We start from the raw sequence: 244,001 nt of genomic DNA on the forward strand, positions 1-244,001 counted from the left end.
TCCCAGTAGCTCACTCTCAATGAAGCTCAAATCTTTTTTTTTTTTTTACATATATTTTATTGATTTTTTACAGAGAGGAAGGGAGAGGGATAGAGAGTCAGAAACATCGATGAGAGAGAAACATTGATCAGCTGCCTCCTGCATACCCCCTACTGGGGATGTGCCCGCAACCAAGGTACATGCCCGACCGGAATCGAACCTGGGACCTTTCAGTGCACAGGCCGACGCTCTATCCACTGAGCCAAACCGGTTATGGCTGAAGCTCAAATCTTGACTCTGAATGAACACCCTGGGCTTATCCTGGGCTTCCACACCCGCCCCCCCCCTTACAGCTCCCCCTAAAACACTAATTTAATGAAGTTGTTATGAGACGAGAAAGTACTTTCTGCATTGTTTATTGAGGGCGAGATAACTTTATACATTGGGAACTGGTGCACTTAAATTATATAACAGATAGCCATGAAAACGAGTGGTTTGGTCAACAGTACAACTTCATTTCATATTATTACAGTTACGGATATTTAAAAAATGATGTAAACAAAAGTATGGATAAGCGATGCCAAAACAAAAGGCCATGAAATCCAGAAAACAGAAACAACGCCTGCGTAAGTTAGCACATCAGCTGTTACACATCGCTCAACACAGAGTGATAGAATAGCCCAACCCCAAAATTATCGTCAGTTCTGTGGTGCCCGAGCAGAACTGAGGGGCAATGACAGTTCTGACCCAGGAGCGAGAGAGCCAGCGTGCAGGCCCTCCCCCCGCCGTGCTCAGCATCTTCCTCTGCAGCTCTGCGTGTCCCTTCTCACCCTCCCTGCAAGACAGGTTTCCTCTCATACATTTTCTGCAGCAGGCCACTGGCTATCCACAATAGGATTCTGATAGATGACCAAAAGCAGAACCTAGGCCTCCAGCAGGGAAAGCCCAATGTAACAATAGCTCAGTGGCCTGCCTGACCCACACAGATACATTTTTATCACCAATTCCCCGAGAGCCTTCCCACTTCTCACTGGAAAGCGGGTGGCAAAATAACCAACCTTTATATAAAGAAAAAAAAAAATCCTCATGTTTATGTAACTTCTCAACCTGAAAAAGGCCAAGTTCACTGACTTCCCAGATTCAGATCTGGATAACTGGTTTGATTTCTCTTCCCATTGGCCTCGGTGACATCGTGACATTCCCCTGAGTTTCGTTAATGAGAGCAAGCAAGCAAGCAAACAGAATGATTTAAGAAGCAGCATCAAATAACGTTAAAACATTATGTGGTTTGTATCTCCTGTGTTTCCTGGTCGAGTGGAGCTAAGAAGCCAACGTGTCCGCCATTCTGCTTTGACAGTGTGTTTCTCACAGGAATCCTTTTCACTCGGGAGCGTAAGGCACCAGGTTAACGAAGGTGAAAGGTCAGACGTGTGATGGCGGGTGCAGGCTCTGAGGGATCTGTGTGAAGAGCAGCCAGCAGGGCAGGAGCAACGGGATCCATGTGCAGGCAGAGGGCCCTGCCGGCTTCACGGGGTCAGATGGGCTAGAAGCACTGGGCGTTTGGTCCTATAAGGCACTCCTACGGGGAAGGGATGGGGTGGCAGGAGTGGAGGAGCCACGGGCCCAGCTGGGCACTAGCTGGGGTACTAGCCATGAGACGGAATCTAGGCTGGGGCTCAGGATTGGGGGCAGGAGGAGCAGGGCAGGGAGGGCGGCTGATCTGCAGCTCTATGGCTGGCAGGAAGGCCGCTGCTCTGGGCTGAGCTGCTGTGGGCACCTGACCTACCTGCAGCTACTGGCTTCCCTCCCGGTCTAACGAGTCGGCTCCTTCCTTCCTTCCTTCCTTCCTTCTTTCCTTCCTTCCTTCCTTCCTTCCATCCTTTCAATACATTTTTATTGATTTCAGACAGGGAGAGGGAGAGAGAGAGAGAAACATCAATGATGAGAGAGAATCATTGATCAGCTGCCTCCTGCACGCCCCCTACTGGGGATCGAGCCTGCAACCCCAGCATGTGCCCGTGACCGAAATTGAACCCAGGACCCTTCAGTCCGCAGGCCGATGCTCTATCCACTGAGCCAAACCAGCCAGGGTGAGACAGCTCTTTCCAAAGGGAGGAACCAAAGCGAAACGGCGGGTGTCGCCTCGTTTGAGCTTAGCGGGAGTTTAGCAATGCCTCCTACCACACCCAGGCCACTTCATCGGGCAGGTGCCACGGATCGTGGTCTCTTGGGACCCATTTTAAATAAAACCCCTGACAGCAACTACAGGGGTGCTGAGGGGTGGGGTATTTCACACATTTCTTTTGACGTTTGCCTAGAGTTTAACAGTGACTTGGATTTTACCTGCCAAGGTAAAATCTCACTAACACACACGAAACCCCTCAAGTTAGAGATAGTTGAATACGATGAAATTAGAATTACCGATAAGAAGGCTGCCGGGCGCAGGGCTAACTGTCCGTATACCGTCCCACACGAGAGCAATCAACAGTTGTCTGTTCTGATGAACTGCGTTGGGCTTGTTCACCCATCACTGGGTTCAGTCCCGAGCAGTTAGTTCCGCTTGACTGGGGTGAGGGGCACCGTCCGAGGGGCACAGGGGAAGCTCCTAACGCCCGGCTTGAGCAAGTGCCACGGGGAGGAGAAGAGTCCGAACTTCTCACGACGCGATCCACGCCACGGAGGGCGGTGTTCGCTTCTGTCAGCCAGGCCCCCAAACCTCTACTTTTTCACATTATCTTAGAGTAAGAAAAGTAGTGAGACAGAAGACTCCAGAAAAAAAGGGGGAAACGGCATGCATCTCTCTTTACTGGGAGGAGGAAAAGTATAAAATAAAGGAGCCTTTGTGCTGACTCCAGGCAGTATTCGAGCAGGAGCAGAAGGGTTACTTCATCATCCGGCTACTCCCGTGAAGTGGGCAGCTCAGGGCCATGAGTCATTCGGCCCGACACCAACAGCAGCAGCAGCAGCTTTCGCTAAATCGGGGCAGAAGGTACCTGGGCTTCCTCGGGGAGCGCCCTTTGCAGAGGTCCGCGTGGCATCGCGCGGTTCCCACCCTGACAGTGAGCAGTTCACACGGGGCCTTTCCGGCCAGGGGGTCGAGAACAAACCCAGGGGTTTGGGAGCCACGCCTTTCCCAGGAGGCCCGGGAAGACCCTCTCTGGTGACAATGTTCAGTGTGTACATACGGAGACAAGAACAGAGGCTGGTCCCCGTCCCAGGGACTCCACCAGCTTCGCAGAGGCCGCTTGCAACAGCCAGTGATGCCAAGGCCTCGGTCCGCACGCAGCGGGAGGAGACCCGGGCGCACGCAGCCCCTCTGCCGGAGGCTGGCGGGCACCACCGAGCTGGTTGGGAGCCACAGGTCCCCGGTGCCAGCACCATGCCTTTCCGGGGAGGCCTGGTCTAGAACAATCAAAGGGGGTTACCTCCTCAGCTAATCAAATAGGACAGCTCCCGGGAAGACTAGCCGTCAGCGCCGCAGACATGAAAAGGGCTGTGACACGGTCCCCCGAAAGGCAGCGAAGCGCGGGGAGACGCGTGTTTACGTGGTTTTCATACAAAGAGGCTTTGAAATGTGGGGAGAGGCGGCCCTGGAAAGAACACGCGTCGCATTCCAGTTGCCTGCTCCTTAAGTGCCGTGTGGCCGGCCTGCAGCCGTGCAGCGAGGGCTATTTTAGGAGCTGGCTCCTGTGCTGCAGGGGTAGGTGCCAGCGTTCACCAGGGTTGGACGGTCTCACACTTGGTTTCTGGCGCTGGGAGGAGGGAGTTCCTCAAGCCCTAGGGCAGGGAGGGGCCTTTCCAGTGAAAAGAGGCTCCGAGTGGGCCGCCAGCTCCGGGAGACGCACTGCCATCTTCTCGTGGGCTTGGTGTGCGGGGGAGTTCACGGGGAAGAAAAGGCGGGCATCGGCGTGGCGTGCGAGGTGGGGGTCACAGCTCTGCTTTTGTTGTGACAGTTTCTAAGCCTGGAACAATCCCTCGCCGTCCACCCAGAGACTGTGAGAGCTGGAAACAGTAGGGGCGTTCACGTGCATGAAGGCGTTCTGGGCTGAAAGAGCAATTTCGAATTTTGGGGGCAGACCCAGCGCCCAAGCCGGCTCCGCGCTGGCCTGGCAGGTGTGGTGGTGGCTGCGAGCATCAAGCATCGTGCAGGCCCGCGCGGGCACCGGCCAGGCTGTCAGAAACGCACCTCGAGGAGAGAAAACAGAAGCGCCTGGGAGGCGGTGCCAGTTCTGGGTGGCGATAGCCCATCTATTTTTTTCCCTTTTGAAAATAAGCAGAAAACGATGTGAGCGGAAAGCTCCCCAGTTCACAGGGGCTGCGGACGTTGAGCAGGGCCCTCCGAGCTGGCCCTGCAGCAACAAAGGCCTTTAGAACAGGGACCCAGGGTTTTACCCCGACTGGCGCCTGGCGGCAGGTCTGACCCTGGGTGCCGGGAGGTGGGACAGGAAGTTCTGTGCGCGGGGCAAACACGCGAGGAGGGAGGAGAGGCCCTCGCTCAGGTCGGCAAGCGCAGTGTGTGTGTGGGGGGGGGGGGGTCGCCCCGCTGACAGCTGGAGTCGCAGATGCATTAATTACAGCCGAGGCAGAAGGAGCTGGGGGGGGGGGGGGGGGGCGGGGACGGGCGAGGGTGAGGGAAAAGGCACTTTGCCATGGAGCACATCTGCATTGTAATAAGCAGGACCATAATTCTCTCGTGAAAGATCCTGGTCTGCTATCTTCTTTGAGCTAAAAAATATAAACTCTATCTCACCAAGGGGAGGAGGAAAGAGGAGACGATCGGGTTTGTTTGCCTGTTTGCCAAGCGCTTGCTGAGATTCCCCACCCTTTCCCTCTCTCTGTAGCTGCAGTGGGGGGAGCCAACCTGCTTTCCAAGAGTAAAAGGCACCGCGAGGCGTCTGGTGAAGGGGGCCCCCTGCCTCTTTAACAAGTCTCAGGCCTTGGATACAGCTACTGTGTGATCAGAAAGCAAACGCGCGCGGCGCTGAGCTGTCAGGGGAAATGTGTGGTCCGGGCTGAGGGAGCTGGCACGGGTCGGGAGGCGGAATGCTGACAGCTGACAGTCTGCACCAAAGTCGGTGGGAAACATCGCGTTCTTCAATGGGCAGAGGGGTCCTGGGCCGGGGCCTGGGGGGAGCAAGGCGATGATGTTAAATGTACCTCGTTTCGATGTGAGCGTGTTTTCCTGTCCTGGGAAGAGGTGAGGACGGAGGGGAGCCACAGTTTCCGGCACAGCGCTCCCTACGTGGGCGCTGCAGTGGGAGGACTCTCCCTGCCAGGCGGCCAAGCGGTGTTATATTCCTTCTTCCTATCGTTTTATTTTAGCACTTTTTGTTTTACTTTAAAATGGCAATTATATACGTATATATGTATGTATTTAAATGATATTAGATTGAACTCGTTAATTATATTTCTAAGTTTGGTATTTTCTTAATAGTCTAAGGTTGGTATTTTGAAGTTCCAGGTTCCTGTGATTTTTTTTTTTAAGATTAAGAAAAGATGAAAGTAGAAGTGGTTAACTTGACAAAGGTCAAAACGAAAGTGCAATGAAGAACAATGAGAAACAAAGCATTTACAACGAACAGGTGGGAGTCGCCTGCACAGGATTCTGTGGAAAGAAACTGCAGACTGTCTGTTGGAATGCACGCACTCGATATCTACCAGTCTACACACCGATGTACTAACAACCCTCGGACATTTCCCCAGCCCAGCTCCATTAACATGTCACACGTGTCACCCGAGCCCCGGAGAGATGCTCACGGGAGAGCCGCGGGGACACTGGGACTGTGGCCGCTGCGTCACTAGGCGAGGCGGGTTCGTACCAGCAAACAGAGCAACCACGGCAGTAACTGGCCGCCGAGGTCTCTTCTTTATCAAGAAAAACACTTTTCTGACATGGACTTCAAAACCAGGATTAGCTCTCCCGATAACTTAGGGGTGCAGATTTTCTTTCAGGGGGAGCTTGCACCCCTGATTTCCAAGCCTTGTGGCTCAGCATAGGGGACCCCCACCTCTGGGGAAGAGCCGAGGCGAGATGCCGGGTCCTGGAGGGATCCCAAGTCACTCCTGGGTTTAGGAGCCTTTCTTGGGAAACAGGTGGTGATGGTGCCTGCCTCAGTTACCTCATGGGCTCTGAAGGCTAAAAATAAATAACACAAAAGTAGCCCAAGCCTGCTGTTCTGTGTAAGAATACTTCCTTCCTGGCCCGTGGCCCTGACAGCCAAAAGAACAAGCAAAACAAACAAAAAAGAAAACAGTCCCGAGCGTAAAGCATGTGTGTAAACCACGTTTTGCCTGGGAGCGAGCAGCTGAGGTTCATGGCTGAGTGTAAGTGGCTGTTGGTAGTTGGTGGAGCCACAGAGGCTCCATGGACCTTTTGGACATGGGTGTACACAGAACGTCCCTACAGGTGTGTGTGCGAGTGTAGATGTGTAAATATGTATCTATGTCCAGCTGAAGACGAGACGCACTCTTCTTCGAAAGGGGCCTGCCTGGCCACCAGGAAGCCTCGGGGCCAGTGGGTCACTGAGAGGTCACCCTGACCTCGGGCCCCGCCCGGTCAGGTGTTGGGGTAGGACAGCTCGAACATGCTGCAAGCCTCCTCCAGGCTCTCGTCCACGTTCAGCCTCCGCCAGAAGGACTTCTGCTTCTTCTGCAGCTCCCGGCGGACACACCTCGGGCAGGGCACAGACTTCTCTTTGCACTCGGAATGGAACACGGCGCCACAGCTGCCACACCTGCAAAAGCCAACCAGGGACAGGATGAGCGAGGCAGCAATGAGCACGACACACACGCCGGCGACCCCGGGGCCTGCGCACCGCTTGGGACACAGGATTGGCTTCCAGACAGCCCTGCCGCTGGGAAGAGGAATGACTCATGCAAACGAGCGCCTCCGTTTTCCAAATGTTCCAGGTCGAACTGCACTGGAAAACGTGTATGTGTGTGTGTGCGCGCGTGTGTGTGTGTGTGTGTGTGTGTGAGATTAGAACTAGCTGGGAAGACGCCTGGGGCTTCCCTGGAATGGAGCCTGCAGGCAGCTGACTGTGACCCCCGGGACCACGCACTGAGCTCTGGAAGCTCCGTGTCAGTTTCCTCTCCACCTGGAGCGGAGGGTGTTAGTAACTCTCGGGCGGAGTGACGGAAAGCGAGAGCGAGAGGGAAGGGCCTCCGCGAGGGAAAGCACTCCCAGCACCGTGACAGCCCCAGGTACCGCTAGGAAAGCACAGTCCCCTCCAGGCACCGTGAGCTGAGCGGTTCCCCACGGACCCCACCTTTACTTGACGGTCTCGGGAGGTGAAACTGAAAGGAGTTTTAGGGATAAAATAGGCAGGTTTAGTGGGTTACCCCCTTGGAACCCCCTCCCTACGTGCGAGTCTGTATTTGCTTCCAATGAATTTCCACCCTTTTCATCTACCGCCTCTTGTCTGTGGCTTCATTCTTCCAATCTACCTGGACAAGGACCCGGGAAAGAAATCACCGTCGCATCCTGCTCAGGAAAACACCCTGATTCAAAAAGACACATTTTCATTTTTGAATGCTGTCTTGTGGTCTGTTGTTGTTCTTAGTTTTGTTTTTTTTTAAATTAGGACCCCCCCCCCCCCCCCATTTAAGTCTACCTTTATAAAGCAAGTGGGAACAGTAAGGCATGAGAGAGCGAGGAAGAGAACACAGTCTCGAGCAGCACACAGATCCTCTGATTTGTGAGGAGATATTCCAGGTGAATGGGTGCCTGTCTGCTGCTTGGCTCGGTGCTGGAAGCCTGAGCAGGAGTCTACACGGCTGTTTTTTACTGCAAAGTCTTAATAATGAGGAGCCAATGGGCACCGCGACCGCTGGCTCAGTGGGGGGCTTGCCCATGTGCATTAATTTCTCATCCCCCCCACACGAGCGACAGGCGACTATGACCTTGCCCCTGGAGCCCAGGAATTGGGCCACATGACTGTGTTCAACCAGCAACACCAGGGAGAGGACGGCCTGGGCCTGGTACAAAGCCGCTGCGGCTACAAGGGAACCAGCCCTCAGGGCTCAGCCTTGGGCTTCTTTTGCTTTTCCCATAATAGCCTGAGTTTTGTTCCTGGGCTCCAGATGGTCTTTTTAAAAAAAATTACTGATGAGAGAGAGGAAGGGAGACGGAGGAGGGAAAGAGAGAGAGAGAGAGAGAGAGAGAGAGAGAGAGAGAGAGAAACATCAGTTGGATGCCTCCCACACATGCCTCATCCGGGATGGAACCTGCGACCTTGGTTGGGGTTGATGCTCCAACTGGACACATGGCCAGGACCAGATGGTCTTTCAAGCGCCTTCCCTCGCCTGCACCAACTTACCCCTGGCACCAACTAGGAGTCAGAATGTTTTGTCAAAGGAGGACCTTCCTAGCATCGCCTGTACCCAGGAAGGAAGGCAGCAAGTTGGAAGGAGAGACACTGGGAAGGGTCAGCGTCAGCGATGGAGAGAAGCTCCATGGCCCGCGGTCTCTGCCCAGCCCCGCTCTCTGGCCCAGCAAGCCTTGTGGCCAGGAGAGCAAGCAGTGGGTGAGATGGCTGACCCCAATCCCACCGTGAAAGCACTGAACTGTGCCGGCCCCAGCCCCCCAATTCCCATGTTGGAGCCCTAACACTCAATGTCACTATAAGGAGAGGGGGCCATTGGGAAGTAATTAAGGTTAAACACATCGTAAGGGTGGGCCCTGCTCTGACAGGATTAGTGCCCTACAGGGAGGGACCACAGGACACGGAGGAAAGGCCTGCAACCCTGCAACCCGGCAGCCTCCACCAGCCAGGAAGAGGGCTCTACCGGACCCAGGCCCTGCTGGACCAGGCCCGGGCCCTAGGCCCAGAACTGAGAGAAGGGAACACCGTGGGGCTGTGTCTGACAGCCTGGGCAGACGAAGACATGGCCTTGAGCAAGTTACTCACATCTCAGAGCTTCGTCAGAGCTTAGGCAGCTAGGCAGCGTTCGCATGACCTTAGGCCTCATAGAGGTGCTGGGGGGCTCAGGTGAGGTAATGAAGAAAGCATGTAGCACAGTCCCTGGCATGTGGTAAGTGCTTCCCGCGAGTGACCTGAGCCGGGGACTCACTTCCTTGGTGCTGGGCTTCCTCATTTGTAAAAGGCTGCTCCCCATGACCTCCTTCCTCCCCACCAGGGTCTGCGAGACCGAAATGGGTGACTGAGAGGAGGGACCTTGGGAGGGCAAGGGCTCTAGGAGCAGGCGAGCGTGACACCAGCTCTCACGGGGACTCCAGGCTTCTCCACACGGCGCTGTCCTGACCCGGGCAGCTGACATCCGGGTCATGCTAGCATCTCTGCCCCAGCCCCTCCCTCCTTGTGGGGGGGTGGGGGGGGTGGCCCAGATCTTCCTGGAGCCTCTCGTCTGGGCTGGCTCCTCCCAGTGGCAGTGGCTTTGTCCCCACTGGGTCAGACCTCTGTGGAAGCCCCTGTCAGTGAAGTGACACTAATGGCAGCTTTATCAAATAAATGTCCTCCTTCCTGCCCCTTGCCCTGCGGGGTCAGCCAGCGACTTATACACAGAGGGATGTTGCCCAGGGCAGTGATTGATAAGGAGGGAACCGCTGGGTTCCTTCAGTGCCACCCCTTATCTCTGCTGACACCAGTCCCCCCACCCCACCCCACCCCACCCCACCCCGTGGTAGAGGCTGAGTCTTATCAAATGTTTGTGGTGCAGCAAACACCCACGGGTGATGGAGGGACCGGTGCACCTGCTCTTTCTAGCCAAAGGTCAGTAACTGAAAAAAAAAAAGTGAGATAAAAAAATTAATGATTTCAAAATGGAACCAAGTCCTATTTTCTAACAATTTGTAACCCAGCAGGCGTCTTTTGAACTGTATAATGGCTGGACTGATCAATGACCTTCCTAAATTCCGAGACTCTATTGTTAATTCCCCCCTAATTTTTCCTTTAAAGGGAAAGAATAGGGGCAGGAACAGGAAGAAGGAAGAGAAACTGTTCCTCTTATATCATTTTTATGGAGCACGGAGATAAAAATGTAATGCACAGGAAAAATAAAGTATTTGCATTAAAAATGCAACCAAGCCCTAGCAGGTTTGGCTTACTGGATGGAGCGTTGGCCTGGGGACTGAAGGGTCCCGGGTTCGATTCCGGTCAAGGGCATGTACCTTGGTTGCAGGCACATCCCCAGTTGGGGGGCGTGCAGGAGGCAGCTGGTCGATGCTAATCTCTCATCGATGTTTCTAACTCTCTATCTCTCTCCCTTCCTCTCTGTAAAAAATCAGTAAAATATATATTTTAAAAAATAAATAAATAAAAATAATGCAATCTATAGGGATGCTCCTCTTTAAGAATAGGACTTTATTTAAAAGGACCTTTCACTTTAAAAAGTCACTGGCTCCTTAGTATTTACTGAATGTCCTTAAAATATGACTTAACCAACGCAACTTTTCAGGAACATGTCTTTTATTTAAGACAAATCCACTAGTGTAATCATCTGTGCAGAAAATTGCCACAGATAATGAAAGGGAAACGTCCCTTTGGAGTCCTGAGGGGTAAATCAAAGGAGGGCCAGCCCCTTCGCGTCGGAGCCATCAGTCCTGCCATTGGCGGTTTCCTTGCTGTCGCGTATGGCTGTACAGCCCGGAGAACAAAGACCCGTGGCCTCCCTCTCCGGTGCCACGGAGAATGCCACTGCAGGGACACGCGGCTGCACAGCCATCCAGCGGTTTTTCCTGAAAGCATCCATGGCTTCATTTCATCCAGGCATCTCCACCTCAGCACGTCTCACATTTTGGGCCGGATAGTTCTTTGTTGTGGGGAGGCTGTCCTGTGCATTGTGGGATGTTTAGCAGCATCGCCGGCTTCTACCCACCGGATGCTAGTACCACCCTTCCTCCATTCCCTCCTTTTGTGACAACCAGCAACGTCTCCAGACACTGACAAACGTGCAAACGTCCCCTGGAGTGGAGGTCATCCCAGCTGAGAACCACTGACCTAATTTATCTGGGGAAGGCATCCCAGCAGAGGTGCCAGGGGCTAAAACAGCCCCCTTTCCCCCCGTTATACTCACACTAATCAATAAAGCCCACATCACTTCCATATATATTCAAATTTATTTTTAAATATGTTTTTATTGATTTCAGAGAGAAAGGTAGAGGGAGAGAGAGAGACAGAAACATCATTGCTGAGAGAGATTCATTGATGGGCTGCCTCCTGCACGCCCCCTACTGGGAATGGAGCCAGCAACTTGGAGATGTGCCCTGATCGGGAATCAAACCATGACCTCCTGGTTCATGGGTCAATGCCCAACCACTGAGCTACACTAGCTGGGCACAAATATATATTTTTAATACATCAACTGATTAAAATAGCTGAAACCCACTAGCATTAACCACCCTGTGGTTTCTAAAAATAATTTAGAATATCTTTTAAGAAGTCGATACCCAGGACATATTCTCTGCGTTGCTCAGGAACCCTAACTTTCTCTCAGCTCACTCTGATTTTTATTCCTCCCCAAGCCATCTTGGTGGCTGGCCCTGGGTCGCCCAACCCTTTGGGCGGTTTCTCTGCGGCACCCTTTGCGTCTTCAGGCTTGTCTGGGCCATCTAGTGAGTCAAAACCAAAAAGCTCTGTATCTGCTCCATAAAATAAATTGCTTTTATGCACCCAGAGCAGCTAGGCTTCAGCAGCCACTGTAGAGAAGGGGAGGCCAGTATATAGCAAAGCCACTGACTACAGCGGGAGAGCTTGGCTACCGTGAGGAGCCCAGAGTTCCTGGCCCAGGTTGGCCTAGCACCGTGGTCGGCAAACTGCAGCTCGTGAGCCACATGCGGCTCTTTGGCCCCTTGAGTGTGGCTCTTCCTAAGCCTTAGGAGTACCCTAATTAAGTTAATAACAATGTACCTACCTATATAGGTTAAGTTTAAAAAATTTGGCTCTCAAAAGAAATTTCAATCGTTGTACTGTTGATATTTGGCTCTGTTAACTAATGAGTTTGCCGACCACTGGCCTAGCATCACTGCAGTCTTGGGTAACTGACTTGATCTCTGCACCTTGCTCTCCACAAAAACAAAGGAGAAGGCTTGATGAGAGAGTATCCAAGGTTCTTTCAACTTGTAGATTTTTGCAGGAGGGAGCAGGGCTACTCCGGGTTTTGTCCTCCTCTTTCCCAAATGTCCTGGCCCCACTGCGCCTGTGGATGACAGAGGGGCATGGAGCCCTGCTGGCCTCTCGGGGAAAGACCCAGCTGGCAAGCTGGGACTGGAGGCGACGAGCCTTCATGTGAAAAGCACTACTTTATTGTATTTATTTGCACTGACTAAGCAAAAGCCATGAAATAGTTTAGATGAATTAGTACATGCAGTTCTGACTATCAGGAAGTTGGCCCAAAGGAGCTGACGCTGCCCCTATCCCATGAGATTACAATGAAATATTAAGGGTTTCTCTCTAAGCCTCTCCCACCTTCATCACACCAGCTCTCTCCAAGGAGGGGAAAAAAAAGAATTGGGGCTTTTATTTGAGGGTGAGGGGTGGCAGCTGGCTAGAGGCAGCAATCACGTACTGCCGCCTGTGGAAGTAGTTTTGTGTTTGAACCGTTAGGACAGCCGTGTTGAAGTGAACCAGGTGCATGTCCGCACTGGATTCACCATAGGATGTGGGACGAGAAAGGAGCAGGTTGAGTTCGGCCTTGGTCGAAGCTCTGGGAGACAGTGGCATCCATTATCCCTGAGTCCCTGGCAAGCGGGTCCCCTTTCTTGGGCCGGGCGCAAGAGAACATGTCTACAATCTGGGCAACACGAACCTCACTCTGTGTCTTAGTAAAGGCACCTTGGCACGAGACTGTACATGTTATGAACAGTCGTTCACCTAACAATGAGCTTCCTGACTGACCAGCGGCCAGTGAGGGAGGAGTTCATAACCCGGAAATCTAATAGTGAGTTGCCAAGAGATGGGAGAGACACGCTGTTCTCACAGCCATCAAAACCCAGAAGACCCACCTGCCACAAACCCACAGAAGCAGATGTATGCAGGGGAAAGGGTCGCTGCTCAAACCTTATGGCACAGAAGCAAGAATTCCTGCTGCAGACAGTTTCCTGTTCTGGAATGCTGATGATGTGAGAGCAATTAGAGACAGGCACGAGGTGCTGTCTGCGCCCTTCTAGGTTCTAGCTGCTCAGGAGGCCACAGGAGACCGCTACGGGCCCCTGCCCCAGGCTGAGGTCACCGTCCGCTCTGCTCTGTCGACGCTGGGTCCTACTCCTGCTGCATTTTTATTTTTGGCTCCGGCAGTGACCTCAGATACTTCGCTAGGATTCAGATTCAGGCTTGAGTTTGGCTGGATCTCTGACGAGCGAAGGGCAGGCCCGCAGCGCAGGGTAGCGCTGTGGCTGCTTCCCCCGCAGAGCCCACGGCGAGCAGGGCGGGGTGCAGAAGTAGGCCCACCTTATCAGGCATGCGAGTGTGGTTTGGTAGATAGCGCCTATGGAAGGCGCCCCATAGGGCCACTAGCCATTATTGGTTTTTCCAAGAAACCAGGAGGATGATTTAAATCTCTTAGCTAAGGAAGGTAGTTACTGGGGACTGGTTATTTTAATGTTTTGGGTTGGTGTTTTCTTCTGTTATTAGGTAAGTAAATCACATAAGCCAACAACTTATAATTTGCTTGAATAGGAAATCAGCCAATAGCACCTACGCTGTGTGCCTGTGTTAGGTACGTAGGTGGTATATATGTACTTACTTTACATACATGTCTGCTGTTTAGAAGAAAACACAGACATGTTACTAAATATCCTAAGATAAAATGAATTCAATATGATTAAACAAATGATATAATGTAACAGATTCACTTTATTGGGGGGGGGGGTATAGCTGGGTTAAGATAAAGACAGATTAACACACAATAAGAAACTGATTATGACCCAGTTGGCGTGGCTCAGTGGTTGAACGTCGACCTATGAACCAGAAGGTCATGGTTTGATTCCTGGTGAGGGCACATGCCTGGTTGCAGGCTTGATCCCCAGTGTGGGGCGTTCAGAAGGCAGCCAATCAATGATTCTCTCTCATTATTGATGTTTCTGTCTCTATCTCTCTCCCGTCCTCTCTGAAATAGATAAAAATATATATATTTTTTTTAAAAGAAACTGATTTGGTTGGTGCTGATGGTGAGGAGGCCCCAGGTTTCATGCCTCCCCCTGGAGCATCACCTGCAGCCAAGCCTGCGCCAGGATGACCAGAGGCCCCTGACTCCGCCACAGCAGCAGCGGGGTGGGGAAAAGCGCTGTCTGGAAACGTTGGATTCCAGAACTATCGTGGCTCCTTGTAGAGTGGGAAATAGATACACTTGGGCCTGTCACATTTAGGAGTGTTCCTTGTAATTTGTTTTCCTTTTTTGGCTCAGGGTAGGGATATGGGGGCTAAGCAGGTATCCATATGGTTTGACTAGAATTATAAAGAGACTGGAAAAGATCCAGCTCCTTTGGCCAAATGTCTGGCCGATTAAGGCGTTTCTGTGCTAGCTCATAAAGCGACTGCAATAGTTCTGTATGGTAAACGCAAATACAGCATGATCAGGATTAGACATCTAAATTAGGCAGCATCTGTACGGCCCTTTGCCCCTGTTTTTACATAAATTATCCTTACATTAGCTCTCTGAGCTAGGTACTATTTGTTTTCCTGTTTTTAATAAGTCGGCCAGTAAATAGATAAAATGAAGTGAAAAAATAAAACAACTGGTGGCTAATCTGGCCCCAGAACTAGTAAGTGATCAGCTGTGGACTAGATTCCAGTCTTCTGACTTGAAACCTGGCCCTTTTCCCTGTTACTGGCCACATGCTCCTGTAAGTTATTCAAAACATCCCTGAATACCTGCTAGGACTCAAATCTGGGAAGAACAATTGGTATGTCCTGCAATGATCTTTTTATTTACCTCTTAATCCCCAGAGTTAATTAAGGAAGGCTTTTCCCCGATTGTACCCACAAAGCATTTGGCTTTCACAGGTCTTGCACTTTTAGTTTGTAAACCAAGCTCAGCTAATACCTTTGACAAAAGCTTTACTTGAAATCTTGGCTTTGAAACAGAATGTAAACAAGGGTTAATTAATTCATTTGTTAATTTTGCTACCCTACTGGGGACAGTAACTCCCCATTACCTTTAGTGCAAACGCTTAATAAATGCTTCTTGGTGATTTGTAGACGGTGACAACTTCTCAGCAATAGTCCGTGTGGCTGTACAAAACCATAATAGATTTGACCTGAATGAAATAATTTTTGGGGATAGGGAAAAACTGATATTTCTGACACTTCTAAGTTTTGTTTTGTTTTATGGTTCACCTGGCAGTTAATATAATTCTCAACAATTAAATGTCCATCTTTTGGGGGGACTACTTTAAGAAAATCTTATTTAATATTAGAGAAGTAATGGAACTTTAGGAGGATTTTAAAATGTTCTACAATTTCTGTCAAAAGCTAGAATAAATTATAATTGTAGCCATAGAGAACCATAACTAAGAGCAATGGCTTTCTGCAGGGATTTCTATAGTTCAACATCTAACGGCCCAAGAAATGTTCAGAAATTCCTTGCTACATCTAAAACAAAGGGCATGAATATGGGAGTATTATCAGGCTAATGCAGATTAAAAAACAATAATCTTGAATAATCGTGGCTTATATATGAATTCCATTGATTCACTAGTCTACTTTTGTATGTAAAAATGAAAAATTTAACTGTCAAGTTTTGAAGTAAGCCTCTTTAAAAGAAATAATAATTTATAAGGATGATAGGTATCTAAGACTTTGAATAGGTTTTACTTCTATAAACATATTATATTTCAATTCCTCAAAGTACTAAGACACTTACTGGAGCAAAAAATTTTTTTTTCAAGCATGAGTACATTAGAAAAATGCAAAAAAGTTTAGAAGGTAAACCAAATCTAATTTTATGAGCAGCATGATTGGTTGCTTAGGAATGAGGTAGTGATATAAATTTAGAAGGAGAAATGCTTTCAAAGAAACAACCCAAAGTGTTTTGTCATAACTTCGGACTAATCCCCTATTTGTCTCTTCTCACCAATACAATTCTCTTAATGAGACGGCATTACATGAGTTTCTAATTCTCCATGTGTTCTAAGCCAGTGACTCTCAAAGTGTGGTCCCTGGACCAGCCAAACCAGCATCACCAGGGAATTTGTGAGAAAAGCAAAATATCAGGTCCTAATCCAGACTTACTGAATCATAAACTCTAGGGTGGGGCCCAGCAGTCCGTGTTTTAACAAGCCCTCCAGAGAATTTTATGAACGTGAAAGTTTGAAAACCACTATTCTAGGCCAATCATTTCCAAAGACAACAGGCTAATATTAGAGCTGTTCTAAATATTTTAACAAAAATATGGACTTTGCAAAATGAAATCAGAAAATTATTAAATAATGTTTTTATATAAGGCTTTACATTTTATATATATTTTTTCCTCAAAGCTAATAAACAAATCTCATTTTATTTAATTCCAAATAATATGTAGTAGTTTCTGTATTTATTGGCCACTTCCATATTTTTTCCAGAATTAGTTTATGCCCCTTGCCTGTTTTATATAGACTTTTACTACACTTACTGACTTAAAGATTTTTTTATATCCAGGACATTAGTACTTTGTCACATCTGTTGAAAATGTTCCTCCAAGTTTACTGTTTAGCTCTGTCTTTATCTATAGAATTTTTAAAGTTTAATAATTTTTATGTTTTTAAAAGCATTTAACTTTCATGGCTTCTGGGTTTGTGTTAGGCTTAGAAAGACCTTCTCCATTTAAGATCATACAAATATTCATCCATCTTTTATGTTAGTACTTTATGGGTTTAAATGTTTTTCATGAAAATATTTGATCCATCTAGATATATTCTGATGAAAGGAGAATGGTAAAATCCAGCACTTTTCTTCCTACAAAAGCCTATCTAGCCCCAGCTCCTTTTGTGGAATGATGCACAGTTTGTTTCACTAATTTGCTGCGACACCTTTCTCATATACCGAATCCCATTTTTCTTGGGTCTATTTCTGTACTTCTGAAATCATGTCCCATTGATCTGTGTGTTACGATGCCTACATTATGCTGTGTATTTTATAATATACTAGAGGCCCGATGCACGAAATTCGTGCAAGAGTAGGCCTTCCTTCCTCCCGCAGGCACCTGGGACCTGGGCTTCCCTCGCAGCCCCAGCTTCGTCCTATGGAAGGATAGGAGGACATCTGGTCTAATTAGTATATTACACTTTTATTATTACAGATTTTTATATCTGGTAAAAATAGTCTCCTCTTATGTAAACAACTATAGAAATCAATTCTATATTGAATATAATACTGGTGCCCATATTTATGTTAAATGAAAAAATTTGGAATGTATATAATCAATCAGTTATTTAAAATTTATATCATATAGTTTTATTTATAAAGTTTATTTAAAATGAGATGCAGATGCACTTGTATAAACATCCCAGGTGGTCAAAGATTAATCCTTGCTTAGAGATTTAATGTATTGAACATCTCAGATTTTTTTCATCTTTATTTAGTGATAAAGGTATTGTGCAAATTTGGTGAGTTAAATTAATAGCCTGATGGTTGACATGTTTATAAATTAAGAAACACGGTTCAATTGTGTAATGATGTATAAATATTTACTCACTAACATGATCCTGTGCATGAACCAAGCATGTATTATCTTGGACAGATATCGCAATAATGTGTAAAAGCAGGTATATGTTAACAGTGAATAAGGGAAGGAGAGTGAGCAACCATGCTTGCTTTGGCAGCCCCTTTCACCGAGTGAGAACACTCTTTGGAACTTTGGTTTCCACTCTGCATATTAGTAAAGTTGGATGGAACTGATAATCACAGCAATAAAAATAGTAATGCTTTGTCAAGCAATACACAGGTAAGACACCTAGAAGTCACTGAAAATTTTATTTCTTTCAACACTACATTTATTCATAAGACAGGAATAGGGCGAAGGCTGGATGCTGGTATATCAGCGAAGGAAAGTCAAAGGCAACGACACAGTCACTCACGGAGGGAATCCAATGGGAGCCTGCAGCTTAGGTCTGGTGGGCAATGTGCTGTGCTGACCAATAACTAAGCCTTTTCTCCTTCATTGTCTCTGGGCAAACTCTAGATCTTTCAGTGAGAAAAACTGAGGTAAGAAACTTTCAGGTGGGGCTAGGCGTGGGGAAGAAGGGTTAAGTACCATTCGTAGGTACTTTCTAAGTATTAAGGTCTCTCTCTTTTAAACAGTAGACCTCACGTGTGCTCTCGGGGCAGTCGGAGGAAGGGAAAAGCCATCTTTCTTGTTTGCTGCTTTGACATTCACGTCACTCCCCATCACTCCACCCTGTCCTTCTCCTCCGCCCCCTTCTTCCCTACCGCCAAGGATTTCTTCCTTCTCTTTTCATTCTCAATTCTGCACTTTTTCTTCCAAATCATTGATGCACATGGCCTTCCAGCTATGTCTTTTAATTTAAATTTTCTTTCCCTTTACCAAGGATTCTCTTTCTAGCAAAAAGGTATTAACACCTCTCTTAGAGAAAGGCTTTAAGATCCTTCAAAGTCCTAACTGTCAAGGCCAAATCAGATCTTTCAGTTTGAGTTAAATCAGTTCAAATTAGTGGTTTCCAGTGTTTCCACTGCAGTCTTTGGAAACCATCACCCATCACCAGAAGTACCCGAGACCAGTGAAAGGTAGGCAGTGGAGTCTTTTGCCCTCCTAAGATGGTTTGTGGGTCCCTCAAATTTCAGGCTAGTGTTCTGACAAAAAGAGTGAGGCAGAAAGAGTATTACACTGGATTCAGCAGCCTGAATCTTCCTCTAGCGATGGCTATGGTTTTGGGTGGGGATGCTGACCTTGATGGGGGTTAAGGGTTGGAAGTGGGGTTGGGGGAGGGGAGGGTGTTATAGGGGATGAGAGAGTGATTGCTAAGTTCCCTCTGACTCTACAAAGGGTCTGTGCTCTGATATAAATTCAGTCCAAATACCAACTTTTGTACAGAGTGTGAACATCTATGGGCTGGGCCTTTATCTCCATTTTAAGTGTTTTGAAGGCATCCTGAACTGAACAGAGTTTATTGATGGTAGCTATAGGCAGCATATGCAGATGCTTCCTGATGCAACATTGAGTGTTTTAATATTCAGAATGCTAAAGGGGTTTAATAATATTATGATAACGGACACTAGATATTGCGATAAAACCAAAAAGGATTTTTTAAAAAACAACTTTAAGAAGATATTACCACTTGTACTCCCATAATTAGTTGGATGAAAAAGTCTCAAAATATCATTAACATATACAGACAAAACCAAGATACGATTGTACCTTTTGTAGTTCTAAAGCATAAAACAGTTCATTTCAGAACATACTGCTCAGTCTGAAAAGTCAACATTTTTTTGTATGCAAAGGTAAATACTCCTTCTCTTGCCTATTGTGTATTTCAGGTTACTTATTTACAGTCCTATATGGCAGGAAAAAGCACACACTAAGAAATGACCTCAGAGATGTTCTGAAAATTAAATTATCTGAGTAGCTTAGCAAAGCTCATATTTTTGACATTAAAGTTTCCACTGGGCCAGTAAAACACATCTGTCCCTAACATGCTGCGTTGTCACTCATTCAATAAAGTCACATTACCTTGGTAATGTCTACATTGAAGTAGACAGTTTCCCTGGAATTAGTTTAGAAGCTATTTAAAATAAAAGAAAACATGTTAAGTACAGATTTGAAGAACTAAAACAAAGCAAATTCTTCATTTATTCATGGGTGATTTATTGAGCATTTACTATGTGGTATTCTAGATGAAGAGGATGGGGCAGTGAGCAAAACAGACAAAGTCAGTTTCCTCAGGAAGCTTATAATATTTCCAAATGGACTGACTCACAATTTCAATTTCTATCTTACTCCCTCTGGGTGAATTCTGGCAAAAATCAGTCAACTTTACTGAAAACACTATGACAAACTACCAAAAAGACTAATACAAAATGCTAAGCAATAAAACGGAAGTAAAGCTCTTACTCCTTTGGTCAGTTGGAGCTTAAATCAGTGCCAGGAGCCTGGGGTGCAGACCCAGAGGCGGTGGCTCATGAGAGGTCACACTGCCAGTTAGAGGCAGAGTCAGGAGTGGCACGCAGACTTCTTCATTCCTAGGCCAGTGAGCTTTCTGTGGGCTAGCCTGCCTCTATTTATTAAAAGGATCTTACTGATTTTAGAGCCAATTAATTGTATTTTTTCCAGTAAAATAAAAGTTTATAAATGAAATGTGATTATTCTCCTGGATCTGATATGAGGTGACAAAAAAGCTGGATATACAATTATGTATTTAATATGATTTCAAGTTGACTAAACAAAATACATATATATGTATATCTATAATAATAAAAGGGTAATATGCTAATTAGACCAGACAGCCAGCCAAACAACCTTCCAGATGACCTTCCGGCCTCTAGTATGCATACATATATTAGAGAAACTTTCTTTATACTCTTATGTACTTTTCAAAATTTTTATAATGAACATCAGTTAATTTTATAGTTAGAAAGTTGAAATACGAGTTAAACAATGGTGAACATTTCCCCCTCCAACAAAAAATTAGGTTGTCTAAAATGTTTAGAGGTAAGATGATGAACACAATATTAACCAGACACCTAATTAGATGCCTGGTAAGAAATGTGTCTAGGTGGAGATGACAGCCATCTATTCAAGTGACCAAATGGTTTCAAAAAAACAATGGTGGCCTCGCCAGCTAAGACCATGTTTATAAACGCACCGTATTTATCAAGGGGCTTAATGGCATAAAAGGTCAGGTCAGTCCTGAGGGTTTCACAAAAGTCTTGTCTGTGTGAGACATTCCGAGACATTTTGACACGTGAATGTAGGAGCCACCAGGCCAAGGTGAAATGTTATTTACCAAGTTTCTCTGTGACCAAAGTTTAAAAGCCAAAAAAACTAGTATTGTGCTAGAGTTTTTATCCAAGAAAACCTTCACCGACACAAATACACAGAAGAGCGGGCAGTTGTAGGGCCTAAGAGTCGAATTCCATCCCGGTCAGTCACCAGCCTGCGCTGCCACTCACAACATCTGGGAGCTCTCGGCCTGTTTTTCTCCTCTCCGAATGCCTACCTGCTCTCCACACTCCCCTCCGCCTCTGTCCCTTTCTGATTCTAGAACACAGGCAGGAGTCCTGTCTCCCACTCCTGGTGTTAGAGGGCCCTGGAGAAATGCCTCAATGTGCCCCCCTTCCATACCAGAGAGAGGAAAGAGCAAGGGGATGGAGACTCCTGCTTCCTCCGCCACAGCCCCACTCCCTCTCGCGGCTTCGCGGATCCCACACCTCATTACAACGCTCACCGAGTGGCTGCTTCCCAAGAAAAGCCACAGAAAGGAAATATCATTAAAAAAGTGTATATGCTTAAGGGAAGCCGTTCCCTCCCTTAAGCCCGGCCGAGCCAAGGCTGTTGTTCTCTATTGTTGAACAGGATGTGACAGGACTGCCAAGCTCTGCCCACAAACCTGCTAATTAGATGCCCTGACAGTGTTTGTTTTGGAACCTTTCCCAACAAAGGAATGTGTCAGGCTGATTAGTGAGAAAAGGGTATGTAATGTATGTGTACTCTAGTCCAGATGAGGGCATAATCCAGGTATTCAGTCTGTTTGCGCAAGGACTCACAGCAAAACGGAGGCTGAGCAAATAGGGAAGCCACAAGGACAGACCAGCTTCTGGGCAATGCTCTCAATCCTCCTCTGGAGTTTTGTTTTACTGCCCCCGCCCCCACCGAAAAAATTCCTGCCTGAACATGAAGCTCTCGTTCAAAAAGTGACACACTGTAACTGGCTCCCCAGAAAAATGGAAGAGCCTTTGTCAGGTTGCTGGCAAATCTGGGTCTGGATGATTTTCTAGGCACATAAATAAGCGACAACTTTAGGCAAAGCCACCTCCACAAATTAAAGGGAATAAGGGCCACAGAAAACACAGCTCTGCATGGACTGTTCAGGTCGAGCTGAGAAATCGGTGTGTCTCAGCATCTGCTATGGGAAGAAGTCATTCTATAGTTTACAATAAAGCAGTTTCTTTCTCTTTTGAAACAAACCTTTACAAGGTTTGACTACAATTAGCTGTCGGAAGCTTCGTGTGTACATGAAGCTCCGAGGAGGGCAGAAGGTGCCAAGGCGAAGAACAAAGTCCATGCCCCAACAAGTCCAGGTCCTCAGGGGCAGGTGGTAGGGATTGCAGTGAAATGCAGTGACAAAGACCGATTCATAAAGTCAGGTGTGTTGGGAGGAATCTCCACGTTCTTCAGTGCAAGGTGGACGATTCCGGAGCTGGCCAGTTCTTTGGAGGCCTTCTTTCTCCGTACGCTAAGTTGACAACGTAGGTTTTAAAAATAACACAGAGGATAAGCCCTGTTGGAAATTCACTTGCTATGGACTTTCCCATGAGAGGTGCTCACCTCTCGTGCTCACCAGAGAGGTGTAGGAAATGTTCTTGGAATGTGTGCAGGTTTGATGTGGTGTCAGAGTATGTGAACTCGATTGGGGAGAGTCAGGTGCCGATAAGTTCAAGGTCCTGAGAGCAATGGCGATTTCTCGGAGGCAGGGAGGGCGTGGCCAAGTATGTGCACAAGGAAAAACTGGCAGGTAATGCTCAGTCTGCTTCTCTAGAACCCAGTGCTTTAAGAACTTACATGCAAATATGCATGACCCACGGGCACAGACAATGGTGTGGTGAAGGCCTTGGAGGGGAGGAGGGCACGGGAGGACGGAATGGGAACAAAGGGCACATCTGTATGACTTTCAGCAATAAAGATAAATGTTTAAAAAACCCACATAACCCTTTCAGAAGAGTGCCCCCAACACTGGGAGAAACCTTCGTGGATGCCTTCCCTCTGGCAAGTGAGTGCTGTTGACATGGGCCCATGGTCGGCAAACTGAGGCTTGCAAGCCACATGCGGCTCTTTGGCCCCTTGAGTGTGGCTCTTCCACAAAATACCACGTGCGAGCACGCACGTACAGTGCGATTGAAACTTCGTGGCCCATGCGCAGAAGTCAGTATTTTGTGGAAGAGCCACATTCAAGGGGCCAAAGAGCCGCATATGGCTTGCGAGCCGCAGTTTGCCGACCACTGACCTGGGTGGCTGAGGCTGGTGCCCAAGAAATACTTTAATGGTAGGTTAGTTGCTCCAACCTTCTGGGTAAAGCTGTAGTGTTGCTTCAGACTTTTACCATGCTCCTCTATCTTTGCAAGTATTCCCCCCCCGCCCCGCCCCAGTTGTACTGAGATAAAGTTGACATATAACGTTGTACTAGTTTCAGATAAACAGCATAATGATTTGATATGTATGTATATTGTGAAATGATCCCCACAGTAAGTTTAGTTTACATCTATCCCCACACAGTAGTTACACATTTCTTTTTCTTATGATGAGACCTTTGAAAATCTACTCTCTTGGAATCTTTCATATCTGGTACAATATTGTCATCTTTAGTCTCTGTTCTGTACATTACAACCCAGAACTTATCTTACAGCTGGAAGTTTGTACCTTTTGACCATTTACACCCGTTTCGCCCACCGCCTGCCTCTGGCAACCGCCAATCTTTTCTCTGTATCTGAGGTTTTGTTTCTTTGGTGTATGTGTGTATTGTTGTTGTTTTAGATTTCACAGATACGTGAGATCATATAGTATTTGTCTTTCTCTGATTTACTGTGCTTAGTGCAAGCATTTTAAATGCTAACTAATCAGTTTATTTAAAAACTTTGTCTGTGTTCTTAATGAGTGCTCACAATATATTTGGGAGAGCTGAACCAAACAGTAAATTTTTGTGGGATGCCTAGCATATATGTAACACACCAAATTCCGTGTGAAGTATGACCACATTCAAATACAGCCGACGATGGCACAGGGCTCAGAGAGTCTTGGGTGTTTCCCTATTGGGAAACCTGGAGGGATGATTTGTATGTCACAAGAATGCGTCAGACAGAAAGGATGGCACTGGTCCACGGGAGCTGGCACATTCTGTAAGTCCCATGTTAAAATGCGCTCTGGGTGTTTTTAAGAGGAAGTCTTTATGTACTCGGGATCTGGACACGTTTCAAGATTCAGGAATGCCATCTTCCAGGGATGTGTGAAGCAGCATTATGTTCTCAATAACGAGAGAAGACTGGTGATCTGCAGAGGTGTCAGAAAGCATGCTGCTGGATGGGAGGCAATTTAAGGATTATAAAAAGTCTATGTTCTGGGTCATTTTGTGGATCTATTTGACTTTCTTGCTTCGCATCATTCTCCCTTACATCTTAGCGCAGTACCAGTCTAACCTTCTGATTCCGAATTATGGAAAGTTAGAGGTCTGGTTTCTTATTCTCAACCAGGGAGGGCCCGTGTTGTCATTTCTGTTTGGTTAGGACGTGGAACTTTCTCTCTGTGTTCACAGAATGCTTCTCTCTCCTAACGCTGGACTTTGGCCTTCGTCCTCTAGGAGGGCAAATGCTGGATGAGTCTTAACTCAGTCTGCAGCTCTGGGTCTTCCTATTGTATTTAAAACCTTGAGATGTGGCTTTTAGAGTTCTCCTACTTAATTTGAGAGGTATGTATTTAATTTACGCTTGAGAAGAACGAACATCCCCAGGGAAACTGTCAATGTTACTTTCTGAACGGAGGGGAGGTGGTAGCCCTGACTAAGGCAGCCCCCGGGCCCCCAGGCCCACCCTCGCCAGCCGCCAGCGGAGCTGCCAGGAGGCTTGCTGGGATCTCCTTCCCCACCCGGCTGGCTCAGGGCTCGAAGTGTAGAAACTTCCACGGTGCCAAATAAAAGAAAACTCAAAGTTAACAGTTTTGGGGGAAGCTTCTTTAATGAGAGGCACACAGTCCCATTCCTACCCCCACTTCCACCCCCATCCCCCAATTTCTTTAGGGGGTATGCTTGCAAACATGGTTTGAAGACTACAGGTCCAGAAGAAACAGTGATGTATAATGAAAAAAGCCTGGGTTTTAAAGTTCTATATGTTTGGGTTCAAGTTTTGGCCTTATCTCTTGGGCCAAGGTAATCACCTTCCCTGAACCTGCGTTTCCTTGTTATTAAAATGAAGGTCAAACTTCCCTCAGACCCCGCTGGCATAAGATTAAGTGAGGGATGTAAATTGCTAGCATTAGTATTAGTAAGTATTGGTGCCAGGCCCCCTACAATCCCAGAACAGTCTCTTCGTTTGCTAGAGATGGTGTTCTAAAAATTACTACTAAGGCTCTATTTTAAATTACACATTTGTGACGTTTCCTCCTGTATAACAATTAATTTAACAAAGAAAAAAAGTCTGAAGAGTTGACCAATGTTTGATAGATGATCTTAATCAAATAAGCATGTTAAAACCAAGGATAGTGGAATACTAAATACTTAAATCAGTGCTTGAGAGTCCGAGAGAGCTCTCTAATGCTCTTAGAAACTGTGGAACTTTTTCATCTGCAATGTGCATCATTCCTGTTGATGACACACCACCTGTGGGAGCTTCGGGTTCACACCCTGGCTGTGGCTTCTCCCACACTTCAATACAACCTCCTCATGGCTTGGCGAGCGTCTCTCCGACTGGAGACTGCCAACTATTCATGAGCAAGGAGCACGCCATGTTCACGAGCCTAGCCCGATGCACAAACACAACGCACTCAATAAATCGCATCCTGAAAGAATCGGATAGTAGTTCTAATGCTTGTGGAATTTTAAAAAACTGAATTCAGTTTCAGTTCAATGATATCTGGATCTCAAAGGATGTTCTGAGGACACGGAGGGGCTGAATTTAGCAAGCTGGGCAAGGATATGTGTAGTAAGAAATTCACTACATACTTCATTTCTGTGACTTTTTTTTTTAATCCTCACCCGAGGATATTTTTCCATTGGTTTTTAGAGAGAGGGGAAGACAGGGAAAGACAGAGAGAAATATCAATGTGAGAGAAACACATCGATTGGTTGCCTCCTGCACTTGCCCCAACCAGGGCCCGTGCCGGGGAGGAGCCTGCAACCGAGTTATGTGCCCTTGACCAAATGGAACCTGAGCCCTTCAGTGTGCAGGCCAACTCTCTAGCCACTGAGCCAAACCGGCTGAGATTTTTACACATAGCTGTTTACACACGTTTTCTTATGGAAAATTTCAGACATACTCAGAAGTAGAGAGAAGAGTATCATAAACCTTCGTATACCTATCACCTAGCTTCAATAACGATCAATCTTTCATCTATATCTGTCCCCTCTCTCCCACAGTCAGACTATTAGGAAGCAAATCCGACACCATCCAACTTCATCCATAAAGATTTCAGTTACATAGAGATTTAAAAATTTACCCTCCTTACTCAAATTTATTTATATTTATCACACTTATTAACTTAGCACATCTTTATGAACGTTTTACATCTGCAATTCTATTTCTGGTGAAAGTTTATTTTACTAAATCTTTTATTAGCGTTTCTTTCTATCCTTTTCTATAGACTTGTATAAACCACTCCCAGTGTTTAACTGGAAACTGAAACATCAAGAAATAGCTCAACAGGTTCCTGAAAAGCATTATTATCCTGCAAGTCCAGGGAGGCGACTCAGATGGTTGTGCAAGCTTGGAGAGGTGCATCCGAGCAAGGGAGAAACTGAGGGTCCTCAACAGCATGAATTCTTTCCTCCTGGGTAAAGGCCCCCAGGAGCCCACAGACACTTGTGCTGATGTCATTTTGGCTGAGTAACCAGCAGCCCTGAGTATGACCACAGCTACTTTAGAGGAGGTCTACCTTCGGGCTGTGATGCAGAACCACCTGGGGAGCCTTTGAAGGTAGAGATTCTCAGGGTTAAAAACAACCAGCAAGTCTCCCAGGAGATTCTGATGTGCAGCCCTTAACCCCTGTGCTGTTTAAGGATCAACTGTACCACATTTTATTTATTCATCCATCTACTGAAGAACATTTTGGTCATTTCCAGTTCGGGGTGGTTATTTAAGCTGCTATAAATATCCATGTGCAGGTTTTTTTTGAGGGTATAAGTTATCAATTTGTGTTATTTAGAAGTACATTGTTTACTCCCCCAAATTTTGGGGTTTTCCAGGCATCTTTTTATTATTGATTGCCAGTTTAATTTCACTGTGGTCTGAGAGAATACTTTGCATGATTTCTATGCTTTTAAACTTGTTCAGATGTGTTTTAAGCCCAGAATGTGATCTTTCTTAGTAAATGTTCCTTGTGAGCGTCAGAAGAATGTGTATTCTGTTGTTGTTGATGAACCACATGAATGGACAAAGATGTCAATGGGATCCTGCTGATTGATAATGCTTTGCAGTTTAGCTATATGCTTACTGATTTTCTGTCTCCTGGTTATGCCAGCACTGATAGAGGGGTATTGAAGTCTCTAACTATAATAGTGAAGATATAATTGCATTGAATCTATAGATTGCTTTGGATAGTATGGACATTTTAATGATGTTAATTCTTCCTAACCAGGAACACGGTATATGCTTCCATTTATTTGTAGGGAGGATAAATGATGATGGAAGGAGACTTGACTTAGGATGGTGAATACACAATACAATATACAAATGATGTATTGTAGAAGTGTACACCTGAAAACTATATAATTTTATTAGCCAATGTCACCCCAATAAAATCAATAAAAAAGAAAAAAGGATGGGGATATATATATATATATACATATATAAAATTCATATGTGTCTCCTTGCAGTTTTTTCAGTTTTTGCTTCATGTGTTATGTCTTTTTGGGTAACTGACCCCTTTATCATTACATAATGCCCCTCTTTATCCTTGTATGAAGGATTGGTATTTTTTCTTTAAATATTCAACAAAATTCACTGGTAAAACCATTTGCCTTTTTTATGGGAAGATTTAAAATTTACTAATTCAATTTCTTTACTTGCTATATGTCTATTCATATTTCTGTTTCTTCTTGAGTCACTTTTGGTAATTTGTCTTTTTAGAAATTTATCCATTTCATCTAAGTTGTACAGCTTATTGATATGAAGTCGTTTATATGGTACTTCCTTATAATTCTTTTAATTGCTGTACCCTTTTTTATTCCTCATTTGGGGGAAAAAGTATACAATTCACTGATTTTCAGTGTATTCACAAGACCATGTAACTATAACCATAATCTAACTGCAAAACATTTTTATCATCTCCCCAAAATATCCATATCCACTGGTAGGCCCTATTCTCTTTCCCCCCAAACCCTAGACAACCACTAATCTATTTTGTCTCTGTGGATTTGCTTATTTGGGACATTTCATATGATTAGAACATACAATATGTGGTCCTTCACATAGCATAATATTTTCAAGGTTCATCCATATGGCAGCATGTATCAGTACTTCATTCCTTTTTAGGCTTAATAATATTCCTTACATGGACATACCACATTTTGTTTATTCCCTCTTCAGCTCATGGACATTTATGTTGTTTCCACTTTTTGGCTATTATGAATACTGCTGTTATGAACATTTCTGTTTAAGTTTTTGTGTGGTGCACCTTTTTAATTAGCATATAATCTCAAGGTTATGAGCTAAGTACCTAGCCACTCAGGAAACTGGAGGCTGGAGAGTGTGTTTTTTGTCTTTGTGTTTATATGTCTGTCTTTCTGTGTGTGGGAACAACCCAAGTTCCTGGATGTTTACAGAGAGTCTTTGGGTTTAAGAAGAAGCCAGAAGGGCTGAGTCAACTCTTAATATCTTAACTCTGCCCTACATGCTTCAACTCTCCCTGGCTCCACGCCTCACCTTCTGTTCTGAACCACAGTGTAAGTGAGGCCTGCAGGGTGGGAAATGGACCATGACATGCATGCCCAAAAAAGCCAGTGTACACACACACAAAAATGTGTATTTCTATCGTGCTTTTCAGATAAAAGGAAAAGTGATAAGTATCATTTTGTGATTCAAGAGAAGCAATGGTAAAAACCCTGCTCTCAAGTTAGTGGGAGGGAAAAATCATCTATCCATCAATAGATGTGATGATGCCCAAATATTACTTTGGTTAGAAAAATCATCCCACATAAACTCCCACTTTTCTCTCTTTTGGTCCTAAAACTTTCATCACTATCCTGCAGTGCCTCTGTGGATAAAAGCATGTGGTGAGCCAGACAGCTGTTCACCGGTGTCCTCTAGCTTTATTCCTAGTAATCCATCCCGTTCTGGCCTTCCTCCGAGACTCTGCCCATCATCTATCACTTGGCCCTGAAATGGTTGTGAGGATTCTTCCCCCCCAGCCTTTGTTCTAAAATTGAATCTGAACACTCTCTGTTACCTAACAAGGCAGAGCCAGGCAATGTTTCTTTGCAACTCTGCTATCTCCTTCTGGATAAAGGTAGTGAGGTGAGTTGCAAGTAAATATAGAAAACCAAAGGGTAAAAACATTCTCTAAGAATAAGGGAAATCTGATCCAGGATAAGACAAGAGATACAGTACTTGACTAAAAGTTGGTCTGATCTGGCCAAATAAGACTGCATGTGACACATTCAGGTGTACGTTTATAAGACGAGATTCTGTACCTGCTTGTTGAAATATCTTCAAAAGGGTAGAGGATCTCTCCATTGTTGCAGATTTCACAGATGAACCCCTTCTGGCTGCAGAGACTGCAGCTGTACACGTGAGAGCTGGCAAATTTAATGACCTTGCCCAGGAATGGAGCCAGCTTTCCCTCTATTACCTGCAGGAAGAGAAATGGGACAGGGAAAGTCATTGAGCACAGAAATCTTGCAGATGAGGAGAACTGGAATTCCTTTCCTTTACACAACAGGAAAACCTCTAATTATAATTTCTCAGCAACTTTGAGAAAGAAAAGACATAGTATTTTCGCTCCAAAAGAACCCTCTGGTTTAAACCACTGGAGGTTAGAAAATGGAGATGTTGAAACTTCTTTTGTCTTCTTCTTTCTTTGTAGTGGGGCGTAAGGGATTGAAGACCAACAAACGGGGAGCCCCACTTGCATGGACCGACTCACAGTTACGGTGCGGTGTAAGAGGAATGCAGCGGGGTTCCCGGAATAGACTGAAAACAGCCAGGGTAAGTATGAATGCAGAACTTCATACTTTATGTTGTCTATTCAACAATTCCCTTTCTCTGATGAATTAATAGGATAGTTTTTTCATTGTCTTCCCCACGAACACAGAACAAATGTGGAAAAATAGGTTTCTTTTGCTGCTGACAAGTACCAGTATATTAATATAAAGAGGTTGCAAATTTGGCAGGCAGAGGATCATATTCAGCCTGAAGAGTTTTAAAAAAAAATCTCTTAGTGTTTTAAAGAATGAGCCATTTTAATAATTGGGAGCCCAGTTGAGCGTTGACCTATGAACCAGGAGGTCATGGTTCGATTCCTGGTCTGGGCACATGCCTGGCTGTGGGCTCGATCCCCAGTGTGGGACGTGCAGGAGGCAGCTGATCAATGATTCTCTTTCATCATTTATGTTTCTATCTCTCTCTCCCTCTCCCTTCCTCTCTGAAATCAATCTATAATAATAAACGCGTAATATGGTAATTAGATCTGATGGCCGAACAGCAGAACGACCATTAGGACAACCTTTCGGACAACCATCCGGGACCACGCTATGACATCCACTGGCGCCAGGCCAGACAAGGCAGATGCAATGTGATTGGTCAGGGGCCAGGCCATCGCCCCATGTTCGCCCTGCAGAGGGAGGCCCAGGCCACCGACGGGTGGGCTGTGGTGGGTGGGCGGGGCCTCCCTCTGCAAAGTAAGCCTGGCTCCCGGGTGGCTGCTGGCGGCCAGAGGGAAGCCCAGGTCCCGGGTGCTAGAGGGAAGCTGGTGCTGGCAGCCTGGGGAAAGAAGGCCTACTCTTGCACGAATTTGGTGCACCAGGCCTCTAGTAAAAGTATATTTAAAAAAAAATAAAAATAATTGGGAGATTTCACTTAAAAATGAAGATTTGGGGTTTCCTTTGAAAAATCATTATATCTAGCAGAGTTAGGCCTAAACTCTAGCATGGTGATGATCCTGCCTGCGACAGGCAGCTTGCTCCCCCCGGAGCACGTGCCTCCTGTCGATGGCTGTCCCCGCCAGGCCCTTGTGTCTTGCATCTGCCTGCCTCCCACAGGTACCACACCTGTTGGCCTGCAAACAACCTGGCTTTTGGAACCAATGGTTAGTCTGACCCCTCCTCACTTCTCTAAAATGATGGGCTTCAAAGTGTTCAGCAGTTCGTGTACCAACAAGATAAAACCTGCCTTTATTTCTCTCTATTAGTGCAAATGTATATACATGCTGATTTTAATAAGAAAAAAAGAAAGAAAATTTAATTTGAAAATATTTGGAAATAGCTGCAGACTTTCAAATGAATCTATAGTTTGAATGACAATAACATAAAAATAACATCCAAGGGCAATGCATATCATACCTAAATGGAAATTACAGTGCCAAGGTGAATGAATTAGCAGTAACTAACATTTCGGAAATAAAAGACTGCAAGGAATATAATAATGTGTTTTGCTAAAAATAGAAGCTATTCACAATACTGGAGATAAAAACTTAAGTGGTTTTTAAAATATATATATATTTATTGATTTCAGAGAGGAAGGGAGAGGGAGAGATAGGAACATCAATGATGAGAGAGAATCATCAATCTGCTGCTTCCTGCACACCCCTACTGGGGACTGAGCCCACAACCTGGGCAGTGCCCTTGACTAGAATCGAACTGGGACGCTTCAGTCCACAGGCCTATGTTCTATCCACTGACCCAAACCGTCTAAGGCTGAAGTGGTTTTAAAGGTCACAGTATAATCTCATGATCAAAATAACAGTAGTTAACTCTAGGGAAGGGAAGAAGTGGGAAAAGCAAGTCTTTCACTTTGTATACAGTTGTCTTTTTGCATTTTTAAAAACAATGTATATCGTTTTGCATCAAGGTACAGAAAATGAACAGAAAAACCAGGTTTGCTGCTTTATAAAAGTGGATATTTTTTTCTTCTTTGTAATATAGAGGGTAGAAATTATGCTGGCTGTTTTTCTGTCAAGCAAGTTCGTTTTCCATCATTCTTTAACTTATTTTCCTCTCTATTACCTTTAGAAAGCCATAGATAGAGCTCTTTTTATTTTTATTTTCTCAAGGACCATTAACTTCGACAAACCCCAGCAAAGCGTACTCCTAATACCAACACATGATACACTTTCTAAGAAATAACCACTACCAAATCATATACCCAACCACCAGTAAATGCTTTCCAATGTGTCATAGGGTTATTTCTAAATTGTGGTGACAATACTTCAGTTCTACTTGGTTTTGTTTACATTACTCTTTCCTAAACAACCAAGGTCAATGACACATTTAAAGAGAGGCGCAAACTATAGTCCACTCAGGGGAAAACATCGGGATGTAGAACAGTTCTGGAAACCAGGTGAGTAACCGCTGCTTGAAGGAACTCAGGGTGAGAAGAGAAGGCCTTGGGGAGGACCTGACAGTCATCACCTAGAATCTAGAGGAGCAGACCGGGCATCTTGATCATAAAGCTTTCCCCATTTTATTTTATTTTTTAAATATATTTTATTGATTTTTACAGAGAGGAAGGGAGAGGAATAGAGAGTTAGAAACATCGATGAGAGAGAAACATCGATTAGCTGCCTCCTGCACACCTCTCACTGGGGATGTGCCTGCAACTAAGGTACATGCCCCCTTGACCAGAATCGAACCTGGGACCTTTCAGTCCGCAGGCCAACGCTCTATCCACTGAGCCAAACCGGTCAGGGCAAGCTTTCCCCATTTTAGATGATCTCCTTGAGGCAAAGGGTATGAGAATTTTGAAGGCTTTTGAAATATCTCACCAAACTTATTTAATAAGCTTAAAAAAATTAATTTGGGGGCCGATAGCTTTATAATATTTAGTCTTCCTATCGAAGAACCGGATCTATATCTCCATTTTATTACATTTTCATTTATTATAGTTCAATAAAAATGTGTTTTCTTTCCTTGTATATGCCACTCACACTTATTATATTTAGGTTATTTCCAAATTGAATTTTGTGTAATATTTTTTCTTATTAGCCATTGCTGGTATATTAGGATATATTGACATTTGTGTACACCTTATATCTGACTGTATTTTACTGTATTTTCAGGGATGCAAAGCATTTTTAGGGGATTCTTTTGGGTCTTCTGAAAGTAATGAACTGGTCCCTTCCTTTCTAATATTATACCTCTTATTTATGTTTCATGTCTTATTGCATCACTCAGTGCTCCTAACACAATATTAAGTAATAATGGTGTTAGAATCAAACTGGAAATTATGGAGTCTAGTGAGTGGTTCATTTTCTCCACCAGAAACATATATATTGTCATTCACCACATTTTATTGATTTCCTCTCTTTTTAAATTACAGCTTCAGTGAGATATAATTCACATACCATGTAATTCACCTATTTAAAGTCTACAATTAAATGGCATTTAGATTATTCACAGAGTTGTATGTATACTATCACCACCACCAATTTTTGAGCATCTCTTCAACTCTTCCAAAAAACCTTGTACCCATTAGTGATTACTCCCTTTCCCCTAAACTGCTCCCCAAACCCTAACCAAGCAATAGTCTAGTTTCTGTCACTATGGACTTACCTATTTTGGACATTTCATATAAATGGAATGATACAATATGTGGCTTTTCACTTAGCTTAACGTTTTCAAGGTTCAAGTTGATTCTCTTCTAAACACCTCTAGTGTAAGTCTCCTTTTTCCATCCTGCCCTACACTCTTATCTCTCCTGTCAATCTTCTAGTTTTATTTCCAGATGCCCATCTTTTTCCTTTGATCTGACCATAATATATATATATATACTAATCAGTTTTAGATACCACTTTCATCATGTATCATGTCTTCCCTCAAACCTTGGTGAATTCTTATTTTATCATTATTAAAAACTCTTCACTCATTCATTTCAGAGAATTATATTGAATTACTGTGTCCTATATTCTCCATATAAGAGGGAACTGGGCCAAACTGGAGCTTATATTTTGCCTGGTGTGCAGGTGGCCCATAGCTGGTTCCACACTACCTATCCAAATTCATTTTCTATTTCTTACGATGTACATTCTGTTGTGAGCAAATGTTTCCTCATGTAGAATATGCTTACTCTTGTTCTTGTGCCTTCACCCATGTCATTTCCTCTGTCTGAAGTTTCGCTTCTCTTCTTAACACTTTTTTTAACTTCACCTAGGCTTCATGGCTCTGATCTATTCTGGCTTGATCTGGAAAGCCATCTTTGGCAACTTCACTGTTTGGATCTCTTGTGCTTCACATAAATTTCTTTTACATCATGCACACCATGTAAGGTAATATAAAACTTGATGCTGTTTTGTACTCTTTACTAATGCTTAACATGTGATTGTTTTGCTTATCCAACTGTTGATTGAATATATCGAAATGGTGATCCTAACTATAAAATGGTGATTTTACTTAAAAAAAAATGTAAATTTTATATGGAGCAACCTAAGATAATGTAAATTGCTTGGAGGCAAGACTGAGTCTCATACTTGTCTTAAATATCCTATTTCTGCCAGGCACCTAAGTTCTTATTGATTGACCAAGGATGCTTTCTTGTCTTTTTCCTTGGCTGCAGTGGTTATATCTTAGGGCTGTTTTTGTGTCACAAATATTTTCAATCATTCTGCTGGGTGATTTAGGGAGGAGCATAAAGAGTGCATGGCCCTGGTGGAAGCTCAGCTATTCAGGGACTCCTTTGGCTTCTTTTCATTTGATTAATTGCTCTTCCTATTTGTCAGCTTAAGTTCATGGCCATGTTCCAAAGGGCTAAAGCTGCTGAAAGATTTCCTTCCAGAAAGTGAGGTAATAGTCTATGTTTTAGAATTTACAAACATATCTTTAATATTTCAGAAAGGAAAAGTTTATACTTATAATTGTCCAGGGATAAAGATATATTTAGAAGGTTTAAATCTTATCTTTGACTACAACTACTAGCAGCACTGGGAACAGGATCCAACTATTCTGGCTTCTCGTCTAGAGGTTTCATCACAACAAAGCAGTAGGTTCCAAATGTGACATCTCCAAGGGTTCTTTTAAAAAATCAAATATATTAATACAAATTTTAAAAAAGAAAAATCAGATATATCTTTACTTTGGATAATTGTTTAAAAACAAAATCAAGTGATCTGCCTCCCATCACCTGCTCCTGCCCCCGAGTCTTACAACTTCTAATCCCATTTCCTAGCCATCTTGGTGGGGGCTTAGGGTTAGGGCCATATTCCACAAACACCAGGAAGATGGCAGCCTTAAAGAAGAACAAAGCCCAAGGAGCTCCTACCCTTAGTTTCTAATGAGAATGAAAAGTAGAAAAGAACTATTAGAATGTCAATGGACCTGGGAAATGACTATGGGTTGGGCGAGGTCAAATGGCCAACATGAGAACAAGTACACAGCCTGAGGGAAGTCAGATTTGAGAACTCTGTAGGTCATCCCTAAACTGGAGTGCATCCCTAGAGTGACAATAGTCCTCAGTGAGGCCCAGCATGGGGAACAGTCCCACAGCAAAAAGAAAACAGATTCCAAAAAAAATTGAGACTAGTGTAAGGAGCCTCTGGGGCAACTTCAAGCATACCAACATTCACATCATGTGGATCCAGTAGGAAAAGAAAGAGCACAAGAAATTGAAGACCTATTTGAAAAATTAATGACAGAAAACTTTCTTAACTTGGTGAAGGAAATAGACATACAAGTTCAAGATGCACAGAGATTCCCAAACAAGATAAACCCAAAGAGGCCACACCAGGACACATCATAATTAAAATGCAAAAGGTTAAAAACAAAGAGATAATCTTAAAAGCACCAAGAGAAAAGCAGTTAGTTACTTATAAGGGAGCTCCATAAGATTGTCAGTTGATTTCTGAACAGAAACTTTTCAGGCCAGAAGAGATTGGCAAAAAATATTTAAGGTAATGAAAAGCAAGGACCTACACCAAGATTACTCTACCCAACAAAGCTATCATTTAGAATAGAAGGACTGATAAAGAGCTTCCCAGACAGGAAAAAGCTAAAGGAGTTCATCACCACCAAACCAGTATTACATGAAATGTTAAAGGGTCTTCTTTAAGATGTAGAACAAACAAACAAAAGATAAAAATATGAACAATAAAAGGGCAATAGATACATATCTATCAACAATTGAATCTAAAAAACAAAATAGCCCTGGCTGGCGTGGCTCAGTTGGTTGGAGCATCATCCCATAACCCAAAAGGTTGGGGGTTCAATCCCTAGTCACGGCATATGCAGTTGATGTTATTCATATCAATGCTTCATTCTCCTCCTCTCTCTCTGCCTCTTTCTTTCTTTCTCTCAAATCAATAAAAACATATATATTCTCCAGTGAGGACTAATATAATAATAATAAAATAAAAATAAAGTAAATGAATAAGCAGAACAGAAATAGACTCACAGGAACAGAGAACATTTTGATGGTTGCCACATGGGAGGGGGTTTTGGGGGGATGGGAGTAAAAGGTGAAGGGATTAAGAAGTACAAATTAGTTGTTACAGAATAGTCATGGGGATGTACAGTAGTGCATAGGGAATATCCTATATAATAAAGAGCTAATATGCTAATTAGACCAGATAGCAGAATGACCTTCCTGAACAACCTTCTGGAACAACCAGTGGGTAGGGGGTGGGGGGCGGGGCCATGAGGCAACCGGGGCCACAAGGGCTGAGGCAGCCAGGGCTGTGAAGGCCTACTCTTGCACAAATTTCGTGCATCGGGCTTCTTGTAGTCAATAATATGTTAATATGTATGGTGTTAGATGGGTATGAGATTTATCAGTATAATTGCTTAGTAAGTTATGTAATGTCTAATCATTGAGATGTACACCTGAAACTAATATAATAATGCATGTCAACTGTAATTCAAAAATAATGAAAATTATTTTTTAAAAAGTCATAAGACCATTAACCAGGTGGTCATTTGGATATGTCATAAGTGATTGCAAAATAGGCCTCTGGATGAGGTTTAGTTATCCCTCTATTATTTTTCCCCAAAGTGCCTGCCTACGTGAGCAAAATCATGACAAAGTAGTTAGCAGAACGCTTCCTCCACTTCCTCCATTTCCTCAACCCCCTGCACTCAACCTCCTTCACCTTCTCCATATACCGAGTTGCCCTATCTTCTTGAGAAAAGGCAGATGTCTGAAACAGGGCAAAAGATTTGTGTCTGTTTTCCATTCAGCTGAATTTCTTGTACTAAGGAAGGTACTGGTCTGGTTTTATTTACTTGGAGAGCATGCATATATGAGTATGTCAGAGGTACTTCAGTGACTGGGTATTCAAAGAACACACACTTCCATTTGAAACTTAAAATGATGTGTCTTCTTATTGCAAGTAGGATAAGGACAAACTGCAGCATCACACTGATACCTTCTTCTTCTTCTTCCTGATTTTGCTATTTTTCACCTTTGTGGTCTCTCTCCAAATTCTGTTCACGCTATCATTTCAGGTACTTCTCCAGGAACCATCAAATATTACTTTCCATGCTCCAGCTAGCTGACAGACACACCAAATATGCTTCCCATGGAAGCTGCCTGGTTGAATTTCCAGTTCAGGGATACACACATTCATTCTCTCCCTCCCCCTCTTCTATTCTGGTCAAGATGGTCAGCATTGGAATTTGAGGCCTATGGCTTTCTTGCAGACTAAGACAACAGACTTTATTTGATTTGCTTTCTTGCAGACCAATCAAAAATTACAATTAAGTTAAAAAATAACCTAGTGCTGCCTTCTCCAAACCACAGTTTCAGAAACAGCTGCTTATTACTCATGTGTGGCACCAGGAAATTGCAGTGTCATGTTCAAGGTCTGCAGCCAATAGAGATCTGTGGGATTGGGAAATGGGCACAAATGATTCTTTTATGTCTGTTACCTTCACTCCCTTGGCACCACCACAGAATTCAAAATCTACAGGGGGAGAGAGAGCACTAGTAACTTGGACAAGAAAAAGACCAAGGAAAAGCTCTTTCTCATTGCATTCCTGTATGCATTGGCTAATTCCTTCCCCCTGATTTGTCACTTACCTTCCATGCGAATGCGAGCATTCCTCGGCCATTGTGCAGCATTTAGAATCTGGACGACTATTGGGAAGACTTTGATGAAGAGGCTGCTTGCACTTGACAAATGGCCCCTCCTCTAAAAGTCCAACCAAAAGACCCCATTCACAGAGCACAAAGCCACCTGCCACTCACGAGTAACAAGCTAGCTGATGACATGGAAGAATCAAAATGTTCACACATTGTAAAATGATTTCCAATATAATTCAGTTTGCATTTGCTTGGCCAGAGGCCTGTGGAAGTTGGCCCTCGCTATTTTCCCTGCTTGTCATTTCTCCGCACCGACGGGTGGGCACAGTGAAATCTAGGGAGGTAGGCCGTGCAAGTTCATGGAGAGTTAAGGAAAAACAGCCCGTGGATTCTGCTCAAGTTTGAAAACCCTAACACACAGTGAGGATATTCTGAGTTCTCATTCAATTATAAATGGTACTCATCGTAATCATAAGTCCTTGAAATTGGAAAAGAAAAAGCATAGGGGATTTTCCTATTTCAAAAAGTTTTGCTAAAACCTCATTTTCCCATAATTAACCTTTGAGCTCCTTATCGTGGCTCAATGCTGGGATGTTTGTATATAAACAGAAAACTGTCTTCTCTAATTAGCTGCTCCCCACCCCTCTTTACCCATCATGGAGCTGCTCTAACACTGCTGGGCTTCTGGCTAAGCAAGCACTTCACTGAGGGTGGATTATGATGTCACCAATTAGCTCTTATCTGATCCTTTCCCAAAGGTGACAATTTCTACTTAGACTTAGGAAACTATGTGATAATTGAATTTTGAGTTGATGTAATTGGGTAGATTTGTGAGTGGTCATCAAATTACATTTTGCCTCCTGCTGGAAACTAAGTCTTAGGGAATGCAAGATAAAAGAATTTCAATTTTCTTCAGTTGTTGAGTGGCAAAGATGAACCCAAGAACATAAATTTCTTCTTTATTTTTTAACTCTTCATCCAAGGATGTTTATTGATTTTAGAGAGGGAGGAAAGGGGGAGAGAGAGAGAGAGAGAGAGAGAGAGAGAGAGAGAAAACATGTATTGGTTGCCTCCTGTACTCCCCTGACCAGGGATCAAACCTGTAACCTAGGTATGTGCCCCGACCAGGAATTAAATCCGCAACCTTTTGGTATACGGAATGACACCCCAACCAACTGAGCCACCTGGCCAGCGTGAACATAAATTTTTTACTCATAAGAATATATGGGATGGGGCTACTTCATATAGTTTTTCTGTACTACAGAAAGTGCCTCAAGGGGTGTGGCCTTGTCAAGGCACAGCCTCATGGAACTTCTGTGGAAGCATTTGCAGAGAGTGAAGTAGAGTTACGTGATCCACATGTGCTGAGCTCCCATACAGACCACATAGTCTGACATATGTACATATGGATTATTTGGGAAGGAAATGATTAAATTATTTTACATTGAGACAGTTCCAGAAAATTCTCATGGTACGGTCAACAGAATTTTACTTCTGTGTTGAATTCATTGGTCATATACCTGAAGTAAATCTGATTTAGGTCTCTATTCATTTTGGTCCTAGTTATGACATTATTGACTCATCAAACAGTACACAAGGAAAGGCCCTGAGTGATCTTTTAAATTCAGCGTCCTTACGTAATAGGTGTATGAGAAATCGGAGGCCCAGAGGGGTCCTGTGAGCTGCCTAAGATCACCCAGTGGATCAGTGACAGACCCTGACTCCCCTCTTAAGCAGCCTTCACTGCTACAGGGAAAGGACTTTCCGAGGGCAACTGGGGTCAGACGCAGCTCTAGGGTGTTGGCCTGAGAATCCTGACCCACCGTATAGAAATGGAAGATTTCTAAAACGGGCTCAGTCCCTAACTGGAAGCAAGATGTGCAGTCTAGATAGATCCAGGTCACACCCATAGTTTTGATCTGAACTGGATCTGCCTTTGGCTTATAGCAGCGGTTCTCAACCTGTGGGTCATGACCCCTTTGGGGGTCGAAGGACCCTTTCACAGGGGTCGCCTAAGACCATCGGAAAACACATATATAATTACATACTGTTTTTGTGATTCATCACTATGCTTTAATTATGTTCAATTTGTAACAATGAAAATACATCCTGCATATCAGATATTTACATGACGATTCATAACAGTAGCAACATTACAGTTATGAAGTAGCAATGAAAATAATTTTATGGTTGGGGGTCACCACAACATGAGGAACTGTATTAAAGGGTCTCGGCATTAGGAAGGTTGAGAACCACTGACTTATAGGAAGATTTACTGTCCAACCTGTTTACTTCTAGTACAGAAATTCTCTTAAATGGGCACATCTTATGTAAATTCCTGAATATGAAGTATGATTTTGAAGAGCATTGGTCAAACAACTGGGAAATCTATAAAGTAACACAAAACTGTGACAAAAATGGACTTAATATCAACATAAACGCTATTCTATTGACCAAAACTAGAGAAATGATTTTATTAAATGGAGAAGCAACTACAACTTGAAAAAAATAAGGCAAAACCAACAACTGCCTGTATGCATGTATGTGGGAGAAATGGAAGAAATGTGGCTTTTCAGAGAAGACCTGAGCAGAGGCCAATGTAAGACACATTAACTGAAAAACAACAAAGACCCCCCGGTTTAAAAGGGACAGAGAAATAGAGGAAAATAAAAGCAACATTCCCTGGTCATGTCAGATGACCCATTAGGAGTTAGGAGAGGCAGAAAACAAAGAAGGGAAGGAGAAGGAGGGAAAAGATGGAAGAAAAAAAAAAGGTTAAGAAAAAGAAGGGGAAGGCAAGTCAGAAGCTGACAAAGAGGAAAAAGCCAGGATGCAGCTGACTGAGACCTGAAATGGTCATTAGAAACCTAGGCTTCTGTTCCTAGGTATGTCCCCTGAAAGCTGTGTAAGTCGCTTCACTTCTCCAGGCCTCAGTTTCCTCATCTATGAAATCAAGTGATTGTACCAGGTCATTCAAAACTAGATGACCAGTAAGGATCCCTCTCTGTTAGAAAAGTCTACGATTTTGTGATTAACGAACAGGGGAAACATCAAAAGAAGCTTGTTGAATAGCCCCAGGAATGTAGAAAGGGAATATCTGGGGAGACAGATAAAAGGTGAGTTTAGCCAGACTAATTAGAAGATACCCAAGGACATTTTCAAAAGGAGTGAAATAATGTCACCAGTTTGCTGAGTGCCATTCAAAGAGGACTTAATGCTTTTTAGGAATTGTCCCCTCACAGGTGTGCAACCAGACACCGGTTTTCCTGAAGAAGCTGGAAATCCCTTCCTTTCATTAGTGCATTTAATTAGTTATCATGTTTAGATAGCACTTAGGGATGAAAAGTACAATGTAAGTGCTCAACATTATTATTACTTAATCACTTTTATGAGACTAGCAATGCCAAAGATTAAATGGGAAGACAAAATAAGTTCCTGTCTAGAATGCTGTGATCTAATAAATAGCTGGGTCGCTGATGTGAGAAAAAGCAAATCCTGCATATAAAGTGAGAGAGGCGCTTATTAGCTTGCATGCCATTGTGTTAAGGTTGTCGGTAATTTGTATTCTTTGCCTCCAGGTATCAACAAGCAGTAAACCACCACTTACACACAGCACTGATTATGATTTCACACATCTTGTTTTTCAAGAATATCATCTGCAGTGTTTGTGGCGTCTATATGCTGGGCAGCTGTATATCTAGGATATGGACTGAAATACACGTGGGAATTTAGTATACAATAAAAGTGGGGGAAATAAGTTATTTAATAAATGATGGTGGGGCAGCTGGTTCGCCATGGGGGGGGGGGGAGAAAGCTGAATCTCCAACTCATTCCATAAAAAATGTAATTCCAGATAAATCAAAGATTTAAATATAAAAAGAAAACCATTTACAAAGTATTTTAAAACAATAAAAAAGTATTAGAGAAAAATGTCAGAGAAATATTTACATGGGAGTAAATATTTACTCCCATGTAAATATTTTATAATCCTAGAAACCATAAAAGAGTGATGAATGTGAATATATAAAATTTAAAAGTTAGTACAATACAAAATACTACTTGCAAAGTCATGTGACAGGAAACTGGGGAAAATATTTCCTATTTATGTGAAAAAGTGCTAATTTCCTTAATATAGAAAGATTAATAAGAAAAAGATCAATGATATAATTTCAAGACAGGTTAATGAAATTAACAGGCAATTCACAAAAGCTACAAATGGCCAATAACATAGAAAAAAGATGCTCAATCTTACTTACAATGGGAAAAAATACAAATTAGAGTAACCGTGTGAGGTTATATTTTATATTTTAGATTGGCTAAGATTAAAAATATCGTCAGTATGGAAAGTTAATGTGGGTGCAAGGAAACAGGCATTCCCAAGACACTCAATGAAAGTAGAAATTGGTCCTCCCTTTTTAGAAGGCAAGTGGCAATAGAATCAACCCGCAGAGCAGGCATACCCTTTGACCCGGCATTCTCATGTTAATGATTTTACACTACAGATACATTACACACGTGCACAGGAAATGGCCGAGGGTGTTCACTGCAAGACTGGTTCTAATAGAGAAAACTGCACAGGTTAAACATTAAGGGAACTCTCAACCCTGCAGCTGATAAAAGCAAGGGGGTAAGCCTTTATGTGTACTGAACACGCTCATGGACCCACATGTCCACCGTATACTGTCCACTGGAAAAGGCAAGAGCAGAAAGACAGGATAGTTTGATCCTATATGCAAAGGGAAAGAAAGTAAAAAAAACAAAACCCCACACTTAGAAATGTGTGGAAGAAGACAGCAAGCTGGGTAGAGTTAACAGGAGCTACCTCTGCAAAGTGGAATGTGGGAGAGAGAAGGGGAGGTTTAAAAACAGACTTCTGTAATAAACTGGATAAGAAATTAAGACAAACAATTTTATTTACAATTGCATAAAAAAATAAAAATTCCCAGGAATAAATTTAACCCAAGGAGGTGAAAGACCTGTACACTGAAAACTATGACATTGCTGGAAAAAAATGGAAGACTACGCAAATAAATGGAAAAGATATTCCATGATCATAGACTGGAAGAATTAATATTGTTAAGTGTCCATAGTACTGCAAAGCAATCTATATATTTAATGTTATCCCTATCAAAATAGCAAAACAAACAAAACCCAACAACAACAACAAACAAAAACAATCCAATTAAAAAGTGGGAAGCAGATCTAAATACATTTTTTCCCCCAAAAAGACATACAGATGGCCAACAGCTACATAAAAAGGTGTTCAATGTCACCAGTCACCAGGGAAATGCAAATCAAAACCACAATGAGATATCACCTTGCACCTGTTGCAATGGCTATTGTAGAAAAGATAAATAAGTGTAGGTGAGGATGTGGAGAAAAGGGAACTCTTGTGCACTGTTGGTAGGAGTGTAAATTGGGAAAGGCACTCTGAAAACAGTATGAAGTTTCCTCAAAAAATCAAAAATAGAACTACCATATGATCCAGCAATTCCACTTCTGGATATTTATCTGAAGAAAAGGAAAACACTAACTCAAAAATGGTTTAGCATCCCCATGTTCACTGTAGCATTATTTACAATAGCCAAGATATGGAAACAACCTAATGTCCATGCTGGACAATGGATGAAGACAATGCGGTATATTATACAGTGGAATATTATTCAGCCATAAAAAGAAGAAAACCTTGCCATTTGCTACAACATATGCAGATCTTGAGGGCATGATGCTAAGTGGAATAAATCAGACTGAGGAAGACAAATACTGTATGATCTCACTTCTATGTGGAATTTAAACACACACACACACACACACACACAACCAAGCTCACAGATACAGAGAACAGATTGGTGGTTGCCAGAAGCGTCCGGGGGTGGGAGTGGGGGGTTGAAATGAGTGAAGCTGGTCAAAAGATATAAACTTCTGGCTATAAAATAGATAAGTCATAGGGATGTAATATACCGCATGTTGGCTACAGTTAATATTGTATTGCATATTTAAACGTTGCTAAGGGATCTTAAAAGTTCTCACCAAAAGAGAAAAATTATTGTGTGGTGATGGATGTTAAGTAGACATGTGGTGATCATTTTGCAATATATAAAAATACGGAACCAGCTTTTCCCTGTGGGAGCCACGGGCTTGAGAGGAGTGTGGCCTTCTCTCCACACCATGGTGAGTGCTCATCCACTGATACCAGTGTGCTCCGTAAAGGGGAGTCATCTGGGAAAACGTCACTGTGCCTGCTGTGTTCAAGGATCCATTCAACCAGTTACGGGGAACTTTGTTCACACAACTTGCGTAAAAACACCAGGCAGCTCTATGCTGTCAGTGAACTGGCAGGTCATCAAACCAGTGCTGAGTCTGGGGGTGCTGGCAGAGCTGCGCCTTGAGTTCCCAGAGTTCAAGGAGGTGGGACTCACCGTTCTGGCCAGGTGCCTTTGGAAATATGAGTCTTGAGGGGGGAGGGGCGTGTTTGCACTAACCAACATCTGGCGCCATTGGCACTGTCGAGTGAACACAACACAACATCAGTGTGCCATCGGCTTTGCCCTGGCTGCCTTGGCCTTCCCAATGTTGGTCATGTCTAAAGGACATGGTATTGAGGAAGTTCCTGAACTTCCTTGGGTGGCAGAAGATAACATTGAAGGCCACTAGAAGACCAAGGAGGCTGTTTTGCTTCTCAAGAAACGTTTAAGGCCTGGAATGATAGCAAAAAGGTCTATGCCTCGCAGTGAATGAGAGCTGGTAAGGGGAAAATGAGAAACTGTCGCCGTATCCAGCACAGGAACCTTGCATCATCTATAATGAGGACAACGGTATCATCAAAGCCTTCAGAAACATCCCTGGAATTACTCTGCTTAATGGAAGCAAACTGAACATTTTGAAACTTGCTCCTGGTGGGCAGGTGGACTAAAAGTGCTTTCCGAAAGTTAGATGATCCGTATGGCCGTGCGGAGTAACTACACTTTCCCATGCACTCGATGCTCAGTTCAGACCTGAGCAGAATCTTGAAAAGCCCAGAGATCCAAAGAGCCCCCCAGCACCACGCAAGAAGATTCACGGCAGAGACCTGAAGAAGAATCCCCTGAAAAACCTGAAAATCATGTTGAAGCTGAACCCCTATGAAAAGACCATGCACGGAATCACCATTCTCTCCAGGCCAAGAACCACAAGCTCCAGGTGGATAAGGCGGCAGTAGCAGAGCTAGAAGCTAAATCAGGTGAGAAGGGGGTTCCAGCAAGAAGCCTGTGGCCGGGAAGGAAGGAGGCTGTTGGCGTTACGAAGCAGAAGCCTTGGTGGGGAAAAAGGCTGCAGCTACCAAGAACCCAGCAGCCGAGAAGCCTGCCGTGGGGAAAAACCCACCACGGAAGAAAAGACATCTGTGGCGTAAACTTAAATGTTTTATTCCCTAAAGGTCAAATCACTTTGGACAGCCAATTTTATTTTTTAAAATACATTTTTATTGATTTCAGAGAGGAAGGGAGAGGGAGAGAGAGTTAGAAACATCAATGAAGAGAGAGAATCATTGATTGGCTGCCTCCTGCACGCCCCCTCCTGGGGATCGAGCCAGCAACCTGAGCATGTGCCCTTGACTGGAATCAAACCCGGGACCCTTCAGTCCGCAGGCCCACGCTCTATCCACTAAGCCAAACCAGCTAGGGCTGGACAGCAAATTTTAAATAAAGACCTGATCAAAGGTAGTGAGAAACATGAAAAAAAAAAACTGAATCATTATGTTGTACACCTGCAATTAATACAATGTTGTATGTCAATTATACCTCAATTAAATCTATCATTCATGGGAATTCAAAGATGACACTTCTTAAAATGAAAACAGGATAGAGTAAGAGTGGAGTGGGAAGAAACATCTGGGTGGTAACAGCGGGAGAACACGGTGATTGTGTGGATAATGTCTATGGTAGAGTTAAACTCTATTTTGCGGTTTGACTGCAAACAGCTGTGAAGGCTCACACCTGCCTCTCCTTGCCCCACACCTGAGCAGGCTGCTAGGAAGCCAAGTGTTCCCCCTTCAGCACCTCAAGATCAAACCACCCGTCTCCTGTCTACCTATGGGAATCCTTACCCAGAACTCCCACCTCAGCCACATAAAAGCTCACGCAAGGCTGCTTTCTTCTCTCCGGCATTTGGGACCTGCGCAAAGCTCTCAGCTCCACCCCAGCGACCTCAATTATGTAAGTCATAAACCTTTTTGTACCTTCAAAAAATTCTGTGCTTTTTGGATACTTAAATAAGGAATACAAATTGCCACTTTTATAATGTTTAAATTCTTTAAAAAACCAGTGACGGCTCTATAAAGAATGGCTTTAGAAATATATACATGTAATTTGCATATGCATATGTAAGCATTGTAAAAATGTAGAAAAGCCTTCATGTTTTTGGTTTTATATGACTTGTGCTTTCACTCGCCCACAACATGTTTATTTTCACAAAAGTTCTTTGGAAGTCGCCTATCAGTGAACATATCGCGCCTGCATCAGACTCAATGCTTGTATCCAAGGAGACCTGTGTGTCTAATCAGAATGTTTCCTGACTTATGGGTTTTTTAGGTTTTGGAAGGTAACATTGCCCCAATTAGAATGACTTATAAGATATGCAGAGTGTCAACAGCCGTATCTAATGCCAGGCAATTTAAGGTGGTTTTTGTTTACATAATTATCACCGAATTCTAGACATTTAATCTTATCTCTTTAAATACCTAACTGGGAGTTAGTAAGTAAGCAATCAGCTAGAATGCACGTTTCATTTTTCTATGAATCTCACCTAAACGTTTTCAATGCCCCCTCCCAGCTCTGCTGGGCCGGGCCTTTCTCCTTCCTGCCTGTCAGGAGTGACTTACCCGCCCGCCCGCTCCATCCCCGCAGGCACATTACTTCATCTCCTTCACCTGGCTGGTCTGGAAATTCCAACAGTTTTAGATTGTGTTTTATAGTCAACAGGAGGAGAAACAGCATTGGTATCAGATTTTAAAAAGTCCCTTCCCCATCTGTTCAAAGGTCTCGACCACTTCACGTCACCCCAGGCACTGGGCAGAGGAAGGATGTTACTCAACCTGAATGTTTTTAACCACTCAGTGTGGTGTCACTCCAAAGGAAAGTCTATGAACTGACTGACCTGCCTTAGACTTGGCCTTAAGAAAGACATGGAAACGGTGGTTTTACAACAGGACATTCAAATGTAATGAAAGAGAAACGAGTTCTGAATAGTACGTCCACCTGTGAGTGACATGTCAGAGGCTTGGTAAAATCTAAATGGAAAAGTGCTCTAAGAAAGGAAGCCCAGGAAGCGGCCCGCTTCCAGGGGGCTGAGGACAGAGGGTCTGTGATCTGGCCCAGCGTCTAACGTCCTTCTCTATGCCACCCCGATAGTCGGCCTTCCTCCCTCTGGCATTTCTGTACGCCAGGCCAGAAGAGACTCATCAACATTCATTTGCGACTGCTGGGAGCTCTCGTAAAGGGAAAGCTTTCAAACAGGACAGAACTTTGTGTGAGTGTAGAGGTTTCAGTTGTCTTTGGGCACCATGTCCTTCAGCAGCATGGGTAACTGAAGAGAATTAGTCCCTCACAATCGTGTGTGTGTGTGTGTGTGTGTGTGTGTAGAGAGAGAGAAAGAGAGAGAGCGCGCTCTCAGCTAACTGAAACTCCAAGCAGTTGTAGAGTAGCTTATGAAAACTGGAAGAGGTTTCATTGGTCTCTTTTATTATATTTCCTTAAATTGAGGTATAAGTGCACAGATCTCAAGTACACATCTCAGTGAATTTTAAACATGTATGTGAAACGACTATTGTCCCATCTGTGCTCTTGGCCTCCAGCTCCAACCGCTCCAACCTGTGCTCTACGCTACCACCAGGGGATCTTAGAAAATACAGATTTGACCAAACAGTAAGAATAATGGCATCAGCTGTTACACCTCCCCCACAGCAGTGACTGACTGTTTAATATGTGCCAGTTGCTGCTCTGAGCTCTTTAATGCCTTATCTCCTTTAAGATAAAACAAGTCATGCACTTAGCACATTACCAGCCATACAGTGAGCATTAAGTAGTAACTATTACTATTATTTATGCACAGGAGCCCAAAGAGGTCAGTATTTTTATCATTACCAATTTATAGGTGAAAAACTGAGTCTTAGAAGGCTTGAGTCCTTTGCCCACGGTTGCTCTGCTTAAACGTGCAGAGGAGGGAGCTGGACTCCCGAGCCCAGGGCTAACCACTAGGCTTCAGTGCCATCTTAGAGCTGGCATTTCTTTAATGAAACCCCTGAAGCCTCTTCAGCTGCTATAGGATCAGGTCTCACCTCCTTCGTGTGCCCTGCCCCACCAGGTCTTCCCACAGCCTGTCTTCCCACACTTGCTTCCAGTTTCTATCTACCATCTGTTCATCTGCTCTGGGGATGACTGTCTACTCATTCTTCCCTGGAAAAGTTTTGATCTTAGTAAATATCATTCACCGCTATCATCACGCATGAGTTCTGAAAGCTTTCCGTATTTATTTCTAATTCTTACTGCAGCTACCCACAATAAGTAGTACATAGTCATTTTACAGCTAAATAAACAGAGACACAGAAAGATGAAGGGTCTGGCTTCATGGTGAGAGAGCCAATATCCCTCACAGCTGGAGTGTGAACCCAGGACACCTGATTCCAGGGCTCGGTCCTTCCCATGCCACCACCCCTTTCACTCCTGCTTCAAATGCCACTTACTTTCAAAGGCATTTGGTACTTGACCACCAGCTAGGCCCCTCTTGCTCTGTGCCTTCCACAGGTATAAACAGGTCACCAATTAAGGAGGAATGGCTCTTGCTTCATTTCCATCCTAGGCCTTTCCAAGTGCAGGCAACTTTTGCATCAAAAAAAAACTGAAACAGAGTATTTCTGGAATATTCCTACTGCAGGCCCTAGAAGCAAACATTTAAATTGCAACTTTGTCCAAGCAAAATGGCACATCTTTGGCCAGATGGGGTTATGGTCTGATGGCATGAAGGCAGAGGGCAAAAGGAGAAGTTGCTGCCAGTTAAACACCACATACGCTTTAGCAGAACCTCTAGGGGACGTGGGATTCACGAGCTCCTGGGACACTGTAATTCCTGAAGGATGAGCCAGCGGCTCTCCAAACATGAAGACAATGGAGGATGACTCTGTGGGCAGCCAGAAAGGCCATGCTGGGAAATTTTTGAACTGATCTTGAAAAGCATTTTGTTATTGGAATAGCTAACATTCTTGTTGATGATGTAGAAAAAAAGAAAACCACCCAAGCATCCGAACATTTGGTATATGTTCAGCTTCTGTATCTCAGGAGTGAATATTAGTGTGCAATCTGTAAAGTCGCACAACTCGACAGGAAGTGGCTGGCCCTGCGATGGCCTCCCGACAAGCTCTGGCAGCTCTGGCTGTGATGACCCAATCATACTTGCATTTAAGATGGTTAAATGCCTTTTTGCATATATTTATTCTCCATATGTATATTTTCAAGCTCTAAGCTACCTAAAGAGTCTCATTGTTGAGGGAAAAAGTACAGGTATCCAATTTGGAACAGCATAATTATGGAAATAATTTAAAAGGTAAATTGGGCTGACAGGGTGATTCCAAAGTCGACCTGGAGGAATAAAAGAGCAGGCCCAAGCCAGACAATGGTGTAAAACAGTATGTGGCTGTATTTGGGCTTCCAGACATGAAAATACATCATAATATTTAAGTAATTGGAACTGGCATGATTGGGATTGAGGAAGTAGAAATGACTGGTCAGAAGCAGACTCCAGGACACACATGTAATTAGATTATGATGAATCTGAAATCAAAAGTCAACACAGAAAGCACGGATCATTAAAAAGTGAAGCAGCAATGACTGCTTAACAGTTTGGTGGGGGAATCAAGCTACAACTTCACAAAGTAAAATAAATCCCAGAAATGTGTTAGTAAATGTATAAATAAACTTTTAAAATATACAAGGAAATGAAAAATATCATTTATCTAACCTGAACATGGGGAAGGCTATGCAAGTTTTAAAGCTACAGAAAAAAACACACAAGGAAAAAGTGAACAGATCTGAACACATACACGTTGTAAAATTCTGTTTATCAAAAAAAAATCACATAAAATCTAAGGGCAAACAATAAAACTAGGGAAAATATCACACACAAAGTGTTGATACTATATAAAGAATTCATATAAATTTACTGAAAAGATAGTTTGCCCTCAAATGGACAAAAGACAGATCAAACAATTCATTAAAAAAATAGCCCTAGCTGGTTTTGCTTAGTGGATAGAGCAGGGGTGGGCAAACTTTTTGACTCGAGGGCCACAATGGGTTCTTAAACTGGACCGGAGGGCCGGAACAAAAGCATGGATGGAGTGTTTGTGTGAACTAATATAAATTCAAAGTAAACATCATTACATAAGAGGGTACGGTCTTTTTTTTTTTTTTAGTTTTATTCATTTCAAACGGGCCGGATCCGGTCCGTGGGCCTTAGTTTGCCCACGGTTGGGATAGAGCATCAGCCCATGGACTGAAGGGTTGCAGGTTGCAGGCTCGATCCTCAGCCCTTATCAGGGTGCAGGTGGGAGGCAACCAATCAATGTGTTTCTCTCACATGGATGTTTTTCTCTCTATCTCTCCCTCTCCCTTCCACTCTCTTTAAAAATCAATGGAAAAATATCCTTGGATGAAAGTTAAAAAAAAAAAGTAGTAGTAAAACATAAAAAATATTTAGACGATAAGTAATAAAATAATCAAACAATGAGAAATTTTTTTGTCTCTAAAATGACCAAAACTATGTGTGTGTTTTAAATGACGATTGCTAATGGTTCAGTGATATAAGTGTTTATACTGTTGGTGGGTATAACAATAGTAAATTGTATCCAGAGCTTTTAAAAAATTCAAATCCTCTGACTATAGTAGTACTTCTTCTGAATATATCTTAATCAGAAGCTTGAGTTTGTACAGGATGTATATTATCATGCTATTTATAATACAAAATCGAAAACCCCTAAATGTTCAACCAAAAGGAGAATGTATTGAACTATAGCCGATGTGATCTTATACAGGAATTCAAAATAGCGAGTGCTTCTGAAAATTATTTAATATGTTTAAAAAAGATAAAAACTTACATACTGTGAAGAATGAGCCACGTTTTATATCTAGACATGCCCAGAAAAGAACTAGCCGATGGGTCCCTACCTACATGTTCACTGCGGTGGTGGAGTAATAATACTGACAGCAGCAGTGGCCAGCACTAGCTGGGTATGTCATCTGATTCGATCCTCTCATCATCCATAAGGATCTCACTACCCTGGCTTTATAGATGAGGACGCTGGGAAGTGGAACGCAGACTCGGGTCTGCCAAGGGCTGGGATCTGAACCTCTCTGCCATGCTGCCTGATGACTATTTTCTCTACTTCCCCAATTCTCTGTAATGAGTATGCATTTACAATCTGGAGAAACTTTCTAAAAAGCGATTTGGGGCCAAGAGGGCCTGTGACTCTTCCCCTTGACAGTGGGTGGCTCTTCCATCTTCTTTCCCTTTCTCCTCCTCTCTCCAGTATAAACCATGGAGTCACTGGGCCTGGCCTGGGGAGGGAGGGAGGGAGGCCTCTGTGCAGGGCGGCGCCGTCCGATGTCCGAAGGCCGGTTTGGTCTGGCTTTTCTTTCCTCTGCCTCCCTCTTTTCCTTCCCTCCCGCCGACCCCTAGGCTTTCTAGAACCCCTGGGAATAAGCCTGGTTCAAGGTTCTGGTTTAACAAAACAAAACGGGGCATCCTGGGGTTAACTCTGGGCTGGCCTTTCACAGTTCTATGATTAAATAGCATTTTTCAGTGGTTCTGCCTTTAAACTCAAACCCTTTTAAAGAGAAATTTAAGGAGAGCAAAACATAGGAAACAGTGCCAAATGCCAATAACATATTTTAGTCGTTTGGGGAATGGGCAGCTTTAGAAACCGCAAATTCCCACTTATGCAAGGGCGACTTGAGCTTTTTTCTTTATTGCTTAGTGACAGAAGCCTGGCTTCAGACCATGGTCAGAGTTGTTCTCTCTTGTTTTCTTTCTCTCTCTGAAAACAGTTATAAGAGGTCTCAGTTATCACAATGAGAGTTGGCTAATCAAGTAACAGAAATCATCTTCTACTGATGATGTGGTTAGTTCAGGCTAAAAGGCAGCTCCAAGTCCGTGTCTTGGTACCTGTTATACCTGCTCAGCAAGCTCACTCAGGTGTATTGAATCATGCACTACACCTGGGAGGCTCCCCATGTGACTTCACCAGTTGGCAAGCCTTTGGTACCATGTGCTCAGCTGGGTGTTCTGGGTCCTTGCTTGCAAAGAAAGTGACTGAAAGGGGAAGATAAGATGTGTGTGCTGTTTTGTGACTGTGTTTTCCAAAACCATGGCTGACACAATAGAAAATGGAAAGAATCCCAGAGAGCTCTTTTCTGTAGCCTTAGATCTATTCTATCGGGGATTAGAAACCCAAATAACAGAGTCCAGAGTCTTCTCAGCCCCCACCATCAGAGCTAGATTAAGGTGTGGCCGAGCAGTCCCAGGGCATGAACTAACACACTGTACTACATCATAACCAAATAAATTGCAAATAAGGTGCCGGTGAGCTCAGGTTCCCACAGGAACTCCTGATATTACCAGCAAATGAACTAGTCCCACCTGAAGATAAGTAGATAGCAGTGAAAATTTAAAAAACCCAACTGGCCCAGCTGGTGTGGCTCAGTGGTTGAGCATCAATCCATGAACCAGGAGGTCACAGTTCGATTCCCAGTCAGGGCACATGCCCAGGTTCTGGGCTCTAGCCCCAGTATGGGGCATCTAGGAGGCAGCTGCACAATGATTTTCTCTCATCGTTGATGTTTCTCTCTCGCGCTCCCTCTCCTTTCCTCTCTCTGAAATCAATAAAAACATTTTAAACACAAAACCCCCAACTTAGCTATATATCGGGCACTAGCATTTTGGTGGTAAGCACATGTAAGTTGTATAGAACAACTGTCGGCCATGGGAATAGTCCTGAAAGGAAGCAGCTGACAGTCATCTGAGTAAGCAATCAACTAACATGGGTGAAAGAGAGTAATTTTATTACATAAAGGTTAAAGTGGTCTGATTTGGTAAAAATTGCAAACAAAAAACCTAGAGAAAATAAAGATGTATAAATGTATTTTTATTTCTAGATAATTAGATTCCCTTCCCCTATCTACTAAGTATATTACAAACTATTTTAGTACATATTTGAAAATATGTTTAAAGAATATCAGTGAGTAGGATGCCAACCAATTAGCCTGCCTGGTGTCCACATACTCTATCTGGCCCTGCCTCTTGCAAGTACTCTATGTCATGGCTACTCCCAAGAAAAAAAAGATGACAATCTAATAGGCCTGCTCCAGGTCCTCTTATACTGAGTCATGATAGACTTAGAGTCAGACCAGAAACAAGGCATTGGCATCTGCTATTGTAAGAGGCCATTGGGTAGAAGAAGATGAGAACTTTTACAAAGGAAAGCCATGTAGGAGACATGGCTACTTGCCTTAGCCACCTACTTACACTTGCTAAGATATGTTTATTTCATTTTCACTTCCAATATGGAAAGCTCAGAGCACAATTTAGAAATACTTAAATAGTCACTTTGGATAGAGTGTCAGCCCACAAACTGAAGGGTTCCGGGTTCAATTCTGGTCAAGGGCATGTACCTCAGTTGCAGGCTTGATCCCTGGCCCTGCTTGGGGCCCGTGCAGGAGGCAACCAATCGATGTGTCTCTCTCACATCGATGTTTCTCTTTCTGTCTCTCCTCCCTTCCACTCTCTCTCAAAATCAATGGGAAAATATCCTCAGGTGAGGATTAACAACAAAAAAGATATAAGGCTACTCTGTCTTAGAGTTAGTAAAATAAAAGCTCCACGCAAACCAGTAATATCCACTGAGTCTTACAGAGTGACCCAGGTACTTGGGATTATCTCGGCCTGAGAGCTAACTAGTTCTTACTTTCTTGCATTGAGCAGTGACTATGGTAATGATTTTGTTGCTTTGGGTTTGCTGGCTTTGAACTTGCTAGATCTTCCATAGCTAACTCAGAACATCCTGAAAAACAACCTTAAAACCTGCTGGAGTCTTTGAACTTTGCTCCTTGTTTGTGCTTTGGCCCTACAGTTAACCCTTCCTACTCTAGCCTCCTTGGTATTGGGTACCTTAGGCCTCCTGCTCTCCCTTTTATACATCTTTCTACATCTCCCATGGCCTCTTTCCAGACCAGCTCTGGAACCTTATGTAAAACAATGTTAGTCAAAGCAATGAAGGACAGAAAAGGTGACCTTCTAGAGTCTTTTAAAATATGTCCAAGATTTTTAATTTCTCTATTCTCCAGAGTCTCAGTAACAATAGCAGCAACATTAAAGGGGGGGGGGGGGGAGTGACTATTTAAGTATTTCTAAATTGTGCTCTGAGCTTTTCATACTGAAGTGAAAATGAAATAAACGTATCCTAGCAAATGTAAGTAGGTAAGTAAGGATTGGCTGCAATAACTAGGTATTTCAGATACTTCATCTTTCAAAAATTATTTCATTAATAATTAGTATTGCAGTCTTGATAGGAAAACTCACACTTAAGAGAATAGACATAAGAGAATTTCACAAGCAGGAGCTCTTTAATAATTTCCCTGAAGAAAATGTTTGAATGCACTTTAGAAAGATTGGTGTGGTTCCATATTGCACTTCCTGAAGCACTCAAGACTGCTAGGCAACTGAGAGGCCTCATACCATAAATATGGTACCCAAACTTTATGTTTTCTGGGTCACTACAACTTTTAAAAAGTTTACAATTTTTAACTTTGCCAAATAAGGACACTAAGAACAAAATCTATCATCTATCACCATCATTTCACAAGAAAGGAGGAAATTTTAACACCAAAAAAAAAAAAAGAAAAAGAAACAGTATGCTTTCAGGGAAAAAAATATTTTAAACTGAATATGTGTGGTGCTATTGAAAATTCACCGCATTATATTATTTTCCTCCATTTGTATGACCTGGTGAAAACTCCATCCCAGATGAGCCCTTAACCCACAAGGGAAGTTGGGAAGATCTGTGATAAGAGAACAAGGGACCTTATTGTTCGCTAAAACCACTGCTTGAAAGTGAATTTCAAAACAGAAGAATGAGGACAGTGTTTCCCAAGCTTCAGTCATGTGAAAACACCCTCACAAATGTCACCGGTGTTATTATTTACTTAATTGCAGTAGCGTCATTTGTTTACTTAAGTTAATTTAAAAGTGAAAGTCTCGTATGAATACCGTAAGTGGAAAGCCAGTCTCTCTTGCCATAATATCAAGATAACACAACTGTGGGAAGGCCTGAGCTGGCAGCCAACGCTCTTTGGAAAGGAAGATTAGCAGGTGCTCGGAGTTCAAGTCATACCAGCCCCAGGATGAACTTCCTGTTTGATTTCACCTGAAGGACAGAAAGAGGACTAAAGAGAATAACTTTCTCATTATGGGATTAAATGTTATTTAATGCCATGACCATGTGCAGCCTCAGAGCATCTCCTGTACAAACTCATAGCATTTTGGTAGCCACTTATGAGCCCAGAGGTGTCCTCGAATAGTAATTAACACATTTCGTACCGCATAGAAATCTCTAAGACATACGCCAGGGACCGCACGTTTTTGGGCAAACTGCATGTTATTTAAATCATCATAATGCACTTTAGGTGTTGTTTTTCAATAATTATAACATTTTTATTTACAAAAACAAAGTTCCTAGTACTTTTTATTTTTTTTTTATTTTTTATTATTTTTATTTTATTTTATTATTTTTTTTTCCTAGTACTTTTTAAACGTATGGTACTGCGTAAAACATTTTCCTCTATGAAGAGGGACCAAACAAAATTTACGTAAGTATCTAGATTTGCTCCTTTTTCCATGGGCGTGAAAAACGAGACCACTCGTGAGCAGTCCTTAACAGATGGCGCGCGAAACACAGAAAACTCCTGAGCGGTACGAAATGTGTTAAAAGCACTGGCTAAATCAGTCTTCCCGAGTTCACTCTGAGACTTCTCTATGTACCAGCTAGCATGTTATTGACGGTCTCTGCCTCAGGTTTTCATCTATGAAATGGGCATAACAGTAATACCACTTCACAGGTTGGCTGTGAGGGTCAAATGAGTAGATACACATTAAGCTCTTAAAACCATAAGCGACACATTAAGAGTTTCAAAAATGTGAGCTATACTTATTATCTCATACTCTGAGGAGCATGAAAAGGGCTAGGCTTATGTTAGACTATGCCAGGCACACAGTAATACAGCAACACATTTTTGGGAAGAACATACAGCTCGGGGATCAGAGTGACAATTTGCTAACTTGAATTAAAAGAACTTGGTCCACATGCATTGAAGACAATTTGTAGTTCATTTAGTTTACGTTTCCTTCCATGCCCCATTTTCTTGGGCAAGGACAAGTCTGAATGGTATGTTTTTGTTTTTTTATGGCGCAGTAAACAATGCTTTTGACATAAAAAGGTCACACTGTAGAGAACAGCTTTCAGAATCTTAACTGAAAGTCACTCTTTGGGCAAACAATGCCATCCAAATCCATTAGGTTTTAAATTATGAAATCAATGTTCCTTCTATTCAGAGTAAACAACAGAATTAATGTCAGATTTAACCCTCCGAGTGGCTACACATGTTATGATTTAATTCGTATTATGAAATACAGTAAGGGAGGACTTATCACCAAATCATCAAATAAATATGCTAACATCAAAAAGCAGTAGTTCTAGGGGGCTCCTGAGATGGATTAGTTGGTCTTGAACAAGAAAGACACATATTAACATATCCTAAGCTGCTGCCTTTCATGTGTCTCATCCCCTTTGTCCCTGGAACTATATTTAGTACAGAAAGAACAAGGGCGCTGCCAGGGCAGTCAAGTAGAAAGAGAGGGTATTAATTTAGTGGGTCCTGGTCAAGGTTAGGGCATGAGATAGTGGACAAGTACATAGTTAGCTTATTAAAATAGAAGATAGGGTCATATTGGAAACTTAATCTCTAGAGCCTACACTGAGTCTACCCTGACGGTGGCCTGACTACCAAGGACCTGGAATTTAAGAGTATCTGTCTTCTTCAGTCCCTGTCTGCTTATGGTAGGACAGCATCTTCCGACTCTACAACATGCTTCTTGGTAGCATCTTTATCGCTTTCCTTTCCTTTCCCCTTTGGCTGTTTCTTCCTCCAGCGTGTCCAGTTGAGCACTTCAGGTTTTCTTTTATGTTGTCAAGAATCCCCCGTTTGTAATTTGTCTCCCTTTTCTCTACCAACCTCTTCATTGCCAGGCTGCTTCCCTTCTCTTTAGGCCAAGTTATGGTCCTCATTTGCTTTCCTCTTTCAGGTGGGTCTCTCAACTTTTCTATTGAATTCTGCTTCAAAGATTAACTATTCTTTTCTCGAAAATGTTACCTTTCCTTTCCTACTTCTCTTCTTCCTCCCTCACTGTCAAGGACATTAAAAAAAAATTCCTTCATTCTTATTATGTCTATAAGCAATAGAATGTTCCAGACCCTGAAAGTGGAACTGGGTCACGTCTTTTAATTTTCCTTTGCCCCTTTTCTGCAGGACCTACATCTTTTAGAAGGCTTATCTCAAGTACTTTCAGAGACCAAACAGAGGAGAATAAGAGCAAATGTGAGGCAGTGAAAACTCCTTTCCCCTTCCTTTACTGAATTTGCATCTGGTCTGGGTATCTCATCAAAAAGAGTGCCCAGGACTGGGGGCTGTCAATACATCTTAACTGCTAGCGGTGGCTCTAGCTTCTAGTGAGTTCTACACCCTACCTATAAATGGCCTCTATGTTCTGGGGTAAACTAACTCTTCTAGAGCTGTCTGATCACTTTACAATGATCTGAATGGGTCATTGATGAAGGTGTAATAGTGTCCCAGAAATGTCACTTTACCATCAAAATAAGGAGGAAAATCTTATACAGACGGGAGGAGTCTGCAGTGGATGTGGCACTATTCCAGGTACTGGGGATATGGGTGGACAGCTCAGACGAGGCCCCCCTCTCCTGGAGCAATGACTTCTGAGAGTATTTGAAGGCCAAGGAAAATGACCCCAGTCACATGGTCAAGGAAACCAGGTTAAAGCCATCCCATTAAGGAAGAGGGGGATCAATTCGTTGGTGGATGGGGCACTATGCTAGCCAATGCTCCACCTCCCTGAACTAGGAGACACATTTACAAGTGGGCAGGAGGTTAAAAAAAAAATCCTAACCCAACCCAAAAGATAATGGGAATCATCTGTGCTGCTCTCATGTACAAACCTATAATTTATGGGAAGATGGGAAAGAGAAAGTCCCTGAGGAGGCCTAGCCAAGTTTTGTGGTGAAAACTCAACTGTACTCCAAGCTCAGACTGGAAGAGGTGGGGGTGGAGAGGAGCAAGAAGCCACAGCAAAAATAACACATCTTGAGGCAGCCAGCTCCCTCCCTTCTCCCCAGTCCCAATGCCATTCCTGGGCCAATGCCTCCCTCCCTTCCTCCGGCCACCCTGGCCCTCCCCCACTCACAGGTTATAACTTTTTCCTCTTTGTTTTTCATTCATTATTTAAGAATCTCGAACTGGCTGTGTACTCATACTCCCTGTCACAAGGTAGTGCCCACAATATAAATTCCAGGGCATCCTGGGAAGCACGTAGTTAGGATCAAGTGAGAATGTGTGCTTAATAAAATAAAATGGAGTTACTGGGAATTTTCAAATTACGGGAAGGCGACGATTTCCCTAAATAAATGATAGTATATAATATGTATTTGCATTGTTTGTGCACACTGACATATGAAGTAATTTGCTGTTAAGAATGTGCTATAAGAGTGGATGACAGAAAAGGCCATCATTCTTAAATGCAATGTTACTAAGCAGTATCACCCCTACCAGATTCTGATTTTTTTTAGAGAATAGTTTATTGATTTTTAAAAAAAATATATTTTTATTGATTTTTTACAGAGAGGAAGGGTGAGGGATAGAGAGTTAGAAACATCGATGAGAGAGGAACATCGACCAGCTGCCTCCTGCACACCTCCCACTGGGGATGTGCCCGCAACCAAGGTATATGCCCTTGACTGGAATCGAACCTGGGACCCTTCAGTCCACAGGCCGACGCTCTATCCACCGAGCCAAACCGGTTTTGGCTGTTTATTGATTTTTAGAAAGGAAGGGAGGAGAAACATCGATGTGAGTGCTCAACATCCATCAGCTGCCTCCTGCACACCCCCTACCGGGGATCAAGCCCGCAACCTAGCATATGCCCTGACTGGCAATCGAACCAGCAACTTTTTGGTGCCCAGGAAGATGCCCCATCACCTGAGCCACACCGGCCAGGGCCAGACTCTGGTTTTGGAGTTTCAGCTCTAGATCATGATGACCACATAGTGTCTCTTCTGCTGCTTCTATTGGGCTGTCATCACTCAGCTTTATAATATGGCTTTTAAAGGGTATGATCACTAACCTGTCAACTACTATTTTCAAAGTATTTTTTTAAATTTCTAGATCAGTGCTTGCTGGGCCATTTGACAAAGCATTTTCACTACCCATTTTAATAATTTGCTAACATACTTCAATAAAACTTCAATAGATGGTTTATTCATTTCCTTATTAGTCATATAAAGTAAATTATTAACCATGTCAGAAATGGAGAAATTGAGGTCATCTAAACTAGAAAAGATTGGTGGTGGTGGTAGAAATAGAAGCTGAAATAAATGTCCAATTGTCCAGGTAGGGAATCCCCTTTGTAAATGATCTGAGTTTCTAGTGTCAGTTAAGGTGTCCTTCCGATTCATTGGTAGCTTTCACTGTTAGAGAAAAAAAATACAGAGAAAGGAAGCACCTGTGGTCAGAGTGTATGATAAAGCCACACTACAGTGTCATAAATCAGCTGCACCTTGTTAATATGACCGAGAGGGACTTTCAACAACAGGCTCACAGAGCGTTCCCTGTGTGCCTGGAGTTCTTCTATGCATTTTACACATTTGTAACAACCTCACAACATTGTGGGCATCTACTTTAACCCCATTTCACAGATAAGGAAACTGAGGCACAACAAGTTTAAGATGCAGCCGAGATGCAAACCCAGGCTGTCTGGCTCTCACCCATTATGCTAGCCTGCCTTTCAGAGGGCATGCCGGAGCTAAACAACAGACTGCGGTTAATTAAAGGCTTACTGGAAAGGCAGCCCTACAGAGAAAACAAGAGATAAACGTTAGTGAGGTCTTCAGTTCACAAACGCTCCCTTACGCAATAACAGAGCCAGAGTTAACAGCGTCTTTTGAGTTCATTCTCATCCTTGCCTTCCTCTTCCTGTAACTGCCACATCCACTTACCTCAGACTTACCGGGCACTTCTTCTTGCCCGGGCCCTGCTCTTAGTGGTGGGGACCGGGATGAATAAGATAAAGACTTGATTCAAGGTTGAATCTTTCCCTTATGGTTTATTTTAAAAGGCTCTTGGGAGCAGACCTGAGGCTAAGTAACACAGGTGTAGTGTAATATGGGAATGAGTAACATAGTCTTGGCAGAAACCATAAAATCTTCCCCTTCTGTGCCCAGCCCGGAGCTGAGGACAGCCACAAGGGGGGCTCTCCCAGCACTACCCACTAGACGTGTCCTGTCTCACACACGTTTTGAACTCAGGCACCACGGTGTGTAACGCCTAGCACTTAAATACTTGAGAGGCTGTAAAACACAGTCCGTCAGTCAAGGAGTGCCAGTAATTCCCTGAGGTGCTCATAACCATTCTTTAAGGTGATAGTATTCTTTTATTGTGGTAAATAGACATGAAACTTACCATTCCCGCCATTTTTAGGTATATCTCGTAATCACTGTTGGTCACACTTCGTTGATTACTTTCCTAAGTACTATGGCTTCTTCTCTACTTCTAACCACTTCATGGGTAATAAAATTGTAATTCAAGCAATAAGCTGGTTTTCCCAACTGGCACCACTGGCCATGCTAGTATCTGAGAGAGACCCAGGTTGGGATGACTTCAGGCCTTGTGGTCCCCTGCCCTCCCCACCCTCGATAAATTCAGAAGCTGCCCAGAGGTCTAAGGTTTCTTTGCCTCCCTCATCCGAAGCAGCTGAATCAACTTCTCTCTCCACCCCTTTCATTATCCCATTCCGTCCACCCCATTGCCATCAGTAGGGTGGAGATGCATCGCTTATAAGTGTGCTGAAGAAAACCCCAGCAGCAAGAAACTAGAATAACTTGCTCCTGCTAACAAAACAAACCAGAAAACACAGTAGGGGCCAAGACCTCACAGTAGCCGAGTTCCAAATCCTTCCTTATCCTGAGGAGACAGACTGCCTGCCTCTCTATTCTAAGCGCAGGCACTGTGGCTTAAGCAAACTCATAGAAGGAATTCAAGCCTCAAGATCCATTTTCAGCTTTTCCCCAGATCCCACGTGCTTTGCATCCTCCCCCCATCCTGCCCGGCCAAATGTGAAAGCCCATGGAAAGACCATTACCTCTCGCTTTGAAAGGACTTGAATGTCCTTATGAACTGACTCCTGGCTGAAAATTCTGGACCCGTGGAGACGGAGAAAGCAGCAGCCAGTTGGAAAACAAAAAAAGAGTTGTTATCTCTATGTTAACTTAAACTCAGATCTGCTTAATACCTTGGCCAACTTATGCCACAACTATTTTGGCCCCTTCCACCACCCCAAAGCCTTCTGTGGCCAACATGTGCCGCTGTGCTGCTGTTTGACACCATGTGCCAGCAGGCCGCTGTGCCAAAGCCGAGTAACACCCTTCCTCCTTCGGGTTTTGGGGTAGCAGGGAGGACTGCTAATTCCTTTTGTGACCACTGGCTAAGAGCTGAGCGGCCAAGAGTTTGGTAAATTATATACACACCTAAAATGTCAGCTGCTCCAGAGATTTTTGCTCTGTGCTTCCAGGGGCTGGAGAGAAGCTTTAGGCTGAAGGCCGTTCCAGGAGAGTTGGGTTTTCTGACCACATTATGTGGGAGGGATGCTAGCAGGACTCCAGGCAGGCAGGGACCTGGGCAGCAAGGCTTCATCTTGGATACGTGTGTATCCCAGTGATTGGAGCCAATGGGCAAGGAGGAGCATTAAAAATAGTCGCAGTTGTGAACACACACGCGCAGGCTCACACACACCAGCAGGGCGAGAGACGCTCTACCGCAAAGGTCTGTTTGGGACAGACTAGCTAATACGTAAACATGCACTGACCCAGGTCAGCTGGGCTGTGAATATAGAATGTGCTCCTTCTAAACTCCTGGAAACAAAACGAAAAGCAAATTCATGGTATCATAAATCCCACGTAATCAGCCTGCTTTCCCTTTGGGACTATAAATGGGTATAATCTATGGGGTGTCTAGTTCTTTGTTCTGGAATTTTGCTGCTGTTGACGACTGCAGGGCACTCACTGGGTTGGACGGAATGGGACTGTTCTGACCGCGTGGCAGTGGTGAAACGCACCTGTAGGAATTTCAGGAGCTGTGGCCTACTCGGGCCAGGTGGCTCCGGTCACATCGGCACCGAGTCTCTTGGGCATTAGGCTCTTTGGCCTGTGGGGTGCTGACACTCTGGGTGCATTTACCTGGTTCTGTTCCCCACTTTACCCTCTTATTCCCTCCTCCACCCAGTGGAATGATTTGGTGGGGCTTCAGCAATAGTGGGGTCTGGCCCTGCTGCCTCCTAGGTCTTGGTGCCAGTTTGCCTCTAGAAATGGAGAATGTTGGTGCTGGAAGGAAATGGTAGAAGGTGGCGATTCAGAGTGTGCCCCTGGAGAAGGGGACCCCTCAACTGAAGCTGACTGTATCCGTTATTCTTTGTTTTAAGTCGGAAACATTGCATCCCACATTGAAACAAAACAAAGGAGGGAGAGGGCTAGAATAGGACAGCCTGGGCCAGTGGTTCTCAACCTTCTGGCCCTTTAAATACAGTTCCTCATGTTGTGACCCAACCATAAAATTATTTTCATTGCTACTTCATAACTGTAATATTGCTACTGTTATGAATCGTAATGTAAATATCTGATATGCAGGATGGTCTTAGGCGACCCCTGTGAAAGGGTCATTCAACTGCCAAAGGGGTCTCGGCCCACAGGTTGAGAACCGCTGGTTTAAACCCTAGCTCCTCCACTGCTGGCTAGATAGACAGCTTTGGGCAAGTTCATCTCATTTGTAAAAGGTGGATAATAATAGTCTCTATCACAGAGGGCTGTAGTGAGGATCAAATGAGGTCATCTGTGTCCATTGCAAACAGGGTCTGGCCTAAAGATAAGCACTCAATAATAAAAGTAACATTTTGGAGGCATATTAAAAAAGCAGATATTATTAACCTAATCATTAGGACAGCTTTTTCCACTTTACAAAGATTTTAAGCACCAGAGAGATTATGTGACTTGCTAAAGGATAAGCTGTTGTCACCCTAGATTGTGGGTTTTCTAAATGCTCAGCTCTCTCTCCTTGACTAAGTGATATGAAATGACAGTGAAATGAGCAAGCCCATGCCTTCAGTGAGTGTGCCTAGCTCAGGGACTGAAGAAAGCAGACTGAAAACCCAGGCCCTTTTAGCTCCTCCTGCCTGTCAGATGAATAGTCCCTGCCCCCCAGCAGGCAGTAGGCAGAGAAAGGAGAAAAAGATGAAACTCAAATCGGTAGTTTTATTACCTGCGATTGCCTAGCCTACTTTCTCTCTGCACCCTTGACCTCTGCTCTAGCCAGGAATCCACTCACAATACCCTCCCCCTGACCCCCTTTATTCTTCAGCTCTAAACCTTCTCTTATAATGCACCATCCGTTTATTGTCCCTTATGCACACCTGAGCTGCAGTGGGCTCTCGCTGTTAGCCCAACACAAACACCAACTCCTAGATAACCTGACTGATGTAGCAAACCCACTACATGGCAATATCATCTTCTTATATTTTTATTGGCCAACTTGTGTGTGCTGGGTGTTATTCTAACTGCCACTGGATAATAAGGTACTGAGATAATTTGTCTTTAAGGAATATGTGAAACCAAAATATTTAACTTGTTTATATAAGCTGTCCTTCATATCATATCTGTGAAAATGCTTGAAACAGCTATTTCATGAAAAAAAAAAAAAGCAAATCATCAGTTGACCTCTGGCAAAGGAAAATCTTGACATTTGTCCCTGGGGACTGGAGGGGCTGAGATCTGGCTCCAGCTCCAGGTTCCTGGCTGTGCCCACAGCCGGGCTGCTTTGTGCAAACTGTCTGGGAAACCCCAGAAAGTAGATGTAAGTAGAGGGGCTTCCACAACTTCACTGCTTCTCAAGTATCATAAAGTCATGGGGCCCCGGTCCTGAAGCTGGAAGGGGCTGTAAAAATCGCTAATTCAATCTTTTACGTCACAAATGAGGACACTTCAGACTCGAGGTAAAGGGATGAAGGTGGTTTCTATCCAAATAGACCGTGACTCTCTTTTTGGGAACAGATATAGGACAAAGCCAAAGCTTGAAAAAAAAAAATGGTCCAAATTTGGATGTACTGTATAAAATTGTCATTTAAAGATGCCATATATCTTTAACTTACTGGTTAACAGGGCTAAGAATAATCCCCTATAAGGGTTAAGTTAAAATCTATTAGAAAAGAAAAGAAACCCAGCTTTTATGAAGCCCGACAAGTGCTAGGGACGGGGATATTTTCAGAGGTAAGCTGAGCTTCCACTCCTGAGTGAGACTTAATGGAACACACGCATTCAGGGAGATGCGTGGAATTTAAACACAATTCAACGCCGGTTAATTCCAAGAGTAAAGGCTCTTCAGTCCAAGCTGCCTTCCGCCTCAGCATTAAAGGAAGCTAGAAAGCCAATTACACTCACAGCAGGGCCTCCCCGCTACTGCAAGGGAGGAATGCACTGCAAATTCTGTGTGTGCTTTACACGCTAGTAAAACTATGATTACAGGTGGGAAGAAACATGGATTCTCTTTGTTTCTGCCAACATTTCAGTCTGGGAAGCTCCTCCCTTCTCTACCTGCAGAAACAGGGTGGACTCAATATTTTTTTAAGCACAGAAAATAGTCTATGATTCTGTAAAATTGAAAAGGTATCCCTGCACAGCCCACCAAAAGGGCATGCATCCTTCAAAGAGACAGGTCCTGAAGGTGCCTACCATTTGAGGGAACCCAAACCAACCCTCTGGTCCAAATGAGGCCTCTCAGCAAGACCAAAGAAAGGTGGTGAGGCTGGAGGGCCAGACCTGAGTGCTCCACCATAACCACAGGGAGAGCTCCTTGCCTGGGGGTGGGTTCTCCAGGTGCAATTCCCCGTGCGGCCACCAGGGGAAGGCTAGTCTAGGACCACCCTGGAGGCGGGGAAAGCGTTCCCTACCCAGGTGCTGGGCCATACGGTGATAGTTGCTGCTATGGCAAAATCCAGGACTAGGAACACCTACAGAACCCAAGGGGTAAAACTGGGTGTAGTAAACATTGTTTCTGTGGTGTCAGCTGGAGTCTGGTGTCCACAGATGCAGAGTCTTGGTGACGCTGGAGAAAGCTGGCTACAGGGAGCCACTGGTGAAAAGGTCCCCATCTCATAACAACACTAAGACCAGCACTTATACCACTAGGAAGGCTCATATACTTGACTCTGAAGTCAGCAGCAACTCAGGACGTTGTCATATGCGGAATGAAGCGGGCACTGTCCACAACTTGCAAAGATCTGAGCCCTCAGGTGCTCAGTGGCCTTGAAATAATGTCCTGTCTCTAACCTGGGGTCCCTTCTCCAGGTGTCCCCAGATTCTGCTCTCTAGTCTCTGATATCAGCCTCCAGCCTCCTCTCCAGGTAGGAGGCCAGGTCATTCAGACATTGCATAGTCACCTTCTCACTCTGGAGCCCCCTATGCGCCCTCCCCCCTCGCACTCCCCACTGCCAGGCCCCGGGCCCCCAGCTGTCTTGCACGCTGGTGGAATGGGACACGGAGATCCCTGAGCCCGAGGGCCCGATGCCTGCAGAGATACAGGCCGTGCCGCTGGCCAGTCCCACGGGGCCCAGGGTGGCTGGAGAAGCTGGAGTGGGTGCTGAAGTTCATGTTATTTGGGGAGGAAGGTGAGAGGCCGAGACTTGGGTTCAAGCCGCTCAAGAACAGTTCTAAGTGCCTGATAGATATGAATGCCTCTAAACCTCACAAAAACCTTTTGGGGAAGGTACTATATTCCCCACTTCAGAGATGAAGTGCCTCTTGAGGAAGAGAAGTGACTTGCCCAAGGTCACCTAGTGAGTCTGGCATGAGCTGGCATTTGAGCGTGGGCAGTCAGGCTCTAAGGCCCCAGCACATAACCACTGCACCATCCACCAGTCTGTGATGCCCAAGGTCAGGTATCATTACCGCTTTGGAGACCTTTGCTCCAGGCAGAAACTCCATCCCACGCCGGCCTCACGCTGGCCTGCTGGTCTCCTGACAGCCATCTTAATTTTGATTTCTATTTAATTTTCCACCTCACAAAGCAGTGCCGGGCAGAGGGAATCTGGGGATACCGTTTGAATATGATTTATTAACCGACAGCTCCGGGAAGTGGAGGGCTTCCTTGCTGCCACCTGACCTCTGAATGTTTGTGTTGCTGCCCTGACCTTGCAGAGTGACCTGGAATGGCTCTCCCGTTTCCTTGTGCATGTCCACTCTCAGAGCCCTGCTGTCAGCCTGCGCATGTCTGTCAATTAGGACCTCGAGGGCTGGGGATGGGGTCTGCGGGCTTTTGAGGAGCACAATCTAACCCTAACCTCTAGATTCCTCCTCGTAATTGAGCATTCATTAGTTTGACGGAACAAAAGCAGGCATTCTCTAGTATAAAGCAGAGGTCAAAACCAGTGGCTGTGTTTTGTTTGGCCTGCAGTGTGTTTAAATATTGAGAAATTTCACATAAAAATACGGATTTCCGGCTTTTCTTGGAAAACGGGAAGGCATGACAACGGGGGCGACTGAGTAGCAGCTGTCCCCGCAGAGGGGGGCGCGCTCTGGTTTGTCATCACAGCCGCCGTACGTCTCACCTTGGCCCTGCTTGGGCACAGATGCCGCTTGCCTGGCCTCTGCCATAATCCAAGTCTACTGAACCCTGTTCTAAAACCCTATTCCCTCCTTTCGAACGTGGATGGTGCTGCCTAGTGTGCTTAGCCCACCCCTACAGCTGCACCTTTCTATCCTGTCCCCAGCACCTGCCACAGAAAGTGGCACATAAGAGATAGATATTGCTTCCTTCTTATCTGGGTGAATAAATGAAGGACTTGCTCTCAGGAAGAAAGTGAATTTGAGGGACAAGAAACCTGTTCGTCAGCTATGAAGCCCAGGCTTATTAATGCTTCAGCAGCTTTCTGAATGACCGAGGCTGCTGCCTAGGCCTTTGCATTGTTTGCTGTGCTGTAAAGATCTTCCCTGCTGTCACCAATGACTCTGAATCTTGTTTAACATTCCAGGAGCAAATGTGTTGATGGTTTAACAGGACTTAGCCAGAAATGAAAACAAAACAAAAAACAAGTCATAATAGAAAGAGCTGTCCCAGTCAACCGTCTATTTTTTCCTCAGAAAAATGAGGGCGATGTTGTTGAAAAGGAGCAAGTTCCAAATGTAGATGGAACTGCAGGCTGCTGTCACAGCCAATAGTCTTGGCTAAGACACACGTGCTAATCTGTCCTTTGAGGCGACCACACTTCCGGTTCCAGTTCTGGAGCATCGCCTAGTGGATGGACTTTGTGGAAGCGCTAGAACCTCCTAAGCCCTCAACACCTAACAAGAAAGAGCTTTCTCTCGATCCCCCGGCCCCCTGAAGAGCAGCAGCAAATGTAGACTGTTGACACAAGGCCCCGGGGGGTAAAGTCCCACTGGTATCGCTAGGTTGAGCAGAATCCTGGGCAGCCCCATACCAGAAGTTCTCGGCACGCAGGCAGAGTACAGGAGTCTGACCACAATCAGTAAGAACCACTAGTCCTTTCTGAGAAAATGAGTTCTCTCAACTTCAAGGTGACCATGGCTCTGGGCACACAGTATGTGCTTAGTAAATGTTTGCTAAATGAAAAAACGAACAGGAAGAGAACACCCAGCCAGGGGTTCAGTGATAGCAAACAATCATGTTTCAGGAGCACAGGTGGGCGGGAACGGTTATAAACTCTACCCTCTGCAGCTCTAGGCTGGGGAGACTTTCACAAAGTCTTTAGAACAGACTTTCATGTCTCAGGAAAGCAGAGTGACCCCATCATACTCATTCCATGAATGTTTGCTGAGACAATTTATCAAAATAATCCTGAAGCATGCAGTCAAAACGTTCTTCAGAAACGTCCAAGTCAGTAATGAAAATGTTCTCCTGCTCGTTTCCATCATAGAAACACTGTGATCGGTCACGAGGGGTTCGGGGCTCCCAGGGCCTGAAAGTCCTCTGTCACTCCCCTCTGCCGGGCCCACATCCACAGGGCCTTGTGTCACCTTTAGAACCACAGCTTCTAGGAAGCCTTCCCTGATAGCTGAGTTCCTAGGTGTTTGTTCTGGTTACTGTGGCTAAAAACAAATTACCCCCAAACCTAGGCAGCCTCTAAAACAGGGGTGGGCAAACTTTTTGACTCGAGGGCCACAATGGGTTCTTAAACTGGACCAGAGGGCCGGAACAAAAGCATGGATGGAGTGTTTGTGTGAACTAATATAAATTCAAAGTAAACATCATTACATAAAAGGGTACGGTCTTTTTTGTTTTTTTTTAGTTTTATTCATTTCAAAAGGGCTGGATCCGGCCCGCAGGCCGTAGTTTGCCCACGGCTGCTCTAAAACCTAGGCAGCCACATCTCATAACACTAAGACCAGCACTTATACCACTAGGAAGGCTCATATACTTGACCCTGAAGTCAGCAGCAATTCAAGACAATTGTTTCATTATGCTTAGGTTCTACAGGCCCGAGTTCAAGCAGGACACAGTGGAGATGGCTTGTCTGAGCTCCGTGGTGGCTTGTCGGTGACCACCTATTGTCTTCACTAGCAGAGAAGCATAGAGACCCCAAAAGCTGGTGACCTTTGAAGCCCTAGCAAAGGTCGGAGCTGTGCACCACCCAGTTAATCTAGATAATGGTAGCTGAAGCATCCTCCCCACCTTAATTCATGTAAATCCTTGTTGATTAGATAGTCATGTAAATCCTTATTGATAAGATAGTCTGCCTATTACTGGAAATTGCCTGCTGATGGGCTAGTCTGTGTGTCACTGGAACCTCCCTACCTAAGGGCTATCCCAGATCAATAAAAGCTTGGCGAGGCCTGAGCTCCAGTGGAAGTCCTTCTCCTTGAGTTGGACTTGCCCGCCTGGCTCCCCAATATTTCCAAATTATCTCGTGTCTTTTCTTTCATTTGTGTGCGGCTCCTCTTCCAGATCCTGAACCCTAAACCACGCATGACGTGGAGGGGAAACATACTCAACAGTGGCTTGTCCTTCTCTGTAGCCTCCTTGCAAGCTAGGGGTGGGAGCCATTTGAAGGCATTTTCACTCATGTGTTTGGTGTTGCTAATGGCTGTCAACCAGGACTCCTCATGGGCTGGTTGACATAATGGCTGCTTAACAAGAGCGAACGTCCCCACAGAGCACCAGGATGAAGCTGTATCATTCTGTGACCCAGCCTTGGAGGTCACACAGCATCACCCCCATGGTCACAGGCCCATCCAAATCCAGGGAGAGGGAACACAGACCCCGCTGCCCCCTCTCGATGGGAGGAATGTCAAAGTCACAGTGTACGCAGGGCGTGTGGGATGAAAGCGACTGTTGTGTCCACCTTCACAAAATAGAACCTGCCACACTTGGTTAGATGTGTTTCCCAAGGGCCCTGTGTTCAAACCCACTGACTGAAAAGGTGCTTATCTGCCTCTTTCATTAGACTGTGAACTCGATGAGGAAAGGGACCGGGACTTACTCACCTTCGTGCCCTCTGTTCCCAGCACAGTGCCCGGCACACAGAAGGCATTCAACACATTTGTTGAACTGAACCAAATAGAAAGGAAGAACCAGAAGGGCCCTTTCCTGTTGGCTGTTGGTGGCATAAGGGAAGTTTGACCAGGGAAATAGAATTAGCATGAGGGGGAAGGACCCAGACCCCTTTCTGGGGCCAAGGCTACTCGCTGTGAGTCTATCATTCATGAGAGGGAGGCCTCTCAGGCTGTTTATAGAAAGTAACTGTAAAGAGTCGTTGCTGACTTCGTATTTCTCTTTTCTTGAGCTTTTTGAAAGTATTTCCCCCTTTGTATCTCTGTGTCTCAAGCATGGCAAGTATGAGATTACCCAAGAGGCTGCCTGTTTTTAATACTCAGACGCTCATGTCGCACAGCAGCCGGACGCTGGACAAGGAGCCAGAAAACCTTGGCTTCCGTCTCGGTCCAGTCACTTGGTAGGAGCTGGGTAGCTCTGGCCAGCCACTAACTTTCCACATCTGTTTTCTTGCCTGTCAAGGAGGGTGTGAAAAAGGCAGACCTGCCTCTCTCTCAAAGTTGTTTGGAAAAATGCGTTTTAAAAGATAAAGCAAAATACAAATACCAAATGCGATCATTACAGGATACGGTGGTTTTAGGACACATTCGCATGTTCTCTGACAAGCCTGCTTTTGGAAGGTGAAGTCTAATTCTCTTTTCCATAAATGTGGGCCCAACAATGTGACTTACTTCAAACGGACAGAATGTGGCAGAAGTGATGCTAGCTGGCTTCCGGAGCAAGGTCCTGAGGAAGGACAGCTTCACCTGCTTCCACGCTCCGGGTCGCTGGCCAGCCGGCCAGCCAGCCAGCCGTCACGTCCCGAGGACACGTGAGCAGCCTGTAGACAGGCCCGTGGGGAGGAGCGGAGGCCTCCCACCAACCACCAGCACCAGCTCGCCAGCTGTGCGATTAGCCCACCTTGGGAGGCAAAGGTGTCTTTGGGTGACTGCAATCCTGACCAACATCTGGACTGCAACCTCCTAACAGACTCCACACCCAAACTGCCCAACTAAACTGACCGAAATTCCTCACCCAAAGAAACGGGGAGACAATGAAGGCTGACTTTTAAGTTACTAAGTTTTGGGGTAATTTGTTATACGGCAACAGCTAACTAATACTAACCAACCAGTGGTGTGGCAGACATTTCTGTTTCTCTGACCGTGTGATGAGTGAGTTTTGATCCAAATCCTTTCCTGCCTATTCCTAGTGACTCATAACATTCATGTGTGAGGGTCCAATTCCACCGCCAGTCTGATCCAGATGGTTGGATGCCAGGAAACTGGATGCCCGGGAAAGCAATTTCAGCAATGACTAAACAGTACTCAATTCTGTGGTGTATCCTCATCTATTACAATGTTGTTTATACTTGACGGGCTGAGGGTTGGCTTCTGGAATCCTCATTTCAACCTGGAGGACAAGGCTCTCTATCCAACATTCACAACACAATCATCTTTCCCACCTGGCTCCCAGCGCAGCCACACTGCCTGCCACTGCGCCTGCCCGCCTTCCCCGTGCTCAGTCACTGCTCTGCGGACCAGGTGTGTGGACACAGTTGGGTGTGGAGCCTGGGTCTGCAGACAGACAAAGTTTTATCTAGGCAAAGACTAATCAGCTGGTATAAAGAGCAATCTGTATCACCACCTTGTTGGTCAACTACTTTAAGTCACTCAGCTGGTTCCATCACCCAAACACCAAAACCCAGCATTAGGATCAGCAGGACTCCAAAGACGGAGGCCTTGGGGGAGCAGAGAACCAGCGCCCGCCCTGGCGTGTGGCAGTACTGTCACACCTCCCTCCACCCAAGATCTGAAACACCGGGGAGACTGAACCCGAGGCAGGAACTGCTCAGCACCCACCGCTCCCCCGAGAAACTGTTTGCTCTGCTGCCAACTTGCCCATCCTTCACGGAATAGCATTCGATCCCTTCCTTCCCTCCGGAAAGATCGTCAAGGGAAACACACATGTGCGCTTGTTAGAGATCCACTTATTTAAAAGGCATGACTTTCTCACAGATAACATATGGAAAACTAACTCATTAATTGGTTGGAGCAACCCTGGCTAAAGGAGCGAACAGAGGTTTAGTGATGTTTTCCTGAGGCCTCATTTCTGCCTCACCCCACGTTATGCTCAGGGGGGTTTGAAGGCAGCGGGCAGTGGCGGGCACCGGCGCTGGCCACAGAGCAACACAGGCGAGCTGTCACACTTTGTTTTTCTGCTTGTTAAATCCGAATGCTCCTAATTAGTTATCCTGCCCGCTAACGCCTGGGCGGACAATGGCGTGGGGATCGGGGGTGCTGAGAGGCTGTGAATACGAGTTCCTCGGCTCCTGAGGCTGGGGGACTGCTGACTTGGCTGTGGTACTGAGGCGCCGTGTTCCTCTCGGCTGTGAATTGAAAGACGGCAGCCCCGTGCGAATAAAGGTCATCACCTGTTACTTCTCCGGTGAAAGGGCAGCTGCGCTGGGTGCCCACTTAGGCTCGGCCTTTGTCTGCTGGCTCTGAATAGCGCCCACAGACAATAACATTCTCTGAGTCTGTGTTTGCTTGGCGGGGCAGGGCCATGCGAAATTACTTGCATAACTTCCTGGGAGAAGAATTCAGTAAAGTGTGTTTTTAACAAGTGGCCTTGAAATGCCTTCAACATGGCCTTTTGGTGATCACGCTCACTAGCTAGACAACACGAGAAAATCTGCAAGCTGGGACCACCGACTGCATGACTCCTCCGAGGCCAGTGCTGACATATGTTTAGGTCACGCAGATGACAATTCCTACGATCCATGGGTCCGGAAGACTAGCCAAAAAGTTCACTGAAAAGGTAGCTAGCTGTTCAGGAATGTTTCATGTTCAGAAAGTTGGTCACATTGAACAACTCACCATTATTCTGATATATAAAAAGCAGAGACTGTCATTTGGTTTTAGAGATCAGCATTTCTAATACTGTTTTGTTTCGGGGCTAACATGAAAATGATTAGTTTGGTTTTCTGTTGGGAAGAGAGCTAGCGAGTTTAGGGTAGTGTACGTATGTGTGTGTATTCATCCATCCATCCATTCATTGGAAGTATATGCCCAGCTGCTTAGAGTAAGTGTTACTGTGTCAGCATAAAACAAACCGGCAGACCCTTGGGCCGCTGCAGAAAGGCAGTCTGCACTGGATTTACTCCTCTCTCCCTGGCTCCTGAGGGCTATGGGTCCCCCTCTCTGGCATCCTTTCCATTTCACGTCTCTTTAGTGAGTACTCCAAACTCCAGACTTTTCCATCTTTTTCACCATTAAAACTTCTCTGTTCAAGTCTCTCACCCCTCAAATATCATGCTATGTTTTCAACTGATGAATAAGACAAATGAATTGGTGCCAAAATAATTTATTCTTCTTAGGTAATATATTTCATATTAACTAGAATCTAAATTGCCTTCACCTGCAGGTAGAGTCTGGTTTGGAAATGTAGGGAAGGTGAACCATGGGCAAGTCAGTTCTTCAGACGGTCCCACAGGAGGAGTGTGTGTGTTGGGGGGGTGAGTGAGGCAGTGCAGGGAGTGGGTGGGGAGGGGCCCCTCTAACCGGCCGCCTCACCCATGGGACCCTCCAGTATCCTTTCTCATGAATCATGGACAAACAGAATCATTTAGTGCTTAGCTTACACATGCCCCAAAGGTGAGTAACACCAGAAGAGTTAGTCATTAATATACATTTTGGGTTTTTGTCACCAGAGCGTGAGTAGCCAAAATTTAGAAGTTAAACCTGACCTTTCCTTTCAGCAGGTAGCGGGAACTTGAGAAGAAATCTCCTATCACTTACTCAGTCGGAGGAGTGACACATTAAACCAGGGGTCTGATTTGCTCCTTACGAGCAACTACACTCTCTTGAACATTAACTTACATAGACTAATGTATTCTACTGGTAAAATGTGGAACCTTCTCAGTGTTAAAATAGCTGAGGGGACGCGGGAAGGGGATGGTTTGCCCCGTGGTTCCCAGGGAAAGGGGAGAGCTATGCACGCAGAGTTAGGGCGTCTCCCTGCTGTCTCTCACAGGAGTGCCTCTTTTTATTGTATCCCCATCTTAAAGCTTTTCCATGGATTGTGATAGTGATGGATAGACTGAAAATAACCAAACACAAATTCTATTCTGCTTCCCATTCTCAAAGTATCAAACCAGGAGAAAGCCCTTAAAAAGTAGTGCCTCCGTTTCAGAACACGCACCAACAGTACTGGAAATATCGGGGGGTGGGCGGGGGGGGGGGGGGGCGACACACTGTAAAGTAATTCCCATGACGTACATTGAACCCAGTACAACATAATATTGAAAGTAAACTGTAATTGAAACATACAACTTAAAAAAAAGAAATTTTGAGATTTATAGATGTTAAAGCACCAATACTTGTCCATTGGTTCACATATGCTTAGTCATTGCCTGCCAAATCCTTTATAAGAACCACCTGTGGGTTCCAAAACACCACTGTGCAGTCTCACCTCCTGAAAGGAAGTTTCTGTTCATATGATTTTATTTTCTGTTAGATTTACAGTCAAAGGATTTAATAGGATTTTCTAGAAATTTTTACTTTGCTGATCAGAAACTCATCTGAAATTCCAAACTTAAGAAAGGAGTAACTCCAGCCTCTGCTCCATCTCCTCCCTCCCATGGCCCTGCTACCAGGCCAGGAGGGGCCTTGGCTCCTGTCTTTCATGTTACGTGTTACAGCGCTGCTGCCGATTACAGTCAGGTAGTGACTTGTTGTTCAGCTGCTGCTTCCATGATGTGCTAGTAAAACCCAGTGAGTAACTTAATCCCTGGGGAAAGAGACCATTAGGAACTCAGTAGCAGCATAAGCTACGAATGTGGCCAGTAGCTGGCACCCACTGGCCCGTGGGCAGGTGACACCAGCTCCAGCACCACTTGAGGAGTTTGTTTGTTCATCAGGGTCCGTCTGTGCTGTGTATTTTCAACACCTAAGTGTACGATCAGAGGGGAGAATGCAGGCAGAGAGGCCAGGACGGTCAGATAATGAGAAGGGGGAAATGGCCTTGAATTCAAGCTGCATTAGTAGCTTGAATTCTTCAGCCAAATTGTTGAACTGAATCTATTGGCTATAACTTTAGGGATTGTTATTTATGAAAATGAAAACAGGCACACAGAGAGAGATAAGAAGATAGTAAATATTTTTGTGCCAGAATTCTTTCAGCACCGTAATTTTTGTATTATTAGTGTTTTGTGTACTGCATTATTTTAAGATTGTATATACTTAAATTATAAATCCTCCTTTACAATGTTTATTAAATTCTTTTTTTTTTCTTTCTGGAGAGAAAGATGTCCGTTTTGTGTTTTTAAACTATAAACTACTAAAAAATAATCAAATTCTTAAGAGAAATTTGGAGAAAGAAACCTGCCTTTAGAAAGGATATTTGTATTATTACTGAGATCTATAACTCTTTAGCTACTTGCTTTAGTTACCTTCCTCTCCCCTGCAAGATTTATAAACTGAAATGCATGTCTCTATAGCTGTTTTCTATGAGAGAAAGATCTGTGTTTAGAGAGAACTTTGTTTCAGGGGTGAGGGGAGAAATGACTGACTGTGAAACTCCTCAGCTGACATGAAACAGGATGACAATAAGCCAGACAGAAGCCAAATCATACAGGACAAATGGGGCTGGCCAGCTGGGGCAGGTAGGCCGGGCCACCTGCCACCACTAATATGCTCTGTCACAAAGCAACAGTATTTTTTTCCTCTGTGTGTTCCCTTCCCTTACCTGTTTATCTGCAAGAAAGGTTCAGAGCCAGAAAATGTGGATGAAATTTACTCAGAAGCCAAGGTTAGATGAGGTGGAGGTGCCCTTCAGTATTGATAGCCTAGATGTAGACAGATCAAAAGCTAAATCCAATTTAACCCACCCCAGGCAGGAAAAGTAATTGAATTAAACCTCCTCTAAATAAGATAAGTTTGGGGGTTTTAAAGCCAGGCACAAAGAGCCAGGTTGGAGTAAATGGACGCAGGGAGCTCGAGCCGCCCCGCCCACAGGGAGTCTGATGAGCTGCTGCTTTGCCTCTATCACTTTACTACTGAGGCTGAAAACTGATTAAGCTGCTTATGGGGCTAATGGTCTGCCCACCAAGATTTATGTAAGCTGCTTGGCGTGTATGGTTTGAGTATTACAAGGAAAAGAAAAGGAGATGGGGGAGACAGCAGGGTATAGGAAAGCTTTAGAAAGCAGGTTTTATTATGTCAAATAGATGTACTACTTTGACGCTCCAAAAGGAATATGGAATTACTCTGATTCTTTCTCTTCATCTGGTATCAAAACTCATTTATGTAAGGCTTCCTCAAAGAGGACTCACTTTGGAGCCCACCCGTTTTATTTTCAGCCACCTCTACAAGACCATGTTGGTGCCTTTAAACATACTTCTCAAGTGATAGTCTGGTCCTCAGATACTATGATCAGGTAAAGTCCTAGAAAATAGATAAGTGCATAATGGGTATTTTCATCATGCTTCCCCTTGAACACCACTGGGCAATCATAACTAAAAATATATCGCTGCCCTGGCCAGGTGGCTCAGTTGGCTGGAGCATCATCCCATACAGGGTTGATCCCCAGTGGAGATGTATTCAGGAGGCAACAGATCGATGTTTCTCACATCAATGTTTCTCTCTCTCCCTCTATCTCCCATCTTCTCTCTCTAAAATCAATAAAAACATATTCTCGGGTGAGGATTAAAAATAATAAGTAAAAATCTATCTCTTTCCACCCCAGCCAGCAGACTGCTTGCTGCAGCTTGATCATGCAGCGATGGACAGGCAGACCTGAAGGAGTGGAGGGAGCTGATAGGTGCAAATAGGCTTAAACTCAATACCAAATGAAATTAAAACTCTAATGTTCTCTCAGACCTCTCCCACTAAATGCTCTAAAAGTATTTCTTTCATTTAAAACAAATTTCCTACCTTTAAGGGACAAAGAGAACACAAAAGTCTTAAGTTTAAACTACAATTAAGATTTTTTTGTCTTGAAAAATGACTTAAGGATCTGTAGTTTTCCAGTTGACCTCATTTCTTCTGGACGAAACCACCAGAGAGGAAAACAACCAACAAAAGAGCGAAATCACAGCAGTTGGAGATGTTCTGGAAGTTGTCATAATTACTTTTTAAAATTAACTCTTGAAAGAATTAATAGATATGCCTTCATTTAGTGTCTTCTTAGGGAGGGAGTTGCTGATTTAAAGGATTAAAACTAAGCTTAACATATTCTGAACTTTGGGTTGAACAGACAAATGATATTTTTCTTCCTGGTTGCTCACCTGTCAATCATTAAAAGAACATACACTAACAAAAGTATAAAAAGATTATTTTGACTCCTATATGCTTTATGTTTTATTAAAATTTACAGTCAACCAACTGTGTGGCTTGAGCACAAAGAGTTTAATAGTCACTGCTTTTACATCTTTTCTCCTCATACAATTTTTTATTGAGATATAATTCACATACCATAAGACTTACTCTTTTATAGTATTGAATTCACTGGTCTCTAGCATATTCACAAAGTTGTGCAACCAACCACCACTATGTAATTCCAGAATATTTTCAACATTCCCAAAGGAAATCCCAGATATTAGCAGTCCCCCCTCACTCCCCTGTTCTCCCAGGCCCTGGCAACCACTCATCTACTTTCCATCTCCAGGGATTTGCCTGTTTGGGACATTTCATTTAAATAGATCATAAAATATGTATTCTCTTCTGTTTGGCTTCTTTCAGCACGATGTTTTCAGGTGCATTCATATTGTAGCATGTATCAGTACTGTACTCCTTTTTATGGCCAAATAATATTCCATTGAATGGATATAAAAATTGTGTTTATTTATCAGTTGATGAATGTTTGGGTTGTTTCCACTCTTTGGTTATTATGACTATGCATGTACAAGTAAGTGTTAAAGTGAACATATGTTTTCAATTCTGTTGGTACATATCTAGGAATGGAACTGCTGGGTCATATGGTAGCTGTTTAATTCTTTGAGGGGCTTCCAGACTGTTTTCCACAGTGGCTGCACCACTTTGCATTCCCACCAGCAGTGTATGAGAGCTCCAATTTCTCTACGCCTTTGCCAACATTTGTTACTGTCCTGGAATATCTTTTTATACTAAGTTTATTTTTTCCATTATGAATAGGAATTAATCGATTATCAGAGCTTACAAAGAGAACTACCCCAAAGATGGCAGATTTCAGTGCCAGGACCACAATAAACAAAGGCACTCCCCCAGGGAGAAAAGAGAAATGAAATGGCCCCTCTGAGTACCTACCTGCTGCAGATCGGCAAGGGAATACAGGTGGATCTGTTGAAGGAGGTATTCTCTGGGGAAAATTCTGAAAACAAGGACAGAAACACACATGACCTGTAGTGCTGCCACAAAACACCCTTGTTCTGATAAGTTTTAAAGTCTCATTCAAGATCCCTTTCATCTGCCTGCTCCCCTGTCCACCTGTACTCCTCCTCACACCCTCTGAGAAGTCGGTAATAATCCCTTTGTTCAGATCTTTTTCTTCCTAACACGGAGAGCAAGATGGAAGTAAACGTTTGATCTTGGATTTCTTCTGTAACCCAAGGTGCTAGCAGTACCATGTAATGGTCCAGGCCTGAGGGCCGCAGCACCAGATTCTTGTACCAGCCAGGACCCTAACAAGCTATGTCATCTCAGGCAAGTCGCAAAACCTTCTTCAGCTTCTTCACTGTGGAATGAAGTAGACTGAACTCCATTCTCTAAGTATCTTTCCAGCTCTATTATTCTATGTCTAAGTTAATAGAGTTGAGTTGAGGAAATCAGTGGAGTGGCAACTTGTGTGTCTGTTGTCCACAGACTCCTATGGGTTTCATCAGTAGGGATAGTACTGCTCAATATCACATCAATGAACTATCCTCTTACATGTATAGTAATAGTAAGTATTAAAACATAGGCACAAATGGGAACAATGGAACAAAACAGTTCAAACTGGGACTCCCTGACAACGTCCAATATCTTTGGCCGCTGTCGGTTCATAGCATCTGGATAAATGACAGTGAGTGAACTTAAAAAAACCACAAACATCCCAGTAGAATATGGATAAGGATACAGGTACCAAGGTATAGGTGATTAGAAACCACCACCACCACCACCCACACACACACACAAATAAAACTCATGGTTCTCAAATCTTCTCTCTCTTTTAATGGTACTCTGCAATTTTTTTGTGTCCTCAATGAAAGAAACCACCAATTTATTTAATATTTATAACTGTCCACTATGTGCCAAGAACTGTGCCAGGCACTAGGAAGATAATTATAAATAAGACAATCATAGTATTTGAGTTCAAGAAGCATAAAGTCAAGTGAGGAAGAGTACATACACTGGCAATTACAATATGTGTGGTTATGGAAAAGAGTTATGTGTTGGGTATTTATTTCTGGAATGGTCTAATGTGGTGGGTCACAAATCTGGCCATCTCTTAGAATCACTTGGGGAGTCTTTAGAAAACCATAGGGCATAAGCCTGGGTAGAACCCAGAAATCAGTGTTAAACAAAACAAAATATCCCCTGATGATTAGGGCAGCCAAAGTTTACAATCACTGCCCTAATAATCATCCAGCTCACTGGGAAATTCATTATTCAATCTTTCTATTAAGTATGCATTACTTGACAAATCCTAGAGATTAAATCATTTATCCCTTTACCCAGCTTCCCCTAATATTAACATTTTACTCAACCAAGTACATTGATCAAAACTAAAAAATAAACTATTATGTAAATTACTAGTGGCCCGGTGCACGAATTCGTGCTCCAGTGGGGTTCCTTGGCCTGGCCTGCAGGATTGGGCCGAAACCTGCTCTCTGACATCCCCCAAGTGGTCCCAGATTGCGAGAGGGTGCAGGCCATGCCGAGGGCCCCCACCAGTGCATGATCGAGGCCGGGGAGGGACGTGGGTGGTTTGCCAGCCGGGGAGGGTTCATGGGAGGGCTCCAGGGCATGTCTGGCCTATCTCGCTCAGTCTTGATCGGCTGGACCCCAACAGCAAGTTAACCTGCCAGTCGAGCGTCTACCCCCTGGTGGTCAGGGCACGTCATAGTGAGCGGTTGAGTGGCCTTAGCATATTAACATATTATGCTTTGATTGGTTGAACAGATGACCAGACACTTAGCATATTAGGCTTTTATTATATGGGATACTTTATTCAGATTTCACCAATGTCCTTTTTCTGTTCAAAGATACAAACCAGAATATAGCATTGCATTTATAGATTTTAAAAACACAGGAGCCCCCCACACCCCATCCATAGTTTCACTTTCTATGGTTTGTTACCCCAAGTCCAAAAATATTAAATGGAACATTTCAGAAATAATTCATAAGCTTTAAATTGGGCACCATTCTAAGTAGTGTGATGAAATCTCACACTGTCTTGCTCTGTCCAGCCTGGGATGTGAATCGTCCCTCTGTCCAGTGTGTCCATGCTGTATGTACTGATCATCCGTTAGTCATTTAGTAACTCTCTCAGTTGTCAGATTGACTGTGGTGGTGTCGCAGTGCTTGTGTTCAAGTCACCTTATTTTATTATTATAATTGTTCGATTTTATTACTGGCCATTGTTGTTGATCTGTTACTATGCCCAATTTGTAAATTAGACGATTGTAGGTATGTATGTATAGGGAAAAACATAATATATAGGATTCTGTACACTTTGTGGTTTCAGTTTCAGGCATCCACTTGGGGGTCGTGGAAGGTATCCCCATGAATGGATAAGGGGGGGACTACTGTGTGTGTGTGTATTTATCCATTTGCAAGAAGACTGGAGACCCAAACATATGTGCAAAAAAGGAAACACAGGACAGTCTTTCAGTGGGACTATGAGGAAATCAATGTGCCAAAATCTAATACAGGGATGGAGGGTGTTTGAGCACAGCTGAATGGAAGGCATAATCTTTGTCAAAGGCGCCTGCTTATTAACAAAATCCCTTTAATAAGGTAAAATGAAAACAATGTGGCAGCAGGGCTGATAAATGGAGACAGAGTGAACCAGTGGGTAGGCTGGAAAAATCGTTTCAAAATTAGCTTCTGCTGCTTCCCTTGGTGTGTACAAACCTGGGTCAGCTACAGGAAGAGTTAGAAGAAGGAAGGCAACTGAAATGAACTGCAGCAGGGACAAGTGCAGGGTAGCATATCTATAATGTTTTGCTACTTAAAGTTTCTTCTGCTCCAAAACCAAAACATTCTATAACTGAGAACACAGGATATAAGAATTATTTATACATTTACAAACCAAATCATACTTATTCCCTTCATAAGGTACTATAGCCAGTCAATTATCTAGTCAACAAACACTTAGTGAGGGCCGAAAATAAGCCAGGTGTTGTGCTAACAACTGCTGATATGTCAGTGACCACAGCTGATAAGCAATAAAGACAACGTCCAGTTTTAAAAAAATTTTATTAAGGTACTAGAGGCCAGATGCACGAAATCTGTGCAAGGGGTTTGGCCCTCGCAGCCCCAGCTTTGTCCAGGTCACCCAGAAGGTCGTCCGGAAGGACGTCCAGAAGGTCGTCCGGAAGGACGTCCAGAAGGTCGTTTGGCTGTTGGTCTAATTAGCATATTATGCTTTTATTATTATAGAAGATAATTGACATATACCATTACATTATACAGGGTGGGGCAAAAGTAGGTTTATAGTTGTTCACATGAAAAATAATACAATTAATAAATAATAAAAGAATCAATTCTGTTTCACATATTCACAACTGTAACCCTACCTTTGCCCCACCCTGTATTAGTTTTAGGTGTATAATAATGACTTTATATTTATACACATTGTGAAATAATCACCACCAGAAGTCTATTTAACATCTGTCACATATGCAACACAGCATATTTAATGAGCGTTTCATGCTGTACGTTACATCCCTATGACTTACTAATTTTATAACTGGAAGTTTCTACCTTTTGACCCCTTCACCCATCCCACCCCCCACACACATCTGGCAACCCCCAGTCTGTTCTCTGTATCTATGAGTTTGGCTTCTTTGGTTTTTGTTTTTTCGTTTTGTTTTTAGATTCCACATATAAATGAGATGATATGGTATCTGTCTTTCTCAGCCTGACTTATTTCATTTAGCATAAACCCCTCAAGGCCCATCCATGTTGTTGCAAATGGCAAGTTTTCATTCTTTTTATGGCTGAATAATATTCCATGTATATATACACCACATTTTCTAGTTGTTTCCATAACTGGCTATTGTAAATAATGCTGCAATGAACATGGGGTGCATATATCTTTTAGTTTTCTTCAGATAAATACCCAGAAGTTAAATTGTTGGATTGTATGGTAGTTTTATTTTTAGTTTTTTAAGGAACCTCCAAACTGTTTTCCCTAGTGGCTGCACCAGTTTACATTCCCACCAACAGTACACAAGGGTTCCCTTTTTTCCACATCCTCACCAATACTTATTTTTTTCCTTTTTTCTTCTTTTTATTGTATTTATATGAGAAGATGTATGTTAGCTGAACCTATTGTGGTAATAATACATGTAAATCAAACCATCAAGCTGTATATCTTAAACTTATAGTGATGTATGTCAATTACTTTTCTTTTTAAAAAATTGTTGACAGTATTACAGATGTCTCCCATCCTCCCCCCCTTTACCCACCTCCACCCAGCCCCTAACCGCCCCTCCCACCCCCAGGTATTTTTTTTATTTTTAACAATGGCCATTCTGACCGGTGTGAGACAATATCTTATTGTGGTTTTGACTAAATTTCCCTGATGATTAGTGATCTTGAGCATCTTTTCATGTAACTGTTGGCCACGTGTATGCCTTCTTTGGAAAATGTCTATTTAGGTCTTCTGCCCGTTTTTTAAATAAGATTGTTTGTTGTTGTTGTTTGCTATAGGGTGTATGAGTTCTTTATATACTTTGGATATTAACCCCTTATCAGCTATATGATTTGCAGTCATTTTCTCCTATTCAGTAGGTTGCCTTTCGTTGTGTTGACGGTTTGCTGTGCAGAAGCTTTTTAGTTTGACGTGGTGCCACTTATTTATTTTGGCTTTTGTTGCTTTTGGTGTCAGATTCAAAAAAACCATTGCCAAGACCTATGTCAAGAAGCTTATCGCCTAGGTTATCTTCTAGGAGTTTTATGGTTTCACATCTTATGTTCAGGTGTTTGATCCCTTTGAGCGAACTTTGTGTATGACGTAAGATACTGGTCCAGATTCGTCTTTTGCATGTGGCTGTCCAGTTTTCCCAACACCATTTATTCCAGAGACTGTCCTTTCCCCATTGTTTTTTCTTGGTTCTATGGTCATAATTTAATTTACCATATGTGCATGGGTTTATTTCTGAGCTTTTCCTGACTAGCCTAGGTCCTTCTTGCTTTCAAACTGTTCATGCTTCTTCTTCTCACAATAGTTAACCAACTTTGGGCAGTCATCCCTAGTATTCCTCCTAATACTTCCTTTTGTACAGCTCAAGTGAGCTGTGCATTTGTTTTTTTTTTGGTGGTTCTATGAAGGTAAACGTGTTTCACAAGTGTTTAGTTTCTCTCTCCCTTTAGAAGAGACACGGACCCCCTCCAGCAACACCTTATCTACTGCGTCCTCTATCACTCTGCGGTGTCTAACACTACAGAGGTCATCACAGACGGAAAGAATTGGAAAATGCAACATATGCAGACAAGATAAAGAGACTGAGCTTATTGTGTCTGGAAAAGATGTTGTGTCCAGATTTAGTGGTGGCCATAAAAAATACAGACTTTTCGTACAGATAATGCCCATCAGCTCTTTTTCTCCCTGGAGGATGGATATTGTAGCATGAAAGCACCGAAGTCAAATGTGAGAATCAATTTCCTGAGAGGGAAGATGGAGAGATATCATAGTGATGCCTTCTACTGTAAGGAAAATGAGGAAAAGATTGTGCAGCTATTTAGAGGTAGGCACACACTCTTCTGCTTAAAGGAGGGTAGAGGCTCGAAGGCAGGGTCAGGTAACTTAAGGCTCACTCCTGCCTCAGCTTCCTCCTCTTTCCCATGCCTTGTCCTCAAGGCAGACTGATTTCCCCAGATATTCTCTGAATATCTCCCTCAGGCAGACACCCACAGGGATGCGCAGGGTAAATAATGCCATGAGCCAAGCCCAGAGAAGCCTCACCACGTCCCATCTGGGGGGCGCCCGGGATTTTCCCTGCTGTGGCCCTTCTCCCGGGAGCTCTGGAGGAAAGCGACCGGACAGCAGGGCCTCCCAGGGGCCAATCCCCTTAAACTCTGCGCGGTGGCAGGGGTTGTGGAAAACCCTCAGGCCCAGGCATGCTCAGGTAGCAGGAAGCTGCCTGGGGCGGATCTGACCAGGAGAGGACGAGGCTCCGCAGGAGATGCAGAGATAAACTTGCAGCCACTTCAGGGACTGCCTGGGGAGCCATTCATGTCCAGGAGGCAACACTCCTTGTCCCCTTAAGAAAGTCAGCTGGGCACTGATTTTTTTTTTTAAAGGAAACTTTTATTTTTTTATTTTGATTTTTACTATTAATGCAGTCAAGAAAGAATGGATGATGATTTACATTGTTTGTCAGAAAACACAACATGTGGTCAGATCTCTCATGAATTTAATGCAAACCAAGTCCAGCCTTATGACCTCTGTGACGTCACTATGGTGAAAACCTCAACCCGGGACCTAAAACCAGCACATACGTGTTTCATCGCAGTAAGAAGATGCTGGGTACGTGACATGCGACAAGCATCATGCTGGGCCCTGGAGCAGGTGGAGCTTTTCTACTCTCAGGGAATATGCAGACCGGTGGGGCCAGCAGACGGAAGCCAACAGTTCCAGGCCACAACAGGGAGGGCTGTGCTCTGAGTTGCGCCTGCAGGGGTGGGGGGCAGATGCCTGCAGATACCTGGTCAGGAAAGGCTTCAGACAACCGACCAGTCTCCACTTGTTCCGAGGAACACAGAGGACAGTTCGTCTAACAAGTGGAGGGACGGGCATTCCAGGTAGAGGTGGGGAAGAGCAGAGAGGCCGCGGGAGCACACTGCTCCCAGGGAACCGCTGTCTGTGAGATGGAGCTGTACCTGGGTACATTTCGGGGTGGTGGGGGGGATAGGGTATGAGCTTAGACAGACAGGAGGTAGCCAGACACGAGACACCGTGAATTCCCTAAAATAGGGTGCCGGAGAAGTGCCTCAAGCAGGAGAAAGACATGGTTAGGTTTGTGCCTCTAAAAGATCACCTACGGCCCTGGCCGGTGCTCAGTGGTTAGAGCGTCAGCCTGAGGACCAAAGGATCCCGGGTTCGATTCCCAGTCGTACCTCGGTTGCAAGTTCCACAGCCCCAGTGGGGTCAAGTGTGGGAGTCAACTAATTGATGTGTCTCTCTCACGCCGATAGTTCCCTCTCTCTCCCCCCTACTCCTCCCTCCCAATCTCTCTAGAAATCAATGCAAAAAATATCCTTGGGTGAGAATTAAAAAAAAAAAAATCACCAACGGCAGAATGGGATGCAGGAGCAGTGAAGGGATGGATAATTTTTTTGGTAACCTAGGTGAGAAATGATGGAGGCCTGCAAAGAATTTAAATGGCTGCAAGGGGGCTGAGAGAAACCTCCAGAAAGATAGGTTTCTGTAGCAGCATCCACACGTCATGATGACTGACAGGAAGCGAAGGCCAGGAAGGCGTGTGGGATTAATCCCGGGTTTCCAGCGAGGTCCACCAGGTAAACGGCAGCTCCATGTACTGGGCACAAGGAAGAGCAGTTGTGTTTGGGGAGAAAGGGAAGCTCATTTCGGGGCAGGGGACTGGACCTGGCTGTGCAGTGGTGGGAGCTCTGTGCGCCCCAGCCCACAGGTGTTAGGTGAAGCCAGGAGAATGAATGACAGGTCCGGGCAGCACACATGAGGGCAACAGAAACGCGGGACCCTGGCAAAGCAGGACTATTTAAGGAGCGGCCGCAGGAAGAAGCCCAGGAATTAGCGTCCTGACAAGAGGAGAAAGAGCAGAAGAGCCAAGGAAGGGGAGAACTTCAGGAAGGAAAAAGAGGGTCAAGGGCAGCAAAGGCCACAGAGAGGTCAAATAATAGGAGGAAGACCCTCAGGAGGCCCGAAAGTGCTGAATTTGGCAAACGGGATTCATGAGTGACCTCAGACAGAACGGTTTCAAGGGAGGGAAGGGGGAGCCAGACTGAGGGTGAAGGGCTGAATTATTACTCTTGTAAGAAGCTGACTTTAAAGAAGAGAAATTGGGCCGGAGCTGAAGAAGGCTGTAGGACTGAGAAAGGATTCTTTCCTACAGACGGGAGAGACTTGGCGTATTTATATGATATTCATATGATAAAATGAAGAAGCTAGTGCAGAAGCTACAGATACAAGAGTTGGGGTAACTGGGAAGGCCTAGAGGGAATGGGTGTGGATCCCCTGGAAGCTCTTCCAAATACTCACCCTGCCTGAGTTTTCTTAATTGAAATGCTTCAAGTTTTTGCTAAAATGTTAAAAGGTAATTACTCATTTATCCTACGCTCCCTCCAGACGTCAATGTATTAGGAACCAAAGCTACAGACGCACTGACGCTACCTGACTCAGCAGTTGCTTGGGGAGCAGGTTTCTGCTGCAGTGGGCGCTGCCTTTGCTTTCTGATGAGACTGCCAGGTTCGGGTGTTCTGTCCATGAAGTGACCTCGCTGCACCGCAGGCCTGTTAGTCATCAGGGCTGACAGGCTCTCCAGCAGGCCAGCCCCGAGGACAGCCCTGCTCCTGCCAATGCCAGTTCACCGCTCAGTCCTGACACCAGACAAACTTGAGGGGAGTCGGCTCTGCACTCCACTCGCCCATCACTGGCAGGTGGCACGGGCAGGGCCTCTGACACCGAAGAACCAGGAAGAAAGCTGCTAAAGGACCACGAAACCCAACCCACACAATCACTCCCAGTGCCAACATGTTCTATTTCATCACCTTTAGGACTGCCTGGCACACCGAGATGGTAACATAGGCTTCATTATAGATTGCTCTAATGAGAAAGGTGAGAGAAGATGAAAACTGAGGGAAAAGATCATATATGATTCAGAGCCCTTATATTACGCAGTTGGCACTTGAGGTTAAAAATGCAGAGATAATTGCCTATGAAATCAAAGGCAGGAGTCTTTACAAAAGAGGTAGGGGGTTCCTCCTTCCATTTCATACCAGGACACTGAGTCAAACACATCAAAACTCATTTAACCTGACTAATTTCTGAGGACTTCAACTCGGCTCCCTCAAGCCTGATGCTCACGAGAGAAAAGGAACTAAGTGGGCTGGCTCTGAAGTAGGCAGACCGTTTGCAGTATTTTGATGGATTTAATGACATCGCCATTTCCCTGGAGCTCGGCTCTTAGAGTTGCACAGCTGGCATGTAAAAACCCACCGATTACCTGGAGAGCATTATGCCGAGTGAAATAAGTCAGTCAGAGAAGACAAGTACCGTATGACTTTGTGTATATGTGGCATCTAATGAACAAAATAAACTAACAAAGAGCAGACTGATAGCTGTCAGAGGGGAGGTGGCTGCAGGCTGGGTGAGAAAGGTGAAGGGCTTAAGCAAGAAAAAAAGACTCAAGGACACAGACAACAATATGGTGCTTGCCAGAGGTAAAGGGGGGATAAATGGTGATGGAAGGGACTTGACTTGGGTTGGTAAACACACAATATACAGATGATGTGTTGTAGCATGTGCACCTGAAGCACGTATTTTATTAACCAATGTCAAATAAATAAAAACCCAATGATTAAAATGATGGAAATATCACAACACATGTGATAGGCGATAGGCTTTAAAGAACCTGCCGCCTCTCTCCCCCCCTCTCCACACACACACACACACACACACACACACACACACACACACACACGAAATGAAACACATCAAAGGAAAATCTCTAATTTTGATTCTAAATCATAAGGGCCTATAGGAAGACTATGGGTAGAGGTGCCTAAGGAATAATATAGAAAGGAAAATCATTTATTCGTGTATTATTACTGTGTTTTCCAGGAAGAGGTGCTCCAGGGTGGGTAATTTGTACCGAGTTGAGAGCCTCAGTGTCTTTCCCTTGCAGGGCACAGGCGCCCACACCAAAAGCACACAAACCACTGCGAAGCATCCCCAGCGAGATGCAATTTGGTGTTCTTGCTATGAGCTGTAGGTCTTCCTGAAATAGTTACATTAGGCTGGATGTGGACAGGACTCATATGCCCAGCCGTGCTCCCAGCTAATGGAAAAACAATTTGAAATCAAAGGCAGATATTTCGATAGCAACCCATGTGGAAGAAACAAACTTCAATCATTTTTTTCTAGGTAACTCATTTTGCTAGTCTCATTGGCTGAAAAAGTGGCAAGATCACATCGGATATTACATCTTGGTAGATGATTATGGGAAATAAGGGTCTCTTTCGCCTGCTCATTCAGAAATTGTGCTTAAGTTTCTTAGCAACAATCTCCCTGGAGTAGGGATACTTGGGAAGTCATTTTGGTTGTGATTATTCCGGGGTCTGGTGATAACGGTGACAGATTATAGGACAGTTAGTAAAGATCCTATCTCAAATTCTTACGGTATTTTTTTTAACAGTTCCTGCAACGTGTTACTTTTTGTTGTCTTTTAGAAAACAATTTTAGGTAACTTATGTATATTTAATTTAATCTCAGAATAAGATAAAAGCACTTTTTAACTTTCTGAAGGATTTCTCAGTAAGTAAAAGGCTATGTGTTTATTATAGTAAAATTAATATATAATTTGTCCATTCTTTTTTCAAAGTTTATTTAGGTGTTTAGTTTGAGTGACAATGCCTTTTTTAGAGTCTGCAGGCCCCTTTTAGAGAATTGATGTTGGTATGTATATAACTTGCTGAGTGAGATCTCTAGAGAACATGAAGGGAGAGGAGCTACGAGGAGATCAGAAGGTTGGATGACTTGAACACTTTAGTTCTCGAGTCATCCAAGGGAAAGGGAATTCTTGATGCAGAGTGAGAATGACTGCTTTCAAAGCTATCAAAACACCATTTTCACTCAGTGATTCATGATGCTTTAGGCAAATAGTAACTGGCATAAAAAGATACAATATACTAAGTGAAGGGGGTGGGTTAAAAGTAGCAAGTACAGTATAAAGCTTAGAGGAAAACATCTGGAAGGATATGCACCAAAGTGGTAGAATAATGTGTGGCTTTCTTACTTTAGTTTTATATAGTGAACAATATTTTTCTTTTGTAATAAGAAAAAAAAATAAATTTGGCCAAATTAAGTGGGTGGATCTTGGTGATAGTACTTTATTCATTGAATTAATTTATTCAACAAGTACTGATTAGCCCCCACTATATGTCAAGTATGGTCTAGGCCCTGGGGAGACAGCAGTGAACAAAACAGATAAAAAGCCGTGCCCTTTTGTAGCTTACATCTGGAGGGAGGAGAGGGAGACAGACAAAATAAAATGCCACGCTATGTGGTAGTAAGCAGAAGGAAATAAGCACAGGAAGTGTGTGACAATGGTTACAAATTAAAAAATTTTTTTCACATTAATGTTCCTTTTTTAAAAAATTTCAATTACAATTGACATACCTTATATTAATTTTAGGTGTACAGCATAGTGATTAAGCATTTATATACCTTACGAGGTGATCACTCCCTAAGTCTTGTACCCATTGGACACCATACATAGTTATTACATATTACTGACTGTTTCTATGCTGTACTTTACTATTCCTTGGTTGCGATTTTAAATAGAGTGGCCAAAGATGCTTCATTAAGGTGAGCTGAGTAAAGACATGATGGAGGTAAGGAAGCAAGTTATCTGGCGGGGACAGGGGAGGTGAGGGACAAGTGAGCCAGCTTGGTGTGCTCAACAGGAAGCCTAGTGTGACTGGGACAGAGTCAATGAGGGGCCATGGGGCATGGGGCCACATAGGACCTTGGCTTTTACTTGGAGCAAAAGGTGAAGCTATTAGATCATTAGGATCAGGGGTGGCAGCATCTAGTAAACTCTAGCTGTGGTCTTAACACATTGCGGACGGATCACAAGAACTCTGGCTTCAAATTACACAGTGTTTTATAAAGTATCATACTTTAAAAAGATATTAGCTTGTAAGGGCCTGTAATAAATAACTTCAAAATGCAATGGGTATTTAATTTTAAAGCGTGCCTATAACATTTATGTAAAACGTTTTTTGTACTCGTTGAATAGAAACTTATCTGGCTACTGGGTAAAGCTAGCAATAAAACTACCGATCTGCAATTTAAGAGCAGACTGAAGGGAGAGACCAGTACTGCAATAATTCAGGGGCAAGACTGGCTTGGACCCGGGTGGTAGCAGTGGAGGTGGCGACGAGTGGATATACTTTGAAGGGGAAACTGACAGGATTTGCTGATGGGCTGGGTGTAGAATGTGAAAGGAGTTCAGCCTGCACACCTGGATGAATGGAGGTGCCAGTATGCCCGAGGGGAAAGCCTGCAAGAGGAACAGTTAGCAACAGGAGTCGGGGCAGGGATATCGGGAGCTCAGGTTTGGACACCTTGATAGGAGGCCAAAGGACACATTAACCTTTGAACATAGCCTCCCTCCAGTGAACTCTAGAGAAAGACAGCTCTCCCTGGGGGAACAAGGGAAGGAGGGGAAAGGGGGTCTTGGTAAATCAGGTGACACTTAAGGGGATTCCTCTAAGAACTTAGCAAGCTGCTAAATTTTGCTTGAGGGACACATTGAGATTCTGACAACCCCCGTGCACACTCCTTTTTTTTCTGGTACTCACCAGGATACGTAATGTTAATAACAATGGGAATCCTTGTGATAGATATTTCTCATCATTCAGTAAAGCTGATATGTCACTGAGAACTAATGCTGGATATAACTATAACTTCAAACAAAATGTGAAATCAAAAACAGAAGAGGTGGTTTAGGCGGTAGAAGAATCACTTTTCATACTCTCTTGAGATTCCCAATTAAGCTGTTAAATTGTTTCTGAATGGTCTAAGGACTAAACTTGACAAACAAGTAGGACTAATGTACTAGTATTCCCCAAACTGACCCGCTTCTGCTCTAAGCAACTGAGAGAATAGGCTTAATATTGACTATTGGCCTCAACTAGTGTCGGAGAGAAACCAGTTTTAAATTATATGATAATATAAATTTGACTTTGGAGTCAGCGGGCTCCCCAGGTCCCCAAATCATGTTTTGATAGAGACTGGGAAACATACAGCATCCACATTCATTTCTAGGATGTCTTTCCCTGGACTGGATGATTTCACTTCACTCAGAAGAGAAAATATGACTTAAATCAGGATTTCTGAAAAGCTGCTCCAAACAGCTGGTATCGGTCTGGTGATGTTTTTAGTAGTCCAAGATGAAATGAGAAGAAGAAAAAAGAAGAGTAGAATAAAGTTAAATCTATTTGATTTCATACAGCTGTCCATTTTTTTTTAGTGTTACTATGTTCTTTTATGAAATGATAGTAAGAAACGGGTGACAATGTTTTACGTTTGTTTTGGCTACAGACGTTTATATACGACAACCCTATAGATATCTCCACATTTTTGTTTTAAATGTACAGGTCTGTGAAACGCAAAGGTCTGGTCAACACCGACTAGAGAGACCGTGCTGAGCCATGGTCATGCCTACCCTGCAGGACTGGCTGAGCTTGGCAGAGAGCGCAGGGGTGCCATCAGCCAGCCCACCTCCCCACTCACGGGACAGTACTCCCTGCCTTCCCTCACACTCTCCCAGTGGACCTCAATCGAGGCTTCAGGAGAATTAAAAGCAGTTCCTCTTCAGAGCCTGGAGACCTCTGGACATCACCCTCACCAATGGCAAGCACGCCAGGGAAAGAACGTAGCAGCGATGGGAGCCTCAGAAAACCTGGTTCCGAGCGTGGACCCTCCTGCTCACCAGCCCTGTCACCTCAGGCAAGTCATGTAGCATCTCCAAGTCACAGTCCTTTCTCTTCTGTCTAAATACCACCTGTCCGACCCATTCAAGGGGGTTATTGTAAAGAACAAATAACATACTTATGGGGAAGTTCTTCTTAATTGATGAAATCATGATTATGTACGGGCCCAGGTACCAACAGCCATAACTGAAGTGGGCTGGGACAGGAAAGCCAGGGCAGCCATTATCTTACAGCACATGGCACTGAGTTTGGGGAGACAGCAGGGGCACAGAGACCACAGCAGAGTGGAGGGGCCAGGACCTCAAGCTGAGGGCTGCTCGCCAGACACGAGGGAGGCCTTGCAGTCAGAGCTTCCGATTTCCTCAGAGAAACCAAACGGCCAGCTTCCCTTTGTGTGTTCGTGAAAACTCCTGATTATTGAAATGTTAGCGACTGTTTTAACAACTGTTTTAAAAATATGTTTATTGGTTTCAGAGAGGAAGGGAGAGAGAGAGATCGGAACATCGATGATGAGAGAGAATCACTGAATGGCTGCCTCCTGCACGCTCCACACTGGGATCGAGCCCGCAACCCAGGCATGTGCCCTAACCAGGGATCAAACCATGACCTCCTGGTTCATAGGTCGACGCTCAACCACTGAGCCACGCCAGCTGAGCTATTTCAACAATAGGGGGCATCCCTGAAAGGCCATGTTTGAGGGCCAAACTTGGCCCCGAGGTGCCCTTTGTGACTTGATGTGCACATTTATCCCACTGCTCGTGTGTTCAGTGGGACACTCAGGGCTGGGCCTTCCCAAAGACTCCCCCGATGGCTGCTGCTCCGAATGTACCCTGACAGTGCTTCCACTTTCCACAGTTCTTCATGCACCTTCATGTGTGGACACTTAAATAACTCTTCTCATGAAAAGTGAACTAGGCCTTGAACCAGTCCAGCAGGGTCGCCATCTGGGAGTCCTCAGAAACGGAACTGTCAGCACTGTAAACATTCTAGACTTCATGGAAGACACTGACTTTTTCTAACTAATTACCTCTGCCAGTCAAGATTTGCAGTATGAGTTCAAGAACAAGGCATTCATTTAACAACAATAACAAAAACAGTGAGGATGAAAACTGGCCGGCCATCATAATGAAAGGCCTGAAAGCAAACTGTGACTTCCCTAATAAGGCGACGACCAAAGTTGGCTCCCTGGCGGGCGAGCGCCAATACAATTAATCAGTCTGTTTTCAGTTTTCTCACGACAGCAATATTAACAGTTTGCTTTATTCTGTTTATATGGTGCTGACAAGTCTTCAGCATGTTGGGCCTACTTGCTGGAGATTAATGGCTACTCCTCTACCGAGGTAAAAACCAGGCAAGGAGAGAATGCCTTTTACGACCAGATAAGAGCTGGATTTTCTTTGCTCTTTTAATTTCTATCAAGGATATGTAAGATCAGTAGGGCCCAGAGGTTCTCCTCACTGTTTAAACTCTTCCACTCTTGTTGTATCCCCAGGGGACACAAAAGGAACCTTGGATATTGCTTTCGGGGAAGCTTCTCATCTCTAAAGGAACTGCCAGCTAATTATTCTAAAAAGTCAGATTCCATATAAAAGTGAACGATAGGTAAGAGATGACCTCTGGCAACAGGATATTAGCGTATTAGGTGGGCAGTGGTTCTCCTTTGTATCTGTGGCTATTTTTGTAGACACTGAAGTAGGCAGAATTGATATTAAGTATGGCCCAGCCCAGAAAATCTTAGACATCTTTCACTAAATAGTCATATTTCAAAATTAGTAAACACGATTTGAAGTCATTCAAGAAGACAAATCCCCATACTTCTCCCCCCCCGCCCCCTCGCTGCAAAGGCTGTAGAAAGAATGCTTGTTACTGGTATATTTTACTCTGTGCCAGGTTGGAAAGACATGGTAACCTCAAGCCTGTAAGTACAGAGAAACTACAGTAACAAAATTAATTGTGTGTGAAGTGCAAGATATTAGAGAATATCTTATAGAGCAATATAATGAACCAGATTTGGGCACATCCTGAATTCCATACTTGTTATTTAATAATTTGTCTTGTGCGAAGGTTCGACTGGGAAGAAACAGATAGATTAGACAGAAGGATACTGCAGTATCCTGAGACTAAACCAGGTGCTGTACTGGAAGTGAGGAGCAGAGGACAGATTTGAGACTTATCCCAGAAACAGAACCAACTGAATACATCTTTTTGACTGATTAGATTTGTTATTCAACAACTATTTTTAAGGGGTCTGGATGGGTTAGACCCTGTGCTAAGTAACATACAGGGGAGTGAGGAAGAGAAGAATCTGAAGATGACTCCTTCCTCAAAATCGGGCTACTGGCCGCTGTTCAGTGGTCTGAAGTGGCACCATAATACCCATTCATCCTCCCTCTTTCCTTCTACCTATCCATCCTTAGTAAGCACCTATCTTGTGCCAGGCATGCACTACATAATGGTCATGAACAAGTCCAGAGAAGAAAAATCAAGGGAAAGAAAAAAGTTACTGTATTCATTCTCGCAGGCTTGGTTGGGAATGCCTTCTCTCTAGAACCTCCATTCCTTTCCTGGTGGCCTGGCCATGGGTGCAGTACAGGGTGGTAAACCACCAGACAGTGGGAACAGCATAGGTATTCTTAGTCATCCATATGGAGGGAGGATCTCTTATTTAATTTCTAAATGCGTGCCCTGATTTGGCATATTTAACCAAAGTAAAACTATTATCAGAAAGGTATCTAACATAATTCCCATGTACAGATTTTAATATTACCTAAATATATAGGCTCAAGAAAAATAAGCTTTGAGGAAAGCCAAAAGGTACTGAAAATACTTTGAATGTTAAAATTCTTGTATATAGTTTAGTTGGTAAATTGGTTGGAGACATATAATTCTACTGCCTTTCAGGAAAAGCCCTGATGTTTTAGAATTAAGATGTGCCTGGACTTTATAAGAACAAATCCTGACCACTTTCTAGTGCTTTCTAAAAAACAACTAGGTAGTAGAATGACTACCACTGAGAGGTATTTTGCTTTATGGCAACTGCCTTTTCATTATTATTTTATGAGAGCTTGTCTACATATTATGTATTCTTCACTATCTACATTTAGTTCTTTTAAAAATGTCTTCTTCAGATGCCTGGGGTTATGTCAGTGTCTTTGGATTCTAATTGGATCTCAAATAGCAAACTATATCACTTTTAATATTTTCCAAAGGTACTTATGCACATAGGCGTACCTCCAAAACCCATGACTAATATACGCTTTGGTCATTTCTATTAAAACAAAAAAATTAAAAGGTATTTTTAGGGACTTATGAACACCATCAACAATTATGTCAAGTATAAGCTAGTCTGTATAAGCCAAGAGTGAAAATTTAAATGCCAATAAAATCTAACTGTAAAAGAAGGAATTTGATGAGAGCAGGCACATTTTCACTCCGATTTGATTTAGAGATCTGAGCCCAGTATGGACTTGTGAGTTCTCTGAACTCGGAGACAACAAGCTGCAGGAAGCCTGCACCGACGGGAGCATGAAAGGCTGAATCTGGGCCTGTGCATTTCCGTCCTGGCCCGACCACCTGCCTCACTGAGCAAGTTTCTCTCTCTGTGGAAAATAAGATTTCCATAACCACCTACTTATTTCCCACTGAAAAATGTTTTCAAGTTATGAAATATTGCAAACATGCTTATTTTTACTGATGATAAATAGGAACTAAAAGTGGGAAAAGTGGGAAACACCACAGAAGGGATCCATGAAGAGACACTGCCACCAACATTCTCTCAAGTTAACCTACAGGTAAGAGAAGGCTTCGCCATCTTGGGAACTCGGGCCTTGGGTTAAACGCCTGCAGTTATGCTGAGGTATTATTTCCATTTTGCTTGGCTCAGTCGGATAGAGGACCTCAGAGGAAAATGTCCAAGATGAGCCCAGAGGCAGAACCACAGAATTCCAGCCGGTCTGTGCTGGGAAGGCCCTCAGAGATCATGTCACCACCCTCCCAGGGCAGGAAAGAAAAACAAACTGGAGCCATCTGACATTTATGCCTCTTACCTGCGGCGCAGATCCTCGGCCACGGCTGCCCGGCAGCTGAACAAATAGGCTCGCAGCGACTTGAGCCGCTGCCGCAGCCGCACCACGGTGGCCAGCGGCTCGGCGTGCAGGTACAGCAGGGGGTTCTCCTGCTGGATGTCGATCAGGGGCTCTTCGTACACGTACTCCAGAAACTCTTTGGCCTGCTTAGACACCTACAAAGTCAACGTCCTCCATCAGTTCTGCTGACGCGTCCGGCTTTCCATGCCGCCTCAAACTATGAACCACAGCTTAAATATCCTAGCCAAGTGAAAAGCCCAAACTAAATATGAAGTTTGTCTTCCTTCTCTCTTCCAGAAACTCAACTGGTAAAAGTATCCTTGGCATTGAAAGGAATGCATTAATTCTATATCCTGATTACCTGGATCTACACACGTGATATAATGACACAGAACTACACAGACCCAGTATACACCAAGGTCAGTTTTCTGGGTGTTTTTTTAATATACTTTAATTATTTAAGATGTAACCAATGGGGAAAACTAGGTGAAAGGGATACAGGACCACTGTGTACTATCTATGCAACTATCTGTGACTCTATAATTATTTCCAGAAAAAGGTAAAAAAAAAGGGGGGGGGAAGGGAGAGGAGATTAAGACTCCCTGATTTTAAAAATACATATATGTATATGCGTATGTATGTGTGTCCTATACCACTTTTTTTAAAAAATTAAATCTTTATTGTTCAGATTATTACAGTTGTTCCTCTTTTTTTCCCCCATGGCTCCCCTCCACCCGGTTCCCACCCCACCCTCTGCCCTTACCGCCCGCCCCCCCCGCCACTGTCCTCATCCATAGGTGTACGATTTTTGTTCAGTCTCTTCCCGCACCCCCACTCCCCTTTCCCCCCGAGAATAGTCAGTCCACTTCTATACCACTTTAAAAAAAAAAGAGGTAAGTTATGCACATATTACAAAAGTCAAAGAAATAAAGTTTTGAAAAATAAATATGTGCAGAATAATTTCAATGCATAGAAAACAGACTCAAACACACACTTTTATTTTTTTAAATATATGTGTGTGTGTGTGTGTGTGTGTATTACAGAGAGGAAGGATAGAGAGTTAGAAACAAGAGAGAAACACTGATCAGCTGCCTCCTGCACGCCCCCTACTGGGGATTGAGCCCGCAACCAAGGTACATGCCCTTGACCGAAATCAAACCTGGGATCCTTTAGTCTGTGGGCCAACACTCTATCCACTGAGCCAAACCAGTTAGGGCTCAAATACACACTTTAGTGAACAGAAAGGAGTTTTTCTTATTAGAACAACTTTGAACTTGGGCTGCCTCTAGCCTATTCATCCAATTCTGTATCTACCTCTGGTAGTAAACAATGAAAGTTGACTATAAAATATCACTGTCATCAGTAGAAATAAGTAGTAGAAACATAATGCATCCAAGAGAGAGAGGGGGTTGCTTAAATAATGCATGACACATGGGTAATCTGGGGGGCCTGTACATTCTAATTCACAGAGACATGGACTCACTACTGATACATAGAATTGGCTTAGTTCTATTTATGAAAGGTAAAACCTCTTCAAGTTTCCTCTAAAACCTCTCTAGTACTGGGAGTAAGGCAGGAATTCACCATAAAAACAAAACAAACAACTTTGCTTATGAAAAAAAAAATGGAAATCCACTATGTTTCACACCCTAGGTTAGAAGCTTACTAATGAAGTTAAATAGGATACAGTCCCTACCTTCAAGGGACTCACTGTTTAGTACAATAGACAAATATTTAAAACAAAATATACATGTAGCACATAGCCTGTTTTCTACCACAAAAGAAGTATGGGTGAGATCCACAGGTGACTGAAAGGAGGGAGAAATCAACTGTGCTGTGGGGGAAGGGGAGGGGGGGTTAGGAGCCAGGCAGGCCCGGCGAAACAGGTGATATTGGCTCGAGGTCTAGAAACAAACAGAAATTCACTTGGTGGGCAAGGATGGGGCAGAGGAGAGTACAACAAGCAGACACAGCCATGAAAAGCCATCAATATGCACATGTGATAACTAAATGTATGGCTACTACATGTTGATTAAAAACAGATGTTTATGAAATTCAATATTATCATTTTCTTTTATTGTAAAGCTCATATAAAAGTTCATGCTCCTTACAGAGATGCAAAATATGAATCAATTTTTTTTCTATTAAAAGTATCATTTTTTCCCTTAAAAGCAATTATTTTGGAGGTACCTGCTGTGCTGTGTAATCCTCTGGGGTCCTGCAGAGTTAAAATTAATGAAGTTTACAGTCTCTGTAACTCCAGCTCCAAAGACGCACCTAGCATCTGCCAAAACCTGTGACTGTTTTACCAGACTGGAAAGAACAGTTGGCAGGACTAAACAATGCCTCGCTCTGAGGCAGAGTCGCAGGGACATGCCAGACACTGTGGTGAGCACGAGGCACGTGGTGGAGAATGAGCCAGGTGGGGCCCTTCCTCCTGTAGCTCACAGCTCAGTGGGGGAAGACAGAATTGGGTTCAAACAGATTTTATTGATCATAGTTCAATATTTGCGATATTTAAATATCTTAAACGAGGGAAAAACGAATGGTGTCCTGGAAAATGAAGTACAACCCACTTGAAACTGTTGCTGAAAAATGATGTATTGTACAATTCAATTAGTCTTTCTGGCCCCATTGAGCAGTGTTTATACTGAGCCAGGGCCCTGCTGAATTAGGTTAACAATGCTACCTTTTAGTAGGTGAACAGAAGGACAAAGGGCACTGGCCAGTCTCCCAGGCCTTAAAAGGCTTCTCTCTTCAGGTGGCACTTAAGCCCGAAAGGAAGAAAAAAAAAATCTTTTACAGAGACAGTAAAAGCAGTAAGACAAATGGGACAGCAGCTACTGACGTCAGCATTCATAAACCGAAATTACTAAAAACAAAAACAGAGCTAGTTTCAATCACGTCCGAGGCGCTGCTCCACGGGTTATTAACGAGTGTTAGGAATACAGAGCGTGTTGTGACCGCGGCTGCCGAGTGTGTGAACGGATCCCTGCAGGCTGAGCCGTGTTTGGCAGCCGGGCTGAGCACATGCTTGCTTTTGAGAATCAATCATTTACACTGGTGAGGAAATTTCTGAGAGGGCTCCAAATTCAGCAGGAAATGCCATTTTTGCAAAATAGAGCACTTTCCCCCCTAAGTTCTAAATGGGCCTGCATGCTGGTATGAGGATTCCACTTTCAAACTCCACTGTAATTTAAAAGCTTTTTTAAATAAGAAAATGTTAAAAAATATAGAGTTACTTAGGGAAGGAAGCCAATGACATTCTTAGGTGATAAAGTTTATGTGACAGAGTTTCTTTCTTGTTAATATAAATACTGCATGAGTTATATGTGAATGCCGAATATATTTCACCTAAAAGCTACTGTCCTACTTCTTGCCAACCAAATTTGTGAGAAGTCAGAGTGAAAACTCAGCTCACAAGTGCAGATGGATGAACCCGATACTCTTTCTTTTTAAAAAAGTGAATGGTTTTACTTGGCATTCTTTCCATGACCCCATTCCATTCACATTAGAAACAGTTTTTCAGGGTCAACAGTTCATTGACCTATTAGTATTTCACTAAATAATACTTAGTGTTTATTACTAACAAATGAAATTTTTTCATAGCTCTTTTACCTTAGAACAAAATAGTTTAAGCCAGGGGTGGGAAACCTTTTCCTGCCAAGGATCATTTGAGTATTTATAACATCATTCGCTTAATATAATTCACTTAATATAAACTTATGTTGCTATGAAAAAAGCTCCTAGATTTATTGAATTTTAAATAAAAATTCAATAAGCGGTTGCCTTGGCAGGGCCAGACCAAATGATTTCATAAGCTTTAGTCAGCCCGCGGGCCAGACGTTCCCCACCCCTGGTTTAAGCTATAAGAACTCAAATCTGGGACTGTGCTGCAATCTGTGAGGGGGTTCTTTTTCCACAGCCCTGCATCTATGTGATTCAACTTATTTAGAGGTAATGAAGTGGGAAAGGACAGCACAGTGATGACAGATGTGGTCCTAAGCTGACATCCTGGTCCTAAGGGAAGAAAGTCACCTGCAAGAAGACAGAAGGTAAAAGTATAGCACAGAACCCTGACGGAGGGCAATATCCATCAAGCTCACAAATGTACATACCTATACCTAGGAAGTTATCTGCAGGGAGTCTCACTCATAAATGAAAGAACTTATATTCAAAAGGATGCATAGCCCTAACCGGTTTGGCTCAGTGGATAGAGCGTCGGCCTGCGGACTCAAGGGTCCCAGGTTCGATTCCGGTCAAGGGCATGTACCTTGGTTGCGGGCACATCCCCAGTAGGGGGTGTGCAGGAGGCAGCTGATCAATGTTTCTCTCTCATTGATGTTTTTAACTCTCTATCCCTCTTCCTTCCTCTCTGTAAAAAATCAATAAAATATTTGGGGAAAAAAAAGGATGCATAAAGCTCTTCATTGAATCACTATCTGTAACAGCAAAAGATGGGAACAACCCAATGTCCATTAAAAAAAAAAAGTCAGGTTGGATAAATTGTGTGTAAAATTCATGATGGAATATGGAGTGGCTATAAAAAAAAAAAAAAAAAAAAAACCCAGTGAAGAGTTTTATGATCTAAATCAGCGGTTCTCAACCTGTGGTTCGAGACCCCTTTGGGGATCGAACGACCCTTTCACAGGGGTCGCCTAAGACCATCGGAAAACACATATATAATTACATATTGTTTTTGTGATTAATCACTGCTTTAATTATGTTCAATTTGTAACAATGAAAATACATCCTGCATATCAGATATTTACATTACGATTCGTAACAGTAGCAAAATTACAGTTATGAAGTAGCAACGAAAATAATTTTATGGTTGGGGGTCACCAGAACATGAGGAAGTGTATTAAAGGGTCGCGGCATTAGGAAGGTTGAGAACCACTGATCTAAATGGAGAGCTCTCCATGAGCAGCTTGTGTACTATACTGCCTACTGCCATTTCTGTGTAAACACAGGTATGAGAAATGACCTCTGGAAGGATATGTAAGAAAGGAGTAATTTGCTTGCCGGAGGGAGATTACACACACGCACTTTCCTCTGTACTTTCTGAATCTTGAAATTTGTGAAAGTATATTCAAAAAAAGAATAAAGGTATAGCAGCACACGGCAATTTCTTTATGGAAAAACAGCCTCCCACCCCACATTAAAGCACGTGGGAGTTTTCTATCACAGGACAGAACAATCATAATTCTTATTCTGAGGCATTAAAAAGAGTAAGTTTTAATTCATATTTTGGTAAAGTATATAGAGCTAAGTGACAATTTACAAAATAATAAAAATAATATAGTCGCATTACTGAAAATTAGGAGAATAAAAAAAAGTTATCGCCTATAATTTTCCCACAAATAACCAGTCACTGCTTTGGTATAAGGTTTTCTTCCCATCTCTGAAACATCATGGTGAAAGCCTTCCTTATTGAAATCAATCCCAACCATAACACTTCTTGGTCCTGTTAAAACAGGCACTGTGGGCTAATGGAGGAGGAATCAGGAGATCTTAAGTTTAACTACAATTTGTTCTCAAAATCTCCAAATGACTCCAAACAAGTGGTTTTCCCCATCGGCGAACTACTCTCCAGCTCTGCAAGGGCAATAGAGCCTGCTCTGAATGCCTCTCAAAGTAACAGAGATAGGAAATGGTTTACGTAACATGGAAAACCCCTAGTGAAATGGAATGTGACTGTTCTGGCTAGGATACAAAAATATTTTTAAAAAGTACAACAGAGGGGAACTGTTAGGAAGAGTTGAGGCTAAATCCGAGTTCCTTACCGCCTCTTTGTCATGCTGGTATTTTTGAATGGGGGGTGGTGGTGGAGGGAAGTTATGGTCAAAAGAGAATTTCATTAGAAAATTTGAGGATAGGGCTTAGCTGCAGGGTAATCCTGGAGCTCAACTCAATTTGCAGGATGTACACCAGAAAACAGATGAAATCCTGCTTTAAAAATAATTAGGATTATTATTTCTCCAGAGGGCAGACAAGGAAACGCTTAAGATGACAGACTTCATCCTGCTCTGCAAAACCCTTTTTTCACTGGCTTAAACGGCCAGTCAAGCCAGTCACGTACTAGCTATTAGAGAGAGCAAGCAGATCTCACAGAAAGATGTCTGGTTTGGGGGACTGATAGGTCTGAATTGATCCTCTCAATTAGGAATATTAAGTTAAATCTGCATCTGAGCAAAGATAGACACTGCACTAAATGGAATATAGTTACCTAATGCCTGTGAGAGATGATCCAGATAAAACCGACCAGCTCTATTCTTGCTTTAAAATCTCCTGTTGTTCACTGACACCCCAAGAAGGAATGGTCTGACACAGAAGATCCTCCTCACGTGCAACATGGAAGAAGGGAGGGTGCCCGACATCTTCAATCAGTTACCTATCCTCTCAAAATCAAACCGTCATTTGAATGACCACCATGGCAAATGCCTGCTGTGTAGAGATTGCAGGTGTCAGCGATGGCTAAATGAATGGTTTGGGTGGCCTTCACAGATCAGAGCAAACAGCCCTGGATTTCCTCCTCCTCTCATATCTTCATAAACTATGCCTGAATTGCTCATTTTCCTCACTCAGTGGCACCTTTTCTGCTTTAGCTCAGCTGACTGGTCTATATTCCGCAGGCAGGTGCCACAGCCTAAGCCCTCAATGATCACGGGGCTAGGACTGCCTCACTCACTTGCTCTCTACCCATCTCTCTTGGCTGTCAAATCCCTGCTCCAAACAGATTAATCAAAACTGTCTAAACCAAATTCAACCAGTGTTCTTTCCTTCTAGGCAAGTTTTTATCTAATAACACATGGCAAATATATTTATAGCCTATATGCAGAGTGTCAAGTACAAGATGCAGAGGAGAGAATGATAACTGTCTGGGAGAGGGGAAGGAAAGAATCAGGAGAGGAAATGGGGTTTAAGCTGGGTTTAGGATTTGCTGTGCTGAGTGAGGGCAAGAGGTGTGAAATGGCAGGACTGGGGATAGGGAGGCGTGTGATCTTACTGAAGAGACTCGTGGAGGCAGGGAGGTAGTGGGCGAAGGGGCTAGAAAGGCAGGGACTAGAGGTCACAAAGGTCTCTATGTCAAGCTAAGAGATTTGTATTTACCTTATGTACAATCACGTAAAAGCTGCCATTAACTGGGCACTTATGTGCACCAGGCATTGCACTAGGTGCTTTCTGTGAATCATTTAGTATTTAAGCAAAGAACAACCTTATGACATAGGTACTATTATTATTATCTCCACTCTGAATGTGAAGAAACTGAGGCTGAGGAGAGTACAAAATTGACCCAAGGTGAGACTAGGACTTTTTTTTGAAATATTGCTGGGGCAAGACTTGAAAGCAGAAAGCACAGCTAGGACGTTACTGAATTCCATCACATGAGTGACGCTGAGGGTTTAAGTCAGTGTGGTCTAGTGGTGGGTGCAGTGGAGAGCATGATCTCAAGAGCTACAATTCTGCACGTGATTTCTGTTAACTGATTAGGCAGGGGTGGCAGAGGGCAGTCCAGTAGGTCTCCCAGCACTGGCAGTGGTGACTGGTGGAGCCATGTGTACTTGGGGGGGACATCTGGGAGGGTGATAAAGCCCACTTGGGGTGTACTGAGACTGAGGTGCCCACAGGACAGGCTAGTCAGACCAGGTAACAGACTTCTCTGCCATGTGGCAGGCACAGCACCATAAAAGAATCCTAAGCCTAAAGTGCCACCCCAGTGTGGGGCTGGATTCCTCACCTTGCCAACTGCTAGTACCTGCTAGAAGGGTGGTCTGTGGAAGGGTGGAGAAGCTGTACAATGTAGCTAACCAACCAGACAGATCAAAGACAACTAGGTTTAAAACTAAAGCTGGGAGAGAAACCAAGATGGCGGCATAGGTAAACACCGGAGTTTGCTGCCTCCCACAACCACTTCGAAAATACAACTAAAAGACGGAACGGACATCATCCAGGACCACAGGAAGGCTGGCTGAGTGGAAATTCTACAACTAGAAGGAAAGAGAAAAACATTCCGAGACTCAGAGGAGGCGCAGTGCGGAGGTGAAATACTAAGGTGTGGAGTGCATGTGGAGCGGGCTGGCGGCTGAGGGCGCGGTTGCCGTTTTCAATCCGGAGGGAGTCTCAGGCTCTGAGCTCCAGTTCTGGGCGAGTCTCTAGGGACCCAGACTCATACGGGAGAAGCGGGACTGTCTGGCATCGGTCAGAACCCGAGGGCAGCTTTCTCTCCGAAGGGGCTTGCAGCGATTAATGGGACACTGAGAAGCAGAGCCTCTGAGGGCAAGACTGAGAGCAGCCATAATAGCTAACCCCGCCCTGTTGATCCCGTGGGACCCGCCCCGCCCAAGCCCTGCAGGGAGACTTTTGCTGGATAGCCTCAGGCAAAGGCTAGATTAGCACCTCCCTAGAGATCCAGGAGCCAGGAAGCCCAGAGGTCACAGTGGGACCATCCAGTTTGCAGCTCTGTGGAACCATAAAAGACACACTCAGGGGGCAGACTCAGTGAGCACCAAAGCCCCATTGAAGCAAGTCTAGCCCCAGAGGGGTGTCTCCAGCACAGAAGTTCTCCCACTGCAGACACAGCTGATTCTCACAGCCAATTGGCCTGGAGGTCAATTCCTCCCAGTGATAACTACAACAATCAAGGCTTATTTACAACAAGACTGTGCACAAAGCCCACAAGGGGGTGCACCAAGAGTGTCTACCTCAGGTAATTGGGACACTTAGCACAGAAAGGCACTCTATCGACACAGCGAAGCATAAAAAATGCCGAGATAAAGAAACAGGACACAAACGACAGAATTGGAGGAAAGCAAACTGCTGGATATAGAGTTCAAAACCACACTTTTAAGGTCTTTAAAGAACTGTCTAAAAACCGCCGATAAATGTAGTGAGATCTTGAAGAAGACTGGTGAGACCGCCAATAAATGTAGTGAGATCTTCAAGAAGACTGGTGAAACCCTCGATGTTGTGATAAAGAACCAACTAGAAATTAAGCATACACTGACTGAAATAAAGAATGTTATACAGACTCCCAACAGCAGACCAGAGGATTGCAAGAATCAAGTCAAAGATTTGAAATACGAAGAAGCAAAAAACACCCAACCGGAAAAGCAAAATGAAAAAATAATCCAAAAATACGAAGATAATGTAAGGAGCCTCTGGGACAGCTTCAAGCGTACCAACATCCGAATTATAGGGGTGCCAGAAGAAGAGAGAGAGCAAGATATTGAAAACCTATTTGAAGAAATAATGACAGAAAACTTCCCCTACCTGGTGAAAGAAATAGACTTCCAAGTCCAGGAAGCGCAGAGAACCCCAAACAAAAGGAATCCAAAGAGGACCACACCAAGACACATCATAATTAAAATGCCAAGAGCAAAAGACAAAGAGAGAATCCTAAAAGCAGCAAGAGAAAGAAAATCAGTTACCTACAAGGGAGTACCCATACGACTGTCAGCTGATTTCTCAACAGAAACTTTGCAGGCCAGAAGGGAGTGGCAAGAAATATTCAAAGTGATGAATGCCAAGAACCTACAACCAAGACTACTTTATCCAGCAAAGCTATCATTCAGAAGTGAAGGCCAGATAAAGAGCTTCACAGATAAGAAAAAGCTAAAGGAGTTCATCACCACCAAACCAGTATTATATGAAATGCTGAAAGGTATCCTTTAAGAAGAGGAAGAAGAAGAAAAAGGTAAAGATACAAATTATGAACAACAAATACACATCTATCAACAAGTGAATCTAAAAATCAAGTGAATAAATAATCTGATGAACAGTATGAACTGATGATTGTAATAGAATCAGGGACATAGAATGGGAATGGACTGACTACTCTTGGGGGGGGGAAAGGGATGTGGGGGGTGAGGGAAGAGATTGGACAATAATCGTGCACCTATGGATTAGGACAGTGGGTGGGGAGTGAGGGCGGTGTGTGGGGTGGGAACTGGGTGGAGGGGAGTTATGGTGGGAAAAAAGAGTAACTAATGTAATAATCTGAACAATAAAGATTTAATTAAGAAAATAAATAAAACTAAAGCTGGGATGTCCATTAGGTAATTAATTCCACAGACCTCACTTTCAGTAGCAAACCTGGAGCTAAAAGTGGGAATCAGCATGTGAGTTCCGGTGGTTATGACCACAGAAGGAAGAGAGATGACACAGCAGAGTATAAAGTGGGAGATCTTGTAGCTTTTATAAAACTACCTCAAGTTTGCTCCAAATGCTCATGTCATTATCTTAATAATCCATGTGACAAGTTGCTGTCATGAAGTGCACGGAGTTTTTGCACCTACCTTGTATTTCGACGTATCCCAGTTGTGGACTACGCGTGCCGGGATGAGGAAACTGTCGTCCACGTGGCAGCTGCTGCAGTAATACCACCCGCTGTAATTGCACACCTTGGCTTTCCCATTGGAAAGGCCTATGGAACGCTGGCATCCTGTTCAAAACAAAGCGAAGGTCTATGATTATTGTACTTTTAACAGCACAGGACAAGGCTACACAACACTCATGTCAAGTTAAAATTCCACAACAGGACAGAAGTTGCAGAGAATCCATGTATATGCATGTGTCCTCCTTCCCAGCTCGAGAGCTTCCCCACCCTGTTCCCTGGGGGAACCACTGAAACTGGTCCATTTCTGGTCTGTTCTGATTCCAGCTCTTCAGCCGGTAAGCCTCCCTGCACCTCCACTTGTCTCTCTCCTTGCTTCCCTCAGAGACCCTGTTTTCACGAGGCACTTTGCTGGGGCCTCTCATACAGGATCTTATACAAGCCACACTTCTCTATGAGAGAACTATATCAGCTCTATTGCACAGATGAATAAACTAAGGTTTTAGCCAGGTTTGTATTTTGTCTTGAGGTCACCCAGCCAATAAGAGGTGGAGTTGGATTTTGATCTATGCTTGTCTGACTCTAAAATGATCCTAAAAACTGCTAGGTAGAGCCTTCCTTTGCTTCCAAAATAAATGAAAGGAATTTGTCCATTAATTGGCCTCCAACTCGCCTTTCCAACTACCTACTCTATTGCTTACTCTCCAGTGGGAATATAACCTCTTTATTCTAGTCAGAGAACTCTCCACACTGTTCCCCAAATAAACAGTGTGCTCTCTCCACCCTCCATATCTTGGTGCACATTATTTCTCCTTAGACAAGGTCCTCTTCTCCGATCTCTACTTTGCCAAATCCTGCCGATTACTCAAGGCCACTGGTTGCCTGTGAGTGATGGCTAAGGCCCTTTTCGTGTCCAAGGGTTCTGTGAGCACTGTCCTGGTAATAACCATGGCTCTGCCGCAGAGGAGCCATTGGTTTTTAGATGGAACCACCTTCTGCTGGTGAGTGTAGAGACGCTGTCACAGTCAATCCAATGGACAAAATCCAGAATAGGTAGTCATGATTACATCAACAGCAGCAGTTTTCTGGCATTTTTTGATTTACAGCTTTCATTTTAGAACTCCTTCCATATGGCCCATTTCATGGCTGGGTGCTAAGAACTACATTTTTCAAAGAAATCTCACATTAAGCCAATTCATATATGGGTACAAAATAAAGTACTACTGATAATAATGATCAGTGTTGCACCCCATTTCCATTAGAAGGAGCTAAAACACATTTATTTAACAAATCCCCAACTAAAGAAGATACTAATTCAACACGAAGAGCCTGAATAAAAGGATCACAAAGCTCACAGAACTTTCACTGTCATCACAAGTAAAATGGCATCAGTAATTAAGCTGTTTCATAGTGCATGGGCCAGAAGGAAGGAGATCCTACTGTTTTTAAATAGGAGAGTTATGAAAGACAGAAGTAAATGTGTTGGTGTTAGGCTTCAAGAGCTCGATACTACTCTTCCTTCCTAGAACAGCAACGAAATCCGAGCTCCTGAGGGATGAGGTATGTGTGAAAGATAAGGAAGAACCCAACACACACGGTGGTGCCTCTGCCGGGTGCGCGGGAGGTGCCGTCACAATCACTAGCTCTGAACGCTGGAATGCTGTCTGCTGCACTCCCCGACCGCACTGCCTTCAGCTCGGTGGCCTCTCTATGTGCTGGGACAGCCAGAACCACACTGCAAACTTCTCAGATCTATTTTTTATCCTCAGCACTTAACACAAGGCTTTGCACAAGCAGACCATCAATACATGTTTATGTGGAAGGGATGAGAAACGGAATATCATTTAGCATATGTACAGCCACATGCTTACACAGAGATTTAAATTTCCCATGGCTGTTCTAGAATTGATCCTGCTACCCTGGATCTGCCTCTTAACGCAGCCTACTTTTGTTCATTTCCCTATGAAAATACGTTGCCTATTCTAAGAATTCCATATTACACACGTGCTCCTATGTGGACTATGGGACAGAGTTGAGTGGACTGTGACATATTCTAGACACTGGGATATTGCAGTTTCCAAAAATAGGCAGTCAACTGACTCAATGCTGAAGTGAGGCTGAATGGAACTCAGCCTTCCCTGATGACTTAGATAGTGATCCTGATCTTGTAGAAATTCAGGATATCATCACAGTTGAAACTCTCACCACAGAATACTGTAAAAACAAATTTAGGTTATTTTATCTTTTCTGGTTATTTGAATATAATAAACATCAGTAAGCATTTTCTGGATATTCATATATGCTTCAGTAGCATATATGAATACTACTGGGTTTTTCCTTCTGTACTTTGTAATGACTTTATTATAATTTTCTAGATGGAACATATGTAGGCAATATTAAAACACAAAAATGTGCACTTTAAGAAAGCATATAGCCTAAAGATGTGTATCTCAACCAGGCACACGTGTCCAAAGCCTAATATGCTGGTGCTCAACTATATGAGCTAACAAATGAGCTAAACATCCTTACCTATTTGCATAGGTCTCCAGGCTCATAGAAAAGAGAACAGACAACACGGCTCAGGTTCCTTCAGGTTTTAGTTTAGACAGAGGCCCCAGCACAAAACCTCCGACCTCTAGGCCTTGGGTGTCTTTACCTTTATACCCTATTGAGAACCATTCTCTCCAAATCTCGGTGATGAAATCACCCCTAGTAACAGAAGTAGGCTTCAACCTACCCTTAAGTCTGTTTTGGATACATGGTGCAGAGACAGCACAAGTCTAGAGTCAGGAAGCTTGTTCTTGCCGCGGGTACAATGGGTGTCTGACCCATCAACTCTCTGGGCCTGCTCTCCTCACTGCAGAATCAACGGGTTAGCCTAAATCGGCAGTTTGCCAAATTTGCTGAGCATCAGAATTTTCTAGAAATGTTTGTGAAAAGCGTGGACCCCACCCCAGAGATTTTGATTCTGTAGACTGGAGTCGGGCCCAGGAACTTACATTTCTACCCAACGACACCCAGGAACTGAGGTGGTAAAAACTGAGCATTGCTCCCTGGTCTCGAGGTGGCTGCCAAAGCCCTCCAAGCTCTAGAGAGTTCTCATTGGATTCAAGGAAAGTGCACTTTATCAGTGAAAAGCTCATCATCTGTCCCACAGTTTACTTTCTAGGCTTCCAAAATCAACATTTCAGGGTCTTAGTCTATTTCCAAAAATTTGCTGCATAGGAACAACCCGAGTTCACTATACTCATGTTTTTCCAGAGCGTCCATTGTCCCCACTGAGAAGAATCTTAGTTGACTTAGAAAGAATTAAAGCTTTTCATCTTCAAGTCCAATGAAAGGACATAGGATGGTCGGGAAAGATTAGAAGCTAGTTGGTAGCCTGATGCAGATTCATTTTCTAAAACCAACACACACCATTTATTTGAAGAAGGAAACACCCATTCTTTCAATTAACTGCAAGATTTCCTTCTTCAATATAATAGCAAATCATAGACTAAAAATGTCTCAAACAATTCCTTATAAACATACAGAATCTGGGATTCCACTATCATTATAAAGTTTTCCACAGAGGGAAAAATGTGTTTTCTCAAATAATTACTGTTAGAAAAACACATTTTTTGGAGGGTGCCAAAGGTGGACTCTGACAAGCAACATTATGGGGAGAAAAAGAGAGCTGGGAAGCAGAAACAAAAAATAATTAATTGAAATAACTAATTAGAGCTTATTTACATACTATATTTGTATGTACTTTCAAATAGACTTTTCAACAATGTTTCTAAATTAAAGGGCATTTATAGTGGGGAACACTCCACATGTTGGATCAAAGCAAATACATTCTTCCCAGTCTCTTTTTGAAACTTTTCAGAGAGTGTATTCAATTCATAGGAACAAAAAACTATCTCACAAGAGAACCCACTGGCCTTTTTTTTTTTTTTATTGCTTCCCACCCCACTTCAAATCTTTAATGAACACATGCTCTGAAGAGTTTAGCTTCCCCCTGATACACTTTGGGAAACAAATGTAACCATTTAACCGAAATCCTATTTGCTGCATTAAGTCCATTTCCCAAATGGCCTTTTAAGACACCCCAAAGAATCTGTTGCTGGGGGCTGAAGCAGAAATTTTGGCATAACGCTCCGCAAAGGCACAATCTTTCTTCTCACAAGTGTACCCAGCTAGCTCAATTGGCTGCAACGTGGCGTTACTGAGCTGAGCTCTGAGGAAGAGCCAGCTTTTCTCTATTGCACGGCTACCAGCTCAGTCCTGCAGCCCCTGACCAGCAGTTGGAAAATTCACGGGCATAAGAGAAAAGTAAGAAGGGCTCTGGCTGGACCCAGGTGAGTCTCTCACTGAGGAAAGAACACACACAGCCGTGCTACCTACCCCCTTTACCCTGCTTGGTAAGGTAAAGCCAGTATTTTGTATTTGGACGGTAGACAGCTTTAAGAAGAGAACAGGGACACAGAGAAAAAAAGAAAAAAAGAAAAAAAAAAGGAGAAGAAAGTGCAAGGACAAATTTCCATTTGCTCCGTTAAAATAGAAAACATAAGACTGGCAAGTTGCTTACCCCTTTCACTGTATGCACACAGGGCAGAGAGAGGTGGCCCCAGGAGAGGGAAGAGGACTGCCCTGTCCCTCCCTCCTCCGTTCTGTCCAGGGTCCGGGCATGGGACAGTGAGCTGTGGTAAGCATTGTGCAAAATGTGGCTTGACCATATGCTTTAGAGACCAGAATTGCCAAAAAGAAGAAAAAACAGAAATGGGGGTTCAATGACTTGCTATTTTATAAGAATTGGGGGGAGGGGCAGAATCATAAAGAACGTAGCTTTCCCAGCTTCCAGTCTGTAACCATAGGCTCTTTAAGCAGTTAAGAGTTAAACATGTACTTTTAAAAATAAGGTGTCACATTAGGTATACAATTGAAAATTATGTTTAGTGAGCCTGGCATCTGCACAAAGCTGGGCACAGCGCTGGACTGCTGGAGAGAGAGCAGAGGCACTTTCTTTGCCATGTGGTTCTGGTGTCCATTAAAGGAAGTGGAGACCAAGCCAAGCTGGGGCCAGCTTGCATCCTCCACTGCAGGAGGGGGCGGGCTGGGATGTGTTCTCAGGTTAGGTAACCTGTAGCCCGTGGAACTGAGGCTACGGAATTCTACATAACGGTAATGAAAAGAGCGGGGGGGGGAGGGACATCGAGAAACACCTGTTTAGTCCCCCGCCATCTGTGAGGGATATGATCCAAGAGCCCCAGGGATGCCCAAGACTGCGGAGAGTACCAGACCCTAGACATAATGTTATGTTTCCTCGATATGCATACCTATGATAAAGTTAATTTATAAATTAGGCACAGTAAGAGATTAACAACAGAACCTAATAAGGAAACAGAACAATTACAACAATAAGATAAGGGTTACTCGAACACAAGCACTGCAATACCTCAACAGTTGATATGATAAACCAGGCGGCTACTTAAGTGACTCCTGGGGGGGAGGGATCCACTGGACAAAGGGATGACTCATGTCCCTGGTGGGACGGAGCAGGATGGTGTGAAATTTCATTAGGCTACTAAGAACGGCATGCGATTTAAAACTTATGAATTGTTTATTTCCGAAATTTTCCATTTAATATTTTCTTTCCAAGGTTGACCATGAATAACGGAAACCCCAGAAAGCAGAACTGTGGGTGAGGGGGGACTACTATAAGTGATCTAAAACTTTCCCATATCAAATGGCTAAGTTACTCGTCTGTGGGACGAGGTGGTGAGTGAGCCACAAAGTAGGAGGCACCTCCTTAGTCATTAAATCAATTACAACATGAAATATTTGGATGGAGAATCAGGCACACGAAAACAAATGCCTCTGAGTATGCATTTTGTCTGTCCCAAAGCAAATAGCACCCACAAGCATCGCAAGTGAAACTAAAGGAACAAAAGGGGAAATCAAGAAAAACCCATGTGTACTGTTTAGATTGCTAATGTGAATATAGGCATGAGCAAAAGTAGGCTTACAGTTGTTCATATGGAATTAATACAAATAAATAATACAATAATCCTATATAATAAGAGGCTAATATGCAAATCGACTGAACGGCAGAGTGACCGGTCACTATGATGAGCACTGACAACCAGGGGGCAGATGCTCAACACAGGAGCTTCCCCCTGGTGATCAGTGCGCTCCCACAAGGGAAGGGCTGCTAAGCCAGAAGCCGGGCTCACAGCTGGCGAGTGCAGTGGTGGTGGTGGGAGTCTCTCCCACCTCTGCAGCAGTCGGACATCCCCTGAGGGCTCCTGGACTGCGAGAGGGCATAGGCTGGGCTGAGGAACCGCACCCCCGCCCAGAGTGCATGAATTTCGTGCACTGGGCCTCTAGTTAATAAAAAATAATACATTTCATGTACTCACAACTGTACACCCACTTTTGCCCACTCTGTAGTGTGGCAGACTACTGGTAGTCCCTTTTTTTTTTTTTTTTTTTACTTTCTGGGCTCACTTTAAACTGCAGTATCTCAAAACTATTTCTCCATAAGGTTTTAAGTCTTTTGATAGTGAATTCTCTTCCCAGGGGATGAAAATTCATGGCTGGAAGGGAATACACATATAGGCATACCTTGGAAATATTGTGGGTTTGGTTCCAGACCACCCCAATAAATACAGTACTGCAATGAAGAGAGTAGTAATCGCTTTACTGGTATAAGGTCTTGCCTTGAATTATTAAAAAACTCAACATCTGTGAAGCACAATAAAGCAGAGCACAATCTTGAAATGCACTGACTGGTTCTCCCCAAAGCTATACTAAAGTTCATTTCTGTCCATCAGAAAAATAACCCTTTTCTGATGGGCTTCATTTTATGTTTGTCTATAAATGGCCTTTATAACAGTGAGAGAGTGTAAAAAAAAATTGTCACTTATTATTAGCCAAAACTTTGACTCAAAAAGTTGGGCTGTACAGACAAGGGGCTGATATGTAAGAAGCATAAATAAAGCACTTGAAGGACACTTCCCACTGTGGCCGACGCACACCTAGGATAACTTGTTGGCACTTGTAGAATGGGCTGTAGCGGTTGCCAGGACAGCTCTGTCCTCAAGAATATGAGAAGTAACTCCTGTTGGACAAAATGGAAGCACCTGACTAAAGGGTTTTCATTTCCACACAGCAATATGGCGCATGTTATACCTGTAACCTATTAGCGCTGCCCCTGGACACAATGAGTGTTCAATCCACATTATATCTAGAGAAACAGACTGAGGCTGAGACCAACAGACAGCAACTGATCAGGACAGAAGCCATCTAAAAGCCTAATCATGTGTTACTTGATTTTACTTGCAGAACTAAGGCAACCAAAAAAAGATACTTGTAAAAATCCAATCTGAATAACAACTGGTTTAAAATTTAGAAGTATTCTACAAGTCTAAAGTAGGTGTGTGTGGTTTTTTAGCAGTGACTATTTAAATGTACTATGTTTAAATAAGAAGTGAAGTGAAAATCACATGCTATGTAATTGCTGCTGATTGAAATTACAAGGCAGCCTGTCAGGGGTGCCCTAAACCTGTCTCTTGTTTCAACAGTGTTTGGAAAGAACAGACCTGGGGAGTCCCCCTTCTTCCACCCTCCAAACTCCTTTCCAGTCCCCACCTCCAAAACTAGCGGTTCTCAACCTGTGGGTCATGACCCCTTTGGCGGTCAAACGACCCTTTCACAGGGGTCGCCTAAGACCATCCTGCATGTCAGATATTTACATTACGATTCATAACAGTAGCAACATTACAGTTAGGAAGTAGCAACGAAAATAATTTTATGGTTGGGTCACAACATGAGAAACTGTATTTAAAGGGCCAGAAGGTTGAGAACCACTGTAAACCATCTTGTCAGCCATCCTCTCTCTCCAGGACCATCCGGCACAGACTTTCGTGGTTAGCTCCTTATTGTCAAACAACCATTAGCTCCCAGATTTAGCAGAATTATTCCACCCAAGTGGAGGCCACCACCAACCACCTGGTCAACCTGCATCTATGGGCCTCCTATGCCTACCTCTCTCTGGGTTTGTATTTCCACCATGTGGCTCTGGGGGGCATGGGCCACATCTGTGAGTTGGTCAAGGAGAAGCACAAAAGCACCCAGCTTCTCATAAAAATGCAAAACGGTGGCCGCATCCTTTTCCAGGACATGCAGAAGCCGTCCCAAGATGAGTGGGGTAGAGCCATGAGCGCCATGAAGCCGTCATGGCCCTGGAGAAAAACTGAGCCTAGTGTTTTGGGACGTGTGCACCGGGGTACTGCCCACACTGACCTCCATCTCTGTGACTTCCCGGAGAGTCACTTCCTAGATGAGGAGGAGAAACTCATCAGGAAGATGGGTGAGCATCTGACTAACCTGTGCAGGCTGGGCTGGGTGAATCTCTCTTAGGAAGGCTCACCCTCAAGCAGGACTAGGAGCCTCCGGAGCCTAGTAGGCTTGGAGGGGCCCCTCTGCACCCCCTTGGTGTCAGAGCTCCTGCCCCCTGCAGCCACTAGGCAGTGTTTACCACCCTGGAGCCCTCTCTCAAGCCGTGGACCAACTGAAAACAATAAAGCTTTTTTTGCAGCAAAAAAGAAAAAAAAAAAGGAAGAAAATATAAACTAAAGACTTTCTACTCTTGCTAAACTCTATAATGTTTGTTTATTCAAGCTCATGGAATGTTAAGATTATAAATCTTATTAAATAAATTAATAAATACCAAGTAGACTCCAACTCAAGTTGAGAAGTGTCAAGATTTATTAGTCTTTCAGGTAAACAATGATTGAGAACCTAAAGTCAATATTTAGTCAAAATTTATCTTGAAAGGCAATAAATCTTGATTTTTGCTAAGGGAAGTAAGTAAATATGTTCACTGCTCTAGAGACTCTGACTGCTTTTCTACGTACTAAATAGCTACCTTCTTTGATTTATAAATATAACAATCTGTGACACATATTTTCACTTCCAAAGAAATAATTTGAGTTGTTTAGTTACTTTCCATTTTTCTTACGATTAGATGCTTCAATACCGGTATTTATAGTAGGGTAAGATAAGAAAAGTTTAATGATGAAATGCTACAAATTCACCACCTAGTATATTTAAATCAGTCTAAATTTAGTATTTTTTTCATACTTGTTTCCCTCTCAGACTTTCTCATTAACTTCTGTCCCCATCTGCTCTTTCCCCAAAGACTTTCAAGAAAATGGAACACAATTTAAAATGGAAATTACAAACAGGGAAAGGGACAAATAAATTTCTACATAGTGCATACTATATGCCAGGCAGCGTTATGCACACTTCACACACACACACACACACACACACACACACACTTCTCTCCAATTCTATGAGGTGGGTATTATCCCCTTTTTACAAATGAAGAAACTGAGGCAGAAGGTTATAAACGCATTCATCTGGCAAAAAAGGCAGGGCCTCACTGAACAGGCTGGTGTGTGGCACTTTGTGAGCAACACAGTGAACTAATATGTGAATTTCCACGTGGCTATCTCCTTGTGGGAGATATTAGAAAAATTGTCTGCTGTGGATGACAAACACAGAAAATATGAATCAACTATACAAAAATACATAATTTAGTTCATTAGTGATTCAGCCTTGGACCTCACAAGCAGTAGCATCATCTCTGAATATGAAGGTGGGGGCGGGGAGGAAAGAATACAACTCTATAAGGTGGGAAGCAGAAGATAAGAGAGGCGCAAAGGAGAAAGCAGTCCGTCCAATTGTGGAGATAGAGGATGAGGACGGCTGTGTGGACACAGGGACATTCCAGCTGGGCTTTAAAGAAAAAAGATTTTGACAAATGAAAGTTCAAGTCAGAAAAATGGGAGCCCGCTTGGAAAACACTGACTTTGCCAGTTGTCTGAAGCTCACTGTAGCCACAGGGATGTGGGGAGAGCTTTGAAGGATGAACTGAGGCTAGAACCTAAGGATCCTGGATGCTCACGGGAAGGAGTCCGAACTAATCAATAAGATACAGGACCAGCTAGGGTGGTTTGAAGCAGAACAGCAACCTCAGCTTTGGAAAGATTAACTGGCAAGAAGTCACTGGAAGCAGGGACAGTTGGTAAGTTAGTGCACCAGTCTGAGCTTGAGTAAGCAGGGCGCAGGGGAGCCCCCAGGGGGGAAAGGAGGAAATACTATGGAGAGCAAATGCAAACCATTTGGCAGCTGACTAGAGGGAAGAGCATGGCAAGGGGCTCCTCAAAAATACCCAGGATGTGCTGAGCTTACGACTATTACGTGAGAAATCTATCAGTCAGAAGAGAGCTTTGGAGGAGAAAATATCGTTTGTTTGAAACACTATTTTAAAAAAATAGAGTTCAAAAATTTGAGCTAGTAGATCAACTGATGCCTAAAGCTCCACCGATGGAAAACAATTCCCTTTTATTGTACAAATCAGTTTGAATTCGATTTCCTGTTACTTGTGACTGAAAGCATCTCATAGATTTACACTGAATGATGGTGGGTGAGGGTTCCATTTCTATAACCTACTACTTTTACTTAAAGCTACCCGTGACGATGCTGAGGTCTTATTATGAGCCATGAGATGGTCTGAAATAATCAACATGCATTTCAGTAAGGAGACACTATTACTTCTACAGAAGTGAGGGAGAGCAGCGCGAGGAAGCGAAGATAGAGTTAGTAGCTCTTGTTTCTTGGCAGCACAGTGCCACCACCAGAGGAGACTTCTGTCCCAACAGGGGACATCTGCAACATCGAAAGACATCTTTGGTTTCCACAAAGGGGTGAGTCAGGGTAGCTACTGGCACCGAATGGGTAGAGACCAGCGATGTTTCCAAACATCCCTCAATTCATAGGCAGCCTCCCACAACAAAGAATTATCTGGTACAAAATGCCAACAGTGCCACTGCTGGAAAACCCCGAGACAGTACAAAGGCGAGTGAGCAAGGTAAGTGATTACCTAGTCACTGTTCTCCACAAGCGAGGGATATGCCATCTACTACGGGGAGCAGAAAACACCCTTTCACCAGCTCTACCTCCTTATCTACAGAAACCAGTCATGCTGCCAGGTTGGAGCAAAGAGGTGCCATCCAAGGGAGGCACCGCCCACTAGACTACCCGCAGTAACACAGCTCCCAGCTCGAGGCTCTTCCCTTCACGAGTTAATCCTTCTGGTGAAACACTTGCCTACGAATAACTCTTATTTGAAAAACAACTGCAGAGTCAGAAGAGGCCAAGCTAAGCTGATTATTTGAGACATGAAAGCAGCCAGTGGTGGGACTAACGCTCCTCTATCACCACTTACCCCCTGCTCTGTCAGTTCTACCTTAAACGTGGGAGCCCTGCAGTCCCGGACAGCAATGGGAGGTCAGCCTCGCCATCCTTGTAACGAGGCAGATGCTGGGCCGGGCTACTTGGAACTTACACTGAGAGCTTTGGGGGAAGTTGTCTTACTACACAAACTCTTACGGGATGTTCCTCTGAACCGTATCAGAGCCTGAGGCCACAGGAAATATCAGCCCTACTGTCCTGTCTCTATTTAAAATTTTGTATTTTGTTCTTCATGGATTTTTTGGTATTATTTTTGATTGTTCAATACCGTTACATTAAAATATGACTTATCTTGATGACTGAGGGCTTTTGGCATCCCCTTAAATTTTGTGCCCTCAGCCGAGTCCCAGCCCTGCTCTGAACCCTTTTTTTCTCACAGAGAATCCATTGTCTGTCTGCCCAAATTACGTTCTTGCTACACTGATTTTCCCTGGCATTTCACATTGTATTAAGCTAGCACTAACTCGTTAGCGATTCCCTCGTTACAGCTCTATCCCGATTGCTTCAAAAGTCAATGACCGCGTATTGCTTGGGAAATTCAGATTAACTTTCTGGTTTACCTGAAAAGCAACCTGTCTTTCCTTACTGTCTCCTTCCAGCCTGCAGTACACAGACATCCCTACATACATCAGCCTCTTCCAGCTGGAGTTTCTGCCACATACACTGTCCCACCACTTCTCTCTCACGTCACTCCCCATTCTTGATGCTTGTTTCTCTCCCCTGCTATTTTGTGAGAGTCTTATCTCTTTGAACTTGGCAGTATCTTTAAAACACAACCTTTCCTCTTTGCTAAAACCTCCATGGCAGCATCTCTTAGAGTAATTTCTCCTTGAGCTATTTTAGTAATGACAACAATTTCATAAAATTAAAGTCATGAGAGTGGATGTGAATAGTGCTAGAAATAGTCTCAAAGTGAAAAGACCACTTTCATCAGCTTCCTTCAAATCCACGCTTGAATTTCTTCATTTTCACCCTAAACTGAATTCTTCGTGTTCTAGAAGACTTGAGGACTGCCTTGGTCCACTGTATTCCTTTTTCTTTTCCTTTATGCCTTCTTTGGCCTGCTTTCCACGCTTTTCTGTCTCTCTAAAAACACATGTTTGGCCTTGGCTGGGTTGTTCAGTGGTTACAGCACGACCCTGTGGTCCAGAGTCCGATTCCCGGTCAAGGGCATGTACCTCAGTTTCGGGTTTGACCCCATTCAGGGAGTGTACGAGAGGCAACCAACCGATGTGTATCTCTCATGTCGATGTTTCTCCCTCTCTCTCTCTTTCCCCCCTTCTACCTCCCTCCCTTCTACTCTATCTGAAAATCAATGACAAAAAAAAATCCTTGGGTGAGGATTAAAAAAAACCCACAAAAAACCCACACAGGTCTGTGATCACTTCCAAAGGTAATCTTTTAACCATATATTTAGTATTTGAAGATAGGCTGCTTATATCAGGAGATTTAGAAGTGGTAGGTGGGACACCCTTATTTCCTGGTCCTCATTGCTACTCTTCTAGAGTAATATATCCCCAGCTTCTCTCCCATGGCATATCCAGCCTTCCTCACAAATGGAAAAATAAGGTATCTGACTGGTGAGTGTCGAAGGACCTGGCCTGCTCAGCCTAGCCTGCAGGAGGCAGGGCCTTGGGGACTGGCTCCAGCTGTGAGTAAGCCTATCAAATGTAAGGGTCTAGTATGTGATCCATAAACAATGCACGTGGCTATCATGGTCTCCATCTTCCTGACCCCTGGGAGCAGAATGAAGAGGTAGGATTTTTAACCCTGCAAAGCCCCTGGGAGGATGATGGCTCACACAGACAGCACCCAATAACCCGTGGGGAAGTAAGGGGAAGGCAATCAGGCAACCAGAACATGGGTGTCAGTGGGTGAAGATCCCTGAGATGAGGATTGTCCCGGGGAGCTGGGCTCAGGAGGATGCCAGGACAACCCTCTGCATTATGAGGCACCTTCCACTCAGTTAAAATTCCTCATCCTACCATGGGTGAGACACATAGTTTTCCTCAAGGTTTCCCATCAATTGTTAGACCACAATTAGACTTCTGATCATCTAAGAAATCGTGTGGGGAACCTCTCATATTTTCAGTGGTGGGGGTGGGGAGGGGATGCAGTGATGTACAATATTACTAAATTAAGATTGGGCACTTTTGGTTTGGCCGGTACTTTGTAACATTTGAATGGTACATAATCAAGGCAGCTTCATCTTCCCTCAAGTTATAGTGTCGAAGATGCTGACCCGCAAGACTGTGAAAAGGCTGGCTCGAGGCTGTATAATCAACCAGAGGCAGGGCTATAAACGGAAGACCGAGCTTGTACTCCTAATGTATTACTTATCCCACTGAGCGTGGGTGCTTCCCAGCCACCAAGTCATGTGTGACTACTATTCTGTCTGGTCTAAAGTCTGGGGGCTGGAAAGAGCATCTTTATTGGTAAAGATGGAGAAAGAGACCAAGACTTTCCAACTAAGTCTATCCTCTGTCAAAGGTAAGGGCTGGTGACTTTCAGCAAGGCCTTTGGTTCAGCTCCCCTGATTTACTTTACTGAAACAAATGAGCAGGACACAACCTTGGCACATAACTGGCTAGAATGTGATTTTTAGCATGGTGACTATAGTCAACAATATTGTATTTTATACTTGAAAGTTTCTGAGACGGTAGATCTTAAAAATTCTCACCACACACACACACACACACACACACACACACAACTAAGTGAAGTGACGGGTGTGTTAACTAACCTTATTGTGGTTTTCATTTTGCAGAATCTATGCTTAGCAAAGCATCACACTGTACACCTTAAACATACACAATGTTACATCAGTTATATCTCAGTATAGCTGGGGATCTAATGTACAGCATGATGACTGCAGTTAACAATACTGTATTGTATATTTGACAGTTGATAATAGAATAAATCTTATTCTCACAAAAACCAAAAAAAATGTTCACTACGTGAGGTGATGTCTTAGCCAACTTTAACATGGCAATCACCTCACAATATATACGTATATAACACTGTACACCTTAGAGATACACAATGTTATCTGACAGTGATAACTCAATAAGGCTGGGGGGAAAGAAAAGAATGTGATTTTCAATCTTTTAAAATTGATACAAGCCTGCATGTCTTTAGCTTTGGAATCCTAGTTCCCTTCTAGAAGTGGTGTATAGCACACACTGAACCATTTTCCGTGAAAGCTAATACATAAAATTCATTTTGTTGGTCACCTTTATAATATCCTTTAGAAAAGAAAATGCTCGCTATTTCAAGCCAAGATTTGCGAGTGGGGATCATAAAGTCACCGATGTGCACATTATCCCACCCCCAGTGCGGGGGCTCTGGGAGCTGCAGCCAAGGCGGGCAGCCCAGAGCCAGCCAGTTTCTTGGTTGCTTCTGAGCTGCTTGGTCCCAGGAAGACCCAAGAAGAGACCACTAGAAACCTGGAAGGCACACCCCAGTGGCTGACTGGAAATGAATGAGCGAGAGAGTGACTAGAGGGCAAGAGTTGAATGTGAGAAGGGGACAGGAGTCAAATCATTCGGGGTAACTGTAAGGATGCTCATCTTGCAAGATGTGGGGACCTGCTTAAGGACTGGAAAGAGGGTCCATCTGAATTTTAATAAGATCACATGCTCTGCAGTTAAGACAAGACTTGGGAAGGTTAGACTGGCAGCAGAAGACTGGTTAGAAGACCACTGTAGTTGTGTTGGTGAAAGACGACCCAACTGGTAGCAAAGAGAGTGAGAGGGGTCAAGGCTATCTCAAAATTCAAACGCTGCCCTAGCCGGCTTGGCTCAGTGGATAGAGCGTCGGCCTGCGGACTGAAGGGTCGCGGGTGTGATTCCAGTCAAGGGCATATGCCGGGGTTGCGGGCTCGATCCCCAGGAGGGGGCGTGCAGGAGGCAGCTGATCAATGATTCTCTCTCATCATTGATGTGTCTATCTCTCTCTCACCCTCCCTTCCTCTCTGAAATCAATAAAAATATATTTTTAAAATTCAAATGCTAAGTATGCTTATCAAGTATAAAATAAAATTAGGCGGAATATTAGGATGTATTAAAAAGGAAGCTAGAATGTGGGTAACATCTTGAACTAATCTCTTCTTTCGTTTGTATTCACCGCTGGGTAGAACCCTATGAGAACATCATTGCAGTTTCCAGAATATAAGGAAGACATGGAAACCTGGAGATTATCAGCAAACGTTGGACATATGTTGAAGAAACAATTGAAGGAAGTGTGCTTAATAACCCAGAGAAAACTGAAGAATGACTTGGTTCATTCACTAAGAACATTCTATGAGAGAGCTGGTGGCTTCTCAAACTTTGTATGCAATCAAATCAACTGGAAAGTTTGTTAAAATCTCTAGGCCCGATCCCAGAGATCCTGACTTCAACAGGGAAGAGTCCAACCAATGCTCCCCACATCACCCTCATGAAACTGATACAAATGGTGCTCTGGCCACACTTTGAACAGTGCTGGGTCCTGCTCTCAAAAGTCAGACGAAAGTTATAGGCCCAGGACAAGAGTCCAGGAGAGTGGAGGGGGTGGGGTCGTGCAAGAGGAATGCTCAATTCTACCTAGGGGATTAGAGTTAGGTGGGGGGCATGGTAGTCAAGGGAGGTTTGGAAGGAAGTCTTTAAGAGTGTAAAGGATTTTCCACACCCAAAAGTCTTCAACAAAGCATAATACAAAACTATACCCAGAAGGTTGCTCGTCTCCCCTCATCTCAGTTCAGTGCTTTGCAGGCCGGCTCCATTTTTTATCTAAAACGTGTAAAGAAGTTTCATGCTCTGTTTTTGATTGTGATTTAATTAAAACATTTTCTATGTTAACATATTTTAAGTATAAAGACCAGTATAGAGTCATATTTTCTACTGCTAAAATTAACTTTTAGTTTACCCCAACACCTAAATTTCTGGGACTACATGTTTGTTGAATGAATGAATGATTGGAAGAAAATAGTAATGCGGAGGGTGGGTGGGCGGAAAGAGATCAACCAAAGAACTTGTATGCATATATGCATAACCCATGGACACAGACAATAGGATGATGAAGGCGGGGCGGGGGTGGGGAGGAGGTAGGGGCGGGCTACAAGAGGTCAATGGGGGGAAAAGGGGAGACATATATAATACTTTCGACAATAGAGATTAAAAAATTAATAAAGATATTTGATAAAATTTTAAAAAAGAAAATAGTAATGTGAGAAGTAAAATGGTATCACTATATTATTAGAATTTCTTATTTAGAGCTGTATTTAAAAATTGCAAGTTTTTACTTAAGTATGTTTCTGCTTTTAGACAGAAATGGATTTTAGAAAACCTCTCAAGTAGCTCTTACTCTTAGAGGAGCCTGTGAAAGCTCAGTTTTTCAAGGAAATTAAGGAGAATATTGACATACCCCCAGATAAGATACCCCAATCTATTCTAAAACCGCACCTAGATCAATTTCTCTCCTAATGAAAGGTCAATAGATAGAAACTTTTAACTCAATGTAGAGTCCAATAGTACATTAACACTTCCTTTAGAAGTTTAGCCGGAAATGAACACATGATGAGAACTATGTTAACCATAAAGGAAGCTACAAAAAGAGACAAGAACTTTCCAGACCAAAGTATAGCAACAAAGACTGAGAGAAATGAACAGCTTAAAAAAAAAAAAATGATAGCACAGTTATGGCCTATGAAGTTCAGGAAGGTCTATCAAAAGATCCATATCTTCTGAAATTCAAAATGATTTTATTCTTCTGAAACATATCAAAGACCAACATGTGACTTCTATGATGAGAATACCAGGAATAAATCAAAAAAGCAAATTTATGTCCTATAAAATCAAAGGGCCTACTTATATAAAGTGATCAAATCTCTCTGAATTTTAGAATGTGAAATAGTTCAACCTAAATTATATAACATTCTTCTTCTTCCATTAAATCACATTATTTCAGTGTATATTTATATTCTTAATATACATTCATTTTTATTTAAAATGATTTTCTGAACCTAGAAACAAAACTGGGGGAAAAGGGGGGGGGGTAAAAAGCAAAGTAATTTATCCAATGATAGACATCAGAGCAAGGAAAAATATTTGTCTCCAGTCTTCTTACTCAAGTGATATTTCTACAGGTTTAAAATCTCTTCCCCAAGGAAAAAAAGGTATTACTTATTAAATGAGGTTTAAATGGAGGACCACATTCATCTAATTCTCTCTAATCTTCTGTAGACATTAAAGATTCATTGAATGAGAGATAAAAGGGACCATATAATACAAGGAAGGCCATTCCCTCTAAAATATCCTAGAGAGATGGAAGTATTGGAAGACAACTCACAAACCTTCAAGTTCAACTGTGTGCTATAATTACTTGTTTGTCTGGCTTCCAATTTCCGTGAAGACACATAATGGGATTATCTTGTTCACTGTGCATCAAGTACAGTGCTTAGAACATAGTAGGGCTCCAATAAACATTTTCAGAAGGGCTGAATTAATAAATCTGTCATCTTGCAGATGAGAAAACTAGCTCAGACAGGTTAAGTGACTTGCCTTGAGGTCAAAACTCGAGGTCTTCCAGTCTCATTGGCCAGAGCTCTTGCCACTCTACTCGTTTTCACCCATGACCATCAAATCTTAAGAAAAATCCATTCCACTCTGGACATTTCTATTACCTTTGTCCAAAGAAATGACACAGAGAAAGCCTATTTTCTAAGCGGAGACAACACTTATTCTCTCCCTAGTCTAGGTCATATTTGTATGGCATGTTATTTAGTGCCTTCACTATCCTATCACATGTCAACAGATGTGGTTGTCTGTTCTACAGGGGCAGCATTCATAACTGAAATGTCCAGGTCTGCCCATGGAGAACACAATGAGAATGTGGTCTCTACCAATAGACCTGCTGTGCATGCTTTTGATGTAACCACAGCAGCACAGATTTTGGCTTCCTGTTGCCTCGTTTGTTTGCCCACACAAGCTGCTGTTAGATGGAGTGTCCTCTACCTTATATCTTTGCAGTTAATTTTCTGAATATAAGTATAGGAGTGTCTGTTTATCCCTACTAAATCACATCTTGTTTGGTTCATTCCTCTTGCTTATGTTTCAGAATCTGGATTCTGTCATTAAGCACATTATTTGTCCAACCTAGTTTTGGTAACGCTACAAATTTGATAAGTATGCCACTGATATCTTTATCGAGGTAATTATTGTCCTATCTGGGCAAATAATAAAAATAGCTAACCCTTATATAGCACTTATTATGTGCCAGGCACAGTTCCAAGCCCTGTTAACTCATTTTATTCTCACTAGAAACTTATGAAGTAGATGTGATTCTTTTCTCACATGTGAGATTTAAAAACAGAGATACAGAGAGGTTAAGTAATTTACCCAGGGTCACACAGTTAGTGAGCAGCAGATCTGGAAACCCAGCCAGTCTGATTCCAAAGTCCTTGATCTTAATTACTAAGTTATGCTGCTTCTCACTATTATCATGCACCTTTCACGACAGCCTTCTAGGCTGAAAGGGATCCATTAGTCAACAATCCTTGGGTAAAGCAGCCGATCATTCACAAAATTATATAACTGTAATTTCTGATAACCCAAGTTTCTCTGTCTTGAGGTTTTTGCTTTTTTGAAAACTAAGTGCTATATAGCAGCAATTTTCAACCATTTTCATCTCATGGCACACAAACTAATTACTAAAATTCTGTGGCACACCTAATCTAACTAGAAAAAATTGGTATAATTTTGATTCATTCACACTGGATGGCTATTGTTGTGTTGGCTGTTGTCATTTTTTTTATTTCACAACCTAAGGGAAAGGAGGTCAGGTATTGCATGTTTTAAAAATTCTTGCGACATACTGGTTGAAAATCGCTGCTAAGCAGCATAAACTGACCTGTCTAGTACTCCGTTTTCCTTTGTGCAGCCTCAACCAGACTCTGAAGTCCTGGGATCCAGCCCCGATCTATGCTTCTCTTATGTCTCCCATAGCACCTACTGCGTGAGCACACAACAGGGGTTCAAGTTTTATCCTGGATAGACAGGCAGTAAAAGCCAAGCAGATTTTTCCGAGTTTAATACTGCAGGAAATATAAGGACGAAGTTTAAAATAGGGAAGTGGGAGAGACACCACTTCAGCTCTTCAGGTTTCAAATTCTCTACCACAGGGATTCTCTGACATAAACAGAGCAGGATGTATTGATCTCCAAGCCAATGGCCATACAAGCTTAACCCCTTATCTCCCAGTCCCATTCTCCTGCTCACCCCTTTCAAGCCCCTCATACCCTCATGGAAGGGATTCTATAAGTCTTTGAAAAGCACGGCCTGTACCTCACCCCACTTGCATTTGCCAAGATGCCTGGCAGAGCATTTGTGGAGTTTAATAAATGCTTGTTGAAATGAACCCTCCACCAAACTCCACTTACAGATTTTACTATCAGCAGCCCTTCACGGTCATATTCAAGGCTGGGGGGAAATAGCTCTAGCCGGTTTGGCTCAGTGGATAGAGCATTGGCCTGCAGACTGAAGGGTCCTGGGTTTGATTCTGGTCAAGGGCACATGCTGGGGTTTCGGGCTCAAGCTCCAGTAGGGGGCATGAAGGAGGCAGCTGATCAATGATTCTCTCTCATCATTGATGTTTCCATTGCTCTCTCCCTCTCCCTTCCTCTCTGAAATCAATAAAATAAATAAATATATATATATATATATATATATATACACACATATATACGTATATGTGTGTGTGTGTGTGTGTGTATATATATATATATATATATACACACACACACACACACACACACATATAGAGAGAGAGAGAGAGCCCGGTGCACGAAATTTGTGCATGGGGCGGGGGTTGTCCCTCAGCCCAGCCTGCACCCTCTCCAATCTGGGACTCCTCAGAGGATCGGGCCTAAACTGGCAGTTGGACATCCTTCTCGCAATCCGGGACCGCTGGCTCCTAACCGCTCACTTGCCTGTCTGCCTGATTGTCCCTAACCACTCTGCCTGCTGGCCTGCTCGCCCCCAACTTCCCCCCCAGCCAGACTGCTCACCCCCAACTGCCCCCCCTGCTGGCCTGCTTGTCCCCAACTGCCCCCCCCCCCTTGCTGGCCTGCTCGCCCCCACCTGCCCTCCCTGCTGGCCTGCTCACACCCAACTGCCAACCTGCCAGCCTGCTCACCCCCAACTTGCCCCCTGCCAGCCTGATCACCCACAACTGCTGTCCCATCCTGGCCTGATCACCCACAACTGTCCTGCCCTCTTGGCCCCTAACCGCCTCTACCTCGGCCCCACCACCATGGCTTTGTCCAGAAGAACGTCCAGAAGGTCTCCTGAAAGGTCTCCCAGTCTAATTAGCATATTACCCTTTTATGTGTGTGTGTGTGTGTATGTATATATATGGAAATAAAACTTAGGCAGTCAGGATGAACACACACAAACTAGACCTTTCTCCTCTGGAAGACAGCAATCCAACACACTGAAAAACAAAATGACTTAGACCTTACAAGGTGAGAAGAAAACAGTGGACTAAACAGTTCTAAGCTGTTTATATGTTTGGGGGAGGGGGGGCATATCCAAGTTTTCCTTCATTGTCCTTTTCTCCTCTAATTGGCTACCTGTCTATTCCTTAACTCAAATAAATTTTCATCTCACTACCATTCCTAGCAAGTGGAAGACAAATTTGAAAACAGCAGTAAAGATAGGAATTGGAGATACCAAGGAAAGTCTATTTCACTCTATTTTTTTCTCTCATTTCCTTCGGAGACTTGGCACTTTTGCTGCTAGAGGATCTTCTGATTTTTCACATGGAAGTCAAGACAGACTTTGGCTACATTAGAACATTTTTTTTTTCTCCAAGAGCATAATATACAACTTCCCTTCTTAACACTTAAAAACCTACAGATCTTTCTTTATCTAAACTCACATGCATTATCAGCTCCCACATTTAATTTCCCATTTTCTTAAGAATTGCTATTCTGCATGATTTACTCTGAGGCCAATAAGTAACTATGCCCAACTCAGAAATATTGCCTACTTCCCGACTGGCAGCCATTTAATGAATAATTAACCACTCCTTACTTTCTATCAGGGATGCTTGTATTACCAGGGTAAAGGCATCCTTTATGTCTAAACAATGTCATAAAACAGGCCTTTGCCAGAAAGACACCCTCATTTATCACACGAAATGCCATGTGGTATTAACAAGGTCGATACTGTTTGTTTAATATATTTTGCTTTCATAGGGGCTTGAAATGATTTGTTTTTGCAGCTGTAACAGAGTTAAATTAGGGATTTAGCTCCGGTTGAGCTAGTTGAGCATATATAACAAATAACAACCAGGAGCTATTACTTATCTGCCTGGAGGGCTTTGGTCATCTCCCCACAATTTACAGCATCCTTGGGGTACTGAGTTACACCACAAGCAGCCAGATTCTATCCTTAAATAATCAATCCCCACTTCGCAGGATCTAAGGGGAGACTAAATAATTCAAATGTCTATTTCTTCCTTCACAACACCCACCCCCAACATATAAATGCTATTAGTGCACAGATTTTTTTTTTAAGTTGAGTAATGAATTTAAGAGAAAAATCTTAGTTCAAAGACTACTTTCAGACATCCGTTCCCACAAATGAGAAACTTAAAAAAACACTTTTTTGACCTTAAAGCACCAACAATCAGCCCCCCTTCCTCTTTCTCTCTTCTCACACTGCTGTGTTGCCTTACATGGAGCAGGGGGAGAGGAGGAAGTTGGCTCCACAGATAAACTTGTCAAAAGCCTGCAGGACAATACTAATGCCTCTCTACCTGTTTGTGAATGTCAGCTGGGAGCAAGCTCTGAAAAGCTTTGGGGGAAAAAAGCAAGGGGGGGAAGGGAGGGGGCAAAGAAAAACTAGAGGGCAATTCAAACAAAAATGAAATCTCTCTCTCACACACACACACACACACACACACACACTCAGACACACAAAGAGAGGGAAAAAGTGCTCCCCCCAGCTCAGGTCCTAACAACATACTTCTTTATCAGAGGTTCATTGTCAATCAATTAGCCAAGGCAGCAGGGGTCTGTGAGGTGGGGGCTCCCGGGGAAACAATGGGCAGCCCTGTTGTATTACTATTTAATCACTTTTGCTAAATAAATAGAGCAGCCCCGAGGTGCTGTCATGTCAAGGGAATTTATAACAAAACAAAAAAACTTCATTTTTCATTGGTCATTCCTTTTTTCCCCTCAGGACAAGAGAGGATTATTACTGTAGCCTTAAGTTCCATCTTTGTGTTTCTTGCCTTTGATTCCCACTCGGACCCTGCCACTTTCTGGCACTAATTTGTCAGGCTGAACAAAGAGAGGATTTGTACCTCCTGTAAGGTCTCAATTAGGAATGGCTTCTGCTGTATTATGTGCCATTCAGGGAGGACACAATGCCGGTAATTACAGGAATTTGCACTAAATGGCTGAAGAATTCACAGCAAAACTTCCCCCCACCCTCCCCACCTTGGGTTTACCCTCCCAAAGGCTGGGGGGGGGGGGGGGGACAGTGTGGGGGGGGGGGGGGGAGGACGAGGAAAGCAAAAAGCTCTTAAAGCCAGAGAAACGTAATTACCAACAGCAGCCCCAAGAGGTTAAACAGCAGCCGAAGAAGTAAACCCATGAAAACTGACAGCGTGACAATGGCGAGGGATCCCCAGGGCTCACTCCTTCTTGCAGCCTCTTCGTTGTCAACTTCAGAATCAGGAACCTTGCCCCACAGTGGGCCATCCAATTTCACTTCCAGATGACAAAGCAGTAAGGGAAGTCGCTTTAAAAGGTGAGCTTTGCGTCTCCCTGATGCAGCATAAGCAAGGCCCTGGGCCCTTTTATTATGGAACTGGACTCAATTGCTAGGTTTCTTGATTGTGGGGAAATTACAGGAAAAAATCTCTGTGTGTACTAGTGCCAAGAAAACCTTATCTATTGAGGGGAAATTGGTATGTACACACGCCGCATTCCTGAGGAAAACAGGGCTGCTGCCTCACACCACAGCTCTCTGTGAGCAGCCCAACTTAGAAGCACTTATAGGTACCTCCTTGATAAATATTTCAATAAGCCGCATAAGCATTTGTCTTAGCATTAATATTTTAATAGCGCAGATTCCCCATTGCCAAACCCAATTTAGAATCCCACCGGCAACTTCACTAACGACGGGCCCTCGTCTTCTGCTGCAGAGGTGTTTCTGAAAAGCTGCACAGAAGCGCCACCGAGTTTTCCTTAAACACCACTGTCCTCACGTGCGCCTCTGCTCAGCACCTCCTGCAGCTTCAGGGTCGGACATTAGGATCAGCCTTGCCAAAGTGCCCGGTTTTTGTAGGTCGACAATAACCCAGTATCTGCAATTTCCTACAGTCCACCTCTGTCAGTTCTCTAGCCCCAGGTGGGCCTGCCTTCTAGAGCTCTTGTCTCAGTTGCCATTTGGCAGTCACGAAGTGATTATATAAATGATTTCTGGCTTCCCTAGTGGAATGCAAGTTCCCTGAGAGCAGGGACCACGTCTACTTTCTTGCAGCACTGACTTGCCCAGGTGCACCCATTTCAAGGCACGTGGTCAGAGACTGACAACACAATAAATGACGGAATGGAAGAAGTTAATTTTCAAAGGCATATTTTCAGAAAGAGGGAAGAGCACGTGTAAAGGCTGCGGAGGCGGGACTGACCAAGGTAGGTTCCAGAACGGCGAGAAGACCACCGTGGCTGGGGCTTCCCAAGCATAGGGCGGCCGTGGAGCTGAGAGGAAGTCGTGGACCAAACCACACATAATCAAATACAACTATAAAAAGTTCAAGCACATGCTAAGAAATATACAGTCATATATAAACATGTATTTTCAAAACCATAACCTCAGACATTTTTGGATGGTTGTGATCCATTTTCTCTGCAGGGGCACTTTAAGTTTTGAAGAATATAGAAAATTCTTCACCTATAGAAAGAATTTAGTGCAATAAGGCCAACTGCGCTATTTTGTAGATTTAAAAGCCAACGTTTGTGGCTCCCCTGAATAGCAACTGAATGACATCATTAATAAAGAGCTACCCAGTGCAATCTTCCACTTTTAAGGCTTATTCATCAAAAATATTCACAGGGGGAGGGACTAAGTGGACGTAAAAACTTACAGTCTAAAGAGGCTACTAAAACCATGAAATATTGTGAATTAGCTTCTCCTTAAAATAACAGACAAAGCCAAGACTCAACTAAAAACAATTGACTGGACTTTTTGGCCTTCTGGAAGGTAAACACGCTATGGAACCAGCTCTTTCACCGAATGAGTGTTTTTATGAGAATGCAAAGCTGGGGAACACAAGTACTACACAGAGAAGCAGCTGGTTTAGATTAACTGTGTTTGTGAGAAACATAGATCAATTTTTAAAGTTCCATCTGCTATAATAATCCTTGATATAATGAACAGCCTCCCAAGTAATTTAAAAAACATTCGGAGTTTTGCTTAACAAGTTTCTGCCTTTTCCTTTTGAGACTCTGCCCCCTACAGGAGATGAGGTATTCCTACCTGAGGTAGGAAGCTAGTGTTCCATGCACAGGCAAAGGAGGAAAACGAAAAGCAGCCCAGTAAAACCACTCATATCACAAGGCAACTGAAGGTAGCAGTTTCCGATGGAAGAGAGAGCAAAGAAATGAAATTAAAACGTTGGACTTTGGAACTGGCCACACGACCCAAATTAGGATTGACTTCTCCCCACCCCAAATTAAAAACCTGCCTGTGCCCTATTAAAACTCCACATCAAAATGTGAAGGTAAAAGCTGAGCAGATCAAGTGAGTTTCAGACCACCTTACCCCTGTCTCCTGGATTCCTCACTACCACCCATCCCACCTGTGCTCCAACCAACCAACCGTAGTGAACACAGCCAAAGGAGGCACCCTAAAACAGGGCGCCCAAAGCAGCTGCCCCAAAGTTCTACCCCTGCCCATTATCTAGTCTTTTTCCTATTCTTTTCTACTTAGCATCCTTCTCCCGGCCTCTCTACTCACCTTTGTCTTTTTCCTGTTTCATTTACCCACTGCCTGCGGAATGGTACCCTCGGCCTGCGTCTCTCCTCCCTTGGTCTGAGTGCTGGGACGCTGCTAATGCAGCACAAAACAGTGCACACGTTCCCGGGAAGCAAACTCACGAGAGGGAGGTGAATTAGGCAACAACCAGGTGACAATCCTTATGTTACACCTGAGGCTTTTCTTCCCCTTTTACTAGAAGTTTCCAATTCAGCTACTCACGTCTTGAGAATTAACCTGAGCTGTCCTCCCTGGTTGCAATAACAAGCACGTTTGTTGAACCTGTCAGCGACCTAAAGCCAGAGAAGTGTACTGTAATTCCAGAATGTGCACAAAGCAAGCTCTCAGTAAATTACTGTCGAATGTCGGGACTTTGAAATATACTCCATCAATTAGTTTAATCAAATACCAAAGTATCAATCATTTGTAAGGACCTGCACTAAAACCAGTGTCTCCTTATTTCAAAACCATTTTCCAAAGTCAATGGCTGGCTCACCACAGGCCTTTCCCGCCTGTGCCTTCGGGGGTATATGCTCATCACCCAGTTCAGCTTCCTCATTGGCTGAGTGTTTCCAACCTCTCCAACCCCACAGGCAAGTTTCTGCTTCCAGTCCCTGAGGCCCTCCAGGCAAAGCAGGGACAATTAAAGCTGCCGTCCTGGTAAATTTCTCATCACAAATAGTGGGGTTAAGCAAAAGGTAACCCCAGATAGTAGGTATACAGATTTGGTTTACTGCTTTGGGGAAGGTGAGAGGCCTGGGGAGTAGGGGAGAGAGCAGGGACAGGGTTTTAAGAAGTAACAGATGATTAGCCCTGACTCCACTGTCTCTCGCCTTCCATGGCAGTCCCAGAAGCCCCCACTTCCCCAGGATGAGGCACAGGCCCATCGTGACTCAGAGGTCATCTGCTTAGTCACCACCCACCCTCCACGTTTCTGTCGAGGCTGACTCCGTAGAATCCACCTTAACAGGATCTGACAAGTCATGAGCCATGGCAATGACCGACCACAGATGGGTTTCTTGCCTAAGAATGACCTTGATTGAAGGAGGCAGAGGAAAGAGAACCCGGCAGATGCAGGAGGCCTAGTCTAGTGAGGCAATGGTTTGGCCAAGCCATTTGGAGTCAATGGTGTCTATCACCTCTGCTGCTACACTTACTTCACCAGCATGGCGTGAGGACAAACAGACGTTCTAACACAGCTTGTTAAACTGAAGAAGCTGTGACCGGCCTACAGAGGGGATTTTTAAACCAAATTCTAATTGTGAGCTTCAGCACTGGGTAATGAGCTTTAGGCTAAAAGGCTGCTTCCTACCTGCACATTTGAAGCTCTGAGCAGTGAGTCCTCGTTCCAAAGACAGGGTCGTCAGGATGCTGAGGAAGCTGGTGGTCACGGACTGCCGCTTGCTCTTCCTGAGTTCGTGCCCCCCCATCGGATCCTGGGCCTTGTTCCTCAGGGTGACTTGCAGGTTTTGCTCTGAACTCCTCGCCGCATTGGCAGCTGTTTTCAGAGCCTCCATCCACTCCTGAGCCCTCTGCCGCGTCTCTGCCCGGAGGCGGAGGACATCTTGGGGGAAAATGACTTGAAAGCAAGAGTCGCAGTCGTCCAGGTTGTCTATCTGGACAGCCAGACACACGTCCACGTTGTAGCTTAGCAGGGGGTCCTCGTCCAGCTTGCCGGGCTGAAAAGCCATGAGGTAGGCCCTGCTCAGCACAAACGTGAACGCCTTCCAGTTGTTCTGCACGGTGAGCCGGTAGAGCGTCCCGGACTTGAGGACGTCCTGGTACTGTCTGGGGCCGCCCGCGACAGGGGACCGCGCGAGCAGCTCGCTGGGCTTCTGTAAACAATGACCCTGTGTGCAGTCAAAATGATAACCAGGCCCTGGTGAGTTTGCCAGCTCATCCTGCCGCCCCACACTGCCCGGCACGGCGGCGTGCACGACCTCCCAGAGCTTCTGCCCCCAGTCCAAAGCCTCCCACGGGGACTCTGCCTTTAGCTGCAGCTGCGAGTTGTCATACAGAACAGTGTCCACCAGCCTGGCCTCGAGGTTGCCCAGGACAGATACGCTCTGGAAGTGAGACAGCGGGTACGTGGCAGAGAGGCTCTGATTCCCGCTGCTGTCGCGGCTGTAGAAGCACAAGTGGTAAGGCGAGAGTTCTGCGTAGCAGCTTTGCCAGTAGCTGTCGTGGTCCTTCCTAATCTCCAGGTAGCCTTTCTTCAGAATGTTTGGGAATGCCTGCTTGTGTTCTACAAAGAAAAAAAAAAAGACCAAAGAGCGATGTACTCATTCATTCATATGAATAAATCGAGTGTGATGAAAAGGCAGGTGCAAGAAACCAAGTGGATCAGGAGTCGATACCTTTCTAGTTCAAACTCAACACAGGGGAGGTAATGAAATTACAAGATAGTCTTGATGTAACCGGGGGAAACCTCAGGTCTAAGAAACCTAACTAGGGTGGAATAAAAAGTACAAAAGTAAGAATCGGGGAGAAAATGTGACATGCAGAAGTCTGTGTGGAAACAGAAATACTGGGAACATGTGACTATCTGTGCCCCATAGACCTGGGAAACAATTACACTTTGCCAGGATTTCTTGTTTTCCAGGTAACATTCTACAGAGTCCGAAATACACGAGACAGAATGTTCCTCCTGCCATCTGGCCTGACTCCCTGCTAATCCTCATCTCTCTTCAGGGGCTGAAGCCAGGCAGGGCCGACAGAAAGGACAGAGCAGGAGTGTGCTGCTCACTGATTCTGCTTCTCAGACACCGCGTTAGTCTTCAAGGCCAGTTCCTGAGCCTCCATCTTATAGCCATTTCCCCAGACTTGACTCAACAAGCTCTCTCGTTAGGTCTCTGCTTAGATAACAGTTCTCACCTCTGAGCTCAGCTGTGCTTATGCTATACCCTCTGCTCGCAATGCTCCTTCCTACCACTTCTACCAGCTCCCAGACACTTGCCCTCACTCAGCTACCCCCTCTTCCAGCAGGGGAGTTTGTCCTCACCCCCCCCGAATCCCCACCCCCTGCCTGCACACGCACACCCCTGGATCAGTATCAGTATCCCTACTATATTACTCCTCTTCCATGGGCTCTTGTCAAGCTGTATTATAATCATTTATTTAAATATACAAATAAAATACATTTTGAAGTTGTTTTAAGTCTGTCCTTCCTACTGAGGGCTAGGGTGAGGTCTGTCTTTTCATCCTTATAGCAAAGCACATAATGCAATACCTGGTACACAGTAGGTACTTTAAAAGAACTTGTTGAATTTGAAATAAAGCTTCTAGCACAATGCCCAGCATATAGTAGGTATAATTCCCTTCCACACTGTTTCACAAGTTTATCTGGTCATGCCATCTCTAATCAATGACTAAATACAAACAAGTTTGATACTTTAATAAAAGGGGACATCACTTGGGAGATTTCCCGATGCTTTTCTCAGGCACGGAAATGATAACCCTGCCAGAGGACGCAGTCCTCCCTGGCAGAGACCTTTATTTCTGACATGTTTCTCAACCTCTTTGCTGACACACATTGGAGACAGTCATAAGCTCACTGACTCATTCCCAAGAGAGGACAAATCACACTCCCAAAGGGCATGATTTCTGATCTTGGCTGAACAAAAGCCGAGTAACACAGATCTAGATCTTAAAATAGCAAACCAGAGAGAAAAGGAAAGAAATGAGGCAGAGACGAGCCTGTTTCACCTGCTTTACATCCCTGGTCCTGACAATCATTTGTATTTCTGTGGTAACGCAAAAGCCACTGGCTTCTTGCAACCCACACTAATCCCTTTGTAGAAAGAGATAATGGATGCCTATTCTCAGGTTACCTTTCTGTTCTGATCCTGCAATAAGGGCAGCGGTGCTGTTAGACACTGCTGCCGCCTCTCCCCTCTCATCTCCACCCAGCGCTGATGAGAGCTCCACCTTTTCCATAAAACTCCTAACCAAGCGACCCTCCATCCCCATCCCTCCTGCCCAGCAGCTCAGCTACGCAGCCCTGAGTACAATAAAAATCACCTCTCTCACTGTTAGCTAGGAATTTTCCTCTCCTTTTCTTTCCTGCTCGAGAGCTTTTTATAAAAACTACCCTGAACTAGAAATTCTACACTAATTGGGTCCAAACCAGTAGCAAACCTGACTAAATCCTCACTTCTTTCTAACTGTACCATCTAGGGTGGTAGATGAGAAGTCCTTGCTTGGGTGAACTAGATGAGAAGTCTTCTGAGGGAGTCTCAAAAGTTCCCTCACCTTCCTGATGCAGAATAAGGGGTAAGAAATGCATTGTTTCAATAATTTTCCCTACCTCGGCTCAGACCTTTCTAAATAGGTGTATTAACTGGAGACAGAAGAGGGGGTATTAGTCATAGGCAATGGCCCATACTTAAGGGCTGAGTTTATAGTGTAATTTCTTGAAAAAGAAGAATCAAGAAAGCAAATGTGATCAGAAAACTATTCCCTGGGGTGTGTATTCCTCTCTGGAGTGCCTGTTTATATCAGACCCTATTAATATTTTGGGTGTGAAATATTAATTATCTTTGATTATAGAGCACTGGAGAATTACCCTTTCTCTAACAACTGCTACTGTCTACTAAATCTGAAGTTTAATTTTTAATATTTTTTTCTATTGACAAAGTAGAAGTTATATATTTAAACCTAAGCTTCATTAATTTACTATAGTTCAACTTTTGTTTCCCCAGACCATATCATTTCAACTCATTTAATTAACCCACACATTACTGTAACGTGTTCAATTTTACAAATTAATATATCTATCTTAACTAATATCACAAATTATTAATATCACAAATTAACTAATGTCCCAACTTCAGATAAAATAGAGAACAATGATCAAAATGAATTGCTGTGCCTATAAATTTCATCCTGCAACCACAAGACAGTAATTCCTCATTAAAAAATAAACATATACACAAAGAAAAACAAAAACAACTCTTTGTTTACCCATTGCTTTCCACTTTCTAGCACGACGACCTGGCTCAGTTCCTTCTCAGGGAAGACCCTTTTTCCTCTCCTCCTCGTCTGACGGTAGCCAGTGCTGTGCTTTAAGGACAATAATTACTACCAACTGAAGAGGAAGAGAGGCATCCCCCCCCACCACCATCGCCGCACCAGAGTCACTTCTGTACTGCCCACTCACCAAACATCTGTCTTCTTTAGGGAATTACTCAGTTAGCTTATGACTGTCACCAAAGAGTTCCCCTTTTGCTAGTTATTTCCTCTATCTGTTCTCAAAAAAGTTTCCAGTCTCATGGCCACCACCTTAATCAAACTGGTAAATAGGCTCCCACGTCTAGTCCGCCTCCTTCCTGGCCATTTCACAGCTACCAGGTTAACCTTTTTTGGTCACTTGATAAATCAAAACCCTTCACAAGTGTCCTGGTGCTACATAGTAAACTCCAAACTCCAGTTTGGAATCCCGTGCACGAACCCTTATAGGATTTTATTATGGAAATTTTCAAACACACTCACGAACATGTAGACGAATAAAATGAACATCCCCGTGGAGTCATCCCTCAGCTTCAAAAATCACCCAGTTTCTGCTATTCTTGTTTCATTTCTCCCAACCCACTTGTTTTTATTATTATTTTTTGCTGGAATATTTGAAAGCCAATTGCAGACATTTATCTATTCTAAATACTGCAGGGTATATCTCTAACAAATAAGGCCCCAGCTCCTCATACCATCACTTTAGGTACCAGGAGTTTAAGATGTGAATTTGGGGGGTACTCAAATATTCACACCACAGCATCAGTAAACAGATCCATGTTGCTCAACTTCTATCATATTTTTAATCCTGGCAATTCATTCTTTTATTCATTTCAATGGATCCCAAACACAGTCCCCGGAACAATTTTCCACAGCTTTACTCTCCCCAAACAGCCAGTTCCACTGTCTCTCTCTTCATGCACTGTAGGGAAATCCTTTACATACACTGCACTTGTCTTCCCTGCAATATTACACTAACCAATGTCCTGTACAAGTGCTCTAGAGGACAGCGTTAAAGCCACAGGTGCTGAAGCCCAGTGGCTTAAGTTTAAATCATAATTTTGGCCTTACTGGCTGTGCGACCATGGGCAAATTACTTTACCTGAGTCTTAGTTCTATCATCTTTAAAATGGAACTATATGCCCGGCCGGGTGTAGCTCAGCAGTTGAGCGTCGACCCAGAAACCAAGAGGTCGCCGGTTCGATTCCTGGTCAGGGCATATGCCCAGGTTTCGGGCTTGATCCCCAGTGGGGAGCAGGCAGGAGGCAGCCAATCAATGATTCTCTCTCATCACTGATGTTTCTATCTCTCTTTCCCTCACCCTTCCTCTCTGACATCAATAAAAGTATTTAAAAAAATAAAAAATAAAAAAAATAAAATGGAACTATAATAACAGAACCTGCTTCATTGTACCATTGTGAGGAAGAAGTTAGTAGTTCTTAGAACAATGCCTGATACATCCTAAATATTCAATAGATGTTTCCTATTTTAGTCTTCTAGTCTCAAAAGAAGAAACTTCTTGCCTCCTAGTTAAAGCCTTCCACCTCTACTCTGTACCTAATTCCTTCCCACCTCTTCAGAATCTCTTTTTCTATAACTGTTTAAATCATCCCTCGATTAATCTCTCTTCCTCCTGACTTCCAAAATCCTAAGGCTTGATGTATCTATTAAAAAATTATTCACGTGATCCTACCACCTCTCCTATGGCTCAATCTGTCTCTTTCCTTCAGATTCCAACTTGTTATAATGCCTCCACTTCCAATTGGCCTCTGATTGTTGCTCTGACTTCATCTCACATCGGCCTACATCCCTTCTCTCCCTCCAGCCACAATCCTCTATGTTCTTTGAACAAGCCAAGCACACTCTAGCCTCAAGGCCTCTGACTTATTGGTCTCCTCAGTTTTCCACCTCAGGTGCCATTCTCAGTGAGGCCATCTCTCCCCGCCCCGCCCTCCCCCCCCCCCCCCCCCCCCCCCCGCCCCAATCTTACTAACTTGCTTTATTTCTTTCAAAGAACTCTCTCCTTCTCCTTGCGGGGAGGTGGGGAGGAGCTGGATGTCTCTCTCACCCCTGTATACCCAGTGATTGGCTCCATAAATATTTGTTAAATGTACATACAAAGAACTATTCTGTTCATAGCCCAATTAGGGCCCTTCTTTTTCTTTTCACAAGTCCCACTTTCTCTTTTGCCAGTCACCCTAATTTGAGTCCTCATCGCCTCACGTCATGATGACTGACAGAGACTTCTCACTGGCTTCCACCCGCTTCCATTCTTTCCACCTACATATCCGTCCCATGTACTATTGGGGGGTAAGGAGAGCCAATCAATAGCATCCCTGTTCCTCACCCAAATTGCAAACCAACTGAGGTTAACAGAGGGTAGACAGGCTCGTGGAAACCAAAACATCAGCCAGTTGGAAGACATAGCTTGGGGGTCCTCCTAACAAACTGAACCCCAGGATTATACAGACTTACCTCTGAGTCACAAGCAGCAGTTACTGCCCTAGGCTTCCCCCTCCTGGGGGACAATGGAGGAGCTCTTATGGAGGAGCAACCAGAATTAGTCCTCCTGTGAGAGAGGCCAGTTCTAAATGCCTGTTTCCTCCTAAGTCTGCCCTTAAGTCACACCTCCCAGGGGTGAAGGGCGCGAAGGAGGGACAGAGGCAAGAGTGTTAGTCTAATTCAGGGGTCCTCAAACTACGGCCCACGGGCCACATGCAAATACAAATACTGTATTTGTTCCCGTTTTGTTTTTTTACTTCAAAATAAGATATGTGCAGTGTGCATAGGAATTTGTTCATAGTTGTTTTTTTTAACTATAGTCCAGCCCTCCAATGGTCTGAGGGACAGTGAACTGGCCCCCTGTTTAAAAAGTTTGAGGACCCCTGGTCTAATTGATGTCCCTTTACATGGGCACAAAATCTATAAGAAAGAAGGTTCCCTGCTACTCTCTCCGACACACACTACCCCTCAACCCTGAGACTTCCAGACTTCTTGTAATTACCCTTTAATCTTGACTCTCAAGTAATTTTCAAGTGCTTCTTGCCAAACCTATCACATTAAGTCTAACTGTCTGGCTTTGAAGGAACTCCATAATCTCAGCCTACTACTGTACTCTCCCAAATGCAGACTTGTTCCAGATTAGCCTCCCGGCCACCCCACACACGTGCTGTGTCATCTCGACTGTGACTTTGTGCTCAACCCTCCCAGCTCAGCTGAAACTTCCTTTCCCCAGTGAAGACTTCTCTGACATTCTCCATCACAATCAACTCTCTTTACAGTCCTGGTTAGCAAAACACAGCATTCCAAGTCTATTTGTATGATGTTATAATATTCAACTGTGTTTAAGCCAGAAACTAGAGAAGAAAGTTTTTTAACTAATTTCAGGTCTTTGTTCTCCTCATTAGAGCTATATGAGAGAAGTGAAATGAACAGGGTCCATATTAATCATGACACTGCCACAAACGACCATAGCAAAGAACATGAAGAGAGTGATCCTACAGGACCCAACAAGGGGGCTTTGTTTTGTACATTTTAAATATGGTCCATGGGCCATCGTAAAGTGCTGGCCACCGTGGTGCTCACAGGTACTTGTTAAACTTATTCTGGTAGAAATGAACTAGGCTCAAGAACTATCTATCCTGTGAGCTACTCTAGATACCTTTCTTTACTGATAAAAAATAATATCCCATTTTTTCTCCCTTCATAATAAACCTAGGGAAAGACATATTATCTGTGTAGACTCTCATAGAAATAGACCCATAGTATGCCTGCTACATGTTAGCTAGATACATCAATAGGAATCTTTTCCATCTAAGTTCTTTGCTATGGGCAGCAGGGATAGAGCATAAGTCAATACAGTCCCGGCCAATTTCACTTCTCAAGTGTAAGCCTTGAGATTACACACCCAACCAACTTCTTAAAAGAGGCTTTCTGCCTTCTGTGACAAGGGTAATCTCTCATCTTAATAGAACTTTTGACCCAGAAAATTCCAAACATCAACTTTCAAACTATGCTCCGTCATTGCCATAGTAAGCTTTCTACTCTTTCCCTCTAATCTAAAGAAATTAAATATAAAAGAATCTCCTATACTTAGGCCAGCAGATTTTAATATAAATGCTTGTCATTACTATATCTTGGGTATCATACAGAATCATAGAAACTTAGAAATGTATTTAGTCTATCCCCATCAGAGGCAGAAACTGTCATTTGCTTGCCCCATTGGCTAGGTCTCTCCCCCAACTTCTTTACCAACAGAACCCTATTTTGTTCAGGTATGGTGGCATATGCTTAGAGGAGATGGTCTCCCCCCAGCCCCATGAAAAGAATCATGATTTGTTTAATCCAAATCACAGTAATTCTGTTTTCTTTTGCCAGAGATTACTTTAGGTGTGGGCATGTGACCCAGCTCTGGCTACTGAGAAGGTGTTACTGGAAAGAGACCCAGAGGAGGTGCCCTGCTTCCCCTTCCTGACTTTGGCTGTTGATGTGTAAGACAACGATCCTTGGGACTGCTATAGCCATCTTGTAGGAGTGAGGGGAGAGAAGAGACATCACCAATACACCGAGGACAGCATAGCAAAAGGATGAAAAGTGCCTGGATCCTTGATGACCGTGGGACTACCTACACATGAACTTCTTAAGTATTTATTGCATACAGTGCTTGACATTCACTAAGTGTTCAATCGCCATCTGTTAGATAGATGAAAATAGAATATGGTACGTGGCCTTACTATTTCTGCCACTTTCGTTGAGTATGATATTACTTGCTTCTGAAAACATCCTAACCAATTTAACAGATTTGGAAAGAGATTCCAGGAAGAAAAATGACTTGGCCAAGGTTATACCACAAAGAGTGCAAGTTGAGAGCGAAACTCCAAAATCCAGACTTTCAATCTGGATCAAACTGTGTTTTATTTGTGGTGAGAGAAATAAGTCCTAAACTTCCTCAGACTTGACAGAGAGCATTATCGAATGGTTATGTGTGGCCTCCAATGCCTGGCCTGGCTTGGGATGCTAGCCCCTAGCTCAGTGATGGCGAACCTATGACACGTGTGTCAGAGGTGACACGCGAGCTCATTTTTTTGGTTGCTTTTTCTTTGTTAAATGGCATTTAAATATATAAAATAAATATCAAAAATATAAATCTTTGTTTTACTATGGTTGCAAATATCAAAAAATTTCTATATGTGACACGGCACCAGAGTTAAGTTAGGGTTTTTCAAAATGCTGACATGCCGAGACCAAAAGGTTGGCCATCACTGCCCTAGCTGTAAGGCCCGGTGTGAGGTCAACTTCTCTAAGGCTCCGTTTCCTCATTTTATAAATCAGAACTATATCACCTATCATATTAAACTATTATGACTATTAAATAAGATAACCCTAGCTGGTTTGGCTCAGTGGATAAAATGTCGGCCTGCGACTGAAGGGCCTGGGTTTGACTCTGGTCAAGGGCACATGCTCAGGTTGCCAGCTCGATCCCCAGTAGGGGGCATGCGGGAGGCAGCTGATCAATGATTCTCTCTCATCACTGATGTTTCTATCTCTCTCTCTCTCTCTCTTCCTCCTCCTTCCTCTCTGAAATCAATGAATATATATTTTTAAAAAATATATTAAATAAGATAAATTATGAACAAGTCTTAGCACTCTTAAATAATAGTATAAATAATAACAAATTCATTCAACTTGACTCAAACTATAGGTAAGGAAAATAGAAAGAAAGGCAATTTCCATTTTGGGGGAAAAAACTACTGTCCTGATTTTCTAAGCACCAATACATAAAATTAAACCAGACACCTTGCATATGCTCATATTGGCACAATACAACATTTTCTATAATGTGGTTCATAGCATCAAAGAACTTCCAACCTAGTGTGGGAGATGGATGTTCAAGCAATTACTTATAATGAAAGCAGCATAAAATGTGCTGTAGAAACATAAGGTGAAAGAAAAAAGAGAATTTTAATTGAGAAAAAATATGGAAAGGTCTCAGGGAGGATGTGGCATTTGAATTGGCCCTTGAAAGATAATGGAGGATTTTGAAAACGAAAAAAGGCAGGAAAAGTATTCTGGGATGAAGAGACAGCATGAGCAAAGGCCCAGGAGCTTGAAAGCACATGGCACATTCAAAAAAATGGCACATAGATGGGCTGAAGAACGGTGTGGGCGTGGGCAATAAAGTTAGAAATATAACTGGATGCTTTATAAAATTCATACTTGATTTTAGAAAAAAAATAGAGAAGCATGATTCAACTTTGAGAACTGAGTGGCCTGAAAAGATTTATGTTTTTAAAAGGTAACTTCAGCAGTTTGTCAAATTAGTAACTATAGTTCTTCTTAGCCAAGAGAGATAAAATACATTAACAGAGCGGCCACAAAAACGTCAGACACTTCATTTTCAGAGTTCCCATATAGAAATGTTAGGAATCAGAATGCGGCTGTCGATGAGGCACGGTGGGTTTCCGAATAGCTGCCACCGGCCAACATTCAATAATGTAACCAATGGAAACTATACAACCATATAAAAATCAACTTTCTTTGACCTATTTTAGCAACTTCTTTGTACTGACTAATCTTGCTGAAGGGTGAATCATAAATTCAGCAAGAGACCATGTCCTGGTGACCTCACTTGTTCTAAGCCTGCAGGAATATTCCCACCTCTACTGGCTCCGAGGCTTTTAGAAACATCATAATTGAAAAAGCAGTCATTTTAGTATAAGTTCCAAATTTGGCTTTTTTTTTCCCCCAAGTGAAAGATGGGGGAAAAGGGAATCGAAACAGAGTAACATAAAACTCAGGATAAAGAAACCAGACTGCATGGTTTTTCTAGCCCTAAAGAAAATCTCTGCTTGAGACCTTCTCCTAAAGCACCGAGAACAAGAAAATACAGGCACAGGAATGGTACCAGGTCACCAGAGAGTGAATCCGCCTGAAACAAAAGCCCAGCTGACCACTGCCCTTGCCAAGCAGATGAAAACGTGAACACAGTCAGGGAGGGAAAGTAAGTCAGATTCCGGCAGTCGGTGGAGTTTCAGAGCTTCATAGCTAATGCAATGAATGTCTTTAAAAATATTTTGATTTTAAAAAGCACAACAGCAGTTCATCCAGAAGTAGAGTTACCAGGCACACACAAATCTCTCTGTGTTGAATAATTTCAAGCATACCTATATTTCCATCACCGAGCTGACTACAGTAATTAGCTCCCACACAACCATGAGTCAGGGTCAGTTCAAGTACATCCGAGAATGATGTCATTTTAGAGTTGGGAAGGACTGTAGAAATAATTTAACCTGCTTCACTGAGTTTATAAATCAAAGGCAAGAGACAAGTGATTTTTCCAAACCTGGCGAGTTAGGATACTATACATTTGTGTCCCAGTTGAGTGTTCTTCCCATGAAGCCTTACCTCCTCTACTCAGTGTACACACTTCGAGGTATAAAATAACCTATTTTTCATAGTGGTAACACAGCTAATGTCCACATGTTCATAGGACCTTTTATGTTCCTAACTTAATATATGTTTATAGTGGGATTGTAATTCTATAATGCCAGTACCCCCGTCTTCTTCATCCTACAGGAAATTCCCTGGTGCATCAGGCTGAACCATTAGTCAGTGAACAAAAACAAGATGGCAGTGATGCAAAGGACTAACAGGACAAGTATGTACACTTGTCGAGAGCATGTTTGTACAGAGCTAAGGTTAGGGCTAAGACTAGACATGAGCCCTTCCCTCAGGGCTAGTTCCCAGTCCGACCTCACTCCCGCTGCCCGGGCATGGCAGACACTGGGATGGCAGCAAGGAGAGGAAGCTCTGGCCTCCACCACTGCCTTGGATTCTTTAGAAATAACTACTTCTGTTGCCATTTCACCTTAGATCTATTCCTTCCTATGAACCTATAAGCTAATTGTGTTGACACTACGATCCAAACCCCAGGTAGTGCAGATAGTGCTAACCAGGTTGGAGTCAAGCCACACACCTTCAATCTGGTAGGACCCACTAGGAATATCCTTCATCCGTCAGCACAGGCAACGTTCCATCTTAAGAAGTCTGTCCTAGGTCTGTCTCTGCCTGAGGCAATGCAGTCTCTAGAATGTATTTGCATGCTTCTAAGTAAGACTAAAAAAAGCTGCCAAAGATGGGGCAAAACCACAGCCATCTTTCCATGGTTACAAACCCACGGGAGTCGTTCACTTAAGCTCTCTGCATAGCTAACATTCAAGAAAGTGAAAGACAAAGTTACAGTCTTCCTTTTGCAGATTCATTGGTCTCCTAAAGAACTGTGACCGGCTCTGACTGTCCATGTATTTTAGCAAATATGTTAAATGCAGAAAACAATCCTTGCTTTCAGCTAGACTGCTTTGGTGCGTCTCAGTTTTTCCTAACCAATGATCTAATTTTAGTTCGATGAACATTATCCAGGTCTGTTTCTTCCACACTACTTCCCGCCCTCTACCCCCACAGAGATTGACTGCCAATAACGCTTTCAAAGTGGAAGGTTGCAAAGTAAGGATACAGCCTAGCTTAGTGGTCAAGAGCATAGGCTCTGGGGGAAGACTACCTGGGTTCAAATCGAGGTGCCCTTGTTTCCTAGCTGTGAGACTGAAAGCATGTTTGAGCAATACTATTTCGAGAGCCCTATTTTAGGTAATGAGGGTAAAACAATGAGTAAGAGACCATCCCTTCCTCAGGAATCATAAACTCTGGTGTAGAAGATAGCAAACAGTTGGTCACACGTCAGTATGAGAAAGGGAATGAATGGTCCATTTCCCGTTAACAAACCAGTTCATAGCTGTGAAAAGGTACACTTCAAGAAGGCCAATTCAAGAAATATTTACTGTGGGGACATTTTGTGAAATAGACTGCCAGGGAAAACGAGGAGTGATTGGTAATGTCACCTTGATTCTCACTGATGAGTTTCAAATTCTATTAATAGCAAAATCAATATTACTAAACCTTTAAAACATTAAGTGTTTACTATGTGCCAAACATGGTCCTAAGAAGTACTTTTATATTTATTTATTTATTATTATTTTTTTTTAATCCTTACCTGAGGGTATTTCTCCATCGATTTTTAGAGAGAGTAGAAGAGAGAAGGGAAGACAGAGAGAAATAGTGATGTGAGAGAAACACATCAATTGGTTGCCTCCTGCATGAACCCCAACCAGGGCCCGGGCTGAGGAGGAGCCTGCAACCGAGGTACACGCCCTTGACCTTGACCAGGGAACCTGCAACCCAGTTGCATGCCCTTCACCAGAATCAAACCTGGGACCCTTCAGTCCGCAGGCTGATGCTCTATCCACTGAGCAAACTGGCTAGGGCAGAAGAAGTACTTTTAGATGTCTTAACCCATTTAATGCTCACAAGAAACTGAGGTGAATACTACCACTTTTCCGTGCTTTATGACAAAATATAATTATAAAGACAGAGAGCTTAAGTAACCTCTGTTACGAGCTAATAAGTTCTGTAACAAGGAGTGAAACTCTAATAGCGTAGGTTTAGAGTCAGTGTTTTTAACCAATATCTTGTTTGACTAGAAGGCTTTCTTCAGACAGGCTTGCCCATTAACAAAATAGCTAATGTTACACCCCACCTACCCACTGCCCTCATCATGCCAGAACCCGATTTGCTTTATACCAGGGGTCCTCAAACTACCGCCCGTGGGCCACATGCAAATACAAATATTGTATTTGTTCCCGTTTTGTTTTTTTACTTCAAAATAAGATATGTGCAGTGTGCAAAGGAATTTGTTCATAGTTTTTTTTTAAACTATAGTCCGGCCCTCCAACGGTCTGAGGGACAGTGAACTGGCCCCCTGTTTAAAAAGTTTGAGGACCCCTGCTTTATACCCAAAGTAGCAGTTATCCTCAGGAAGGCTCAAAAGCCCAGTTATTCGTCAATAAATGAGGCAGAAGATGCAGCAGTCCTACCTAATGAAGATCCTTGGGGTTGTTGCTATGAAAGGAAAAAGAGGGAACAAGGGGGGGTTGGGCAAAAAAGAAGGAAGGGGAGGAGGAGTAGAACCATTCCTTGTAAGTCTTTAAGCTACTCAAGGTGAGCTCAGACTAGGAGCCAGAAAAAAAAATTAACTGGAGAAAACATACAATTTTGCAGTAATAAAGCCCTTAGGTAAGAGAGTGACACAGCTAGACACAAAATCAAGTTGACCTCATCTAAGAAAACCAATTTGACTAAATTTTATTTCTTCTAAGAGCCCCAGCCTCTCATTAGCCTGGTTAATTGTTAGACCAGCAGGAGTAGGAGATGGGAGGGCGATGGGCGCTTTTGGTCACTCTGAATTTAAAGTGCCCGTGAGACATCCCAGCAGATGTGCTCACCAGTCAGCCGGATGTGCACGTCTGGAGCGCACGGAAGAGGTCTGGCCTGACCCCAAATGTCCAGCGCTAGCCAAGATCTACACCCCTTCCTCTGCTTTTGGCATATTCTTTCAGGAGAAACAGTAAGCCTTTCTTCAGTTTGGATCACTAATTTCAAAGGTTTTAAAGTAAACTCAGCCCAGCCGGCATGGCTCAGTGGTTGAGGGTCGACCTAGGAACCAGGAAGTTATGGTTTAATTCCCAGTCAGGGTACATGCCCGTGTTGCAGGCTCAATCCCCAGAGTGGGGCATGCAGGAGGCAGCCGATTAATGATTCTCATCATTGATGTGTGTGTCTCTCTCTCCCTGAAATAAATAAAAAATATATTATTTAAAGTAAACAACTCAAAGATCTTGGCTGATTTGACTAGAATGCACCTGAATGTTGGCATACCCCTCCCAAAGGTGAGAATTGCAGTTGGCAGCCTACCCAGAACTCCTCTGTGGCCGTGGGCACTCACTGCTCACCCCTGCCCTTTACCAGGTTAGTAATAAAAACATGACTTAGCCCGCTTGCTCTTCCGATGCCAGAAAGAAAAAGCATCAGAATTTGCTCAACTTTGCGACTCTCTGCTATCTCATGGATAACACAAAGGTGGCCAGGGTAGGTTATATCAATATCTGCAAAGGCCATTTGTTACAATTAATTTTTCAGAACACCATTCAGTACTAATATTTCAACATCATTTAATACTCAACTTTTTAAAATTGAGAATTTAAAAAAATCATAATATACTAAAGAGAGAATCTAAAGAAGGTCTGGTTCTTGCATTTATAATCCAAACACGATAGGAAAAATAAAACTGGAAATATGACACCTTTTAACTTTGGTTGTACCAGGGATTTAGAATGGTTATGATGATATAGTCATAAAAATCTATGTGAACTCTAAGAAACCAAAAACAACAGAGGTTGAGTGCTAATCAAGGAGCACACCTGTTTGTACTTGGACTCAAGGCAGAGCTCTCATTCTCCAGGCACTGGGGTCCCAGAAACTTGTTTGTCCCTAATGTCTAATCAGTTACCACATGCTGTGCTTTACAATGTCGTTTTCTTCTTACTCCGATGGTCTCCACCCTTGGCTAGATGTTACAGAGGACTGGTGAAAGTAGGAGAAATCACAAGTCATAAATTTGAGTGGAGAAAAGTATTTAAAAAGGATGGATTTGAACTGGATATAAAAATAAAGGCAGCACCTTACAGACGGGAATGCTGCCTTTCCTTAACAGACACTAAATTATATCCTTGCCTCAAGTTGCACTTATAAACTAAGTTTTATTATTATAATGTTAAATGTACCAACGGCATACCAAGCAATGGTAGAGGATTGAAGTAACACTAAAATAGCAGGTAAGTAGATAAATTAGTCTCCCCAGTTAATTGAGCAGCTCAATCTAAATTAAGAGTTAAGCAGGGTAACTGAAGAATCATCAGTTAAAAAAAAATGGATATCCTATACAAAAGAGGTTATCTTGAGAGAAAATGCTGAGGGAAACAGAGAGATGGTTTACCATGTCTCACAGAAGAGGAAATTCATGTGTGAGTACATGACTATATTTATATACAGTACATGAGTGCATGTATGTGTATAAAGTATGGGGAAAAAATAAATTCAAGGTTCTACACTATGAGGTCTTAACAAACCTCTCCCACCTTTTCCTCCCTCTGTCCGCCATGGGACCATTTGCTCCTCTCACAAGGGTTGACTTGATGTCTCTGCACCTCCCATCTCTTCCCCTTTCTCATACCATAATCCTGACCAGGTGTCCTCTACTGAGACCCTTTCTGCATCTTCGTGTCCTTCAAGGTCCAGCTCAAGTTCCATGCCTCTCACAAGCCCTTCCTGACAAGCCCAGCCTAGGGAGTTTTCTCCTTTCTCCATGCTCTTTCAGTCGCTGTCGCTCACTCATCCAAAGAATCCCAACAATAGAGAGGAAAACAGAAGTTCCCTCGGAAACATTCCAGTGGACCATCTACTTTCTCTCACTACTGGGTGCCTTCTTGAGTCTTTGTGTCTGATCCCCTCAGCTAAAGGAGAAGTTCTTTATGGCAGGGATTGTGTCTTCACACACCTTTAACCCTTTCATGGCACAAGGCTGCACCCAATGTGTGATCTGATGAACATTTCCTGAAGTGAAGAAACAGTATCACACAATGTTCAAAGGAAAAATGCTACATTCCCTATGAGAGCTCTGATTCTCACATACAAGACTAGAAAGGAAGAATTCACCAGAGTTGTTCTTTCACTCAGCGCCCCCCCCCTCCCCCCCCCCCCCCCCCCCCCCCCCGCCCCATGAAGATAAGACTATAGACTTGAAGTAGGATAAAGTGTGAACGTAAATGGAAGAGGAAGCTTAAGTAAGCATAGCCAGGCATGGATACTGGAGAATAAGATTCTTCTGAGCAAATGTAAAAGACACAAAGGAAAATCAGCAGTTGTTCAACAGCAATCAGATATAAAAACATACCAGTGTTTCCTTGAGCATCTTCTATCTTATTTGGTGAGGGCGACAGGAAGGACAGCCTGGTGAAGTGAGGGCCCTGAACAGATGGTTGTTGCGGCTGCTGCTGCAAAGGCGTGGTCTTGAGGATCACCCTCCAGTCCACCTGGGTAACATCTGACCTTGATCGAGCATGCCCTGGCTTAAAGGTAGTGGTCTCATCCAACAAGTCATTCACAGAACGAGGTCTGTCCCTCCGACGCTGACAGATGTTGAAAAAATTAAAGGTTGATGCTTCCTTTTGTTCCATCCAGGAGAGATTATCTGGGGCCATCCCTTTCTGGACCATAAACTGTTCTTTGGTGGGGAAGACATTTTGAACTTTGGTTTCTAAGAACCGGGTCTGACAGTGGTCCCAAAGCATGCCCCCCTCGCCTAGGGAGGCAACACTTCTGATAGCACCATTGTCTGTAATGTTACTGAGTACCTCATGCCCCACCAGTTCAGGGACTTCCTGGATCCCATAAACCTCTGCTTGCTGAACAGCCTTCTCTAGTTTGCTGTCAAAAGTACTGAAGAAATCCTCAGTAACCTCCAGGGCCGGGCTGATATCATCCACTTCCAAAGCTTCCATGTTGCAGGCTCTAAGAGGCCTCTGCCTCCCACGCTGGCTCAGGAAACGGCTTCATGAGCATTTGCCCAACAGAGAGATGCTCTGGGCAACAGAGTTCTGGGGACCAATGGAAGGAACCTCATTCGCTGCCTGGAACAGGCCAAGCATAAGGGTGGTTGGTGTCTTCCCACTCACTAAAAGCTGAGAATGGCCAATAACAAAGGTGCCAGGAGACAAATGTTCCTTTGGGATTATTCTTCAGTGAGATCTCTGTAAAGACAACAGGAAGTGCTCGTCAAAGCAGGGTCATGGCCATCCTTAATTACCTGGAAAAAAATAACAAAAAGGACAACGTTGATACATAGTTCATTGTATTCTGTAGTATACAAATCTGCCCAATTAATTCCCCATCTTTCCCGCCCAAAGGTGCACAACATCTACACAGAAGGTCCACTGTCAAGTTCCACATCACTCGCCGCTTTGTATTAGAACTTACACAGAGCTGAGTGGAACTCCTGATAAGGGGAATTAAGGTCAATAGCTTTTACTCACACAGAGAAGCCTTTGAGAGCAATTGTGAAAAGACTGCCCTGGCAAATCTCTGTGATATGTTGACCTAAAATAGTAAGCAAAAAAGACTAGGAATTCTCTGACTGGGCCTCTATGGTAATCAGTCTGCAAGTCATAAATGCATGAGTCCTTTCACAAACCTTGAAAGCACTGATAATCTGTTAGGTTTAAAGGCACAAGAGGGAAGTAGAGAGGGAGAATCTGTCCTTTCATTAAACCTGAATGTCCCTGCACTGTGCTTCCTAGGTTTAGGTTATGTAGTACCTAATGATGACTCTGGACTTCAGAATTCCTCCAGTCCTCCTGGAAGGAGGCTGTGAGGACTGGCCCAGGAGGACAGGGCCAGCCTCTGGGCTGAGCAGAATGAATCCTAGCATTAACTCACTCTCTCTGGGAAACCGTAGACCTGCAGGACCAGGGCAAGTTAGAGCAGACCTTGACAGTGGGCTGTCCTCTACAGTAGGCACTAGCCATACATGGCTATTTCAGTTTATTAAAATCAAATAAAGTGCCTCAATCAAACTAGCCACATTTCATGTACTCAATAGCCACATATACCTTTGTATTTTTGCCAAAAAACAACAACAATGAGGCAAGAGCTTCCCCCCACCACCACCACCTACTTACAAATAGGTAAAATTAAGCAATTACAACTCCTTTGCAAGCTGCTTCAAAAGTACATAGATGTGTTTTCTTTTTTAGAAAGGCACCATTTTATGGTTAATTAAAACCACTTTTAGCACTTAGGTCATTAAACCGTTACATTTCAATCAACAGCACCAATCTACATTGCTTACTGTATGTAAACAAAACTAGTATTACAGCCCTTTATTTTAAATGTATCAAGGAGGTTTGGAGTTCACCGAACTCTGTGGTTAACCTTGTAAATCGATAATGACAGTGAATTTGTCTACTTTTATATTTTGATATTTATTTGTCATCACTCACGAAGCAAGGCACAGATTGAAGGTTTGGAGATGAAAGCGGTTATAATATTTTTCTAACTGCAGACACGGTTTTGCTTCCCATGTCTCCAAGAGGACTGGAGCCCCCTGAACTATGCAACAGGGTTTCACTACTTCTGTAATTCTGAAACGTGGGGTTTTGTTTTCAGTTTTATCTTGTGTGAGAGGCTAAAAAAAAGAAATACATAATAAATCTTAAAGCTTTTAGTTCTTTCTTTACTATAATTTCAAATAAATATAATAACAAAAATACATTTCCCATTTTATACAATAGGCACCAAGGTGCAGAGAGCACTTATTCATCTAAGATTATATTATGGGTGCTGCTTTTCTTACCCAGTGCTTACAATTCAGTATCAAGTTCTTTAATCACACTAGAGAGTAAATACCTTCCAAGTAATTCTTTTCCTTCCTTCCCTTCCTTCCCTCCCTCCCTCCCTCCCTCCCTCCTTCCTTCCTTGTTCTAATCAAAATATCTAGGAGCATACCCTTTGTGCTCTTTGCTTGTGAGAAGAGCATTCACAGACTGGTGAGAAGCAAAGAGTCACTGACGGCCAGCACTCCTGGGTTGGGGAACACTTCTATCCCACATGTTCTAAACTAACCATAGGCCTTTGAGATCATGCTTTCAACCCCCACCTTTCACAGGAGACATTGCGGTCCAGAGAGAGTGAGAGGTCCCAAGGACACTTCTGTACGCATTGCCTCATTTAGTCCTCATGAAAGGGTAGTAGCAATTCAACTTTAAAACCATTTCAACGCTGTGCTGTTTAACAGGGCATCCTGGAAATCACTCATCTCTCCTCCTTTCATCACTTAATAAGGTCACACCAGAATCAAGACACTAAAGATGGAAAGATGAATAAGACACACTTCTCGTCCTAAAGAGGCTCGGTCTATCATGATGCACCTAAGAAAATAAGTTAAAAAAAAAATGGCTCTAGTTGGTTTGGCTCAGTGAATAGAGCATCGGCCTGCGGACTGAAGGGTCCCAGGTTCGATTCCAGTCAAGGGCACATACCCAGGTTGTGGGCTTGATCCCCAGTGGGGGGCGTGCAGGAGGCAGCTGATCAATGATTCTCTCTCATCATTAATGTTTCTATCTCTCTCTCCCTCTACCTTCCTCTTTGAAATAAAAAAATATATATATTTTTTAAATGCCTTGATAGAGGACAGAAACAGACAGTAGACACAGGCCACATATTAAAGCACAGGCACCAGACACGCATGTGAAGAAACCGTCTTGGATGACAGCCCAGTGGTTTTTCCAAGGATTCCAGCCCCAGTTGGTACCTAACTGTAACGCATAGGAGATCCCAAATGAGGTTTTTCCAGCCGAGCCCAGTTAACCCAGAACCATGAGGGTGATAAATTGTGGCACAAAGTTTGGGAGTAGTATGTCACACAGCAACCAATAATCAGGACTCATCACTTCCGCAGGGAGGCGTTCTCTGGTGTCCCAGACTAAGTTAAAGTCCTTGTTTAGGTTTCCATGGCACCTGTACTTCCGTAAGTTACACACATCACAGTTTCAATGTCAACATCCCCTCGGGCAGCAACTGTCTATTTTGTTCACCCTTGGACCCCCAGACACAACTGCAGCTCAATAAGTATTTGTTGAACAAATGAATGAATTTTTTGAGTGGCTATCTTTAGAATCATTTGACCTTGTTTTCTTTTTCTCCTTTTTGCTTTGTTGTCAGTACCTCTGATTTACAGCCCTCACCACATCATGATTATCTCTAGCAATAAACAATAAAGACAACTACTGCTTTAACAACAGCCCCACCCCAAATTAGTACTTGTACAATAATAAAAGCATAATATGCTAATTAGACCAGACAGCCGGACATCCTTCCAGACAAAGCCACAGTGGCTGCAAGGGCCGAGGACAGGCAGCTGTGGTGGCCGGCGGTAGCAGCAGTGGGGTGATGGGGGTGGCGCCTTCCCCTGATCGGCTGGCTGGCCGGTCACCTCCCGCAGAGGGAGGCCAAACTGCAGCTTAGACCCGCTCCTTGCGCCCACTCCCCACAGTAGGACATCCCCTGAGGGCTCCCGGACTGTGAGAGGGGGCAGGCCGGGCTGAGGGACACCCCCCCCCCCAGTGCACAAATTTTCATGCACCGGGCCTCTAGTAGTGTAATAAATGAAATAACAGACCAGTGTGACAAATCCAAGTCTTTGCCTGTATTTGCACAGTACAAATTAAATAGATAAAAAGAGTTACTGAGAGTAGCAGTGATTTATTCATTCCATACATGTTTTCTGAAGCAGCGACTGTGTTCTAAGCATTGATGATACAACAGTGAACAAAAGAGATTAAATTTCTACCCCTGTGGCCTAGACGATGTAGTCCAGCCTCCTAAGAGGCGGCAGAGGTCAGCAGTGACAACTCTGGGGCTCAGGAGGAAGGAGACTTCAATAAGTTACTTAACCTTTATATTCTCAGTTTTCTCATTTGCAAAATCAACAAGTTAGTAATACCTCTCTCCTAGGACAGTTGAGAGAATTAAACAAGGCAATACGTGGCATGGTTCTTGGCACAGGATACACGAGCAATGAGCCTAAAAAGCCTCTTGCTGCCCAGTCAGCACCATCATCTTTCCTCTATGACCTCATACTCCCTCTGCCCTCCACCTTCCCTCCCATCTGGCCACACTGGCCTCCTGCTGGTTCTCAAACTTGCTGACACATCTCACCTCAGGGTCTTTGCCTTGGCTATTCCCCAGATGTCAACATGGCCAACTCTTTCCTTAAATAATTGTTCATGTCACCTTTTCAATGAGGCCTATCCTGACCACCCTATTTAAAATTTTAACACATATCTCTGCCCTGGAGTTCTCATTCCCCTTATCCTGCCTTTTTTTAAAAAAAAAATAAATAAACTTTTAATTTTAGAACAGTTTTAGATTTATGGAATTATTGCAAAGATAGTACAGTGCATTCCCATACACCCCACATCCAGTTTCCTCCATGTAACATCTTACATTGGTCTGGTACGTTTTATCACAATTAATGTAGCAATATTGATACATGTTGTCAGCTAAGGTTCCTACTTTGCTGTGATTTCCTCCATTTTCCCCTACTATCTTTTTACTGTTCTAGGATCCCATCCAGGATACCGCATGGGATCAGTTCTCATGTCTCTTTCGCCTCCTCTTGGCTATGACAGGAGACTTCCTTGTTTTTGACGAACTTACAGTTTGATGACTACTGGTCAATGGATTTGTTTGATGTTTTTCTCCTGACTGGACTAGGGCTCTATGTTCTGAGAGGTAAAACCAGGGGTCCTCAAACTACGGCCTGTGGGCCACATGCAAATACAAATATTGTATTTGTTCCCGTTTTGTTTTTTCACTTCAAAATAAGATATGTGCAGTGTGCATAGGAATTTATTCATAGGTGTTTTTTTTTTAAACTATAGTCCGGCCCTCCAACGGTCTGAGGGACAGTGAACTGGCCCCCTGTTTAAAAAGTTTGAGGACCCCTGGGTAAAACCATTCTTGTCATATCCAGGTTGACACTGTCAACATGACTTACTACTACTGCTCATGTTAATCACCTGGCTGGGCCCTTTTCCCCTATTCATCTACTGACCTAACACACCACTTAGTGTTCAGGGTTTCTCTCTTCCAAGTAAAACATAAGCTCCTTGAGGACAGGCGCTTATGTTTATTTTGTTCACTGAAGTATCCCAAGTGCGTAGAATAGTACCCAACACACAAAAAGGCTCTAAGCTGACACGGTGGAATGAATGTATTGTTATTCCTCTGAGTGAAGGTCATGGCCCTTCACGACCTCTCCACCTCTCCAACTGGCAGCTCCTGACCAACACTCACCTCGTGGTTTTACTCCTCCACGCTTCGGTCCTAGTTGGGAGCCTTCCAAATTGCTCGGGCTCACAGAGCAGCCTGGGTTTGCCACATTGTACTCAATCGACAGTCTCTCCTGACCCCACCCTGCACTCTGAGCTACCTGAGAGCAGGCACAATGCCTTCCTGACCCTCCGATAGAATCTCTATTCTACCTCTTCATCCCTTTGGGCTCTGTTTACCACCCTTACCTGTTCTGGAATTTCATATTTTCCGTATTTGTCAGTATTTTATTATGTTGTATTAGGATGAACAGCCCTTAAATTTGCTACAAGGGTCTAATGCCAAATTTCAAATCTATGAGTAAACACCTTCTACTAGCTTGCCTCATCAGGTTTTGAAATTAATTCATTAAAAAATAAATAACAACATATTTGGACAAGGCAAAATATGAAGAGTACCTCCCTCTGACAAAAGTGAATTGGGTAAAACCAGTGTGTGGGTGCAGTGTGGTTTACCTCAGCACAAAACTGGAAATCGGGAGCTAATTAGGACTGTGTTCCAAATCTGGCCCAACCAACCACACACTGGGTGGCCTCGGGCAAACCATTAACCCCCGGGTGCCTCACTCAGCTACCTGTATTCAATACAGTTGCTAATATCAAGTTGCTTCACCTGTGGATCATTCACGAGGTAGCTGTCCAAACATGCCTTTAAAAACTGTAAACTGACGTATAATTATGACACACGCCACTGGGCCTCACCCATTCAACAACCAGGTGCTCCTGGTCTCTCCCTCCCGGGAAAGGTTCGTCAGCCCAAGTAACGCAGTCAGCAACCAACTGCTGATGATACACTGGTTTCAGCCCAACTCGATGATCTATAGATATTTCACCTTATTTCTGTATGGAATACTCTTTCTGTAAAAAGGGTTATTTCCTCTATTTAATAGACTGAGAAGCTGAGGTCCATTGGTTAGGGTGGTAATCAAAGCTCAAACCCAAGAAGCCATGTATGCATCAGAAGGCAACAGGATGGAGAATCAGTGAATTGCTATTGTCTGACAAGGAAATCTGCTGTCTACATGCTCATTGGGCAAGGCTAATCAACAGGATGAATCCAGCAGTCCTCCCACACAGAGGCAGAAGCAGAGATGAGCAGTGAGACCAGCCCGGCCCCCACACAGAGATGCCATGTTCTCCCAAGTTGTTGGGTAAAAGTGCTGGCTCCCCCGCCCGCCCCCCCCTCCCACCCCCCGCCCGCCATGACTAAACGGCTTGTGATCAGAATTGAATGGGTGCTGAGACTATGGAGAAGAATGCAATGCCAAGGACACCCAGGATGAACTGTTTCTGCCAGTCCTTTTCAAATCAAGGGTGATTGCAAGAATGGTCAGCAATGTGGCTCTCACATGTTCTTCACTTTGGTTAAACCTGTGGCCGACTGAGAATTTTCTAAAATGACGTAATATGAAGGATCTGCCACAAGAGGATCTGACCCGGTAGGATGACACTTCTGGACCATGAGGCTCAAGAGGTTATGATTTTTCATGGTGGTTTTTGTCATAAAGATAAAGTTAGCACATCGGTAAAGTACAGATAAGCCACAAGCAGCCGATAAGGAAACGGTACCAATGGAGACCTCGTAAGAAGCATTCAGGAGTCTTTCAGAAAAGGACAGCTAGAAACACAGGTGGGATCCCATTTTCATAGGCCTAGAGAGAACATTAAATGCCTACATTGTGTCCAGCCGGTGTGGCTCAGTGGCTGAGCATCAACCTATGACCCAGGAGGTTACAGTTCGATTCCCAGACAGGGCACATGCCCAGGTTGTGGGCTTGAGCCCCAGTGTGGGGTATGCAAGAGGCAGCCGATCAATGATTCTCTCTCATCATTGATGTTTCTTTCTCTCTCTCTCTCTCTCTCTCTCTCTATCTATCTATCTCCCTCTCCCTTCTTCTCTGAAATCAATAAAAATGTTTTTAAAATGTGGCTACATTGTATACAAGTTTCAATAAATGAGATGTTTATTGACATACAATGCATAAGGAGTATAACATTAAAAAATAATTTGTAGTGTTTTTTTCCAGTTCTAAAAGTAATAAATACTTATAGGAACTCTGGAAAATAATGACATATATGAGAAAGAAAAGAAAAATCAGTCATGATCCCATAACTCAGAGAATAAATCAATAGGTGTGTTTTTGTCCAATATTTCATTGGAATCAGATTATATACACAGTTTGGGCACGCTGTTTAAATGTACGCTCAAAAAGCAAATACTGGCAAATACTAACGACAAAAGAAAGAAATGCTGCAGAGTGTGCTGTGCCACTTACACCTTACACCCTGACGCCACTTGACTGAACGTCTCTTCTCCAGCTACCCTGACCTCCTCCTTACACATCCATTCAAAGTCCTGACCCTCCTTGATGCTATTAACCTACCTCTGCAAACATTTCCCCCTGGGTTTTTTAGATGCCACACTCTCAGTCTCCCTCTCATTCTCAGTCTCCATCTTCCTCCTGTCCTTACTGGTCCCCTCATCAAATGGGGACAGTGCCTAAGCTCTCTTCTCCCACTACAGCTGCATGTGGTTCTTCTGGTCAATTTATCCAGACTTGTGACTTCAACAATACTTCTATGTTCAAGCCTCCCAAATGTCCACCTTCAGTCTCAATCTCAGGCCTGACCTCTGGTCCCAACTACTTGTGGGACGAATCTACCCTGGCATTCTCATGGCCAAATTAAGCTCAATTTGTCTAAAATCATACTCAGTTATTCATTCAATTAATATTTGCCGAGTGCTCTCGAAGGGCTGGACAAAGTACTAGACACTGGGAGACGGTAGCAAATAAAATCCTTTAATGAAGCTTCCATTGACCACAATGTCCAACTCTTTAACCTGCCGCTCTAGGCCTTTCACAATCCTGACATCACTTGCCTGTACAACTTCCCACTTCTCTTCCATAAAATATACTCTTTTCCTCCAAACTAGAATGCTATTTCTCAAATGTCATGCTTTCTCAACTCCAAGACTTTGCCTACAGTCATCTCTGAGGTACACTCTTCAAGCTCCAATGCTATCCACTCTTCCACAAGCATTTGTTGACCCTAAAACAGTCTGCTCTCTCTTTAAACATCCACATGTCTTTGGTACTGCCCCCAACACATTTACCACATGCTGCCTGTTCTTTCTGAAATGATGATCACATTTACTATATAATTTATCAAAAACCTATTTTGTGCCGGTTACATCGCTTGATACTTTATATCTCTAACTCTCACAATGTTCAATGTGAGTACTATTATCTCCATTTTACAGATGAGAAACTAAGGCCCAGAGATATATAAACTGTCTAAAGTCACACACCTACCCTACTGTACTTACATCAACTTGAGAACAGCAATTCTACCCTATTTCATTTTTATAATCGTCCAAGGGGCCTAGAAGTATGGCCAGGGCACAATGGGTGCTTGGTAAGTATTTGTTGAATGAACAACTGCATAGAGAGTGTGTTTGCACAGCAGTGACAACTGTAAATATAAAGACCACTCTGGGTTTTCTGACAAAAGCATATGTGAATTTATTATAAGCTCACTGAAGTAAAATTTGACATGCTTTCCAAAATATTATGTTGACTTGAGCTTTTAAATTTTTTCTTGGTAGAGAAAGCTTGTAAGCTATTGAAACCAGGTTTAAAAATAACATGGCAAAGGTCGGGTAGCAAAAGACCTCACTCAGACCTTTCACAGAAACAAAAGCACCGAGGCTGCACTTGGGGGCTATTTTGTAAACCACTCCAAATCAGCAGCTTAGCTGGTCTCCTTTTCCAGCGACTTCGAGCTCTAGCTCTTTCTAACACCCGTAAGGGGATGTTCCTTTGAAATACCCCCAGACAATCCACTTAAAGCATTTTCAGTGCATCTCTGCGCTTGCTTGTTGTTTGCCACTTGCAAAATCATTGAGGCATTTGATGCCCCAAGATGTTTTCCCAGAAACCAAACTAAATATAAGCCTGGCACTTCAAATCTCAGATTGCTTTGTTATTGAAGGCAGTGATGTTATTCCGCCCCTAGGTCAACCGCGGATTGAAGAGCCAAGGCTTTTGATTGGGAAACCCATTTTGTAAAACCAACAAGTTCCAATGTCCTGCTTTTAGAAACAAGACAGACTTCAGTTATGTAAGTGTCCAAAAATGCAGAGTCCATGTTTTCCATTTCCCTTTACCTCCATGGCAGGGAACAGTGATTCAAAAACAAACCGAAATGCCATTCAAATTATCTTCTTCCCAGGACTGAGATGAAGACGGTGAAAATTTCCATCATAACAACCACATGTTGCTACAATCAGCCTCCAACTGCAACAGGGAATAACTGACCGTGTCCATGTAGGTGCCCCCTGAGCAAGCAAAGCCAGCTGGCCTGGGCTGAACATGTGACACACTACAACAACAAAGGTAATGACACCCCCAAGGAGGTACACTGAGACCCAGATATGCAAAACACCCAAAAAGAGCTAGGGAAGTAGCTTTAGATTTAAAGATGTCATCAGCTCATATAACTTCTTAGAATCTTCTACTTGAACCCGAGTACTGGTGACTACATTTCCAAGCGCAATACAGAACTGAATGTAATCCAATTTTCTCACAAACTCCTCAAATTAGTTAACCTGAGCAAAAATCACTTGGCTTTACTGAGAATAACCACTTTCACACGCATGGTTTAGAGTAGTTTATACACTGCTTGGTATGCTTCTTTTTTAAAATATTTTTATTGATTTCAGAGAGAGGAAGGGAGAGGGAGAGATAGAAACATCAATGATGAGAAAGAATCATTGATTGGCTGCCTCCTGCATACCCCCTACTGGGGATGAGCTTGCAACCCAGGCCTGGAATCCAACCATGACCTCTTGGTTCATAGGTCAATGCTCAACCTCTGAGCCACGCCAGCTGGGCGTTGATATACTTCTTGATAAATACATGTAGTCATCTCACCAGAGAGAGGTGAATAAAGCAGCAGGACTATTTTAAAGATGATGAAAGAGAGATCAAGATGACTCATCTATAGTCGAATGAAGTCCCTATGGGGAAGAAAAAAGAGTTCCTGGAACCCCTGTCTAATTACCAAGTCCTGTGAGCCACCCAAGTTCAATTACCTTTTGAATCACTTTTGTTAGAAGGACCACAAACAAGAAGTAAGGTTAAATCCAAACCATGTGTGAGCTTCCCAGTTTTGAGTTTATTCAGTGGGACAGAGGTGTAGCAATGGCAAGAACACAAATTTCTGACACCAGAAAAGGGTTCATGTCCTCGCATTGCCTTCTAAGCTGAATGACTTCCAGCAAGTCAGGCTGACTCAGTGCTTCTGGGCCCCTATTATCTGCAAAATGAAAATCCTGCCAAGGCCTGCCCACATCTACCTTAGAGAGATGTGAAGCACAAATGTGGGTAATGCACGTGAAGTTCTTTGTAAAATCAAAAACAATTCCCATCCCTATTAGAAGCTAGCTGAATCCTAACCACACAACCACTTACACTCGACAAGCATTTACAAGAGGATGGACCAGGCCCAGTACCCAAACACTATGCTAGATGCTAGGAACACAAAACACAGCTCCTGCCCTCGAGTTAGCTAATGGGAAACAACACAAAACCAAATGTAAAATGTGCTTCCACAGAAGTAAACAAAATGGGTATATAACCAAGGAATCATCACTAAGCAAGGGACAATAAAGCAAGGGTCTTAAGTGACAGAACACAATTAAATGACATCATAATATGTCTTCATATAGATGACTTCAGTTGAAAGAAACCAAAGACAAAGGAAACAAACAGAACCAATGTACCTGCTAAAGCAATGGGGCTTCCGTCCTGAAGCTGTCCCAACAGTAATAGCTCCAGCGGTCCCACCCAGGAGAGAGTTTGGAGTGAACTAACAGCCGTACAGATGGGAGGCAAGAGTACAGAGAGCTTCTTCACAAGCTGTCCAAGTCTTTCTGACCCACAGACACACCTGCTTAACAGAAGGCCTTTGCTGGATGTTAGAGGAAATGAATAATCGTCTCACTTCCTGTTGACTTCAATTCCTTAGGTCATTGCAGTTGGTTAGCAGGGGGAAGACTACTTACAACTCTAACCTTCAAAACAACAACCAGCTTGTAAGTTAGCACATATTTACAAAACGGCTTCCTGTGGGTATTCATGGTGAATGTACACGAGAGGTAATTAACTGATTTTTTTTCTTTCTCTGCTACACTTGAACCTGCTAAAAAACTTAAGCCTGGGTCTTTGTTAAATGCCCCTGGAGAGAGACAGCCCATGATAAGATCAAAAGGTGACTCACTTCTCATTCGAAAGGACAGATACACTCCGTGGTGATGGGCTGCATCCATGACCCCTCCCTTTTGGAATTAATCTGTGACAATAACGTTGGCTACAAAGGCAAAGCAAGGCTGGCAAAGGCAGACAAAATACCGTCTTTGACCCTCGAAGATAAGGACAAGGTAAGGCAAAAGAGCAGGATGCGTCCTTGTTATTTTACTATGTACAACGTGAAGGCCCGAAAAACCTCTGCCCATCATATGGGATAAAGGAAAAATTTACAAGGTATGAAGAAGACAGTAGAAACTATACTTTTGTCTCCAAATCTGGGTCTAAATTTCTTTTATTATGGACTATTATTAGCATGGAATGAATTTTTACCAAACAACCCTGCAGCGTGTAAGCATTCTGGAGTTGTGCTCTGGAACTCTGATTGGCCCATATTTCCTTAACTGTTTTGATCTGACATTAGAATGATAGGCATATGATAGTTGGGACTCCTTCAATGTGGATGGACACGTGTTAAATGTAGAATGACGTATTTAATAAAATAAGAACAATAAAGATAGTTCTTATAATTCCTAAGCCAAGACCAAGATTAAAGGTCACAGCTAATACTTACTGAGTACTTACTGAAGGGCAGTCATTATGGTAAGCCCTTTCTCTGCATTATATTGGTAAATCCTCACAACAACCCTACTAGAGAGCCGGTATTATCATCACCACTTTACAGATAAGGAAATCGAGATTTAAGAAATAAAGTACATTGTTCAAGGTCATATGGCCAATAAGTGAGTGGAAGCAAGACTCTAAAATGCACACATAGCCCTGGCCAGTGTGGCTCAAGTGGTTGGGTGTCATTCAGTACACCCAAAGGTTGCCAGTTCACTTCCCTATCGCTTCCCAGTTAGGGCACACGCCCAGGTTGCGGGCTCCATCCCCGGTGGGGTGCATGCAAGGGGCAGCTGATAGATGTCTCGCTCGCACTTCCTCTCCCTCTCCCTTACTCTCTCTCTAAAAATCAATTTTTAAAAATCTTTAAAATGCACATACAGTCCTGTCACAATTCATAGCAAATTGCTTTGAGATAACACAGCTAAAAATTTACACACATGATTTGAATTTTAGTGTCAAACACCAGCAACTTTAATGTTGATTTTTAAATATTACTGTTTGTTAATCCCACAACTCTAAAAGTTAATTGCTAAATATCATCTTTATACCCAGGGAGAGTTTATACTTAATTTACCAAAAAAAATCACCTCTGTAATACTTCTGTGTCATTGGAATGGTGGATAAGAGGTCCCTGAACAAACAGAATAAAGGGCTGTTCTCTGAATAGCTAACCTCGATTCTCTTAGTGACCTTGGACACAATATTTGGAATGCCTGCAAGGGTATAATAACTGATTTCATTTAGGCCAAACAAGTGCTTTTGCAAATGTTTGCATAGTCCTAATTGCACAAACCTTTTACTAATGTTTCCCTAAGACATCATTTTTCATTTAGCCAATAAATACAAACACTTGTAAAAATGTTTGCTTTTTAAAAACCTGGAAATAAGTGTTTGTGTCAAGAGAATTAAAAGAAATAGTTTCAAATCAGATGTGACTACAGATAATTCAAACACATTTTGAGTATTCAGGCATGTCCAAATAAACTGCCTCCTTCTAAAACCAACGTAACTTTTTTTGGGGTGGGGGGTTGATGGGGGGGTGAAATATCAGTGTATAAACAAAATAACAAAGTTGACACACAACTTTCAGTCTTATTTCTTAAATGTACTAGAAGACAATAAGCCCAGGGTTTCATATGACCCCACTACAGGGAAAATATAGGCATCATATCTAACTTTCAATGAAGGGCAATTATTTTGGATCAGAAGATCTGGAATTAGAACACCTGAGCTTGAACCTTCCATGCACTAGTACCAGATGCAGAATTCTGGGCGAGTCACTTGAACCTGAATTTCAGGTTTTACCTTCTTCACAGGTTGTTTTGGAGTGTGAATCAAATGAAAGGATGTAGTGCTTTGTGTACAGGATGGTAATGGGGGTTTTCTATATGGTCCCAAGGAAAGGGTCACCATATTCTCTTTCACTTCCTTCCATTATAAACCAACTAACTGGTGAAGAGAGTGGTGAGAGCAATGAGTTCAGGAAGCTCTGGGAAAAGGTTTTAATTTAGTCAAGGGTCCCTCCTGCACTGTGCACATAGCAGCATGAGTTGCTATGCATCGGCTTTCCTAGTGGTCCTGGAGTGAAGGGATGCCAGGGTACAAGATGCAGGATGACTCAAATGGAGTGTCTCTTCTTAAAGGAGAAAAAAATAAATAAGTAATACCCTCCCTTGTCCCCCAAGTTCCTCCACAGCTAGGACACTTCTCCCTCTTCCCTTTTTCTTCTAAGTTTCTTGAAATGTACTCTTTATATTTTCTGACTCCACCTCTCACCACCCATTCATTCTCCCCCAGAAGCAATCTGGTTCTGCCCGGCTGAAACGGCACAGGCAGGGGTTAACAATTTCCTTGTTGCTAAACCCAGGAGACTTTCCACCCCCCTCCTGACTGACCTCTCAGCAGTATTTGGCCTACTGAACACCCACTCTTTGCATTGCTCTCGTGAATTCACTGACACAGTCGGTCTGGTATTTCTCCTTTATCTCTGGGTGCTCCTTTCAGTCCCTTCCAGGAGCTCCTTCCTCTGCCCATATCATAAATGAAGGCATTCCTCCATTCCCCCGTGACCCTCCTAATAAGTTCCTCTTCCTGAATGGTCTTCTCTATTCCTGTGGCTTCAGCTACAATCCACGTGGTAGATGAGGAACGTACTGTTCTGAACTCTAGACTCACATATGCAACTGCATTTGGTTGTCTCCTAGTTCCTAACAGGCACAAAACCAGACTCCTCATCCCCCCTGGCATTCTCCCCCTCCCCCTGGCATTCTCCCCCCTCCCCCTGGCATCCTCCCCCTCCCCCTGGCACTCGCCCCCTCCCCCTGGCACTCTCCCCCTCCCCCTGGCACTCTCCCCCTCCCCCTGGCACTCTCCCCCTCCCCCTGGCACCCTCCCCCTCCCCCTGGCACTCGCCCCCTCCCCCTGGCACTCGCCCCCCTCCCCCTGGCATCCTCCCCCTCCCCCTGGCATCCTCCCCCTCCCCCTGGCACTCTCCCCCTCCCCCTGGCACTCTCCCCCTCCCCCTGGCACTCTCCCCCTCCCCCTGGCACTCTCCGTATAGTGAAGAGCATCATCATCCACTCCAGAAAGATGAACGTCACCTTCTGGCTCCTTCACCCACAATCACTCCAGATCAGCTGGTCATACTGATTCTGCCTCTACAAGATCTGCAAAATCTACCCATTGCTCTCCTTCGTTACTGTCTTAGTTCAGACACCACCATTGTCTTCTGGCAGTCAGTCTTGCCCTTCACGAATCCATTTGCCACACTGAGCCATTTCTAAAACTAAAACCCTGTTATCTTCTGGATAAACCACACTCCTTAACATTGCCTGTAGGGGCTCATGGCCACTTACTCTCCTGGGCTTCTCTCTTTTATCTCCCTCTCCTCACACCTTCCTGCAACACACAGGCACGCAACTTGGATGTCCATTTTGGTCGTCCCTCTTATGTGCTCCTGTAGCGCCCTGATGTCCTCAATTATCATATTTCTCACTCTGGGTAAAATGGCCTGATGACTCGTCTGTCTGCCCCACTAGATGATAAGCTTCATGAAGGCAAGAATGGGCCTATTTTGTTCAATATTGTATTCCTAGCTTCAAGTTCAAGAGCTCTGTGCCATGGCACAAAACAAGTGCTCAATTCTTACATGTTTAATCAATGAGTCCCTAAAGGCAGAAGAGAAACTGTTCTGGAAAAGTTAAAGTGCTGATAAAAATGGACCAAGAACATCTGGGAGGAGATCATTCAGCTAATTTCCTGGAGCATAAAAAGTGCTGGTCACATTTCTGATGTTTTCTAACCTATATGCTCCTGTTCTGTGACTGAAAATGTACATTTATAATCACATCTACAGACCACAAGGTGAAGTGGATATTTAGCATATTTCCAGTTAGATAAACGTCCAAACGCAAACCAGATAAGGCAGAACAGGCAGCTTTAGTTTGTACTGAATTATAAACTGGTTACGCTAATCAAGATAACTGAACAAATAAATCTCTACCACACTCAGGTGGCATATAACCTGGGAATCCAATTTGAAACACATAACTCAAATTAACAGTTAATGAGTATCTGAAAAACAAACAAAATGTTAATGAAAATAAGCAAGCCTGATATCTCAATGCAATAGCCTCTATATTTTGACTTTGATTTCTGCTCATGACTCATGTTGCCGTCAAAATTAATTACACTCATGGACCAAATAAAGTTCTTACCTTATTGTCAGAACGAAAATAAATTATGTGGGCTTTTTATTGTCTGCTTGGTAATACCTACAGCGGCCAATGAAAGAGAGCAAACATCATGCATGGAATTGACTACTGGCGGTCATTTTTATCACCTTCTCAGTCCTCAGTCCTCTGAATTACTTAGCCTGCACCAGAAGCTCCAAACTGGCATGTCATTTGGCTCCTGATAAACCAAATACAAAATCTACCCTAAAAGAAAAAGAAAGAAGCAATTCTTGCTAGATATCCCTCCAAATGGTTTAGAGCAGTGGTTCTCAACCTTGGCTGCGCATTAGAATCACCTGGGAATCTTTTTAAAATCCTGATTTCTGGGCCTCATCCTCCGGAAATTCTGTTTCTTTGTTATGGGGTGAAGCCACAACATTAGTAACAAGGAAACAGAATTTCCGGAGGATGAGGCCCAGAAATCAGGATTTTAAAAAGATTCCCAGGTGATTCTAATGTGCAGCCAAGGTTGAGAACCAAGGTTTAGAGAGAAGAGTCTTCTAAAAACACCTGCCCAAGGTTTCTATTAAAACCAGGTGTTCCGAAGCAAGTAATGAGAGTAGCACCCATCCATACACCTGCCTGCTTCTTAATTGACTTCAAGTACTGTAACTGGGCTCCACACATGATTAACCTGGACTAGAGCATATCAAGTATCTGATACAATATTAGCTTCGGATGTTTTGGGGTTTTTTAAATGTATTTTTATTGATTTCAGAGAGGAAGAGAGATATAAACATCAATGATGAGAGAGAATCACTGATTGGCTGCCTCCTGCACACTCCACACTGGTGATCGAGCCCGTGCCCTGACCTGCCCTGACCTTCCCAGGAATCGAACTGCGATCTCCTGGTTCATAAGTCAGTGCTCAACCACTGAGCCACACCAGCTGGGCTGCTTTGGATTTTTTTAATGAAAATGTTAATGGCCTAGGTCCAGCTTGGTTTTCCTAGACATAACATGCAGAGTTTTCATTTTTTCTTTTTTCTTTTGCAGAAGGTTACATATCCATCATAGTTCTTTATTTTCCACTTGTATAGGTAACCAAGGTCCAGAGCCCAAAGCCTAAAATCCATCTATGGAAAAACAAACACTTTAAATAAAAATTCAACCATGTACCTTCCTTTCCTATTATTTCAGTATGATATCCAGTGATCCTTCTACCACACTGATCACTCTATTAAGAAATAAGTTATCCAACTTTATTTCCAATCTTCCAACAATATTTATTATTTCCTATCTCACAGTTTTTCTTTTAAAAGAATCAATTTCAGTGGCCATACCACTGTGAACGTGCCCGATCTCGTCTGATCTCAGGCGAATCACTTTCTGCCACATATTTAAGTTACTTAATGGATTTTTATTTTCTCCATTATTTGAACTAGACAATGTTTTAGATGCATTGTATTCCCCAAAGCACAGAGACTTAACTGCTTTCAAAATAATGTTTACAGACCATTGTGATCATAAAAAACTACTACATGTTCATCGTTCAACATTTTGAAAATACAGAAAAGTATAAAAGAGGAAATAAACGGTGCTTATTCAGTGGGCCCTTTCTTACGTAGGTACATCTTTCTGGTTGTTTTTTCTTAAACATAGTTGAGAACATACTGTAATACAGTTCTCTATCCAGTGGTCGGCACACTCATTAGTCAACAGAGCCAAATATCAACAGTACAATGATTGAAATTTCTTTTGAGAGCCAAATTTTTTAAACTTAAACTATATAGGTAGGTACATTGTTATTAACTTAATTAGGGTACTCCTAAGCAGTGATGGCAAACCTTTTGAGCTTGGCGTGTCAGCATTTTGAAAAACCCTAACTTAACTCTGGTGCCGTGTCACATATAGAAATTTTTTGATATTTGCAACCATAGTAAAACAAAGATTTATATTTTTGATATTTATTTTATATATTTAAATTCCATTTAACAAAGAAAAATCAACCATAGGTTCACCATCACTGTCTAAGGCTTAGGAAGAGCCACACTCAAGGAGCCAAAGAGCCGCATGTGGCTCGCGAGCCGCAGTTTGCCGACCACGGCATCCTATTTGTCCTCCATTTAACAATAATTTGTAAACACCTTTCCATAATTAAAATTCTGCATAAATATCTTTTTAAATGTCTGTATAACACCATATCTTTTGATGATACCATAATTTGTTTCAACTGTTCCCCTGCTGTTGGGCATTTAGACTTTTCAATATCTGACTTTTCAAACCAAAACATTTAAAACATTTGTGAAAATTCATTTTTAAAACATTTGTCATAAGGTCCTTTGGATAGATTGCTAGAAGTGGAATTACTGGATCAAGGGGTAGGAACATTAGTGAAGTTTTTCATACACTGAGCCAACAACCTTTTCAGAAAGGTTGTAAACCCCTCACAGCAGCTGAGAGTGTCTGCTCCACTGCACACTTACCAAAGTGGGGAGCTATAATTTTTAAAAATCTATGTAAACATAAATGCTGGAAAAATGTACCTGCTATTGCTTCAACTTCATTTCTTTGATTAATGGTAAGAGAAAGCTTGTTCATATGTCTACGCGCCGTTTCATTCTCTTCTCTATGGATAGCCTGTTCCTGTCTTTTGCCCGTGTTTCTGCTGGAGTCTGTATTTGTTTTCTATTGCTACGTAATTCATTTCCACAAACGTAGTGGCTTCACACAACACCCATTTTGTATTTCACAGTTCTGGAGGTCTGTATCTAGGTGGGCGTGGCTGCATTTTCTCCTTGGGGTCTCTACCTCAAGGCTGCAATCAAGGTGTTGGCCAGGAGGGGCCTTTAACGAAAGGCACAGCCACAGAATCCAGCTCTGAGCTCCATCAATTTGCTGGCAGACTCCAGTTACCTGTGGCCCTAGGTCTGAGGTTCCAGTTTCCATGCTGGGCAACCCTCAGCAACTCGAGGCCCCCCACATTTCTCAAGGTGGCCCCTGTTCCTTCGCAAGTGTCCCTTCCATCTTCAAAAGAGCAACAGCAGGGTCAGTCCTTCTCAGATTCAAATCTCTCTGATTTGCCCAGGCAGAGAAGACTCTCTACTTTTATGGGCTCCTGTGATTACATTAGGCCAACCCAAATAATGTCCCCTTCCTAAATTTAAGTGTGCCATATAAAACACATTCAAGGGATATTTCATCATGTTTACAGGCTCTTGGGGTTAGGGCATGCAATCTTGGGATAGGGGCATTTCTAGAACTGTGCCTGCCATAGACTCTTAGGCACTATCTTTTTGTAATTTGCTTGTGCTCTTAATGATGTCTTAATTGGCATGCATTTGCCGAATAAACGAATCTTCCTGATGACCGCCAGAGTTGCATTTTCACGATGGCAAAGGCAACTGTGGATGGGGTTGCTGTGTGCTAATACATAACTTTGATAACACGGGTACTTTCTTAAATTTGTAATCATGGGGAAACTTTTACAATACACATTATATAAAATTTGCCATCTAAATCCGTTTTAGGTGTACAGTTCAGTACCGTTAAGTACATTCACACTGTTGTGCAACCAATCTCTACAACTCTTCATCTTGCAAAATGGAAACTCTATACCAGGTTAACTATTCTGCATTTTACCCCCCTCTTCCCCAGCTCCTGGCTACTGAAAGGGCTAGGGCTACGCCCTCCATCTTGCCCCGAATCCTCCATTTTGGGGCAGCCATGTGCTCAGCAAGGAGCTTCTTCCTGGAAGCCCAAGCCTCTGCTAGCCACACCTAGGATTTCTTTAAACTAACCAATGATAATCAAGGGAAATTTGCGCCACAGATACGACCACATCCTGTGTAACAAGACACCGACTTGCGCCTGGCCAATGGGCAGGGCCCACAGTCCTCTCTCCTCCCCTTACTCCAACCCCCCTATAAAACCCCGCTCCACACAAAGCTCTCTCTCTCTCTGCCTCTTGCTGCTGCGCCGGCGAGTGTGGTAGATGGGGAGCCCAAGCTAGCTCGAATAAAGACTCTTATGCTTTTGCATCGGACTCAGCTGGCTCCCTGATGGTCTCTTGGGGATCCTGAAATCTGGGCATAACAGCTACCACCATCTTACTTTCAACACTGCTTTACTTTTATTTTATGTATTTATTAACAAACACGCATATAGCAATTGCTACATACACGGTCAAAGTACTTTAAAGATGTTAACGCATTTATTCCTCATAGCAATCCTATGAGATCAGTACTGTTCTTATCCCCATTCTACAGAGTAAGAAACGCAGTAAGTAAATGGTCCAAGATTACAAATGGGAAGTCACCACGAAGGAATTCAAACCCAATCTGGCTTGCTAGTTCCTGCTATCAACCACTACATTGTGAAACTATATTCACCATAGAGACGTCATCAGGCATCAACAGTATTTCCTTGATGTGTACATTTAAAACACTTCTCTATGTGCAATGTAACCGAATATTCTTCCACTAACTAAAAGGAGCTACATATGACCAAGGAACTACATGTCTACTGACCTTTTAGCCCAATGATGGTTCAGGCATGTTCATGAAGTTAACCAAACAAACAAAAAAAAGGTCCTGTATTTATTTTAGGTACTCCAATTATAACTTGCACGTGGTAGTTTATAATAAAATAACTTACGAATGAATACAAATCACAATTCACTGTGACGGCTGAAATGAAAATATTACAGAAAAAAAAACACCCAGGTGTTTCTCTTTTCCAAGGAGGAGCAAAGAAAAGGAGGATGAAAACTTCCCAAGAAGTTGACAACAGCACACAGCTCAATCTGTTTCACCTGGGAAATTCAAGTCTGTCCTGCTTTGCAAGCCACAACTCTAGATCAGTCCTAACGTGTCACCCACGTGTGTACCTTGGTAGTAACCCGTTCCATGGGAGGAGAGGGTCTGAAATTCCCTTATCCTGCTTTTTTTAGCTTAGTAATTCTCTCACAGGAGACCAAGCCATGCTTGCCGTCGGTTACACAGCTGCATTTATTTTACATTAAAAGTGAGCGGAGTCGACAGAAGGAAGAACACTTGGGTCTCAGGGAGCCCAGCTTGATGTGAGGTCAAAGCTCTGCTGAGGTTTGGCTTCTTGGACCCGGGGGTGGGGGTGGGGGCGGGGTTGGGGTTGGGGGTGGGGGCTGAAGACAACGAACATAACAGGACCAGCAATGGCACTGCCTTCCACTTACACACCGAGTCCATACGAACGAGCAGACGAGGCACCAGGGAGTCTCCCCTCACCCATCACCCATTGCATCTTAGTGCAGCCTCCCGAATGAAATAAAAAAAAAAAAAAAAAACAGCGCCTGGAAGAAACAGCGAGATCATCACCGCTGCCCCGGGGAGCGCTCGGATATTTACCACCCTGCCCTCCCCGCCCCGCCCCCAGCGGCCAGCAGGCTGCCCAGACGCTGGCAGATGCTCACCTGGCCCCGCCGCTTCCTGCCCTTCACCTGCCGGGCCTGCCGTCCACTCCCGGCTCGGGCTGGGCTTGCAGACCCGCCCGACTCGCGGTGACAGCCCGGCCCGGCCGCGAACCATCCCCGCCCGGCAGCGAACCCTCCCCGACCGGCGCTCTGTTTACCAGCGCGGCTCACGGTCCCACTCGGAAAAGCTTCCCCCCAGCAGCCCGGGCGGCGCGACCCGCAGCACAAGGTTCCAGGCCGAGAAGCCCTCGTTCCTGCCCAAGGACCAGCCGCCGGCGGGCCACACCCTGTAGCCTCCTCCCTCTTTGTTTTCCTCGTCGGTGTGCATCACTCACATGTTGAAAACAATGTCATGTGCCGCCGAGTCTCCTCATCGCTCCTCCCCACACCCAAATGCTGTGTTGCAGTTGGAAAATTTCACTTGGACCCTACCAGGGCCTGGACCCATTTTTATTTATTTTTATCTTGATTGATGAATGTATTACCTGTGTCCCCCCTTTTCCCCATTGACCTCCTCCAGCCCGCCCCCGCCCCAGGCCTTCACCGCCCTATTGTCTGTGTCCGTGGGTTATGCATATGTGCATACCAGGTCTTTGGTTGATCACCTCCCGCCCACCCACCCTCGCCCCCTTCCTTCCGAGGTTCCGCACTCTGCTCCATGCTTGCATGGGACCCATTTTAGCAGCTCCCTAGTCTAAGAGAATTACTCAGAAAAGTGTTCTGAAACTCGGACTATTAGACCCGGGAGATTGCTTCTCATTTCAAGCTGGAGTTGAGATGAAAACCAGTTTTCACTGGCCTTGGGTGTTGCAGCCAGATGGTGAAAGGGGGTGGTTTTGAGGGGGATCTTCAACCCCCATTCAGATTCCCAGCAGAACAGAAACACTGGCAGGTGAGCTGGGCGCTTCCCAGGGAGAGGCCCCGCCTCCCCCACCCATGGTGATATATTGATCTTTCTGAAAGACCTTCCTTTTTCAACAATATAACACACTTCTTAGTCATTTTCTCAATTTACTCATTTACCTGTTTTATTGGCTTACTCACCATCGCTCCAGCCTCACCTATAAACTCCCTGAGGACAGGAACTGTTTCGGTTTCACTCACCACCACATAATAGGCTCAAAGCACAATGCCCAATCTATATATTTGAATGAATGAATGAAGAAATGGATGCAAAAAAAAAAAAAATGGACAAAGGAGACCAGAGAAAGCAGTGTGATAGGAATGGAAACATCTAATTACCTCTCCCCCTTAAAAGAAAATCTTTAACCATTGAATTTTTTTTTTTAAGTATCTTCTTTGGTTGATGTTCAGAATTTAAATACATTTAAAAAGAAAACCCCTGCCCGGCCAGCGTGGCTCAGTGATTGAGCTTCGACCTATGAACCAGGAGGTCAGGATTTGATTCCTGGTCGGGCCATATGCCCGGGTTGCTGGCTCGATTCCCCGGTTTGGGGCACCCAGGAGGCAGTCAATCGATGATTCTCATCATTGATGTTTCTTTCTCTCTCTTCTTCTCACTTCCTCTCTGAAGTCAATAAATAAATAAATAAAACCGACACTGCAATTCAAGATGCATTTCTTGTTCCCTAAGTACTGTGTACAGTGCTCTCTTTTGCCTCAGGACTTGGGTACCTGTGGGTTTCTCTGATGAGAGCTCTGATCCCCTCTTCATCTCTTTAGCCTGGCCAACTTGTCCTTGCTCTTTAAGGAGCAGGTGACGTCACAGCTCTCCTGGGAACCTCAGGCAGAGGAACCTCTCCCTTCTATGCATGCCCAGAGGAGCTCACAGGCTCCTCTTTAAATGCATTAATCACATTGTATCCAGTTCTGCTATGTGCTCATCAGTCTTCCTAGACCAGTGATTCTCAAACTTCAGTATGTAACAGCATCTTCTAGAACAGTGGTCGGCAAACCGCGGCTCACGAGCCACGTGCGGCTCTTTGGCCCCTTGAGTATGGCTCTTCCACAAAATACCACGTGCGGGCACGCACATACAGTGCGATTGAAACTTCGTGGCCCATGCGCAGAAGTCGGTTTTCGGCCTGGTTGAGTCTATTTTGAAGAAGTGGCATTAGAAGAAGTGGGGGTACGTTCGCTGAGGTCGAGCCCTCAGATTGAGGACGTTTTTAGCAAAGGCCAGTTTAGGAGTACCCTAATGAAGTTGTTAACAGTTTAAGTTTAAAAAATTTGGCTCTCAAAAGAAATTTCAATCATTGTACTGTTGATATTTGGCTCTGTTGACTGATGAGTTTGCCGACCACTGTACTAGAACAGTGCTTCTCACATTTTAATATGTGTGGATCCCGTTAAAATGCAGATTACGATTCAGGACGCCTGTGGTGGAGCGTCTGCACCTCTGTTGAACTACCAGGCGATACCACACTTTGAGCAACAAGGCTCTTGGATGCTTATTAAAAATGCAAATTTGTGGGACATCTTAGAATTTTTTTCTTTGGGAAAAACTATACCAGTTTATGAAGTTTGAGGGCAGGGCTCATGCCTGGACATTGTTTCCCACCGTGCATGAAGCACTGGGTCTGGCACTTAAAATGCATTAAGCCACATTTGCAGAATGACTGAATTCTCGTACTATCACTAATACAGACCCTCAGCCCAGACCCGAGGGAGTGATACCAGAAAATGGATAAAAAGTAAAGACTGAGAACAGTCTCAGCTGGGCAGCTGTGGGCTCATAGGCCTCCATTTGGTCAGAAGGGGACATTTTATTCCTCTAAATTCCAAGTATTTCAGTTCATGTCTCCATTCAAAAGGCTGTCTACTAACAGTAGCCCTACCTTTAAAAAAAAAATAGACCTTATTTTGTAGGCCGTTTTAGGTTCACAGCAAAATTGAGCAGAAAGCCAAAGCTCCCACTTACGCCCTGCCCCCATCCATGCACAACCTCCCCCACTATGAACATCCTGCACCAGGGCGGCATGTTTGTTACAGCTGATGAACTTACACTGATACATCATTATTACCCCAAATCCACAGAGCCACCTGTCTCTTTATACCTTTAGGCCTCTTAGCTGATACTACCAATTAAATCCCTGTTTCCTCAAGGTAGTATGAGTGTTTTTCTGTCACGACTGAAAGCATCATGACTAACATTCCACCTTTCCAGACATCTCCAGAATATACCTTTGCTCCCACTCTAATCTCCAGGCTCACATTTTTAACACTCCTGGATACTCTTCCTTTCTCATTATCGCATTCTATTGCCTTCTGCGTCCCCTGGAAGGCAGGGACCTTGTCTCATTCACCTTTGCATTCCCCACAATACTTATCATGGTTCCTGGTAAATGACCTCAATAAACATGCATTACAACAAAATAAAACACCAAATGACCTACCTGTAAGGAGATTTTATTATATCCCTTCATTAATTTTTTTTTTCCTTTTAGCCTTCATTTACTAAAGTCATGGTCAAGCCAGGATTCAATAAAGCAATGCTATCTTCCAAGAAATAAAAGTCTCATCAAAAAATGTTTTAAACTTAATCAGAAAAATTTTGGTGCTATTTATAACTTAACATTTGCAAGCCAAGTATGCCTCACTTCATCTCCCCAAATATGCTCAAGTAAATATGATTCAGCCCTAGCTGGTTTGGCTCAGTGGATAGAGCATCAGCCTGCGGACTGAAGGGTCCTGGGTTCGATTCCAGTCAAGGGCACATGCCCAGGTTGTGGGCTCCACTTCCGGTGTGGGGTGTGTAGGAGGCAGCCAATTGATGATTCTCTCTCATCATTGATGTTTCCATCTTTCTCTCCCTCTCCCTTTCTCTCTGAAATCAATAAAAAATATCTAAAAAAAATATATATGATTCAGATATTCATTGAGAGCAATCTATATATATAAAGAGGTAACATGCAAGTGAGGCCAGGAGATGGTGAGGCCCGGAGACAAGACGGTGAGGCCGGAAACGAAGCAGGTGAGGCCTGGAGATGGAGACAGAGACAGGGGGGCCAGCCCCAGCTGCCACCGGCTTGGGCAGCCCCAAAGCGGACACAGGCAGGGGGAAGGGGAGGCCTGGGGCTGGCTGAGCTGCTGCACCCGTTCGCACACCTCTGAAGGTGACACAGGCAGGGGGTAGGGGGTCAGGGGTCAGGGGGGCAGGGGGGAGCCTGGGGTGGAAGTCAGGCCCGGGTCCCGGCCGCCCGCAGCAGCAGTCAGGCCTGGGTCCTCGGTAGCCTGAGAAGTAGGCAGAGGACAGACCACTGAGGGTCTTACATACCATAGCAGGGAGCTTAGATTTGATTCCACAGAAGGAGGCAAAGTGAAGAATGTCAATCATGGGAGCATCCTGGTCTTGCTTTCATTTTCAGTGAACCGTTCTGGTGGTTGTGGGAAGATCGCTTTAGACAGCTGCAGTGTTTTTGGGCCCAAGAAAAAGAGAGGCTGACGTTGGGAACTAGGACTAGACAGAGGCAGTGGATCAGAGACAGATTTATGAGGAAACCTGACGGAACTATTTGGCTGATTGCACAGGGATGAAAGCAAACACAGCAAATGGTATTAGCCCAGGTTTTACAGTTTGGGCAACTTCGTTGAATGGGTGATTCTAATAACTGGGAGAAGGTATCTTAGTGCTCTTTCTTTGCTACAACATTTGTTCTTCTGCCTTCAGCCACCACCATGGAAGGCTAATGTGCCATCTTTTCTCCTAATCTAGGATATGATCTATCTACTACACATTCCTATCACCTAAATTAGCTTTCCTGCACGATCCCTTAAAAATACTTATCGACGCCCTAACCAGTTTTGCTCAGTGGATAGAGCGTCGGCCTGCGGACTGAAGGGTCCCGGGTTCGATTCTGGTCAAGGGCATGTACCTTGGTTGCGGGCACATCCCCAGTAGGGAGTGTGCAGGAGGCAGCTGGTCGATGTTTCTCTCTCATCGATGTTTCTAACTCTCTATCCCTCTCCCTTCCTCTCTGTAAAAAAAATCAATAAAATATATATTTAAAAACATACTTATCGAAGTCATTCAATGCTCTGTGAGTATGGGGACTTTCAAGATGTGGAAACATTATGAGCCTATATAGATTGATAAAGAGATATTGGATGCTCATTTTTTAACTTTAAAAATCAAATACAGAATATGGTCATGCCAGAGGCATAATTTTAATGAGTCAATGTCTCTTTACTGAAGTGTCACACTTCAAAAGAGATCCTCTCAAATAATACAATGCATAACACTTATTTGGGTTGCCTGTTAAAATGTAGGACCACACCTTGAAAAACACTCCTTCTAGAGGTCATTTTGGTGGATAAATCTCCCTTCAAGTAAAGCAATCCTATCTAATAATAGACAAACATGGTAATTAACCGTACTTCTGACACGCTTCCCATTGGCTAATCAGAGCGATATGCAAATTAACTGCCAACCAAGATGGCAGCCGGCAGCCAGGCAGCTGAAGCAAACAGGAGGCTTGCTTGCTCCAGTGAAGGAGGAAGCCAAGGTACCCCGCCTGCCGCTGCCGGCCTCTGAGCTGCAGTCTAAGAAACAATGTTGCAATTATAGAAGCTAAACAAACCCCATGCTTTCAGCCAGCCGGGCCTCAGAGCTGGAGTTGCAACAGTGTTTCAATTATAGAAGCCAAACAAACCCAGATACCTGCTTTCAGCAGCCAAGGTCTCAGACCTGGAGCCGAGCCTCAGAGCTAAAGCCGGCTCTCAGCTCCAGTGACAGCCATAGAAGGTAAATAAATCCCAGAATAAAAAAAAAAAAAGAAAAAAGGAGAGGTTGGGAGCTTCAGTCACCTGCCAGCCTGAAAACGGCCCTCAGCCCCTCACACAGACTGGCCAGGCATCCAAGCGGGACCCCCACCCTGATCCAGGACACCCTTCAGGGCAAACCAGCCGGCCCCCACCCATGCACCAGGCCTCTATCCTATATAGTAAAAGGGTAATATGCCTCCCGGCACCAGGATCAGCAGAGCCTCCCAGCACCGGGATCAGCAGAGCAGTGAGACCTCACTGCCCCTGTGTCAAGCGGAGCTGCGAGGCCTCCCAGCACTGGGATCAGCTGAGCCGCAAGGCCTCCTGGCCCCTGGAGCAGCGTGACAGGGGGAAGCGCCCAAACCCCCTGATCGCCCTGCAGCTCTGTGTGTGACAGGGGGCAGGGCCACAACCTCCCTATCCGCCCTGCTCTGTTCGTGACAGGGGAAGGCGCCCCAACCCCCTGATCGCCCTGCGGCTCTGTGTGTGACAGGGGGCAGGGCCACAACCTCCCTATCCGCCCTGCTCTGTTCGTGATAGGGGAAGGCGCCCCAACCCCCTGATCAGCCCTGCTCTGTGCCTGATAGGGGGGAGCTCCCCAACCCCCTGATCGGCCCTGCTCTGTGTGTGACGGGGTGGAGCCGCAACCTCCCCATCGGCCCTGCTCTGAGTGTGACAGGGGGAGTGCCCCAACCCCCTGATCGGCCCTGCTCTGTGAGTGACAGGGGGCGGCGCCCCAACCCCCTGATCAGCCCTGCTCTGTGTGTGACAGAAGGCGGTGCCCCAACTTCCCTATCAGCCCTACTCTGTGCGAGACAGGCGGGAGCTCCCCAACCCCCTGATCGTCCCTGCTCTGTGCGTGACGGGGGTGGCGCCGCAACCCCCCAATCAGCCCTACCCTGAGTGTGACTGGGGGTGGCATCGCAACCTCCCGATCCGCCCTGCTCTGTGCATGACAGGGGGCAGTGCCCCAACTCCCCAATCAGCCCTGCTCTGAGCCCGACCAGGGGCTGCACCTAGGGATTGGGCCTGCCTTCTGTCACCCGGGAGTGGGCCTCAGCCAGCAGGTCATTATCTCCCGAGGGGTCCCAGACTGTGAGAGGGCACAAGTGGGGCTGAGGGACACCCCCCGCCCCCTGCCAGTGCACAAATTTTTGTGCACCGGGCCTCTAGTCCAGGGGTGGGCAAACTTTTTGACTCGAGGGCCACAATGGGTTCTTAAACTGGACCGGAGGGCTGGAACAAAAGCATGGATGGAGTGTTTGTGTGAACTAATATAAATTCAAAGTAAACATCATTACATAAAAGGGTACGGGTTTTTTTTTGTTTTTTTTTTTAGTTTTATTCATTTCAAACGGGCCAGATCCAGCCCTCGGGCCGTAGTTTGCCCACAGCTGCTCTAGTCCTATATAATAAAAGTGTAATATGCAAATCAACCTAACGGCAGAACAACCGGTCAGTGGGGGACAGGGCCAGCAAGCTGGTGTTGCCAGGCCAGCCAAGGCGAATGCCAGTGGGCAGAGGGAGGGGACAGTGATGGGGAGGGTGGCAGCAATCAGTGGTGGTGGGGCGATGGGGGCTGGCGCCATCCCCCGATCGCCCACCTGGTCGCCTCCTGCAGAGGGAGGCCACTGGCGGCGGCAGCGGCGGAGCGATTCAGGGCAGGGCCGCCCAGCACCGTCCCCCAGATAGGCCTGCTGGGGTTGCCTCCCACAGAGGGAGGCCACCAGTGGCCATGGCACAATTGGGGGCGGGGCCGGCCACTCGCTGCCCGTGCCATCCCAATCGGCCTGCCGGTCACCTCCCACAGAGGGGGGCCAGACTGCGGCTTAGGCCCACTCCTCACTCCCCTAAGCCATCAGTAGGACATCTTCTGAGGGCTCCCAGACTATGAGAGGGGGCAGGCTGGGCTGAGGGACCCCCCCCCCCCCAGTACATGAATTTCATGCACTGGGCCTCTAGTATAATATAATTTGTTTGTCCCCTTAGGTAAAGTAAAAGCATTTGAGCCCAAGCCAGTTTGGCTCAGTGGATAGAGCATCGGCCTGCAGACCAAAGGGTCCCAGGTTTGATTCCAGTCAAGGGCACGTACCTTGGTTTCAGGCTCCTCCCTGGCCCAGGCCCTGGTCAGGACTTTCCACCCTGATGACCTTCCATACTGGCCTATTGTCCCTGCTCTGCTTGTGTCTAACTGCCTACCACATATTGGGTGACGTCATATTCTTGGCATTATTGTGGCTTGGGACTCAAAGTACTTAGAGGACAGGCATAAGTTTAAAATCACATCCTACAGTGACATGACTAGTAAATAAGAATGCAAGGCTTCTTCTGCAAGCATTGGAGAGGGCCCCCGTCATCTTCAGGAAGAGATTTTCACCCAATAGGAGACCCAGTGGACACAGTGATGCCTTTGGTTTGTGGGGGAGGAACAAACTTTACCCTCAAGGTTTTTCTGGCTGGTCTAACAATCAAATAGACATGAGACAAGAGAAAAGGAACAAAATTTAATACCGACATATGTATGGGAACCCTGCATACATGGCGAGTCAGAGACCCCACATGCAGGAGAGGTTCAGAGATAGAAAGGGGGCGTTGAGGTATATACTAGTAAGACCTCCTGAGCTAGGGATGAGGTAAGGTGCCATGGGGGCTGCAAAGGCTCATGGAAGGATGATAAGATGAGCAGATGCTTAGTAAGAACAAGTTTGTCCCACCCTAGATAGGTCAAAAGAGGTTATCTCTGGTAATCACTATGCCTAGACCCTTTAAAACAGTTCCTCATGTTTTGGTGACCCCCAATTTCATTGTTACAAATTGAACATAATTAAAGCATAGTGATTAATCACAAAAACAATATGTAATTATATATGTGTTTTCCAATGGTCTTAGGCAACCCCTGTGAAAGGGTCGTTCGACCCCCAAAGGGGTCGTGACCCACAGGTTGAGAACCGCTATTCTAGGTGGTTAAAGGGAGGGGCAGAAGTTTCTCTTGAGCCTGAAGCTAAAATTGCCTTTTTTTAAAAAAAAAAAAATACGTTTTTATTGGTTTCTGGGAGGAAGGGAGAGGGAGAAGGAGAGGGAGAGAAAAACATAGATGAGAGAGAATCATTGATCAGCTGCACGCCCCCTACTGGGGATCGAGCCTGCAACCTGGGTATGTGCCCTGACTAGGAATCAAAGCATGACCTCCTGGTTCATGGGTCAACGCTCAACCAGTGAACCACACTGGGTCAAGCTAAAATTGCCTTTAGCTCAAAGTAATCTGCATACCACCGAGGCACATCTTGGGGCACTCTGGACCCCGACAGATTCCTGGAAGGGATAGGTGCATGAAGCAAGGGAGAAAAAAGAGGAAGAAAGCCACATTTAAATGTGAGCTCTACCATAAGCTGAGCCTCTCAACACAGAGATACACACTCACTAACACACTCAGTCACTCGCTCACTGGCACACAGACACACACAGAGTTTGCTATTCTTCAGCTAATGGGATTGGCACTGCTTAAAGCAGACTGCCAGGTCATTGTCTGCTCCCGAAGCAAGAGAAACATTATTTAAAGGCCATTCAGGCCGTAAAAGCAGCAGCTGAGCAGAGTAATTATCGGAGACTCTCCATTAACTAGGGCATCTTTGCTCTTTGTCTGAGTGGGTTTAATAAGGTCCGCTAATGGGACTGTGGGGGAGGGGCGCGCTAATGGTCCTAAAAAAGCCCCTTCTTGGCCCCTTTATTTCTGGGGACTGTCTTTGGAGATGCTGACGGTAAAGCCAGGAGTTACCATACTGCAAAACGCCCTTCACAAAAACTGGCTGGGGGACCCCTGCTGCTTAGGATTCAGGGTTTCAAAATCAGGAAACATCTTTGTCTCTTTCTCTCTTCTATTCCAAGGTGATTTCCCCCCACTTCCTCTGACTGGTCCTTGGCCCTTGGTGTTTGGGAAACTTGTGGTTGGAAACAGCATCACTCAGTGGTGATAAAGCGGAAAGACACGCCTGGGCAATTGCTCTCCACGCCGGCTGCTTCTACTCATTTTCCAGTAGTCGGCTTCCCTAGAAAAACTGCCCGTCCCATTATTCCCTTTAAAATTTGAAGCTAGAAGTTAACCTCACGTTTACATGTTGAACTTGGTGTGGCCACCTGAATGTAACCTACTGCGTTATTATCAGCCAGCTCTAGAACGGAGGCCTCACACACCCGGCGTTCCTGGAGGCTTGAATCTCACCAGGGGGACTCTCCTGCATTATTAGTTTTACCCGGGAAGTGGCCCGAGCTGTCCACGTCTCATTTCCTCTGCTCCAAGCCTACACCAAGCCTCCCTCTCCTCTCTTCTGGATGACTGCTATAGTCCCCTGGCTGATCTCCCAGCAGCATTCTCTCTCCACCCCCACCCCCACCCTGACATGGTGTGGCTCTTTCTTCTTCTCTAGCAACATCTTGCACCCTGCTCTTCCCAACTGTCTTGCAGGCACTGGGGCCTTTTTCTTTCTTTCTTTCTTTCTTTAAAATATATTTTTACTAGAGGCCCAGTGCACAGGATTCGTGCACTGGTGGGGGGCGTGGCCTGCAGGGATCGTCCAGCTGTGAGAGTGCCGCTCATCCTGGTCAGCCCAGTGGCGCTCCCACTGTGGGAGTGCACTGACCACCAGGGGGCAGCTCCTGCATTGAGCGTCTGCCCCCTGGTGGTCAGTGCGTGTCATAGCGACTGGTCGACAGGTCGTTCTGGTTGTTCCACCATTCAGTCGCTCGGCTTTTATTATATAGGATTGATTTCAGAGAGGGAGGGAGGGAGAGAGAGAGAAACATCAATGATGAGGGAAAATTACTGAATGGTCACCTCCTGCACACCCTCCACTGGGGATTGAGCCCACAACCCTGGCATATGCCCTGACCTGGAATCAAACTCTGACCTCCTGACTCATAGGTTGACACTCAGCCACTGAGCCACGCCGGCCACATCATGCTGATTTCTGCCGCAAGGCATTTGCATATCTTTGCCTGGAATGCTTTTGGCACTGGTAGCCTCCACTCATCCTTCAGCGCTCAGCTCAGTAGTCAGATGTTCAGGAAAGCCTTCCCTTGCAGCCTTTCTAGGTCAACAACTTCTATGTCATGCATTTATGGCGCCATGCACTCCTCCTTCACAGCACTCCTGCAATTAAACTTTTATATTTGTTTGAATGGTCTTCTATTCAGAACTACCTTCTCATGAGTAAGTGTCATGGGAAAAGCATAATCTCCATAGGCAATAATTACTTCTGTGTTGGTGTATCTTTATGTCCTCAGTTCCCAGGACAATGTCTGTGGCCTGAGTGCTTAGTAAATATTTGTCACATTTTAGACAGCAATTCAAAGGACTGCACCCCCCTTCTTCATGCCTGTTTGCAATATTTCAACCAAGGTTTGTGTCCTGAGAGGTTCCCATGACTGCTACATTTGGGAACTACCGATAGCCCATATTTTCCCATCTCAGTGTAGAGGGCCAGGTCTCCGTTCCTATGGGATTAAAGACTAATTTTCTAGTTACTGGCGTAGAACTAAAAGCACATTCTTATTCCCCTGAGTGGACCTCTATGCAGGAACATAGATTCACGAGGCACAAATAAACACACACAAGCTCTGATGGTGCCTCCTGGGAAAGAGAATGAGGTGTTTAGCCAGAGAGGAAAATCAAGGATTGAGGGTCTCAGCACTCCAGACATACGGGCATAGAGGCGGATGGTGGGATTGTGTCAATTGTCTATGCCCCACCTCCAAAAAACCCCCCAAAACTGGGGATGTTTTCTACTGGTTGGAGAAAAGGGGTTCTATTGCTTAGGCTGTACTGGAGAGGTGGGCATCAGGCTGGCCTACATGGGGCCAGCTGAGTGTACCCCGAGTTGCATTGAGTGGGACCAGGCATTTGTACAATGGGCTGACCAAGCCCACGTATTCCATCCCTCCTTTTATAAAATACAGCCAGAAGTCAATCGCATGCTTGCATTTCAGACTTAGTTACGGCCACTCAATTCAGGCTGCTCCATTATAATCAGGTTGTACAGCCAGGCTCAGGAGTCCACCACTTTAGGAACGGTCTGGAAAGTAAAGAAAGTCTTATTATAAAGTCGTGTTTTCAGAGAATCTGAGAACAGAAGGAATTGTCCTCCCGAGGCCGGTCCGTACGCGGTCCCTTAACCTATGCAACGTCACACGGTCACACGCATGGATTCCAGATGCACTGAAGCTCAGAGCCAGGGCTAGAAACAGGTTTTCTGGAGCTGGCGCTAGTGGAAGAGGCTGCTGCAAACTCTTACGTAATCTTTACCCCTGCCTCCATCACTGGGAAACCTGCAAGTCTCCCAGCCTCCGTCAGCATGTGTTCTAGGAACATCTCACGCTCTCCAACTGCCCAGGACACAGCGTGCAAAACAAGGTACCCAGCCACGAGGACCTGACAAGCTAATGAAAGAGGTATGTGGTTTATCAGATAAAGCAACAGAAGGTGCTGAGTCCTACACTGTTGAGTTGTAGACCAGTAAAAATCCACAGCCCTCAGTGCCGGGGCTGACCAGCAGACCCCGAACGAAGGATGGATGATTCCTCTAAACACACATTTTTGTGAAAGAGAGGGCTAACCAGGGGCGGGCAAACTTTTTGACTCGAGGGCCACCATGGGTTCTTAAACTGGACCGGAGGCCGGAACAAAAGCATGGATGGAGTGTTTGTGTGGACTAATATAAATTCAAAGTAAACATCATTACATAAAAGGGTACGGTCTTTTTTTTTTTTTTTTTTTTTTAGTTTTATTCATCTCAAACGGGCTGGATTCGGCCCTCGGGCCGTAGTTTGCCCACGGCTGGCTAAGGCACTACTTGGCTATCGCTGCCAAATAGCCATGTTCGCCTGCCTCCTTGGGCTTTTATTGTCATAACCGCTTGAACTAAAATTAAACTCTAGATCAGCAGGGTAAGTATCCTTGAGAAAGTATATGCTTCTACAAGGTCGGGTCTAAAAGACTAAACATAGAGATTCTAGCAAAACACCCCAGGGGATCGGACTTGTTTGGAAAAGTCAAGGTAGGGGCTGCCGCCTTCGGCAAAGCCCCCCGGGCCCCCCGCCCCCAGGCCTCAGACCTTCCAGAGAATCCTCCTCACAGACATCCCAACCAAGTGCCATCTCCCCCACACCTCAGCATCCACCTCACTCCGGGGTATGGTTAGAAATGACTTACCAATCCTCAGTCTGCTGGGGTCCACCTCCTTTAAGTAATTTTGAAGAAGGTACACGGGTTGCATCCTTCCTGAGTGTTTGTGACTAGGAGATGTCTTTATATGCCATTCTCTGAATGAAAACATAGCTAAGTACTATTAGATCTGAATCTCATTCCCTAGCATTCTGTACATGTTGGTTCATTGTCATTAGGAATTTTGTGTGGCAGAGGAAGGTAAATTTGTAACAGGTCCTACTTTTTTTTATTTGTCTGTTTTTAGGTGTGTTTTTTTTTTTTCTTTAAGGGGAGAAAATGGATGTGGTAGCATTTTCCCCCTTCAATCCTGTGGGTCAAAAATTTTGTCCGAATATGTCTGAGTGTGGGTTGTTCTTAATTGACTTAGCAGATTTAGCACTTTTGATCTAGCTAAGTATCTGTTAATATTCATTCATACATTACCTTATCTGGGATCTATTCTAGCAGGGTTCTGATTTACTTACTCTTTCTGATACAACTGAAGGACCCCACCCAGCCCGACCTGCAGTCGCTCATCACTGCAGTTTAAAGCACAAGCCTCCTTTCTGAGCAGTTCTGGTCCCGAGTCCACCAGGACTGCGTCAGCCGTCCTCACCCTCACCCTCACCCTCATGGAGATCACTCTTCCCTCAGATCTCTGGAGATTGTGTCTTCTCACTTGTTCTGGGTTCTTCCCAAGTAGCAGTTGACTTGCTCCGCATTGCTCTCTAGCCTTCATTTCTATCAGCTTCCCTTTTCACCTCCTTGTCCTTTTCTCTGTATTTTGGGAGTTATTTAACTTGTCCTCTGCTTCACTACAGCATCAATTTTGCTGTACCTCCAATGTAGTTGTTGTTGTTAATCCTCACCAGATAATATTTTCCCACTGATTTTTAGAGGAAGTAGAAGGGATATGGGGAGACACAGAGAGAGAAATATCGATGTGAGAGAGACACATGGATTGGCTGCCTCCTGCATGCATCCCAACTGAGGCCAGGGATTGAGCCTGAAACTGAGGTACATGCCCTTGACTGGAATTGAACCCAGGACCCTTCAGTCCTCGGGCCGATGCTCTAGCCACTGAGCCAAACAGACTAGGGCCCTCCAACGCAGTTTTAAAAATATTCCAGTGTTCAGTTTTAACTTCCTTCCCATCTTTCCTGATCGCATCATTCTTCCTTAAAAAGGAAAAATCTGGTTGCATTTTCATTTCATCCTGTCTTCTTATTTTATTTCATTCCTTTAACTCATAACCCTCCTGTTTTAAAAAGCCCATCTTGGGCCCTGGCTGGTGGCTCAACTGGTTGGAGCATCATCTGGTACACCGGGTACACCGAAAGGTGGCTGATTCGGTTGCTGGTCAGGGCAAGTGCAGGAGGCAGCTAGTGTTTCTAACATTTTCTCTCTCTCTCTCTTTCCCCTCTCCCCCCCTTTTCTCTTTTAAAGCAATAAAAATGTTCCTGACGTTTTCTTCAGTATCCTACAGTAAACTAATTCCTGGGCCAGCCCTTCCCTGGAGACTCCTGGAGATGGTTTCTTTTCTCCTATTCCGTAAAAGTTCTTTCCTAGGCCGCTGTGTTTTCTTACTCATCCCCGAATCAAGTCAGCTATGTCTGGACTGCAGCTTTATCAGGTGGCATGCTCCTGATTCCATTCCCTGTCTGGTGGCATATGCTTGAGTCCTCTTCTCTCTCAGGCACATCTGGAGAAGAGGTCACCCCCACAGCTGGCAGGTCAGCCTCCAGGCTTCTGCTCATTTTCACCTGGGCCACTGGTGCCCACTCCATGGTCAAGCCTCAACTCCTCCCATGCCTGCCTTCCCCTGAGAACTAACACTCCACCAACATCTGGCATAATCATTTCCTTATTCTTCTTTCTGTAGTTTTACTGTCTACCTGGCAATGCATCTCTAAACTATTTAATTAGTATTGACTTTGGTTCACTTCATGTACATGGAAGTTTATATTTTGGGGGGACTGCTGTCTTTCACTCAATTCAATGCATCTGCGCCCTGCAGTCAAACAGGCACGTTCTGCAGTGGGGCTTGCTACTCCTCACGGTCAGAGAGATCACACATCTCAGTAAGAGGGGGTTCACTTTTTTAAAAAATATATTTTTTTATTGATTTCAGAGAGGAAGGGGGAGGGAGAGAGAGATAGAAACATCAATGATGACAGAGAATCATTGATTGGCTGCCTCCTGCACCCCCCCGCCCCGCCCCAGTGGGGATCGAGCCTGCAACCCCAGGGCATGTGCCCTGACCGGGAATCGAACCCTGACCTCCTAGTTCATAGGTTGATGCTCAACCACCGAGCCACACCAGCTGGGCAAGAGGGTGTTCACATTTATTACAGGATTTGGGCTTGTGTTGGGTGATTTGCTCTGGCTGGATACCCCTGGTCAGGAAGCGGAGGCAGTTCTGTGGTTGGGTGTCACACTGTATCTTACCTGGAAGGAGGAGGGCGAGACCCAGGCGAAGGCCACAGCGGGAAAGCAGCAGCCGTCCTCCATTGGTTACGTAAGGGGATATTTGGTCATTTTGTGGTTTGGCAATAACATTCATGTTTTGTCTGTGGTCAGGTCATCTTGTTTCTGTCTTGATCAGCGGTGGTCACAGACAGGCCTTGTCTGATGTTCTATTGTGTGAACTCATTTGTGCTCCACCGAGCCCCAACCAGCCTGTGAGTGGCTGACTGATAGTTGCAGATCAGCTCCTGGCCTCCAGGGGCTGCTTTTCTCTTTCTTGGTGGTTGACATGCTTCACCCATGTCACTCCATGCAGCCATAGTTCATTCATTGTCACCACTCCTGGTGTTCTCTTCCATGCTCACCATAACACACACATGTCCATTACAGTACAACTGTATTTTGTTTATTCGCTCTACTGTTGATGGACATTTGACTTGCTTGCAGTTTGGGGCTACCCCACTCCACCAGCCTGCTGCTTGATTTTTCTGATGCTATAAGCTTAGTGCCGGGCATGGAAAACTACAAGCTCCAGAAGTCACTGCTACAGTGGTTTTCCTCTCTGTTCCCTCTCAGCACTTAACCTAGGGGGACCTGAACTTCCATGGTGCCACACTTTAAAAAAATTTTTTTTGTTAATCCTCACCTGAGGATATATTTTTATTGATGTCAGAGAAAGAAAGGGGGAAGGAGAGAGAGATAGAAACATCTATAATAATAAAAGGGTAATATGCTAATTAGACCAGACATCCTTCCGGATGAAGCCGGGGCCTGAGGGAAGCCAGCCTGGGTCCTGGGTGCCAGAGGGAAGCTGATGCTGCGGAAGGAAGGCCTACTCTTGCACGAATTTCATGCATTGGGCCTCTAGTCTATATATATAAAAGGCTAATATACAAAGTGTCCCCTCCGGAGTTCGACCAGGAGACCAGGAGTTCGATCGCTCACTATGACATGCGCTGATCACCAGGGGGCAGCACAGAACAAAGGAAGGCCCCTGCCGGCAGCCGGAAGGCCCCAATCGTCCCTGATCGCTGGTCAGGCCTAGGGACCCTACCCATGCACTAATTTCATGCACTGGGCCTCTAGTCAATGATGAGAGAGAATCATTGATCGGTCGCCTGCTGCACATTCCCCACTGGGGATCGAGTCCATAGCCCGGGCATGTGCCCTGACCAGGAATCAAACCATGACTTCCTGGTTCATAGGTCGATGCTCAAATGCTGAGCTATACCAGCTGGGCAGGATATTTTTTCCCATTGATTTTTAGAGAGAGTGGGAGGGAGGGGGAGAGACAGAGAGAGAAACATTGATGTGAGAGAGACACATCGATAGGTTGCCTCCTGCATCCACCCGAACCAGAGTGTGGAATCGAGCCTGCAACGGAGGTACATGCCCTTGACTGCAATCGAACCCAGGACCCTTCAGTCTGCAGGCTGACGCTCCATCCACTGAGCCAACCTGCCTTGGACTGTGCCATACTTTCTGGGTCATTTATAATTGGACACTCTTGAAAAGTTTTAAATGGAGATGGGAAGCAGCCAGTCCAGAGAGGGATTAATAATGGGGGGAAGGGAAGAGAGGGGAAGAGGGAGAATTCTATAAAGACCCATCTCTGTGTGGAGGTGTTGGCATCTCTTCTATTGCAGAGTGAACCCAACGATGTGAATTGTTGGGTGAGCTTATGAGGAAGTAATTATAATTACTGCAGTTGGCTGGGGTGGAGGAACCTTTTTTCTGCGAAGGGCCATTTGGCTATTTATAATATCATTTGCAGGCCATGCAAAATTATCAGCTTAAAAATTAGCCTGCTATATTTGGTCAAACATTTAATTAACTCACCCCTAATGCCTTGGCAGGGCCAGACCAAATGATTTCTCAGACCTTATACGGCCTGCGGGCCGGACATTCCCCACGCTTGCTCCAGGGAAAATGTGTGACTGAAGTCTGATCTTCAGTCTGACTGTGATAGAAATAGCAGATAAGGCAAACATTTTGTACATCAACTTGTAAGGCTAGTGCAGAAGGTAAAATTGTGGGAGACAACACTGGGAAGAGATTTTTTTCTTCCTTTAAGACTTTAGGATTCTGTACCTTAGTTTTTGTATAACAAGATTATTCACCAAATAGTAAATTCACCAAAGTTTGAACTACTAATGTTATAATTTTTTTCTTTTAAAAAATGTATTTTTATTGATTTCAAAGAGGAAAGGAAAGGGAGAGAGAGATAGAGATAGAAACATCAATGATGAGTATCATTGATCCGCTGCCTCCTGCATGCCCCACACTGGGGATTAAGCCCTAATCTGGGCATGTGTCCTGACAGGGAATCGAACCGTGACCTTCTGGTTCATAGGTCGATGCTCAACCACTGAGCCACGCCAGCTGGGCATAATTTTTTTTTTTTAACCTCTAAAACCGAATATTCTGGAAAGTTTTTTGATTAAAAAAAAATATGGTAAAGGACTCATTTTATTTTTTATTCCTATCCAGTTTACCCATTGCTATTTATTAATATGTCTTCCTTCTTACCTCACATATATTGGACTCATCTACCTTTCTTACACATTAAATTCACATATGTATTTGGGTTTATTTCTGATCATTCTATTCTAGTCTGTTCAACTATTTCCTCTCTAGTACAAAAGATTTTAATTACTATAACTTTATAATGCATTTTAATATATCGTTGTATTAAGTACATCCCCCTTACTCTTTTTTTCAGAATTTTCCTTATTCCTCATTTCCATTTCCTGATGAACCTTAGTATTATTTTTTCAAGTAAAACAAAAAACACCTTGGTGCTTTTGTTTGGTTCTACATTGAATCTATAGATCAATTAAAGAAATTAATGTCTTTAAAAAAAGGAATTAATGTCTCTATAATTGTGATTAGTCTTCTCTCTTACTTCTGTAAGCAAAGAAAAGAAGTCTGAAGTGGGGGGGAGGAAGAAGAGAAATTTTCTCATAATTCACATTTTAAAGTAGAGTGTAAAATGCATTTTCCTCTGAATAGCACAAAAGACTTTTAAAAACATCACCTCAATCTCTAACACATCCCCAAAGCATGAAATTACTATTTCTAATTTATAGACTGAAAGCTCAAGGCAGAATCTCGCCAAGTTTAACTTTTATATGTTTGTTCTTAAGTGATTTCTTTCTTTGGAGTATTTATGAAGAACTGAGTATAAATCTTTTCTGCCTTTAGGCTTTTGGCAGCCTCTTCCAGAGTAAAATGAAGCAACGAATGGAGTTAATAGAAAAGCTATATAAATACGAACGATCTACACGCAATCTTAGCCAAAAGGCCGAGAAGCGACAAAATATGAGCAATTTAATTGATGGTGGCTTTACTCTGATATAAGCTACTTTCTGTAAAATGTAACTCTTATCCCAACTTTGACTCTTACCCCACGGTCAGAATGATTTCCAGGTTATGCAGAGTGATAGGTAACAAACAAAAATAAGTTAACGCTCATTCTTAGCTTCCCATACCTCTTGATTTTCAACAGTTTCCTTTGGAGAATCATAAAATTAAAGGTTATTTTCCTGCAATTTTCCTCCTCCTAAATATTTGGATAGCACACGAGGGCGACTAAATGGGTAGCTCGACTCCACCGCGAAGATGGCAATCAGGAAAGAAAAGCCAGGAGCACAGGGGGTCCAAGTGCATTTGGAGTACCTGAAATTACACCTGGCAGCCGGCAACCTTTTGTGCTTCTTTGTTGTACTGCTCCTGGCAGCGGGCTCTCAAGGGTACCTTTATTTCACTGATTACTAAATTAGTGTTGGATTTAATGAGAGAGATCTGTCCTTTTATTTGTGCCTTTTTCCCTTCTTCTTCTCCTTACTTAAAAAAAAAAAAAAGATCAGCATCACAAAAGCTTTGTACATTTCTAGTTTGCTTTTGATGATGTGACCATTTGCTCCCATCTATCTCCATGGTAATAAGCCTCCTCCACCCCCACCCCCCTTCCCGAAGGCTCAGACGCTAGGAAGCTTCAGGAATGGAACAGAGTTACACGCTAAAATAATGCAGAGCAACAAATTGGTCTCTGTAAATAAGCCCCATCTTCAAAGCCTGGGAAGAGTCTTCAAAAATGCGGTCCATTTTTCTTGGCTTGAAAATAGGTGTATTTCAGATAAAATATTTGAAAGTAAAATTTGGCATCTGAGGAAATGCATCTCAGTAAGTGCCCATATTCCAAAACAAGACTTGGACAGGATTTTATAGCCGAAAAGGCCTCAGACTTCATCTAGCCCCAAGATTTTTATTGTACATTTGAGGACACGGAGGCTTAATACAGTTCATTGTCTTATGTCTGATCATAACTTTGGGCTGGGACTTATATCTCCCAGCGAGATATTCTTTCTTCTGTTACCAATATGTCAATACTAATTGTTATGAATTGTTAATAATATTGTTATTAGGGATGTTAATAATAGCTATTATTAGTAGTGGTAAAAGAGTTAATGCACAGATTGCTATAATGTGCAAATAACTTATTACATCTATGTTATGCAACTTTTCACTGTAACTTGAAGTCTTTGAGAAATTGATATTTCAGTTTTCAATCATGTTCTCTTAACAAATATATGTACAGAAGTCAATATTCTTAAAAATGACTAATATATATATATACACGCATACATATTTGTAGTATGTATTAGTAAATAAAATATTAACAATGGTAATCTCTGAGTAGTGGTTATAGTTAAGATAAGTTCTCTTTTTTATAATTTTCTGTATTTTTAATTTTCTATATTAAATCTATGTTACTTTTCTTATAGGAAGAAATGGCCTCTACTTTTAGAAAAAATGTGCACATTTATTTTTTTTATTTTTACAATATGTTTTTATTGATTTGAGAGAATGAGGAAGGGAGAGGGAGAGAGATTGAAACATCGATTAGAGAGAAACATCGATGGGCTGCTTCCTGCATGTCCCCCACTGAGGGGTCAAGCCTGCAAACCGGGCATGTGCCTTGACCTGGAATTGAACTGGTGACCGCTTGGTGCGTGAGGCAATGCTCACCCACGGAGCCACACCGGCTGGGCAAAATGTGCACTTTTGGTGCTTAAGATGTAAATCATTCATACACGGTCCAAACCCATGGTTGTCGTTTTTTAATTACTGGGGTTGCATTCGTTAACAAAAGTGTGTAGGTTCCAAGTGTACAATTCTATACTACATCATCTGTGTGTTGTATCATGTGTTCAACATCCCAAGTCTTGTCTCCTCTGTCACCAATCCCACTCTTCTTTTCCCACCAAATGCACAGTGATTTATGGTTCACAGTGGCTGCCGGCATCCTGCTCTACGCTCCCTGCTCATAAATCGTGCTGGGCCTGGAATGACCGTGCTTCCTCATCATCACAGGGGAGCTCAGCCAGGAGAGTACTGACTGCAGAACCCAAGGTTTTGGTAGAAACCTTCGCAGCTATTTTTGACCGACATTTTGCTTATTGTTTTGTTTAAGAGCTACTTTTACGGGAAAGATATGAATTGGTACTTCCTCATCCTTTCCACACCAGAACACCTAGAAGTAATTCACATGCGGGAACCCATTTATGTTCTCATCAAATATGTGCTTGGGCTTGTAGATTCATCAGCGTGCAACAAACAAAACCCAAGTGATCAGTCGCATCTGGGAAATCATGGGAAACCCTCTGGGAATAAAAGGGTGTCCAAGAATAACAACCGCAGTGGCCCAGAATCCCACACGGTGATATGGCCTGTGTATGGCAGATGCTGAGAAAACGCTCTGTGACTAGAAAACTCCAATTCAGAGGTGCCACCAGGACTTGGTTATGTCTTCTGCCCACAGGTAATCAATGCACCAGTGGCCTGAACCAGTTGAAAACTATCAGTTCATCACTGCTTCTGACCAGGTACAACACTGCAAGCAACTGAGTTTAACCTCCACTAATTCTTTCCTGCTTGATTACAATTGTAATAAACTGGACTTATCTAGCTTTTATTATCAACAATAATATTGATTTAATCCATATTGTATGTGACCTTGAGAAGTGACCAGATGACCACTGACCATATCATCTCTTACATCTGGCTTCAACATTCCTGGAAACAAGTCTGATTGGAGACTAAAGAAAAATAGAAAAGGAACCTAGAATTTATTCCCAGATATTAAAAGTTAATGGGAGCCCTGACCGGTTTGGCTCAGTGGATAGAGCGTCGGCCTGCGGACTGAAGGGTCCCAGGTTCGATTCTGGTCAAGGGCATGTACCTTGGTTGCGGGCACATCCTCAGTGGGGTGCGTGCAGGAGGCAGCTGATCGATGTTTCTGGCTCTCTATCCCTCTCCCCTCCTCTCTGTGGGAAAATCAATACCAAAAAAAAAAAAAAAAAGTTAATGGGAAGTAACCAAGTACCTTGGACTAATGTGTCCAAAATAAATCTCTAGATTTTTGCCCCAAATCTGTTCTCTCTCCAGCAGGCACCCCTCTTCAATATACAGCACTGGTATTCGCCCAGTTGCGCAAGCCAAAAACCACAGTGCTGTCCTTGGCTGCTGTCTTCCCTTTACTCCCAAATTTAGTCCCTCAGCAAGTTCTGTCAGCTCGACTTCCCAAAAATCCCCACATTCCTCCTCTTTTCCACTTCTTTCCCTCTCCACAGCAGTCCCCAAGGGATCCAAGCCCCCTTCACCTCTCACACGAGCAACACAATGACTCCCACCCAACCTCTCACTTCTGACCTTCACCACCATTCATTCTCCCCCTGGCAGCCAGATTTAACACATAAATAGATCACGCATACCATGCCCCTGCCAAAAGCAGCCCTTCTCCCAGAACAAAAGCCAAACTCCTTTTGCCTAGAGTTTCCACTTGATCTTGTCTACCTCCAGCCTTTCCTCCTAGTCTCTTCCTTGCTTTCTCCTCCAGCTCTTTTGGGCTCCACGCTGTCCCTAGCTCTGCAGATGCCCCCTTGTGCTTGGAAGGCTCTTCTTCCAGGACCAGTTCCTTGGTTTACCCTTTCATACCATTCATATCTCTGCCCAAATGCTTTCTCCCCAGGGGAGAGATGCTATCTCACTCTGTATCTCCTCTCCTTACTCTCCCTCCTAGCTCTTATCACTACTTGAAATGATGTTATATCTTAAATATCTTAAATGCTTGCTTTCTGTCTCTGTCCCTAGAATGCGATCATCAGGAGGACACATGTGGTCTTTCTTGTATCTCCTGTGATCTCAGCTCCAAGAGCAGTTCCTCACATACAGCAGGCAGTCAATAAGTATTTGTAGTATGCACGCATGGCCTCATCTTAATCCTTTCTTCTCCTTGGAAAGAGACTATTTCAGGGGTGGTCAGGATACCTAGAGAATAATAAATCAGCATGCAACCTATACAATAGTAAATAAATTACATTTCTACCATGGATCACTATAGATACATGTAAGCACTTCATGCAGATATTTGGGCTGCAGATTTCTGTGGCTCAATGAGATGCTAACCCAATAGATCCATGCTAGGCAAGGCACACTGCAGTCATTTATGTAAGTGCCTATGGCTCTCTTTAGGTAGTTATCTTCCTGAGGGCAGAGACCATGGCTTACTCAGCTCCTATAGTTTTTGTTTTGTTTTAATCCTCACCCAAGGATATGCCCCCACTGATTTTATTGTTTAAGAGAGGAAGGGACTGAGAGAGAAACATCAATCGGTTGCCTCCCCTGTGCCCCAACAAGGGATCGAACCAACCTTTTTGATGCATGGGATGGCAATCCAACCAACTGAACCACCCTGTCGGGACTCATCTCCTATATTTTAGTAGAGGCCTGATGCATGAAAATCATTCACTCGAGGGGGTCCCTCAGCCCGGCCTGTGCCCTCTCGCCAGCAGTCAGACACCCTTAGCACTGCCACGGAGGCAGAAGAGGCTTCCACCACTGCCAAGGCGCTCACCAGTCGTGAACCCGGCTTCTGCCTGAGTGGCACTCCTCCTGTGTTGAGTGTCTGCCCCCTGGTGGTCAGTGCGCATCATAGCGACCGGTCATTCTGCTGTTTGGTCAATTTGCATATTAGCCTTTTATTATATAGGATGATAACTTACAAGTAGTATGTAATTTGTAAATATTTTATGAATTGAATTAAACTGGTTCTTTTCACATCTGGCACGAATTTTTAGATTCTGGTGTGTGTGTGTGTGTGTGTGTGTATTCAAACCAAAATTATCTATTTTGAAATGATCAAACTTGGGAGACATATAAGTTTGCCCTAATTCAATGTATCACAACCCCAATAAAAATACCAACAAAGTTTTTTATGCAGCCAAACAAGTTGATACTAAGCTTATACAAAAAAATAAATAGGCAAGGACAGTCAGGGAGAAAAAGTTAAAAACTGAGTGGGAACTAGCCTTGCCAGATATTATAATATTCTATAAAGCTGTTGGATAGAATGACTAAACATCACAGAGATGCCAGTTGTCCTCAGGTCAGTTTATTAATTATCACGATCCTAATAAAAAGAACAAGCTTTTCTGTACAGCCAGACAGCTTAATTCTAAAGTTTATGTGGGAAAGACATGTAACAATAGTCAGGAAAACAATTTTTTAAATTGATAGGGGCCTTAGTCCTATCAGATATTAAAACATACTGTGCAGTGTGGTACGGGACCATGGCTAAACAAACAGACTAATAGAATTAAAAACCCAGAAATAGAACCAAAAGCATATGGACATTGACTGGAGCCCTGAGCTGCCATGTAAGAAGGCAAACTACCCAGAGGCTGTAGTCAAATAAGGATGCCTATGGAGCCACATGAGGAAACCCCATGGAGAGAGAGGGACCAAGAGAGAGAAAGGAATGCCCAGCCAGCCCCAGTGGCTCTCGCCTCCCGGACATTCATCTCATTGCCGGCAGGGCCTCAGGCATTCGGTAGCAGAAAATGGGCTGTCCTTTGCTGTGCCCTGTCCAGATGTAGTAATAACAAGTTGTTGTTTGAAGCCACTGAGTTTATTGTGCACAACAGATAACTTGAACAGAATTTGGTACTTGGAAGTGGGGTGCTGTCCTAACTGTCACCTAAACCCTGTGACATTGGCCATGGCTTTGGGATGGGGTATTAGGGAGAAGCAGAAGAGGCCATGAGGAATGTTGGTGGGGGTATGAAGGACATGGAGAGAAATGTTGCCGGAGTCTGACTCTTTATGCAGAGGCAGAAAGTGTGGCAACGCTATCATCTGTAAATAACGTGGAAGATGGAAAAGCCACTCATGACCTTGGGTTTGGCTGGGGAGATGCCCAAGCAGAGGAGAGGAGGTGCCAGCTGGCTGGGTCCAGTTGCCAACGATAAACTATGAAACCCGAGAGGTGATCTAACAAAGAAATTGTTCAAGGTTTTAGCAGAATTGGATTGACTGGGCTCTAAAATAAAACTTGCTCATCCAGTCTCTCCCATTAAAGGACTTCCAGACGAGACCTGGCTTCAGGGCTAAGATCAAATCCAGGATGTGGCTGGGAGATTTGTCAGAAGAATTTCAGGAAGGCCCACGAGGACTTCTAAGAACCTGGTGACTTGCGGGCCAAGGAGGGTCAGGATGCATAGATTGGGCACATCCACATCCATCTTCTGGGACTTGGGCAACTAAACAAAACAACGTCCATTCATTCTAGACACATGCTGAGTGTCTGCTTGGTGCCAGGCACTGGACTAGTGTTTGCAAATTCCTGATGGACACTAATCCTCAGGATTCTGGAACAAAGAATTGGGATTCCTAGGGAGTCTTGGGAATTGTCCAAATCATAAGTTATTCTGGATGGTTCCAGAATACCTTCTTTACATGATTTTAAACAGTGAATGACATAATCATAAATAGTGAACCATCCTGTGATAGGATTATACTACAAGTTTCTGAAATTTACTGTGAAAAAAAATAAATGCATGTACATATCTATTGATATAGGATTATATTACGTTTCAATTACATGTAAAAATGATCTCTACTTGATATAGACATTTGATAATAGAAAATATTAAAAGAAGAAAATAGTAACAAAACAAATACCAAATAAAGTGATTTTAAAAATTAAAATAATACATATATATTTTAAAAGTTATAATCCTTAAAATGAAATTTAAAAACACATCATCAGCCCGAACCAATATGCTCAATTAATATTTGACAAAGGAGGCAAGAACATACAATGGAGACAAGATAGTCTCTTCAATAAATGGTGTTGGGAAAATTGGACAGATATATGCAAGAAAATGAAACTAGACCACCAACTTACACCATACACAAAAATAAACTCAAAATGGATAAAGGACTTAAATGTAACACGGGAAGCCATAAAAATTCTAGAAGAATCCAAAGGCAACAAAATCTCAGACATATGCCGAAGCAATTTCTTCACTGATACAGCTCCTAGGGCACTTGAAACTAAAGAGAAAATGAACAAATGGGACTACATCAAAATAAAAAGCTTCTGCACAGCAAAAGAAACCATCAACAAAACAACAAGAAAACCCACTGCGTGGGAAAACATATTTGCCAATGTCATATCTGATAGGGGCCTAATCTCCAAAATTTATAGGGAACTCATACAACTTAACAAAAGGAAGATAAACAATCCAATCAAAAAATGGGCAAAGGATCTAAATAGACACCTTTCAAAAGAGGACATTCAGAAAGCCAAGAGACATATGAAAACATGCTCAAAGTCACTAATCATCTGAGAGATGCAAATCAAAACAACAATGAGGTACCATCTTACACCTGTCAGACTGGCTATCATCAACAAATCAACAAACGACAAGTGCTGGAGAGGATGTGGAGAAAAGGGAACACTTGTGCACTGCTGGTGGGAATGCAGACTAGTGCAGCCACTATGGAAAACAGTATGGAGTTTCCTCATAAAACTAAAAATGGAACTCCCATTTGACCCTGTGATCCCACTTCTAGGAATATATCCCAAGAAACCAGAAACACCAATCAGAAAGGATATATGCACCCATATGTTCATAGCAGCACAATTCACCATAGCTAAGATCTGGAAACAGACTAAGTGCCCATCAGTAGATGAATGGATTAGAAAACTCTGGTACATCTACACAATGGAATACTAGGCTGCTGTAAAAAAGAAGGAACTCTTACCATTTGTAACGGCATGGATGGAACTGGAGAGCATTATGCTAAGTGAAATAAGCCAGTCAATGAAGGAAAAATACCACATGATCTCAACTCATTCATGGATAATAGAGACCATTATAAACTTTTGAACAATAATAGATACAGAGGCAGAGCTGCCTCACACAGATTGTCAAACTGCAGCGGGAAGGCCGGGGAGGATTGGGGGGCAGGAGGGAGGGGGCTAAGAGATCAACAGAAGGACATGTATGCATGCATATGAGCATAACCAATGGACATAAGACACTGGGGGGTAGGGGAAGCCAGGGGATTGTCAAGGGTGGGGAAAAAAAAGGACACATATGTAATACCCTTTGTAATACTTTAAGCAAAAAAATAAAAAAAAAAATAAAATAAAAACCTGAAAAAAAATAAAAACACATCAAACATGGATTGACTTATCTGATTGTCATGATCTGTTTTATGATAAATATTCCAGATACTGAATGTTCTTTCATTTTGTGTCGACATTAGTTGACTTGTTGAGAGTGTGTCTAGAAGTGTGGATGAAAAGGGGGCTCTATAGTAAATCTGAGAAGTCCAGTGACCAAATTCCTACTGGACACGTCCCATGGGTAGCCCCGGGCACATTACCTCTTTAGCAAAAGGTTATCTTTACTGTAAGCAAGCCCTGCCCATTCTTTTTGTGCATCTAGGTTAACACACCTTTGAAATAAGCACCCTCAAGAGAGCATATTATCTTATTCACTGTCCTATAATCCAGTCCCCACTTCACTTTGGCTCAAAACACTCAAAAGTTCTCCACAGGTTTGGACATTTCTTACATTGACAGAAGTATCTTCAGGCTGGTCATTAGGTGCATGTTGCTTATTATAAACTCGTTACCTCTTTTTAAGGATTAAAATACCGTCTCTCTCTGATGTTGCCCTTGAAGTCCACATTATTCTTTTTTATTTTTTTAAAATATATCTTTATTGATTTCAGAGAGGAAGAGAGAGGGAGAGAGTTAGAAACATCAATGATGAGAGAGTAAGTATCATTGATCAGCTGCCTCTTGCATGCCCCATACCGGGGATCGAGCCCACAACCCGAACATGTGCCCTTGACCAGAACTGAACCTGAGACCTTCCAGTCTGCAGTCCAATGATCTGTCCACGGAGCCAAACCAGGTAGGGCTGACGTCCGCATTATTTTTGCTAATTCAGATTTTAGAACAGTTTTGGACTTTACAAAGAATAGTCCACGACATTTACTCCTCTGGTGTTTCTTCTGATAAAGCATGTTTTCCTTCACAAAGTCTTTTCATTAATGATGTTGCTAATTCAGCTATTTCACTCTTGTTTGCCAAAGCAACAAAGCTATCCACCTCATATAAACTACTAACGTTGCTTAAATATTTAATGAAGGATATTAGATCATTTGCCTGCAAAAGCCAGTTGATTCTAATTCTTTTAAACGCATCCCGCTCAGAGCAGAATTCTGTTTTTGCTTAGAAGATCTGCATCATGGTTGCTTAATGCTGATCACCAGTTTTCAGCAATGTGATCTCTCTCACACGATTTCATAATATCCCTCCTTCCATCCGTGGGCTAGCTTCAGTGGGCACAAAATCATTTTTATCAGACTTAGGAGCTTTAAGAATCTTCCAATCATTTTTCTGGTGTGTTTCAGGGTGTTTTTGCAGTCCAAAGTGACTCTGAGGTCCCTTCCCCCCATTTTTCAAAAAATATATTTTTGTTGATTTCAGAGACGAAGGGAGAGGGAGAGAGAGAGAGAGAGAGAGAAACATCAGTGATGAGAGAGAATCACTGCGCCCTGCACAGCCCCCACTGGGGATCAAGCCTACAACCTGGGCATGTGCCCTGACCGGTAATCGAATCCTGACCTCCTGGTTCATAGATTGACACTCAATCACGGAGCCACACTGACCAGGCTGAAATATCTTGGTTTTAATCCTGATTTCAACCGTGATCATTTAATAGGATGTGACAAAGCCGAACCGGTTTGGCTCAGTGGATAGAGCGTCGGCCTGCGGACTGAAGGGTCCCAGGTTCGATTCCGGTCAAGGGCATGTGCCTTGGTTGCGGGCACATCCCCAGTGGGGGGCTTGCAGGAGGCAGCTGATCGATGTTTCTAGCTCTCTATCCCTCTCCCTTCTTCTCTATAAAGAAATCAATAAAATATATTATAAAAAAAAAATAGGATGTGACAAATTATTGATTGTCCCGCCTTTTGTCTGCAAAAGCAACATGTAAAATTAGATTTGCTCATTAGCTGGCTCAGTGAGAAACTGTGGAATACTTTCTGTAGGAGGTGACAGGTGCAGCAGATAGGAGGGACTTGGGCATGGCGGGGGGGCATTAATGAATCATAAATAGTAATAGTTTATCTGTAACTTGTGATCAGCTCTTTCAGGATGTGTAAAAGCCAAGAAATATTATTTCTACCATTCCTTTTCAACATTTTTTCTTTTTTCTTTTTAAGGTCATTAGGCATTTGGTAGGAATCTGCATTATACTATTGGGCAAGACTATAAAGCAACATTTACATGTAAATTTACACTCGAATTTCAGTTTTTCCTGGGTATTTTGTGCTCCTGTAACACTGTCAACCAGAGTAAAACTAAGCAAAAGCTATGGGAACTTGCAGCCTCAGTTTCTTGCCTGTCTGTGGTCGCCCTCTAGTGGACAAGTTAAGTGTAACATGTAAACGCCACCAGACAACCGTTCTTTTCTAATATCCTCATCTGCCAACACATACTCACCCTTCAGGTCTCAGAGAGGCCTTTCCCGAGAATTCCTCTGCCTCCTCACCATCTCATGTATTGATTTGGGTGATTGTTTGATTGTCATCCATTTCCAGCTCCTCTAACTTGATTGTATTCTGACATCATTTTTCAATAAACGTGGTAAATGAATGAATAACTGAGCAATGAAGGCCTTGGATGGCAACTGTTCATACTTCTTCACTCCAGCTGACCGCAGCAAGTAGGAGAAAATATAAGGTCAGGGCAACTGCACTCAAAATGTTCTTAAAGTAACTGATGCTACTTACATTTTTAAAATTAAAGTATAACATTACAGGAAAAGGTACACATTGTGAGTGAACAATTACATGATTTTCCACAAGCAATCATACCACATATCCAGTTCCAAGATCAAGAAATAGTGCGTTACCAGAACCCACCTGTTCCCGACCCCACCCCAAGGGTAACACTACCCTGACTTTTAACAGCATAGATTCACTTGGCCTGTATTTATATTTTATAAAAATGGAATCATACAGCATGCACTCTTTTTTTTATCCTCACCCAAGGATAGTTTTTAAAATTTATTTTAGAGAGAGAGGAAGGGAGAGAGAGAGAAACATCAATGTGAGAGAGAAACATCCATCAGTTGCCTTCCACAGGCATCCTGACCAGGAATTGAACCTGCAACCTTTTGGTGTATGGGGCGATGCTTCAGCCAACTGAGTAACCCGGCCAGGGCCAGCATGTATTCTTTTACATCTGGCTTCTTCTGCAAATAGTACATTTGTGAGTTTCATTCACGTTGTTGTATACATTACTTTTTGAAAAATGAATCCAAAGTCCAAAGTCTACATTTACTTAAAACCACAAGAGGCTGCTTAAGTTATCCGAAGTAGTAACACAGCAGTGTCTCCTGCACTGAGCATGGTCTTCCAGATCCTTGGGCGGCTAAAGAATCAAGCTGTTAAAGAGGAGCTCTGGGCTTCTTCGGCGAGGACTCACAACCCCTTCTCCTCCCCTCAATTCATTCCACACGGTTTGGCAATTTCTTTCTCTCCTTGTCCAAATGCTTGAAATTCTATCCAATTGTCCACACCCTTCTCTGGGTCCCCTAAATTTTGTCTTTTCCCTAATTTTCTTTCTGTCTTTTGTCCATGTGTTTCGTGTGTGTGTGTGTGTGTGTGTGTGTGTGCACGCCACGTGTCATTTCCTGCCTGAAGCGGGTGGGGGATTGAGGTGGGGAGTGTGAAGTTGAGCGTGTCGGGTATGAGGGAAAGAAGTGGAAAGGGATCCAAGATGGGAAAATGTCAGCCAGAAATAACATACAGATGAAAAAATAGTGTCTCCAGAAACACTTCCATACTCTAAAGGTAAAAAAAAATAGATTAATTACAAAGAAAAAAATAAAAATGCACGAATTAATGTGTAACTTATTAAAAGAGAAAATATGGTTTTGTTTCCCTAAAAGGAAAGGCAAGCAAGCTAAGCTTTAAATGGACGTCTAGCCACATTTACTAAACTATTCGAACAGGAACAGCTGCCCACTTGGGAGAGTGGAGGAATGTGTTGGAAGTCGAGAGGCTCTCTAACAGCAGCTTTACGACAGAGTAACCCCACGTGTCCACCCTACAATTAAGCAGAACGCTTTCCAGTTTAAATGCTGGCTTCCTGAACATTATCAAATTTGCTTCTCATAAAAAGCCAGTGAGGTCGGCAGGGCAGGAATTCCTATTGGAGTTTGAGAGGAAGGGAACCCGAGGCTCGGAGAGTTGCTGACAAGGAGCACATTTCATGGGGATGTCATGCGCAGCCTGGTGACTGTAGCTAACAATACTGTCGGGTATATTTGAAAGTTGCTAAGAGAGTAGATCTTAAAAGCTCTCATCACAAAAAATTGTAACTCTGTGTGGGGATGGATGTTAACTACCAGGTAGACATATTGTGGTGGTCATTTTCCGATACATGCAAATATCGAATCATTGTGTTGTACACCTGGAACCAACATCATGTTATATGGAAAGTCTATCTCAGTCAAACAAAAAGCACAAATTAGACATAAAAGAGAAGCATATTGGAGACTTGAATTCAAAGCTTGTGACCCCAAAATCTAAACCTCTTCTTGATGCACAATCCTACCGTAAGAAGTTATAAGTGGGGGCTTTACAAAGTCCGGGTTTCAGAAATTGTCAGAAGTTCAAGGTCTGGTTTTCAACATGATATAATAGTTTAAAGGACAACACTAGTTATATAGTTGTGGGGAGACTTGGCCATACAAAGAGCTGGGGTCATTTTGTAGATCACCCCCAGACTTGCCGTGAAGAGATCAGCAAGTTCATTGGCCCCGTGTTGCAGACAGTTCATGGTAGAACAATCCTACAACTTAGTGCAGTAATTCCATCCCAGGGTCTACTCACTGTTATTGAAGTTCTAACCAAACCCTAAATCCTTCCAGTAACACGGTTTTTGAAAAAGCATTCTAACTCCCAGGAAGAAGAAACCACATTCTGCTTTGAAGTTGACAGTGTGCTGCCCTGAGAAATCAAAGGTGCTACCAACAGGCCGCACTCTCAGCTTGCGTCCCTAGTGGTGATGGAACTGGTAGCGCCTGCTGGATGGCAGAGGTGTTTGCTACATGCAGTGCACGTGGGGGCATCACCTGGGGGCGGGCAGCTGGGAATTTTTTCCTGCTTGGAATCTATTCTGTTTTCTTAAATCCCTTTTTCCCCTCAAGTAAACACCTCTCCCTCATTCTCGTTCCATGCGGCTTAGGTCCCATGACTCTGTGCTCCAATTCCAGCATTTAGGCCAAACTTCCATCTCAGCCATTTGTTAGTATTCGACTCTACCGGTCACAGTGACTGGCTCCGGAAAAGGGAAATTAACTCAAACGAGGCCAATGAGACTCAATGCCAAGACTTTATTAGAGCTCTCCGTTGGGATTCTAGAATGCTGAGAGTCTGGAGCTGTTGAGGTCCACCACGTGGATAGAGCCTGTGGAGAGGAAAGCCAACAGGGGCGAGCAGAGCTGAGGAGGACGGAGGGTCCAGAGAGTGACTGCTTGAACCCCTGCCTCCAGGCATGCCTGAAGCCCTTCGATGATGTGGGCCAATAAATCCTCTTTTTGTTTAACCTCGTGAGTTAGTGTTCAGTCACTTGCTATTGGAAGAGTCCTGCCCAATATGACAGTGGCCTCAGTTCAGGGTTATGTACATTCTGACCCCATGTGGGTCGATCTTACCTCTCCTATTGTGCTAGAAGGCAGAAATGAAACCCCAGTATTGGTCAAACCTAACTGCCAATCTACCGAATGCCCTCGGAGCGAAATTGGACCCAAAATATTTGAGGGATTAGTGTAAAGCAGGGGTAGGGAATGTCTGGCCCTCGGGCCATATAAGTCCCACAAAAGCATTTGGTCTGGCCCTGCCAAGGCATTAGGGGTGAGTTAATTAAATCTTCGACCAAATAGAGCAGGCTGATTTTTAAGTTGATAATTTTGTATGGCCCGAGAATGATGTTATAAATACCCAAATGTTCCTTCGCAGAAAAACGTTCCCCACCCCTGGTGTAAAGCATTGAACACCTAGCTCTTGCCATGAGATACTTGTTCACTCAGGATCCTTTAAGCTGCCAAGTTTGCCTTTAATTTTAAATTTAGGTTAGGGTATTTAAAATGTCTACCAAACCCCATTATTGTTGAGAAAGTAAGCTGGAAAATTTCTTCTGAGTTAAAAACTTATTTGCAAGATTTCGAGAGAAGTGAGAGAAAGAATGAGGCTCATTAAACAATGTAATTAGCACATACTCTTGAGAGAAAGATTTGATGATTTTAGGTTTATGTTTTCTGGAAGATAAATAACGCCAGCTACATTATTTGCTTACCTTTTTTTTAACCGCTATGGGTACCAAATCTAGGGAAAGATGAGGGTTGTTTTTTTTTTTTTAAGGTTGTAGTGGTTATTTGTGGTGCTTTAAATCTTCTAAAAAACAACCTCCACTCTAACTTATGAAAAGGAGAATAATGCATTGACTACACGGTAACACAATACACAACGCACAGTAACGATAATGCAGTAGCTGTATCAACAACAGAAGCTCACACAGATTAAAGCCTGATTACACGCCAGGTCCTGTGCTCAATGCTTAACACGCACTATTTACCCCTCACACAACCCTGCCAATCACCTTGCATAATGAGGCTCAGAGAGGCTACAGACCTTACTCCGGGCCTCCTGATTGCTCAGTTGAAAAAGCCAGAATTCAAACACAGGTCTGTCTAATCTTTTGATCCTTCCTTTGTTCCTAATTGTACAGAAATTTATGGATGTTTTGTTTGCCCTATGTGATTATTTTTGAAAGTTTTAAAATATATATATATTTATTTATTTAAATAGATTTGTATTGATTTCAGATAGGAAGGGAGAGGGAGAGAGATAGAAACAGAAATGATGAGAGAGAATCATTGATCAGCTGCCTCCTGCACCCCTCCCCGCCTACTGGGGATTGAATCCATAACCCAGGCATGTGCCTTGACTGGAATCAAACCTGGGACCTTTCATGCTGCAGCATGATGCTCTATCCACTGAGCCAAACCAGCTAGGGCTTAAAATATATTTTTATTGATTTCAGAGAGAAAGGAAGAGGGAGAGAGAGAGAGAGAAACATCAATGATGAGAGAGAATCATTGAACAACTGCCTCCTACATGCCCCACACTGGAGATCGAGCCCACAACCCGGGCACATGCCCTTGACTGGGAATTGAACCGTGTCCTCCTGGTTCATAGGTCGGCGCTCAACCATTGAGCCATGCAGGCTGGGCTGATTTTTAAAACTTTAAGCCAGTATTAAAAGTCAAGGTGGTGGGAGGATAGTTAACGTCAGAAGGTATAATTCTAGATTTTCATGAAAAGTTGGAAGATCCTGACACCCTGGGCCTTCCTTTCCCCAGGAGGCAGGGGGTATCGCCAGCTGCCCCTAAGGGGCAGGACCATGTGTAGGTGGCCCAGTTCCCTGCGGATACTCTTGCGGTTCCCTGGGTTCCCTGCATGCGTCCCTTCTCCCACTTGTCTGTCCTTTGTCTTTAAGGAAACAGGTCCAATGGCACCTTCCCTGGTCCCCTGTGATCTGCAAGTACCCCTGCCCTTCTCCACCCACCTTCCCAGTGTCTTCTCTGACCCTGCGCCTCCCCCACTCCTGATACCCGCTCCTCCAGCCATGCTGGCTCCTCTCTGCCCGCCAAGGCACCAGGCCCCGCCATAGCTCTGCGTTCACCCTGTCTCAGGCTGTTCTGGTGCTATCAGCGTCCTCCTGCTCTTTCTCAATTGCTAAGTTCTCAATCTTATTTAAAATCCTTCTCCAAGGTCAGTGCCCCAGGGAAATAGAAACCCCGCTCTGAGGTTCTCCTTACTTACCCAGGAAGAGTTCGCGGGCTTCTTCTGCGCCTCAAAGCCCTTCACGTCCCCAGCGCCGCCCAATTAAGTGCATTTTACCTCAAGTGAATTGTGGGCTGGCTCTCCTGCTGGACTCTGAGCTTCTAAAGGGGAAAGGCCCTTATTCCTCCGAGCATTCCCAGAACCTGCTATGGTGATTGGCAGGTAAGGGCTCGATCAACGATCAACGTCAGCTCCTTCCCCATCGCTTTAATGGCAGTACCATCTCACCGTCTCTGAAATTCCTCTGCTTAACTCAGCAGCACTGGGACCTGGGATATAATAGGTGCTCAGTTAGCCCGTGTTGAACTATTGCTTGAGTGAATGCGTGGCTGGCATAGCAGGTCTTCACCTGTGTCTGGGCCCAGTCCCTACTTGCTCAAGCATCCCAGCTGCCAGCGATACCCGTGGCCTGCAGGCTCTGCTCTTCTAATTATCAAGCCAAGGAGAGAGTGGGCTCACCAAGATATTAAAAAGGCTGGTCACTTAGGACCCAACACAGGTTACAGCCAGTGATCCCAGAAGCAATGAAGGTGAGCTCTGACCACTGTGGTTCAGTGGTTGGAGCATTAGCCCGCACACTGAAGGGTCTCGGGTTTGATTCCCAGTTAAGGTTTGACCCCCAGCCCCAATTGGGGCATGTGCAGGAGGCAATCAATTAATATTTCTCTCTCACATTGGTGTTTCTCTCTCCCCCCCTCCCTCCCACTCTCTCTAAAAATCAGTGAGCCCTAGCCAGTTTGGCTCAGTTAAAAGAGCATCGGCCGGTGGACTGAAGGGGCCCAAGTTCGATTCCAGTCAAGGGCATGTACCTCGGTTGCAGACTGATCAGGGTGTATGTGAAGGCAACCCATTGATATGTCTCCTTCACATCAATATTTCTCTCTCTGTCTCTCTCCCTTCTCCTCCCTCTAAAAATCAATGAAAAAATAGACTCGATGAGGATGAACAACAACAATAAAAAGAAGCAACGGAGGTGAACAAATCCCAGATTCCCACTGGACATCAAGCTCTCTGCCACCAGCCTCCTCTCCCTCGAGCAGGGGTGACATTTGACCGGCATCTCCTTCTTGCCTGAGTTCCCTGCTGGGCCAGCAGCCCAGACTGGAGCAGCAGCCCAGCCGGTGTGCTCCTGGCTCCTGGCCAGGTCTCCATGCCCCTCTTTCTCCAGCTCCTGTTATCCCTTTGATTGACGCATCTCTAGGCGCTGCCAGGACGTTGTGTTGCCGCGTCTTGTCTGGTCTTGAACACTGTGAGCACTCAGACCCACCAGCCTGTGTGCTTCTCCCTGGAACTCACTCAGTGCTCGTGGGAGGAGGGGCCTTCTCTGCTCCCGTCCAGCCAGGAACCCCGCGCCTCCCGGGGGCGCTCACTTTTCCCTGGCTCTTCTCAGCTTCTGCTTCCAGCGGAAGTTTCCTCTTTGTTTTGTCTTCAAAGATCTCAGGACTCCTAGTCCTGCAAGGAACGAAACTTGCCCTTTTCCAAACAAAAGCAACAACAAAAAGTCCATAACATTTTCAACTCAAGATAATTAACAATAATCATATGATACCCACATGGGTTTCCCATTCTTGGCTGACACAATTTTTTTTTCTTTTTTAAAAAATTTAACAGAGATACAGAGAACGGATTGATGGTTGCCAGAGGGGAGGGAGGTTGGGAAACTGGGTGAAAAGGTGAAGGGACTGAGAGTTACAAAATAGTCACAAGAATGTACAGTACCGCATAGGGAATATAGTCAACAATATTGTAGCCCTAGCCGGTTTGGCTCAGTGGATAGAGTGTCGGCCTGCAGACGGAAGGGTCCCGGGTTCAATTCCGATCAAGGGCATGTGCCTCAGTTGCAGGCTCCTCCCCGGCCCGGGCCTGGTCAGGGCACATGCAGGAGGCAACCAATCAATGTGTTTCTCTCACATCGATATTTCTCTCTGTATTTCCCTCTCTCTTCCACTCTCTCTTAAAATCAATGGAAAAATATTCTGGGGTGAGGATTAAATAAAAAATATATATTTGTAAAGTATATGATTATCTAACCACTACGCTGTATACCTGAAATTAATACAAAATAATACTGAATGTAAACTGTAATTGAAAAATAAAAAAAAAAAATTTAAAGTTTTCAACAGGGAACCCACTCCCATTTCTAAATCCCCATGTCATAGGAGGGGTCCCTGGCCTGCTCTCACAGACTCAAGCTAGCCCCTGCTTCGAAGGGGGCAGAGTGGCCCAGCTCCCTCCTGATGAACAAGACTGTTGGTTGTGGTCCAGCTGCTCTGTCCTCTCTCATCGGGAGCACAGAGACAGGTTCCTGTTATTGGAAAGCACCTTAACGCTTCCTGGCCGAGGGCAGCTCACCGGGACATCGCAGCCCTTCTTCGCACTCTTCCCTGTGTAACAGTGCAGGTGATCTTTTGAGAAAACCCTGCCAATGCCCGATGGTATCATGCCCTGGAACATGAGCGATGGTTTATCAAACCCTTTCCTCCCAGATGAAGCAGGATTGCCATGGGGGGGAGAGGGGGGGGGCGGGGAGGGGTGCTCACTGTTGCCTCCAGGCCTGCAAATGTGCTACAAGAATGTTTTTTGGACGCAGGAACTCAGCTAGCCACACCTTTTATCCTCTTGCTGATGATCCCTAAAACGACAGAAATGACAAATCCAGTCCGATTTCTTGAGTGTTACAGGCCTGAACTCTCCCAAGCAGCTGTTTCTCGTTTCAAAGATCCCTCCCTTCTGTGTCCAGTCCTCTAGGTGGGGCCCTGTCCCTGCATCTCCCTCTGCCCCTTTCCTTCTGGCAAATCACCGCTAGAAACGCCACATCCAGGGAGTACACCGGCTCCTGTCCCCCACCCCACCTTCCTGTGCTAACGCGTGTCCTGACCCCACGGAGGGGCTGTGAAGTGCGAGGATTCTGCAATCAGAGAGCCCTGGCTCCGAATCCGGGCTCGGCTCCTGCCTGTCCGTGGCCCCGGGTCACTCCATACCTGTTCTGGACTCACATCCTTGTTGAACGCAGCAGACGCGCCAGCACCGACCTCCTGTGGCTGTTGGGAAAGGACGGAACCAGCAGAGGGATGTGAATGATTGGCCCGGCGCCAGAGGCGCTGGAAACGCTATAACTGTGGACGGTTATTATTATTGGCTGCGTGGCAGAAAGAAACATTGTGGAAACAGCAGGCCGGCCTCCCGGGCTGCTGTGCTTTCAGCAGCTGCTCAGCCCCTGCTCGCTGCTGCGCCGTCCAGGCCACGTGCCAGCAAGGCGGCTCTCCGTGTCTGCAAATAGATTCCAGATGCTGGAAGAATCTCAGTGTTTTCCTGGGCCATCAGCCTCGGCGGAGAATCACCTCAGCGGCGACGGGCACTCAACAGTGCCAATTAGGTTTTATCTCTGCCATTATCATTGTGTGTGTTATACCACATGGGGGATTTTTTTGTTGGCCCCTGAGCCGATAGAGATGTTAAAATTGATGGCTCCAATGAGGAGGGGGCAGGAAAGCGGTCTCTTCCCACCAGGTCTCGGATTTTAAAAGCTCCCCGGAGGGTGGCAGTTACACTGAACCCTCATTAGCCCGGGGCAAGCTGGGAGACAGCAGTCTCAGGGTCCCGCTTTTGTCATTAGGCGCTCACCAGCTTGCTTCCCGTGTCTCTCCCCTCCTCGCCCCCTCCCTTTGAGCATTTTCTTACTTTCTGGGTACCACAAGGTGTTCCAGACTCATCTTGTCTTTTTCTCTGCTCCTGCCCTGGAATGAATCACTTCTCCTTAGGAGCCCTGGTTTCTTTTATTGAAGAATGATGCTTAGATTAAAGCAGAAACACACTACTGTTTTCCTGGTTGCCACATACAATACTCGGAACACGTCTATTTTCTGGCCATCAAATGCGTGGAGGTTTTTCTATACCTCAAGCAATTCTTTTTAAAAAAATGTTTTTATTGATTTGAGAGAGAGAGAACATAAATCAGCCGCCTCCTGCAGCCTGAGCATGTGCTCTGACTGGGAATCGAACTGGTGACCTCTGGGTGCATGGGATGACATACAACCAACTGAGCCACACCAGCCAGGGCTACACCTCGAGCAATTCTGTGCTGGCTCATGGAGACTCTGACGGTAAGACAGTTGAGAATGGGCTAGTTTGATTTCATGGAATGAAAAGATGTTGAGATGAAGACAGGATTTATCTTATTTTCTAAGCCAGGACCCTGAGAGGGAGAGGCAGGTGGCCACAAAGTCTGAGGGGGAGGGAGAGGGTACATTTCCAAGCTGGAGTGTCACAGGGCTCTGGGGCCTGGGCTGCCTGGCAGCGCTCCCCTTCCGGGTGGGACACATGGCCCAGGTGTTCTGGGATGCTTAGCAAAGCCCAGAGGATAGAAGGACAGGAACTATATTGCTGAGCTACAGCAACAGCTCCCAATTCTCACCTCTCAGACCAGAGTAAGCTGGAGTAGGAGAGTTCAGACAGAGACAAAGATCACCTGGAGGATACTGTTCAAGGCACCCTCAAGACACACAGCTTGGGTGTTATTCTAGAGAGCCAAGGTTGTGGCTTTTCTTTTTTATTTTTTTATTATCCTCACCCGAGGATATTTTTTCCATTGATTTTTAGAGAGAGTGGGAGGGAGAGGGAGAGACAGAAACAACGATGTGAAAGAGACACATCGATTGGTTGTGGCTTTTAAATGTAAGGATGGGCAGTGGAGGAGGCACTGTTATTATCTGCATACTGCTTGTCATCTCCGAATACGCTTAGATTGATCTGGGGTGTTTTAAGACCAGTGAGATGAGAGACGGGTAGAGGAACACAGGAAGTTAGCCAATGAGATTTGGAATAGGTATCCTTTTGTTTTCTAAAGGATATTAATGAAGACGTCTGTACAGCAATTCATACCCTGTACATACAATGACAAGAAAAATGTGAAGTGTATAAAAAAGAGTTGGAATCACAAGTGAACAGGAGTTGAACTAGAAGGTGAAGTAGAGGAAATATTTGAACAAGAGTGGGATCCATCTTGCTCATGAACCCAAAGGTTCACACATTAGAAGTGGATCTGTCAGGTGCTGAGATGGAGGAAGAAGACAAGAGGCTCTACTAAAGGCCCAGACACTGGAAAGGGCCACCCCAGCCAGTGGACACCCAACAATTGTCAGGCCGCTCTTCAGCTTCTTTTATGAAATGCTTATGATGTGTCACGAAGCCCTCAAAATAATATTTACCTTTGCTCAACGAGCGCTTTGGCTAAATTATAAGTATGCTCTGAATACACTGCATAGCAAACTATATTTAAAGGTGCAAAATAATCTCTTACCATTCATGATTTTGGAAAAGGCTTTTAAACCACTCTTACCTTCCTTCTGGGTGGAGAGAAAGAGAAGAATCCATGTGAGAAACATAGATCGGCTGCCTCCTGCACGCACCATCACCGGGAATTGAACCCGCAAGCTACATACAAGCCCTGACCGGGAATTGAACCCCCAAGCTACATACATGCCCTGACCGGGAATTGAACCTGCCACCTTTGGGTGTAAGGCAGCGGTTCTCAACCTGTGGGTCGCGACCCCTTTGGGGGTCGAACGACCCTTTCACAGGGGTCGCCTAAGACCATCGGAAAACACATATATAGTTACAGATTGTTTTTGTGATTAATCACTATGCTTTAATTATGTTCAATTTGTAACAATGTAATTGGGGGTCACCACAACATGAGGAACTGTACTAAAGGGTCGCGGCATTAGGAAGGTTGAGAACCACTGGTGTAAGGGATGATGCTCCAACCAACTGAACTGAACAGGGCTGTTACCCCAAATTTTCCAAATTAGGAAGTGAAAGCACAGAAATGCTAAGTAGCTTGCCCGGTCACCTAGAGCTGGGACGTGGACTTGACCCAGGCATTCTGGCCCCAGAGGCTGTGCTCCTAACTGCTCCCCACACCACCCTTTCCTCTAATACGTGTAAGAGAGTGCACATTATTCCAGCTTGATTTTTGCTGAGCCCTTCCAAGGAGCCTGAAAGGAAAACAGGACTGCATGGCTGCATGAAACACACAGGAAATAGTTTATTAGCTTCCAGAGGGAGGAAAGGATAGAGGAAAAACCTTTCAATAGAAATCCGTGGCCCTCCTCAGGGAGCCCACTCGGGCGCTGGCGGCCCCCCAGTCGTGGGAGCGCCTGTATTCCCCCGGCTGCAGCAGGTACTGCCGCCCCCGGTAGCTGGGCATCTCGTAGAGGACCCAGCAGCCCTCCAGCACGCTGCAGGAGTGGACCTCCTGGAAGCGCAGGCGGTCCTGGAGAGAGGAGCAGTCCTCCGCAATCTCCACCATCTGGCCTCTGCAGTCCTCCCTCTCATACAGTCTGATCCTGTGGGAGCTGCTCTGTGGATTCAGCAATCGGCCGACGAGGAAAAGTCAGAAAACCCAGCCGGTAGCAACCAATCCCACACAACTCTGGGGAGGTAGACATGTCTTTATCTTTTCTGTATCAAAGCTGAACACGTTAAAGAAAGAGACTTCCGCTACCAGGGCTGCTGTGTACAGTTGGAGAGGGTGTACACTCTAAAACTCAAAAAGTCAGTATTCATGGAGCCCATGAGATGAATGGTGCTCCCTAGAGTTTTTTGGGTCATAACCTATATCGACCATACATGCTGGCTCTATTTAGTACCATCCTTTAAAAAAAAAAATTCACCTAAGGATATGTATAGAGGGAGGAAGCGGGGAGAGAGAGAGAGAAAAACATCAATGTACGGAATGATACTCCAACCAACTGAATCATTCGGCCAGAGCTTTAGTACCATTTTTAAATAACACTTTTATATATTTGGTTTGCTCTCTCCTTCATAGACGTATGGTCTTCTGGGGCTCTGCATACTGGATGATATAAAATAATAGAAAATAAAAAGACAAATATATCACTGCCAAATGGCATTATTTTGACTCTTTTAAAAGAGTTCATTATATTTGTTTTTTTAAATTTGTTTTTATTGGTTTCAGAGAAGGGAAGGGAGACGGGGAGAGGAACAGATACATCAATGATGAGAAAGAATCATTGATGGGCTGCCTCCTGCATGACTCCTCCTGGGGATCAAGCCCGCAACCAGGGCATGTGTCCGGTCTGGGAATCGAACCGTGATCTCCGGGTTCATAGGTTGATCTCAACCATTGAGCCACACCAGCCAGGCATTATTTTGACTCTTGACAGTATTATAAGAGGCTAGGGACAGAAAAAGTCAAATTGCTTTCCCCAAAGTCAGGCACAGACTGGTGGCAATTATGCATAGGCAATTCCTTAATATCTTCTGTTCTACTTAAGTCCTGTTACTCTTAAAATTTTGACAAGTGGGCACCATCATAAAGATTAGATTTCTGTTCTCAGCTCCAATATATGTTCCGGCAAAGCAGTTTTAGGTAATTAATACAAATGGAAGCTCAAGATTATGAAAGAGGCCTTTACAGATCAAGAGATTATAAAACCTTTGGAGAAATGGAAAGGTAAGCGGTTAGTGCTGGGCCAATCCTGTCTTTCCTTGAGCCCTTGTTCTTTTATCTGCTTGTTCCTACCCAGCAGGTACCCATTCAGCGTCTTCCTTCTTCCACCATGAAATCCTCTTTGCCACGGAAGGCTCTCATCAGCAATTCATTCTGCCGAATAAAAGACTGTGATAATGCATCTTCCGTGGTCCGTAAAGGACTCACAGGTACGTTTCCTAATTTGATCCTGGCACCTGTGGAGCAACATTATCAGCCTTTTCCTCTTTCATGAGAAACGAAGGCCAGAGCTTGCAGTCTGTGATCAGAAGAGCCAGGGCTGCTAAGGGTGTGCCCCGATTTCCAGGCTCCTCATGGCTGTCTGGGTCTGATCAAGGCCCTTGGAGGGGGTTTCAAACTTCACAAAAGTGGTACATTTCCCCCAAGACTCTGTCATAGGCAAATTAGAGGATCCCTAAGGGTGGAATTCAGGCTGCTGGAGCGTGGTTCGGGTAAGAGAGGGCTTTGCAGGAGCTGTTGGAATCACGTTGTTGGTGACCTGTTTTGCCCAATAAAAAGGCAGGACTGGAGGGTTTATATTTGGGGGGAGGAGTGGCCTGTCATGTGTAAGATAAGTTGCTTTCATCCTCTTGAGAACTGTAGGAATTAGTGACTCCCAGTGGCCCCATTTTACAGATGAAGAAAAGAGAGAAACAGTCCCAGGCACTATCCTAAGGCCGCCTGGTAGTAAGGAGTTGCTCAGTCACCACCTGTGGGCCTTGACACTCTGAACGATATCGTGCCGTCCTTTTGCCCAATGGAGGTCAATTTAATTTTAACAAAGTGAAATAAAATTTTCAATTAAAAGCCATCCATCACAGCCCAGCCAGCGTGGTTCGGTGGTTGAGCCCTGACCTATGAACCAGGAGGTCTCGGTTTGATTACTGGTCAAGGCACATGCCCGGCTTGCAGGCTCCATCCCCAGTGGGGGTCGTGCTGGAGGCAGCCCATCAAGGATTCTCTCTCATCATTGATGTTCCTATCTCTCTCCCCCTCTCCCTTCCTCTCTCTGAAATAAAAATAAATAAAATTTAAAAAAGCATTGCATCGCATACTTTTTCAGTGGAAGAAACCTTAAAGATATTAATAAAGGGAAAGAGAACATTACAGCCAGAAAGAGCAGGCTACGGCCCTGCAGGGTGAGTGAGCGGGGGTGTGACTGGAGGGCGCAGAGGGACCGGGACCGGACTCACCTGGGGGATGAGGCGGCAGGAGCGGACCACGTCGCTGAGGCCCAGCCACTGCTGGTGGTCAGGGTAGTCGCCCCGCCGCAGGAAGTACTGGGGGCCCTGGTAGTCGGAGCGCTCATAGAGCATCCAGCAGCCGCTGTCCACGCGGATGGAGTTGCAGCGGCTGAGGTAGAGCTGCAGGTTGGGGTGGTCGCCGCTGCACTCGAAGCGGCGGCCCTGGAAGCCGCGGTCCTCATAGAAGATGATCTGCAAGGAAGGGAAGGAGAGGCTCAGCGGCCCGGGTCCCGCCGGGTCTGCAGGGGCCCCCGCCGGCCTGCGCGCCCGGCTCACCTTCCCCATGGCTGGTGGATGGACGTGCGGGTCGGTGGAGGGGCGGCAGCGGGCAGCGGGTCTATATAGCAGCCGGCTGCTGCGTTGGCAGGAGCAGCACAAAAGGGGCCCCGGGTGAGGAGGGCAATTCGTGTTCGCTTTGTTCTCTTTGCTGTCATAGTCCAGGGGCCTTATTGTGGGTGCTGGTCCCATTCTCTCTGGAGTATTCGAGTCGCTATTATTGGTTGATGCTGTGGAGTGTATTTGGAAAAAAAAGTCTTTGGGGGCATTGTCTATTTAATAATAGAAGCGGAGCTTCAGCCTTTTCGTATATAGTCTACACTGTTGTTTGTATAGGTTGGGGAAAAACAAAAAAGTGTACGTGGGAGAGGAAAAAAAAGGCAGGGCCTTCTTATGTGAGATAATCTGTAAAATGATCGTACTGCTTAGGTGCAACATTGAATACTAATTACCAGGAAGAAAATGACTTTCACTGAGTGTTGAATTTCAAATTAGTCCTTTAAGACAACTTCCTCCCTAAAGAGGGTAGGAAATTGGGATGTTGACCCAGGGAGTTCACAGGATTTCACGCTTTCAGCGTGGTAAGCAAACAAACAGAACCACACGAACACAGCAAGCCCAGAGCTTCGGTGTTGGGTCTGGTTTTCATTTTGTTGCAGCCACACGGGGAAGTAGACGAGGATTAGATGTGTTATCTTGACTAATTGTGAGTCAAAAGGGATTAAGCTTTAAAATGCTTAACCTCAGAAAGATGAACTAAAAGGGACATTTCTAAGTTTAAGGAAATAAAGAAAAAGTAATATGTTTAAAAACAAAACAAAACAAAAAATAGATGGCCTACTAGATCCTTAAAAAATAAAACCAAATTCCCAAGAAACGCTTTCTGGAGGGATCTAGATGCACCTTTGTTCTCTGGGGGACTAGAGGGCAGGAGGCTTTTGACTCACAGGAAATTAGTTACAGGGGCCCCAGAGCTCCAGCTGGAATGGGGTGGGTGGTGGGATGAAGATCTAGAGCTGGGCCTCTGGGAAGAGTTTAGGAAGTATTTCTCGGCCTGGCACTAGAGTGGAAGATGCCCGGTGCCTTTAGCCTCTTTCATGCTCAAAGAATTATCCTGAATCCTATGTTGTCTCTTGGAAATGCTTTGTCCTGACTTGGGTCATCAATCTTTGTTAAGTCGAGATTTATTCAATTAAACACCAATTGTGTACAATATGATGAGTTCAGTACTTGTTATTCACTACATAAAGGCATGTGTTTCCAAAGTTACTTATAGTGAAAAATAAGCAGCCAGAATCTAAAGAATAAAAATCATCATTTTAATTAAAAATTTAAAAAATAGAATAATTAAAAATTTTTTACATCATCATTTTGCTGAGAACTGTTTCTGTGGGAAGAGTGTTGACAGATGAAAACAGTAAAAGATGAGAGAGAACCAAATGCAAAGAGTCCCAGAGAGCTTATAGAGGAGTATGTGTGTGGGGGTGGGGGGTGGAGGGGGGGGGAGAAGGTGGTGGTGGTGGGGTGTCTGTGGGGACCACCACCTCCGCTAACCAGTTACAACTGAAATTTAAGATACATTTGGGGCACTGAAATAAGGGTCTTTGAGCTTATTTTTTCAGAAACTAAGAAGAGAGAAGGTTTTATTTCAGCCTGGGGGGAAAATAGGGGGAAAACCCTACCCTTCTCATAGAACTGAAAAGTATATGGCTTGGGCCAAGATGTGGCCTGATTTCAATGCTCTCCAGACAATTCTGGGAGTGACAAATGTGAGTTAGACCTAAGCTCCAGGTTGTACTTAGTGTGCTGAGTGAACATACATTAAGACCTGAGAATCCTTACACCTGCAGCATAGGGGCAGTGCTCCATGCTAGCTGTTGGGAATGACTGGTGGGGACTGTCTTTGGAGGGAGAACAGGGGATAAGGAACAGGATCTCTGTTGTCTGAGCTCCAGTCCAGGAAGTAAGTAACCCTTTGTCACTCCCTAAACATTCAGGTGGTTTCAAACAAAAGTGAAGGAGAAAGAAACTAGTTCAGGTTAGGAGTTTGCTGCATGCAGGGCAATGGTTTGTGTAATTGGAGTAAATAGTCTACAAAATGACGTATCTGAGAAATAGCACTTTCTTATTTTCTATAATTCAAAATAGTTTATGAATCTAAGTCTTATTTGTCTCCACTGGGATGGAGAGAAAATTTTATATTAGTCATTGTTGGGTTTCTTCTCCTCTCTTTCCAAGCTTCAGGCTTCATGGTTGGGTTCTGTGGGCTCACACGAAACCAGGGAATTTCATGGGGTTAGACTTAGAGGATTCGTGGGGGACTACTGTGATGTTCATTGTTTGTGGCTCTTCCCAGTTTTCATGATGAGAACTGGTAACCCCGAGGGCTGTGGACCTGGAGATGTGTTTTATTTGGTTGGCACAGTGTTTAGATATTTTGTTTTTTGTAATTTTTTAAAATATTTTTTTATTTATTTCAGAGAGGAAGAGAGAGAGAGAGAGAGAAATATCAATGATGAGAGAGAATCAGTGATCAATTGCCTCCTGCATGACACACACTGAGGATCGAGCCCACAACCTGGGCATGTGACCTCCTGGTTCATAGGTCGATGCTCAACCACTGAGCCATGCTGGCTGGGCTGTTTTTGTAATGTTTTAGGTTAGTCTACACTTTCCCTTCACTCCCCATCACTCCTTGTTGTCTTATAGGAGGCTGTTTCACTTATTTACATCATCTCCCTGGCCTCTGGAGGTATTGAGTGGCAACCACAAACAAGAGTTTTCCAACTCTACTCAGTTTCTATCAGTTTTTACCAAATTAAAACAAAAAACTATACGTCAAAGTTCTCAAGCATTCTCTCTTGGTCTGAACCATACTTTATTAGCAACTTGTGTGTTTTGGGGTTAAAAATCTCCTTTTGTAAATGTTTTTTTTTTTCTTTTATAAAAGGATGTACAAATAGATGGTGCTTAGTTTCACGTTTGTGTTGTTTTGTTTTTAATTTTAAATGACCTTGGATCATTAAAATTGGTGATCCTATGTTGGTCCCCATTGGTCTGGGAAATCTAAAATACTGAGAACCACTTGATTTAAAGAATATGAAAAATATAGCGAACATTTGTATAGGGGATCTGTTTGTTATAATGTTTCAAAATCCTATCCTAGGGTTATTTCAGAAATTATTTCTCCATTGAACTCCCCATATTAGGGCCAGCATAGCAGTTAAGAACCTGGAACAAACCTGAACTACAGTCTCATCCTTGCCTCTTCTAACTGTGGGACCCTGGCCATGTTATTTAATTTAACTTAATCTCAGTTTTTTCACAGGTGTTGTAAGTAATAGGTTTAATTTGTCTAGTGTAAAAGCTACTTGGATCAAGCTAATTTTTTCACTTTCAAGATAATGTTTCTTATACATAAGCCAAGTCGTTATGCTGTACATTTAAAACTTTATGGCAGTTGTAGCTCAAAACTGGAAAATATATAGTGTTCTTCGTTAAATACTAGACAGTTTTACAACTGTTGTACTCTTCTTTGTCACATGACATTTCCATTTTAACTGAAGTAGTATGACTCAAGCTTCTTCATCCTTGTCTGCCATTAACTATCACCCGTCGTTATTATTCTCAGAACCCTTTATGGAAGTAAAGGCACAAACTGACCGTAAAAAATGTGGTTGGAGGCTGGTTTCTCACATTCCTCTTTTGGAATTCTAAGGAAAAAAACCGCCATTTCATGCTGGGTTGCAAGCCCATTGTAATTTTGCATGAGAGAAAGTAAGTCATTTACAAAATGTTTGTATTGTTATTAGAATTTCTCTTCCTGAGAAGATTTATATGTGAGTCTCAAGCCCTCTTGGCACAGAAGCTTTTGTAGCTCTGGGTCATTGTTAAAATGTCTCCAAAGCATGAGGGGGACATTGTAAAATTCATTTTGCTAGTACCCTAGCCTTATACATAAATTGTTTTTTTCATCCCCAGTGCCACATCTGGCAAGCCTATGGCAGCTGCTCAATAAATGGTGCAGACTCTAACTCAAAGAAGTTATAATTTCTGGTGGCTAGTAATTGGGCAGAGTCTTTTATTTATTTATTTATTTATTTATTTATTAAACATATTTTTATTGATTTCAGAGAGGAAGGGAGAGGGAGAGAGAAATAGAAACATTAATGATGAAAGAGACTCATTGATCAACTGCCTCCTGCATGCCCCACACTGGGGATTGAGCCCACAATCTGGGCATGTGCCTGGACTAGGAATAAAACCATGACCTCCTAGTTCATAATAAGTTCATGCTCAATCACTGACCAACACTGCCCAGGTTGGGCAGAGTCTTTTAAATAAAAATATCTTGTGCTGTGAGCAGGCAGTCTCACTTTTAGGTCTCCATCCTCCAAAAATTATGACATGCGTGGATAAAGGTATATGTACAATATTCTTTGCAGCCTTGTTTGTAAAACCAACTTTGGAAAAGCCCGTCACCAGCAGATAAATGGTGAAATAATTTAGGGACCCTCCAAACAATGGAATACAATGCTTCTGCTTAACAGAATAAGGGACTGACCTAGATTTATGTCCATATCATATCACATGTTAAAAGCAAGTTGCAGAATAATATACACAACATGATTCCATTTGTGTGTGTGTGGGGGGGGGGGGGGGGAGAGCATGTGTTTTATGAGATAGCCACAAAATGAGGGAAAACTTTGAAAAGGGTGTTCACCGTGTAAACAAGTGTTAGTAATGAAGAAGAAATCAGAAGGACTCCCTCCACTTCTTTATATATAGAATCTGTAAAGTAGTAAGATTATGGGAGGTTTTTGCTTTGGAGGGAAAATTTCAACTTAAAAACAAATTCTTTACTAATGAAAAGAATGAAAAATATTTTTTTAATATATGTTATTGATTTTTTACAGAGAGGAAGGGAGAGAGATAGAGAGTTAGAAACATCGATGGGAGAGAAACATTGATCAGCTGCCTCCTGCACACCCCCTGCTGGGGATGTGCCCGCAACCAAGGTACCTGCCCTTGACCAGAATCGAACCCGGGACCCTTCTGTCCACAGGCCGGTGCTCTATCCACTGAGCAAAACCGGCTAGGGCTGAAAAATATTTTTAATATGCAGGGCTTTGCTTGTGAGCAAGCAGATTTAACTTCAATCAAAGGGCTCCCAAAATTACGGCTTTCTTCAATGTGCCTTTAGATTTGAGATTGTTCTATTATAGCAAAAGAATTTTTATGTGTTATGGCACACTATATCATCTATTTGAAATAGTAATGTGGCTCTAGCCAGTTTTGCTCAGTGGATAGAGTGTCAGCCTTTGGACCACAGGGTCTCAGGTTCAATTCCGGTCAAGGGCATGTACCTTGGTTGCAGGCTCCTCTCTGGCCGGGGTCCTAGTCAGGGCTCATGCAGGAGGCAACCAATTGATATGTTTCTCTCACATTGATGTTTCTCTGCCTGTCTTTCCCTCTCTCTCTTCCACCTTCCCTAAAAATCAACAGAAAAATATCCGTGGGTGAGGATAGATAATAAAAAGAAATAGTAACGTGTATCTCATCCATTTCTTTGTATTAGCTGGTGTCATGTACAGCTATGCAGTTTCTGCCCTTCACGCAGTATTTGGCCCAGCTGCTGTCCTGGCCAAGAGGTGCACCCCAATCAGAAGCTGTTTTAGACGAGGAAGGAGGTTCTGCAACTGAGTCCAAAAGTTTGGCAGTGGCCAATGGCAGCCCTGGCATCAGTTACGTAGTACTGTGTTGAGGTTGAGCAAAAATCCTCATGTAGTATAATCAGGCTTTTTGCCACGGGGGCTTTTCTTCACCACTCATCGCTGACCCTCTGTGGCCTCCAACCATGTCTTGGGTCAAAAAGACTGTTTTTCCTTGAAGCAGAGGCTGAAGGCTCTGTTCTCCCCAGTCACCTTTCCCAACTCTCTATGCTGACCTGCCTTCCATTCTCAGGCAAGCTACTTCCTCTCTCCACCCCCACTTCTGAACCTGTTCAAGACTAACTCTACCTTGAAGCTCTTCTAGAACCCCTTCCTTAAGGAGTATTCACTCCTTAAAGGCCTCTGGAAATGCTTCCTTTGTCAGGGACCATTGACCGGTGAATTAACTAGCACACAACGAAAGAAAAACAGAAGCCAGCAATTGCCAACAATACAGACGAAATACTTTATTAGGTTCCAAATTGAGAAAATGGTAGCGTGAACCGATTTCAGTATAAATCCACCACCCTCCTCAGAGAGCCAGCCTTAGCATCCGTGGCCCCCCAGTCGTGGGAGCGCCTGCACTCCTGGGGCCTCAGCAGGTACTGCTGCCCCCGGTAGTTGGGCATCTCGTAGAGGACCCAGCAGCCCTCCAGTACGTGGAGGGAGCGGACCTCACCCCGGTGGAAGCGGTCCTGGATGCAGGAGCAGTCCTCGCTCAGCTCCATCATGCGGCCTTTGTGGTCCTCTCTCTCATACAGCCGCAGCCGGTGGGAGCCCGTCTGCTCCACCCACAGAGAGAAGAAGCAAGCAAACAACAGATGAACTTGGTGGGTTGGGGCGTGGGATTGTCCATGTCAAACCTGAGGCTCTAAGATTGCTGTGAATGCTGTGTATGGGTTTGTGTCCTACTCACATGAACAAATATGTGCATGCCTGTTCTCTATTTCAGATCTAGGAGACAACATTTTTAAGAGATCCAATGTTTGGGTTAGAATCAATCTAGAGCTCAAATACCTTGTTTTCTTAACTCCTAATTACCTAATTCCTTGATTCCTAGGTGTTAAACCCATATTAGGGGGATAATGTAAAGTGTTTGACTAGTATTCTTTTAATATGAGTGTTATCGCCCAAATTTATATACATATAAATTTACCACTAAAGTAGGATTTTAAAAATCACATACTTCAGTGAAAATTAGTTTAGTCACTTGAATCCTAATTCAACTGATTTTCCAAATTAAGAACAACTACTTTTCCCAAAACTTGGACATTACCTTTGAATAGCCTACACTAACAATAGAGTTTTCCATTTCTACTAGTCTACAGTGGAAACTATTTCGTTCCTAATCAACTCCCTTACTATAGGTATAAGTTAGTTTGTTAGAAATACTGCCTTCTCTGTCCAACCAATTTCCCATTTGCAAGCTTTGCTTTATATCCCACTATGTTATTACATTTGTTGCAGACAACTTTTGATTGACCTATTGGTAACAAAAATTAAAAACAAAACAGACTCCCTAAGTGAATTCTTCCCCATATTCTGTGCTGTTTTTGTGCGAGTATCTATTTGAGTTTAGGCAAGTATCTAAAGCCCACTTAATCCTGGGGTGCTTTTATTTTATTTTTATTTTTAATAATTTTTTACTTATTTATTTGAGAGAGAGAGGAAGGGGGGAGAGAAAGAGAGAAACATTGGTTTGTGCCCTGACCAGGGATCAGACCTGCAACCTTGGCTATTGGAATGATGCTCTTACCAACTGGGCTACCTGGCCAGGGCAATCCCTGGGTGCTTTTAAAGAAACCTCCTTCACCCTAACGCCCCTCAATAATACTTGAGGGCCCTCCCAGGCAGCCTGATCGCCCTCAGGCCACACTCACCTGGGGGATGAGGCGGCAGGAGCGGACCACATCGCTGAGGCCCAGCCACTGCTGGTGGTCGGGGTAGTCGCCACGCCGCAGGAAGTACTGGGGGCCCTGGTAGTCCGGGCGCTCGTAGAGCATCCAGCAGCCGCTGTCCACGCGGATGGAGTTGCAGCGGCTGAGGTAGGGCTGCAGGCTGGGGTGGTCGCCGCTGCACTCGAAGCGGCGGCCCTGGAAGCCGCGGTCCTCGTAGAAGATGATCTGCAAAGGAAGAACAGGCCTGAGGGAAATCATTTGCCCCCAGTCGATCTTGTATAGGGGGTTTTACCGCCATCTTATCTCATTATGTCCCGCTCACCTTCCCCATGGCTGGTTGGCTGGGATGCAGCGAGCTCAGTGGATGGGCGGCAGCGGGCAGCGGGTCTATATCGCCGGCAGCTGCTGCGTTGGCAGGAGCAGCACAAAGGGGCCCCAGGCAAGGAGGGGAATTCATGGAGCCTCATTCTCTGGCATATTCTAACGCTGTCCTGTACGTGTCCTATTGAGCCCCTACAGTGGCTTTTATTCGGTTCCCAGTGTTTTTCTAAATTTATCAGCGCATCAGTCTGAACTTTTGACCTGAAACGCTTGTGTCTCCACACATAATTCAGTTGCGACCCATGTATTTCCTGGGGAAAGTCTATACCTTTCTAGAAGAGCCACAGAATTCCAGAGGGGCGTGGGGAAGCAGAATGCCCAGCACCCACTAATTTCCCTTGACAGAGACCCTCTAACTTAAATTCTCTTTTTGTCCACGACGTGCCAGTCGAGTACAGGACACGAATCTGGATGCTGGTCTTTGCCAGTTTTGACAGATGCTATAAGGCACAGCGACTAACTTCCCCTTTGTACTTCATGTAACTAGAAATCGGCGGCTGGTAGTCAACTTGTGATAAGGATCAGGGGAAAGGCTTTTATGGTCATTGGGTCCAAGACTGGGAAGTTTATTGCTTTATAGATTGCTTCCCAGGCCTGGGGGAGGGAGCAAAGCTTGGTGGACTGAGAATGTCCACTTAGTAGCCACATAAGCTCTCAGAGAATGAGTTATTTTGTAGTACTTACCTCATGGTACATAGTATGAAGGACAAGAAAGAAATAAAGAAAGAAGCAAAATAAAGAAAGAGAGAGGCCGGCTGGTGTGGCTCAGTGGTTGAGCATCGGCCTATGAACCAGGAGATCCTGATTCGATTCCTGGTTGGGTCACATGCCCAGGCTGTGGGCTCCATCCCCAGTGTGGGGCATGCAGGAGGCAGCCGATCAATGGTTCTCTCTCATTATCAATGTTTCTAATCATGATATTTTATTAAAAGAAAGCCTATACCCATTTTCTTGTAATGGTTTATTGAAAGGATTGCAAATGTTTCCATGTGACAACATAGTGAAGGCAAATGATAGATTAATTTTATTTTGGATTGAAAGTTTGGAAAACTGCCTCTTACTCCACCATTCTGCACTATTCAATGCTACACATTTGTAAAATGTGTTAAAAGCCAGCCTGCTCTGACATAGAAATACTATATATTCTTGGAATTCTCCAACTAACAGTCTTCCACTCACAATGAAGTAGCATAAAATACATGCATTTTAAAAACCCAAATGTAGCCGTATAATATGATTCTACGAAAAGAATGTTCAATATCCAAAAATAACACTGCAATGCAGTTTGCATCAAAGCTAACTGTAAAGAAAAATATGCTGGCAAGAGTTGCAGTTTTGAGATGATGTTTCTTTTCCTCTCCCAGAGACTTTATTGTGAAGTCCAGGGTGCAAGTCCAAGTTTCTAAGTGACCTGCAGAATAAAAAGAGGATTTTGGTATCAAGCATGGACACAGACAGTAGCTTTCAATCTATAGGGAGTTAAGGTCAAATATCAGATACTAAGTTATTGACCATGATGGGTTAAGATGAATGTAGGTGCCCTAACCGGTTTGGCTCAGTGGATAGAGCGTCAGCCTGCAGACTGAAAGGTCCCAGGTTCGATTCCGGCCAAGGGCATGTACCTTGGTTGAAGGCACATCCCCAGTAGGGAGTGTGCAGGAGGCGGCTGATCGATGTTTCTCTCTCATCAATGTTTCTGGCTTTCTATCTCTCCCCCTTCCTCTCTGTAAAAAATCAATAAAAAAAAAAAAAAAAAGATGAATGTAGGTACCAAAGAATTTCCATGGAACTGTTCTGAGACATTGGGAAATTGAGTTATATTTTTCAACTAAATACAATAAATCCCACACTGTATCCTCTGCAGAAGGAAAAAAAAAGGTTTTAAAAAACATTATTGGGTCAATTGACAAAATTATATATAGACAGTAGATTGGATCAAAGTATTAATGCTAGATTTTCTGAAGTTGATAACTATACTATGGTTATTCAAGAGAATGACTTTGTTCTTAGGAAGTACACACTAAATTATATGGGGTTAAAATGAGATGGTGATGTAACTGCAAATAGATCAGAAAAAATATGTATCTATATCTATACACAAAGAGAAAGAGATAGGAACAGAGGAAGATAGAGAGGCAGAGAGAAAAATGATATAGCTAATAGAGCAAAACATTAACAATTGGTGAATGTGAATCGAATGTACACACAGGTTTTTTGTCATACTCTAGCAACTTTTCTCTAAGCTCAAAATTGTTTCCAAATAAAATAAAATAAAATAGTAAAAGTAATACTTCATTTGATGGACCACACCTGAAGCAAATCATTTCTTTGCCCTTTAGCGGTTGTGTATTATTCTTACAGCATGTTACTTTGAATTTCTTGTATATTGGTTTGAATTTAAACTAAAATTGCTCCCTCTCCATTTCTGATAGGGGGGGTGTTGAAGTCTCCAACTAGGACAGTGAAGCCATCTGCTTCTCCGGCAGTTCTATGAGTTTTTACCTCATGGAGTTTGATGCTCTGTTGTTCAGTGACTACTTAAGGAATCTTATGTCTCTTGGAGAATAAAACTTTATCATCATGCACTTCCCTTCTTTATCCCTGATAACATTCCTTGCTTTGAAGTAGCTCTGTCTGAAATTAATATAGCTACTTTTGCTTTTTTTTAAAATTAGTGTTAGCTTGGCATATTTTTATCTTTCCATTTACTTTTCATCTATGTGTATCTTTATATTTCAAGTAGGTTTCTTATACACACCATATAATTGGGCCTTGTTTTTTGATCCACTCTGACAATCTCTGTCTCTTATCTTCTTCTTCATAAATTTCACTATGAAATTTTTCATACAGAAAAGTTGAAAGAGTTGTACCATGAGATACATATGCCCATAACCTGCTAATTCTGTAAACAGTTTTCCAGGTTTGCGTTAACATACATCAGGGCAATTCTCTATCCCTCTACCCATCCATCAGTCCACCTTATTCTTGGGGGCAGCAGTGTACCCTGTGCCTTCCCCTTTCTTTCATTTCCAAGAAGAGTTGCTGATTTTCCAGTCTGCTCAGCTTTTTACTTGTTGGAGTGGAGTGTCGATATCCAAGCCCCTTCTGTGTGGAAATGGAAACCAGATCCCTCAGACTGTCCTCTCGCCATCCTTCTTCCCTCCCATGATGCTGTGAGTTCCTCCGGAGTGGCAATAAGGGGGCACGTGCGTTATTGCCTGCGACAGTCCTGGCACTTCCTAAGCCCTTCCATGTCTATTAACAGTCCCTGTAACAACCCCATGAGGTACATACTGTTATCATCCATGTTTTATAGATGAAGCACAAGAGATTCACTTAATAATTCACCCAAGTTATTAAATAGAGGAACCAGATTCAAATCTAGTTATCTGACTCCGAATCCACACTCTTAATCACTAGAGTATGCTGTTTTCTGTCCATTCCAAATTCATGTCCTAGAAATCTGCCCAATATTGACACTTTCCTAGGATATGATGTTGCTCATACCCATCTCTATTAATAAATGAGGTACTAATACCAATACAGTCTAAAAGAAATATTTAAAACTGTTTTTCCAGAATACCCGGATTTTTAACAAATAATTTCTCCTTTTCCCTTACTTTATGAAAAAAGTCAGTGGCTGGAAATATATAGAAAATCCTGACTAAGACATTGTTTCATCTTGAGGTTGTAAAATTGTTTATCAGTTAAAATACATGATATAATATCAGTAAGCTATAAAGAAAAAGACTAAAAAGCTCAAATATATAAAATGAAAAACTACTTTAAGCAATAAACCGTGAAAGTATATTTCTCATACATTTATAAAATAATTATTTCTTTAATAAAGATATTTGTCTATTTAATTTATTTCTTGGCTATTTCTAAAAAATCAGTAGTAGGACATACAATGTATAGTAATATTTGAATATCACAAGAAATATTAACCGTGATTATTTCTAAGGAGTAGGAAAGGGGTGTGGATTTCACTTATAACTTTTGTATTGTTTGAAATTTTTACTATAAGCACATACACACTTATTTATTTATTTAAAATATATTTTATTGATTTTTTACAGAGAGGAAGGGAGAGGGACAGAGAGCTAGAAACATCGATGAGAGAGAAACATCTATCAGCTGCCTCTTGCACGCCCCCTACTGGGGATGTGCCCGCAACCAAGGTACATGCCCCTGACTGGAATTGAACCTGGGACCCTCAAGTCCGCAGGCCAACGCTCTATCCGCTGAGCCAAACCGGTTAGGGCGACACTTATTTAAACCCATAATATAACAGCTGATTAACTTGTGAATAGCATTTCTCAAAAGCTAAAAGATAATAGTGGTTAGTATTTATTTAGGGTTACTCTGTACAAGCACTGTTCTAACCTCTTAACATGTGTAATCTCAGATAATCATCCCACAAGCTTAAGAGGGTGATACCATCATTCTTCCCATTTTGCAGAAGAGAAAACGAAGGAACCGAGAGGCTAAAGTCACTGACCTGAAGTCACACAGATGGTAGGTAGTAAGCTTTAGATTCAAACCCAGAACATCTCATTCTAAAGGCTAGACTTTTAACTACGATATAAGTAAAGTACTCCCCAACATCTGGTATCATTTGGGTCCAGTTTGTGTTTTTAGACCTACTTTGCTCTTTGGCTGTGTGTCCAAAGGTAACTTTTTTGATGATTTCTGCTCCGTGGCATTTGCTTCCCTCCTAGAGCTGCCGGTGGCATTTTTATTCGTTGCTCCCCTTCTTAGCTTGACACCTAGAGGCACATGTAGTAACAACAACAAAAACACCTTTTAAAAAATGAGTCCACCCACAGTTCCAGATCTTTCCCTTCATGAGTGTTTTGCTCCCATTACCAAGGCGTCTAAGAAATACTTCCCTGGTTTCGACAACAGAGGGAAACCAAGCCATAAGTACTCCTGGCTCTTTCGAGTTCAACCAGAGAGCTGTTCTTACCACGCCACCTCTGACCTGGCGTTGTGAGTCCCCCTCCTGTGTTAAACTTCTCTAACGGATGGAAGTAAGCAGGCTTACTCTGTTTGCGGGCATATTCTGCTGCTTTGGGTGCTGTTAACATGGCAAAAGGGTGCAAGGAGAGGCGGGAAGGTGGAGCTCGGGGAACCTGAAAGGCAAACAGTCCTCCTTTGAAACGCTGCACACACCGTGCTGCTCACACCTGCTGCCTATGGCACTTGGCTTGCCCAGCCCACAGCCCTTAGACGTTCTTACCGGTCACCTGACAGCCCAGGTTTCATTGTCAGGCACGTTCACACATTGTCTTCTACTGCCAGGCTGGGTCCCTCCTGCCTAGAATACCTGTGCACACCCTGATACTCCTCAGAGTTCCCTTTACCTGGAGTGGCTACTTGCTTCCTCTCTGCCCAGGGGCTCTTTTCCTGAAGGCCCCTCCTCTTCCTTTGAGATGCAGCTCAAATATCACTTTTTCTGAGAAACGTGCCCACTGTCTCCACACCTTCATGCTCCTATACTGGCCTTCTGCGCCCTCCTCCACCCCAAGGCAGAATTACTGACTCTCATCTGTGCACTCAAAGCTCTTTTTGAACTCACATAGAACAAACCCAGTGTGTTGTGATTGTAATCCACTGTCTGCTGCACGGCGCTGGAAACTTATGCAAGGCTAGAACCATCCATTCATTCATTCATTCATTCATTCAACAAGTTTTCAGTGAGCACCTACCATGGTCCAGGCTCTGCTTTAAGAACTGAGTGAGGAAAGACACTAAACTATTAGGCAACCTGGGTAATTATACATCATGATAAGTTTAATAAATATACTAAACAGATGATGTGCTAGGGAGTAACCGGACAGCCACCACTTCAAACAGAAGGGACAGAGACAGCAATGGAAGCCATTGAAATATTTTTAAGCAGTAGTGTTACAAGGTCTGGCTCAGGTTTTTAAAAACATCAGTCTGGCCCAGCTGTGTGGCTTAGTGGTTGAGCGTTGACACATGAACCAGAGGTCACGGTTTGATTCCCTGTCAGCGCACATGCCCAGGTTGTGGGCTCAATCCCCAGTAGGGGTCGTGCAGGAGGCAGCTAATCAATGATTCACTCTCATCATTGAGTTTCTATCTCTCGCTCCCCTTTCTCTCTCTGAAATATATATATATATATATATATATATATATATATATATATATATATTCAATTTATTTTTTTAATATCACTCTGGCTGCTTTGTGGAGAATGGATTGAAGGGTGGAAGGAAAGAGGCTGATTAACTAATTTAACCTTTTGTCTCTAGAGCAGGGGTGGGCAAACTTTTTGACTCGAGGGCCACAATGGGTTCTTAAACTGGACCAGAGGGCCGGAACAAAAGCATGGATGGAGTGTTTGTGTGAACTAATATAAATTCAAAGTAAACATCATTACATAAAAGGGTACGGTCTTTTTTTTTTTAGTTTTATTCATTTCAAACGAGCTGGATCCGGCCCGCGGGCCATAGTTTGCCCACGGCTGCTCTAGAGCCTTAGAGAGTGCCTAGCACATAGTAGGCACTCAAATGTTATTGACTAGCTGAACTATGATTCTAGTCAAGGCAATAAGTGGTTGACAGCATGGACTTTGATGTCAAACTGGCTGATTTGGAATGGAGGCTGAACCATGTATAAGACATGTGACCTTGGGCACGTCTTTTAACTTTTCTGTGCCTGTTTCTTCATGTGATAATAATGATACTGGTACCTACCTTATAGAATTGTGGTAGGGATGAAAGAGTTAGCGTATGTAAAGTATTTAGAGTAGTGTTTGGTACACAGTACAATATAGTAGCTTTAAAATTAATAATAATAAATATTTATATTTATCAGCATCATCATTTCTCTCCCTGACTCAGTTCTCTTTTTTGTATAGAATTACCCATGGCAACAATTTGGCCACCAATTCCTTTAGGGAATCCTGACTCATCTCCCAGAAAAAGGTTGAGTAATTGCTCACAAATAATGAATCAGAGCCAGGAGGCCTGAAAAGATTAACACCCCCTGCAAGATCAACAACTTTCTGCTTTCTCACTGATAGAGATTCAGGTTTCAGGTTTACAGGAGTAAATCTAAGGAGTAAAAGTTGATTATACAAATCTTTTTACGCATTTCAAGAAAGATGCCATCTCATCAACAGGACATCCTTGCATGATGTATAACTGAGGCAAAAACAAAAAGACAAGGACAACAAAATAAATACTTAGTTTTAGATTTCCAGGTCAGTAGAAAATATTCTGCTCTATCTCTATCATCCAAAACTCTTAATGACTACACTCCTAATGAGCAAGTTCCCACGTAATTGAAGTAGGTAGAAATTTGAACTCCAAGATAACTATTTAGTTTATATATAGGTGGGGTATTTTTTGGGGGAGAGTGTCTTTTTTTTTTAAAGAAAGGGACTACATTTATATATTACTAGAGACCTGGTGCACAAATTCGTGCACAGGTGGAGTCCGCTGGCCTGGCCCCCAATTGGAATGGAGGGGGTCCATCGGGGGCAGGGCTGGCAGAGGTTGGCCAGCCGGCCCCACCCCCGGTCAAACTCCTGGTTGAACTCCCAGTCGAGGGGACAATTTGCATATTAGCCTTTTATTAGATAGGATTTTGTCATTTTCAACAGGAATGACTGAGCAGAGACCTGGAAGAAGCCTGCTTCCTGACAATTGGGTGCAACTGTGGTACCAGCCCTGGTCTGCCCACCTCCAGACTCCTTTTACTTTTTTTTACCTGAGAAGTAAACTCCTGTTTTTCACTATTATTATGGGCTTTTGGTTGTATCATACAGGAAACCAGTATTAAACAATAAATGAGGACGTGTTCTCTTTACCAACAGAACGGTTTAGAGCCACCTCAGCAGGGGAACTTTTATTTTTGACCTCAGTCTTTTATTCAAATGGCAAAAAATATTGATTGAGAGTTCACTTCATATCCAGCATTGTAAGGAATTAAACATAAACTATGGCCTCTAACCTCAGAAGCATAACATCTATTCAGAAAGGTGACCCTATAACACTGAAAGTAATTGAAAGGAGGCTTTATGTAAGTATGGGGCAATTGTGACTATAATAGCAAGAGCCCTTCAGGTAAATATATGTCAGGTACAAAAAAAAAAAAAAGAAAGAGAAAGAATTGGCTCCTGTTTGTTTGTTTGTTTTTAGTGGTTAGACACTTACATAACTTATGAAGTGATGAAGTGATCCCCTTGACAAGTCTAGCCATACATCATTCTTTTTTTAAAATATATTTTTATTGATTTCAGAGAAGAAGGGAGAAGGAGAAATAGAAACATCAATGATGAGAGAGAATCATTGATTGGCTGCCTCCTGCACGCCCCCTACTGGGGATCCAGCCCACAACCTGGGCATGTGCCCTTGACTGAAATCGAACCTGGGACCCCTCAGTCCATAGGCTGATGCTCTATCCACTGAACAAAACTGGCTAGGGCAAGCCATACATCATTCTTGACGCACTTAGAATATACAAGACGGATGCTTTTCAAGCTCCAGTTGCCCTGTTTACTGGGGCGGATTGAACCTGATGATTTTAAAGGTCACTTCCAGCTCAGATATTCTCTGAGTCCTGATAATCTGATGACTCATGCAAGCAGTTAATGTAGCTTTTAAACATAGAATGAAATTCAAATCCTAAATCTAGAGTTAATCATATCTTTTTTACTTTAATGCTACTTATTAATAGCTTCACTGTGGCATAGTAACAGTATTATTATGACTGTTATTTCTCGATTCAAGTACTTCTTGAGTGCCAAATTATGTCCAAAGCACATTAAACAAAAATTTCTTCCAATAGAAAGGGGTAGGGGGAGGAAAAGAAGGCAGATGTGTGTAAAGGCCTCTCTTTTCTTTTTCCCCTTTCTCCATCAAGTAGAGTTGAATATTTGTATTGCTTGCTTTATTTGTTGAAGGGAGACCTGTGCTTTTTTTTTCTCCAGGTTAAATTTAAGTAGGACAGTTTATATTTATCTGAAGCTATTTGTGTAACCCTCACTTACTTGGCCCTTGGTTGACTTCTTCTATGGGTCCAAGGTCCTGAGCAGAAAAATGGCTCCCTATCAGGAGAAAAACCTGAAGCTAGTAAAATTGGTGAGTAATACTGGGCCCATGATGCCTTTCTGTCACCAGGTGGCAGCAAATAGTCCTGGAGAAAGCCATCAGGCCGGTGCACAGTGCTCACATTGTGTCATGTGGGCAGTTCTGGTGGCTGGAAATTCAACATAATCTGATTAGTATTCAACAGGGTTTTAAAAGCTCTTGCTTGGGAAGGATGTTAGCTGTTGTGTAGGAGATATTTTATCTGAAGGAATCAAAGGTCATTCAGATATATGCAGCAATTAGAGAGGAACTTTTGGCAATAACTTTTTTTAATAGCAACCCATCTCCTAGTTAAATTTTTTGAAGTTATTAAGCCCCTAGGACCGTTTTAAAATCGCTCCTACAATTTACTATATTTGAAGTGCTATATGTCCATTGAGCGGTTGTGCTAATTCCTTATTTAAGACGCGGAGAGGGTCCTCAGTGCAGCTGACCTGCCCACAAGAGAAAGGCCTGAGGAGGGAGGAGCTTGGGGGGCCCACAGGGGTAGGTGATCCTCAGAATCTTATATTTGTAGCTCAAATCATATCATACCTTTTGTGACATCTCATGGTTTGAAATAGGTACAGTGTTGCCCAGCCAGTGTGGCTCCGTGGTTGAGGGTCTACCTATGAGCCTTCATGTAAGGAAAGCATTTTACAAACATTTATTACCCAAGTAAGATATGGCTACATCTGGTTTTGTACATTTTGATATAAAACTGTTATTTGATGCCTAAAAGTACAACATGATAAACGTGTCAAATAAATGTTCTCTAAAAATCCCTCGAATTGATAGACTCAGGTCACCCCTACCTTGGTAGCACCAGAATTGGCAGAAGAATCCGCCCCGTAAATTTTAAAGACTTCTTCGATTGGGACGCTGTTCTGTTAAATAACAACAACGACAGCAAAATGTATTATCATATCATGGCTTTTCTTTTGGCACAAAACAAAGCTGTTATAGCTCCAGGATGTCCAGCACTGTGCCTGTGTAGCAGGGGCATTAAATAAACAATTTCTGAATAAATTTTAAACCAGAATATGCTGAATCCAATTAGTTATGCATTTCATTCTGGGGTCTTTTGCCCCTTGAATAAATGTTTCCACAATACAATATAGAAGTCAAAGTCTTTTTATTATAACTTAAAAAATGAAACATTTAATATCAGTACACCTTAAACACTTATAAGCATTGGTTAAAGAGAGAGTAAATATGCATTAATATCAAAATGTGCATGAAAATATAGCATCTTCATATATATGAAGAGTGTTCTTTTCCTTACCATTAAGATCCCAGCATAAGATGATAAGATCATTGCTTCTCTTTCTCTATGGTTTGGGTATATGGGTCTGCCACGAAAGGGCCTTTTCCTAAGGGGGAACATGAATAAATAAGAATCGAGGGTTTATTCTTGTTGTTTTTGACACCTGCTAAGGTTGTGATAATAATCCATAAGTAATCTCCAATGGCCATGTGCTATGTGCTATGCACTTGTTCACAAAACTGATATGATGAACCCACCATCTTTGAATTTTGAATCTTCCAACAGTGGTGATGAATTTGCCCTCATCTATCCAGGTTTTCACAGCTATCAAACATGGGCTGACTGGTCACTATGGTGGATAAGTATGGATTTGCCAACCAGGATCCTTTCCCTTCTTGTGGCAATTTGCTTGGGGGAACTGCCTTACTCCACTGTAAACCTAAGCGCTTCAGGTTTAGCAATGGCTCTGCTAAACCTGTTCTATTTTGTCAGGATTCCAAAGATTGGAAAACACACTGTGGACTAAACTAGTCACAGTCTTCCATCCCCCACTCTACCCCCAGACAAGTCAGGGTTAACAGAGCTATTGAGACAATTCTGTGATTTTTAGGAATCCATTTTTCCCTGGACTGAATTTTGCAATAAAGTAGGGTGAAACTAAGAACAGTGTCTAGCCAGAGGAAATAGTCAAGAGGTAGGTCTTGATGACATGGTTTGAGTTTGAATTAAGTCTTGCCTTAGGCAGAGCTACTCATGGATTTTCAAATACAGAAGCAGTAGCGCCAAAACCGGTTTGGCTCAGTGGATAGAGCGTCGGCCTGCGGACTGAAGGGTCCCAGGTTCGATTCTGGTCAGGGGCATGTACATGGGTTGCGGGCACATCCCCAGTGGGAGATGTGCAGGAGGCAGCTGATTGATGTTTCTCTCTCATCGATGTTTCTAACTCTCTATCTCTCTCCCTTCCTCTCTGTAAAATATCAATAAAATATAAAAAAAAGAAGCAGTAAATCTCCTCCCCCTCCTTCTCTCTCTCTCTCTCTCTCTCTCTCTCTCTCCCTCTCTCTTGCTTAAGTCTGTTCAAACTGGATTTTCTGCTTATTATAACTGCACTCTAACTGATAGAGCCATCCAGGGCCAGGTGTGTGTTCTAAGGCCATGGAACGGAGAAAAATAACTGGCCTCTGGAATAAGCTGCTCAATTCTGGTCTCATTAGTTCCACATTCTTACCAATTGAGTGTGTCTGCCTGGCACACAGGGAGAAAATGCCGATAATCCTGGAAAGGAAATTATTCTACAATTCAAACCGCTCATCTCAGGTACATGTCTGGTCAAATGCTTAAGAAGTTGCATTTGATGGTCCTTAGGAAAAGATTGTAGCCTTTCCCCACAGAACTGGCCATCTAAACAATCATGGCCTGTGCACAACAAGGCACCGTCTTATTTCTAAGGGAGAACATTCTATGCAAGAAAGATGTTCATGTGATAGAAACCAATTAGGCCCTAGCAGGTTTGGCTCAGTGGATAGAGCGTCAGCCTGTGGACTAAAGGGTCCTGAGTTCCCGATTAAGGTCAAGGGCACATGCCGGGTTATGGGCTCCATCCCATGTGGGGCATTCAAGAGGCAGCCGATCAATGATTCTCTTTCATCACTATTGTTTCTATCTCTCTCTCCCTCTCCCTTCCTCTCTGAAATCAATAAAAGTATATTTTTTTAAAAAAGGAAACCGATCAGCAGAGATGTAACAAATGTAAACACTATGTGACTTCCCCAAGTTGACAGCTGTGGGGTTTCTTCAGATTTCTGGTTGCAGAGGGATACTCCGCTGCAATGTTTTCACATCAGAGTGCTCACGGTGGAAGATGCCAGTTAGAACTTCCTCTTTCGTTTCTCATAGTCACGCATTAAAAAAAAAAAAAAAAACACAAAAAAATTATTTCAACTTACACTTTTTCCCACTCCAGCCAAGTTAAGTCTTCCGAGCGATCCAGCCACTGCAAAGCAACACTGATGGCCAGGTCATAGTGCGCCTGGAAGCAGGAAGCAGAGAGAACAAAGGAACCGGCTTAGACATTGGCCGAAGCCCTCCCTGGGCCCAGTGACAATGGCTCTGCTAAACCTGTTCTACTATTTTGTCCGCAATGGTGAGGATCATTAGCTCTGTCCAGTAACCTGATGCTCAGACAGAAATCATAGAGATCTCCAGGCATTGCCTCCACCTCCCACTAGAGCAGGGGTTGTTTTTCTTGTTTGTTTTTATTGTCGTTGTTTGTTTGTTTGTTCTTGGCTTCTGTGGATCAAAAACGAAAAGAGAGATTCTTGGGAAGAATATTACACTCGGAATCAGGGAATCTGGACTCACATCTAGGTATGGCCAATAATTGGTAGTGTATCCTTAGGTGAACAATTGATGCTCTGTGGGCCTCAGTTTTAAGTTTTGTTGGTTTTTTTACTTTTTATTTTATTATTTTCATCACCATTTATCCCCCCCCATATCTTCTTCCACCTCCACCCACTCCCCTCCCCTCACAATCACCATACTCTTGTCCCTGTCCATGAGTTCTTTCTCTTTTTTCCCCTTTTTGTCTCAATCCCACCACCCCCCAGCCCCCACCCCTTAAAATTTTGAAATAGAGAAAGGTGCAGTTGGAGGAAGAGGGACCCAGAGAACAGTTCCTAATTCTGTAAGTAGAATGACAGAAATGTGTTCCCGGAGCACAGGGGAACCAATGTGTCCACTGGGGAAGCCTGGGAGGCTTCAGAGAGGAGGCTTTGGTGGAACTGGGGCTTGGAGGGGGAGGGTTTATGGAGGTGGGGCAGGACCTCCAGGTGGAGGGGTGAGCATGAGCAAAGGGCTGAGGTAGACCTGATTAAGTGACCTGCTAAGAGACTCATACAGAAAGCTGAGGACCAATTCCAATGAAGGTCAGTTTGACTTCCGCATTTTCAGATGGGTTTTAAGCTTCTATCTCACACCCATATTTTCTAAAACAATGTGATTATTTCTATTTCTTCCAGGGGCTGAACCAGACTGAGAAGTGAATTAGAAGAAGAAGGAGGAGGAGGAGAAGAAGAAGAAGGAGGAGGAGGAGGAGGAGGAGGAGGAGGAGGAGGAGGAGGAGGAGAAGGGGAAGGGGAAGGGGAAGGGGAAGGGGAAGGGGAAGGGGAAGGGGAAGGGGAAGGAGAAGGAGAAGGAGAAGGAGAAGGAGAAGGAGAAGAAGGAGAAGGAGAAGGAGAAGCAAGAAAAAAGAAATAGAAAAGAAATGGACCCTGATCAGTTGTTGAAACTTAATCCAAAGACTGATTCGTGGACTGGTAACATTGGATCATTTATTAGAAATGCAAATTCCCAGCCCCACCCCCTACTTCCTGAATCACAACGGCCTTGTAATAAGACCTCATTAAAGTTTGAGAAGCAATTATCTAATTGACTTAATTTCTCCATCTAATACGTGCACTGAGAAGCACTTAAGAAAACCAAGGCCTGACCGCTTACTCAGCCCCAGGGAAGTCAGATAGACAGAAGGGGAGGAGGGAGAGATCCTTTCTTTCCTGCTAGTGCAAGGACAGTAAATGGGAGGATAAAAAGCTGAGGGTTTATTAGTTTCTTTTGAATTAGATCTTTACACAGTTTCTTAACTTACAGGAAGTGAAATTTTATTACATAACATGAACCCAAGATTCAACACGAATAATAATAGAAAGGATTTTAGGATTATTCAATTCTTTGGTTTTCTCTATTAATGCACATGGTAAACAACAAAACAAACAAACAAACAAACAACAACAACAAAAACACACACCCAGTATTATACTTGAGAACTACATGATAGCTAATTTTGTCCAAAAAAATGTTAACATCATATGTAATATTTGCCCCTGCACCCATTTTGCTTTTTAATCTTTTCTAATGCAAATAGCAGAAGTCACATGACTTTTATTTTCTCATTCCTGTTGCTTTCAGTTTAATGGGTTGAAAAGACCATGTGGAGAATGCCAGGATGAGATGAGAAAGAGGCCGTTCTAGATGACCAGGGTCAGCCTTGTTTATTACATACTTTATATACTTATGTCCCCTTCACTAACACGTAACACAGATGTGACTTCCACCCGCATGCCTTTCTTTACCATATCATCTAGGAAGGTGAGTTGCCTTCTTCCTTTTGGGTCAAATTCCTTTTCCCGAAGTCTGATGCCAATATAATCTCCCCTTAAAAGCAAGAGAGCAGGATTGAACCACTGGGAATGACACGGGAGTTCCATCTGCAGATGGGGGTTCCTGCCCAGCCCCTCCCTCCCGCCAAACACAAGAGCAGTCACTGACAGCTCTGGGAGCCGGGTTCACAATTCCTTCTTTTTATATGGAGAATTATTTGGCTACTGTTTTGATTTAACAAAATCACTATTTTGATTTAAAAGGCAATTCTGCAATGCGGTAGGCTTAAAATATCTCACCATAATGAAATTAAACCACATTTATCTAAAAACTAAGTGCACATCGTGGGCACAGAATTTAAAGGGAAGCAGGGAGTATGATAAATCCCCACATGCAGAAAAGGTTCACAAAAATGAAAGGATTGAGACCCACTGTTTAAAATAAAGATTCCCTTGCTAACCATGTGAAATTCAGGCAAAATGTCAACGAGGTTGATAAATTTCGGGCCAGATGTATTCTTTTGCTTTTCCTCATTGGAATGCAAATACCCTTAGGAGGAGTTGTACATAAAAATGTATTAGTGAGTCCAGTTTAGTGTGTCCTCCTCAGATCCCTCCAGAGGACAGAATAAGGGCCCTGACTGACTTCTGGAAAGTCAGGAAGAAAGAGCACTGGATGCAGGACAAGGGGCCCTGGGGTCCCCCTCCACACATCTCTGGGCTCCCATGAGGCCACGCTTCTGGTTGTCAAGGTCTTTGGCACACACTTTGGGCAAGTAACCTTGCGAGGGATAAGTCTGTTTCTCCCTTCTCGAACTCTTCTGATTTATTACACTTAGATTGATAAAAATCCTCAATTTTTTTCTTTGTCATTCCAAGGTACTTTATTTAGAGTGCCCTAAATGTATTCTTTAGCTATAACTTTACGTTTACATCCCTTTTGAAATTCCAGTTCTAGGTGGAGGAATTGGCATTCCTGATTATGGTTTGTTCTTTATTATAGTTTGGCCTTCAAACACGTACCTGTAAACATCTGTGAATTCACACATAGTTTACTCCAGCCTTTCTTAAGGATTTGTTCCAAGATCATTATCTTAGCAGCTGAGAGAGCACATTGGATGGGGACTGTGATGAAGTCTTTGATGAAAAGGGCATTATTATTGTGCCTATAATACATATGAAATAGGACATAGCTGCCCTCCCTCCCCCTGTCCTTTTTATATCGTCTGTTATTTTCACCAACCTCTTAACAAAATATCAAGTCAAAGAAAAGCTAGCACAGGAGAAAAAACATTTTTCCATGGGGAGACTTAATATTTTCTTTTGTTTGTTTAAACATAAAAGTTCCGATGACAGGAAACAGGAGATGAATTACTGAGTTGATCGGACTGACCATAAGAGAGGCAGAGGCTGCAATTTCAATGCTGGGCTCCTGGGTACATTTTTCAGAAATCTCCCCTCTATCTTTTCCAGCAGAGCCCTCCCAAAGGCACACCCTGCCCAGCACAGCTGACAGGGCTGTGGTCCCAGATCCTAGGCTTCTGGAACAGGGATGCCTCGGATAAGCATGCTGCTGGCAGAAGCATCCTCCCTAGAGATTCAGCATCGGGCTTTGCACCCCGTGTGAGGCCTCTGGTGCCGGAGACACAGGCCAGATTGTCCGTCTTTTTTTTCGATAGTGCAGGAATAAAATCTTCCTGAGATGTTTACCCTCCTGCCAATATCAGACCATCCATGACAGGAAACCCACCAAATGCTGAGTATGGTAAATGAAAGTTATTCTCAATCTTACTTACAGGAGCCTTTTCACCTCCTTCTTTAGGAGCCTTCTTTCCATGATTAAAGGCTGACCCAGCTGCGCAGGTATCTGCAGCTTACACTGCACCTGATATCTGTTAGGAAGATGCAGTCTCTCTGAGCCTAGAAGCTACCGCAGCAAATCAGAGAGAATTGGAGTTAGGGACGCTATCACTCCAAATACCAGTCATGGAGTCCCAGGCTCTGGAAGGGATCCGAGAATGTGCAGAGCTCAGGCCTCTCATCTAGCAGGTTCCAGGGCAGAAAGCTGTCTGGAGGCCAGTGCACTGTACCTTGAGTTTATCTGGCACTTCTCATTCCTTGCCAGTGTTTTCAGCATTCATCATTTACCGGCCCTTGCAATAAACTAGCAAGTAAAACAGGCCAGGCTTGTGTAATAGCAGATGAGACTATTTGGGGAGAACCACCCGAATGGGGATGGTTTGTGTTCTGAATATGTTTGAGCTCTGAGTACATTGGACCTAGCGACTCCCAGTGAATTCGCCCTCGTGCAATGGCTCGTGATAGTGTTTTCTATAGAATCCATGTGCAACTTCTTTTTTTTTTTCCATGCACAACTTCTTATGGCCAGAAGGTCCTTGAAAGACCATGTGGTTATGGCAAATGTGAGACCATGTCTTCAGTTCCTACCCCAACATTGAACCAGAAATTGGAGTTTAGGTGATGGGATCAAAAGGGTTCTGAAGTCACAAAAAAAGTTTACAAAACAAAAATTATCAGTGTAAATTTACAATAGCTAAGATTTGGAAACAGTCTAAGTGCCCGCCAGCAGATGAGTGGATTAGAAAACTGTGGTACATCTACACAATGGAATACTACGCTGCTGTAAAAAGGAAGGAACTCCTACCATTTGCAACAGCATGGATGGACCTGGAGAGCATTATGCTAAGTGAAATAAGCCAGTCAGAGAAAGATAAATATCACATGATCTCACTCATTTGTAGAATATAATGAACAACAGAGACTGATGAATAAAAAACAGATCCAGAGACAGAGAAGCATCTATCAGACCATCAAACCTCAGAGGGAAGGCAGGGGAGGGTGAGGGAAAGGGGGAGAGATCAACCAAAGGACTTGTAACCAATGGACACAGATACTAGCGGAGTGAGGGCATGAGCAGGGGGCGGGGGGGAGAAGGGAGGTCATGGAGGGATAAGGACCTTAATCAATAAAGAAAAAATATATTTAAAAAATTATCAGTGCTGAATGGGGTGCCCAGGGAACAGTATAAATGGCATATCAACTATATCTTCAGTTTTATTTCTTTTTTTTAGTTTTAAAGCAAATTGTGATGATCAATTTAATATAGCAACTTGGCTGGGCCATTGTGCTCAGATATTCGGTCAAACATTATTCTGGGTGTTTCTATGAAGGTGCTTTATGGATATCAACATTTAAGTCAGTGGACTTGAGTGACGCAGATTGCTCTCCATTATGTGGGTGGGCCGCATTCAATCAGTTGAAGGCCTTCAAAAAACAAAGACTCACCTCTCCCAAGCAAGAAGGAATCTTGCCAGCAGACAGCCTTTGGACTTGAATTGCAACTCCCCCCTCGTCTTCAGCCTGCCAGCCTACCCCATCAGATCTTGGGCTGGCCAGGCTACCACAGTCATGTGAGCCATTTCCTTAAACTAAATCTCTAGTATGTATATTTGCACATCCTGTTGGTTTTGTTTCTCTGGAGAACTCTGACTAATAATAAAAATGTTAATCTTTGTTGATTAGAGGTTATAGATATTTATTATGTTACATTCTGTACTTTTGAAATTATGCACATGGTTTTAAATCACTACTATAAAAATGGTGGGGAAAAAAACCTTTAGAAACCTTTTTATAAAAAATTGTAGCATGGCCTAAGCGGTTGGCTCAGTGGTTGGAGTGTCAGCCCGTGGATTGAAAAGTCCCAGGTTCGATTCCAATTAAGGTCACATACCTCGGTTGCAGGGTTGAGCCCCAGCCCCAGTCAGGGCATGTATAGGAAGCAACCAATTGTTGTGACTCTCTCACATCAATTTTTCTCTCTTTCTGTCTCCCCTCCTTCCTCCCTTCCACTCTGTCTAAAAATCAATGGAAAAAAAATATCCTCAATGAGGATTAACAAAACAACAACAAAATTGTAGTATATAAATGTGGTAGGCAGTGAGACAGACATGAGCAGAGCAAGGACGATGGGCCAGGTACAGAAAGCCACCAGGGCCTAGCAATGGTCAAAACTGGGGAAACAAGGACCTTACCCCTAGGGTAACCCTTCCTTCCCTAGAACCGTGGTTGGCAAACCATGGCTCGAGAGCCACATGCGGCTCTTTGGCCCCTTGAGTGTGGCTTTTCCCCAAAATACCATGTGCAGGCGCGCACCTACAGTGCGATTGAAACTTCATGGCCCATGCGCAGAAGTTGGTATTTTGTGGAAGAGCCGATATTTTGTGGAAGAGCCACACTCAAGGGGCCAAAGAGCCTCATGTGGCTCGCGAGCCTCGGTTTGCCGAGCCGCAGTTTACTGACCACTGCCCTAGAATATCACTGGTCATGCAGTTTAGGCCCCCTGACCTTTCAAATCACTGGTCATATGGTTCAGACCCTCCCCTGACCTCTCCTCCCCTGGCATGTTGCTAGTCATGCGGGTTAGACCCCCTTAGAGAGGAACAACAATGGGGCCACAGAACAGCCCTTTATCATTAAGACAGTGAGATTCTGACCTGCATCAACTACATGTCGTCCTGAGTTGTGTTTCCGCTCCAGGCCCAGAAGAGGTGCCTTCTTTTGCCTCTGTAACTTGTTTCCTGAGCCCATTTCTTCTACAGCTCACTTATTCTACCTCCGTTACTTTCTAAGAAACTTTCTCTTATAGTTTGAGTCTTGGCTCTGAATTCTTTCTTAACCAGTACTCAAGTACCGAGGTTGCTGAACCGAGATCGAGATCAAACTGCCAATAACCTTCTGGTGTGGTTTGTCTGCTCACATAAACATTAAGCTTCATTGGATCCAGCTCTTCGACAATGAGCAGAAAAGAAACAGGATGCCACTGACTTAAAGGAGTTCTTCACCAGACCAATTTAATTCTTTCAGACCATTCTTGCTGCTGCTACACCTGCCTTGGATGAGATGTGGAGAAGGTGAAAGGGGGGAAGAAAGGAGCATTCCATTGGAGAGGAATTAATGATAGAGACAGGAATGTCATCTCTGCAGGAGAGTAAATCCAGAGAGGACACTGCAAGCCAGAGAGGTGGCCGCAGGGCCTAGAGAAAGAAAAGCTCTGGACCTGGGCCGGCCGGACGCTGGGATGTAGTGTCTCCTGCACCACCGACTGGTGTGGCCATGGCCAAGCTTCTTGGCTCTTCTACACCCCAGGCTCAGGTGTTGTCTGAAAAAATGATGAGCCTGGTTAACATCACCAAGAGCACCTTTTGGCCTACATTGTACAACTCCACAAAGGCTAGCATTCTTCTAATTCAGTAAGTTGTAAAAACATTTGTCCTATCTCAGTTCCTTGAGTGTATGTGTGTGGTATAGGAGGTGGGGATGGGGTGGGTGGGGTGGGATGACTCAGCTTCTACAACTTTTTAAAAAATATATTTTTATTGATTTCAGAGAGGAAGGGAGAGGGAGAGAGAGAGATAGAAACATCAATGAATCATTGATTGGCTGCCTCCTGCATAGCCCCTACTGGGGATCGAGCCTGCAACCCAGACATGTGCCCTTGACCAAAATCAAACCTGGGACTCTCCAGTCCTCAGGCCGAGGCTCTATTCACTGAGCTAAACAAGGTAGGGCTATATGCCTTTTTAAAAAGCAAAAGCCTTAGCACTTGGTTTAACCTATTTTGTTTTGTCATTCTGAGCCAGTCCTTTGCATTTCAGACTTACAAATTATAGACTTGCATCTTAGTCGCTCTGACAGCTTCCCCTTACCAGCGGTTCTCAACCTGTGGGTCGCGACCCCTTTGTGGGTCGAATGACCCTTTCACAGGGGTCGCCTAAGGCCATCGGAAAACACATATATAATTACATATTGTTTTTGTGATTAATCACTATGCTTGAATTATGTTCAATTTGTAACAATGAAATTGGGGGTCACCACAACATGAGGAACTGTATTAAAGGGTCTCGGCATTAGGAAGGTTGAGAACCACTGCCTTAGACCTACCTCCCACCCCACTACCATTCAATGTGGTATACATGCAAAGGTATAAATCTTTAAAATGTGCGCATCTCCCACTACGGAGACCTGGGAGGCTACCAGCTAACTGTGTCACCTTGGGTACGGGGACTCTCCTCCCTGTGTCTGTGCTTCCTCCTCCGTAAGAGACGCGGTGAATGGTGGGAGAGGGCCCTTCAGCTGCAGAGTCCAGTGCCTGACGTGCATGGAGCAGCTATGCCTGGCTGAAAGAGGGCCATTTGTAGAGACTCTATTCAGTTCAGATTTGAATTCACCCCTCTTCTCTGTCCATAGAGCTTGAACAAAAATAGCGCTCTGGCTG

At 43.9% G+C, this 244,001-nt stretch overlaps 4 protein-coding genes, 1 long non-coding RNA gene and 1 pseudogene across 13 annotated transcripts; 2 read left to right on the forward strand and 4 right to left on the reverse strand.

The window, feature by feature from the left end:
• Positions 1–379: 379 nt before the first annotated feature.
• On the reverse strand, positions 380–171,620 carry PLEKHM3 (pleckstrin homology domain containing M3). 6 transcript variants are annotated; one of them, XR_011472395.1, is made up of 9 exons: positions 171,487–171,620; positions 149,434–150,345; positions 132,898–133,830; positions 106,220–106,365; positions 95,883–96,076; positions 78,235–78,298; positions 29,477–29,634; positions 2,401–6,713; positions 380–1,858 (listed from the first exon to the last, which is right to left on the reverse strand). XR_011472395.1 is itself a non-coding variant. In XM_070421986.1 (8 exons), exons 2-8 carry the CDS (start codon positions 150,038–150,040, stop codon positions 6,536–6,538), a joined length of 2,280 nt encoding a protein of 759 aa, XP_070278087.1. In that variant the 5' UTR covers positions 150,041–150,345; positions 171,487–171,620; the 3' UTR covers positions 380–6,535. The 6 variants fall into 6 exon arrangements, 3 of the variants coding, with proteins under 3 accessions (XP_070278087.1, XP_070278089.1, XP_070278088.1); XR_011472396.1 differs by having other exon boundaries at positions 380–1,437; positions 1,766–6,713; XR_011472394.1 differs by having other exon boundaries at positions 380–1,558; positions 1,766–6,713.
• On the forward strand, positions 30,931–45,396 carry LOC139015411 (large ribosomal subunit protein uL4-like; annotated as a pseudogene).
• On the forward strand, positions 91,522–122,032 carry LOC139014970 (uncharacterized). Its single transcript, XR_011472397.1, has 3 exons — positions 91,522–91,852; positions 96,219–96,340; positions 121,697–122,032. It is a non-coding gene; the product is annotated as an uncharacterized lncRNA (long non-coding RNA).
• A 40,626-nt stretch (positions 171,621–212,246) lies between the features above and the next one.
• On the reverse strand, positions 212,247–215,200 carry LOC139015528 (gamma-crystallin F-like). Of its 2 annotated transcripts, XM_070423293.1 has the most exons (4): positions 215,192–215,200; positions 214,865–215,107; positions 212,789–212,791; positions 212,247–212,519 (listed from the first exon to the last, which is right to left on the reverse strand). In XM_070423293.1, exons 1-4 carry the CDS (start codon positions 215,198–215,200, stop codon positions 212,247–212,249), a joined length of 528 nt encoding a protein of 175 aa, XP_070279394.1. The 2 variants fall into 2 exon arrangements, with proteins under 2 accessions (XP_070279394.1, XP_070279393.1); XM_070423292.1 differs by lacking the exon at positions 212,789–212,791.
• A 6,211-nt stretch (positions 215,201–221,411) lies between these two features.
• LOC139015529 (gamma-crystallin C) lies at positions 221,412–223,131 on the reverse strand. 2 transcript variants are annotated; one of them, XM_070423294.1, is made up of 3 exons: positions 223,123–223,131; positions 222,783–223,025; positions 221,412–221,684 (listed from the first exon to the last, which is right to left on the reverse strand). In XM_070423294.1, the coding sequence occupies exons 1-3, from the start codon at positions 223,129–223,131 to the stop codon at positions 221,412–221,414; spliced, it is 525 nt and encodes a 174-aa protein (XP_070279395.1). The 2 variants fall into 2 exon arrangements, with proteins under 2 accessions (XP_070279395.1, XP_070279396.1); XM_070423295.1 differs by having other exon boundaries at positions 221,412–221,687.
• Positions 223,132–224,140: 1,009 nt separating this feature from the next.
• CUNH2orf80 (chromosome unknown C2orf80 homolog) lies at positions 224,141–239,611 on the reverse strand. Of its 2 annotated transcripts, XM_070423296.1 has the most exons (8): positions 239,503–239,611; positions 237,680–237,761; positions 235,499–235,581; positions 233,571–233,658; positions 233,101–233,172; positions 228,229–228,316; positions 227,829–227,950; positions 224,141–224,592 (listed from the first exon to the last, which is right to left on the reverse strand). In XM_070423296.1, the coding sequence occupies exons 1-8, from the start codon at positions 239,541–239,543 to the stop codon at positions 224,584–224,586; spliced, it is 585 nt and encodes a 194-aa protein (XP_070279397.1). In that variant the 5' UTR covers positions 239,544–239,611; the 3' UTR covers positions 224,141–224,583. The 2 variants fall into 2 exon arrangements, with proteins under 2 accessions (XP_070279397.1, XP_070279398.1); XM_070423297.1 differs by lacking the exon at positions 233,101–233,172.
• Between the last annotated feature and the right edge of the window lie 4,390 nt (positions 239,612–244,001).

The sequence above is a fragment of the Myotis yumanensis genome, unplaced genomic scaffold (genome assembly GCF_028538775.1).
Source record: "Myotis yumanensis isolate MYYU_CA2020_CCGP unplaced genomic scaffold, mMyoYum1.0.hap1 SCAF_8, whole genome shotgun sequence".
NCBI classification, from domain to species: Eukaryota; Metazoa; Chordata; class Mammalia; order Chiroptera; family Vespertilionidae; genus Myotis; species Myotis yumanensis.

Coding starts and splice junctions, on each gene's coding strand:
- PLEKHM3 (XM_070421986.1), bottom strand. CDS start 150,040: ATGGAAGCTTTGGAAGTGGATGATATCAGCCCGGCCCTGGAGGTTACT. Junction 133,831..149,433: donor AGATGCTCAAGGAAACACTG/GTATGTTTTTAT, acceptor TTTTCTTTGTAG/AACACAAGCAGGCATTCCCA. Junction 78,299..95,882: donor GCCGAGGATCTGCGCCGCAG/GTAAGAGGCATA, acceptor CCTTGTTTTCAG/AATTTTCCCCAGAGAATACC.
- LOC139015529 (XM_070423295.1), bottom strand. Junction 221,688..222,782: donor CCTGCCGCCTCATCCCCCAG/GTGAGTGTGGCC, acceptor CTGTGGGTGGAG/CAGACGGGCTCCCACCGGCT.
- CUNH2orf80 (XM_070423296.1), bottom strand. CDS start 239,543: ATGGAAAGAAGGCTCCTAAAGAAGGAGGTGAAAAGGCTCCT. Junction 233,173..233,570: donor CTTATGCTGGGATCTTAATG/GTAAGGAAAAGA, acceptor GTTATTTAACAG/AACAGCGTCCCAATCGAAGA. Junction 228,317..233,100: donor CCAATTCTGGTGCTACCAAG/GTAGGGGTGACC, acceptor TTTGCCTTTCAG/GTTCCCCGAGCTCCACCTTC.